The following is a 259,708-nucleotide window of genomic DNA, read 5'->3' on the forward strand; positions in this document are numbered from 1 at the left end:
CAATGTGGGACAGTCAACAAAATATCTGACCAGTACTCCTCACCAATGTCAAGGTCATAGAAACAAGGACAGTCTGAGAAACTGTGAAAGCCCAAAAGAGCCTAAACAGACATGAGGACTAAATGTCACGTGATACACTGGATGGCATCCTGGAAGAGAAAAAGTTAGAATGAAGGAAACCCAAAAGAAATATGGATGTCAGTTAATAAGTGACAATTCGGTTGAAAACTAGAATGAGAAACCTATTGCATCACACTAGAAATCTAGAGGAAATGGGTAACTTCCCAGTAAAAACACACATTAACAAAATGGAACATAACAAAGGAAAATACAAACAGAATAGTTAAGCCACCAAAAGACCTCTTCCCCATTTTGCTTCTCCTTTCATTATTCCGGGATTTTGCTCTCCTGCGACAGGGAAGGAACAGAGACACAGCAATCTGGCAGTTCCCCTAAGTTCGGACCCTGCTCAGTGTCTTCATCTCTCCCAGCCATGCCCCATCCAGTAGGGCACCAAAGGGAGTCTCAGGGATTATTGGTTCTGATGTATCAGCTATGACTTTTTTGATTCCAATGGACTGGACACACTTACTAAAGTAAAATAAAACATTATTTTTAAACGATAGAAATAAATTAATAACTGCAAGAGACAGGTTTAAGAGTGGATTTGGACCTGGCAGTTCTGGTGGCTCACTCTCTTGCAGTGTGATCTGGTCTCCCTCCAATCCTTTGTCCTGCTAAATGCCTTTGGGTGGCCCCATTCACAGGAACACTCTCTCTCACTGCACCCAGGGCTTCCAGAAACTGCAGGCGACACCCACTCAATGTCCATTTTAACAGAAAACAAGAGGTTCAGTTAAGGTCAGTGACTGTGGTCACCCATCCAGGGCTCTTGCTGTCCTCCCTTGATGGCAGGAAGCTCTTCCACTAGCTAAAATAGCAATTTCGCTGTTGGTGGTAAACTCAAGACTCTTGCTTTGGGCATCGGGGCCTCATATCAGAGGCTGGCCCTGATTGCCAGTGTACCTCAAAAGGCACACAGACTTCATTTGTGTCCCTGAGAGGTGGGAGCCCAGGAGTCACACCTGCCCTCTGACTATATTAATCACCCATCTCCACAGAACACATTTGCTCATTTTCCAGTCTCTGCTCTCTCCTTTACAGAGAACAGAAACCAAATGGTAGGTGGTAAGGAAACTGTTACTCAACGGAGCAGTGTCTCAAGGATTATTCTATACCGTGGAATCCACAGTTGGCTGGCTTTCCGGAGGCCGCAGGGACTAGGCCCAGGATGCACATGGCTCCTGGAGACCACATAGCCTCAGAGGGAAAACACCAGTTGGGAAGCCACTTGCTCCCATTCCTTTGATTTTTAATGAGTATGAATGTCAAAGGTTTGCAACAACCCGAAGGCCAAAGGATTGCAGGGCCACGGTCTGCTGTATGCTGGTTGTGGCCAGGGCCACAATGTCTGGAGGGTTATTTCCTCTCGGAAGGCTAAGAGGCTATGAGGGAGGAGGCCCTTTTCTCAATCACATGGATGTAGGGAACTGAAATATCCCAAGGGGCCGTCTACACTGCCCAGGTAGCTGTTCAATTGCCCAGCAGCAAGGTCAGCTCAGTGATTGGCCACAGGGGCTTGACAGGGCCCAGGCTGGCCTGAGCTGGAGGACCACAGATGCCTGCCTGGATGGTCAGAGGTCAAGGGATATTCTGAGATTTTGTTATCTACTACTGCCCACTCACAAGGGACGAAGGATGCAGCCAGTCCTGAAGGGCACCGCCAGCCCTCAAGAAGGCAGCATAGGGGGGCTGGCAGCGCTACAGCCTTGCAGACATGCCAACATGTCCCACTGAGCGCGCTGCGTGTCAGGGCTGTGCTGGAACCTGGGCCCAGCCCCACCCTCCCCAGGTTGGCGGCGGGGGACCTTCCTGACTTCTGAGGCCCTCCACAACCACAGACTGAGGTGAAGTTGGAGATGAAACAGCCAGCAACCAGAGCAGACGTTTCATTCATCTTCTTTAGAGTCCAGGATGCGGAGAGGAAGCAGAGGCGGAGCAGAAAACCAACAGTCCAGCTCGACCCCGCGTCACTTGTACCAGGTGAGTCCCGTCCATCGTGGAGGCTCAGATAGAAGAGAGAGGGGAAGGCGAAGCAGGCCCATTAGATCGTGAACACTAGGCATGTAAAGTATGAGTACTTTCTGGTTTTCTTTTTATTTACAGGAATTTCTATTTTTCAATCATTAAGATATGCTATTAGTAAAATAAAAAGATTAAAATTGTGTATATCTTTTCACACGCCCCTCACTAAATGTGAATTCTGTAGAAGGTACACAGCTTCTGAAATCTCTTCTTACAAGAGTCACGGATTTACTTACTAAAAGCTGGCTGGAATCAACACAGGTGACTGCAGTTTTAGGATTGCCTGGGTCCGTGGCTTGCTGGGCTGCAGTTCCTACTTTCCACCTCTGTAAGATGCAGGTGGAGAAGCAAGGGTGAGACCTGTCTCTCTATTAGCTGTTCAGCTAGGACTTTGAGGTACCTACCTTGTGCAGTATGTGGTAGCAGAAGCACGGGTCACAGCAGGAACAGAGTACTTGGGCTCGGCCCTTAGATGACCCAGAGTGCACATTACATACTCAGCCAACAACCAGAAAAGAGAGTCCCTTTATTAAAAAAAAGAAAAAAAAAGACATTCAGCCAGCACCTTGGGTTCACCCAGGCCTGCTCTGACCTTCTGTTCCCCCTCTAACACAAGCCAACGAGATAGCTCTGGGCAAAACTGTGTTCCCACTCACCTCCCACCCACCTCAGTCAGGTCTTGCTGAACCCAGAGCACCAGGAATGCTGACCGTCCTTCCAGTTTGGGGCCCCAAGGCTGTAAGCTCATCCCAGTGGGCCAGCTCTCTGGGGTCCTTCCAGCACACTCCCGAGGGCAGGGACGGGGACGCAGCTGGAATCTGAGCTGCACAGTCTGCTCACTTCACCTTCACTCGTTACGAAAAAGGTCTTTACCCATGAAACATTCACCCCATTTTTGGTCCTTTAAAAAAACAAATTTTCTTAGGAACTTTTACACCAAAGTGTCTTCCGGAAAGCAAACATTCACCAATAAGATTTATTTCAGTACAATTTCATTTTATGTACATACAAGTGTACTTAAAGAGGGCCATGTATAAAATGAGATGCCTAGTTTCCCATTTCTTTGAAGTCTGAGGCACCTGAGGGTGAGCATACCTGAGGTTTATGATTGTTGCTTTCATAGAGTACTGTCTTCCCGCCTTTATCTCCAGACCCAAGGATGGGGAACAAAGGTGAAACAGGTCTGCACACTGCAAAATGTCTTCAGAAATCTGCAAACCCAGCTCCTTACAGGAGTTAAAGGTTAAGGACCAGGACAATGAAAGGGTGTGCGGGGGAAGGAATAGCAAGTAACCAAAACAAGGTGTCTGCGACCAGCCCGCCTTCTCTGTCAGGAGCGTGCACCTGGAGCTGCTCTCTGCGTTTGGGCAGCCCTTGTGCTTCACAGAAGCAGTGCTGAGCCAGGGCGGAGCAGCTGGCCACAGACACCACCTGCCAAGTACCCACTCTCAGTCCTGAGCTAAGCTTAAACCATAATTACATTTATTTGCTTATTTACTGTGACAGGCAATGTGCTCAGTACTTGGAGTGACTATATTCCCCCCCATTTTATTTTTTTAAACCCCTTAATGAAGGTATCATTGACATACAGAAAGCTGTACATGATTAATACATGCAACTTTGTGAGTATGGAGACAGATTACACCCATGAAACCATCACCACAATCTACACCGTAAACATACGTGTCACTCCAAAGGTGTCCTCCCGACCTATTCATTCCTTTATTATTATTATTCCTATTATCATCATTCTTTGTGTGGATGGTAAGAACGCTTAAGATAGGAGCCATCCTCAGTAAATTTTGAGCACACAATACAGTATTGTTAACTACAGGCACCATATTATACAGCAGAACTCCAGAACTTGTTCATCTGGCATAACTGAAACTTTGTGCCCTTGCACTAGCACCTCCCAATTTCTCAGGGACTCAGAAGGGGTGACCTGTTGCCTCGGGCCTTGATAGCTGGGAGGAAGCGGAGCCTTCGCGTCTTCCTGCTCTGTCCAGACCTACGCGCGATCTGTAAATGCTCTGCCCCTAGCTGCAGCCCCTTGCTCACACACCCTGGTATAAAACCCCAAGTTTGGACCCCAGGCCACCCATGCATGAGTGGCAGAAACCCTTCCCCAGGGACCTCCCTCTGCCTCCTTTTTCTAGTCTTCTCCCTCCCTCCCTCCCATGCCTCTCCTTGCTTCCCCGTGAAGAAGGAGCTGGTGGAGAAAAGCGAAGCCCAGCGGCTACAATCACACACACACACACACACACACACGCACACACACACACACGCACACACACACACGCACACGCGCACACACACGCACACGCGCACACACACACACACGCGCGCACACACACACACACACACGCACACACACACACACTGCTCCCTGCTGTGAGGGCTGCTCTGAGTGGTCGGTGCATTCACACATTAAGCCTCATGACGACCTCGGGAGGGCAGTCCTCACTGTTCCCCCATTTCACAGATGAGGGCCCGAGGCAGAGGACAGCAGTAGCGCATCCACCCTCACACAGGATGAGGCCCAGACGCCCCTAACCTGTGGCTCACCTGGCTCCAGCCACAGCCACCTCGGGTTCTCGGAGACTCTGCTGGGTCTTTTCCACAAATCCCTTCGAGACCTACAGGCTCTTAACTAATCTACGAGGGCAAGTTACTCAAGTTCGTCTGAAAAACACCCCCCGGCAGGTTTCTACCCAGCTATGAGCACGGGAAAAACTGAAGACAGATGGGAGAGCCCAGGTTACAGAAGAGGTTGAAGCAGCTGCTTCGTTGTCACAGTAGGAGAAGGGAGAGCTTGGCAAGGAAAAGAAGGTGCGTGGCTGGGAAGGAGGGGTGTGTGGACCCTCTCAAAGCCCCGTCCTCCACTCAAGCACAGACTTGGACCAAGCCCAAAGCAATGTGAGGACTCTGCAGTCAACAGGTTGAAGAAGGCGTACACCCTGGACCAAGGCCAAGTGCCAGCCAATGTCTTCAGAAGGGAAGAAAAATATAAAATAGTTAGCTCTGCTTGGAGTCTTTGAGATTGAGCTGCGAGGGGCAGACCCCAGCATCATGCCACTCCAGCACATGTTCATGCCCAGAGGTACCTTCTCCACGGGGAACTGTGGACATCTGTAGAACATATCTGCCCTTTGTCTCCACAGAAGAAGAACCTGAGAGTCAGAGAACTGAGGTATCCCGTGGAGGAGCACACACCGCTTACAGGTTGCAAATAGCTTCAGGAGGTCACCACTGCTGACCAAGCCCCAGCTGCATGCGCATTTAGGCACACAGGCGGGTCAAGAGTCAGGCAGGGTCCTTTTGCAAAGCTGCCCCACTAAGCTTCCACTCTGATAAGGTTTCGGTTACAGAAATGCGTACTCATGGCAGAAGTTTTTAAAATGCAGAAGATAACTGAGAAGTAAACATTCCCTGTGATTCCCTCCCAGGAGACACCGCCACCAACCTACTGATCCATCCATCTCCTTTCAGCCTCAGGCTGAGCCCCTCCGACCTGGACTTCAGTCTGGCGTGGACACCACACCCCGCGCTACCCCTACATGTCCAGTGCGGAGGGGCCAGCGTGCTGGGGCTCGGGGATGGGGTGGTCTGTGCCTGGGAGAGCCTTCTGAAGAGGCCAACTCCGAAAGGCCCAGGCCGTGGGGCACGGTGTGAGGCTGTGTCCTCGTCACACCTCTGCTACTGATCAGTTGACCCTGGAGTCTCGCGACTCAAGGGCGCTCCACAGAGCACCACCACCTCGCTACTAATCGGCCTAATTTGTCTCTTTCTACCCCAAATATCACCCTGTACATTACCAGTGACGCCAAGACCAAGCCTGCTAGCGTCAAATCCAGCAGCCACTCCCTCTGGCTTTTCAGACCCTGCTCTACAACAGCGGGGAGCGTGGGGGTAAAGCACACTCTGAGTGCACAGAATTCGGGGAGCTAACGAGGCCCTCAGGCCCCGACTCCTAAAGCCAGGGCACCGGGTCACTCACCAACAGCGGACAGCAAAAGGTCCTTAAATTGGAGCAAGCTACAGGAGAGGACCATCCCCCCCTTGTGGGCAGGAAGAGGGTTTGGCCGTCTCCTGAGCTTCTCCTGGAGGCCAGCATTACCACATACATAGGTTTCTCATCCTCAGCACTGCTGACATTCTGGGCTGAATCGTTCTCTGTGGTGGGCTTTGTCCTGGGCATTGTAGTGTGTTTAGCAGCGTCCCTGGCCACCTGCCACTAGCCCACCCTCCAGACATTGCTACGTGTCTCTGGGGAGGGAGGGTAAACTGTTCTGTTCAGGAACCCCTGCACTTATCCTGCCGCTCCGGCCAGCCCAGGGGCCACCGTGCATGCAGGACTCACCTCCTAACCAGGCATACCGGGGAGGGTGGGCTGGGAGGGTACAGGCAGGAGTTTCTTCTCCACCAGAGTTTGCATCCAAAAATCCTAACTGCTGATTCTGCAACTCCCATGAGGTTGACATTTCTCCTCTCTCTTATCAGGGTCTTGAAGACAATTTCTCTCTCTGTGTTTTCATTATTAAATCCCTTTTCTTTCTGATGAAAATGCCTTTGGTCCCTAAATACATAGAAGTTTAAGATTTTAAGTGTACTGCTACTTCTATTTTAAATACTGATGACTATGAAGGCAAACCTAGGCCTTTTGGGAAACACATTTTTCTGGGTCTATAATATGTTTCCTTTTTGATACTGGGGGGCTCGGGTAGCAGTTTGGGATGGATTATTTGAAGCCAAAGATTTGAGGATTGCATCCTTACACCTGCCTATTTTCCCTCTCAGTCTCCATCTGAAACTAGCCTGGATACATGGAAAGTGTGTACCTCGGCAGCCAGGGTCTCAGCGAAGGGGCGCCGCTGGCTGAGCTCTGTCCATTCATGTGAAAGGCAAACTGCTCACTCCTGAAACCTCTCCACCTTGGACCAGGTGTGTCATTGCAGGGAAGGTACAACCTACAGACACTTTTATTGGCAGACCTCTTTAAAGATTTCAAAGTGGGCCCACATGGTGTACGTTTGTTGCCAGGTTATCGCCATGAATACGGGAGGGAAGCGCTGTGGTGCCCACCTTACAAATAAAGAAAGCTGAGGCTCAGTTAAGTGGCTTGCCCAAGTTGACCTAGATTCTGGTCTTTCATGGGATGCCTGCAGGACACACAACAGGAATATAAGGCCTCGACACACTCCCAACACCTCTGATGAGATGGCTTCTGCCGGCAGGCACCCATTTCCCGGCGGACACGCAGCACACTTACACGTGCTTTCTAACAAGTGAAAAGAGACACGAGCTACACACTGGGCACTTCCCTGAATCAGCGTTTCTACACGGGGTGTTCTGTGGGTAGCGAACTGCCTCAACTAAGGAATGCCTGAGTTAGGCCTCCGGGCCTGTGCTTGCTCCAAAAGCCTGCAGTGTTACACGAAGAACTGTGCTTTCCTTGCAGTCGGAACGCGAGCCGACGTTCTCCTGGAGGCAGGGTGACTTCAGGCAGGAGGTCCTAGAAGGAATGCTTAGCACAGTGCTTTTCCAGTGCAGCTCACAATAGGGCAACGAGGCGCAATTCCACGGCGTGTTAGACGGGGGAGAAACGTTTTCCTAAAGCTGTTGGAGGGCTGAGGAAATCCAGTTCTCTCAAGGAAGAGTGTAGCATGTTGCCCTTTGCTCGGCATACCCAGAGGGCATCTGAAGGGCCAACTGACCGGGCTGTTGCTCAGCAGACATAGACGGGTCTGGGGGTACTCAGTGATCTGCAGGGAAAAGGGTGCCCACCACAGGGCTTAGGAGTCCTGAAAAGGGTACTTCCTTTAAAATAAAGCACAACAGCGACTAAGACATCATGGAAGCAGCTGCACGACTCTCCTTCTGCACGGCTACTCAGGGCCTTACCTTGCAGCAAGTACTCCGTTGAGTTTCCCTTGAGCTCTAGAGCGTGGCAGGATGAGCTCCACCCCGACCATGGAGGCACCCGGCTTAGCTAGAGAAAACTCATTTTCTTCCCACAGCCATGCCTACAGCGGCTAAAGGCCTGTCAACAGCAGTCAATTTCAAGTAGCTTCAAGGCAGCGTGAATGGAGCTTTCAAAATGGGAAAGCAAGGCTGCTTCCATCAGGCCCCCATTTCCATGGGCACACGCAGCATACATCCCTGTGCTTTCTAACAAGTCAAAAGAGATACAGCTTACCCAGTGGTTCCTTCCCTGAATCAACTCCTCGAAGCAGGGTGCTCTGCATCTAGCGAACTGCCTCAACCAAGGAACGCCCTAGCTAGGCCTCCGGGCCTGTGGCTCTTCAAACTCCTGCAGTGTTACACAAGGAACTAGGCTTTAGTTGCAGTCGGAACGCAAAGCCGACTTTCTCCTGGAGGCAGGGTGACTTCAGGCAGGAGGTCCCAGATGGAATGCCAAGCCTAGGGTCTTTCTCAGTGCAGCTCAGACTAGGGCAATGAGTCACACTTCCACGGCATGTTAGACATGCTAGAAGGGTGTACGTGAACCTGCGGGAGTGCTGGGGAAATCAAGCAGTCCCAAGAAAGACTGCAGTGTGTTGCCCGACACTCGGCATACACAGAGTGGCTCCGAAGGGCTACGGGCCTGGATGTGGCTTAGCAGGCCCGGGGGAGTCTGGGGGTACTCAGTGTTCTTGCAGGGAATAGGGTGCCCACACGAGGCTCCTAGGTGTCCTGAAAAGCCTACTGCCGTTAAAATACTGCAGAGCAGCGGCTACGGCCTCGTGGAAACTGCTGCACGCCTCCGCTTCTGCACGGCAATTCAGGGCCTTACCTCAAGGCAAGTGCTCTCGCTGAGTGTCCCGTTAGCGACACAGCATGGTAGGATGCTGACTTTCTCCTTGAGTAGGGTGCCTTCAGGTACGAGATCCTCGAAGAATTCTAAGCAGAGTCTTTTCTCAGGGCAGCTCACACGGGGGCCATGACGAAGACTTCCATGGCACGCTGGACTGTCTAGAAATGTGGTCTTCATGCCGTTTGAGTGCTCTGGAAATGTAACCCTAACCCTCTAACCCTAACCCTCACCCTCACCCTCACCCTAAACCCTAAACCCTATCCCTATCCCCTAAGCCTAACCCTAGCCCCAACCCTAAAACCCTAACCCTAACCCTAACCCTAAGCCTAGTCCTAACAAAGGCCATGAACCTGTCCCGAACTCAGTCTCTGACACAATAGCTAAGAAAGCCTCTGATGCTAGTCCTACCTAAGGCCCTGACACTGGCCCTAACTAAGGCCCTGACACTACTCCTAACTCAGGTCCTGACACGATACCTAACAAAGGCTATAATGCTAGTCCTAACTAAGGCCCTGACACTGTCCTAACTAAGACCTTGACACTACACCTAACTCAGGCCCTGACACTGCCCCTAACTAAGGCCCTGACACTACTCCTAACCCAGGCCCTGACATGATACCTAACGAAGGCTCTGATGCTACTCCTCACTAAGGCCCTGACACTGCCCCTAACTAAGGACTTGACACTACTCCTAACTCAGGCCCTTACATGATACCTAACAAAGGCTCTGATGCTAGCCCTAACTAAGGCTGTGACACTGTCCCTAAGGCCCTGACACTACACCTAACTTAGGTCCTGACACTGTCCCTAACAAAGGCCCTGCTGCCATCAGTATCTAAAGTCCTGACATTATCCTGAGCTAATACCCTGACCCTGATCTTACCAAGGTCCTGAAACTGTCCCAAAGTAAGACCTGACGCTGTCCCTAAGTGAGGCCCTGAGGCTGTCCCTAAAAGAGGCCCTGAGAATGTCTTTAACGAAGACCCTAATGCTGATCCTACAGAGGCCCTTATGCTGCTCCTAGGGCATGCCCTGACACTGTGCCTCACTCAGGCCCTAAAGATAGACCTCACTTAGGCCCTGTTGACATACCTTACTTAGGATGTGATGCTGTCCCTAAATCAAGCCCTGACACTGATCAGGATTAAGGCCCTTCCACTGGTCCTACCTAAGGCCTTGATGCTCTCAATAACTAAGGACTTCACGCTATCCCTGGCTCATTTCCTGACACTACCCCTGGCCTGGAACCTGACTCTGTCCCGAGCTAATGTCCTGCCTCTTATCCTCACTGAAGCCCTAATGCTCTCCCTAACTAAGGCCCAAACTAGTCCTAACTAAGGCCCTGACACTGTCTCTAACTAAGGCCTGGAATCTGTTCCTAATATAGGCCCTGCTGCCGGCAACGACTAAAATCCGGACACTATCCTGAGCTAATATCCTGACCCATTTCTAACCAAGGTCCTGGCACTGTCCCTAAGAAAGCCCTGTGGCTGTCCCTAAGTGAAGACCTGAGGCTGTGCCTAACTCGGGCCCTGAAGCTATGCCTAACTGAGGCCTTGACGCTATGACTAACTCAGGCCCTGATAATGTCTTTAACTAAGACCCTAATGCTGATGCAACAAAGGCCTTGATGCTGGTCCTACATCATGCCCTGACAGTGTCCCCAGCTAAGGGCCTGACGCTAGGCCTCACTCAGGCCCTGTCGCTCTCCCAGAGTCAGGCTCTGATGTTGTCCCTACCTGAAGCTCTGACACTGTCCTAAATAAGGCCCTGATACTGTCAGTAACTAAGGCCTTGACGCCATCCCTAGGTCATTTCCTGACACAATCCCTAAACTTTACCATAACCCTGTCCCTAGCAAATGTCCTGCCTCTTAAGCTAACTGAAGCCCTTATGCTGTGAATACCTCAGGCCGTGAATTTAGTCCCAAGACCGTGACACTGTCCCTAACTAAGGCCTAGATGCCCGCCCTAAATCCCGCCCTGACACTGTCCCTAACTAAGGCCCTAACACTATTCCTAACTCAGGCCCTGACACTGTACTTAACAGATGCCCAGATGCTAGTCCTAACTAAGGCCTTGACACTGTCCCTAACTAAGGCCCTGCTGCCGTCAATACCTAATGTCCTGACACTATCCTGAGCTAATTTCCTGACCCATCTCTTACCAAGGTCCAGAAACTGTCCCTAAGTAAGCCCTGACGCTGTCCCTAAGTGAGGCCCTGAGGCTGTCCCTAACAGAGGCCCTGATAATGTCTTTAACAAAGTCCCTGAGGCTGATCCTACCGAGGCCCTTACGCTGCTCCTAAGTCACGCCCTGAGACTATCCCTAGCTAAGGCCCTGACGCTAGGCCTCACTCAAGCCCTGTCGCTCTCCCTAAGTCCGGCTCTGACGCTGTCCCTACCTGAAGCCCTGACACTGGGCCTAAATTAGGCCCTGATGCTCTAAATCACTAAGGCCTTGACAGTATCCGTGAAGAAAATGCAGAGCAGTAGCTGCGGCCTCATGGAAAGTGCTGCACGCCTCCGCCTCTGCGCGGCAATTCAGGGCCTTAGCTCGAGGCAAGTGCTCTCGCTGAGTGTCCCGTTAGCGACACAGCATGGTAGGAGGCTGACTTTTTCCTCGAGCAGAGTGACTTCAGGTACTTCAGGACTTCGAGGTCCTCGAAGAATTCCAAGCAGAGTCTTTCCTCGGGGCAGCTCACACGGGGGCCATGACGAAGACTTCCATGGCAAGTCGGACTGGCTACCAAGGTGGTCCTGAGGCTGTTCGAGTGCTCTGGAAATGGAGCTCTCCTGAAGTAACGTGCCGTGTGTTGCCCATCACTCGGCATACACAGAGGGCCTCCGAGGGACCTTTGGGCCTCGATGTTGCTCAGCAGGCCCACAGGGGTGTGGAGGTACTCAGTGATCTTGGAGGGAAAATGATGCACACCCGAGGGTCCTAGGAGTCCTGAAAAGGGTACTTCCTTTAAAATAGAGCAGAACAGCGACTAACACCTCATGGAAACAGCTGCATGCCTCCCTTTCTGCACGGCTACTCAGGGCCTTACCTCGAGGCACGTACTCACGTTGAGTTTCCCTTTAGCTCTAGAGCGTGGCAGGATGAGCTCCACCCCGGCCATGGAAGCACCCGGTTTAGCTAGAGGAAACTCATTTTCTTCACAGAGCCATGCCTACAGTGGCTCGAGGCCTGTCAACAGCAGTCAATTTCAGGTAGCTTCAAGGAAGCATGAATGGAGCTTTCAAAATGGGAAAGCAAGGCTACTTCCATCAGGCCCCCATATCCATGGGCACACACAGCATACATCCCTGTGGTTTCTAACAAGTCCAAAGAGACACAGGTTACCCAGTAGTTCCTTCCCTGAATCAACTCCTCGAAGCAGGGTGTTCTGCGTCTAGCGACGTGCCTCAACCAAGGAACGCCAAGGAACATCATGTATGTCAATAGCATGCCAGAAAAGCAGAGAAAACATCAAACTTCCATGTAGAAGCCAAGCCTTACCCAGATCCAGTTCACCCAAAGTCCACACGTCATTTAGAGGCACTGTGGGAAGGTTATATTAGGAGCCGCTGTCCTCCGTGTTGTGGACGACCTGGATATGGTAGAAACAGTGGGATTTTTGAATTCCAATTTTCCACTTCATTCCACAAAAAAACTATTAGAACTAATAAATAAATTCAGTAAAGTTGCAAAATCAATACACAGAAATCAGTTGCATTTCTAAACACTAATAATGAACCATCAGAAAGAAAAAGAAAGCAACCCTATTTACAAATGCATCAAAAAGAACAAAATACCTGGGAATAAAGTCAACCAAGGAGGTGAAAGACCTGCACACTGAAAACTTTAAGACATTGATGAAGACATTGAAAAACACACCAATAAATGGAAAGATATCCTGTTCTCATGGAATGGAACAATTAATATTGTTAAAATATCCATGCTACCCAAAGCAATGGACACAGTGAATGCAATCCCTCCCAAAATTCCATGGTATTTCCCCCCAAAATAGAGCAAATCCTCCTAATATCTGTGTGGAACCACAAAGGACCCCAAATAGCCAAAGAAACCCTGAAAAAAGAGAACGGGCTGGAGGCATCTCCCTCCCTGACGTCACACTACATTACGAAGCTACAGTCACCAAAACAGTGCGGAACTGGCTCAAAACGGGCACAGGGACCAGAGGGACAGGACAGAGAGCCCAGAACTCAACCCACACGGACGGGGTCGGTTCATTTATGACACAGGGACCAAGGACACACCAAGGAGCACGACACTCCCCACGATAAATGGTGCTGGGAAAACTGGACACCCCATAACTCATGCTGGCTACCCTGCACACAAACCGGACCAAAAACCCAGCTTTCCACGCCAAGCCCTTCCTCGCTCACACGAGGACGGACCCCCTCAACGGTCAGTCGCCCACAGGAAGCTTCTCCCCACTTTTCCTCACCGTCTCTTCACCTTTTCCTCAGGCATCACCTGGGTCCTCAGGAGACCTAGTTCCCTAGTCAGCGTGGACGCAGCGCCACTTTGTCCTGAAGCCGAAACCCCAGCGAGTCCTAAGGAGACGGAGACCGAGCTCCTCTCAGCAGGGACGCCGAGCCGGGCGTCCTACCCGAAGGCCCCCACCCCCGCGCCTGAGGCGGCTCAACTCCTCTCAGCTGCGCTCCGAATCGAGTTCGCAGGGAACGAGCATGCGCTGTGGGTCAGAGAGGCGGACTCGGCGCCACCCTGTGGTCAGTGCAGGAAGTGCAGGCCGCGCCTCCCTCACAGGTCACTGGAGGCAGCGCGCCCTACTGACGGGACTGCTGAATCCATTAAACTGGAAATTCAAACTAAAATGCAGTCTCTATCCCAAAAGTTTTCTAAAATTAGTTAAGGAACAATTAATTGGAAACCATTTGGAATGAAGTGAATGTAGATGCAAACTTTACAACTTATACCAAATTCACTCAAAGTTATTCAGAGGCAAATTTTATTTTATTTTGTAATTTATTTTTGGCTGCGTTGGGTCTTCGTTGCTGCATGTGGGCTTTCTCTAGTTACGTCGAGCGGGGCTACTCTTTGTTGCGGTGCACGGGCTTCTCATTGCGGTGGCTTCTCTTGTTGGGGAGCACGGGCTCTAGGCGCGCAGGCTTCAGTAGTTGTGCCGCGCAGGCTTAGTTGCTCTGCGGCATGTGGGATCTTCCCGGACCAGGGCTCGAGCCCGTGTCCCCTGCATTGGCAGGCGGACTCTTAACCACTGCGTCACCAGGGAAGTCCCCACAGACAAATTTTAAATACAAAACTATTCAAGGGGCTTCCCTGGTGGGAAGATTGCATTTTCAGAAATGCAATCTACAGGTTGCATTTCTATACACTCACAACAAAATGTCAGAATGAGAAATTAAGAAAACAACCCCATGGACAATGACATTAACAAAGATAAAATACCTAGGAATACATCTAACCGAGGAGGTGAAAGACCTGTACTCAGAAAACTGGAAGACATTGATGAAAGAAATTGAAGATGACACAAACAAATGGAAAGACATACCATGCTCATGGATTAGAAGAATTCATAATGTTAAAAGGATTCCACACCCCAAGGCTATCTACAGATTCGATGCCATTTCTAGCAAAATACCAAGGGAATTTTTAGGAGAACTAGAACAAAGACATGAAGCCATAAAACTCCTAGAAGAAAACATAGGCAGTACACTCTTTGACATCAGTCTTAGCAATATTTTTTGGACCTGTCTCCTCAAGCAAGGGAAACAAAGGCAAAATAAAGCAATGGGACTCCATCCAACTGAAAATTTTTTCAATGGCAAAGGAAACCATCCACAAAACAAAAAGGCAGCCTACTGAATGTGAGAAATATTTACAAACAATATATCTGCTAAGTGGCTCATACACAAAATACACCAAGAACTCACTCACACAAGTCAGCCTCCAAAAAAACAAAAACCCAAATAAAAAATTGGCAGAAGACCAAACATGTTTCCAAAGAATATATACAGTTGACCAAAAGACACATGAAAAGATGGTCAACATCACTCATCATCAGGGAAATGCACATCCAAACCACAGTGAGATTATCACCTCACACCTCAAAGAATGGCTATCATCTAAAAGACAACAAATAACAAGTATTGCTCAGGATGTGGAGAAAAGGGAACCCTCATGCACTTTTGTTGGAATGTTCATTGGTACAACCACTATGGAAAACAGTATGGAAGTTCCTCAAGAAATTAAAAATACACCTACCACATGATGCAGGAATTACGCTTGGGGGTATCTTTCTGAAGGAAACCAAAACACAAATTCAGAAAGATATATACACCCTTATGTTCATGGCAGTTTTATTGGCAATAGTCAAGATGTGGAAGCCACCAAAGTGTCCATCGATAGACAATTGGATAAAGAAGTTTTCATATATATGTATGAAAACTGGACACATACACACACATACACACACACTGGAATATTACTCAGCCATAAAAAAGAATGAAATCATATGACAACATGAATGGACCTAGAGGGCATTATGCTAAGTGAGATATAGCAGACAGAGAAAGACAATTACCTTACGATATCACTTATGTGTGGAATCTACAAAACAAAACAAATGAACAAACACAACAAAACAGAAATGGACTCATAGATGCCAAGAACACGCTGGTGGTTGCCAGATGGGAGGGAGTGGAGGGATGAGTGCAATAGTTGAGAAAGATTGAGAAGTTCCAAATTCCAGTTATAAAACAAATGTCCTGGGGTGTGATTTACAACATAGGGAATAGAGTCCATAATACTGTAATAACATTGTATGGTGACAAATTGTAACTAGACTTATCTTGGTGATCATTTTGTAGAGTATAAAAATATCAAGTCACTATGTTGTGTTCCAGAAAACTAATATATAATATTGCCTGTCAAGTATACACCAATTTTAAAAAAGAAGAAAAAATACTATCTTAAAAAGAGGAGGGGGAAATTCCCTGGTGGCACAGTGGATAAGACTCTGCGCTCCCAATGCAGGGGGCCGGAGTTTGATCCCTGGTCAGGGAACTAGAACCCACATGCATGCCACAACTAAGAGTTCGCATGCCACAACTAAGAAGCCCACATGCTGCAACTAAGGAGCCCACGTGCTGCAACTAAGGAGCCCGCCTGCTGCAACTAAGACCTGATGCAACCAAATATATAAGTAAATATTTTTTTTAAAAAAGAGAGACTTCCCTGGTGGTCCAGTGGTTAAGACGCTGTGCTCCCAATGCAGGGGGTCTGGGTTTGATCCCCGGTCAGGGAACTAGAGCCCACATGCAGTAACTAAAATATCCTGCATGCCGCAACTAACACCCGGTGCAGCCAAATAAATAAATAAATATATTTTTTAAAAAGTGTTGGGGAATTCCCTGGTGGTCCAGTGGTTAGGACTCTCTGCTTTCACTGCTGAGGGCGCAGGTTCAATCCCTGGTCAGGGAACTAAGATCCGGCAAGCTGTACGCGGCAGCCAAAAAAAAATTTTTTTTAATTAAAAATGTGTAAAAAAGAGTGTAGTGAGATAAAGAGCAGGTGTCAGATGAAACTTTGAAAGGATGCTGATTGAAAGGCCAAGTGCCTACTGAAGTTTGACTCTCAAGTGGCCCAGACAAATTGAGGGCTTGAAGAGGCGGAGTCATGTGATGCTACTGGAATGTTCATTTGTTTCTTTATTTAAATGGGGTTTATTATTTTTTTAAAGAAGTTTTGAGTTCACAGCAAAATTGGGCAGAGTACAGAGAGGTGCCACGTGCCCCCTGCTCTGCTGTTACTGCTCTGTCCATCCACCCCTCCCCCCAACTCACACAGGTGCTCAGAGCTTCCCTCTCCCCAACTATCCTATCAACATTCTGTGTGTTGGTCACTATTGCTGAATCTACATGGACACATCATGATCATCAGAGTCCAGAGTTTACACTAGGGTTCACTCCTGGTGTTGTACATTCTGTGGGTTTTGACAAATGTATCTCGCCATGAATGTATCACAATGAATAGTTTCACTGCCTTAAAAGTCCTCTGTGCTTGACCTATTTATCATACCCCACCCCTTCACCCCGCCACAAACCCCTAGCAACCCACCCTTTCTGTGGTTTGCCTTTTCCCAAATGTCATAGGTAGTTGGTACCCTAAGATATGGCATCTTTCCAGATTGGCTTCTTTCAGTGAGTGACATGCAGTTAAGGTGCCCCACCTCTCACCCCATGGCTCCCTCTCGCTCTCATTTTTCTTTTCAGTGCCAAAGAACATTCTGCTGCATGGATGGAGCCCAGTTTATCTGTCCATTCACCTCCTGAAGGACATCTTGGTTGCTTCCAAGTTCTGGCAGTTATGAATAAAGCTGCTGTAAACGTCCAGATGCAAGTTTCTGTCTAGATGGAAGCATTCAACTCATTTAGGTCCATCAATACCAAGGAGTTTGAGGGCTGGATCGTATAGTAAGAATGTGTTTCATTTTGAAAGACACAGCCCATGTTCACAGAGTTTCTGAAGACGGTCGCTGAGAGCATGTCAGCATGCTGAGGAATCAAGCCAAGGAAGCAGGTAGAATTCAAAGATGCCGGCAAGGAAGATGTGGCCGAGACAAAACCAGACCTCCACCCTCTTAGAGCTGAAGGCTGGTCCTGAGAATTAAATGGACATGAAACAGACTCACAGGAGGGAACCATACACATTTATTTCCCACAAGTTTTACCTGACCCAGGGCGCCCTCCTAAGGAAATGAAGAAAGACCCAGAGAAGTGGCAAAACCTAAATTCTTTTCTGTTGGGTTGAACAAAGAGAGGCGATTGTGGAAAAGGAACTACACTATGTGGGGAGGCTAAGGAGGTTGAGAGTTATGTTGACCAAGGTCTGTTTGTACAGAATTCTCTCATTCTCCACTCTCTGCCCCTGACGATCACAATGTCACTCTCCTTCCAGCAGAGGGAAGGCGTCTTCCTCTGGGGGTGGGGCGGGGGGACATGTTATCTGCTGCTTCCAGGAAGAAAGAGGAGAAGGCTCAGCACTCCCTTCTGCACCTGCTGTATTGGGGGGGGGTGTTGTTTTTGCTTTGTTTTTTGAAGTGTCCGTAGCTCAAGACAATATTCTGGTTTCCTTTACCTCTAAGTCCTTTACCTGGAGTTAGGCTTCTGACAGGAGGAGGGACACATGTTTCTGACATGACGGGCTGGGCAGGCAAGGAGGGATAAGATGGGTGCGAGCCTGTGCCTGTTCTCTTCTCATGTGTTGGGAAAATGATTCTGCTCTTGCCAAATGGGATCTAACTTCTCCATGAACGATCTAGCAAGATATCAGCTGAAAAGAGGAAGAGTAAAGGTCAGAAAAATATGGACAAGATTGCTGATAGGTGCTGGGGTCTCCTGAGCAATGATTTTATCGGAGGCATATGCACATCTCTGGTCTCTGAACCACCATGTTTAAGGCCGATTTGGTGTGTAGGTCATTTTCAATGTACGGTGGTACCATCAGGCCACTTTGGGGTACTGTCTCTGGCTCACCTGAGTGGTGCCGTCGTGCCCACATAAGATGGGGCTCGCCCAAGGTTGGCATGGTGCCAGAGAAAGGGAGACAGCGGTATGTCACTGAGCGTAAGGTATTTCTAAGAGAGCGACTCTCTGGAGAGGTTGAGGTAGAAGGAGGCCAGCTGGATATCTGTCTGCTTGTTTGTTGGGTATTGGGGGGGAGGGGTTGTGCTGTTTATTTTCTGGATGAGGCGGAAGAACTCTTCAAATGGAGGTGTTTGTACAAGGGGTCTGGCAGGATGGGAGGGTGGGGCTCAGTCCGTGTGCCAAGATATCTAGAGAATCTATAGTGGCTCAGACTCAGGCCTTTTCTCATAAACAGGCAGGGAGAGGAGTTGGCTTTGTCATCACAAAGCTAACTGGCACCACAGTAGTCACGACAGAAGGTTCCCAGAATGAATTGATTTGCAGGAGCCAACACACACAAACTGAAAAAGCATTCCTCATAACCAAGGCCAGAGAATACCTGTGGTCCAAAAACCTCTTGAAAATCAATGTTCTAAAAAGAGAGCAAACACATGCAATTCCAAGGAGAGGCCATGCAGATGGCCAGTGTATGCGAGAGATGCTCAACCTCTCAGATGAGGACACATGCAAACACAAACACTATGGAGACAGCTTTGGTCACCATCACACTGGCAGGTTTCTAGTCTGCTGATCACCAGCCCAGGGGACAAAGTGAGGAAGAAGAGGCCCCAGCAGATCCCCTAGAGGGAAGAGTGACCAGACACTCCTCTCGGGGAGAACAGTGTGCAGGACCCATCAAAGCCCCACAGGTGCCCCTTTACTAGCAGTGCTGATCCTTAGAGTCGATCCCACTCCAAGTCCTGCACCATTTTTCAAAGATGTCACTTCAAGGATACTCATCACAGCACTGGCTGAAACAGAAAGTGATTGTAAACAACACCAATGTTCGTGGAGAGGGAGTGGGATCCATCAGTCCTGGTCCACATGGATGAATGGATGCTGTGCAGCTGGGAAAGTGGTTGCAGGGTCTCTACCTGATGACAGGGGAGACTTCAGGATTTATACGTGGGATGCATGTAAACCAACCGTCTGCACCCAGGATCCCATCTGTAAGACTGCATATATGTGAAATCAACATAGGTGTAAATGAATCTGCTTGTGCGTGAGAGAGAGAGAGAGACAGAGATAGAGACAGAAAGAGAGAGACAGAGCCTGAGAGAGATGAACCAAGCCATTCATGACAGTCACCTCTGGGGGTGGGATTTGCAAAGCTCTTCTCTTCTCCCTTAGGTAATATTTCAATTTTTATAATGTGTGTATTACTTTAATAATTCTACAAAGATTAAAATCATATGTCAAGTGTGATCCATTTGTATTCATCTATGGAGTAACTAAAGTACATTATTTCTTCTTTATTTTTAAAAGACTTATTACAAGGACAAGAAATATTTATGACAATAATGAATTCTAAAGGAATCAAGAATTAAGTAAATAACAAAGGCTTTTGGTGACTCGGTTCCAGGCCAGCTAGGTGGCAGCACACGGCAGGGTCGGGGCAAGTTTCTCCAGGAGGGTGTGTATGTTCTGAATCAGCATCCAGTAGAGGTGAGGAAAAAGGTGGATAAGGCTTGTACACTGATCTGATGACATTGAAAACACGCAAAAAGACTTGTACACTGAAAACAACAATAGCTTGTTAAAGAAATTAAGAAAAAAATCTAAATTTCTGGAAAATAATCCCATAGTCATGGGTCAGAAGGCTTAATTCTGTTAAGGTGGAACGACTCCATGAATAGATCTAAAGAGTCAAAGAACACTACCAAAATCCCAGGTTTTGTTTTGCAGAAATTGACAACCAATCTGAAATTCATGTGAAAAATGCAAGGGGCTCAAAATAGATCAAGGAATCTTGAAAAAGAAGAAAAAGTTGGAGGTATGGAGAGTCAGGCGGAACCCCACCATTGGTATAAAGACAATTGACCCTGAATATACTTGAGATTCAACAGATACAGAAAAAAAGCCTTCCTGGAGTTCCCCTTATCTGAATAAAAGCAGAAACTTTTGAGAAATGACCACGGCCATAAATTCCTTCTTCAGGGTGGCTTCTATTCCCAGGAAAGAGACCAAAATAAACCTACCATAAATCCCTTCTGTGAGGTGTTTTATGACGCTGAAGAAGATGCAGAGAACACTCATCCACAGACAGACAAACATGATCACAAACTTTCTTATAATCCGTTGTTTTCCAAAGAACTCGTTAGTCTTTCCAGAAGAAACCTATCTGTTCTTGCCATAGAAGCCAATTCTCCCCTCTCCCTTTCTGCTATTAAGTTAGGTTTATAAGCTTTGAACTTTCACCGTTTAACATGTCAGTTACTTTTTTGGTTGGCTCTTCGCTGTAGAAATAAACCTTTCCTCTTGTTCATCTACTCTTTATTTCTTTTGGCTGTCTTTGGGAGTGACTCTGGATCATGGGGGCTGCTCTTTTTTCACCCTCTTTAGTGACATCTTGTCCATGGTTAAGCTATGAAAAGGCTTACTGGGGACTTTCCTGGTGGTCCAGTGGGTAAGGCTCTGTGCTCCCAATACAGGGGACCTGGGTTTGATCCCTGGTTGGGGAACTAGATACTGCATGCCGCAACTAAGAGTCCGCATGCCGAAACTAAGACCTGGAGCAGCCAAAATTAATTAATTAATTAATTTTTTAAACGGCTTATTGGTTTTGACTCACATTTGGAATAGGTATACCTTTGGAGACCCCCTACGAGGAAGAAACAGGTTCAATACTGCCAGGAGAATTTACCGGTTGTCCTGGCCAAATACCTGATAAAACAATATTTGCAAGGATTTTTTTTTTTTTTTAGGTTTTCACCCTAAAACAAAGATCCTATTGAAACCTCTCGGATGATCAAATTAAAAGAATGACAAAGGAGTATCATGGAGAGCCTAAGAACACTTCCTTAACAAAACAAAGAACAGAAATCAGATTTAGAGCAAAAATTAAAGAGAATTTCCTGGCGGTCCAGGGGTTAAGACTTGGTGCTTTCACTGCCGTGGGCCTGGATTCAATCCCTGGTTGGGGAACTAAGATCCTGCAAGCCACGTGGCGTGGCAAAACAAAACAAAACAAAACAAAACTTAAAATTCTTGTATACCATCAATCATCCCACCCATATATACACTGTGCTCATGCCATCCTCCAGATGGGCAGGTCAGCCTCTTGAAGTTATCATTGAGTAGGATATGCAATTCTTCAAAGAATTCAAAACAACCATCCGGGACTTCCCTGGTGGTGCAGTGGTTAAGAATCCGCCTGCCAACGCAGGGGACACGGGTTCGAGCCCTGGTCCGGGAAGATCCCACAGGCCTTGGAGCAACTAGGCCCATGTGCCACAACTACTGAGCCTGTGCTCTAGAGCCCGCGAGCCACAACTGCTGAAGCCCACGCGCCTAGAGCCCGTGTTCTGCAACAAGAAAAGGCGCCGCAATGAGAAGCCCGCGCACCGCAGTGAAAAGTAGCCCCCGCTCGCGGCAACTGGAGAAACCCGCGCACAGCAACGAAGACCCAAAAATAAAATAAAGAAATTTTTAAAAAAAATCTGCAAGTATTATATCATTTTTTTAAAAAGGGGCGGCTAATACTCCTAATATATAAAGAGCTTTTAAAAATCGAAAAGAAAAAAACTTAAAGCCCTTTAAAAAAAAATAGGCAAAATACACAGTCTGTTCACAGAAAAGACAGTGCAAACAGCCCTTGAACATATAAAAAGATGCTTGATTTCACTAATAATAAGAGAAATGCAAATTACATTACATTACAGTGACTTATCATGAATTATTTCTCATCTATCGAAGTGACAAAAACCCAGAATTCTGACGAAATGCTCCGTTGGAGAAGCTGTGGAAGAATGGGCAGAAAGTGTGTTACCAGCTTCGGCGGCAGGGTCTGGGGAACGGGCGGCAGGTGCCACGTCCGGTGGCAAAGGTGACAAGAAACAGCCCCTGGAGCAGCCCCGGAAGCCGGCCAAGGAGGTGGGTGAGGAAGACGAGGCGTTCCCGCAGACACGGGAGGACGAGCAGGAGGAACTCAAGGAGCTGAAAGGGAGGCCACGGGGAAGGGCCCTGCCCACAGGGGGAAGTCAGAGACCTGGCACAACAATAAGCTGTTCCTTCTGCCTGAGGCAATGATGAGCCTTAGCCCCGCTCCTGTGTAAACATCTGGGTTCCCTGCCGTAACATCTGCTGCCACCTACAGCTAGAATGAAGTGTTGTCTCAAAACCTATTGTACATTTAAGAAACATACAGTGGCTCATCTCTTCTTCAGTTCTTCTCAGCCATTTCTACCTCATCTGTGAGATCAGAGTAAACCCAGCCCAGAATCCTGCCAATGTGTGTTCTTCAGGTTCTGTTCTATCCTGAATTCTGTTCCACCTGGAATTAAACCAACTCATTTCAAATGGCAAAGAAAAAAAGAAGAGTATATTATCAATGAGAAGAATTTGATTCCATCTAACAAAGTTATGGGTACATTGCCCTTTGACCTGGCAATCCCACTTCTAGGAATCTATCCTGAAGATACACCTCCACAAGCCAAAATGTGATATGCCTGAGGTCTTCACTTAAAGCAATATTTGTAAAAGCAAAATAGTAGAAACAACCCAAATGTCTCTCCGCAGGGAACTGGCTGAATAAACTGCAGTGCATCCGCATACGCAGAACTCTGCACGTAAAAAGCAAGAGGAGGGACTTCCCTGATGGCGCGGTGGACAAGACTCCGCAGTCCCAATGCAGGGGGCCTGGGTTCGATCCCTGAAGAGGGAACTAGATCCCACATGCATGCCACAACTAAGAGTTTGCATGCCACAATTAAGGAACCCACGTGCCGCAACTAAGGAGCCCCGGAGCCGCAACTAAAGAGCCCATGGGCTGCAACTAAGACCCGGCACAACCAAATAAATAAATAATTTTTTTTTTTTTAAAAAGGTAAGAGGAGGGTCCCTTGCCCTTGGAAGAGTGTGGAGGGCTCTTCCAAGACACAAGCAGGGTGCTGGGCAGCCCACACAGTGTCTATCGTCTGTGAAAAAAGAAAGTGAATGAGAAGGTCCGTGTGGGCATTTGCATAGTTTGCTTCCAAAATAAGGGTTCACCAGAAACTCACAAAACGTGTTGTGTTTGGGGAGGAGGTAGGTAGGGAACCGAGATTTTCAGGTCTCGCTGTTGGTCTGAGTTGCGAACCATGTAAGGAACCAGAAAACTGAACAAAACAGCAATAGTTGCTTAGAGACTTTGGAAAATAGGCAAGGCAGGGCTGTAATCCCCGAGAGAAGGGAAATAAAACTGTGAGCCCTAAAACCACCGCAGCTCCCTTCCTGGTCCTTATCTCTGCTTGGGCCTCCCTTGCCCTGACCACCCAGACCTGCAGGACATAAACAGGGCTCGTAGAAATAAGACTTTTCTACGTCAGAAAAGAGAAAATAGCCAAGATAATGCAACCTTTTCCTGACGACAGTCATATATAATTATGAGATTCCCTCTGATGAATAGAAGAGTCAACATAACCCTGCCAAGTGCAGCCACCGAGCAATAATCCCTCCTGAGAGGTCTGACAACTTAAGGGGCGAGGGCATTCCCTGCATCTTTACCAAGAAATCTGAGTGTCTAGCAAATTTAACTTTAAAAAAAAAAAAAAATAGGTGTCTCTCAAATTTAATTGAGAGGCCAGGATACAATACATCAAGTCAAGATAACCAGAAATACACACGTGCCAAAGCAAAGCCAGTTTAAAGAGCACAGCAATTGAATCAAAACTACAGAAATCCGCCTGCCTGGGAAAACAATACGTAAGCAAAAGGGAAAAGCAACAGTTTTATCTCAGAGAAACCTCACAGCGAGGAGCTCGCTCCTGTCACTAGTCGGCAGGCCCTGGACAACGAACCTCTTGTGGGAAAGTGTGGCCCTGGGGGTCACTCACAGGTCAGATCTCTGAACTTAGCTCCCACCATAGAACACTTCGGTCCTGTTTTTCTAGTCAGGAGGCACTATGATCTTACAGTGCCTTATCTTAACACGGAGATACTAGATCAAAGAGGCCGAGCCCAGAGGCTCCATCCTGCAGCCCCACCTTCAGGGCGCCCCACGGATTTCACTGTCCTCAGGAATCCAGGGGACAGGTCTCTTTGGAACCAAGGTTTCCAGAGTAGAAACGATCAAGACGTTCAAGAGGGGCCATTTTGAAAAGAATCAATGAGAGTTACCTCCAGAGCACTGCTTGCAATTACTGAACAATATGGTTTTAATGGAATTCATTAACTCATCTTCCATGAATAAAATGGTCAGATTGTAGGAAATCTCAAAACATTGCACTTAGTTGGCTTTTACACTGTATTTTAGTTCAAAGCAGCAGACTGACTTGTCAAGGTAGGTTTCATAAATAACTTCATGGAAATTCTTTCCTTTCTGACCCGTTGACAGGGCCAGGTGTCAGTACGTTCAGGGGGGATCCTGGAGGCTGGCAGTGGGAGGGACCTGGCGGAGGGCAAGGCCAGGCTAGGAAGGCAGGGCAGGCGGTCCGCACGGCCTCAGTGCCCAGCCGAGCGTCAGGATCCCAGGTGGGACGCCTGGCCCTCAATGGAGCAAGAGGCAAGAACAGATCAGGTGGATGTGGCCTGGGGGCCCCTCTGTGGCTGCAGGCTGATGGCAATGGGCAACCTGAAAGCCCGCAGTGTCCAGGGCAGGAGGCACGGCCACACGTGGCAGTCGAGCACTGGAACTGTGGCTCCTTCAAACTGAGAGCCGGTGCACATGTAATAGGGAAGAACAAATCTGACTCCACACTGGGTCTGTTTCTTTTACTTTAACCTTTGTATTTCTACTGCTTTTGCCGCAAGTTAATCACTAAAGGCATGTTGCCTATAACCTTAAAGCATACATAATGGCCCCTTTCAGGAAACCCTGCTTCCCATGCCCGAGCATTAAGCTAAAATACCTTCGTTTAGCTCACAGGAATATCTTGACCAGGCCCACATCTGAATGGCTGCAAGAACAAAGAATTTAACACACCCCCTCCGGGGTCTGGCCGGCACCAAGACATGTGCAAGGACCATACCTCCTCCCACCTTTCCCCTCTTTGTAGCATAAAAGAAGCTAACATCCAATTCGAGGCAAGCCGTTTCTTTAGGATGCTACTCACTCTCTTCTCGGTCTGCTTGCTTTCCAAATAAAGTCGCTGTTCCTTGCCCCAGCACCTGTCTCTCGACTGACTGGCCTGCCACGTGGTGAGCAGTGCGAGCTTGGACTCGGAGGAGCCGAGGAGCCCATGGATTTATAAGACGAGTGCAGAAAAAACACACAACATGTCTCAGGAATTCCAACCCTGACCAGTAAGGAGTTCTAGTACAATATTTTATCCACATTGAGTTACATGAAAATATATTATGAAAATATACTTCATCTGTTTGTGTTTGCCTCTGTTCACCTTTTTATATGCAGCTAGCAGAAGCTTTCAGACGCCAGCCTGCTTCCTATTCCCTTTCTAGACCCTCGCCCAGGGAAGAGGGCCTGGCTCCCCTCGCAGGAGGTCAGCACAGTTGCCGGCTTGGAGCTGGGTTGGGATCCTGTGCACCAAAGGCAGCGTGTGGACCAGTACTGATCATTCTGGTGGACGAGAGAGACGGACTGCGGGCCCCGACCAGAAGCTGCTGGACGCAACAGGAGTGAGGCCTTAACAGCTTCCTGCCCGTCACACCCCTGCAGTGAGGACACTGGGGAGACACAGGACACCTCACCCCGTCCGGCAGTGAGGACACTGGGGGGGCACAGGACACCTCACCCCGTCCTGCAGTGAGGACACTGGGGGACACAGGACACCTCACCCCATCCTGCAGTGAGGACACTGGGGGGACACAGGACACCCTCCACCATCCTGTAGTGAGGGCAGTTGGGGGGACACAGGGCACCCCACCCCGTCCTGCAGTGAGGACACTGGGGGGACACAGGGCACCCCACTCCGTCCTGCAGTGAGGACTCTGGGGGGACACAGGACACCCCCCACCATCCTGTAGTGAGGGCAGTTGTGGGGGTGCCCGTTGGCCTTCTCAGCCCCATGGGCCTGTAGTGTCTCTCTGGCAGCTTTTTCCATTCCCATGGCCATGTTCCCGGAGCACCTGCTTTGCTTGATAAAGAACTCACAATACTATTTTCATACTAGAGGAATTGCACTGCGCGTTGTCCTAGGTTTAATGCCAGGTTCCCGTGGATTCCAGCATCTAGCTTGGGCCCCTCTGCAGCCCTGCAGGCAGAGTGTGTTGAGCGCATCACTCCAGGTCTTCTCCAGTGTGTTCCTGACATCACTCTGCAGCCAGCCCTTCCTCTCGCCCGGACCGACTGCTCTTGCCCTAGTCCCTCACTCAGAAGATGGTGTCAGCTGGCTTCCCTGGGCTGAGCTCAGCCGACTTACTGGAGCGGCTGCTTGAAGGCCCTCTTTCCACCATACCTCCCTCCTCTGTAGGCTCTTGGGGTACGGGGACGGGGATGGGGACAGGTGCTGCCCTCCCGGAGCGAAGCCCTAGTGGGGAAGGCGGACAACTGAGGAATAACATGCAAAGTTACACTGCGAACAGCAGCAGCTGCAGAGAGCGCCTTCGGGAGGGACCCAGCGATTTGCAAAAGGAGGGCTGAAGCTGATACCTGCAGATGAGCAGGACTTGGGTGGGGGATGGTGGGGAGAGAGCTGTCCAGATGGTGGGAACAGCATGGGGAACAGCATGTGCGGAGTCCCTGTGGGCACAGCTGGTCTGCCGGCCATCACTGTCCTCATTGCAGGACGGGGTGGGGTGTTCTGCTGGCTCTGTGAGCCCCTCCCCCTCACACTCCACCCAAGGCAGCTCAGACCTAACTCTGTGGCAGTCAGCAAGCTTCTGTAGCAGCAAGAGGCAGGCTGCGATGCCTCCCACAGCTCCTCAGAGCCCTGCAATGTTCTAGAAGCCCAGACCTGGTTGGCACTCGGTGGCTGGGCCTGCAGCTTCTGAGCCATGCTTTGCGTGCACGTGGGTCCTCCCTGTCCTCTCATGTGGCCCTGCTCTGAAATAACTCCCACTCCAGGGCGGGGGGAATATGTCCATTTGTGCTCTGGTGCATCAGTGGAGCTGGTGTGACCACACTGCTCCCTGAGTCTCCCACTGAGCGTCCTGGAGACGGGTGTGCAGGTCTACAGCAGGTGGATTTCGTGATATTTGGGTTTGACTATTTCTGAAATGAAAATAATTTCAATTTATATGCTCCAAGATGTACTGCTAGTGACGCATGGGGGTAGCTACTATTTTTTTCTTGGAAGAATTAGCAAATTAATGTGTTAGAAACTTTTAACATGTTAAAAATGCTTTGTCTCAGTGGTCTTAGAATTTTAATCGTTATTGAAATTTCAAATGGCAATAGTTTGAGGAAAAAACATGTAAACACGGCAGCAAAACTTTTAAACAAATGCAGCTCTTTTCTTGTCGTACTTTAGTAAAACTTTCAGCTGCTTCACACAGGCACTTGTTGATCATGCTCGCTTTCCTACTTTCCACAGTGAGCAATTGTTTACGTGTTTCTGGAGAAGAAGAATCAGGTAACCAGGACATGGGGATTTCCCCTCAGGGCTGCCGGGGAGACAAATGCTCTCGCCTCACAGCCAGCGGCCAGCGTGCTTGGTGACCCGGGAACAGGGTCGGCAGCCAGCCCCTTGTCGAGGGCACGCGGGCTCAGAAGGAAAGTCCTGTTCTGGGTCCAAGAAGAGTTCATCTTTGTGCCGCTGTGTCCCTGAGTGGCCCTCACATCCGTTTGGCAGAGCTGCTCTGTGATGTTTGGTGACTGCGGACGTATTTCCTGCTATCATATTCTTTGCTATAATCTATTGGAACAACAAGGGATTGAAACAAAATGAAATGAATTTTCCACTTTTTAAATGTAAGTGAGGTCTGTAAAACAAAAACTATGAAAAGTTTAAACGTTCTACAAGCAAGCTATTGAAGAGTTCACGACAAATCTGGGTCACTGAACATGTGCAAAATGTCTCTCTATCCAAGACTTCTAAATGAACAAACAACAGAACCTAAAAGCTCCAACACTAAAAGCTAACAGCGGCTGGGGCCTCATGGTCCTGTCACCCCTCCCACCCCCAGACACTTCCTATTTGCTGCTGTGGACGGCCGACAGACAGCCACGGGTCACCCCCCGGACCCCCCAAGGCCGCACTGGCCCGGCCCCCAGCCCCCTCCCCGGCTCTCTTCTGCGTCACGCTGGCTCTTCGCAGTCTCTTCCTGCCTCGGGGCGCCTTGCCTGCTGTTCCCTCTGCGAGGCGGGCCTGGCCTCTGACCTCTGGGCAGGGAGCCGCTCTCTCCCTTCAGCCTGACATGTCTACAGCTGGACCCCAGCCCCACTCGCTCTTGTCTCCTCCCGGTGCTTCTCGCAACTTGTTTAGTCTTTTCTTTGGTTGGGGCCTCTCTCCCATTGGGACTGGAGGCCTCTGGGGGCAGGGCTTGCATCTGCCTGTGACCAGCTCAGAACCCAAAGAACAGCAAGTGCACAGGAGAAGTTACTGGGTCCACAAGTGCTTCCCTCATCTCCTTGCTGCTTTCCCGGATGCAGACCTCATGGCCACCCTGGTGGGGGGTTAACAAGTGAGCAGCGCCCACACCCACTCCCCAAGCACACTTCCCCTCTGTTTACCGTTCTCTGCATTTCCTTTATCTTGGGAAACTAGGGGTGAAAAATTCACAGCACAGGTGGGGCAGGCCGGTCCAATGCAGAGGAGCCCTGGGGTCAGGAAGGAAGGGAGGCTGGGAAGAAGCCAGGTGGGTGTGAGGGAGCCTGCAGGGGACGGGAGGTCAATGCGGGAAGGCACGAAGAACTGAACCAGGATGGGGCTGGCATCGCCACGGGTTGCCGAGTTCTGTGTTGCCCTGGCCGGTGCACACGGCTGCTCCACGGAGGGCACCCAAGCTGGCCGCACAGGGTTTCCTCTGGCCTGAGAGTGGAGCTGTCATTGCAGGGAACTCCACCACACCCCATGCGTGTGCAGCCTCCCTCAGGGGCTCCCTGAGCAGCAGCCCTGCACCGATGAGGGTGGCATGGGCTGCTCCTTTATGGAAATCTCATTCGATACGCACTCCATCCATCCTCTGCCTTCCCAAGACACACACCTGTTTCACATGTAATTGGTGTCTGTGGCTCGCATATTTCCCAAGATAATTTCTGACTACAGCTTAAAATGAAAGCCGTAGCAAATGCAGACGAGAATAGAATTTTAAAGTTGAAAAGCAGTTTGAACCACAGCCCAGCCCGTGGCAGCTCCCATAGCAGAAACCCCAGACGGCGCAGATCTCGATGAGCCTGGTGGTTCCTCATGCAACACCCCACACAGAGAAAAAGCAGATCTGGGCAGACACTAGCACAGGGTGCTCCTGGAGTAAAATCTCGGTGTGTCACTCCACGCACAATTCTAGGCTGTAACCGCATGAGCGTGTGGTGGTAGCAGCCCCAGAGCATTGTGGGTAGTTCTAGGGTTACCTAAATGACACCATGCCGTTCCGATCCTTTTGTAATTTGCTGTCTGTTTTACTCAGCATTGCTGTTGAGGCTTCTCTGTGTTCATTCACTGTACGTGCTGTATTTCTTTGCACACAGGTCACAATTCGCTTTTCCATTCTCACGTCGATGCGCTTAGGATGCCTCTGACCCTGAGCCGTTGTGGTGCTGGGTGAGGACTTGTGACTCCACTGCCCGGTGCAGGTGTCCCTCGCATGTGTGAGCCTTGAGGCGATTTGCTGACGTGAATTCACTGCCACATCCGCCAACAGTGAGCAAACAAAACACCTGGGATTTTAAAATCTCAGTATTAAAAAATATTAAATATTTTAGCTTTATATTACATTTTAGAAAAAATATTTTTAACTTTAAAGATTTTTAGGCCTTAAGTATTTTGCCAAAATGACAGGTATGAAATGAAAGCTTGTTTACACTTGCATTTTCCTAATTACTAGAAAGAGTGAACATTTTTTGTTTATTGAGCATTAGGGTTTAATGCCAATTTCAAGACTGACATTTTGAAATGCCAGTTCCTAATTTGCCTAATTTCCCATTAGTCTGGTTTTTTTTAATTATAAGTTTTTAGGAGCTCTTTATATATTCTGGACTCTGGTCACTAGTTGGCTACAACAGTTTCAAACACCTCCCCTTTTATGGCTCACCTTTTAAATTTATCACCCAGCAGTATGAAATTTTAATGTAGTCAAATATGTCAATCATTTTATTCATAGTCTGAGCTTTGTGCACCATCATTTATTAAATACTTCCCTATCCCAACTTTACAATGTTCCTCTTTTCTTTTTTAAGCTTTTGCTTCTCATATTTAGTTCTTCAATTTATTTGCAATTTATTTTTACTGAGGTAAAATGCACATAACATAAAATTCACCATTTTAACCATTTTAAAGTGTACAACTCAGTGGCATTTAGTACATTCAGAATGTCATGCAACCATCACCACTCTCCAGCTCCAGAACATTTTCATCTCCCAAAAAGGAAACCTCATACCCATTTAGCAATCACTACCCATCAGGCTCTCTCACCAGCCCCTGGCAAACAATCATTTGCTTTCTGTTTCCTATGGATTTATCCACTCTACATATTTCGTATAAATAGAATCATACAATGTATGGCCTTTTGTGCCTGCTTCTGTGAGTTAGCAAAATGTTTTTAAGGCTCATCCATGTTGTAGGGTGCATTAGAACTTCATTCCTTTCTACGGCTGAATAATATTCCCTTGTATGAATGGACCACATTTTGTTTACCATTCATCTATGGACGGGCTTTGGATTTTTTCCACCTTCTGGCTATTGTGAACAGGGCTGCTATGAACATTTGTGTACAAATTTTTGTGTGATCTTATATTTCCATTTCTCTTGGGCATATACTTAGGAATGGAATTGCCGTGTTACATAGTGACTCTGTGTTTAACTTTTTGAGGAAATACCAGACTGTTTTCCATGGAGGCTGAACCGCTTCACATTTCAAGAGCAATGTACACTGATTCGAACTTCTCCACATCCTCACCTACACTTATTACCCCCCCCCCGCTTTTTTATAGTCACCCCAGTGGGTGTGAAGTGGCATCTCATTATAGTTTTGATCTACATTTCCCTAATGACTGATGATGCTGAACATCTTATCACGTACTTGTTGACCAGCCGTATATCTTCTTTGGAGAAATGTCTATTTAAGTCCTTTGCACATTGTGAATGGGTCATCTGTCCCTGTTGTTTTTAGGAGCTCCTTATATATTCTGGATATTAATAACTTATAGAATACATAATTCACAAATATTTTCTCCCATTCTGTGAGTTGTCTTTTCACTTTCTTGACAATGTCCTTTGATGGACAAAAGTTCTTAATTTTGATGAAGTCCAATTTATATATTTTTTTCTTCTGTTGCTTGTGTTTTTGGTGTCAATTTAAGAAAACACCACCAAATCCAAGGCCATTCAGATTTATCCCTGTTTTTTTCTAAGAATTTTATACCTTTAGTTCTTACATTTAGGTTTTCTGACCCATTTTTTTTTTCTTTCTTTCTTTTTTTTTTGGCCTCTCGGCTTATAGGATCTTAGTTCCCCGACCAGGGATTGAATCCGGGCCACAGCAGTAAATGTGCCAAGTCCTAACCACTGGACCGCCAGGGGATTCCCCCTTGACCCATTTTTAGTTAATTTTTGTATATGGTATGAGATAAGGGCCCAACTTTATTATTTTGCATGTGTATATCCAATTTTCCCGGCATCACTTGTTGAAAAGACTGTCCTTACCCCACTAAATGTTCTTGGCATACTTGTTGAAAATTATTAGACTATATATGCAAGAGTTTATTTCTAGGCTCTCTATTCTGTTCCATTGGTCTATATGTCTGTCCTTATGCCAGACATAGTAGTAAAAGTTTCAATAGTAAGTTTGTAGTAAGTTTCAAATTCAGGTTCTGTGAGTCTTCCAACTTTGTTCTATTTTTCAAGATTGTTTTTGTTATTAGTAGCCACTTGCATTTCTATGTGGATTTGAGGATCAGATTTTACATTTCTGTGGAAAAGTCTGCTGGAATTTTGATAGGAATTGTCTTGAATCTGTAGATCATTTTTGGGCAGTATTGACGTCTTGACGATGTTAACTCTTCCTATCCATGAACAACTGACGTCTTTCCATTTATTTAGGTCATCATTAACTTCTTTCAGCAATGTTTTGTAGTTTTCAGCATACAAGTCTTTCATCTCCTTGATTAGATATATTCCTAAGTATTTAATTCTTTTAGATGCTATATTAATGGAATTATTTTTTAAATTTCTCTTTTGGATTTTTCATTGACGGTATATAGAAACACAACTGATTTGTGTGTGTTGATTTTGTACCCTGCAACTTTGCTGAATTATCTATTAGCTGTGGATCCTTTCGCATTTTCTATATATGTAGGATCATGTCACTGTGAATACAGACATTTTACCTCTTCCTTTCCAGTCTGAATGCCTTTTATTTCTTTCTGTTATCTGTAACAGCTCTTTTTGTTCTCTGTACGGCTAGAACTTCCAGTACAATGTTGAATAGAAGCACTAAAAGCATGCATCCTTGCCTGAGTCCTGATCTTAAGGAGAGAGTTTTCAGTCTTTCACCATTGTGTGTGATGTTAACTGTGGGTTTTCCATAAATACTGCTTAATCTGTTGAAGAATTTTCTCTCTAATCCTAGTTTTCTGAGAGCTTTTATCGTGAAAAGATGTTGGAATTTTTAAAATGCCTTTTCTGCATCAATCGAAATGATCATTTTTTTCCCTTTGTTCTGTGAATGTGATGTGTTTCATTGATTTATTTTCTTATGTTGAACCACCCTTGTATTCCTGGGATAAATTTCATTTGTTCATGGTGAATAATCTTTCTAATATACTATTGGATTCTATTTGCTAAAATTTTATCGATCTTTTTGCATTTTTATTCATCACAGATATTGGTCTGCAGTTTTCTTGTTATGCTTTGGCTGCAGAGAATGAGTTCAATTCTCTTCAATTTTTTGGAAGAGTTTGAGACGGAGGATCATCTACTCTTGTGACCTCATGTTGCTCAGCTCAGCCCTGCTCCCTCTTCCCTTCTGTCTGCACATTTAGTTCCCTCATCTCTAAACACGCCTCTGTGTGGATACTTCCAGATCTGATTTCCAACCTGACCTCCCCTCTCGGTGCCAAGCTCACACAGCAATCCGTCCACTCAACATGTCTAACAGCATCTCAGTGTTCATGTGTCTTCTCCTCCCAAATCTGCTTCTCCCCCAGTCTCTCCCATCTCAGTAAATGGTATCAACTTCCACCTGCTGATCAGGCCCCAAATCCCTGAATTGCTGTCTTGGTGCTGATTCTTAACTGCAGACAGCAGAATCCACTGTAGCTAATTTAAGCAGTACGGAAGATATCAGGTGGGATAAACAAGGTCCTACTGTACAGCACAGGGAATGTTCAATATCCTGTGATAAACCGTCATGGAAAAGAATATGAAAAAGAATCACTTTGCTGTACAGCAGAAATTAACACAACATTGTAAATTAACGATACTTCATTTTAAAAAAAGAACATATCAGGTGGACTATACCATCTCTGAGAGGGTCAGGTAACCAGGAATAGCCAGAGACATCAGCAACCTGGAGGAACTACCGACAATGCTACAGGATTGTGTCAGGAAAATTTCCACTGCCCTGTTCCCTTCTACTCGACCACAGTGCTGCCAGGGACAAGACTTGAACTGCCACAGAGGAACCAACCACCTCCACTGCCAATCTGCTGAGACAGCCACTACTCCCGTGGCTCCTCCCACGTCTTACGTGGTGCATGTAAAAGCAAAACCAGGCACATCTGTAATCTCTGGGGCATGTAGTTTTGCGGTCTCCAGGGGAGCATGTGAGGTGTTTTGCAGGGGCCATGATCAGCTAATTCACTGCCTGCCACCTTCCTCCTCAGCTTCTTTCTCCCTCACTCCCCAGAGCCAGAGATCGGTCACTCCTCTCAGCTCTCTCTGCCGTTAAATAGATCCTGCTTTGACCATTTTTCACAACCTCTGTCATTCCTACCTTAAGCCAGCTCCCATCGCTCTCACCAAGGTCCTGGCAGTCGCTTCCTGACTGTTCTTCCTGCCTCAGGCAGCTGTGGTGTCCACACTGCAGCCAGGTGAGATGTTTGGAATGTATCCGATAATGTTGCTTCCTCTCCAAACTCTCTCCACGGTGGTTTCCCACAACACTCAGAATAAAACAAAACTCATCACTATGACTTACTTATCCCTTCAGCCTTTCCAGCCTTGTCTCCTTCGCACGTGCGTGCCCTCATTCACCGTGCTCCTGGGTACACCGGCTTTCCTGCTGTCCCTCAAGCACACCAGATCTATTTCCGCCTCAGGGCCTTTACACAGGTGGCTCCTTCTGCCTGGAAATCATGAGCAGCTCCCTCCCCCCCTTTCTTCTGGTCCCTGAACAGTCTTCTCTGGCTTGACCATCTGCCTTATTCAGAGGTATTTCTCTGTTCATTGGTTTATTGTCTCTCTCCATTGGAATGTCAGATCCCCAAGGGGCCTGACAGGTGCCATGCAGTGACTGGCCAAAAGCCAGTGACCAATAAACACCTTCTGAATAAACTGAGCCATTTCAATAGTCCAAGTTTTGGGGAAAACTTCTTAGAAGACATCCCTGACTCTACAGATACACAGCAAAGAAAGAATCAGATCCTTAGAAATTGCGGCTGGAGACAGCACATGAGGACTCCTGGGCTTTCCCAGTGCAGGCCCAGCTTTGCCTAGGTACAATAGAGGCACAACCCCTATGGGCCCCCAAATCTCCGGCAAGAGTGAGCTTTCAGAGCTGCACCCTACCCAGGCATCCAGGTCACTGTTGTCCTCCCCTGACGTCAGCTCCTGGATCCTGGAGGGGCTGAACGGGGACAATGTCACCTGCTCTGGAAGCATGCCAACATACCCCAGCTCTGGCCTGGCAGGTGCTCTGGGACCACAGAGATTTATGCAGCGCCTGTTTACGCGGAGGTTTATGTGGCTCCTGTTTCTGGAGCGTCATGGGCAGGTAAGGGGTGAGAAGAGGATGAGGCAGGGGGCCTCAAGGAGGTGCAGACAATGAGTAACACCCCAGCACTGAGAGGGGACTGAGTCTGCTTGGGCCAGTGGGAGGGGCTGGAGGTTCCAGGAAGCGGAGCAGAGGAGGGAGGCAAGGAGCCACCAGAGGGATTCAAAACACCGGTACTGGGTGAGGGAGCAGAGCTCATCCCGCCACCCTTGGCTTCTTTCACCCTGTACCGGAAGCCACGCAGCTCCAGCACAACTGAACTTTCTCTCTAAATGAGGGCGTCTGTCCGCAGTGGGCGGACTGAGTCAGCGCCCCTGTTTCTAGTCGGGACACAGTACAGGACGAGACACCTGAGGGGCGGGGAGACACCCCCTCCCCCCACCGGGGACGGGTTCCTCTGAGAACCCGGCTGCAGCCCCAGCACACAGCAAGTGCTCCACGAGCCAGAGCCCTACAGTCGCCTAGCGACAGGGAAGGCGTCTGTCTCCCCGGGGTGGGGCTGGAGGTGGGGGTACTTTGTTTCTGTAGGTTCTCCATAAACCCAGGCATTCCATTTGCAGAGCCAGTGAGAGCCTGTTCAACTGTCCGCGCGCCCGACTCCCCAAGGAGGGGAAGGTGGCCGCTCGCTCAGGCCCAGAGGCTCACGAGTTCTGTTTACCCGGCAGAGAGCGTCCCATACGCCAGGGAGCTCGCTTGGCGGGAAGAGAAGGCCGGTCCTTACACACCGGCGGAAATCGGTCCGCTCCACCTACACCAGTGGAAATCAGGGTCCGGTTATCTTCACTAGTCTGTCTACACCGTTGCGTGTCAGGTGTGAATCTATCTACACTGGGGGAAATCAAAATCCGATAGCGTTCACCAGCAGAAATCAGGGTCCAGTCTGTCTACACCCACGGAAATCGGGTGCAGCACCACTGCCACTGGTCTGAGAACAAAATGGTAGGTCCCCAGGCTCTGCGACAACAAAAGTCACAGAGTCCCGCCCCCGCCCCTGCTCGGGGAGGGAGGAGCTCGCCCCCAGCCTTCCGCCCCTGCGGGGGTCTTCTCCCAGGTGAGGGTGCGGCCCGAGGCACCTACAAGGCCGCCCACACCCCGGGGCTGAGACGCCCCCAACCTGCCTCGCCCAGCAGCCTCCGGGGATGAGACCCCCTCCCACCTTCGCCCCGGCGCCCCCGAGGGAGAAGCGCCCCTCCCCGTCCCCCGCGGCCCCAGGCCCCGCCCCTCCGCCCCACGGGTGAGGCGGGCAGGGGGCGCGGCCGGGAGGGTCCGCCCCTCGCCCGCCGCCCTTCCCACGCCCCGCGTTCTGGCCTTCCGAGCGCTGTCGTCTCCGCGGACGGGACAAAGGCGGCGCCACCATGGCTCTCAGCGCGGCGCTCGGCCGGGGCGACCGGGGCTCGGGCAACAAGGTAGGGGACGGCCGGCGGCTGTGGGGAGGGTCCTGAGGCCGCGGCTGCGGCAGCGGGAGGGAGCTTTCACTTTTTCCGGTCACTTAAAAAGAGGGTTAGCAAACTTTTCCCTTAACCTCATGAATATTTATGAGGGAAGTATGCTTTTCAAGACAGATTTGCATTCCTGGCGTGTGAAGGGAGTGCAGGGGAGGGGGCTAGGACAAAAAGACGCTTGTGAAGTTGTCGCCAACAATGAGAATGTTCCTGAGTTATTCATTACCTCGAAACTGGTAGGACAAATCAATGAACTTTGTGCACGAAAGCAAAGAACTTTTACTTAAAAAATACCAGGATAGACTTTTATATTGGAAAGGCAGTCGATTTAAATAATGAACATTGACTAGTAAGCAAGACAGTGATTTCAGGTCTACAATAGTGTGGTGGAAGCTGTCTTGGATTTCTTCCTGTGACCTGCAAAAAGTGCGTCGGGTTTGTCTTTCCCTTTTTCCTGTGAACTAGATTACAGAGTGTTTTGGTACAGTAATTACACTCTACTCCTGTTACCCAACAGCATTTTCACTTTAAAAGTTTAGCTGGTACTTTCAGGTGTCTAATTAAGACTTAAAACACATAATTAAAAAATTAAGTTGAAGGTAGCTGAAACTGTGCATAATTAACAACTGAGCATCAGGTCGGCTTCAGCGTTCTGAGAAGAGATTTCAAAGTGGACAGAAGTGAGGCTTGGCTTCCTGACCCTAACCCTCCAACTCCCGGCTCTCTGCATCAGGAGGAACTCCAGAGGCCACCGTTTGCTCTCCGTGGACACCTTCAGACTCTAAGACGTTTCCATTGCTGGTGGAGCCACATCCCGGTACGGGAGGGCTGGGCGTCCCCCACGGAGATAATGCGCCCACTTCTGCTTCTGAGGAGACACCCTGTTTTGATCTCACAGTGTGGGATCCAGTCTGCAAACAGGAACAGTGGTCTGGGTTGGGATCACAAGTGAACTTGTCCAGGTGGGCCACAGAGAACAGAGCCCTGACCTTTCCAGTGGACTGGGGGCCTGGGTGCAGGTGACCTGTGGTTTTATCCCGTTAGAGGGGCCCCTGTGTAGGTCTAGTCTGAAATCGCCTTTGTGAAATGTGGACCTTTGTGTCTGTAGTTCATGAGCCTGGTGGTGGTCTCACCTGAATACTTTATTACTTGTAAAGCATCCCAAAAATGCTGGGCTAAGGAAATAAAGTCAGCCTGAATTTGCCCCGAGACTCTCTGGGATGTGTGTTCACAGGTTGTATCGTCCAGGTAAACACAGGAGACCCCAGACTCCCAGATCACGGCATTTTTTTTAATGAGAATCATTCAAGCCCAGTTCCCATGCCTCCCTCCTTCCAAACAGAACTAATGTGTCCTCTCTTTGTGCTTGAACAAAAATCAAGTCACGTAGAGCCATCCAGCCCTAACCGCCATCCTCCAGGACAGGGTACCCATTCTACAAATGGTGGAAAGCCAGGCTTCCGACTTGACCTGTGGCTCCCAGCCAAGAAGCAGCCTGGAAGTGGTGGCTTTCCTCTCCACACGGCTGTGCCCAGGGGCAGTGGTGCTTCTGCTCTGTATTTATCCTCTTGCCCTGTCAGAACAGGGCTTCTGTGCCCTGCTCTCCATGGGAGGTTGCCTCGGGATTGCAGCTTCTTTACCTGCATCCCTCTGCCCCTCACAGGGCCTGGCACTCAGCAGGTGTGCACAGGCCAGTGCTCACTGGTCCAGCCAAGAAAAATGATCCCAGAGAGACAGTTGGTCTGACCTAAGAGCCCAGCACACTTCTGAAGGGGTCAGGAGGGTGGTGGGACGGAGGGGTGGGCTGCGAGGTGGCAAGTCCTGCCCTGAACCTGTTGATCCTGAGAAGCCTTGGGAATCTGGGATCCTGTGAGCAGAATGCATCCCACCATTGCCATTTACCCTACAAGGGGGTCGAGGAGGGCAGGTGCCCAGGGAGTGGAGAGGAGGCTCTGGACCGCCACCTGGTGCCCAGAGAACAGGCCTGGGGTCTTGGATTGGATGTGCGCCCACATCCACCCCCTGTTATCTGTCAGCCTTTGGGCCGGTGGTTCAGCCTCCTGGAGTTTCAGTCTGTTCACTTACAGGATAACCTGTGGCCACCCACCTCTCGGAGCACCAGGGCGTCTAATTTTAAAAGGGATGAGTTGACGCTCCTTGAAAGGAAACCCAGGTCATCACCGAGCTGAATGTTCCTGAGCTGAAGGCTGTCTCTGTCCTGATACCTGGGACAACTTTCCAGGTGTCTCAGTTCACACCTGGGCCCGAATTCTCAAAGACAGCTTTCAGATACTTTTAGACAAGTGTCCAGCCTTACAGAACTTTCCCCAAAAGTGAGAAAATCAGGTTGTGCAAAACTCACTTTGTGGTGAGTTTATTTTATATGACTTTAAAGCTACTTATGTTTCTGAGACCTAGGATAGGGATTAAATCTAATGCCAACAACAGTTTGGGACAGGAATTAATTTGAAGTTCTGCACTAAAATTGTGCAAGTCTGCCAGGTAATGAGTATGTGCACCTCCCCTGGCGAAGTCTCACCTGCCTGCAGCCCCCCAGTGTGGGACCCCCAACCCTGGTACGCATCAGCCTCAGAAAGCTCCCATGGGTCATCCTGCCTGCAGCCCCCTCTGCAGCCCCCTGCCCCAGAGTGATCTGAACTGACATCACCTTATCCTGACTACCCTCAGTAGCCTGTTTCCCGAGGCAGCACCGGCTTTATTTCATTCCCCGTATTTCCCTGGTGCCTGGAATAGTGCATGGCACACAGTAGTTGCTCAACAAGTATTTGTCACAAGGTGGCAACTGTATCCCCTCCTCTGAAGCTCACTGTCACTCCCCCGCCCAGTCCCAACCTCACGGGGCTACACAGATGCAGGGCTTGCCCTGTGACCTGAGCTAACACGATTCCTGAGATTTTTAAGAATAAAATAACGTCCTCAGAGGGAGCAGCCAGGTTACAGCTGATTCTGGGAAACTTTACTTGCCTAAGTGCAATGTAGTAAAGCAGGTTCAAGGCAATTACAGAGAACAGCTTGGCAATACCTGGTGTGACATAATGAATGAACTTTGCATGTAGTTTTTGAGGTGGAGATGATAGTGCACGGTGCAGAAGAGAAGAAATGCCTGAATTAATTTTCAGTGAATGGGAAAGGTTGACTCTTCCCTTCATTGTCAAGTGGTTTGGAATTAGCTGCGGGCCATCAGGTGGCCTCGCCCGGAGAGTGAAGAGGTTGGAATGAGTTTCTGAGAGCTCTTGGGCTCTGTCTCTGGCTAGAATGAGACACAGGGCAGTGTGGATGGAAGCAGTGGGCTTGGTGGTTAGGGATGCAGGCTATGTGGCCACAGTGGCTTGGGTTCAGTTCTGGTTCCCCCACTGAGTGGGTGGGCAGGTAAGCCCCTCAACCTCACCATCTTTAGAATGGGGAAGATAATAGTATTACGATGTTCTTAGAATAGTGTCTGGCATACAGTAAGTGCTCAGTAAATGTTGGCTATTATTCTGTGACTCTGTGGTAGAGAGGAAGAGAGATTTTCATACAAATAAGAGAGAAAAAGGATTGAGTTATAATTTTTCATTGAATCCCTTAAGGAAAAATATTCATTGAAGTTATCTTCAAGGTATGTTGATGCTCAAAGATATCACCAGGGAAGAGGAATTACAACTACAATTATGTGCTATTTTAACAATGTGTTCATGAATTTTTTAAAGAAATGCTTTGTGAAAGTGCCCAAATCTATAGGTCATGAGCTCCACTTGAGTTCAAGGGTCCCAGAGCTTTCCCTATGGATTATTCAAAAAGACTGAAGAAAAGGTAACTGGAACAAGCATTTAGTCAGCCCAGAGTACCACGCTGGGTAAGGAGTGAGCGTTTGGTTCTCAGACTGATTCTTGCCCGTCCAGAGACTGCAACCCAGAGAATCACGGCGATGTGAACCGAGCAGACGAGCCTCAAAGCCCAGTATAAGCTCCCCCGAAAGCACATGTTTAAATAGGAAGAGCATGTGGAAGGGTTGTTGGGGACACAGAGCAACAAAAGCCACAATGAGGAGGAAACTACCATCACAATTTCTGGACTCTGGACGGTACCGGAACTAATTCTTTAAAAAAACAGCTAATTGAGGTGAAATTCACATGACACAAATTTAGCCATTTTAAATCAAACAATCTGGTGGCATTTAGTACATTCGCAATGGTGTGCAACCACCACCTCTGTCTAGTTCCAGAACATTCCTACACCCCAAAGCAAAACCCCACACCCATTAGGCAGCTTCTCCCATTCCACCCTCTGCTCAGCCCCTGGAACCACTAATGTGCTCTCTGTCTCTATGGATTTGTCTACTCTGAGTATTCCATATAAATGGAATCATAAAATAGTGACTTTTTATTGTGTTAAAATACATATAGCATGAAATTTACCATTCTAACCATTTTTTAGTTCAGTGGTATTACATCCATTCACACTGTTGTGCGCCATCACCGCCATCCGTTCCCACGACTCCCTGGTCTTGTAAATCTGGAACTCTGCAGCTATTGGACAGTACAACTCCTCACTCCGCCCTGCCCCCAGAGCCTGGCAACCGCCGTTCTACTTTCTGTCCTTACGATTGTGACTACGCTAAGTACCACCAAGTGTAAGTGGAATCATACAGTATCTGTCTTCTTATGATTGGTTTACTGCACTGAACATAATGTCCTCAAGTTTCATCCATGTTGTAGCATCATCAGAACTTCATTCCTTTTATGGCTGAATAATATTCCATTGTAGGGGACTTCCCTGGTGGCACAGTGGGTAAGACTCCACACTCCCAATGCAGGGGGCCCAGATTTGATCCCTGCTCGGGGAACTAGATCCCACATGGATGCGGCAACTAAGAGTTCACATGCCGCAATTAAGACCCGGCGCGGCCACAATAAATAAATAAATAAATATTTTTTTTTAAAGTTAAAAAAAATTAATATTCCATTGCATGGATGGACCATAAATTTGGTTTATCCATTTATCCGTTGATGGACATTGGACTGTTTCCGTCTTTTAGGTTTTGTGAATAATGCTGCTGTGATTATGTCTTTACAAGTTTTTGTGTGTACATATATTTTCATTTATTTCATTTATTGGGTATATAACTTCAGGGCCATATGGTAATTCTGTGTTTAACTTTTTTTTTTGGCCTTGCCACATGGCATGTGGGACCTTAGTTCCCCGACCAGGATCAAACCCATGCCCCCTGCAGTGGAAGCTCAGAGTCCTAACCACTGGACCACCAGGGAGGTCCCCAACTATGTTTAACTTTTTGATGAACCACCAGATTTTTTTTTCACAGCAGCCTAATCATTTTACATTTTCCCAGCAATGTATGAGGGTTCCAATTTCTCCACAGCTTCACCAAGACTTTTTATTTTCCAGTTTTATAGTCACCCTAGTGGGTATGAAGTGATATTGTAGTTCTGGTTTGCATTTCCCTAATGACTACTGATGTTGAACTTATTTTCATGTGCTTGTTGACCATCTGTATATCTTCTTTGGAGAAATGTCTATTCACGTTCTTTGCCCATTTTAAATTGAGTTGTTTGTCTTTTTATTGTTGAGTTCTAAGAGTTCTTTATATACTCTGGACACTAGACTCTTAACAGATATATGATTTGCAAATATTTTCTCCCATCTGTTGGCTATCCTTTTACTTTCTTGATAATATCTTTTGATGCACAAAAGTTTTAAATTTGGATAAAATTTAATTTATATATTTTTTCTTTCGTTGTTCATGCTTGTGGTGTCGTATCTAAGAAAACATACAAGGTCATGCCACATACAAGGTCATGAAGATTTATCCCTATGTTTTCTTCTAAGAATTTTGTAGCTTTAGTGCTTACATTTAGGTCGTTGATTCATTTTTAGTTGATTTTTGTGTGTGTATTTTGTATATGGATATCCACTTTTCCCATCACCATTTTTTGAAGAACTTATTTTTTCCCAATTGAATAGTCTTGGAACCCTGGTTGAAAGTCAGTTGGCTGTAGTTTGGGGGGTTTATTTCTGAACCCTCAGTTCTATTCCATTGGTCTATGTGTCTGTCTTTATGCCAAAACCACACTATTTTGATTACTGTAGCTTCGTAGCAGGTTTTGAAATCAGGAAGTGTGAGTCCTCCAAATTTGTCCTTCTCTTTCAAAATTCCTTTGGCTACTCAGGACCCCTTGCAATTCCATATTAATTTGAAGATTTTTTTTTTCCATTTCTAGAAAAAAAGCGATTGAAAGTTTGATAGAAATGGCATTGAATTTGTAGATCGCTTTGAATGGTATTGACATTTTAACAATGTTAAGCCTTCCAATCCATGAACCAGGGATGTTTTTCCATTTAATTAGGTTTCTTTAATTTCTCCCAGTAATGTTTTGTAGTTTTCAGTGTACAAGTCTTTCATCTCTTGGGTTAAATGTATTCTTCAGTATTTTATTCTTTTTAGATGCTATTATAGAATGGAATTGTTTTCTTAATTTCCTTTTTGGATTCTTCATTGCTGGTGTAGAGAAGCACAACTGATTTTTGCATGTTGATTTTGTATCTCATACCCTGCAACTTTGCTGAATCCACTTATTAGCTCTAGTAGCTTTATTTGTAGATTCTTTGTGATTTTCTACATATAAGATCATGTCATCTGCAAATAGAGATAGTTTTACTTCTTCGTTTCTAAATTAATTTGCCATTAATTTTTTTCTTGCCTAATTGCTCTGGCTGGAACTTCCAGGGCAGTGTTGCACAGCAGTGGAGAAAGTGGGCATCCTTGCCTAGTTCCTGTTGTTAGAGGAAAACCTTTTGGTCTTTCACTGTTGAGTATGAAATTAGCTGTGGGCACTGATAAGTGCCTTTTTATCATGTTGAGGAAGAGCCTTTCTATTCCTAGTTTTCTGGGTGTTTTTATCATGAAAGTGTTAGAGTTTGTCAAATGCTTTTTCAGCATCATTTGAGATGATCATAGGGGGTTTTTCTTCATTCTATTAATGTGGAGTATTATATTGATTGATTGTTGAACCACCCTTGCATTCCTGGGATAAATCCCACTTGGTCATGGTCAATAATCCTTGTAATATGCTATTAGATTTGGTTTCCTAGTATTTTGTTGAGAATTTGGAACAAATTTTATAACTCTGCTTTAAAATTTCATTATATTGTACAAGAATACATCTTAAGAATGTACGTTTTGAAATAAGAAGTAACCTCTTTAAGAAACAAGCTTGTGTCAAAGGCCAAAATATAAAATTACTAGGAACTCTGCAGAAGTTTAAGACTTCAAAATGTAGCTACTGGGTAAAAAGCCATTTGGGGAAGGACTGTGATGAGGTTAATCCGTATAAAATGCTTAAGCAGTGTCTGACACATACCAGAGTTCACACGTTTCCATCATGTTGTCTTTGGGGTACAATCAAGCATCCAAGAGGTGCTTGCGTCCCCTCCTGTGATAATACCTGCCTCAGCACTATAGTTTTCACTTTCTTGTGATACACCCCCTACTAGGCTATCAGCCCAGGACATTGATCTTTGTCTCCTTCAGGGTGCTTAGCACACAGTAGGTACTCCATAAATGCACTTTGGTGTTGAGAGTGGAAAATATTTAGTGATCCAGGAGAGTGGTGCCTCTGTGACCAGTGTATCATGAGAAAGACCACAGGTAAGGAGTGAGGAAAGAGCAGAAACACAGGGTTGGCGCATCGGGACCGGGCCCTGGGAGGAAGTGTCCCCTGACGCTGCGCTTCCTGTGGGATTTCTGCTCAAACCACAAGGGGAGAGGAAGCAGAGCACCTGGTCCAGGCTGGACCGACAGTTGGAGAGAGGCACCTGGACCCTGCAGTGGGTTTCGGCAGCCCCTTCAATGGTGCTTAGGCAAACGAGGGCCCACCTCTCAAATCCTGAAATGCCAACACTCATAGATGCTTTCATTGGCCAACTTTCATGCTGCCAAAAAGTACAGATTTTATTTCAATATTCCCCTAAGCTTTGTCTTCCGTGTTTTCACATCAGTTAATATTTTGTCCCTCCTGTCACCCCATCTTGATCCATCACACTCTTCCCAGCTGGAGGAAACAGATGCCTTCCAACCACACCCCAAATGGTTCACAACCACCATGAGTTTGGGGGTCTCAGGCAGGCTGCGTGGGGCGCTGTCAGTGCCCAACCCCTCCCCTGGTCTCCTGCCCCTCGCCTTACAGGGGCGGCGCTCTTAGTGCTTCCCTGGGCCCTGGATCCTCAGGACACCTGAGCTCTGTGCAGCCTGTGCACCCACTGGCCTCTGGCCCGCTGACCTCTGTGCACGGGAATTATACTAGGACAGCAGCCTCTTCACTGCTGGCTCAGATCTCCGAGGTGCTCACAGCCTTCGAGCGCTGCCCAGATGGCGTTATTACACGTGGCTTTTCCCTTTGGAGTCCTGGAGGGGTGGTTGTTCGGAGCAAATCTGGTAAAGGCCTCCTGAGTCTTGCACCTCCCATTCCGAGTGGCGGCACGACTTCCTCTCTGGACCCTGCTCCGGCTGGTCTAGGACAGACCTGGGTGTCACCGCTCTGTGACGGCCTCGGGGGTCTTCTGTTAACCCCCAACCTCATACACTTACAGCAAGGTGCTGGGTGGAGACTGACACCACTCACTCTTCCTGCCAAAGTGCGTCATCCCTGCCAAGCCCAGCACTGCATGAGTAGGGTTCCCTTGATCTCCGTTCTCCCTTTTCCTTCCCCCTCTTAGTTCACAGAGTGACATATTTCAGGGCCCATTTGTTTTGCCTCTTGAATTCAAACACTGTCAGTAAAATGTAGCAAGTGAAGGGGGAGAATAGCAGTCCCCGCTCTGGGAGGAGAGGGGCTTCTGCACAGCACTGATCAGAGACCCGGGTGCGGGCCCCAACCTCACACACTGTTTCTCCGGTTTCCTTGCACGCAGGGGTGTTATTTTTACACCCCTGCGACTTGCTCGAGTCCACACACCCCTGCGCTACATTCCCACCCTCACTCTGGATTTACTGCCATTATTTGCAGAATTCCCGCCAATCCTTGTGAGGATTCAGTAACCTGGGTCAGGCCTTCTGCTATTGAAACACTGTCCTCTGAGGGCACAGATGTCAAATATTTACTAGTGTCTCATCAAATTCCTGAGCCATTGAACGGATGGGCGGACCCAGCACAGAGTCTTGATAAAGTGAGGTTCAACATACCCTGAATTGGTTTAAAACAGAATTATAACTGGAAACTAAAAAAAAAAAACCACTCCTCACTCATCTCCATCCTCACCTCTACCCTTGCTCACCTCCAGCCTCACCTCTACCCTCACTCACCTCCATACTCACCTCCACCCTCCCTCGCCTCCACACTCACCTCCACACTCACTCACTCCCTCCTTTTGTTCTACCCATTTATAGTACCAATCAAGCTGAAAATTCAGGGTTAAACTTTGGTACTTGAGCTGAGAGCTGTCCCCTTATGGGCTCAAGGAAACCCACATGTTATAAGCAGACTAGCCATATCATTTATTGTCCAAATTCAAACACTTTGAGGAGAAAGAGAGAGCTATTGCCTTGACCACAGGTGAAAACCCAAACTGTGTGGGAAACCCTGCCCTGGTTGCCGGTCTGTGACTTGCGGTATCCCCACCTCCTGGGGTCGTTCTTCTCCGTGGGTGAGGAACGCTCATGCACAGGTGTTTGCCCACCTCCCTCCTGGACCAGGTGTGTGACTCCCAGTGTGAGCGCCTGAGAGCCAGGCTGTGCAGACATGCTGCCTACACGGCCCCCAGCAGAGCCCCCAGCCTGCACTCATCCGGCTCTGCCCGTCAGGCTGCTCGCACTCTGAGCCTGGCTGCCACTGGGTGCTTCTAGTTTGCACCAGCACCACTCCCTCTATACTGTGTTTGCCCCCAGGGCTCCCCCTGTTGTGTAATTCCAGGAGTTGTAAGCGCCTGCCAGGCCCTTTCAGAGTGTGGTTTGGGGCTCCAGGGTTAGCTTCATCTTCAGAGTCGACATCCCTCCCAGTTTTGTTTGGCAAGTCCTTCTCTGTCCCTCTCAGGTCCCTTTCTCAGGAAACCCAGGGCCCATTCACATGGCAGGAGCCACACATGCCCTGCCTGTCTGTGCCTGGGACCATTATGCTTTGTGGTCACTTTCTTGGGGCAGTTCGGCGGCGGGGAGGGTGCATGAAAAGCACCGTTTAGCATTGCAAGTACACACAGTACAGGTTTCTTATTAGAATATCTGTTTTGTTCTTCTAATCATGCATATAGAGTTTGCATTTCCCCTCAAATACCTTAAATTTTGCTTAAACATGCTGCCACCTGCCTCTGCCTTCCTGCACTCCAGTATGGCCTCGTGAGGTGTCTCTGTAGCGCTTTCCCTGCGAGAACGTCTGCAGGCTTGAAACTTTCACCCCACCTTCCTTCTGGAAAAAACAAAGGTGCTCCAGCCCAGGCCCAGGCCCAGCCCCGATTCCCAAACAACCTCAGCCCAGTGTCAGCAGTCTTCACCTGTCCCACCAAAACTAAAGATTAAGGCTAAATCATGAGGTCCTTTAAGAAAGCACAGGAACCATGTGTAAAAGCCCAGACATTGTGGGCTTCTTACCTTAATGGTTAATATCAAATTAGGATCTGGTACAGCTACCTTCAGGGCGCTATCAGGCAAGGAGCATTGCCAGCCTGAGGGGCACTCTTCCAGGGTTCCTGCACCCTTGTTTGAAGAACCCCAGTCACACTGGTTCCCAACTTTCCTCGCGGCTGCTGTGTCACAGCTGTGGTCGGGGGTCCCCACTCAGAGGATGCTTTGGAAAGATGTTAGGTAACATTTTAAACCTAGTAGTGCAAACATACAATATCACACTCCCACTGACCGTCTCTGTACTTGCTGCTGCTTTATTTATGTAGGAATGTAATCCAAAAGTGTAAAAAGAAAAGCAAGCAAAGAAAAAAAAAAACCATGTAATTGGTGATTTAGGTGAAATCGGCTGTCAGAGCTACAATTTAGAAAAATTAATTTCAGTCGTCCATTGAGTGTCGTCTAGAATTAGTTTTTTCTCTGTTGGAAACATGCGAAAGGCGTAGGGAGGCCAGGTGTGCTGGCTGAAGACAGGATGCCAGGCAGACGCCCGCAAAGCAGCTGGACTCAGACAAAAGGGAACTAGCTTTTGAAGGTGTTTTGTTTTGGCTCAATTTAACAGTGATGTGAACAAAAAAGGACAACAAAACCTTGGAGGGATGAAAATGAGTTTTTATCTTTATACGTGAGAAGCCACACGTCTGATTGAGCTGACAAATTTCAAGAGCACTTTTCTTTCCTGACAAAGGGTTTTCCAGATAAATTAAGCAGGAAAGAATGGCTCCTATCAATTTTTCTCTGAAAGAACTGTAAATATGGCTGCAGAGGCAAATGGTGTCCATTGGCCGAGCAGCCCAAACTCGTCTGCAGGCCTCGAAGCCCGCGCACACTCTGCTGGGACTGGGTCTCCACGGAGGACCCGGGGTAGAAAAGTTAGGTTTGCTGTAATGAAGACTACGGGAGATTTCTCTAAGTTGACGTGATCTTTTCTGGTTTAGAATGAACAAAACTCTTGCTTCCAGCTGAAATTGTACTTCATCACGAGGGCACCAATCTGGACTGATGGTGGTTAATGGCAGTTTTGCGCACTTTTTATCGAACACCTTCAAAGAACTAAATGAACTAAAGAACTAAATTCAGCCAAAATGTCTTAAAAGCCAACATTTCATTGTCAGTTTGCATTTTGTATTAAAAAATAAAAAGCTTTGAAGTCCTTTCAAGATGAAATACATTGTTACCTTGTGGAATAATTGGTGAATTAGATTCATAGTAACCTTTCCATTTTACAAATGGAGAAACCAGAAGTGCAGAAATCTTGGGGACTTTGTGCTGTGCCACAGCTGATATAGAACCAGGGTTGACATTTACACGCCCTCACCTCAGCCAGGGGACGCCCTCCACCACCTGGCCAGCCTCCTCTTCCTTGGCCCCTCCACACCAGCCCCCTCTGGCCCTTCCTTCCTTTGCTTCCCCGGTGGGTCCGTTTCCCCTCTGTGCTGAGGGCAGGACCTTGTCTGTTTGACTGACCACCGTGGGGTCAGCAGGTGAACGGTAAGCAGGGGGTCACTCCCTGGTCACTGCTGGTGCAATGGGCTCCTGAGCCCAGGGCAGGCTTTGGTCTGGGACTTTGTGTTTGCAGCTGCTTCTGTCCTGGGTAAAGACCAAGTGAACATGTGATGGGGCTTCCCATGTGCATCCATCACTGTCTAACGGATGCTGCGTGAAAGACCCCTCCCAAGACTTTCACAGCTCCTGAGTTTGGGAGCTTCTCAATGGCTTATGAGGTTGTCAGATGCAGAAAAGGATAACTGAGGACTTTAACTGACTCCTTTGAGACATTTTCCATGCACTTGACCATGAGTAGAAATCAAGAAGCCCCCAGAGACAGAGGCAGTGGGTGGCCATCCCCTCAGTCTCAGGCTCAGACCAACGACTGCCCAGCCTCAGAGCACACAGAGCAAAGCTATTCCGGAGCGAAATAATGCAGGATCACGTGTCACTGTCAGTGAGGTGGAACTTGAGTGCTGGATCCGAGAATGGTGGTGTTCACATAGCCCTCACCCCTCCGTGTCTTCACCCAGAAAGCGGCCGTGCTGGAGCCCATGCTGCAGTGTAGTCGCTGGGGTCCATGCCACTCGGATGAGGAAGCGGAGTGGGGCTGCCCAGTCCTCCGTCCTCACGCCCCCGGCCAGCGGCCTTGCAGGAGTCCCCTCCCTGAGAGTGGGGTCAGCACACCTTCTGTGAAGGGCCAGACAGGAGGGAGTCTAGGCTTTGAGGGGCCGTTCGGTCTGGGTCACAGAAGGAGGGGGGCTGCGTTCCAGTAAACTCTCCGGAGAACACCCAGGGGAAGCGTCTGAGGGTGTCTGGTAGAGGGCAACTCACCGAAAGATGAAGCAAGCAAATCCCTGAAGCTGCGGCAACACGGGCGTGAGAGGACGGCTGCTGACAGAATCGTGTACTAAGCGCAGCCTCGTGGGCTGGGGCTGTGCAGCCCGCAGCAGAAGTTAGATGCGCAGACGTGGCTGTGAGCTGCGAAGGGCCGTCTTGTCACACCGCTGGGCTTGCGGCATCTCGGGACATGGGTCGGCGGCCGCAGGAGGGGCACGGCTCCTATGGGGGCGCGTCCGACGGGGCAACGGCCCCACCCCGCTCTGGCCGCTTGGACCCGCGCCTCTGAAGGAAGGTGCTCTGCCGTTCTTTCTGTCTCTGGAGCTCTGTCTGGAGAGGATTGATTTTAGGAATGCTTGAGAAGTTCTGTTTATTTGATTTTGTTTCATAACCTAAGGTTGGTTCTATGTGTGATTTGTTTAATGCCAAGTCCTGGGTAGGAAAGCAGGCACCTTACAACATGAGTAAGATGGGAAAATGAGGTTGTACTTGAACGGAAAAGGGAATCATGTTGAAAAAAGTACTGTGGCTTTGCAGCTGGGAATGTTCCAGCCCCGAAGGCCAAAGGGCGTGTTTCATTCCGGAGTTCCCCCGCTTGTTCTCAGGAAGAGAGCCTCTGGCCAACCGGGTCGGACACGCACCTGGCACCTGCCGCACCTGGCACCTGCCGTAGCCAGGGCCTCTCCTGAGGCCCCAGCCCTCCATCCTTGCCGCTACGCTGTGTAGCAGCCGAGGGAACAGAGGCACGGCGTGAGACTGAGTGAGGTGCATGGGCCGGGCCTCCTTCCCACGCCTCAGCGCACCTGACCCAAGCCAGGGACCCACCGGGGTGGAGAGGGTCCAGAGCCCCTCCTGCAGAGCAGCCCCCACCCGCTGGCTCCATCTCAGCAAGTTCCTAACCACTCCTCACTGGTCTGGGCGCTGGGATAAGCGAGAAAAGCGTAAATCAGGTTTAAAAGGAAATTGGTGGAGTGCAAGCCGCCTGGGAAATCCTTGCTCCAGGTGGACTCCGGCATCTCAGGAAGGGGGAGGGAAAAGGAAGTGCAGCCTCGTTCCACTCGATCCAGGAGAGGTGGCCGTCCCAACGCGCTGTAGGGGGGACAGTCCCTGGGCTGCGTGTTCAGCGCTGATGGATTTTCGTTGTCAACAATCCCCAGCGCCCCATAATCCCCTGTAACCCTAACCTCACTTTAGAATTCCGCAGTCAGGTGATGGCGTGTTGCACCTTTAGTAAGTCATCTGTAAATTCAGAGAAGACATTTTCAGGGTTTATTTGGAATTATTATTTTCTGGATTCACCTCCAGGGCCTGTTACAGAAGGTACAGCCCTGAAGCTTGAACCCTGAAGTAGCTCCTTTGTTTAGGCATCCTCCTAATTTGGCTCTGGAAACTGAAAAGTGTTGGTACCATGAAAAAGCACAGTCTGTGGATGAAAAAACTCAGAGCTGAGATGTTTCCAGAACACACGGTCAGCCCCCGGAAATACAGACAGCCGGAACCACCTCGCCAACAGCGGGGGCCGGAGCCCCAGGCTCTGCCCCCGGCCCCGCCTCTCGGGGCTCGGTCACCCAGGAAGCTCCAGCTCAGGACTCTGGAGACAGCTGTGTCCCTGCAGGTGCACTGCAGAACACCTGTCCAGGGGGCCCCTCGGTGGAGATGTGTGCCCTGCCCGCCCTCGTGGGAGGTGTCCCCCGGATGCTGTAGTCACCAGTGACCCTGAGTCGCAGGGGTCGTCACATCAACTTTATCTGTGATCAGATAAATCATGGAATGGCCCCTCTCTGGTGCTGCGCGGCTCGTGGAAGGTTCGAGGTGGGGCACGAGCCTGCTTGCAAAGCTTCTGCCAGAACTGGCATCCACGCGGCCAGCACATTTCCTTGTCACGTGGCCACACCTGATGTGGGTGGGCAGGGCGCACCGTCCTCCCCAGGGAAGCAGGGGTCCCTGAACAACAGCCCCACAGAGGGTTTGCCCTGTTTCCTGCCAGCTCAGCGCCTTAGTGGAACACATTTCCTCTGTCCAGCATCCTGGAGACTGACTGCCCTCCAGAGGGATCCTTCCATGTAAATTAAGCTCTTCTAGAGTCCGAGCTTCTTTGTCGTAAATATTTGGTCCAACATTCCTCTGCCTTTCTCTTCTAAAGATGCTGTGGCTGTAACTCAGCTCCATCAACAGGCAGGGTGGGCCACATTGTGCACTGGCTGAAAGCAGACCCTGGTTTTGGAGACACGGGACGAGGAGACAGTTAAGTGCTAAGTGAGCAATCTGAGCTCGCCTGGATTAGGGAGACCGAGAAGCATTTGTGGAGGGTGTGAGGTGAGCTACAAGGGCCCAAGGGCCAGGGCCCAAGGAGCACTGGCCGGGAGAGAAGACTCACCCCACAGGTGGCAGATGCTGCCGCCTCGGCCCAGGAAAGGTCCAAAGGTGGTGGCTGGATGGAGAGGTCCAGCTCCTGCTTTCCCGGCCAAGGACAGGCAGGTCACACCAATGTTGATCTTGTAAACCTTCCTTCCACCAGGCCCTCCGCTTAGAGGCAGCTGCAGCAAGGCCGTCCTAAACCGCAAGTCATTAATATCAGAAAAGACAGGGAGGGCTGGAGAGCCAACCGCAGCTCAGAGAAGAGGCTCTCTTAGAGGCTCTGTTCACTGCTGTGAAATTTAAGGGCCGTTGTTTGAATATGAAAGAGCTAGGAATAGCATAAGGTGGTTCCTTCCTTAATTATTTTCAGTGACCTGAGGAAACACAGGCTGCTCTGTGGAGACACTGGGGCAGGTCCACGTCCAGCCCCCTCATTTCTTCAGACGAAGGTCCTGGTCCTTAGACTGAAATTTTCCTTTTGGGATTTTAAAAACACTTTAGGCCTAAATACAAAGAGTTGTTTTTTTTTAATACTAGCATATTTATTTATTTTAATACCTTTTGTTGTTAGTTTGATAGAAAAATCTGTAAGCAGTATTTAATATTTAATGTAATGAATACTTAGCACTGCATTTTTAAAAGTTTCAAATTAGAGAGTGTTTTCTCACGACTCTTCTCTGCCAGCTCCATGCGCTGCTGAAATCCACTCTAATGGCTCCTCCTGCAGGACGGCCAGAGCAGATCTTGATGGAAAACCAGACTGCAGAAGTGAGACACGGAGTCCAGGGAGGTGCATGGCAGGAGCGGGGCGAGGGTGTGTGTGCATGTGTGTGTGCGTGTGTGTGCATTGTGCGTGAGGAGGAGATGAAGGTGCAGGGCACAGTTCTCATGGGTGCATGCATGTGTGCGTGTATGCGTGTGTGTGCATGTGTGCGTGTGTGCATGTGTGCACGTGGGAGTGTATGCGTGTGTGCATGTGTGCGTGTGTGCATGTGTGCACGTGGGAGTGTATGCGTGTGTGCATGTGGGCGTGTGTGCATGTGTGTGGGTGTGTGTGCATGTGTGTGGGTGTGTGTGCGTGTGTGCATTGTGCACGTGGGAGTGTGTGCATGTGGGCGTGTATGCATGTGTGTGCGTGTGTGCGCATGTGCGCGTGTGTGTGTGTGCCTGTGGGTAGACCGAGGTACGGGGCGCAGTCCTGTCCCCTTGGCTTCCTCTGAGATTTGCTCATTGCGGACTGTGGGCAGCCTGCTGGAATATGCAGCTTTCTGGGGCCTGCCCACTGGGACGTGCTGACACAGACCTGCCTCTGTCAGGCTGTAGGAATTAAACACACGGGCTCATTGTCAATCTCAGCAGCTGTAAAGTCAGCTCCAGCCCCGGCCTCTCTCACTGCTGGAGGAGGGCGTGTGCCCACGAGGACAGCCCCTGGTGTCCACGGGACACTTCCTCCTGGGAACCTAGCCCACGCAGACACCCTCCTTGGCCCACTGGACTCTGCTGACCCCCCCTCTCAGCTGCCCATCTCCCATCCCAGGCACTCAGGCCCTGGCCGCATCCTGTCCTCCTGTTGTGGGTTCCTGGATAGCACCTGGCTATCGCAGGAAGAGAGGAGAAATCCCTGGAATACTCCTTGCCCACAGCTGCCCCCTGCTTCCGTGGCAAGGCCAGCCTGGACCCCGGGATTGCCTGTCTGCTTGCCCTGTGCTCCCGCCTGCACGTCCTGCCCCCGGATCTGGCCTCGGTCCCTGGGGTCAGGTTTTGGGGATCCCCTCCCCCGCAGACTGAGAGTTAGTGAAGGGCAGGGTTGCCCTGGGCAGGGCTTGCTGGCTGTGTTGGTGTGGACAGAGGGAAGGAGCTGGGCCAGCCGTGGGCATCCTGAGGACATAGCCTGGTATGGGGAGGGGGCCTCTGGCCAGAGCACAGTGGTGTCTGTCACCAGCGTGAGACGTCACCACGAGGCCCAGTGGCTCAGCCAGGCCACCCCCGGGTCCTGAGACTTCTGGGTGGGACTGTAGCGTCAGACCTGGGCCCCAGGTGGGCCAGCGTCCCTGGGCTTCAGGGAGGACAGGCATTGGAGTGAGAAGAGGAAGGCCGTGCTCCTCCTGCACAGTCGCCACTCTGGGCTCAGTGATAACCGAGAGGTTTAAACGGTGGCTCTCGGATGGGCTGTGGAATTCAGAGAGAAAGGGTCTCAGCAGTCGAGGGCTCCCTGGAGCCCCCTCCCCAGCTGCCGGCATCCAGAGTCTCCCGGAGGCTTCCTGTGCCAATTTCATTAGAACGCGGGTCAGGAGAGCTGGACATGTGCCGGAGGCGGCTGCTCACCAAGGCCTGGGGTCTCTAAAGCTAGGCCAGCGGGATTTGGGGCACACGATGCTTTCGGTGACCTCCGAACTCTTCCAGGAGCCTAGAGCGCGGACCTCAAGAGGCCCAGGCACTTTCCCTTCCCAGCGCTTCCCTCCCTGTGCAGCTTTGGGCTTAGAAGCATCTTCAGCCTGCACAGCCAGGAGGGCCAGGAAGCCCTAACACGCAGCAGCTGGCCAGTGGAGAGCAGGGCCGGGTGTAGACTGGCCAGGTGTGGGCAGGCTGGATGCAGACAGCTCTGGTATAGACAGGCTAGCACACCAGCCCAGCCAAGGGGACCAGGCTTCCTAGACAGGTTTTCTTTGACTCAAAGGTGGTTTCTGGGTCTCTGCACACAGGAAATCAGAGATGGCCATCGGGGCCCTGGACAGGACACCGGGGGCCGCCACTGGGCCCTTGCAGGAAGGAGACCTCTGTTAAGAGTACCTGAGTGGCTGTAACCAGGTCGGCTGCCCAGAGCAGCCCTCCTGGGAGTGTGGGTTTCGTGCCAGCCTCCTCATTCACGCCGATGGGGCTGAGAAAGTGGCCATTGATGGAAAGTGGGCCACAGGGAGGCCCACTGCTCGGACGGACTGCCGGAAGGGTTCCAGTGTCCCGTGATGGGTACCTGCTGCCGCCCTTACAGCCTGATTTTTATTTCTAAAATCTGGCCAGAGGCAAAGGCCACAGTGGTGAATTTCTGGGGCAGAAGTGCCTGGCTGACAGGCACCCCAGCTCAGATGGTCCCATCTTAGGCTGTGCGCCATCTGGGGTGTGTCTGGGGGCTGGTCATGGGGATGCCGGAGGAGCCGACTCCCAGACCAGACGGGGGCCCTTTGTGACCGCTGCCCTCCCCCCACCCACCCATCCAGGGACGGTGCCTCTGGGACCATGCCCCAGCCCACTTCTGTTTGCTCTCTGCACCCTGACATCAGCCCACTGTGGATTTTCAGAGCAAGGTGACATGACTGTGTCCTGGAGAAGCCCCCCAGCCTGGCTGAGGCGGGTGCACAGGACTGGCTGCCCGGTCTTCCCCTAACCCCATCTAAGACCCCGTCCTGTGTCCTAGACGCGCCCTACTGTCCCTGGGCGTGATGACCCAGATGTCAAGGGGTCACCCACAAGATTGGGCGTCTGGGCTCCTTGGTCGTCGGGGTGGCCGCAGGGCAGGCGTCCCCAAGGTGGCTGTGCCGATGCCTCTGACTTTCTTGCGCTCTCTGTCCCCATCGCGACGTGAGGGGCTGCACTGGGTCAGAGGCCAGCCCATGTCTGTTCAGGGTAGTGGGGGAGGGTCTCGGAACCTGGTCTGTGCGCCGCCTGCTGGGGACCCTCTCTATCCAGCACTCTGTCGTCTTGGGTGCCTTCCCTGGGGTGGCCCCTGCAGACCCTCTCCTGATGTGTGGGCTGCCTTGCCATGGCTGCAGACGGCCTGCGGCTCCATCCTGGGTTCACACCCTCACTCATCCTCAGGGATGCTGCACTTGAATTAAAATGTGAGCACTGCACAGCGGGCCAGCCTCGGCTGCATCTCTCCAGCCAGCCGGCCCCTGGACGTGCACCCTGCTGGTCCCTCGCCCCGTTCAGCTGGCATCCTTCAGTCAGCACAAGCCTCCAAGTGAGAAGAAACTCCGTTTGCTGTGACATTTGGCTGTTGCTTGCCCCCGGGAGGGAGAAGCAGGTTGTTTCCAGCGGGCATCTTTCCCAAGTCTCTGCGACCGGCTCCCACTAGACCCCAGCCTCTGTCTCCTCATCTCCAGTACACGCGAGGTTAGAGGGTCACGGGGCACGCCTGTGCACCGAGACTGGGTCCTCTCCTGCAGGCGCAGGGCAGGAGGAACTTGCTGCCACGAAGTCACTCTCATGTCACCCAAATTTTACTAAACTTAGCGGGGAAAACAAATCCTTCGTCAAGAGTGAAGCTTTAAAATGTTTTTCCAGATGTAAATTTTCTGTTGTTAAAAGGCAAAAGCAGTTCTGCTGTCGGCCAAATAACACAGGATTCTCAGTGCAGCGGAATGGTAATCAAATGCCTTCACACCAGTGCTGTCTCAGCCATCTCACTAATGTGTGTTCACACTTGTCACAGTGTAAGCCGCGGTTAGATTTATGATCAAGTAAACAGGCGCAGTCCTACATTCTGAAACCAGCCATGTCCGTATGTGCATTTGCTTCAAACGGGAATCCTGAGTTGTTTCAGAAGTCAGTCCTTTCCTGTCTACTTGGGATGTTTTGATGGTTTGCCAGGTTTTGGTGAATGGGTGAGTTATACCATGTGGAGAGCGGGCCCAGGTGGAAACAGTTAGAAATGCTCAACGGACATTCTCCCTCCCTGTGTCCACTCCCTCCTCTGCCTCTGCACCCAGAGGCCTAGGAACGATTTTAAGAATTTGCCCACTTGGCTCCCTACTTATCTAGGTGTACACACACACACATAAACATACACACACACACACCCCACAAAGACACACACATAGACACCCACATGCACAGACACACACACAGACACCCCACAGGCTCACACACAGACACACACACACACTCACAGCCCAGCAAACATCAGGGAAGACTATGCTAAACAGACAGATGTACCAGATGATGGAACTTCACCCTTTAAGATACTAAACAATGTTCTCTTTTTAAGCATTTCTTATGGAAATCTTTCTGAAACGTACTGTATACTTTCCTGTTTTCTTAAGCAGAATTGAGTATATTCAAGGTAATTTGGTTTTGCTATAATGTAATAGTTTCTGCCTTTCTGCTCTCAGGCTCCTGTATGTCCGCTGCCCCCTCCTATAATTTGTGTGCAAGTAGGAACATTTGCCTATACCGAGCACGCCAGCCTGGGGCACGCTTCAGGCTGCGGGGTGGTTCGTGTCTGTTCTGGGGTGCAGGCCCTAGACGTCCGCCTCCGGTCAGGTAACCTGGCTGGTCCATCAGAACCCTCTCCCCGAGGACAGGAGTGAGCCCCGTCATCAGGGTGGCAGGGGGCTCCCACGGCGGTTCCCCGAGAGCGGCGACAGCTGGACAGGGCTGTGCAGGCAGCGCCCTCGGGCACGTGAGCGCAGGAGAGGCTAGAGGAGTCGCTCCCTTGGCTTTCCCGAGGCTTCCTCGCCTGACCTAACCTGGGAAGTGGCCTCTCGGGCGGCAGGCAGCTCCCTTGGGCAGCTCTTGCCAGGACCAGGCTCCGAGTGGGGGACCGCACAGGGCATGGGGGCTGGTGGAGGGGCGTCCCCCAGGCTGAGTGCGGGGCCAGACCCGGTCACCGCGGGAACCGAAGGGCAGAGAAGGGGCCGGGGAGGCCGTTGCTGCCCCTTGGGTGACCAGGGCTGTGGGATCTCCAGGAGCGGCCCCTTCCCCCCGACACTGGGCAGCTTTCAGAAGGTGAGCTGGTGAGGTGGGGGCCGATATCCTGCTGACCACAGCTGACCGAGGAATCGGGGCCTGCCCCGTGGGTCTGGGGGAGGAACGGGCCTGGGTTTGGGCATCTGAGCGGCAGGAGGACGTCTCTCCCAGGGAGGGCCTGAAGTTTGCGTTTCAATCAAAGTAGGTCCTTAGAGACTGTGCTCCAGGGCCGCACCCCACCTCCTTCCAGCCGATTTGTATCTCTAGTAACTTCCGAAGAGGCTGAGTCCTGCCCCCGCTCCAGACCAGCTCCGTTCAGTCCCTGGACTGATGTTTGTTTGTGACTCAGGTGTGATTTGAGTTCTTGGAAGCCAGAGCACATGGCACTTTGGGGAAGAATCAGTATGTAGAGAATTCCTATTGACAAGGGAGTGGCCCTGTCTGGCGGGGGAGCAGGAGGTAGCAGGAAGGCCCGTGCGGGCCTGGGAGACTCACCAGGCTGACAGGGAGGTGGGGGGGTTCCAGCCTCTGAACTGACCTGCAGCACATGGCCCTCGGCTCTCGGCTCTCGCTCTCGGGCAGGACAGATGGCTTCTCTTCGGGTCCTCATTTACTGCAGACTTAGAGGATTCACTGCTTTATTTTCAGTTGCCTTGGGAAAGTATCTATGATTAGCCATTCAGAGGAGTCTCAGACAGTAATCATTGTTCCTTTAAAAATCAATTATGCAATTTTAACCTCTTTGGCTTTTAACTGTTATTTGTGGCCTTGCATTTCCTCTCCAAACAAATAAACCTTATGGCATTTCCTCAGGAAATGTTACATCTAAAAATAGAATTAAGTATTTTTTAAACTAAAAGTTTTCTGTCTTTATATAAAAGCATGTTGCACCAAAATTTAAAGGGGAAATCAGATACCAATGATAGCTATGTTTGGAATGACTGAATGAGCACAGTTCCGGGATTTTGATGCAGGATGCCCTAATGGTTTCTATTTAAATTTTAAAAAATCATCAGTACAAGTAAAATGTATTTCCTAGGATGAACTTCTTTTCTGAGTATAAAATGGCATATGGACCAGCTCTGTCCTCTCCACAAGGGCCCCCCATTCCCTATGCAGCGCCAGGAGTGCGGGGGAAGGGGGACCAGGGAAGGGGGAAGCCCCTGAGAAATTCCCCATGCCCCACGGAAGATCCTAAAAAGCAGCATTTAAGGTGCATGTTTCAGAATTTGATGGGATGGAACTTATGTCAGACCAAACTTGGCAGTGCCTCCTGTGGTAACAATGACAGCCGTCACTCACAGGCATTAGATAGGGTTCCCCTCGTGGGCACAGGTGTCAGGTGTACCTGTTACAGACATGGGCACTTCCTCAGATGCTTCCGCTCTGTGACAACGTGGGGACCAACAGATCCTCCCCAACAGGAACTCTTCTCTGTGCTGGGGATTCGCCCGTACCTCCTGTGTTTCACAAAGATAACCACATCCCCGGACATATGCCGGGTGCCTTCACAGTGGACACCTCAGTGCTAGCCTGTGAAGGTGTCCAGTGCACCTGTCTTATTAGATGTATTAAATTTCCCAAACCTCTCTTCCACTTCAGGATCTGGAATCCCTTGACACCTACATACAGAGCACACTCTCTGCCCTCTACCCACCTTTTGAGGCCACGGCAGCCACGGTGCTCTGGCAGCTGTTCAGCGTGGCCGAGAAGCTCTACGGTGGGGACGGGCTGCGCTGCCTCATGGACTTCCTCATCCCAGCCAAGAGGGCCCTGCAGCACCTGCGGCGGGAGGCCTGTGTGAGTACCTCCTCGGGGATGGAGCCCGTGGGAGGCCCGCCCGTTCACTTTTGACTAGGGAGAAGAGACAGGCAGTGTTTTAATCTGGTAGCTGGAAAATATCTAATCTGAGCTGTAGGGATTTAAGATCCAGGGGAATATGCTGGTGAAGGAAGCAAAGGAGGATATGCTTCTGTGCATTTCAGACTAATCCAGGGGTTAAGCGGACATCATTCAAGTAAGCATTTGTTGTTTTCTTTCTGAAAGAAAGCAGGGTATTATTTAAAAATAAAAATAAATTGTAGTCTCAGCCATTTTTTTTTGTAGCGTTTAAACACATAACTGGGGAAACCGTCCCATTTTCCTCTATTCCATTGGGTCCTTTGGGCACTGGCTCAGCTTATTCCCTTTGGCTTCTGGCTCCACCTTTTCCTGGTTCCAAATAATTGGTGAAATAAGGCATATGCCCCAGAAACAGGGCTTCTCAACCTGCCAGTGAGCATGGAGCCCACTGTCTGCAGACTTCTCTCTGGTGCCCCAGGGAACTCTCACTCCAGTCTATATACGAAGGGACTAAGTCCCCCTCCTGAGTAGTCATCTCAGAACGTACGGGAGCAGTTCCAGTATATACAGACAGACCCTGCTGAATGAATCTCTCATGTGTTTAGTTTATTTGGAGGATATTTTTATTGTAGGTTATTTCTGAGGCAGTGTTAAAACTAATGACAGCCACGTTGCAGGTATGTTGCAGTGAACTGCAGAGATTCATGGCTAGATCTTAAAAAGTAAGATCTTTATTAATCATCACCTTTTACTACTCCAGTCATATTGAATTAGGGCTCTTTGAAAAACTACCACTGGGCTACTTCGATTTATTAAACTCTTTGAATGTCTTTTAACTGAGTGTGGTAGAGAAATGACCATGGATATCCTAGATTTAATTCTTTGTTTGCAGTAGTCTGCCTAGAGGATATTTCCTTCATGATTATGTACCTTTTGCACATCTAAAGGGTGTTGATTGATAGGGAAGAAGCAGAGAAATTTGCCTGTCAGGAGATAAAAGCAGCACACAGAGCCAAGCTGCTTTAAGGTGGATCTGAAAACACTTGCTCCCTTTCAAAGGCATGTCTTGAAAAGCTATTCTGAACTAATGTTTTGCCTTTTCTTCTAATTTTCTTTTTCCTTCCATTTTAACAAGTCATCACCCTTCCCACTTCCAAATTGCTTATCTTCTGAAAAAGCCATATGAATAATATTACTCTTTAATATGGATGCATATTTATAAGTATTTAAAAAGCATAAAATGAAATTTAGGGACAGCCTTACTGTTTTCATATTTATATTGCTTTTTACTTTTTAATTAAGAAATTAAAATTTGATCATCTATATGACATAGGAGAAAATGAACTTATCTTGACAACTGTGAATATAAAAATATTTTAGTTAATGTAAATTCAATGCAGTTTTTATTCATTTACCAAGTATCATCGAAGTATGTGGCTTGGAGATCATTATTAATCATATTAATTTCAAGATAAGTTTCTATGTTAACATAAGAGTTCGATGACCACCATTTTCCCATCCCTCTGTAGAAACCAGAAATGCTTAAAATCACTCACTGACTTATTTGTAACTTTGTTTCATCACAGTTTGTGTCAAAAAAATGCTTGGAGAAGTTTAAAGAAAAGTAATCAGAAAGATATAAAACAGAATGTTTCTGCAAGGGGGGAAAGCAGGGGCAAGGGATTAGAACTTAAAAAATGAAATCAAATGGAAATCAGAAAAGGAGAAGGGAATAAACAAGATAAAAACATGGAAATAAAAAGTACAACATATATAATAACAGGTTGAAAATGGCAGGCCAGCAAAATTCTAACCGAGGATAATGGATGTAGCGATGTTCATAACAAACTAAATATAGTAAAAGGCAAATGCATTGATAGGGCTAAAGAGGACCATTCGATAATAGTACTGCTAACAACCAGGAAGCTATAACAATCCGTAAACTCCTAACAACATAGCCTGAAAATGCTTGAAGCATAAACTGAGGGAATTACAAGTGGGAGATTTCACCTCCCTTCAAAGCAAACAGGAAAAGCAGGCCACTTACATATTACTTAAGATAAACATCTGAACACGATATCTCTCTCTGCTAATGGGCATGCGTGGAGTGCTGAGCCCAACAATTTTAGAATACATATAGTTCCCAAGCACAAATGGAACCTTCTCCAAACTCAACCAATATTTGATAAAATTCTAGCCAAGTTTTACCATTAGAAGATATACATTTATCTCAAGAACGTATACAATTAGAGAATATTAAAGAACATACATTCTTAAGCATTCATATACATTTACCAAATTTGACCAGAATTGACCATTAGCAATAACGTGTTAACAAATACCAAAGAATTGATATCTTAAGACCACAAAGCAATAAAACTAGAAATCAAGTTTTTAAAAGACACCCTTCTATTTGGAAATTTGTAAATGTACTCCTAACAGAGAACCACAAAGGAAACTGGCAAAACAGTTAGAGCTGATGAACAGGTGAGCCCTATTTCCATTTAGGATGTAGAAGTGTATGAAAGACCTTTGCTCTTGCCAAAACAACAAGAAATTCTGATACAAACCAAACAAGTACACCTTCCTCTAAAGCCGTCCAAGAGCTGTGGATACACAAAGAGCTAAAAGAACTTAACCGTGGAGTGACAATGCCTTCCTAAGTGAGCAAAGAGCAGAAGACACTTCCACCCCTGGGGCCAGTCACCGAGGTTTCAGGGAGGATGGATGAGGAGCTGCCAGAGGAAGACCATCTCTGCTCAGACTAGCAGGAACCGGACTTCAGAAACCTCAGGGCTGGAATATCAGATTGGAATCTGGAGGAGCCTCGAATGGAACGATAATACTCTCTACTAATCCTAGAAATTCTCTAACAGAATAAGTGGAGACTGAGGGGTGGGAACAGAAAGCAAAATATATCAAAATCTTAAAATCACACAGTTTCAAAGTGTTGTGATTTCCAACTCTCATGGTCTCATGGTCTCACAGTCTTGAAATTTTTGTCTCATAGTTTTAACATGTCCCAGTTCAGAAGTCCAGCAGCGGTTGGTACCAGGCCTCCCTGGATGGAGAGTTGTGAACCCAACCATTGGAGCACTTGAAACAGTTGGTAAACCGAAATTTATGAAAGTTGAACCGAGCCTCAACCAATGTAAATTTTATAAGCTATTCTTGGTGGCCAAGAGAGTCGGGGGCTGAGCTGAAAAGTGAAGAGATATCTCACTGGACTCCTGGAGAGTTTAAAGCCACAACCCACACCAAGCTTGCTCTGTTTCTAAGTGCTTTAAACTGATAAACGCTTCATCCTAGCTGCCTAACAGGGTAAAGAGCATTTCCTCTTTGTGAAAAATTATCTGCTTTAGGCAAAAGCTCAGGCATAAAATTTAAAAATTACAAAACATGCAAAGGCACCAGATTATCAACCCATAAAAAGGAGAAAAAATTGTCAATAGAAAGAGACTCACAGACTACCCAGGTTTGGAATTATAAGGCCGACTTTTTAAAAACTATGATAAACATATTAAATAATCTACAAGTAAATATGGATGAAGTGGATGAAGAATTTCAGGAACGATTTGCAAACTGTAAAATGAGAACAAAATGGAAATCTTAGAACTAAAAATACTGTATCTGCTATAAAAAAAAAAACAACTTACTGGATGGGACTAATGCAGACTGGATGCAGCAAAAGATAGGATACATGATTTGAAGACATGCCAGAAGAAATGAAGCAGACGGAAGCACAGAGAGGAGAGAGAGGAGGGGAAAAGGTGAGCAAGCTTCAGTAACTTGTGGGAGTGTCAAGTCAGACATATGTGCAATCGGATTCCCAGAAGGGGAGGAGTGAGAAAATAGGGCTGAAAAAAATATTTAAAGAAATATTGTTGGATAATGTAACAATTTCTTAAAAAACACAGATCTAACACATAGATCCAGGAAGCTCATCAAACCCGGAGCAGGATAAATACCAACAGAACAACACTTAGACACATTGTAATTAAATGCTGAAAACCCATCATAAAGGGGAAATCTTAACATACAGGGGCAGCAATAAGAATGATGGTGGCTTTTTATCGGAAGCATTGGACTTCAGAAGACAATGGAAAAATATCTTTAAAAAGTTAAAGGAAGAAAAGTCAACCTAAAATTCTATATACAGCAAAAAATATCTTTCAACAGGAAGATAAAATAATGACATTTCCAGATAAATAAAAGAGTAGACTAGCACAGATGCTATGCCAGAAATGCTAAAGGGAGGTCTAGAGTCTGAAGGGATCTGGTACCAGGTAGAAGCTCAGATCGACAGAAGAATGAAGAGCGCAAAGAAAGGCTAAATTTGTAAGTGTGAATTTCTTTTAAAGATTAGTGACCACTTAAAGCAATATATTGTGGGATTTATAATAAATGTAGCAATAAGACATATGACAACAAAAGCACAAACTGTGGAAGGGAGTAAATCGAATTATAGCATCTAGCATGATAGCTTTATAACGCTAAAATTATACATTTGAAATTATAGCTTTAGCATTTCTTGCATAGCATCTGTGCTAGTCTACTCTTTTATTTATCTGGAAATGTCATTACTTTACCTTACTGCTGTAAGGTTGTTACATTGTTTTAAAATAATATATTGCTTTAAGATAGACTGTGGTAAGTTAAAGATGCATATTGTAATATTGAGAGCAACCACTAAAAATAAGACAGATAGGTATAACTAAAAATTCAATAGAGGAAATAAATGGAATCTAAAAAATAGAAGAGGAGATAAAAGGAAGAACAAAGGAACAAAGATAGGGCAAATAGAAATCTTATGCCAAGATGATAGATTTAATCCAGCCATGTCAATAATTATATTAAATGTCATTAAGTGAATTTAACATTCCAAGTAAAATACAGAGATTGTCAGACTGGAAAAAAGGCAGGACCAACTAAACGCTGGTTATAAGAATTGCCCTTTAGATGCAAAGACAATCCAAAGACTGAAAGTAAAAGAATCAAAACAGATATACCATGTGGTCTGAGAAACGCAAAGCAAATGACAAGACACAAGTTTTTGCTTACTAATGAGCAGAAAAAGAGACAGGTTAGTATTCAGAGCAGAGAGAGTTCAGTACGATAGACAAGGTGATGCTCTTCTCATTGTGGTGAAAATTGTAATGACCCCTCTGGAAAGCAGTTGTTTTAATATGTATGCAGAATCTTTAAACTGTCATGCACAGTTTGACTCAGAAAGTTTAGCCACAGCAAGTGATCTAAAATGCAAGTCCAGGTTCATTCCCAATAATACGTGTTGCAATGTTACTTATAATAGTAAAAAACAGGTATACATATTAGGAGGAAGGTTAAATCAATAATGTATAAATATACACAGATTAAAATGTTTTAAAGAAATGTTTTTAAATGAGGTAATGATTGTGATATAATATTAAGCCAAAAAGAGGTTGTAAGTTTGTTTTATATCTGTGTTTTTTAACGTACATTTTAAAAACAAGCACAAGGGACTTCCCTGGTGGCGCAGTGGTTAAGAATCCGCCTGCCAATGCAGGGGACACGGGTTCGATCCCTGGTCTGGGAAGATCCCACATGCCGCGGAGCAACTAAGCCTGTGCACCACAACTACTGAGCCTGCGCTCTAGAGCCTGTGAGCCACAACTACTGAGCCCACGTGCCACAACTACTGAAGCCCACGTGCCTAGAGCCCATGCTCCGCAACAAGAGAAGCCACCGCAACGAGAAGTCTGCGCACCGCAACTAGAGAAGGCCCACACGCAGCAAGGAAGACCCAACGCAGCCAAAAATAAATAAATAAATAAATTTATAAAAACTAACTAAATAAATAAAAACAAGCACAAGAGGCCATGCAGTGACTTAGCATGTTGTGCTGTTGAAGGCCTGTGAGTGTGGGTACAGGGCAGTTCTGCTTGTTCTTCTTTCTTCACTTTGGAAACATCCCCTAATTAGCAAAATAGAAAGGAAACCTTAAAAAGTTGGAGATAAGAGGTGATGTTCTAGTCTATGGCAGCTTTCACTGACTGCTCAGGACCCGGGTGTGTAATTCTCAGCCCTGGCTGAAACATACAGACACTGACGAGGCAGCAAGTTGCGTGTGGCAGCCAGACTCCATGCACAGAGCTCAGGCCAAGGGCACGTTGAAGAAAACCTAGTCACCATCTGGGAAGCTGGTCAGTCTTCCTGAAATATGAACAAATATGTTCAGGTGCTTCTGGTGCCTGGTAATATGTCGTTGAGCGGACCACCTGGGGACCATCCTCTGCCACAGGGTCGGGGAGACAGGACCCCAACAGGCAGATAGTTGGGACAGTGTTCCATGGACACACGCAGAGGGAAGCTTGTCCCTCTGTGCCCAGTCAGGCCCAGGAAGGTCGCCTGCCCCCTTGCCCAGGACAGCCTGGACAGTGGATGGTCTGCACGGGGCAACAGTATGTGAAGTTGTCAAGGACCCAGGGAAGCTCAGCTGTAGTTTTCACATTTAATCCACAGCCAAGTCCCTGTTCTGGCTTTTCCAAGGGACCAGAAAAGTTTTGTTTTGTTTTGTTTTTAGTCACCCAAGCGGGAAAGGAATGCTGAGATTTTTGGGATATTGTTAATAACTGATGTGATGCGTCTATGATGATTGAAAACCTGCTATGATCTTGTGACATGCAGGTTCCTGAACCGCTTTGTGAAAGCTCATTATAAAGAAAGACTCTGTACTTGTTTTTAGCAGCTGAACTGTAGCTCTTAAACAGTGAAGCCCACCCACCTCCTTTTGAATAAAAAAGCTTTGGTTCTAACACCTCTTCCTTGAAACACCTCAAACAACCTTTTTTTGTTTTGTTTTGGGGTTTTTTTTTGGTTTTTTTTTTTTTTTGGCTGCACCGCCCGGCTTGTGGGATCTTAGTTCCCTAATCAGGGACTGAACCCGGGCCCTTGGCAGTGAGAGCATGGAGCCCTAACCACTGGACCGCCAGGGAATTCCCTCAAACAACCATTTAGAGAAGGTGTTGAAATGAGAGAAAGAAAGCTCCTTTTCAACCTGGAGTTTTCTCAGAACTGGAACTATTCAGAACATGACTATATTTATAGCATCTGTTGAATTTGGATTCCAGAGGAGTAGAAAGATTTAACAATCAAAACTGTAGAGAGTTTGCCTTCCAGAACTGTGGTGGATACGTGTCCGCTAACGGTGAGTGCAAAAAAATTACTGTCTGTTAAATGTTTTTTTAAAATCTCGCAGTAACTAAGGCAAGAATAGGACCACAATTCATAGAAAGAGCAAAAGTACATGAGAATTTACAGAAAACAAGCATCAGAAAACTGTTGGCTTCACAATCACGTGATGTGAATTAAAACAACAATATTCCACAGCATACGTGTTAATTTAGGAAACAGTTTCTTGATGTAAAGCCTTACGCTGCTAATCAGCGGGCACGGTGATACCTTACTGTGATACCCTACTGCTGACAGTATGTCTCTTGATGACAAATTGGTCATATTGTCAAGAATCATAAAAGACATTCATAGCCTTTGATCCTGTAATCCTAATCCCGGAAAATGATAATTTAAAAGAAGAAGAATATCATGAAAATGATATCATGAACATGTTCCTTGCATTTTTAATTTACAATAGAAATCCATAGAAGCACTGTCGATTCTGACAATAGAGGATCCTTAAGTAGCCATCAGGATGGCAACTGAGTAACAGAAGTGCTCGCTTAGGGTGACTGCTGACAAGAATACCAAATTCTGTCTACATTACTATTGCAGTTTAAATAACTAATAATAATAAACAGTGGATAAGGGCACAGAAAAGTTAAAAGTCTCTAGAGGTATATTAGGATGAGATTCTTTCTTCTTTTTCATTTTCTGTATTATTTAATTAGGGTATGTGCAGTAAGTCAGTGCTGGAGTAGGGAAAGCTGCAAAAAAAATGCTGGAACTAAACCCAAACAGTAGAATGCGATCCCGTTTCAGAACCTGTATCTGCAGCTCTGGCATGTGGGCGTCCCACCGCTGTTCCCTAACAGCCTGACACCCTCATGCCCCACGGAGACACTGGCTCATCCATCCTGAAGTCGAAACCTTTTTTCTAGAGCAAGTTCTTCTCAAAGAGGTGGTTAAGGACTCACCCCATAATCGACAGCTTGGTTGCAAACTCCAGTGACCCCTTCAAATAAGTAGAAAGGACGGCTGCTGTGGGTGGGAGCTTGCGTGACGTGGGTGCCCTAGATCAGTGCCCTCTCACCGTGGTCCCCACCCTGCAGTTCCAGAGGCCGTGCTCTGCCTGCGGGCTGCCCGTGGGTGCCGTGAGCTTTGACCAAGGGCTGCAGGGGCGAGAGGGTGAAAGCCCAGCCCCTGCCCAGGTGGGGCCGACCCCTGGGAGTGGCTCAGCCCACAACCCCTGGGGTTGAGACTGTGCCTGGGGTGGCTCCCCGTCCCCAGCTGTCCACCTCCCCCAGCCACCCAGGAAGAGCTGTACAAACGCGTTTCTAACTGCCCTGTCTTCAGTCCTGATCCCTTGGGTGTTCTGAGGTGCTGGGGGGCCCGGTCGCCCACCCTCCTGCTGGACAGAGACCAGGGGCTCTGACAGGTTCCACGTCAGCCGCTGATCTCCCTCCATCCCTCTCGTCCCAGGCCAGGTACGCGGGCCTCCTCTTCCTGCACGAAGGGTGGCCGCTCTGCGTCCACGAGAAGGTGGTGGTGCAGCTGGCGCCCCTGCGCGGAGTCAGGCTCAGGCCTGGGGACTTCTACCTGCAGATCACTGCGGCGGCGGGGAGGCAGCCCGCCAGGCTGGTCTTGAAACGCCTCTCCCGGCTTGGGCAAGGCTCGGAGGAAGTCGCTGTCCCTGAGACCATGTACGGCTGTGTCTTCACGGGACAGTTCCTGGAACTGCTGAACGGGGAGCAGAGCAGTGTCCCCTTGCAAAACTGCTTGCTGACCTCGGGCTCGGCGGTCTACCGCACCCCCTGGAACAACGTCACAGACCCTGTCTTTGTCGCCACCACCGGAACCAACCTGCCCAGCCGCCCCAGCCGTCCTGGGCCTCAGCAGCCGCCACCCGGCAGCGCCTCGGAGGCTGCAGCCTCGGCACCAACCGTGGCCAGCCCCGCTCCCCAGGGAGGCACGCCTTCCAAGCACACCCCAACGCTGCCCCACTGCGCTGGGCATCCCAGCAGTGACCAGCCCCGCCGCCTTCCTTCCCCAGGAAGGGCTGAGTGCGAAAGCCCCAGGACCCTGTCCGGGAGTCCCAGTGGAGGCCTCACGGGGGTTGGCCCCTCAGAGCAGGACCCCTGGGAGTGTCCTGAGAGCCCTGAAGGACCAGGAGGGAGGCTGGACCCCATGGACAACAAGGACGGCTCCAAGGCCCTCGCCTGCCACGCAGAGGGGGGCAGCCCGAGCTCCAGGAGGCGGCCGCCCAGGGCCCCAGCCAGTGTGGAGGCCAGACGCTGGTTCAGGAAGTCCTACGTGGAGGCCCTGCAGAACCCTATGCCCCTGGGCTCCAGCTGTGGGGAATCCATCGGGGACGAGGCGTGGGGCTCCCAGACCCACGGCCGCAGGGCGCGGGGGGCCGGGGCAGCAGTCAGCCTTACCCAGAAAGAGATCCCTGGCCCTGGGGGAGACCCCCAGGAGATCCCGAGTCAGGAGAGTGGTCCAGGAGCTGCAGGGAGGACCCTTCCCAGGAGGTCTCGATCCTGGGATAGGTCCCTCAGAAGCGCCCGAGGTGGCACCCGGCGGGCCTCCCAGCACTTAGCCAGCACCAGGCCCGAGGGTCTCCTGGGAGGACAAGCGGTGGGGACCAGAACCACAGGCTCCAGCTGTCCAGGCACGGTGGAGAGTCCCAGCTGCACAGGAGAGGAAGGTAAATGTCCACCCCCGCTGCCCCCACCCTCCCCTCCCCTAACACTCCCCTCCCCGGCACTCCACTCCCCCACTCTCCTCCCCCCACACTCCCCTCCCCCACACTCCCCTCCCCCGCACTCCACTCCCCCCACTCTCCTCCCCCACATTCCCCTCCCACACTCCCCTCCCCCACACTCCCCTCCCCCATACTCCCCTCTCCCCACCCTCCCCTCCCCTAACACTCCCCTCCCCCGCACTCCACTCCCCCCACTCTCCTCCCCCACATTCCCCTCCCACACTCCCCTCCCCCAACACTCCCCTGCCCCCAACACTCCCCTCCCCCATACTCCCCTCTCCCCACCCTCTCCTCCCCCCACCCTCCCCTCCCCTAACACTCCCCTCCCCACACTCCCTCCCCCAACACTCCCCTCCCCCACACTCCCCTCCCCCCACTCTCCTCCTCCCCACTCCCCTCCCCACACTCCCCTCCCCACACTCCCCTCCCCCAACACTCCCCTCCCCCACCCTCCCCTCCCCCCACTCTCCTCCTCCCCACTCCCCTCCCCACACTCCCCTCCCCACACTCCCCTCCCCACACTCCCTTCCCCCCAACACTCCCCTCCCCCAACACTCCCCTCCCCCACCCTCTCCTCCCCCCACCCTCTCCTCCCCACACACTCCCTCCCCCCCACCCTCCCCTCCTCCTCCTCCTCCCCTCTCCCACCTGTGACAATTGGTCTGGTCACTTGATTCAGTAGAAGCCTGTCTCCATGTCCATATCAACTGTTGAAAATGTTTACATGTATTCATTTCCGGGGCTGCCACAGCAAAGTACCACAGACTTCGTGGCTCCGAACAACAGAAAATTATCCTCACGTTTCTGGTCCTAAAGTCCAAGATCAAGGTGTCCCAGGGTCCCACTCCCTCCAGAGGCTCCAGGGGAGGGTCCTTCCTGCCTCTTCTGGCTACTGGAGCCCCAGGCGTCCCTTGGCCAAATTCACTGCCCTTCACCCTGTGTCTCACTGTGTCTCCAGCCTCCCTCTCCTTTCTCTTGTAAAGACACCTATCATTCAATTTAGGGCCCACCCTAAACTTCACTAGTTCACTTCTGCAAAGAGCCTTTTCCAAATAAGGTCACATTTGTGTGAGAGTGAAGCCTCCCTCTCTGAGGTGTTGTGTGAGGGTGAAGCCCCCCTCTCTGAGGTGTTGTGTGAGGGTGAAACCCCCCCTCTCTGAGGTGAATCTGGAGGGAAGGCCCCATTCTCTTCTGTGACAAGTGACTCGAGGACCCACTCTCTGAGGAGATGTGTGAGGGTGAAGCCTTTCTCATTGAAGTGGTGTGTTTGGACGAGGACCCCCTCCCAGAGTTGATGCTGGAGGATGAGGCCCCCTCTCAGAGGTGATACGTGAGTGGAGATCCCCTTTCTCAAGAGGTGTGTGAGGCGAGGAAGCTCTCTCTGAGGCACGTATACGGCCAGACCCCCACACTGAGGAGATGCGTGAGGGTGATGCCTCCCTCTGTGGAGAGCTGTGTGAGGCAACGACCGCCTCTCTGAGGTGATGCTTGAGGTCGAGGCGCCTCTCACTGAGGGGATGTGTGAGGGTGATGCCTCCCTCTGTGGACAGCTGTGTGAGGCAAGGACCGCCTCTCTGAGGTGATGCTTGAGGTCGAGGCGCCTCTCACTGAGGGGATGCGTGAGGGTGATGCCTCCCTCTGTGGAGAGCTGTGTGAGGCAACGACCGCCTCTCTGAGGTGATGCTTGAGGTCGAGGCGCCTCTCACTGAGGGGATGTGTGAGGGTGATGCCTCCCTCTGTGGACAGCTGTGTGAGGCAAGGACCGCCTCTCTGAGGTGATGCTTGAGGTCGAGGCGCCTCTCACTGAGGGGATGTGTGAGGGTGAAGCCTCCTCCCTGAGTTGATGTATGAAGCAAGGACCCTTTCTCTGAGGGGACGAGTGAAAGCGAGGCCCCCTTCTGACGTGATGGGTGAGGGAGAGGGTGGCGCGCAGCGTGGAGGGTGAGGACTCCCCCTCTGAGGTGACGTGTGAGATCGAGGCCTCATTCTCTGGGGTGATGCAGCACGTTGAGGTCACGATCCATGACATTATTCAGTATAAACTGTTTCTCCCTTGGGTGTTTTCTGGTTGTCAGGATCCGAGAACCTGTTTATTTATGTGATTTATTCATTACTCCTCAGGAAAAGCCTGACCTGCAGATGTGCTCACTGACCTTTCCCACCAGAAATGGGACAAGTTCACAGGTCTCCTGTTTTCTCCTTGCATTTGTAGCTGCCTTCAAAGCAGAGAAGTGCGTTATCTTTGACCAGGTCTCTTTCCTTTGTGCAGCTGACGTGTGTGCAGAGGGCAGCAGCTTCCGAGGAAGCAGCCCCATCCGGTGTTCAGACCTGCTTGCTGAGCCGCTGTGCCCCGAGGGTGAAGGGTGGACACCTGGCCCAGGAGACCTGCCCAGCCAGGCGCCCAGGCAGGAGCTGGAAATCGACCAGGAGCTACTGCAGTCCGGGGTGGTCACCCTCCCAGGTGAGCACGGCCGTCTTGCTGACAAAATACCGCGGGCCAGCAGCTCATGAACAACTGAGCTTTACTTCTCACAGTCCTGGGGGCTGGATGTCCACGCTCAAGGTGCAGCATGGTGGGTGCTGGTGAGGCCCCTCCTAGTTCATAGTCAGCACCTTTTCACCGTGTCCGCACGTGGCAGGTGGGCCAGGGGTCTCTCTTTTATAAGGGCATTAAGCCCATTCATGTGGGCTCCACCCTCAGGACCAAAGCCCCTCCCAAAGGTCTCACTTCCAAATTCCATCAAATCAGGCATTAAGATTTCAACATCTGAATTCGGGTGGTTACGAACAGTCAGAGCATGGCGATGGCCCTCACCCTCCCAGGTGAGCTTGGCTGTCATCCGCCCAGGTGAACACCAGGCTCTGCCCTCCCAACAGATCTCACATCTAAGCCAATAACTCAAATAGTGTTTGCAGGTCCTGGCTCCATACTCCTCGAGCTTGAAGCCGCGGGTGTCCCTAGGGGGGGCTACCCCCTTTCACGATGGCCCCTTGTTAGTTCACAGCCTCCTGGGACCTTCCTGGGCGGAATCTGAAATTGCCCACATACTCACAGAGGGCAGAGAGAGACTGAAGAAAGAGGCCACACTCCACATTGGCAGGTGGCAGGTAACTTATATACCAGGCTTGTATAGGGCGGCCTCAAGATTTCCACCCCGCCCGCCAGAATCTTAAAGTTTACCTGGAGGCCTTAACTGGGCTCAGTCACGTTACTCTCCGGTCGGTCTCAATGCCACACCATTATCTCAAAGGTGCGTCTTTAGGCAGGTTCTGGGAGCGAGGAGGGCAGAGGAGCACAGGGGACTGGGTCCAGCTCGGGGGTCAACTAGCGGTCACATCCTCTCAATGACCTCCTCCAACACCTCTGTTTCTGCAGGAACCCGAGACCGTCAGGGAAGAGCGGTGGTGCAGGTCTGTACAAGGGGCCCACTCTGGTCCAGCGAACACATGTCCAGTGCTGAGCTAACCCGTCTGCTGAAGTACCTCCACACCATCCCCAGGTGGGACTGAGCCCGCCTCCAGTTTTCAGACCCTTTGAGGATAAACCCCACTGAGGTGTAATCTCGGGTGGCTCCTGGGCTCTGCTGTCTGGCACGTCACTGCTGCAGGTCCCGTCTCCCACCTCCCCCTCTTTCCGGGCCCTCCTGCCCGGGCTCTCACGTGCCGTCCCCCACACACCCCTTCCCTCCCGTGCGCCTGGACCCCTCTCCTCCGAATGCAGGCCTGAATTCTGCATTGCTCTTCATTGCTCAATACTTGCTTTAAGCATTATTTATCTCATGTTTTCTGCTCCACCTCTTTCTAAAAAAGATTTGAAGTGACCTTGATTAAAGACACGAGCTGATACAAACAGAATGTTTAGTATAACCAGGTGAAGAAATCATACAAATAGGAGGTACCTGGTACCAGAAAGCAGAGAAGACTGACTGCTAACTAGGCCTTGTGTCATCGCTGGGCCTCCGGGCAGCCAGCAGCATACGTGCCAGGAGGAAAGTGCACCAGCCCCTCCAGAGCCGCATCTTTCTGGTGTGGAATTCCAGGGGACCTTGCCTCCTGCGCCCTACACAAGGAAGCAGACAGACATGCTTGGGTGACCCTCTCCAGGGCTCTCCATGGACCAAGGACAGAGATGGGGGCGGACGGAGAACCAGAGTCAAGGACGGTTAAAGCGCATTGTTTGGGGCCCCTCACTCCCATCAGGTGCAGACAGGCTTCGGGCTCCCTCACGGCCATCAGACCAAGAGCCTCCACGGTGCTGGGTGGACGTAGCCCCAGGGCTCAGTCCTAAGGTCAACGACCCAGGTTCGAATCCCGGCCCCGAATCCCAGCCCTGCCCTTGGCTGGACTCGGTAGTGTGCCGTGGTGAAGGGATGTCTCATGGGTGTGCTAGAGGGGCTAGAAATAATCTCTGTGCAGTCCCTAGGGTGAAGTCACGTGACCTCATGTGAGAGCATGCTGGGTGACTCACCGCCACGTGTGAGCGTGTGTGGGAACACACTACCTGGTGTGCCCTCGCGTGACATGGGAGCGTTCCCTGGTACAGGATCACCTGTGACCTCATGCTCGTTTGTGGAGTATTGACTTTCTGTTGAAATTTTTTCTAAGTAGCACGGATACAGTCAGTGTGGGAACACATAGGCAGGAAAGGACTTAAAAGTACTGCATTCCCCCAGGCTCCTTCGCAGAGCAAGGCTCCCAGTTATTTGCAGGGCCTACTTTTACTTCCCTGAGCCTAGGATTTCAAACTTATCTTACAGCACAGATTTCAAAATATAATGAAACGACTCTGAAAAAAATTAGTTTCATCCTTGCACTAGTTCATACTCTATACGCCTCAGGTAAACACCTTCAAAGCCCTAGAATAATGACATTTTCTGTTTACCAGAAGCTTTCCTTTGACCACTGCAGGGAGGTCCTAATTGACCAGGGCCCCCCACTGCTGTGGAGTCTGTGGGACCGGGGCTGAGCTGGATGTCCAGACCCCTGCTTCTTCCACTTTGCTGCAGGCGGTGCAGACAGCCCGCCGCTGCTCACCGGCTCATGAAGACCTGGGAGAAAAATGTTTCTGAAGACTTAGAGGAACTTGTTCTGGAGCCCGAAGGTGTGGCTGGTTATTCCCGCACAAGGGCTGTAGCTGTGAGCGTCCTGATAGAGAGCGGCACCGGGAGAAGCCACATGCCTTCAGCTCTTGGAAAGAGGCACCTGAGATGCCGCATCTTTGGGAGGAGCGCCCGGGAGAGTCTCATCATCGGTTCCCGCAGGCGTGTTACAAGGAGCCCCGCGTTCCTATGAGTTTGCCTCGTGAAAGGACTGCCATCAAACTCTTAGATACACAGAACCTTAAACTCGGAAAGGATCTTGGCTGTCATCCATGCACCCTCCTGCCCCATACAGGAATCCACCCATCCATCCTGCCATCCACACTTACCTGGGAATACAAAAGGGAACAGCAGAAGTTCCTGCCCTGATGGAGACACACACGTGAACCCGAATTATCGCAGCTCCCAGGGTGAGACAAGCCCACAGTGCCGAAAGGGACTTCCCAGACATACTGTGCCCTGGAGGAGGGAGAGGGTTTGCAGACAAGAGGGGGAGCAAGGGCACACACAAGGCCTGGAGCAGTCGGGCGCTTTCTGAGGACAGAAGACGCTGTGAAGACAGCAGGCCCCCCCCCGGGCCGAAGACCATGGCGTGTGGCAGGCCGAGCGGCCGGCAGCTTCAGGAAGACAGTTCTGAGGTTTCTGCAGAAATGCAGACCCAGACATCCAGGGCAGGTCTGCACAGCGGCCTGGGGTGGACCAGGGACCCCAAGGGGCCAGACTGGGGGCCTGGAGGCCGCCGGCCGGTGGGAGTGAGGGCGAAGCAGAGGAGTCAAGGGGTCCAGAGCAGGGGCAGGCAGAAGAGGAGCGGATCTGGTCTGGGGTTCCAGTTGGCACCAATGTGGATGCAGGAAAGAGCAAAGGGATCCATCTCAGCCGCTCAGGACCAGGGTCCAGCAGCCGTCTGACCCCGGGAACAGCCCCCAGCAAGGGCGGGGCTGTGCTGCCAGCTGCCAGGTGGGTGACGTCGTAGAGGAGCGCCTGTGAGTCACTGAGCACGACCGCCCCTGTGGTCCTGGTGAGGCCACTTGCTGGGCTCTGGGGCCGCGATTGATTTGGCAGATGATGGGAAACCCCAGGGCCGGGGGCGCCAGGGAAGGGAGGCCCACGACAACAGAGCGAGATCCAGCCGTCCCTGCTGGAGGCCGCCGGCCTGACCGGCAGGGTGGACACGAGACCCTCCGAGGAAATGGAGCATCTCGCCCAGCTCGTGGCAGCACTGACCAGGACCCGTGTGGCCAAGCAGGTGGGCACCGAGAAGTCCCTGAGCAGAGACATAGCGTCCACCTGCCTGCTCCCACCTGGGCCTCGAGGAGCAGGCAGCACCGGGCGCATCAGCTTGGGCTCCACAGCCCCACTTCTGTCCTCGTACCTGGCCTCCCCCAAGAAACACCCTTTAAAATGTTCTTTAGCAGTTGTACCCCAAATTGAGCACACCTGACTGGGGGGCGAACGGGAACATGGCACTAAAACCGTGCAGCTCTGCCAGCTTTGTGTAAGCAGGCATCGGTCCCGGGCTCAGTGCGGCTGCGTGTGCATCTAGAGACCAGCGTCCAGACAGCCAGCTGAGTTAGAATACTCGCTGACCCTGGAAGCTACAGTGGAAGGCGGTTCCCAGGGACACTGAAAGTTCTGAAGAATGAATATACCGACTTGTCCCGGCCTGTTATTCTTTCCTGTTGAATCTGGAACTGAAGCTTCTGATCACACTCACAATACAGACAACGGGGTTTTCAAAAGCACGTGGCGAGATTTTTAGTTTCAGGGGATGCTCTGCAGTCCTGCATCGACCCAAACAGACAAACTAGTCCAAAGACTCCCAGGAGCCTCTGGCTCCTGGGTGAAGGCCCTGCTTCACTCTCCCAGAGCTGCAGCTGGGTGGGTGTCGGTGGGCAGGAGAGAGAAAGCAGACCTCCCCACCACTGGTCCACCACAGTGAGTCCCGGTTGCCCCACCTCCAACTGAGGTGCAGCTGATTCCTCAGGAAGCGGAAGGTCGATGTGTGTCAAGTCAAGAGTCCCGAACTCGTAGAGCCAAGAGCATCTGGGTGGGGACGCGTCTCATGGAGAGACAGGGAAACTCGTTCTGGACGAGATTTAACACCTCCTGTCTTTCTTTCTCCAGGAAGGAGGTGCGGGAGCTGGGGCTGGTCATCCTGGTGGACGCGCGCAAGAGCCTGGCCGCCCCCGCCCTCTCCCGGGCCCTGGCAGCCCTGCAGGTGAGCAGGTGGGTTCTGTCCTGGGGCTCTGTGCTTCTCCAGGCGCAGGGGGTCAGCAGCCGCCACCTCCCTCGTGTGAATCTGGAGACGTGGGGAGGGGCCTGAGCTTAGAGGTGGAAGGAGCAAAGCAAGTTCCTGCTCCTGCCCCCTCCCAGTCTCGCTGCAGACCTTCAAGTCCAGCTGGCCAGGGTCAGCCGTGCAGACGTTCTGGTTTGTGCTCTGACTCAGCAGGAACGGTGATGACGTCCCTTCACAGCGTATCCGTGTCTACTGTCCGACTAAATCCGGGTGCAGGGTAGTTAGTCACCCTCCCAGACAGGAATGGAGGCCTGCAGGGGTGGCCGCCACTCACTGTGGGTTGTGGGCCCTGGACCTTGGGTGGCCAGGAGTCCTGGAGCCCTCTGGGATGGGGTCAAGGCCGGTGGTCTAGCGGTGGCCTCAGGAAGCCCCAAGCCTGGATTCCAGGTCATGAGTAGAATCCAGGGAGTCCCTGGAACAGGGAGAGAGGCACCACTGGATGTTTCAGGGACCCAGGGCCAGACAGGAGCCTGAGAACATTCAGTCTCCCTCAGATGTGTGTACACAGGGCTCCTGTGTGCCAAGCGCTGTGCTGGGGTCCGGGCTCTCAGAGGCACCTGGAAGCCTCCACTGGCTCCCTGAGCTAAAACCGTTTCCTCTGTTCCATCTCTAACGGTGCAGCACTGGCCACTGTTCTCACCCAGGCGCCTACATTTTAGGGACGCCAAACAGAAATTCTTTTAAGGAAAGATTTAGTGACTGAGGTTGGAGCAAGTCTGATCAGCTGGAGGGCAGGGTCTGGGGAAAGGAAAGAGGGGCCCAGCAGACAGGCTCTGCGCGGGGCGGGGGCCAGGGGAGGCCAGGCCGGAGAGGCTTGGGGAGAGGATCCAAACTTCCAGGCGAGAGGAGAGGCGGGCACACCGTGCCATATGCCATGCCGCGAGCTGTACCGCGTGTGTGTTGTGTGCGGGACGGAGCAGAGCAGGGCCAGACAGCCAGGAAGACGCAGATGCACGTCTGCACACTCTGCGGGCGTTTCCTAAAGCGGGAGGACCGGGGCAGCTCTGCTCCTTTGGCATCCGATGGGAACGTGAATACCAGCAGCCATGAAGAGCCCATGGAAAATCAGGGGTCCAGCCTCAGGCAGAGATGAGTGAGCCCTTCTCAGAAAGTCTGCCGCGCTTCCCCACCCTAGCTGTTGACCTGAGTTCGGCAGGTCGGACCTGGCCACTTACCGGTTTCCCCAGCATTTCTTTTTGTTCAGACTTCCCTTAAATCCTGGGCCACCCGGGTCCCATGAGGGAGACAGGCCTGAGAGAGGTGGTCCCTGAACACCCACGCAAATCCCAGAGCAGAAGCTAGGAGCTGGGAAAACGTCAGCTACATCTGGGAGTTTTTATCACACGCGAATAGTCTAAGGAGCTTCATGATGGGGTTACGAGAGGAAATCGAATTCTTTTCCATGTCTGGACATAACTATTCCACAAAGCTGGCTTTCAGACTGCCCTGAGGGCCTTGCAGAGAAAGCTGGCCTGCAGACCCCTGCCCTGTTTTTGGCTCAGCTGACAGCAAGATTTCTGATCCAAATGAGAGGAATGGAAATGAGCTGGAATTTAAGGATCATGTGTCCATTTTCAATTTAAGTTTTGAGGGATGCATAAAAGTAGTTAAATATTTTTACAAAGGGCAAAAATTTCAGCTGTTCTTCATATCTACCTCAAGTAAGTATACTTCAAATTTGTTAAATTATTAAGGTTCAGATACCATAGAAAGCTTTCCATTTTGAAGAGGGAAGAGTGATTTTTTTCCCTTTTGGTGGAAGAAAACCCTGAGAATTTGCTCATCCCTACCCCACTCGCTGCAGGTAACTGTTACCTTCTTAACATGGTAATTGTCATAGATCATTAACTATTCTCTCTTATCTGAGAATTAACATTAATTCTCTTAGGAATAGTAACAAATCCTAATAGTAAAAATTCACTCAAATAGGAATATATAAGAAATGTAAAACACTTTTCCAAACTGTTTGTAGTTTTAATGCATGATAACTCAAAATTTTAGCTAAACTGAGTAAGAGAAATAGAATATGGCTCTAAAATAGGAAAACAAGATTGTTCTTTTCTATGGCTTTTCTATGGCTTATTCATTCAACAAATATTAACAAAGTGTCATCCACAAGAAGCCACTTAACAAAAATATAAGTATACAGGATGAACTTAAAACAGGTAAGATATCAGTTAGTCCTGAGGCCCATCCAGTAAATTCATTTCAAAATAGGGGATTACAAAAAAGCCTAAAATTTGTTTATCACGATAAGAAAGTATTAAAAAGCAAAGCGTTAGGGAATATGAATGAAGAAACACTGGGCAAATAAAAGCATTTTATTGCTGAATGATCTGGCCTCAATATAATCTAGCAAACGGAAACAGGAGTTTGATTAAAGTCATAAACACTTTTTAAAAATAAGATTTTTTTCAACCAATAGAGTTGGAACAATTGGACATCTGTATGCAAAAGAAAAGAAAAAAAAGAAATCTTCAACACATACCTCATATGATATATAAAAATTAACTGAAAATGGATCTTAGACATACATGTAAAATCTAAAACTGCAAAACACCAGAAGAAAACATAGAAAATCTTCATGACCTTGGTTTAGTCAAATATTTCTTAGCTCTGACCCCAACAGCATAATCCATAAAAGAAAAAAATGATAAATTGAACTTCATCCAAATTTAAAACTTCTCCTCAAAAGACATTGTTACTAAAATGAAAATACAAAGCCAAGACTGTGATAAAATGTTTGCAAAACACATATCTGATAAAAGACTTGTATCCAGAATATATAAAGTCTCAGAACTCAATAGTAAGAAGAAAAAAGTCCAGTAAAATATGGGCAAAATATTTGAACAGACTTTACCAAAAAAAATTTATGAACGGGAAATAGGCACATAAAAATATGTTCAACATCTTTAGTCACTGGAGAAATGCAACTTAAAACCAAAATGAGATCACACATACAACTACAACCACAAACTTGACAAGAACAAGACCGTGGTGTTGCTGGTGGGATGCAGGACAGTGTAGCCACTCGGGAAGACTATTTGGTTGTCTCTCACAAGCTAAACATACACTTAACCATAGCACTCGGCAAACCAATGGCTGGATAGTTACACAAAAGAAATGAAAACACAGTGTTTATAGGCTTTGTTTATGATTGCCAGAAACTGGAAACAACACACATGTCCTTCATCTGCTGAGTGAACGACAAGACTGTGGTGCCTGCAGTCGAGGTAACATGATGAGCAGTGAGAGGCGTGAGCTCCTGACCTCCCAGCGCTGGGGATGCGTCTCAGGGCCGTGTGCTAAGTGAGAGAAGCCGATACTGCACTGCATGAGTCCGTTCATACGATATATGCAAAGGCAATTTACTGAGACAGAAAACAGATGGGTGATTGCCAGGGACTGCGGAGCCGGACTACAGAGGCACATGAAGAAATGTGCGGGATGCTAAACTGTCTTATATCTTGATTGTGGTGGTGGTTACATGACTATCAGTTATGTCAAAACTTAGAGAACTGTACACTAAAAAGGGTGAATTTATCCTATGTTAATTATAATCAATAAACCTGATTACCTTAAAATTCATAAGGGCAAATAATTTATATTCACAGTGAAGGCAACTACATTTTATGCATTTTAGGAACTTTTGGAACATATCAAAGTAGAACCAATAAAAATTGGACAATTTTATTAACTCAATGAAGTTAAAAATTAGAAGGCTAATCAGTATTTCTTATTTCAGAACACATCTCCTTCCTTAATTCATAGTATTTTGCTGCTGGTGGATAAAGAATCAGGATTTAGGCCTGACAAGGATGCAACAATTCAGGTAATGGTTTTAGACTGTAAGCACCAGACTGACTGATGACTCTGACAGATAGACCCTGAGTGATGCATAAAATTAAATATTAGGGCACCTAGATGAGATAACGTACAAAAGAATTTCTGTAAGATCTAATTGCTTCCATACAGGAGCCTGGAAACCTGTCTCCAATGCCTTGAATTCTTGCAGGACCTCTGCAGAGCATAACATCAGAAAACTTTTACAAATCTGGTTTTTCTTCTCCACCTCATTTGTTTTCTTTCCTTCTCTTCTTGCTTCTTTCTCTTTTATCTGAAAATGTCTTTACTTTGCCTTCATTCTTTTTTTTAAAATGTTCTCTCTTCCCCTCAGATTTCTTTTCTGTTTTTCTTTATTTATTTTTATTTACTTATTTTTGGCCATGCCACGTGGCTTGGGGGATCTTAGTTCCTGACCAGGAATCGAACCTGTGCCCCCTGCAGTGGAAGCACAGAGTCCTAACCACTGGACCGCCAGGGAATTCCCAGCCTTCATTCTTGAAGGATATTTTCACTAGATACAGAATTCTGGCTTGACAGTAGTTTTTTTGTTTGTTTGTTTTTTCCGCACTTTAAAGATGTTGTTCTGGTGTCTTCTGGCCTTCCTAGTTTCTGATGAAAAGTTCATAGTAAAAAAGTTCATCTGTAGGAAATGTGTCATTTTTCTCTGGCCACTTCTAAGATATTCTCCTTCTTTTTTAGCAAATTGACTATAACGTGACTCGGCATGGTTTTCTTCTTATTTATCCTGTTAAGTTTGGCTGAACTTCTTGAACATTTACGTCTATGTTTATCACCAAATTTAGGAAGTTTTCAATCATTATTTCTTAAGAGTCTTTTCTGCCTCATTCTCTCCTCTCTTTCTTGATTTCAATTACACATACAGTAGTGATATTGTCCCATAAGTCTTTGAGAATCTGGGAGATTTTTTCACTTTTTTTCTTCTCTTTTCTTCAGATCAGATTGTTTCTATTGATCTATCTTCAAGGTCACTGACTCCATTCAGCTATTAAGCCCATCCAATAAGTTTTTTAGTTCAGATACTGTGTTTTTCAGCTATAAAATTTTCAGTGGGTTTTTAAATAGATTTTCTATATGTCTGCTGAGATTTCCTATTCTCTCATTAATTGCAAGCATCTTTTCCTTTACGTCATTGACATAGTTATAATAGCTGCTTTAAAGTCCTGTCTAATTACAACATCTGTGGTCTTTTCTGGATTGATCGCTGTTGATTGTCTTTTCCTGAAGCTTCAGAATGAGTCACATTTTCCTGGTTCTTTGTATGTCAAGTAATTTTGGATTATATTTTGAACATTGTGAATATTCTGTTGTAGAGACTCTGGATTCTGTTATAAGCCTTCACAGAATGCTGTTTTAGCATGCATTTAACTTGATTAGACTGAGTAGATCCAGTTACACACAACTGGAGCTCCCTTTCCCCAGCTTTCTCCATGGGGTGGATATTGACCTTCACTTTCTGCCCCAGCTCTATCCTCTGGCTGTTTAGGCCAGAAAGATGCCCATTTTCTATCAGAGCTTCAGCCACTCCAGCCTCACCATATTGGCAGCCTGCCTTCAGGCCAAAGCCACAAAAACAGGGAGCCACCCCATGCCAGTCCTTTTACCCAGTTTCAGTTGCCTCCATGGTGGCTTTGTTCACCCTCCAGAGCTTTCAGATGGCTGTAGTTATACTTTATCCAGAGTCTGGTTTTGTCTGGGGAGGGTCAACTCTGCCAAACCAGAAGTAGCTCATCCTTGATTCATCCTCTCACTTTTCCCTTCCTCCTCCTGCCCTTTCCCTTTTCCTGTTAACATCTTGCCGTCTCTTCTTCCCCAACTTTTCCATTCTTTTGGTCTTTCCTCTATTTCTCTTGCTGTCTCTCCTTTCACGTCTCAGTTAGATTCCTGTGTCCAACCACATATACTCCAGTAATGCCACCAGCAGGCAGGATAGCTGAACCCTAAAGTTGCTTCTCAATCCTCTCAACCCAGTAACCCAGCAGTTTTCCCAGGAGTGAGCCATTCTAGTGGTTTTTCCTGAGGGCTGCGTCCATGGCCATGACCAGTGAACACCTTCCTTGGCAGTGTGAGCTGGTGGGTTCCCTGAAGGCCCTGCACAAACTTGTCGACAGCTCCCAGCTGACTGCAGACCTCGAGGGCTCCTTTCCCTACAGCCACAGTGCCTGGATCTGCTTCCGTCGGGTAAGGTGCAACTGACAGCTGCTGCACACCCTGGGCTTCTCCTTAGATGGATTTTTTTACTTAAGTCAGAAAAGGGCACCCCCCCCAAGTGTCACACCTGTCATAGTCACCATCAACAGTCTGTTTCTGGACAACCACACCGTGGCGCACTTGAGAATGCCACTGAAACCCCACCCTGGGCGGGGGAGGAACTTCTGTAGATGTGCAGAGGTCACCGGTCGGCCGCATGGCAGGCTTTACAACCTGAGATGGGTTTAAATGTGGGAACTCACAGCTGCTTGTTTCAGCATCTAACAGAACCTGTCTTTATGTCTCCTGGCTCTCAAACCTCAATAGAAGCTGGAGCCCTTCACCTCAAACTGCAAGGAAGCCATTGTTTTCCTACAAAATTCAGTCCACTCCCTGAACACCCACAGGACCCCAAGCACAGCACAGGTAGCTTCTCGTGTATTTTATTTTATTTGACAGATAGGTGGGAACACAACAGTTTGGTCAAAACCATCATCCTCAGCAAAAATTTTCAAGCCCTTTTTCATTCACAGATCCCTTTCAATTAGCAAAAAACTTCCAAAAGACTACTTCCTCTCCCTTGTGACCAAAAAAATCCCACTCTGCCCAGAAAAGAAACAGCACGAGTACATTTGCTGACATGCCACCAAGGCACAAGTGATTGCTGTCAGGAGTGAGTGATTCAAAGGAGACACACAGGCGGACTGTCTGGAGGGACCCCGACGGCCCAGGGACCAGGGGCCTGGAGACGCCTCCCGGTGCCCAGGGTGCGCGGTGAAACCCACGGCCTCATCTAAATGCCAGGATCTCCTCCTGCTGCCGCCTTTAAGCCTCCCTCTTTCTGCCCCCAGACCTCAATTCCCTCGGGCAAGGGCATCTGGAGCTGTGCTACGTCCTGCGGGGGCTGGGTGGCGTGTGGGGTGCGCCGAGCCCACCCGCCTTTAGCTCGGTTGACAGAGCAAGGACGTGGGTCACACTGACATGTCCACTAGCGCTAGGCTTGGGAGGACCGGAGGAGGGCTTCCAAGCACGTTTCTCCCGCCCCGGGCAGGAGGTCGCAGAGTTGATCGGCAAGCACAGGGCGGTGATGAAGCATGTCCTGGAAGACGCGCGGCTGGTGGCCCTCCGGCTGGAAGGCGGCACCGTGCTGGCACGGCTGAGGAGGGAGGAGCACGGCGCCGGCCAAGACTACCAGTGAGTGTCCCGCTGGGGCAGCGCTGGACCGCAGCCCAGCCGGGGCGATTCCCAGTGCTCTGCCCACTCACGGGAAGCCCGTCTTCATCACCTGCAGTGTCTCCAAGGAGTTCAAAGCTCCATTCCTCTGACGGACACACTGTGACCGACCAGAGATTAATTCCCTTTGTAACTAAGGAAGCCTAGTAGATTCCTTGGCAGGCTCGCGTGGAGAAAGGTCACCTCCCGGGACTCAGCGTCCGTCCTGACCAAATGCTCCCGTGCCTGTTGCCTCCCAGGCCCCGGGTCCACCCGCCCACGTTCCCCTGCCACCTCCGGGTGCCCGCACCTGTGGCTGGCAGGGTGTCACAGCGCACAGGCATGTGTATGCTCTGCTCAGGCTGTGGGCCTCCTCGGGGGCTTCCGTTTTTGTCAGACGTACAGAGTGCAGTTGGTGTTTGTAACCAGGGGTCACCGACGCGGGGCTTGCTGTGAACAAACACCCCGACAGCTGCCTTCCCTTTCCAGGGACACCATCGAGGCTGCCTGCAGGCTGTACAACCAAGTGGACGAAGAGGTCCACAGGCTGGTCCTTGCCTCCAACAGGTGTCTGCAGGAGCTGGAGAGTCTGCAGGCACTGAAGAAGCTCCAGGAGCGAGGACCCCAGTCAGGGCTCCAGGGGGGAGGCGACCAGGTCAGTGTCCTGGGAGAGGTGACCAGTCAGGGAGCCAGGGGGAGGTGACAGTCAGGGCTCCAGGGGGAGGTGACAGTCAGGGCTCCGGGGGGAGGTGACCAGTCAGGGAGCCAGGGGGAGGTGACAGTCAGGGCTCCGGGGGGAGGTGACCAGTCAGGAAGCCAGGGGGAGGTGACCAGTCAGGGCTCCAGGGGGAGGTGACAGGGCTCCGGGAGGAGGTGACAGTCAGGGCTCTGGGGGGAGGTGACCAGTCAGGCTTCCAGGAGGTATGGAATCGGGTTACCTGAAATAACCAGTGTAACACTCACTATTTTAATCCAGATTTTCTTTATATTCATATGCATATAACGATTTCCAAAAGCTTATATGTTTTTCAAGTAAAATCCTTATTATTTTATCAGCCACTGTTTCCTGGTTAGTGAATGTGAAGCCAGGACCCCCTGCCCAGCCAGCAGCATAGGGGCAGTGAAGAGTGGCTGGAGACTCTCTGGACCCTCAGCTGGCCCTGCGTCCTCCAGTGTCTGGTCACCACGGGGCAGTCAGGGTGGGAGGGGCGCCACCCGCAGGGCACCCCAGACTGGTCCCCAGGACAGCCAGCAGTCACGGTGGGGTGTGCACACTGTGTATTTTCCCTCCCTGGCCTCCCCACAAACAGCCCTAGTGCCCAGCCATGGGCCAGTGGGGGGCCTGGGTGGTGGGAGATGGTGACCCAGCTGATCTAGGCTGCAGGGAAGGGGAGCCAGAGGCTGGCAGGGAAGCACAGACAAGAGGCTGACCAGCTCACCTGGTCCTGGTGGTGGCAGCCTGGAGCACGGCTGACTCGGAACACCCCAACCTGGAGGCAGGCCCTACCTGGGGCTCCTCCACCCCCTCCTCAATCCTGTGGGGTCCCCTGTCTACCCTGTAGGGTCGATTCCCTGTCCTCTGGGGCCTCCTCCATCCTATGGGGTCTAGTGTTTCTTATATATTATGTATTTTATTATAAAATGCCCTCCAGGACTTCCCAGAGAAAGGATGGAAACTCTAAGACCTGCACATCCGATGCTGTCTCTTCTCCTTCACAGTTCTCAGTAGTTTGTTTTCCCTCCGGAACAGAGGCACCGTACGGTCGTTTAGCCTCGCGGGTTGCAGGGGAGTCTGCTCTGCTCCCCTCTCGGCCTTGGGCTGGGCCCTGCTTCCCCCCCGGAACCTCGCCCACCTCTGGTCCTTGGGCCGCCTCAGCCTGGTGAGCAGAGGCTCCTCCTTGGCCCCCCTAGCTCTGGGGATTCTGGGGTTCCTAGATGAGCACCCCCGTTTCCCAGATGCCACGCTTCCTGCTGGTCCGCTCGTTTTCTTCCTTTTCCATTTTCCACGTCGCTGGCCTTTTCCTCTACTTTCAGAGTAGATTTTATGGACTTTATCTCCTAACCCCACTGTGTGCTTTTGCTTCTGCTCTAACATTCGTAACTTCCATGGAGGTTTCGTTTGTTTATTCCTCTCAGTGGCCCTTCTTTACAGCACCTGACTTGCTCTCGCTGAAATACTGATCGTGGTGTGTGCCCAGCCTCTCTCCCCTCCAAGGGGGCCTCTGCAGGCTTGTTCTGGCTTCTCTTTCTCATGCTGGAGGATCTCCTGGTGATCCTAGGTTGCCTGCCCAGCTCACGAGCGGGGCGGGGCCATTGGAGGCCCCCTGCTGGGCCCACCTCTGGAGATGCCCTCTGACCCCCACCTCTGACCCCCGAGGGGAGGGCCTCCTGCACGTCAGGGAGGAGGTGAGACTCAGCCTTCCCGTGGCCCCCTGCCTACCTGCCCTTCTCCGGAGAGCACCCCGGGCCCTGCGGGGTGGACGGGGCGTGCACTGGGGCCCCTGCCTTGCCACGGCTCCCAGGCTCCCTCACCTCCTCCTCAGCTTCGCCACCTGCTCAGGACGCCCAGGGCCCCCCAGTGTCCCTCCTCCCAGCCTCTCTGTTGTCCCCATCCTTTATACCTTGAAAGAGGTTACTGACGCTTTAGCAGTGTTTCAGGAGGGATCAAAGTTAGATATGTTTTAGTCTGCCATCTTCACCCAAAACTAAATACACTTTAACCTAAACATGGGATCATCCTATAGAGTGTGTTACATTGTCTTTTTTACCTAAGAAATTGCACGCACGCTGTGGAAGAATTAGAAAGGAACTAGGTTTTAACCACGGTGAGATCCTGCCACACACGCTCCTCTGGCTGGCGCTGAGGGGGGCCCTGCGTGGGCACGCACGCCCGTGGGAGTCTCCGGGGCTCTGCCATGCTGTTCGCTATTACAGACATCACCACCCGCACATCCTTCGCACTTCGTGATTGTTTGCAAATTCCTAGGCTGGATTGGAGGGTCAGGGCGCACATCTTCTGAGGTTTTCAGACATCTGCCAGCGGCCTTCCAGACAGCTGGCCCAGCCTGGGCTCTCGGCAGCCTTTGGAGGCCCGCCTTCTCGTTTGCCAATCTGACAGGTGACGATAAAGTGTCTCATCATTGTCTGCATTCGGATTTTTTATGCTGCAGTTGAACCTTTTCTTCCTACATTTATTGGTTATTTTTACTTCTCTAATAAATTGCTTTTTCATGTACTTGGCCAATTTCTATACAGTTTGTAATAGTTTCATTATGTCACTTCTAATCCTTTGATTGTGTTGCAAATATCTGTAATTTGTAATTTGTCCTTTAACTTTGCTTATGATTTATGTGGCCTTTCCTATCTTTTGGTTACAGAACAACTAATGTATTCCATTATAAGACTTTCATGGTTTGAATTTCTCCATTTAATTTTTCAAACCAACTGGAATTTATTTTTTCTCGAGGTCGGAAGTGGGACTCCACCTCTGAGGCGCCTCTGCCCTGCTGACCATTTCCTCTTCTCTACCTGGCGGTTCTAGGACTGCAGGTGCTTCCTTGCAAAAATCTAGGTTTGATGGTTTTTTCCATGACTCTGTCCACAAAGAGCATGTACTCTGGTCTCTCTCCTCTGCTCGTACATCTGGGTTCATTAAATACAATTATTGTCCTGATAGATCCAGCCCAATCGCTCCATTTTTAATAGCAAACCTCTTCCTGGGTGTCTAACGACCGGATGCCCCTGCATTGCCCTGTGAGGGTTTGCCTCTGACGTGCCCGCGGTGAGTAGTGCTGTTGCCATGGGAACTGTGTCTCTTAAGTGGTGACCGTGACCTCATCGGACTGCGTGGGTGCAGGCAGGCCTGCCATCGCCCCTCCGTCCCTCCCAGGTGCCACCAGCCTGAGGAATGTTTCTGGAGTTTGTGTAGCATAGTAACAAGTTTCGAAACTGAAACTTCTGGATCCATTTTTCAATAATCTTAATTTTCCATTTCCAAACAATTAAAACAGTTATAAACTTGAGCCATGGAGATCTGTGGTCATCCCAATCCCTCGCCAACCCAAGCTCATTCACTCCCATTCACAGACTGAAAAATCACGAGTGAAAACCATGGTTCAAACTGAGGCCGAGTAGCCTTCGGATGCGCTCAGGAGAGCCGTTTGGATGAGGCGTGTGGCTGTAGGAACCAGATGCACTGGCCCCGAGGCGGCGTCTGACACCTCCTTTGTCCTCCGAAGTCTTAGGGCCGGACTCCTTAGCACGTTTAAAAGTAAAACCTTCTTTTCCTATGTAGATCACATCGTGGTTTGAAAAAGAAAGAGAGAAATTCCTCGGGCCTTTGGAGCTGCTCTCTCTGGGGAACACAAAGCAGTGGCAGGCGTCCCAGGCTCTCCTGGACAGGCTGACGGTGGGTGCCCACCAGGACACATGCAGGGACACCCAGGGCACTGCTGGGGCTTGTTCTGATTGTTGGCTCCTTGGGCCGCAGCAATATCGTCCGAAAGGGCTGCGGCTGATGGAAGAGGACTTGGAAGGCGCAGAGGAAGGGACCCAGGCCTTCAGAAGGAGTCTGAGCGCCAAGGCCGGCCTGGCTGAGCGGAGGGAGGGCGAGCTGGCCAGGCAGGCCCGCAGGTCCGAGTTCTGCGAGACGGTAAGAGCCCCGGCCCAGTCCCTCCCAGGGTGTGCACGCGTTGCCCCGTCCTTGCTGCGGACATTCGCTGCGAGGTGGGCGCCACCCCCAGGCTCTCCGTTGACCTGTGAGAGGTTTATTTATTGTACCAGACAGGCCACGAGGACGCGTGAACTGTTCTTTCTGTTTACCGGCTCAGTGATAAAAGTCCACTTACTGTCAAAGATCCCAGAACGATTGCTGCAGCACAGCCGCACCTGCACTCTCGCTAGCCCTAGATATTCCTGCCGTTAGGGCGCCAGGGCCAGAGTCCTCAGGATCACAGAACCCAAGAGGCCAGGGCAGGCCGGGAACTCTCGGCCCGAGGTCCCTGGCCCATGGGTCCCACACCAGGCAGGGATGTGGACCGTCTCACGGCCTCTCCAGCCCTGATGCCCACGGTCGAGTCCGGCCGGCAGTTGCCACCGCGAGCACAGGGTTTTCCTCTCGCTCTGGCCTCTGGCTCACCCTGGTCCTCACTTTGGGCGACGTGGTCAGCAGGCAGAGCGTGACCTGAGTTTACTCAGGGTGCTGGCTGAGGCCGCCCCGGCCGTGACCGTCCTTCACTGCGCTGCCCGGTGCCCTCCTGTGCCGGGCAGGTGAGCGGGCGGACGCTGCGGTGCAGTCAGTGCTTAGAGCACCTGGACCCAGAGCTGGTCACCGAGGATCTGACGCGCTGTCGCCGGGAGGCCGTGCAGAGCTTCCCCAGGGCGAGTGTGGTGGTGGTGGGCCCCGGCGGCCAGTGGGCGCTGCCACGGGGCCAAACCTTGTGGCTGCAGAGCCGGCAGACCCGACGCCACTGGCAAGAGGCCCTTGGAGAGGCAGCCCCGGGCCCCGGCACCCTGCCTCTGGGCTGGAGCCCCCCGAAGCACGAGCTTGCCCAGGGACCCGAGGGGCAGCCCCTTGAGCCTGCCTGGACCCCTCCCGCTGACCCCGAGGCCCGAGCTGGGGAGTGGGCCGGACAAGCTGCTGTGTGTGGCCAGGAAGGTGAGCACCTGGGCCCAGGTGTGACGCACAGGACAGCAGGTGCACGTGCTGCTCCGCCCGCCCCAGGAAGCACCCCTGAAGAAAACTAGGGAGAAAACACAAAGCTTCGCGACTCCTCAGCTTGACAGTGGCCCCAGGGACTCCCTCTGGCTGGGCCACACTGGGGTCTTTATCAAAGGCCTGGAGGTGGCCAGCACCACCGTGGCCTCAGAGAAGCAGCCCCCGCTGAGGCCACGTGCCGAGAGCCCTCGGCTCCCTCGGAACCGGTCTGTCCTCTCCCTCCAGGATCCACCCCTCCGAGGAGGATGGGAAGGGGCGAGCTGGAGGGTGAGGCAGATGCCCTCAACCTGTGGGCCTAGTGGTCAGTGGGATCTAGAAACCCAAAGCCGTGAAGTGCCCTTCCACAGCGTGGGAAACCCATGGACGCCCCTCCCGGCCTCCCCCGTCAGGTCCAGGCTGAAGCACTCACGTCTGATTTTAAACAAGACATTAGTGATCTCCCTGTGCTCAGAACAGAATCTCTAAAAGCCGCCTCCTTTTTCAGGGCATGTAGTGACCTAGCACACCCGCTCTGATGGTTAAACAACCAACTCTAGTTGTTTAGAGCCCATTTCTAGAAAATTACAATAAGCAAATCAAGCCCCCAATGTGAAGAAATTACTTTAAAAATTGCTTTTAAAAAAGTCTCTAAGTATTGAGGTAAGAAGTGTGTGCCCGTTTATCTGTTGCCCAAATGAAAATGTCCGTTTAGTTTGTTAAATCTTTAGGAAGATGTTTGCAAAAAGATACGTCCTATTAGCTGTCTGGATAAAACGTGGTCAAGGACCCCGCCCACCCCAGTGACAGTCAGTGACACCAGCCTGGCCTCACAGCCTCTGGGTTGTCTGTCCCTGATTATAGCGAGCCCTGGCTGGAGGGGGGCGTCCTCCTGGTCTCCTTTGCTCATTGGATGGGTCCACGTGTGTTTCCTCCAGACAGCAGCTCGAATCTGAACTGAGATGGTTACAAAATGCTCTTCTGAAACAACCTTCAACCACCTTGTTAAAGGTGGACCTTGTGGGGTGTGGGCAGGCCACAGGGAGAGCTGCAGGTCTGTGGACGGCCTTCCAGCTCATTTTGAAGGTGTCGGGGCAGCAGAAGGCAGGGGTAGGCGTGGTCCACTCACCGGGAGCCGCCTGGCCACCCAGAGTGGACGTCCTGGGTCCGGGAGGGAGCAGGTTGGCGAAGCTGTCCTGCCTTTGCCGCTGGGGATGGGTCCCCCTCCCGCCATTCACGGGCCTCAGACCCACCAAGCCCAGGCCTGGCGGTGGGGACCCCGCACACAACCTTCAAGGGAGCGAGTCCTCCCAGATGCCAGGGCCAGGGGGGGAACTTTGCATGAACCACCCCGTCTTCCTGGAAACCCAGCTGTCCGGAGGGAGCTCCTGTCGCTTGGCCAGCAGTCATTTCCCCAGAAATTTCTATCCTTTATGAGTCAATTTCCATTTACTTGGTCCAGATGCCCAGACCACGCTAGTGCGTATTTCTTTTCTGGATATTGAAGAAGAACACTTGTTTTCGGTGAGTGTCTACAGGAGGTGACTCAGCGGCCGTGCGTGGGTGTGACAAGGGCACCTCGCGTGGCAGCAGCTGCGTTTGTCGGCGCTGCCGCCGCCGAGGGCTCCAGGCCCCCGAACAGCAGAAGGCGCCGTCTTCCCAGAAACAAGAAGCACCTGTAAAATCCGTGCTGCAGGCGTGAGAGGGGCCGTCCAGGGTCTGCTGCAAACAGGATGAACTCACAGCATTCTGACCACGGTGTATTTCCTATCGTTAGCTGCTTTTCTTCCAATTAAAAAAAAAAGTAAAGACAGATAATGGCAGGAAAAACTCTACCAACCCCCACTGGTGTCATTAGGATGGAGTAGTTTCAGAAGGTGGCTGGTGGGATGCTATCAAATAGGGAAGGAACGCATCGTGTGCGTGGGGACCTCCAGCCCAGACAGAGCCCTCCGCTCGCTGTCAATCTCCGCACCACACTGGCCCCCAGGCCTACTCTCCGTCCTCTGCTGCAGCGGCTTCTCTGCATCTGGGTCAGAGGTCACTGAGTAAAGCTGACTTTTCAGGAACACCTTGTGGTAGGTTAGCAGCCGGTGTGCGCCAGAAACCGGTTTTCCCGTAAATCCCCAGCACAGCCTTCCCGGCAGAGGGCTCCCTGCTGCGGGCGTGCGAATCTTCTTCCTGCCAGAGCTGCCCCGTAAAGGCGGTGCTAGAATCAAACCGCCTGGATTCAGGGTTGAAGTTAGGGAGCCCGCGAATCTCTCCTTTTCAGTTTCCAAAGGGCTCTCTCTTCTGAAAAGGCTGTGATCGGCAGCGTGGAAACGTCGATGCAACAGCTTTCCTTCTGCTGTAACCTCCCTGTGCTTCTCTACATCAGAGGAGCGACTCCAGTACCGGTGAGAGGACAGCTCAGGTGTGAAGCGTCTCGAGATTACTCGTCCCCAAAGACAGGAAACCACGGGAGAGAGTGCTTTTGTGCGTCTCCCGTCTGTGTATACTGCGTTCATTACTCTGGAGTTTCAGTCTCTTGTTTCTTCCGAGGCAGGAATAACGCTGACGAAGTGCCTCCTGAGGCTGGCGGCCGCGAGGCCTGAGCGTCCGCTCGGCTCTCTGTCTTTCAGCAGCCGACCGCAGCACGTGATGGCCGAGATGATCTCCACGGAGAGGCAGTACGTTAGGTCCTTAGGATGTGTCATTGACAACTATTTTCCAGAAATGGAAAGGACGGACCTGCCCCAGGACCTCCGAGGGAAGCACAGCGTCATTTTCGGGAACTGGGAGACGCTCTACGCCTTCCACCGCGGGCACTTCCGGGGCTGGAGCGCTGCTGGCACCGCCCCTGGGCCGTGGGCCACACGTTCCTGAGATATGTGAGTCCCCAGCCCACGGTGTGGACAGGGTGAGGCCAGCCCCACTCGTGCTGGGAGCGGCCCACGTTTCAGGCCAGTGGGTCCCTTGTGTCCGGGTCAAGAGATACGTCCCTGCCAGTTATGACCTGGCTCTGGACACTTGGGCCTCGGGGTCAGTAGACGGCACCCTGGTCGAGAGCACCTCGGCACTGGGGTTGCACCTGTGTCATCACACCTAATCTGTCCACAACCCACCCCTCACAGCTAGCCGGCCCAAAGCAGCTTCCAAAATCGGTTTGCTCCCTGCACGTAGGAAGCCCACCTGGTCCCCGTCACGGTCTTCCTGCGAGCCTGCCCAGCTCCCCTTCCAGAGGGGCGCCAGACCCTCCTGACCAGCTCTGAGAGCCGCATGGATGTATAGATTATTCTGAGGAGACCTGAGGTTTTGATAAGTCTCTTCTCAACCATGAATATTGAGTCTTTGTAAAATTCTTAATTTACTCTGAAAAGAAAGTTCTTTCAACAAGTAGTTACCAAACACAGTGTTGGGCACTGGGGCAGCGTCTGTGCTGGGGGCAGGTGACACTTCTGCTTCAGCATTGTTAAATATGAATTACCGTGACAAAAACACCGGTGCTGAAGGACATCCCACATGTTGTGTCTTTTCAGCTATTTCTTAAAAAATGCTTTCAGCCATAATGTGCAACTTCCATGTTGTTTTATGTTGACAGTAATCTTGAGAATTTTAAATGTTTAGACAAACTTGGTTCTTGACTGTTAATGAATATTTCAAACCCTCCCTCGGGCCCACCCTCTGAGCACCCCCTCTTGTCTCTTCCCCGAAAACTGGTATTTTGAGACCGAGTCTAGGGCTCCCACCACGTCCGGGGAGCTGAGCGCCCGCTCCCGACTGCGGCGAGACCCTGCGGAGCTGGGCGGCTTCTGACCCAAGCCCTCCCTTCGCAGGAGGAGCAGCTTGGCATGTCCGCGCTCTACAGCAAGAACAAGCCCCGGGCGGACGCCCTGCTCTGCAGCCACGGCAACGCCTTCTTCAGGGTCGTCCCCCCGCCCGCGAGCCTGGCCGCCCGGCCTGGCCCGGGCTGACCCTCTCGCCCGCCTTGCAGGACAAGCCGCGGGAGCTGGGCGACAAGATGGACCTGGCCTCCTACCTGCTGAAGCCCGTGCAGCGCGTGGCCAAGTACGCACTCTGCTCCGGGCCCTGGTCAAGGAGGCTGGCGGCTGCCCCGCCCGTTAGCAGGAGCTGGGGGAGCTGAGGGCCGCTGAGGACACGGTGCGCTTCCAGCTGCGCCACGGCGACGACCTGCTGGCCCTGGACGCCGTCCGCGGCTGCGACATGAGTGCTCCGGACCCTCGTGGGTAGAACAGGCCTGCGGGGAGGCGCCCCACGCTTGAGACCCCCCAGACCCCCGCCCAGAGGGAAGGGAACGCCCAGGAGAGGCTGTTGGGGCGGCAGCCACGGGAGGAAAGGCCAGCGGGCTCTCAATGCTAAACGTCGGTGTTTGGGGCTGCTCTGAAATAACTGGATATGGGAAAACTGAGCTTGGCCTTGGCTTTGGGCCTGAGCCTACCGATTCGCCCCTGCTGGGGGCCGGGGTGGGGCCAGCGCCCAGGACCAGCAGGAGGAGCAGACCTCCCGGTCAGGCAGGACCGCCACCGAATTCCCCGTTCCAAGTGAAGACGCAGGTGCCTTGTTAAAACAGCATTAACAAGAGTTTCAAGACGACAGATCAGCCCCAGGTGGCCACCCGCAGACCCGAAGGCCCCCAAGCCCTCTGTCCAGTGAGCTCAGTCCAGCGATTTGGGACAGCCCAGGCGTCCCCCAGGACAGGGCCGTCCACGGGAGGGAAGGGGCACCTTCCATGAAGGGGCGGCCTCGCTGGGTGCAGTTGACCCTCACGCAGCCGTCGCCCTGGCTTGTGGAGGCTTCGTCACAGGGGCGCGAGGTCAGGGCTGGGATCAGGTCATGCCCCGTCCCCCTGAGAGAGGCCGGCCTGCCTGCAGGTGGATCTGAAGCCGCAGAGGCGGCTGAGATGCCAGGACGAGTTCCTCGTTTGCTGCAGAAGGAAGAAGCACCTGAGGCGCGTGTTTCTGTTTGAAGACCTCATCCTGTTCAGCAAGACCCAGAAGGTGGACGGAGGCCACGATGTGTACGCGTACAAGCAGTCCTTCAAGGTGCCGCGTCGGGCAGGGCGCTGGGGGCCGGAGGGAATGCCAGGTTATTTGTTATTGCGGCTCTTGGGCTGAATTTTGGAGCCTGGGGCCTCCGGAAGCCGCAGGGAGCCATTTGTCCTTCCTGTTCCACGTGCCAATCCAGGGGCTAGAAAACAAATGTCTCCTCGTCGGTGACTCCATTTCAGGTTTGGGTGAAGGTGGGCAGAACACAGAGGAGGCCTTCCCCTGGGCGGTCTCAGGGCATGGGCCTCACCCTTCCCCCCAGACAGGCCCTGGGGGTGAAGTCTCCCGGGAGAGGCCCCACCGCAACCCCTTCCCTGCCAGCGAGCTCATCGGAGGGGTCCTGTGATGACGCGCCAGGGAGCCCTTCGGGGGGGAACTGAGCCCTCACGAGGGAGCCAGCGTGGATGGCATGGGTCGGGGCAAGGGGGAACGGGGAGGCAGGGGCGACGAGCCCTCGGCCCAGCCTCGTCCACACCACTCGGTGTCTGGGTGAGGGGACCTCCGGCACGGAGGCGCTGGGGTCAAGCATCAGCCAGAGAGCGGTCAGTTGTCCAAAGGGCAGGATCTGAGCTCCCTCCCGGTGCTTGTGGCTGCAGATGGCAGAGATCGGGATGACGGAGAACGTCGGGGACAGTGGCTTGAGGTTTGAGATCTGGTTCCGCAGGCGGCGGAAATCCCAGGACGCCTACGTTCTCCAGGCGAGCTCCGCGGAGGTCAAGACCGCCTGGACGGACGTGATAGGGAAGATCCTGTGGCGGCAGGCTCTGCGGAGCCGAGGTGGGCAGAGCGGCTGGAGGGCCTAGGCATGCAGGGCCAGCTCGGGCTGGGCTTGGGCTGGGCTCAGGGCTCGTGGTCGGTCCGAGGGGCCCCTTAGCACCATCCATCAGCACACGAACACTTACTTCTCCTTAAAACAATAAGCAAGACCCCGGCCCCCACACTCAGAGAGAGGTCTCAGCCCCAGATCCCAGACGCCCTCAGACCCGTGGTGTCAGCTTTCTGCCCTGCCCTGTGGTCAAGGCCCCTGGCCTCCTGGACGCTGCGCCGATGGCCAGCCTGTGGTCTCCCCACAGGTAAGACCCCCCACCTCGTTCCCTCCTCCTTCATGTCTGCCCCCAGTCCCTCCTCTCCCCTGAGTTCGTCACTGGGACACCTCTGTCTACTTCAGAGTGGTAGCTCATCCAGGCTGGCTGCCACACATGCCATCTTCATCGCAACCCCTCCAAGCTGGCCCTCCTTCTGGCGGCTCTGACCACCCCGCTGGGCCTGAGAAACCCTAATATGCTAACACCCTGACATCCAAACACGACCACTTGGCTCTCAGAGGCTACCACCCTGGCCAGGGCCCTGACCTGTCACCAGAGATGCCCCACGGCCTCCTCACTGCCACGTCCTTCAAAGTGTGGACCCCCCCACCCATGCACACAGACACAGGCACACAGGCACGCACAGACATGCACACACTCAGACACACACACATGCACATGCACAGACACACATGTACACACATGTACACAGTGTGCACACAGACACATGCACATGCGCACGCACACACATGCACATGCACACACGTACATACACATGCACACGCGCACATGCACATACACACGCGCACGCACGCACATGCACACACGTGCACACACGTGCACACACATACACATGCACATGCGCACGCACATGCACATGCACACACGTGCACACACATACACATGCACACGCGCACATGCGCACGCACACACATGCACATGCACACACGTACATACACATGCACACGCGCACATGCACATACACACGCGCATGCACGCACATGCACATGCATACACGTGCACACACATACACATGCACATGCACAGACACATGCACATGCACACACGTACATACACATGCACACGCGCACATGCACACACACACGCACGCACGCACATGCACATGCACACACGTGCACACACATACACATGCACATGCACACACGCGCACGCACGCACATGCACATGCACACACGTACATACACATGCACACGCGCACATGCACATACACACGCGCATGCACGCACATGCACATGCATACACGTGCACACACATACACATGCACATGCACAGACACACATGCACACACATGTACACACGTGTGCACACAGGCACATGCGCACGCACACACATGCACATGCACACACGTACATACACATGCACACGCGCACATGCACATACACACGCGCACGCACGCACATGCACACATGTGCACACACATACACATGCACATGCACACACGCGCACGCACACAGCAGCTTTGCTCGGGGCGCCCGGTGGCTCCTCATCCTCCTTGGAGTCACTCAGCCCTGACGAGGAGCAGGAAGTCCCCATGGCCTGGTCTCCCCACCCCTGCTGTCCCGCCTGCTCCTGCCCCTCCCTCGCAGCCCCCCCAACCGTAATGGCTATCCTCTTTCTCTTTGCTGGGTTTACCGAGCAGTCATTCGTGCTCAGGCTCTCACCCTGTGCTTGGATCCCCTCTCAGTTTCAAGCGTGTGCGGATACCTGTCAGTGTGTCTTTCCTGGAGCCATGCCCTGCCTGGAGGCCTCTGCCCACTCCAAGGTGGATGTCCCTTCATCCGCAGACGGAGACCCGCCCCTCCCTGGTTGGACACCCAGTTTCTGTGGTCCCACGTCTTCCTTTTTCCTGGTTCACCCCCTTGGGCTCCCTGAGAGAGGCCGGAACGGGCACCTCAGCATGTCCAGTCCCCCAGAGACACTCAGGGTGGAATTAAACCCAGGGAGCTGCTTAGAAAACTCGCCCACGCGCTCCTGTCTTAGAACTCAGGACACAGGAGCTGGTGTCCACGGGGATAGGCGGCAAGCCATTCATGGACATCAAGCCCAGCAACGTGGCCATAAGCGACCGGGCCGTCAGTTACACCGGGGGGGAACAGGTTAGCGGCCACAGCCCCGGCTCTCGCTTGGCCCCGCCAACTCAGACCCAGGTGCCGCAGTGCGCCGGGCCCCACGGGCCAACACGTCGGGCTGGACGGGCGGCCGCCCCATGAGGCCCGATGGGACCAGGGGGGAAGGAACCTAGTAGTTTTCTGGCTGGCCATCTTGTTCTTGAATCTAGGCTGCACCTCTACAGCAGAGGCCAAAAGACTCGTTTTCTGTCCCCTTCCAGAGGCACGGACCCGAGCGTCCAGAGCTGTGCCCTCCTGTGACCACACCGCCCCCTCAAGAGACCGCACCCCACCCTCTCAGACAGCAGCACATCCTCCTCCAGCAGCCGGTCCTCCTCTGCCCTGGGGCCGCTGCCCCCCACATGGGCCCACAAGCCCTGCCCGCTACCCCTGTCCGTACGGCGTCCACACCTGCATCGAGGAGGACGAGCTGGAGCAGGAGGCGGGGCGCCAGCCTCCCCTGCGTGAGCGCATGTGTGCACTGGAGCCAGCTCACGTGTTCATCATTTCACCTGATTTCATGTACTGCCAAAGGTTTCCAAACAGATTAGAAATTTTCATTTACTTAAAAAAAAATTTCCGCTTCCACTCAAGACAAGGTAACAGGGAACAAGTTTAAAACAAACAAGCAAAAAGAAAAACGAGACAAAACAAACCAAGTACCCTCCGAAGCCCAAAATGTGCCACTGCCACCATGAAGTCACCCCTGAGGGCGTCCCCACCCACCACAGAGGTGCCTCTGCGCAAAGTGTTGGGCGTGAGCTGCTCAGAACAGGCAGCGGCCACGGGGAGCACGCACCGTCGCCTGCCCAGAGCCACCGCGCTCTCCTGGACACGTCCCTCAGGCTCCAGGACCGCGGGTGGCTCCCATCTGGGCTGCGGCAGCCTCTGATCAGCCCCGAATCTGGAGGTGGGACTTCTCCCGGCAGGAAGACCAGGCGGAAGGGTCTGTGCCGGAGGGCTCAGGTCTGTCATCCCCAGCACGGCCCGCAGAAGCCACCCTCCAGCCACACTCGAGGTTGTGGCTGCACCCTGGCAGGGGCCCCACCCTGGGGAGTGACCCCACGGGCCTGGGCTCTGCGGCCGCGGCTCTGTCTGGGGTGGCACAGGACAGGCCCCTGGGAGCGCGCCTCCCGTCCTGTCCTGTCCCGCTTTCCGTCAAAGCCGCGTGACCCTTCTTGCCACATTTTCTGCTGTCCCCCGCTTGGGCTCCCTCTTACCGCCCAGGGTGAGGCTTCCTGCTGGGGGAGGGGTCGACCTCCCTCCCGGCCTTCCCCTTCCGGCTGCACTGGGCCTCCTGATTTCCGAAAAGCAAAGTCACAGACCTCTTGTTCATGAGCGTAAGTGGTGTCTGACCTCCAGCAGTGCCGTCCTCCTGCTTTAGCCCGGCATCACGGGTCACCTGGTTATAAATCTGTACATTGTAACATCATTCTCGTTGTGCAAGCCTCAGGGCCAGAGTGCCGGGCACAGTAGGCCTGAGGGGCAGCCGGCCAGGCCGGAGGACGGTCCTCACTGGGCTTCTCTCTGCAGAGACCGGGAACCCCGAGTCTTCCCACCGCACGTCAGGGGACAGCGGCCCCAGCCTCCACGGGCCATCCCTGCCGCTCGCGGAGCTGTCCTCTGACGAGGACCGTCAGGGTGTCTCCCTGACCCTTCCCACGAGGAGCTCACGGCAGCAGCCTGGCGGGGACCAGTGCATCACGACCGTGAGTACCCCTCCTCTAAGCCCCCACGAGAGAGGCCCAGGTGCTGGGTGGGGGGGTCAGTACCCGCCCAAGAGATGCTGGGCCGCCAGTGACCACACAGAGCCCCCTTGTGGGCCATCCTGTGTGTGAACCAACCCCACACGCACACTTCGGCACCCAGCGGGCTGTCTGTGAAACCAGAGGCCTGGCTCCGTCTCCAGCGATTCTGAGTCCCTTAGAGAGATTTGCAGGCCTCCTGAAGCATCACCCAGACTCTGCCTGCCACGCGGAGGCCGCACCTGTGCCATCCAGCATGTGCCGGTTCCAGGCTCGGCGGAGCCCCGACTCCAGGCGGGCCTTGTTAGAGCCCCCGCGGTCCTGGGTGAAGGAGGGCTACTGGTTGGCCAAGGAGGTTTCTGAACCCAGCCCCAGATGGACCAGGGTCAGGGGCTCTGCCCTCCCTGCTACGCTTGCTCGGCCCCCAGTCCCGCCTTCTGACGGGATCGCGTCCTGGGCAAGACACAGTGTTTCCCTGCATTGATGGGGACGTGTGTTTCTACCTTCAGGGGTGTCAGGAGAGCCATGACACCTGACCCCGCCAGTAGGGAGCACAGGAGACCCCAGAAACCCTGGACGCACACACAGAGACGTCATCCCCTGAAGAGGAGAGACCGAGGGGACCAATCTGACAGGAAGCCACTCGTCACCAGCCGGGCCTGCCGGTTCAGTGCCTTCGCCCACACGGGGTTGTAAAGCTCTCCTCTCTGCAAGCGCGTCCCAGGTTCTGGGGCGATGCCTCCGGCCCCCTCCTGGGCAGCACCAGAAGGGGAGGTCCGACTTTAAGTGTGTGCTAGGCCAGAGGCCAGGGACCAGTCCTCGGTGCTCACGCCCTGGGTCACTCACAGTGACCCGATCCCTTTGCCAGGACAAAACCCCTCACGTCTCAGGCGTCTGGACGGTGGTTTGACTGGCAGGCCACACGCTGCACCGTGATCTCTGAGGCGCTGGGCACGCTGCCACCACCCAGGCTGCCCGACCGTGTCTCCACCTTGTCCAGATGCTTCCAGAGCGCGGATGCACCGCGGATGTTAACGGCACGCCGGGAGGGGGCGGTGGGCCGGGCCTGGCTGCTCCCCCATCCCCCCGACTTCCCCCAAGAGGAGGCTGCCTCCAGCGAGAAGACCCTCCCGCCCTGCTCGCCAGACGGCGCAGCTGGCACTGTCGCTCCTCCCCACCGCCGACTCAGCGGGGGAGTCCCCTGCGTGCGCCACCCCCCGCGCGCGCCCCACACACCCCGCGCGCCGTGCGCGGCACCGCCCTGGGTGGGAGCCGCGGGACACACGCCGTCTCTAGGAAGAGGCCCTGCAGGGTCCTCATCTGTGAGGCCACTTTCTCCGCTGAGGTCTCAGCGCCTGGGCGTCTTGGGGGCATGTGAAGGGCGCCAGGAGACCGTCCCAGGCAGGGGCCCGCCTGCTCCCACAGCCCCTCCCTCCGCTCCCGCGAGGGCCTGCGGCTGCGAACGTGCGCCCAGATCTGGTTAAAGGCCTGCCGGTAAAGGTAGATTCCTCGTGCCTGTCTAGTAGACTCTTTTCCACAAACCACATGCGAAGTTGTCCAAGTGTTCCCATTCACACCGTCGGCTGCTTGCGGGACACGTGGGCAGACACGCACACTCACGCTCACGTGCTGGGTCAGAACGGCAAACGCTGAACTGACACATTTCAGGGCCCAAACCCTTTTACCCTGGGACTCGGACGCCCAGGGATGCGGGCTGAGGCTGCAGCCACCACGCTGCTCACTCCCTCACCCGGACCTGTGGGTGTCAGCCTTTGAGGACGCGCTCGTTTCTGGGGCCCTGTCCCTGGCCTTGCCGGGCCCCCATTGCTTCTTCAGAAGATGCACGTCCCGAGTCCGAGAGCACCTTGGGGGAGGAGGGGACCTGCATAAGAGAGGTCCTTCTTTTGGCAGCTGTGATGGATCTGGATGAGATGTGGCCCCTCAGGGAGAGCCCCCCTCAGCGCAGAGGAACCTCGACCCTGACGTGCGCACAGGAGGTCACGAGGTCTGGGAAGGAGACACTCAAGCCAAGGCTCCTGACCACCTCCTCCGCCAGGCACGGGGCCACCAGTCAGCACGCCCCTCGGGGCCTGGGCATCACGTCATGGGCTCCCCGCTGTCCTGCCCACAAGGACGCCCCGTGATGCCCTGGACGCTCCCACACTCCTAGGCTGCAAGAGGCCCAGGTAGGAGCACGTGTACCCCCGAGCAGAGTCCCACAGTGGATGTGGGGTGTCTCAGAGCAGGGGCCTCTCTGGGAGCATGCTCCCCCGCCTTCCAGGCGATGCAGGCCATGGACGGCAGTCCCCAGGTGCAGCCCCTACGAGGTGCGTCCTGGACGCAGGGGGAGCTTTCCTGAGTTTAGCTGGAATCTTGGTTTCGTTTTCTTCTCAACAAGCTGTGTGTGGCCAGCGGCACTCAAGTTGGGCTCCACCTGGGAGTCTGGGACAAGGGTGCCTGCGTCCCAGGTGGACCCCAGCTGGAGTTGGGGGCACAGCAGCTGGGCCGGAAGCTCTGATCCAGGCTGTGCTGGGAGGTCCTGTCGTGTGGATGGGGCCCTGAGGGGCCCCCCTCACCCCAGGGAGGAGAGCCTGGGTAGAGGCAGAACTCAGTGCACTTCCTGCCACAGGTGCTCCCCCCAGACCCCGTCCTGGGGCAGCGGCGACATCAGGTGCCACCCACCCAGAACAGGAGCAGGGAGCTGGGGCACGGCCCTCGCCTTTGTGATCTGCCGGCTGCTGTAAACTTTCTTCTTTGTTACCCTGTTTCAGGGCTGACTGTTCCAAACTTTAGGAACATAAATAAATGGGACATTTTTTCCTACCACATGGTCGTGCGTCTTCTACTGGGTTCTGTTGTGTCAGGGACGTCACCAACAGGCCTCCCCTAGGGAGCTCAGCCCCTGCGACTTTGAGGAGACAGGGCGTGGGCAGCAGAGCGCCCTCTGGGGTCTGCCTGGTCCACGTCCTTGCCTCCCATCGGGGATGAGGGCAGGGGGAGGTCCCCGCCGTCTCCCGCTCACACCTGGTCTGCCTGCCAACGCTGGGGCCCCCGAGCACGATGCCTCCCCCTCCCTAGGGGAGGCACTGCTGAGGCCCTGAGGGACCAGCAAGCAGGACTGTCCCTGACGGAGGGTCCCACCTGAGTGTAGGGTTGGGGGGTCTGGGGGGTCCGGCCCGTGTGGGTCCCCATGAGCGGCACCTGCACCCACGTCCATATCCACAGCCCTACACACAGCCCAGCACGTCCACCAGCCCGACTCTTCCTCCCCTCCTAGTGCCTTTGTCTGCCTCTCCCCTCCTCCCTCTCTTGATCTCTGTCTTTGTGGGTCTCTGTCTCTCTGTCTTTCCCTATCTTACTGTCTCGGTCTCTCTCTCTGTCCCACTGAGGTCCCTCCCAGACCAGCGCTTGTCCGGGTAGCCTGTCAGCTAAGTGCTCCAGCCCTGCCCCAAATGATGGTGACATGGGGGTGGGGGGGAGGTCAAGTCATTCAGTGATGATCTAACACCCGTCAGAGCTGGGAGCTGTAGGGAGGAAGAATTTTTCTCTGTCCACCCTGGGTTCTCTTCTGGGCTCTGTAACAAAGAACAGACTCATGAAAGAAAAGCACGCAGATTTACTGAATGTAAGTTTTTGATGACACGGGAGCCCTCATAAGGAAACGAAGACCCCAGTGGCCTAAGTATTTCTGGACTAAGTTGAGCGAGGAGGTGATCCCAGTTCAGGGAGGGCGGCTTGCCCGGAGCTCCATCTGCGTTCAGGAAGAAAGGGGGGTCCAAGCGCCCTTAGCTCAAAATACTCCTTCTGCCCAAGCGGCGTGGTCCGGGGCACCTGCTCTGCCACCCTCCAGGGCGAGGAACCAGACACCAGGCTGTGCGAGCAGGCTTCCGGCTCCTGGGGGCCCCGCACGTCCCCTGCAGCCCCGCCCACGGCGTGGGTCCTGGGGCTCGGCCCAGGGAGCCCTGCAGCTGGAGGGCGCCAAGCTCCCTCCCATGGACAGTGGGGAAGCCTCGGCCGCGGTCCTCAGTGACGATAAAGGAAGGGGGGGGGCCAAGCAGCGTGCCGGCGCCTCATGGGGCCTTTCTTTATCTTCTCTTAAAGTCAGGAAACAGTTATCAGAGGTGCCACCCCATGCCCACTGCCGCGTCCCTAACTCTGGACGTGGGGCAAAGGGAGGGACTCGGCTCCCAGGGGTCCAAGAAAAGGTTTGTTAGTTCCTCGGACTGTAGGATGGCCCAGGGTTGGGGCAGACCCACGCCATGGAGGGGGTGAGGTACCCCCAGGACAGGCCACCCCTGCAGTGGACACAGCCGGTAATTCCAGGGGCCCAGCCCCCTCCCCCTAGCCAAGCACTCAGGCAGCTCTGCTTTCCCCAGCTGAGCGCCAGCAGGACAAGCCGGCCACCACCAGACGCCTCCACAGCCAAAGCCAAACAGGCACCCAGGACGAAAATAGCCGTCAGATGACCAGAGGGCTGGCTCACCACAGCCCAAGGCAAGCTGCTCACAGCAGCTGCAACTAAAAATAGGCGAGAAGGGGACACGTCTTTGGGAGAAGCACAGGGGAGAGCTCTGTCCTGTCTCCAGCCGCTGCAGGTGGGCATGATGCAGTCACTACGCTTCATTTCTGCTGAGGCCTTGGCGTCCCACCCCCAGGTGGCCCGGCAGAGCCTGGGCGGGGTGGCCCACAACCTGTACCCGCTGCTCTTCAAAGCCAGCTACTTGCTGGAGCAGGCGGAGGTGATCCGCGTTCTGCTGGAGCACTGGCCGCTGGAGGAGTTCCGGCTGGGTGCTCTGCTGGGCCCCAGCGCAGACCACCCTGGGGACCTGCGGGACCGGGCCTGCAGGGCCTGCCTGGAGGCCTGCGTGCGCGGCCTCGCGGACCACACGCTCTGGGGCGGGGGCCGGCGGCATCTGCGGGTGGCCGACCTCACGGGCATCCGAGACGTGCAGGTGCAGGGGTGTCCCTGTGGGAGGGCGCTGGGCAGGTGGGGCCGCACCAAGCTGCTGGCCAGGACCTGCTGCGAGCTGCAGGCGGAGCCCCGTGCGGCCCGCCGCCCCGTAGAGGTCCTCGCCGACATCTTCGTCACCGGGGGCAACTTCGACTTGGTGGTGCGGGCCCTGGGGCCGGAGGGTCCCGCCCCACTGCGCGTGCGCTGCCTCTCCTTCCGGGCCGACAGCCTGGGCCCCGGGCAGCTGCTGCACGTGCTGCGTCTGGCGGGGCCAGGCGAGCTGCGCCGGCTGGAGGTGGTGCACAACGTGCGTCTGCACGCCGGCCACGTGCAGCAGCTGCTGGCCCAGGTGGGCTTCCCCCGGCTGGTGTCGCTCACCCTGCCCGCCAAGGCCTTCGACGCTCCCCCTACCAGCACCCCCGCCCCTGACGGCGAGGACCCCCTGCTCACCTCCATCGCCCGGGAGCTCAGCCGGATGACGCACCTCACCGAGTTGAGCGTGGCCTTCTCCACGCTGACCGGGAAGCTCCAGAAACTGCTCGGGTGAGTCTAGGGTGACCAGAAGGAGGGCGGCGGGGGGAGGGCATCTGCTCACAGCCCCTCAGCCCAGGTCGGGGCGACTCGGGGCCCTGGCTGAGGACGCACCAGGGGACCGTAAAACAGACCTGGTTACTTACAAGGCCACGAGCCCCCGTCCCCTCGGTTTTTGCCCAGCCCGGAGCAGCCGGAGGGGACAGACGGAGGGGGAGGCGGCCCGGCTGGGGCTGGTGTCAGGTGCACCCTGGCAGCACCAGAACCCACAGGCGACTGCCTCCAGTTCGTAAGGAAAAGAGAAGAGTCCTGATTAGCAAGCAAACAACACAGAAGTAACTCCATTACGTTGTATTAATTACCTGTCATTGTAACACATCACCCCAGTGCTGAAGCTTACGAGGGAAGACAGGAGCCCGCTGGGGGCAGCTGTGGTCTCCCCTGAAGGCCTGTCGGGGCGGGAAAGCGGAGTGACCCACTTGCTCGCTCATTCTCATGGCTGTCGGCAGGCGGCCTCGGCTCCTCGGCCCGTGGGCCCCTCCACAGGCTGCGGATCAGAGGGCCAGAGGCCCTCCGGAGGGAGGCCCGCCTCCCGTAACCTTCCCTGGAGGGCACTGTGCTGATGCTTCCGCCCACTGCGTGGTGACGGCCCGTCCCTGGGCCAGGGGGGGCACCACCGAGGGTCGCAATACCCAAGGGCCGTTGGGCCACCTTGGCGGCCACCAGCTGTGAATATACTCATGAAAATTTATGGAAAATCAAACTTCTCATTTCTTGAGAAGAGAAATTTGATGAGAATCAAATTTCTCATTTCTTCTCATTTCTCATTGAGTGAGTGTGAGGATGTCATTTCTGGTTTAGGGAGTCCATGGCTTACAAGAATTTCTCTTTTATACAAAGGAAACCCAGAAGTAGCTGGCCACAGCTGGCCAGGGCCCACACTGCCTCTTCTCCCCTGGGGGGCACCTGGGATCCCGTCACCGTCCCCCATCCCTGCTCCTCCACCCCTGGAACGCAGTCGCTCAATTCGAGAAGGGGTGGTCCTCGAGCCCACACACAAGTACGACTCTGCCATGTGGTGGCTCCCTGGGACCCTCAGGACAGTACTGCATTTGGCTGGCCTGGGTCCTCAGCCAGAGGTGCCTGTGCTCTGGGGAAACGTGTTCCACAAGCCAGACGACACGTCACAAGCCTGTAGGGCTATCTTGTTAGCTCGGTCCTAACATCGCCTGTCACACTCTGACCTTCTGTTCTACACGCTCGGTCTTCAGTCAGCTGGTTGCTGAGAGCCTGTCCAAGGCCCCAGAAGGTCCAGGCGTGGCGTGTGTCAGGCCTAAGTGGGAGGGAGATGGGTGAGTGGTCAGGGAAGGCTAGGTCCCAAGGTGATCTTTGAGCGGAGACCAGGCACAGTGAGCCAGCGGAGGGCCCGGAGAGAGTGTGCTAGGCAGGAACCCCGCAGGTGAAGGGCCGGAGCTGGGGGTGTGGCAGGGCCATAGGCAGGGATGGGGCGGGGCGGGGCGGGGCGGGGCTGGGGCAGCGGGGACGGGGGCTGTGGTCCTGGGCAGGTGAAGAAGGGAGCAGGGAGAGGAGGAAAAGAAGGACGGAAGAGCCAGGCCAAGCCCTGGAGGCTCTGAGCAGGCAGTGGGTGATCAGCTTCATATTACAAGGCTCACTCTGGCTTCCCTGGCCCACACAGCAGACCCAGATGGAGGGGCAGGGAGAGTGGCAGACAGAGCAGACACGCCAAGACCACCCAGGTTTGGTGACTCCCTGGGAGGACTCACTGCTAGGATTTATTACAGCAGACGGACACGGGGCAGAATCTGCCAAGGGAAAGGGCTTGTGGGGAGGGGTTCGGGGAGACAGGGCACGAGTCCAGGGTCCTGTCCCAGTGGAGCCAGCACGGACTGTGGTGACACATGGGGGGTGCCGTCCACTGGGGAGACCCAGGCCCAGGGGTTTTCCTGGGGGCTGGCTGGGTGGGCACCTCAGCCTGGCATGTACCGAGATTCCAGACCCCAGAAGGAGGCAGGTGTCCGCAGGGACCACGTTGCTTGTGCAGACAGCTCAGGCCAGGGACCCCTTATCAGTTGAGTGAGGGACCCTCCCCAAATCCAAGCTCCCAGACGCAGTTCGCAGTCAGGCCTGTCCTCTGACCCTTGTCCACACAGGAGGCCCCCCGAGGGGTTGCGAGCAGCGCAGGTGGGGAGAGGGTTCCTCGTGGATGGATGTGGGCATGGGAGAGTTGGAGGTGGAAACACGCCCCACAGCTCAGGGCCTCAGCCACCGCCTCCTCAGGGCCGGGCGAGGAGGCACAGAGCCTGCCGCGGGGTGGACCGTGCCGGCGGCAGGCAGACCCCAGACGCTCCGTGCCCAGAGTACAGGTGCAGGAGGCGGTGGAAGCAGCAGCCTCAGCAGGTGAATAGAGAGCGGAACCCGCCCCGCCCCCGGCACTCAGTGCCCAGCCTGGTGAGCCCAGACCCAGGCCCAGGGTCCCGGAGGGCAGCTGTGGGTCTGTTCCCGACTCTGAGAATTGCTGGGCAGGGAGTCACCGACTGCGTTGCCCTCCCAGCCCTGAAATCCTGTGGGCTCAGGCTCTTCTTTCAGAGCCAAGCCAGTGTTTCATTTCCTGCCAATTCACAGGCAGCTCACTGCCCCCTCAGCAAGCTTGTGAACACACCACGCCCTGGTTGACAAAACAGATTGATCACTTTAATTGCTGAGGACAAAGGCCAGGCCTGTCTTTGGGTGAAGTTAAGTCTTCACGCCCCGTGGCTATGCATGGTCTCAGCTCTGCCGTTGCCCCAGGGCAGCCACAAACGGGAAGTAAATGAAGGTTGCGGCTGTTCTGATTACGCTTTACTTACCCGCACTGAAACTTGAATTTCATATAATTCTCACGTATCACAAAATATTCTTCTTCTTTTGACTTGTTCGACTACTTAAAAAGGTAAAACCCATTTCAGCTCCCAGGGAGGGTGTGTGTGGCCCCCAGAGCGCCTGCCGGGCCTGCTCTCACCGCGCTGTTTCCTGCCCTGCCCGCAGCCCCCTCCGGACTCCGCTGAAAGTGCTGGACCTGGGCAACTGCGACCTGAACCACGCGGACATGGCCTTCTTGGCGAACTGCGCCCACGCCGCCCACCTGGAGGTGCTGGACCTCAGCGGGCACTGCCTGGTGGACCTGTTCCCCTCGACCTTCTTCCGGCTGCTGGGCCAGGCCGCCCCGACGCTGAGGGCCCTGACCCTGGAGGAGTGCGGCCTCGCGGACCGGCACGTGGGCGCGCTGATCCTGGCCCTGGGCCCCTGCCGCCGGCTGCGGGAGCTCCGCTTCCTGGGGAACCCAATGTCGGCCCGCGCGCTCCGGCGCCTCTTCGTGGCTCTCTGTGAGCTCCCCCGGCTGCAGAGCGTGGAGTTCCCGGTGCCCAGGGACTGCTACCCCGAGGGCAGCGCCTACCCCCAGGACGAGCTGGCCATGTCCAAATTCGACCAGCAGAAATACAGCGCGATCGCAGAGGACCTGCGCGCGGTGCTGCTGCGGGCCGGCCGCGACGACATCCGGGTCTCCACGCCCCTCTTCGGAAGCTTCGACCCGGACATTGAAGAAACGAGCAATGAACTCGGAACGCTCTTGCTGCAAGCCTTCAAAACTGCTCTGGAAAACTTCTCCAGAGCGCTGAAGCAAATGGAGTAGGCCCTGGGCTGTACGAGGCGGGAGGAGGCGGAGGCGGGAGGAGGAGGAGGAGGAGGAGGCGGAGGAGGCGGCGGCGGCGGCGGCGGCGGCGGCGGCGGCGGCGGCCCGGGCTGAGCCTCCGCCCCCGCCACCACCGAGGCATCTCCTAGTGGCAGCTGCACGCGCATCCTTCAGGCGCTCCGGGAGCGACAACCCTGCCTCCCAGGAGCTGTGACGGAGCACAGCGCCCAGCACGGCGGTGGCGCCGGAGACGCAGCCCGCGGCGGGCGGCCGTCCTGGTCACGGCGCCTCGGCAGCCGCGGGAGGTGCGGGCCGCAGGGAGCAGGGCGGGGGCCAGGGCGGCTGGACGACCGGCCGGCGTGAGCGGGGGAGGGAGTGAGAGGACACCTCCCGGGCACAGCGATGAAAGCGCCCAGCTGAGGAGAGAGTAAAACCGAGGGCAAGCCGCATCCCTTGCCGCAGCGGCTGGGTCCGGGGGTGCAGGGAGCCGGCCCGGCGCCCTCCCGTCGCCCTCCCGTCGCCCTCCCGTCGCCCTCCCGTCGCCCTCCCGTCGCGGGTGTGCGGCGCTGCCCTGTCTGGATGTTTACAAACTCCCGTCCAGCGAGGACATGGGCTTTGGTAGTTGACGGCTCTGCCCCTGCCCTCGGGCCAGTGGGCGGCAGGCGTGCGCTCTGCTGGTGCCAGGCTGAGCCCCGGGCTCCGGCGGCCTCTGGCTCTGAGGGCACGACCGCGGTGCCCCGCCCGCCGCCGCCCCCACTCCCACCTCCACCGACTCTCGGCCCGGCGGGCGGGGGCTCCTGCTGCGGGGCGGGCGGGAAGGCTCCTCCGGGAAGCTGTCTGAGTCCTGGTGCTTGAGGAGTGGTTAATGCCAACGTCTGGACTTGGTTTCTACTGAGATCTGATTTGTGCAGTGCTGAGTATTAGGGTAATTAAATACTAATAAAGTGTGGCTTATTCAGATGTGGTTTTCTTTCATTTTCAATCTAATGGACGAAAAAAATGTTTTGCATTAATTTGTATTTCCCAGATGTTCATGAAACTGGGCATGTCTTTTTCTTTTTTTTAAATAAATTTATTTATTTATTTGGCTGCACTGGGTCTTCGTCGCTGTGCGCGGGCGTTCTCTAGTTGCGGCGAGCGGGGGCTACTGTTCATTGCGGTGCGCGGGCTTCTCATCGCAGTGCCTTCTCGTTGCGGAGCGCGGGCTCTAGGCGCACCAGCTCAGTAGTTGCAGCACGTGGGCTCAGTAGTTGTGGCACGCAGGCTCTAGAGCGCAGGCTCAGTAGTTGCGGCGCACGGGCTTAGTTGCGCCACGGCATGTGGGATCTTCCCAGACCAGGGCTTGAACCCGTGTCCCCTGCATTGGCAGGCGGATTCTTAACCACTGCACCACCAGGGAAGTCCCTGGGCATGTCTTCATATGCTTGTTGCCCACTTGTATTTTTTTTTTAATAATTTCATTTATTTACAAAAACAAAAACAGTTCACCCACTTCTCCCTTCACCCCACAGTCCCCCCCCCCCGGCCCCACCTCTGGTTCTAATCTGTCCTCTGCATCTATTAACTTGGAGATATATATTCCACATATGAGTGAGATCATATGGTATTTGTCTTTCTCTGACTTATTTCACTTAGCATAATGCTCTCCAGGTCCATCCATGTTGTCACAAATGGCAGAATTTCATTCTTTTTATGGCTGAATAGTATTCCATTGTATACATATACCACATCTTCTTTATCCATTCATCTACTGATGGGTACTTAGGTTGCCCATATCTTGGCTATTGTAAATAATGCTGCAATAAACATGGGAGGGCAGATATCTTTTTGAATTAGTGTTTTCATTTTCTTCAGATAAACACCCAGAAGTAGAATTGCTGAACCATATGGTAGTTCTAATTTTGATTTTTGAGGAACCTCCATACTGATTTCCATAGTGGCTGCACCAATTTACATTCCCACCAAAAGTGTACAAAGTTTCCCTTTTCTTCACTTCCTTGCCAACACTTATCTCTTGTCTTTTTGATAATAGCCATTCTGACAGGTGTGAAGTGATATCTCATTGTGGATTTGATTTGCATTTCTCTGACGATTAATGATGTTGAGCATCTTTTCATGTCTCTTCAGAGATTCTGCCCACTTCCTAATTGAATTATTTTTTATTTTTTTGCAGTTGAGTTGTATGAGTTCTTTATATATTTCGGATACTAGTCCCTTATCAGATATATAATTTGCAAATATTTTCTCTCATTCTGTAGTTTGCCTTTTGTTTTATGACTTTGTTTGCCATGCAGAATCTTTTCAGTTTGATGTAGTCCCACTTGTTTATTTTTGTTTTTGTTGCTTTTGCTTTTGGTGTCAGATTTAAAAAAAATCATTGCCAAGACTGATGTCAGGGAGTTTACCACCTATGTTTTCTTCTAGGTCTTATCGTTCAAGTCTTTAATCCATTTTGAGTTAATTTTTTATGTGTGTTGTAAGATAGTGGTCCAGTTTCATCCTTTTGCATGTGGCTGTCCAGTTTTTCTAGTACCATTTATAGACAAGAGGGTCCTTTCCCCGTGGTATACTCTTGGCTCCTTTGCCATAAATTAATTGACCATCTATGCATGGATTTATTTCTGGGCTCTCTATTCTGTTCCATTGATCTATGTGTCTGTTTTTGTGCCAGTACCATAATGTTTTAATGACTACTGCTTTGTAATATAGTTTGAAATCAGGGAATGTGATGCCTCCAGCTTTGTTCTTCTTTCTCAAGATTGCTTTGGCCATTCAGGGTCTTTTATGGTTCCATACAAATTTTAGGATTGTTTTGTTCTATTTTTGTGAAATGTGCCATTAGAATTTTGATAGGGATTGCATTGACTCTGTATATTGCTTTGGGTAGGATGGACATTTTCACAGTATTAATTCTAACAATCCATGAGCATGGGATGTCTTTCCATTTATTTGTGTCTTCTTCAGTTTGTTTCATTAACATCTTGTACTTTTCAACATACAGGTCTTTCACCTCCTTGGTTAAATTTATTCAGAATTTTTGATGCAGTTGTAAATGGGATTGTTTTCTTAATTTCTTTTTCTGATATTTCATTATTAGTGTATAGAAATGCAACAGATTTTTGTGTATTCATTTTGTAGCCTGCAACTTTACTAAATTTATTAGTTCTAACAGTTTTTTGATGGAGTCCTTAGAGTTTTCTGTATATAGTATTGTGTCATCTGCAAATAGTGACAGTTTTACTTCTTCCTTTCCAATTTGGATTCCTTTTATTTCTTTTTCTTTTCTGATTGCTGTGGCTAGGAATTCCAATGCTGTTGAATAAAAGTGGTGAGAGTGGGCATCCTTGTCTTACTTCCTGATCTTAAGAGGAGATGCTTTCCACTTTTCACTGTTGAGTGTGATGTTAGCTCAGGGCTTGTCATATATGGCCTTTATTATGTTGAGGTACATTCCCTCTACACCCACTTTATCGAGAGTTTTTATTATAAATGGATGTTGAATTTTGCCAAATGACTTTTCTGCATTCACTGAAGTGATCATATGATTTTCAAATTCTTCAATTTGTTAATGTGGTATATCACATTGACTGATTTGTGGTATTGAGCATTCCTTGCATCTCTGGGATAAATCTCACTTGCTCATGGTATATGATGCTTTTAATGTATTGTTGAATTTGGTTTGCTAATATTTTGTTGAGGATTTTTGCATCTGTGTTCATCAGGGATATTGGCCTGTAATTGTCTTTTCTTTTGGCATCTTTATCTGGTTTTGGTATCAGGGTAATGCTGACCTCGTAAAATGAGTTTGAAAACTCCCTCTTCTCTCTTTTGGAAGTTTGAGAACGACTGGTATTAATTCTTCTTTGAATGTTTGGTAGAATTCACCAGTGATGCCATCTGGTCCTGGACTTTTGTTTGTTGGAAGGTTTTGGATTACTCAAATGACATTTTAATGCAATTCAGAATTTTAAAAAGGACATAAGTGTCTGAAAAGAAAACATTTTCTCAAGAGAGTGGCTAGTGCTTGATGTGGCCAAATGCTCCTCACAGTAGAACCACCCAAGTGGTCAATGGGGGTTTGAATCACCCTGTGAGTGGGCTTTGCCCTCAGGTCCAACTCCATGCTGCCGTCTCCGCAGGTACATCCCCGTTGCAGGTGCTCCTGTGCCACCCCCTCCCCCAGGTATGGCCCATGCCTTTCCCCGCACAATGGAGTGAGAGTCCTCTCAGGATCTGCCTGCTGAGGAAGGCAGTAACCTTCCTGCTGGGCCTTCAGGAGAGGAGAGCCGCCGCCAGGTGGGCAGGAGCAGGAGGGAAGTGGTGGCTTCTGACTCCCCTGTGCTCTTCAGCTCTGCCTTCTTTGCTCACCTCTGCGTGTCTCCTTAGCTGTGTTATGCTGGAACCCTGTTTCAGCCACGTGGACTTTGCTATTGCAAGAAGCTCTTGGAAAGAGAGTAGGCACAGGGCAAAATTTTCAAATGATTTGATTTTAACTCTGAAGAGTAGAGTAGCTTCTGCTGTTTGTGTCTGTGGAATTTTCTTGATGAGACCCAGCCTCTGGGTGGTCAGCAGGTAGGACCCAGCATGGGCATGGCTGGGCCCAGCAGCTGTGGTGGACAAGAGCCCAGGGATGCTGCGGTGACCCAGGACCTGAAATTTGGGGCAGGGGTGGGCACACAGGTGTCTACTAGTGGAGAATGTCCCTGACAGCCCCCACCCCACGCTGAGGAATAACCCATTCTTGTGAAACTGGAGAAGCTGGGAGGCTCGTCTGGAGCAATTCTGAGGCACACGGAGCAGCCCAAGTGGGACCCATGCCTCCCACTCACCCCAGTGCATGTAATTCACTTGTTCCTGTGGACCCGCTCAGCCCCAACACTGAATGTGCCACTTGCAGCCACGATGGGTTTTACCTGTACCTGCCCAGCCCGAGACTGGTGGCCCTGAGGATGCCCAAGGTGACGCTGGCTGCGAATGCAGTCGTGGGCATCTGTCAGGGCCCAGGAGCGTTCCTGCGCTTCTCGCGCTGCGGACGGCGTGGCTCCCACACAAAGGCAAACTGGGGGAGAAGGAAACACGCTCAGCAGGTGAAAAGCAGAAGAGAGTGCCAAGGGCCAGGAGGGTGTGAACATGCCACACGGCAACTCGACTGGGGCTCCTCCTGCTGAGCCTGGGCAGGCCGTCATCTGCACAAACCCACCTGGTCTTCCCAGGGGCCAGTCGCATCGAATGGGGACATGACGGGGACCATGAGGGACACTCTGGGACCACCGTCTTCGCCTCCCCTCGTCCCCTGTGGTGGAATAATCATTGCACTTCCTCCAGGAATTCAGCAGTGCTTCCTGTTGACCATCTTGGCAAGGAGGGGATGCAGATTCAGGGACTTCCACTTCTCTTTCCTACCTTAGCAACTCTTGTTCCAGACGGTTCCTTCCAATTACATACTCAGAGACTAGGAGACACCTGCAGGCCCAGCAGACCCTCTGTGCAGTGGCCGTGTCCAGAGACCCGGAGACATCAGCCTGCAGCTCCCTCTCTCATCAGCTGCCACCCACTAGATCCCAGGAATCCCCTTCTCTCTCCACCAGCCGCTGGCAGTCCCGCGGGTGAGCGCAAATCCTTGACCTGCTGGAGGGCCTGCCGCCTCCTTCAGAGCCGCCCGAGCCAGTGGTTGGCGCTTGAGCCCTGCTTTCCTGATTCTCTCTGCTCCCACCCCACTCACAAGCCACGGCACCGCACAACCCAGCGGTTCCCAGACTTTGCCACACATGGGAGTAGAACAAGGTAGCTGTTCTCACCATGGGGCCCGGGGAGAGAAAGCTGGTTTGCAGGGAGAGAAGATTAAACAGACATGCAGAGATCTGAGGCCAAAAGGTCATTACTGCAAGGTTCCCAGTGTTGTTTACTAGCCATTTCTGGCTCTTCTCTGAGGTCTGGCCATCACTCTCCATCCTTGCCCTGAGGTTCCACAAGGTAGCCTTAAAACAAACGCCCCCTTAACTGTCTAAGCTAGCAGAACTGACCCCTGTTGTTTGCTACCAAAGCCCTAATGTCTAGGGAAGCAGGACAGCTATTTTTGTCATATGCCAGGCGGAGAAGAGCACTTTTGGCATCAGCCCACAAAACCCGCTCAGTCATTTGAAAAGGACCTGGTTTCACACGGATCAGGGCAGTTCTGAAGCCAAGCTGCCTGGGTTCATACTATCTCCAGGACCACCTGTGCGACCTCGGGCAGGTTGAGTTCCCACCCCTCACCTGTAGAATGAGGGCTGCAGAGAAGGGCTCACACCACAAGCCTGAGACCGTGGGCCTCTGAGAGGCCTGCTGACAGGTTGGCCCTCGGCTGGCATCTGGGACTGGATTTGGGAGGGTTCCCTCCACCATCAACTGGTAAGAGTGGATCACTGCGACCAAACCCTGCCAACAGCTTGGACACCTGCTTTCCTCTGGGAGTTTGGAATTTGGGTCTGTGCCAGGCAGAGGATGCCTGTGTGACCGACCCTCCGCAGAAACCCTGGACGCTGTTTCTGAAGAGCGTCCACATGGCCGTGTGACCCCTGGGAGGGGACGGGAAGCTGCCCACGTGCCTGTCCCTTTACTAACCTTGCCTTGTATCCTTTCTATACGACGAGTCTCAGCTGTGAGTACAACCATGTGCTGAGTCCTGAGCAAGTGTGGGGTGGTCTTGGGGACCCGGAGCCCAAGGGTAGTAACAGTGCTCACTGCACAGCACTAGGGGCAAGATGACGGGAGTGATGTGCGTAAAGCATACAAAGGCCGATTCATATTAACTTTATGGAAAATGGGTCTAAGTTTGCAGTAAAAATTGAGATAATCTGTTTAAAAATGTAAAGAGTAAGAAATTACACACATAAAAAGCGGCATTGTTGCTTTTAAATTGAGGTGTTTTAATTACATGTCATTGCTCATAAACACACACAAGGGTATCAACTGGAAATAAACACTTTTTCCCCTTTGGTGGGAAAGAGCTTCAAAACACCACAAAACCTTGACGGTATCACTACCTTCCTTTCTCATCTATTAGGCAGTCCTATCCACTACCTGACAACTTCTAACTGTAATTTTAGGAGAGAGAAAAATAATTTGAGGAGAAAAAAGAATTTAGGGAGTGATAAAAACAGACAAAAAAATGACTTATAGTAAGGATGAATATTATATTTCACATTCTTAAAAACAGTTTTTCACGAAAGCTATGAGGATATACTGTTCCGCTTAATAAACTATTGACAGCTTATAAAATGCTCCTGAGAAACTGCGTCCTTAGCCGCTGAGGGGGACGGAGAGCTCGGAGGGTGGCGGGAGTGGAAGGCCACTGCTGAGAGGTGGCTGTGTGCATGCGTGGCCACAACACAGGGAGCGCTGGCAGAACGAAAACATCGCGTAACCCAGAACACACACCGGTCTGACGCTGAGCCGTTCACTCCTGTCTTACTTTTCCAGTATGGCTCTCTCTACACTCTTAAATTTCTTCAGTTCGACCATTAATTCCCAATATCTGAGATACAGCCACATAAGCCTCCCATTGCGGCGCTTGTTGGTGTTCCAGACGTCACCACAGTACGTGTCGTGCTTGAATATGTCAGTCAGGCCAGCTGCCATCTCTAGGTCAGCAGCAACTGGATCAGTGGACGCTCGGACCAGTAAGCTCTTCTCGATCTCCAGCCGCTTGTGGCGAGGGAGAACCAGACTGCAGTAGATGCTCTGTCTTTCTGTGAGAGCGTCCTCGAACTCTCTCAGCAGAAGCCTGGCTCTCTGTTGCCAGTCCTCCTCCTTGCCCAGGCAGCTCAGGTACGCACTCTGCAAGGGCTGCCTCTTCTCCTGCAGGACCCGAGCCCGCTCCTGTTCCAGAAGCTTCTTCTCTTCTACCATCTTGCGCCCCTGAGAGATGAGGGCTTCTCGGTAGCTAGTCGTTCTGTTTTGTTCCTTTTCAAGTTCCAGGGACAACTGTGCCACAGCCCGCCGACTTTCTGAGATCGTGGCATGGTACTTGGCTTCGAGGTCCCGCTGGAAGGCAGCTGTTCTCTGATGGTATGCTTCCCTCTCTTTTTCTATTTCTTTTCGGGACTCCCTAGACCAAATCCAACCTGACACAAAGAAAGTGGAGGAGGAAAACACACATGATGAAAACTCAAAGCTCAAGTTCTATAATCTTTATTTACAGAAAATATAAAGCAGCTAAGGACAGCACTTCAATAAAATCTTAAGTCCCAAGAGGTACAAAAAAGATAACATTTTGAATGAAGCTATACAACTGCAAAGTTCTTATCTTAAAATCAGATAAGGGCTCCCCAAAGACAAGCACAACAAGGCTGCAGAGACCCCTTTCAGCCTCCTCCTAATGTCTGATGGCTGAGAAAACCCACCGCTGCCTTCCTTTGTTCCCAGGCCTACCACCCTGCGCCTCCTCTGGCTACGGTGCCCCAGCATACTATTGGCAAGGGCTAGAAATGAATATGGGAGAGTGTGCTTCACACAGTGTTGGCTAGGTTACTAAGAACTGAGCAAAGTTCAAAGTGTGTTCAGCTTCGCCCGGTCATCACTAGTAAACAGCTGAAGCCCAACGTGTTTGCTTATGTTCTGATAGGGGGGTCATGTAAATAAGGAGTCAGAAGTTCAGCCTTAAGACGAGGCTCCACCGTAATCTAACAAACGTGGGACAGAAGGGTGCAGGCAACTGGGGTGGGTAATGCCCCGCTCTGCCCCACAAAGTGAGAAGCCACCAGGCCTCTGGCCTCTGCTGCACGGAGAAGTCCAAGGACAGAGAAAGAGAGTCTGATGACCACAAAGCCTGTGGCCAGCAGGTGCCTGGGTCTGGGTGTTGTCACCAATCCTTCCCCATCCCACCAGTAAGAGTCTGGTGTGTTCCGATAATAAGATAAAAGTCAGTGTGATGCTTTCACTGGTACAGGGTCTCCACCGCGTTCTGAACTGGCGCTCCTGTCAATAATTTAATAGATGTTGGGGCAGCTATGCTGAGTCCTAGTTTCTCACAATGGTAACCTGTCCAGCCTGTACATGCAAAACGCAGCACAGATCCGAGTCCTCTGGAAAACAGAAGGACTGCCCAACAAGTCTTCAAAGCTACCAAGAGCAGCAGTTTAAAGCATCATTTATGCCCAGCTCTCCAAACACAGCCAAGGCGGCTCACACGCTTCTCTCCCACTTTCTTTAACTCCCTGCGGTGTCCATCTCCCTTCTGGTCCCCTTCCTGCTCTTGCTGGTCCCTCCCCAGCAACACGCAAGGTGCTGTTCTTGCTGTGTGGCCTCTCCCCAGGTCCCAGGGAATCCCACCTAGTCTACAACGTCAGCCGTCACCCTTGTGAGGACAGCGTTTCCATGCACGTGAGCGCCTTCTTCACTCGCAATGCTGCTGCCCCAGTTCTACAATCACGAGACCAACCTCGTCCTCCCGCAACTAAAGCAGCCCCTAGTCCTATTCCAGCTGACAACTCCCACTCAGAAGCACATGTCATCTTTGTCTCCTCCTTGTGCCAGAGTGCCCAGGCAGGGGGGCTGACCAGGAAAGAAGGGGTCATAGGCCTGGAGGCAGGCAAAAGGTATGTGTGGAGAAGAGAGGAAAGAAGGACTAATTCAGTTTTGGGTGAATGTGGCCGAAGTCTGGAAAGCCAGTAGGAGTTGGCAGGAAAGGTCCCTCTAGGTAGAATGAACAGGTACAGGAGAGCTTCCAGGAGCTGCTGCCCAGCGGCACAGGGCTTATGCCAAGGAGACGCTGGAGCAGACTCTGGAAAAGTCAGACTCTGCTCAGGAAGTGGACTGATCTGATCTGACAGCACCCTGGCTGTGACAAGGAAGATGGGGGGGGGGCATGGGTGGAGGGGGCAGAGGGGGGCCAGAAGCAGAGCGCCGGTCCTGCTATAATAACCCAAAGTGCAATGCTGCTCACACAGAGCCAGCGAGGCTGATACACACCCAGGCACACACCGGCCGTCACACCACAGAACACCTCTCATCAGGAAGGCCTCCTGGAAGAGGTGGCACAGGGACGTGGAGACAGGCTGGGTGAGGTGGTGGCCAGGGAGGTACGGAGAGCAGAGTGCAGGCTAGTGGACCGGAAGTCTGGACGCCCAGCTCTGGTCCGTTCGGGGAGTCCCGCCTCATGACTCTGCACAGACACAACTTTTTCGAGCCTCAGTCTCAGAAGGCTTGTAAAAGCGCTGGGGCTCCCGCTTTTGGGAAAATGGAATAGAAACACTCTCTCCTATTCTCCCTGCTAAGAACAACAAAAAACCTGGATGTCGTATGTAAAACTAACACAAGACGACCTTGAAAGGCGGAGAGCGGCAGGCAGACTGTTGAGGGACCTTGGCACCCAAGGAACACCATGCTGGTGAGTCCCCTGGGGCTTCATTTTGCCTTGTAGATCCCAGACTTAAAGCTGAAATGCCAATGATGCAGATTTCCTTTAAAAGCCCCAACAAGAGTCTGCTCTCTCTGGCCAAACAACTCGCAAAGGGGCTTAGCAAGACAGAAAACTTTTAAACAATAACCATTCTGCCCCTGCTACATAGCACAGAAGACACTGTGACCCCACCTCCATCCATGTGGGCAAAGCCTGAGGGGCGGTGATGGTGGCAGAGGAAGCCATGTGGGGATTCTCCTGTGTGGGAGCATCAGGAGAGTCGCAGGGGAGCTGGACCTCCCACTCTTGCCCAGCAGTAACAAGGGGACCCTTCCTTGGTGTCAACGGGCTGGAGGACGAGTAGGGAGCCTGGGCGTCCACCCCCACCTGGGAGTAAGGAGGCAGTGCTACCTCTCCCTGTCCAAGAAGCCAGCCTAAGAAGATACAAATAAAAAACAGTCTCATGATACCCCAAATGCCCAGGTTTCAGTTGAGAATCACTCTTCATAACAAGAATCAGGAAGATCTCAAGTTGACTTAAAAGGTAATCAGTTGATGCCAATACCAAGATGACAGAGATGTTAGTGTCATCTGACAATTTAAGGCAGCCATTGTAATATAAAGTCTAAGCAAAGATACAGAAAGTCTCAGCAGAGAAATAGAAAATATTTAAAAAAGCAAACGGAACTTTTGAAACTGAAAAATGCAGGAACTGAAATAAAAAAGCATAATGCTGAAACAGGTGTGGACAAGAGAGGACCCCACCAAGATACTCAATACAGCTCTTGCGAACACAGACATGAAGATCTGAACAAAATACTAGCAAATACAATTCTGCAATATATAAAAAGAATTACACGGCATGACCAAGTGGGGATTATTTCAAAAATGTAAGACTGGTTCAACATTCAAAACCCCATCGCTATAATCCAACAAATTAGCAGCCTAAAGAAGAAAAACTACGTGATCATATTGACTGATACAGAAACACAACACCCATTCGTGATAGCAACTCAGAAAAATAGGAACAGAGGGGAACTTCCTTGTCTTGATACTCTATGAAACCCACAGCTAACATTTACTTAGCGGTGAAAAGACTGAATGCTTTTCCTCCAAGATCAGGAACTATCCAGCAAAGTCCTAGAATTTCTGGCCAGTGCGAGAAAGCAAGAAAAGGAAATACAGGCCAACAGACTAGAAAGGAAGAGATAAAACCTGTCTCGTACCTCATAGAAAAATTAACTCAAAATGGATCATGGACTGTCATGTAAAATGTAGAATTAAAACTGTAGGAAAAAACACAGAAGAGAATCTTTAGGATCAAGGGCCAGGCAAAGAGTTTTCAGACGTGGTATGAAAGCATGACCCATAAAAGGAAAAACTGATAGGACGGACTTCATCAAAATTAAAACTTTTGCTCCATCAAAGACTCCAGTAAGAGTCTACAGACTGGGAGAAGATATTTGCAAACGAGACAGCCAACAAAGTACTAGGATCTAGAACACAGTAAAAACTCTCAAAACTCAGGAATTCCCTGGTGGTCCAGTGGTTAGGACTCCGCGTTTTCACTGCCAGGGCAAGGGTTCAATCCCTGGTCAAGGAACTAAGATCCCACAAGCTGCGTGGTGACAAAAAACAAAACCAAACCCAAAACAAAACAAAAAACAAACAAAACAAAACAAAAACCTCTCAAAACTCAACACTAAAAAAACAATCCAATTAGAAAATGGACTGAATCTGAAAGACAGGATTCAAGGAAGCGGATACACTGATGGCAGATAAGTATGTGAAAAGATGCCCAACATCATTAGCCCTTACAGAAATGCAAATTAAAACCAAAATGGGGTATCACTATACACCTGCAAGAACAAGCAAAATAAAAACAATAGTGATCACACCAAATACTGGTGAGGAAGCCAAGAACCTGGATCCCTCATACACTGCTGGCGAGAAAGTAAAATGGTACAGCCACTCTTTTACTTTCTTCGAAAACTGAACATCAACTCCCAAGAAGGCTGACAAGAGTAGGTAGTTTTTATGATTCAATGATCTGCAGTGCCTGCGTCTTAGTGAAAGACCCAATTGCAGCCCTAAGGGCTGCTATTTAGAAACTCACTAGCCTGCCATCTTGAAAAACCCTACTGAACGCTTGGAAAGGCTGCCTGCTGCCTATGGCTAGGGCAATGAACTTGGTGAGTGAAGTGGAAGGCTTAAAATTACACTGACTAAGCCAAAGCAATCTTGAGGGAAAAAAACGGAGCTGGAAGAATCAGACTCTCTGACTTCAGACTATACTACAAAGCTACAGTAATCAAGACAATATGGTACTGGCACAAAAACAGAAATATAGACCAATGGAACAGGATAGAAAGCCCAAAGATAAACCCACGCACCTATGGTCAACTAATCAATGACAAAGGAGGCAAGGATATACAGTGGAGAAAAGACAATCTCTTCAATAAGTGGTGCTGGGAAAACTGGACAGCTACATGTAAAAGAATGAAATTAGAACACTCCCTAACACCATACACAAAAATAAACTCAAAATAAACTAAAGACCTAAATGTAAGACCGGACACTATAAAACTCTTAGAGGAAAACATAGGAAGAACACTCTTTGACATAAATCACAGCAAGATCTTTTTTGACCCACCTCCTAGAGTAATGGAAATAAAAACAAAAATAAACAAATGAGACCTAATGAAACTTAAAAGCTTTTGCACAGCAAAGGAAATTATAAACAAGACGCAAAGACAACCCTCAGAATGGGAGAAAATACTTGCAAATGAGTCAACGGACAAAGGACTAATCTCCAAAATATATAAACAGCTCAGACAGCTCAATATTAAAAAAAAAACAACCCAATCAAAAAATGGGCAGAAGACCTAAATAGACATTTCTCCAAAGAAGACATACAGATGGCCAAGAGGCACACAAAAAGCTGCTCAACGTCACTAATTACTAGAGAAATGCAAATCCAAACTACAATGAGGTATCACCTCACACCAGTCAGAATGGCCATCATCAGAAAATGTACAAACAACAAATGCTGGAGAGGGTGTGGAGAAAAGGGAACCCTCTTGCACTGTTGGTGGGAATGTAAATTGATACAGCCACTATGGAGAACAGTATGGAGGTTCCTTGAAAAACTAAAAACAGAATTACCATATGACCCAGCAATGCCACTACTGGGCATATACCCAGAGAAAACCATAATTCAAAAAGACACATGCACCCCAATATTCATTGCAGCACTGTTTACAATATCCAGGTCATGGAAGCAACCTAAACGCCCACCAACAGACGAATGGATAAAGAAGACGTGGCACATATATACAATGGAATATTACTCGCCATAAAAAGGAAAGAAACTGGGTCATTTGTAGAGACGTGGATGGACCTAGAGACTGTCATACAGAGTAAAGTAAGTCAGAAAAACAAATATCATATATTAACGCATATATGTGGAATCTAGAAAAATGGTACAGATGAACTGATTTGCAGGGCAGAAATAGAGACACAGATGTTAGGGAACAAATGTATGGACCAAGGGGGGACAGCGGGGGTGGGGGGGAAATGAACTGGGAGATTGGGATGGACATGTATACACTAATACGTATAAAACAGATAGCTAATAAGAACCTGCTGTATAAAAAATAAAATAAAATTCAAAAAAAAATTACACTGACTGACGCAGTAATTAATTAGTTTTGAGGCTGGGAGAGGCCCTGAGGTGACTTTCATTTTCCGTTTGTTTTTTCAGACTCATCTCTGGCTTCTATAGCTTTTCATAGTTAATTTTTATTTTTGAAGTTCCTGCTTTCTTATACTTTTGAAATGATGCTTTTTGTCCCTGAGAAGGGTTGAGGAATATTGTATTTTCTTCTTTTTGGTTATCTTGCTTAGGTAGTGCGATCAGAGAAAACTTTTAACTTTGCATTCTTGTAAGGATTCCCCAAAAATGTGTTATTACAAGATTAAGAAATTATATCAAACATATGGGTGTTAAGTAGCCCCCTAGCATAGCCTAAAAGTAAAGGCAGACAAATGAAGTTGATAAATACTACTCTTGTCAGCTTCCACTTTCTCTACTCAAACCTGCTAACCTAAGAAATCCAGGCACATAAAGCCACTCCATAAAAAGTATCACTGCCTGCTCACTTTGGCAGCACATATACTAAACAAACAAAAAAAAAATTGGAAAAACACAGAGAAGACTAGCACAGCCCCTGCTGGAGGATGACACACAAATTCGTGAAGTGTTCCATATAATTTAAAAATAAAAGCATCCCTGCAACAGAGGGCAGCTTTTTTACCGTTTCTCATATTCTTAAGTGCCAACCCAGAACCATGGGATATGATGTAGGGAAGCACAACATGCCACCCTTAAATAGGTCCCTTGGGCCTTACTAAGTTTCTCGAGGGGCAAGGGAACCACCCTCATCACCAAATGATTCTAACCGAAAGTGGAAAGTAACAGATTAAATCTGGAGCTGCAATAGAAGCCTTAGTAGGAGTGTGGAATATCAAGGTTCTAGGCTTGGCCAAAAATATCCAACTGGTGACTATTAAATTAAGACCTGGATGGGAATATCCCTGTAAATAGCAGTAACCAAAATGGGAGGCCACTGGTCTGACTAACCACAGCTGACATTTGGAGCCTGATAGGAATCTGGGGGGGAGGCCTTCTCCCCCCCTAAGCTAAATGAGGGAAGGTAAAACCTTGCCACATAGGTGAATGGCTGTGTCAGTCATTTGATATCATTGAGGTGGCTACTCAGTTCTTAGGGGGAAAAAAACTTGTTTCTTCTGGCCTTAAGAGAACAAAGTCATACTAGGAGGCACTTGTCTATGCCTTTAAGATGCAAATGTCTACCTGATCTTCTCCAGGAACCCTTATCTCCAGCATCCTTTTAAAATGCAAATTTCGAGCTTCCCTGGCGGCGCAGTGGTTAAGAATCCGCCTGCCAATGCAGAGGACATGGTTCGAGCCCTGGTCCGGGAAGATCCCACAGGCCTCGGAGCAACTAAGCCCGTGCACTGCAACTACTGAGCCTGCGCTCTAGAGCCCGCGAGCTGCAATTACTGAGCCGGCATGCCACAATTGCTGAAGCCCGCGTGCCTAGAGCCTGTGCTCTGCAACAAGAGAAGCCACCGCAATGAGAAGCCTGCGCACCACAACGAAGAGTAGCCCCCGCTCGCCGCAGCTAGAGAAAGCCTGCACGCAGCAACGAAGACCCAATGCAGCCATAAATAAATAAATAAAATAAATAAATTAAAAAAAAAAAAAAAGAATTTGGGTTAAAAAAATAAAAATAAAATAAAATGCAAATTTCAAAAACGGGGTAGGTAATTTGGAACTTGACTTGTCAAGGACGAAAAGAAATCCTAAGTGTCTTTTCTGTAAACATTAGAAAAAAGGATTTAGCCATCTAGACAGGTGACCTTGATTTGCTCCATCTGCCAGAAGCCCAATTTGAATCCAACCCCTTGTAACTGATGGGTTTTACCTTGTTGTACCTGACTCAGGGCTGAAATTTTCAAATGAGAACTATAAGGTCTCTGTGTTTGTTTGTGTGTTTGTATGTATCTATGTGTGTTGTAGATGTATAGTATTACCAAAATTAATTTGTAAAGAAGCTCTACTTAATTGACTTAAAAAAATTAAGTGCTTATATAAATACTCAGGAATATAAAACTGGCCAGAATGAATTTCAGGTTCACGTGATCCAGGAAATATTCAACATTAAATTAATATCTGGTACTGAAGGAGGCTTAAACTTGTTGATTTGATCAACACAGATATGTCTTTAGAGTCATCAATGTTAAGTATAGTACTTCTGCTGTACCTAGGTTTACTAGAGGTCAAATAAGACCTTATATGTTGCAAATCTGTCAGCAAGAAAAGTAACTTGAAGTGAAAAAAAAAAAAAAAAAACTTTTAAGGAAAGTAAGATGTATGTTTTCAGTAAAAGAAGGTGTAAAGCGTGAGAAAAAAAATACTGGAAAAAAGAGTTGTACATGATCTTGGGAGTGTTCCAGTGGTTAGGACTCCGAGCTCCCAATGCAGGGGGCCTTGGTTCGATCCCTGGTCGGGGAACTAGGATCCCACATACTGCAACTAAGCCCACATGCTGCAACTAAACCTGCGCACCTCAACTACTGAGCCCACGCTCTAGAGCCCGCGTGCCACAATAAGGACCCAGTGCAGCCAAAATAAATAAATAATAAATAAAAACAGTTGTACATGATCAAGATTTTCTAAGATTGGATTAAACTTAGTTGGGTAAACGGATTTTGTTGGGAGTGGGCTGGGGCAAGACTGGATTTGGTTTCTCCCTCCAAAGTTTTCTTGAATTACTGCTTTTAATAACATGAGTTACTTCACCTTTTAAGGGATCTGTATTTGCTTTCAAGATCTGTTTTAACTTTGGTTAAGAAATAAGTATTGTCTCAGTGACCTGTGATCTTATTTGACCAAGTCTTTTAAAACTTTTTGACAAACTTCCCAATACCAAATTTTAATTAAAGTTCTTTGGATTTCCAGCTAACTTTGGGATACTTTAGAGGGCCCCTGAGGTATCTGAAAGAAAAATATTTAACTAGGATTATTTCGTATGTTAAATTAAATGTAATCAGATGGTTAACCACGCCTTTTAAGTCTTTTGTCATTTATAGATAGTTATTTTTGTACTCTGATGCTGTTACAAAAAAGTGCTTCATCATCAAGAAGATTCATGGGAAGGCTAAGGAAACAGTTACAACACTTCCACATCAAGACAATGGCTATGCAAGGATTCCAGCCCATACCGACTTAAAACAAGGAGCTGTCCTGCCCCTGGGGCCCCTAGATCAGGCATCCTAGAGATTTTTACTCGCTGACAGGGGGGTTGATGCCCCTACTCAGCCTCGAAGCAACTTCAGAAGACGGACCATCGCCCCTCTGCTTCCCATAAAAATATTGGAGTAAAATCTCCGACGGGGGAATGAAACAGCAGAGAAGGGGGCAGGGCACAACCTTTAAAAGAATGACACAGCCATAGGACATGACAAAAACTGGTTAGAACCAACTAGGTCCAAGAGAGCAGACGAGTTGACTTCCAGTAGACCTTGAGCCTCATTATACGCTCATTGTAATACATTAGCATGCTAAATGACACACTCACCAGTGCTAGGACAGTTCTGAGGCCAACCATAAAAGGTCAAAAAGTAGGCTCTGGCCCAGTTCCTGGAAATTCCCACCCCTTCCCCAAAATAATTGGAATAACCCTCCCCCTCATTAGCCTATGAAATTACCCAGCCCATAAAAACTAACCACTCCATATTTCGGGGCCTCTCGCCTTCTGAGATGGCCCACACTCTGTCTGTGGAGGGTGTTTCTCTCTAAATAAATCCACTTCCTACCCATCAAAAAAAAAAATGACACGTCTCTTTGGCATAGGGATTATTTTCAACTGGTTATTTTCTAAGAAACAGCAGACATGGGAGAAACTTTGAAAACCAAGTAGGAGTTACCCTTTTGTAAAAAACACTTAAATTTATAAGGGAGCTCTGCATTTGTAAGGGTGTCTCCCTGGCTGTACCAGGAAGAGGTTGACCAAATTTCTGGGAACTCTTATCATAGGAAAAGGCTAGAGCTTAAATCCGCATAACAACCTTACCCTTGATTATTGCGCTTTTCCTAGTCTCCTCTGGTAACTAACTCTCCCCAACCTCAACATCCTCTTTTGTCTTAAACTTGGGATGGTATTTAAGGTGAGGGCTTATGCCATTCTGGTAAGTTACTCAATTTTCCTGAGTCTCTCCTATGGATACATATTAAAAACTTTTGTTTGATTTTCTCCTGTTAATCTGTCTCACATCAATTTAATTCTCAGACCAGCCAGAAGAACTTAAAAGGGTAGAGGAAAGTTTCTTCCTCTGCGACAGTGACAAAACATAAAACCAACTCCTAAACATCAGGAAATTCATCATGTAGTAGGGATATAAGCTAAGAGCTGGAATAATTACAATTGACTGGTAACTGGTAATTTCCCCAAAGTGGTACAAAGTCGATTCAAAGTAGAGAGAATTTCTGGCCAGCCTGAGCAGAGGTTTCATGGATGAAGTCTCCCAAAGACTGATTTCCTAAACATTACACAGACATACAAAACCAGTTTTCTTTTATGCCTGTTTTATTCTTTCTCATCAGTGCTTATGAGGGCAACTGAAGCAAGGGAGCCCCCCTCAGAGCAGTACAGCCTCGAAGGGAGCTAACAGTTACTGAACTCACTCCACACAAAATGCCTCTAAATATCTTGTTTTATTTAACCCTCACTTGCATTGAGGCAATTCAGTTATGATGGTCAGAGAAACAAGCTCAGAGAGTAAATAATTTGTGCAGAATGCACCATATGCGGAAAAACTAGGGTGTACACATGCATCTCTGTAAACAAAGACTGTTGCCCGCCATTTATGATTAAGTCATTAGCCACAGTCACTGACCTACAAGTTCACCCGGAAAGGGATTCAGGGTGAATGCACTCTGTTTTGGATACATGGGACCCTACAGCGTTAAGATACATGACTAAGAAAGAATTTCAGTGACCCCAAATTCCTGCATCTTCCCATACGTAGGTAAGCACTAAAGTCACTAATTTGACACACCTGGGTTTCTGTGACAAGTATTAATCTTTTACCAAGACGCATGCTGGACCACATGTATTTCCTGGCTCCTCCCCTGCCTCTTCAGAGCGGTTCCTAACAGCTATCTGAATGAGAGACTGTATCCTGGGCTACAGTCTTCATAGCTCTCACACTGTACATTTTTTTTCACAGTCAACATCTGTCAGGTTCCAAAGCCCAAGATCTTAGAGCGCCACACTTTCAGCCCAGAAAACACACATTAGGAAAACCATGACTTACGAAAAGCAGCCAATCCCAGCATTGGAACCAACAGGGCATAATTCCATCTGCTTCCATCACCCCCATCAGCCCTGGAACTGGGCCGGATATTCCAATTTGGGGGGTCATTTAAGTTATTCATGGAGATACACCTTGAAGTAAATAATAAAACCATTAACCACACAAAAAGAACAAAATACATTGGTCACAATTATATCAGCTACATAGCTCATGTGAGACCTTTTTTTTTTTCAAAAAATTTTGTTCAGATCTAGGTATGCGCTGCACAGCACTGAGCCTTATGGGATTAAAAGAAAAAAACAAGACCTCAGACAAAAGCAACTCACAAATCGTGGGGGAAAAGATGTGTCTCAAATAACTGAAATACAAATAGAACGAAGCAAATATAGTCAAAAGAAACTCAATTCAACTTCAAAGACTCTTAACAGGCTTTTCAATAAATACTTGTTCAACACCTAAAGATATAAAATTCTAACTGGCAATAAAGCAATGACATACACACAAAAAGGCTCAGTACTTAAGAAGCTTGTGGCAAGTACAGAATAAAAAAGAGATCTAAAGTAGTGAAGCTCGTAACCCTCATAGGGGAGGGCTGGGAGCAGCATTCCTTCCCCCCAACCCGGTAAACCAGGGAGCACCAACCCCCGGGCCGTGGACCGAAACCGGTCCGCGGCTTGTTAGGAACCGGGCCGCACAGCAGGAGGTGAGCGGCGGGAAAGTGAACGAAGCTTCACCTGCGCTCCGCATCCCCCCCTCGTTCGCATTACTGCCTGAACCATCCCCTCCCCCCACCCCGTGGAAAAATAATCTTCCACGAAACCGCTCCCTGGTGCCAAAAAGGTTGGGGACCGCTGCCGTAAACGACAGGGTCCGCGCGCCCCCAGCCCCACCTCACAGGGTTCGTGCCCTCCCGATCCCATAAATTACAAGGTCTGCGTCCCCCACCCCGACACCGTAAACTATATTATGGAGTTCGCGCCCCCCAGATCTCATGTACTGGAGGGTCCGCGCCCCCGCCCCCCGGTAACCTACAGGGTCCGCCTCCCGGAACGCGCAGTCCTAATAAAGCAGCGGAACCTGGCACGGACCCGCGGGACCCCTAAACGTCGGTCCACGCGGGCGGCCAGTCGTCAACCTGCTCGATACAGGAACTCCCGCTCCGTCCCGGAGAGAAAGCGGGGCGAACACCACGTTACCTGCGAGCACCGGTTCATCTCACAAAACTGCTGTAAACTCGAGAAAAATCGAACACCGTCTGGGCCGGAGGAGAAATCAGGCGAGCCCGTGAGGACCCCCAACCTACCTCCGGCCGGGAAGTCGCGGCCTCTATGCCCTGAGCGCCGCCGTCCGCTCGTCCCTCTGCGCAGGCGCCGCGTTGCCCCGTCGACCCCCGGCGCTGCGATGTGCGCAGGCGTGGCGTCCCGCCCCACTACCGTCGGCCCCGGGCGCGGCGACGTGCGCAGGCGCGGTCTGCGCGGGGACTGGCGGGACGGCGGTGGAGGGCAGACATGTCGGGGATCGGGGTTGTGTCGCGGCTTCTGCGCGCCCGGCGCCTAGCGCTGACCTGGGCGGTGAGTTGGCGCCGCGGGTGGGGCAGGGCGGACGCTGGGTCCCGCGCCCCCGACCCTGAGGTGGGACGGGCTGGGGAGGGCCTGCCGGATTCTGTCCCAGCTGGGCGGGTTGCGGCGCGGTGAAGGTCACGACACTGCGGGCCGCCCGGGACCCCTCCCCTCCCGGGGCCCGGTCAGGAGCCTGGGGCGACGGCCGAGGCAGCCCGCTCAGCTCCGGGCGCGCGCTCCAGGACGCGGCCGCCCAAGGTCACACGGCGGGACGGGCCCGGGGCGGCCTGATAGCGGTGGAACCGGGCTGGTGGGATCCGAGCGGAGCCCTGGCACTAGGCTCGGCCTTGCTTCTGGGGGTTGTGCGGTGGCCCCCAAGCACTGACCGCAAAGCCACTGGGGCGGACGCGGGGCGGGTGTCCTTCTGGGCGTTCCCTGCGGAGTCCCGCTAGCCCCACTCGGGTCGGTCCGGGATGTGCTTTCCCGAGGTCTGGCTGCTGGACCTTGTCCCCTGCACTCCTGACAATGAGGCCTTCAGAGTCGATTTTGGGGGGTTTTATTGAAGCACTGAATTTAGAGGATTTAGTTATTTGGTTCTTTTACATGAACTCCTCGAGCCTCCTAGTTAGTAATTTAATTACAAAGTAAAGGTCCCAGTGGGAACCAAGGCTTTCAACAATGTTGACTTGATTTCTGCCTGTAATTATACCCACAATTTTCTTCTTTTTAAAATACAGGAATTAAAAGTTAATGTTAGGGGCTTCCCTGGTGGCGCAGTGGTTGAGAATCTGCCTGCCAGTTCAGGGGACACGGGTTCGAGCCCTGGTCTGGGAAGATCCCACATGCCGCGGAGCAATTAGGCCCGTGAGCCACAATTACTGAGCCTGCGCTCCGCAACAAGAGAGGCCGCGATAATGAGAGGCCCGCGCACCGCGATGAAGAGTGGCCCCCACTTGGCACAACTAGAGAAAGCCCTCGCACAGAAACGAAGACCCAACATAGCCATAAATAAATAAATAAAAATTAAACAAAACAAAACAAAAAAGAAGCTTGAATTCTAACTCAGGCGAGATGTTTCTAAAAAAAAAAAAAGTTAAATGTGAGGCGGTTTAGTCGGACAACCTACCAACACCAGAAAGCATTTTAAATGCTTTCATGTGTTGCTGGTTCTTACTGAGCAGAGGTTCCCCCAGCCCCCAAATCTTGGGCTCTAAGACACAGTTGTAGCAGGGAGTCCACAAGCAGGAAATGAAGTCCATGGTCAGTGGGGTAGTTTTAGTCAACGAAGCTTGAGCAAACGTCTGAGTGGGCCCTTATCGTTAGGTGAGATGACAGATTTGGTATGTGGTGGTGATTGGGGAAGAGCTGACACGTCTGTCTTCAGACCAAACTGGAGCCGGGAGTTCCTTTTTCCATCCTGCAGACAACCTTCACCTACCACTCGCCCTTTGCCATTTTATGAAAATATTGCTGTCCTTTCCTCAAGCTGGGCTGGGAGGAATTCAGCTGTGAGCTTTTAGCTGAAAGTAAGAGTGAAGTTCAGCGCACCGCAAGTTGGAGCATAAACCTTTCCTATTGGCTGGATTGGAAGTGATCTCGGTTGAACCCGCTGTTGGCTGCCAGCACTGTGCTCCACTGTCTCCTTGAATCTTCACCACGGTCCCATTTTCAGGTGGTTGTGAACATGATGGCAAGGTAGAGTTAGCAAAGTTGAACCACAGGTTAGGTCTACCGAAGATGGTCTTGGGTTTCTAAAGGTTTTTATTCTGATGTAGATACCTTTGGAAATTATTTGCGTCTATGGAAATTAATCTGTCCACAAGCTGTGTACTGGAGTTTCAGATTGGCAAGAACAAAAGCATCAAATTAGCAGAACAAAAAAAGAAAGGGGCTTCCCTGGTGGCGCAGTGGTTGAGAATCTGCCTGCCAATGCAGGGGACACGGGTTCGAGCCCTGGTCTGGGAAGATCCCACATGCCGCGGAGCAACTAGGCCTGTGAGCCACAACTACTGAGCCTGCGCGTCTGGAGCCTGTGCTCCGCAACAAGAGAGGCCGCGATAGTGAGAGGCCCGCGCACCGCAATGAAGAGTGGCCCCCAATTGCCTCAACTAGACAAAGCCCTCGCACAGAAATGAAGACCCAACACAGCCAAAAATCAATAAATAAATAAATTTAAAAAAAAGGAATTCGTGATCTCCAGCTGAGGAATGTTCATAAAGCGTCCTTGGTGAGGATAATTTGAATAAAGTCCACAGAATTTTTCTTTATCTCATTTTGTTCAGTTCTGTGGTGTTTCCAAGTCATATTTACAGCTGCTTTCAAGTTACAAAATTATCAAACCTAGTTTGCCTTTGTTTCCTTTTCCGTTTTCCCAGTGCACTGACAGAATTTACAAACTGTTCCAAAGTATTGATAGTTAAATCGAAAGGGAAGGTAAAACCAAGAACTTTAAATAGTTGCTTAACTTCTCACTTCAGATGAGATTTTTCAATTTTCAACAAGATATTGTTCTAGAATAAGTCAACTTCTTCTCTTTGAATGTATCATTCTGAGTATGTTTTAATGGTGTATCTAGATTTACATTATTTAGGCCACTGTAGTAACGTTTTGTTTCTTGGGACAATTATAATGCCACTGGCTTTCAGTTCTGCATTCCGTGTCATGTTTTTCCTGGTTCACTTGAAAAGTTGTGGCTCAGTTTTGGCGTACAACCTGGATATTCATCTTAGTTTGGAGTCCCAGAGATTTTTCCCAAGGGTCCCTAGATGGTGGGGACAGTACAGGATTTGGAGCCAGCCAGGCAGACCCAGTCCAGACCTCCTGCATCCTGGAGAGACTCGGTTTCTCTGTGGGGTTAATGAGGGTTCTGTGAGGTAACCTGTGAAAGCTTTGTGTGGCGCTCCTCCATGCCAGGCCCACAGCTCACAGCCTGCCCTTGGTAATCATGTGAATGGTATTTTAAACATCCCTGTTTTAAAAACCTTTAAATTTTTAGTGAAAATAATTACACATAGTTGGAAAAAACAATGTCAGTACAGAAGTCCTTATAAGTGAAAAGGAATAAGACCGCCTCCTTCCCCAGACCTTTTCCCCAGTGGAATCAGTTTGGAATTGTTTTTGGTATTGGTCCCTGCTCTTTACCTCCATTTCTCTAGCTGATATGCAGGTGCATTTTTGTCCAGTTTGGACATTGATTTTTGCTGGTAAATGAGGATTTAGTTCACTTAAACCATCCTGCTACCCACATCCTCAGTTCTCCCAATATAATTATGCAACCACTTCAGATCCTTTGTTGTCTACTTTTGTAATTGTGTAGCTTGTGCTTACAAATTGGTTTCTTGTTCATGATTCACAGGTGTATTTTGTTAGATGAGGACCGCCCCCAGCACCACTTTGCTGGATGGAGGGCATCAGTATCTCTACCCTTCTCACATTTTCTCTCCTTTTCCTCCTCATTCAGTCACCTGTACTTTTATGCTATTAAGAGCTCTGTGTTCTTTTAATTCTACCTTAGGTAGATTTCTGCATTCTTTTTCGTTACCTTCTTGGGAAATGTTTGATAATTTCTCTTCAAAAAACGTTAGATAAATAACTGACATAATACGAGTTTTATCTAAAGACAGAAATTGGATTAAAATTGGACTCTCCAAATTCTAAAATCACTCCCCAAATTGGATTTAGATACAAAAAACAATGTTACTATTTTCCACAGAGAGATAATATGATAATTTGTTAAAGATTTCATTACGGTAGCTACTGCTTTTTAAGCTAACCGTGTGCGTGTTGGGGGGGTGTGTGTGTGTGAACATCCTAGAAAGAAGAAATAAATACTTAGGGAATCTCACGGTTTCTATTTTAATTTTAATTTGGTATCACAAAATGTACTGTTATTGGTGCTATTAGCTGTATTTATATTATACTTTATGAAATTTTTAAGAACGTTTGTATTAGAATTCTTTCAGTGACTTAGTTTTTTGTTAAAATATGATTTTATCATTTAAAAATTATAATACAGCTGAAAAATATTTGTTTTTTTAGTTCATATCTGAAAGAGTGGTTTTGTCAATAAAAACAGACGTACTTAACATGGCAAATGGAGAATTCAGGAGTATCACTCTTATCAGTTCAGATCTACTTAAAAACCCAGGAAACTACTTTTTAATTGGAACTATTAAAATAAACTCAATACTTGTGTCGGCTGCCACTCAGTCTCAGAGTTAGAGGGAGCCATCTCTGACGCTCCTCGCAAGTAGTCGGTCAGGTCATCCAGCCCTGGCCTGAGTCCCTCACTTACAGGGAAGTCTGTCCAGGTTCAGACAGCTCAGTTGGAGTTCATTTTGTATTTGGTAATTCTCCTCCCTGTAATCCTCACTTGTTTGTCCCATAGCGTAATTTCTTTTCCCCTCAGAACTGAAACATCTCTTCCAGTTGCAGAATACTTGAAGTCATCCCTTTTGTCATCGTTGAATGTACTTATTTCCCAAAACTGTTCTTCAAGATATTTCTAAGACTGTTCTATCAGTGGTCTAGTAAAATGCAGTCAGCAGAATGGAAAAACTTATTCCCTAAATTGCTGACCATTGCTAGCCTATGAAGAAGGTTGCCTCTCATGCTGGGCTGTGATTTCATTAATACCATTTTCTTGGGTAAATGGTTATAGGATGGGACATTTGAGCTGAGACTTGCAGTTGTAGAGGCTGGCCAGGGACAGGTGTCCTAGCAGAGGGGACAGCACGTGGAGTGTGACAGATAAAGGGGTGGGGCTGAGCCTAGTGCAGCTGTGGAGAGTGGCGAAGCAGGACCAGGAGCATCTCTGGGCCTGAATCTTCACGTGTTCAGGGAAGGGATATTACCACACCCAGTGGCAGCCTGCTCTGGAGTATCCACTCCCAATGCACTGCCTCGCGCCTCTTCCAGTGAACCGCAGAACCTCATAGGGGAGCTCCAGTATGAAGAGGGCTGGGATGGATCCTGGAAAAGCACTACATTCTTTGCAAAACTGCCACTTAGGCAACACAGATGTCTTCTCCATTCTCCACTAAGTACCATAAATTAAGAAATTAATGTGAAAGTGTGCCTTTTGTCATTTCCTGAGTCAGTGTCCTGTTTGGAAACAAACTTCACCTAGAAAGGCCTTTGCTGGAGTGCCAATTCCTCGCCTCCTGGGCCTGCCCTGGGTCCTTAGCCCTTGCCTTATCCTTCAGGGTAAAGTGGAGGGTTCCAGGTAAGGCTTCTGGGTGAAAGGGAGTACCAGCGGGCTTCCCTGGTGGCACAGTGGGTAAGAATCCGCCTGCCAATACAGGGGACACGGGTTCGATCCCTGGTCTGGGAAGAGCCCACGTGCCGTGGAACAGCTAAGCCTGTGCACCACAACTACTGAGCCTGCACCCTAGAGCCCGCGAGCCACAACTACTGAAGCCCACATGTCACAGCTGCTGAAGCCTGCACGCCTAGAGCTGTGCTCCACAACAAGAGAAGCCACCACAGTGAGAAGCCCGCGCACCGCAACGAAGAGTATCCCCTGCTCACCACAACTAGAGAAAGCCCGCGCGCAGCAATGCAGCCAAAAATAAATAAATTAATTTAAAAAAAAAAGGGGAGCACCTGGGTACATAAGAAGGTTGACGGCTTAGAAGGGAAGTTTGAATTACAAGTCCCCTGTTCCGTGAAGACACTTAGTGCCCCATCTGTGTTTCAGCAGCGGCCAGCAGCATTGCAGACAGGAGCCCGCAGTTTTCACTTCACCGTTGACAGCAGTAAGAGGTCGTCCGCTAAAGTTTCAGATGCAGTAAGTTCATGACTTTGTTAGAGGTGATTTTTTTGACTTAACGGAGTAGGGTTCTATACCAGTTGTTAATGTATTTGAGTAACACAGGTTTTACTTTAAAAATTTTCATTCTAATGCATGCTCATTATTTCTAGTGTAATAATACTTAATTATAGTATAAATATAAGCCTAGATATTAACATTTTTTTGTTTGTAGCTCTTAAATATCTATAAGCCAGATGAAACTTTAAGTAAAAAATAATGAAATACGAATGTCAGATGAACAGTATTCACTGGAGTGGACGGTGACAGACGCCCTTCTCGGCGGAGGGCCGTGTAGCGGCTTGGGCTCCTTTGTGTTTACGAGGCCCTCTGCTCTCTGGGGGAGAAACTGAATTTGCTGCTAAGTTCCTGTCTCATAAGCTCACAGTAGTTACTGAATGCTTGTGGGCACTTTCTCAGTCGTAAATACCATATGGACCTGGAATAGACTTGTGTCCTTGGTTCCTGGATGGTCACTCAGGTGAATGGACTGTCCTTATCTAAATGAAACAACATTGCAGTGTTTCCATGAGAAGCTTCAAATCATGATCTATACTAGGTTGTAAGCTTAGATTTGTATATGTATATGGGTATAAATGTAAAAAGAGAAGACAAGTAAAAATGATAATTGCAAAGAAAAACCGTAGTTAGAACTGGTATTTTGATTTGTGGTGTTGCTTTCCTCTGCATCTGGGGTCCCCTACTTTGAGTTTTCGGCCTTTCAGCTAATGGTGGGTGCCCTAGCTCCGTGGGATCGGTGCTCTGCTATTGATGAGAGCTGTTTGCCGGCCCCTTTCAGTTCGAGGGTGAGCCCACCACGTCTGCTGTGACTACTGCATTGTACCTGGTGTGCAGTCCCAGCACAGGATGGAGGCCCTCTGGGCGTGGCAGTGACTCTCTTTCACCGTAACCACAGCCTCAGGGTCTGGCCTAGTTGAACCCGTGATTGACAGGGGGACTTTTCTTTTCCAGATTTCTACGCAGTACCCAGTAGTGGATCATGAATTCGATGCAGTGGTGGTCGGCGCCGGAGGGGCAGGCCTGCGAGCTGCATTTGGCCTTTCTGAAGCAGGATTTAACACGGCCTGCGTCACAAAGCTCTTTCCCACCAGGTCACACACTGTCGCAGCCCAGGTATGAGAAAGGGCTCTCTCCGTCCTTTGGGTGCTTGCAAGGCACTGCGCAGCCCGGCGCTCCCCCACAGCAGCCTCCCGCCGCGGGCCGCCCCCCACCGGGCTCCCTCTTCTCTTGGCACTTACTCGCCAGGAGGTCTCTGCCCACCCTGCCCCCGCCTCACTGCCTGGAGCCTTGTTGTCACTCCTGTTTCTGCTCCGGTCCTGCCCCCTCGTGCCTGCCTCCATCATGGTGTGATCTCCTTCACTGCACTTATCCGATGCGAACAAGCTTGTTGTGGGCTCGCTCTGTATCTGCCGGAACCTCAGGGCAGACCTCGAGTGGTGGTGACAAGCTCTGATGATGGTGTGAAGCTGCAGCACAGAAAACAATGGCCTTTAACGCTCTGAATTTAGGGAAGAAGAAAAAGTAAGGTGGAAAATCATGTGACTTTATTATTTTGTTTTTTCACTCTAGGCACACTGTAGGTAGTGCCCAGCTGGTATACAGGTAGTATTCTACAGTCACATTTGACCGTCTTTTCTGATACTTGAACACATTTCCTCATTGAGACAACAGAGGATGTGGTGACTTTCTACGAAGCAGTAAGAGCTCCCATCACCATTACATCTGGAACAGCTATATTCAGGGTCCAGCCACATTCTTTACGCACTAAACTGCCTAGATACTTTGTTCGAAAGCTATGCTTTTTAAACTGAAGAATAAGTAATAAATATCCTTGGATAATTCATTGTGTAAAAGCAAGAATAGATATAAGCAGATAATTTTGAACGGTATTGCAAAAAATACAGTTTTCAGGTAGTGCAATAGTAATACAATAAAAAGAATGAGAAAAGGGTAGCTTAACTTGAATGCTGGTTCTCGAGAAAAGAAGGTTTAATTGGGGGAAGGATAACAGCATTTTTGCATGCACTGGGCCACGTGTTTTTGTATTATTTATTTATTTATTGAGATATTATTTTTTACTTACTAGATTAGCAAAATTCCAAGTTTGACAAAACTCTGTTGGCAAGGCTATGGGGAAACACATTTTTTTACATTGCTGGTGAGGATATAAATTTATATAACCCCTTTGGAAGGCAGTTTCGTTTCTGCATTATTTTAAACCAGCTTTCTACATTCTGCTGCCCTGGTACTTAACATTTTTTATCAGGATTGTGTTTGGGTTTACGATTGGAGGGGATGGAGGAGGGAGGAAGGAAGGAACATGGAGACTCGTGCGTGTCTGTCCAAGGTTCCTTGCTCTGTGCTAGTGACTCGTTTAGTGGTAGCCAAACATAGCATGAAACAGGCACAGCAGCAACAACTGGAGAAGAAATTCCAATGAGAGCGCTTGACTCAAAAGTTACGACTGAATAACAATTGGGAGAAAGGGAAGTTAGAGAACGTGCCTTGGGAGAAAGATTATCTGAAGAGATGTGCAGTTGTAATTTGGGTGGAGGGGGTGGACGGGTGTTAATGTTTGTCCCTGTACTGCGATTTCTGTGACTCTGAGGGGCAGGCTGGGGCTCTGAGCCCTCGGCAGGAAGCGCTTCTGCCTTTAACGCGTGCATTCCAGTACCATTGGGAAGGTTTGTCGTGAAGCTATTAGATTTGAATCCCTTTTACATGCTGGGCTTGGTAAGGAAGAAGCCTCATCTGAGGAGCCTCGGCCGACCCTCCAGATGACGCCCCAAGGGGTTGGGCTCCGTGTCTCTCTCATGGGTGAGGCGCCTGAGGCTGGGGGATTCCATAACTGGGCCCTGTCTCTAGGTCGCAGGGGGAGGAGATGCCCTTCGGAGTCTGCCGGACGGTGAGATCCCTCACTGACCGTCTCCCACGAGTAGCTGGCTTTTTCCGAATCTGGCTCCGGGCAGGAGGCAGTGGGGAGGCGAGCCTGCTGTAGCTCACGGGGCTGCTGGCATTTCAGGGAGGGATCAACGCCGCCCTGGGGAACATGGAGGAGGACAACTGGAGGTGGCACTTCTACGACACTGTGAAGGGCTCCGACTGGCTGGGGGACCAGGATGCCATCCACTACATGACGGAGCAGGCCCCGGCCTCGGTGGTGGAGGTAACGTCCTTGCCGGCCGTCTGATGCCGGAGGGGTGTGGTGGGAGTGGTCGGCCGGCAGGTTGGCAGCGAGCTGCTCTAACGGGAGAGCGCCTCTGCTGCTGCTGAGCTCTCTGTAGAATGTGTGTGTTCTGGGCTTCAGGTTTCTGTTGAGGTTCTAGTGTGAGTTAGCCACGAGCGTCTTGATCCCTTTAAGGTACTAGGTGTTTTTCTGTTTCTCAGCTGGAGAATTACGGCATGCCATTTAGCAGAACTGAAGGTGGGAAGATCTACCAGCGTGCCTTTGGTGGACAGAGCCTCCAGTTTGGGAAAGGCGGGCAGGCCCATCGCTGCTGCTGCGTGGCCGACCGCACTGGCCACTCGCTGCTGCACACTTTGTATGGAAGGGTGAGGTGCCCTGGGTGCACGGGGTGGTGGGAGGCGGCCAGGCCAGGCGTGTGGCGACGGGGGAGGCAGGCCACCCCGGGGACAGGCCAGCGTGCCAGCCTCTCCGCCCAGGGATCGCTTTCTGAGCAGCAGAGTAACTTGATAGCCGTTAATTTGAACGTATCTGTTCTAAGCAATTAAATTGATAGTCATTACAGATGCGCTGAGCGTTTTGTTTTCCTTGGACTAAGTGGCCATGTGGCGGCAGACGCCGTGCGGTACGCCCTGGTGGAAGTCGGGACCCCGTGGTCCGCGGGCGCAGCTCTCGCAGCAGCCCTGAGCGGAGGCCGGCGTTGCCTCTCTGGCGCCTCTCGGGCTGTGTAGAGCTGAGAGGTGTGTCCCGCGTACGGCGTCCTCTTCTGGGGTGCGTTGTTTGTACAGCTGAGTTGTCACACGACGGCATCAGCGCTGTCATCCGTGGGTTGAAGTCTGTGGCTCCTTTTCCAGCCCAGTGTTCCGCTAGGGTCCGCCTGACCCCTGTGCCCCACAGCAGATCAAGGTCTCCAATCTGTTAGCTTTGACAGTGCAATTGCAAACGCAGGATCCCTTTTTTTGATGGTTTTCCTTTCTTTTTCAGTCTCTGCGATACGATACCAGCTATTTTGTGGAGTATTTTGCCTTGGACCTCCTGATGGAGAACGGGGAGTGTCGAGGCGTTATTGCTCTGTGCATAGAAGACGGGTCCATCCACCGCATCAGAGCAAAGAACACTGTTGTAGCCACTGGGTAAGAGTCTGGTTTTGTCGTGTCCAACTTCTCTGCAGGCAAGCTGAGTTTATGTATTCTAATGAGAATAGGGGTGTCGTGCAGTAACGGCTGAGGCGCAGGCTGTGACTTCACCCGGCAAGGGGTAGCTTTGGGGGCCTGAGGGGCGACACCAGCACCTGCCTCACAGTGGCAAGAAAGTGTCAGCAGTTCATAGCTGGGAGGACCCTTGAGGAGGCTGAGGCCTGGAGAGTCTGATGCTGTCTGGAGTAGCGTCTCCTTTGCTTTGAGGGATGCTGTGTTTATGCTGATTTCTGGGGTAGAAAAGTGCTGTTTGTTCACAGGAGAAAAATAAGTAAATTCCATCTTATATACTGTCAGTCTGTTATTTTAACCGTTTTAAGAAGTGCATCCATAAATGTTTTTAGATTTTATTATTTTATACATTTTTATCAGGGAAATCAGTTACCTAGCACAGAAGTGCCCTAAGGTACAAGCGAGAGCGCCTTCTCTGCCCCCGAGGCCACCGTCCCAGTTGCCCAGGGCAACGTGTGCACATGCGCCCACAGAGGTGCTGCCTGGGCTGCGTGGTCCACTCGAGTCCATTAGAAAGGAGGACCTGATGGGACACTTGTGCAGTCACCTCTCTGCCGGCCTGTCTGTTTTCCAGAGGCTACGGGCGCACCTACTTCAGCTGCACATCCGCCCACACCAGCACCGGGGACGGCACTGCCATGATCACCAGGGCAGGCCTTCCCTGCCAGGACCTGGAGTTTGTTCAGTTCCACCCCACAGGTAGGATGGCATCAGGCTCTTTGTGCCTTTCGGGTGCTCGGTACCTGTGGGAAGGCTCCTCTGCAGTTACGTGCACTTGCTTTCTCGTATCTCACATCCTAACTCGTGACTTCCCCGAGGAGATTCTTCCCTATGTCCCCCAAGGCAGTGGAGGCCAGCATCTTACTTCGACGCCTTGTCTCGGCGCACTTAGCCAGACGTGAAGCAGTGATTGTTCGGCGTCCCTCTCCTCGACTGGGGTGTCAGCTCCCCCCGGGAGGCGGGGGCAGGTCTGTCTCATTTACCGCTGTCTTCGCAGCGCCCAGCACATGGTAGGGCCTCAGTCAGTAAAGCCAGAGGGAATGCATTTGAGTGGAGAAGAGGCACAGACAGATGGCAGGCTGCCACAGTGACAGAGCCCGGCAGGCGGGGCCCTGAGATGTCCACAGGTGAAGGTGATGAGTGCACGAACGTGGGAGGGGGCCTGGGAGGGGAGTTGGCGAATCCATCCTGAACTTTGTTTCTGGGTTGGTGACTGATCTGTCAGCTGGGGAGCTGCCACAGTACTAAAGACCAGGGCCTGTTTTTTCTCTTTGCTCTGCCAGTATGTTCTTTCTGACCCGGGCAGGGATGAGGAGTAAAAAAAAGTATTAGGTGGTAGTCTTGTTGCTATTTTTAACCAGTAAAATGTCTGAGACTTCTGAATTCCCTCTATAGTTAGAGCTCCATTTCTTTTGCTTCCTTTTCAACGTATGAGAAATAAACCACCAGAAGACATGGCCACTGAAACTAGGAAAACTGAAAGATGAGATACAGGAATTTACATCTTGTTTTAAAGGCACGGTAACCCTTTGGTGCACTAATAAAAGTGACAGCCTTCAAACTACGCTGATGGACGTGTAACACCCAGGGCTGGGCATCCTTGTCCTCGTTACATAGAGGGACAGTTGAGATCAAGGCGCAGCTCCCCTCTCCCGTTGCCTCTCCCCGTTGCCAGATTTGGATTTGGGCTCTGCGTCTCCCAGCATCATATTGGTGGGCTTGTCTCGGAAGAGGGGGACCATCCCACAGGGTTGTTGTTGTGGTGAGACTTAAGAGTTGTACACAGCGGGTGCAACCTAAGTATCGGCTCTAGTGATCATTGCCGTATTGTTGTTTGGTTACTTGATATGCCAGATTTCCAAGCTGGTTTCTGTACCTACGGGAGCCAACGCAATTTCATGGTGCAAAAGGACGTTCAACAATTAAAACCTGATAAGGTTTTAGTAACAATTAAAACCGAGATATTTAACATAAACTTTGTCACGTTGAGAGTTTAAAGCACAGCTGTAATCGGAGTATTGAGCAGAGCTGCGTTGTCCACGCAGCCGGCCTCTCTCCTCTGCAGCTTGGTCATTGCTTTTCTTCCTACCGCGGCATCATGCTGTGCCCTAACTTTTCCTCTCTCACACTTCCTCGTGTGTGTGGTGCTCTTTGCACACCCTTTCTGTCTCCTCCCGAAGTATCTGGGGAAAAACATCTGCATTTGAGATGTCGGCCCAGCGGTCCTCAGGTTATACGTGTTTAATCGGTTCGTTGTTTGCAGGCATATACGGTGCTGGCTGTCTCATCACGGAGGGGTGCCGTGGAGAGGGAGGCATCCTTGTCAACAGTCAAGGCGAGAGGTTCATGGAGCGCTATGCTCCTGTCGCAAAGGACCTCGCGTCCAGGGACGTCGTATCCCGCTCCATGACCCTGGAGATCCGTGAAGGAAGGTCTGTGTGCTTGTCCCCAGAGGGGTCTGCGCATGTCTGCACGCCCCACCCCTCTGGTGGCTGTGGTTTGTGTCTGCATTTCAGCACGGGCTGGGGGGCTTCTGTGTTGAGTGTCAGCACCCCGCCCACCCCGGAGGCCTACGTGCAGTTACCTCTGACTGTTGTCTGTCAGTTTAGGATCTCTGCATTTGAGAAGTTTAGCCAGTTAGCTGCAAGTCCATCTCAGATGGTTTGTGTGTGTGAGTGAGTGTGTGACAGAAGTAGACAGTATGGGGGAGAAGACACACCCCTGTCCTGAATTTAGTGCGCGAGCTTCAGCTGGTATGCTGTTTGAACTCCCGGGTGCTTGGGGCCCTCAAGGTGGGTGGGTGGTTTGTTCTTCAGTGAAGCAGCGTGAGGCCTCAGTGCCTGACTTCGTGCCCGCTGTGGTGACATTGGTTAAATATCTGGGGGTGTGGCCTCTGGAGGCATCACGTTTGCACACAGAAATGAGAAGTCAGGTGGTTCTTTGGAGCATCTGGTGTGAAAGACCCCTGTAATGCATTCACCAAGGAGAATGTGGCAAATTGTGACCTCCCGACCCTCAGGTGGGAGCCCGGTGAGGGCAGGGCTTCTGTCGTGTGTTTGTGGCTGCATCCCAGCACCTGGTGTCTACCCTGGCACATGGTGGGTGCTGAGAAGAGACGCCATGAAAAGGTGGCCTTAATGAAGGGAACATTTCCTCCAGGATCAAAGCATGTGGAACCTCAGGTGCTGCAAGGATTTTGTGACCTCACAGTTTCTGGATTGCTGTTCTCGACCTTATGGCGCGATGTCCTTTTTCACCAGAGGCTGTGGCCCTGAGAAGGATCACGTGTACCTGCAGCTGCACCACCTCCCCCCTGAACAGCTGGCTATGCGCCTGCCTGGCATCTCAGAGACAGCCATGATCTTCGCGGGTGTGGACGTCACCAAGGAGCCGATTCCCGTGCTTCCCACCGTGCACTATAACATGGGCGGCATCCCCACCAACTACAAGGGGCAGGTGATGGTGCCGAGCCCGTGCCACCGCAGGCCCCTTGCACAGGGCCTCCCTCAGAAGTCCTGGGCAGTCTGGTAGGCAGGGCAGGGGCCTTGGCTTGACTCCGGTTTCTGCGTTCACGCCTCAAGTAACCGCTGATAACTGATTCATGCCTTCTTAGTAAACAGTCACAGACATGAGGTCAAACTGCAGTTTTTCCTACATGGTTGTATGTTATAAATTGTAACCTGTGTGTTCTTTACAGTTAATACCTTTGGATGGTTTGCGGCTCACAAAGAGCGTTTTAGTCACCTGATTTTAGTCCCTCCTCGGGCAGGTGGGTGGAACTGTTGTAAGAGTCTGATTTAGGACTCCAGTCCCCCACCTCCCCGTTTAATGCCCTCCACCCGCCATGCTCCCCTGCTTTGAGCCCTCCGTCGGAGGGGGTGTGCAGGGGCACGTCAGGAGGTGGGGGAGGTGCTACTGGGTGTGAGGAGTGGGCCTGGGGTCCTTTGACCTCGGCACGGGGGCCAGGGAAGGAGGCTGGGCAGTGTCTGGGGGGGTTCCCTGTAGGTGGTGTAGGTCCGGTTTTTAACTGTTCTCCTTTCCCCGACCCCCCGCTATAGGGAAGGGGGGCTGAGCAGACCGCGCTCCGTAAGCTGAGTCTTCTTCCCCAGGTTCTGAAGCACGTGGACGGCCAGGATCAGATCGTGCCCGGGCTGTACGCGTGTGGGGAGGCTGCCTGCGCCTCAGTGCACGGTGCCAACCGACTGGGGGCAAACTCGCTCCTGGACCTGGTCGTCTTCGGCCGGGCGTGCGCCCTGAGCATCGCGGAGTCCTGCAGGCCCGGTGCGCACTCCTTCCAGTGGTCTGGCTGCTGCAGGGCGCTTTGCTTCGCAGTCGTACAGTAGGGATCTGGCTTTCTCTCCCTGGAAGTGAGGAAACAGAAGGTCAGAGATTTTTAGGGTGATAGACCTGAGGCTAGACACAGGGTAGGTGGGGCAGTTAGAAGAGTAACTTTAGTCGGGTTTTTTTGCAGTCATTATGTTCTCAGAAAAATCACTATTGGGAAAGTGTTATTTAATAGGGTTTTATCACATACTACTTGTCTGGTATGAATTATCTCCAAGGAAATGTTTTAAATGGCAGGTATAAATGAATGTATAACTTTTTGGTACTTAGAGAAAATTAATAAAATACTAAAAACAAACTATAACTAAATCTGTTAAGGGAGAAAGGGAGGAGTTAATGCAAACAAAATAGAAGACTGAGTCACAGCTCTCTCCCCTCAATGAGAGAATGGATTTCCATCAGTGATTTTCTTTTGTGGTAACTTAAAAGCATTTGTCGAGGAAAAGATACATGTGCTAGTCTCACAACAACTCTCGTGCTCATTTTGCTGTAGCCAGAGCCCAGTAGCAATCCCTCAGAGCAAAGCAGAAAATTTGAGGTTCCCTTTCTTTGACAGCGAGAAAAAGGAAGTTTTTTGAGAATACTTTTCTATCTGAAGGATCAATGCACGCGTTTAAAACCTCTGGAACTCAGCATTAAAAAGGAACAGACTGCCCACACGTGCGCAGCACGGGTGAATCTTTGTCAGGCTGTGTGATCCAGACGCAAGAGGCCACATATGTGCGATTTTTTTGTGTGGCATCTGGAGAAGGGAAGCTGGGGCAGGAGATGGTGGGTGGTCACCAGGGCCTGGGTCCACTTGCGGTGGGGCTGACGCAGCTCTGCTTGTCAGAACCAGCAAACTGCACTAAAAGTGGTATCACACTTTCGTTACGCTTTAGTTTTTAAAGACAAAAGGAGAGGAAAAGTGTTTGCCCCACTACTTTCCCCAAAGTATGACTATTTTAAATGTTAAAATGCTTAAATTCTATAGTCTGATCATGATAGTTACAGGAGTCTGTGTGTTAAAATTTGTAGAACGGTGCACCTAAGGATAAAACTCCGTTTTACAGAATGATCGTTTTTTAAAGCATTGAAAACAAAAGCTCGCAAAATCGCCTGCCTAGAAGAGCTTAGGCAGGTCTCGCCTTGGAGAGAGAGTGGCTGCAGGCCTTTGTCTTCTGTATTTCACACCTGCGTGTGTTACCTTCTACAGAAAATATATTTAAAAACATGTCATCCCAAAACAGCTTAAACACCCTTAAAGCGTTTATCTTTTTAGAAAGGCAAGAACAGAAAATTTTGAGGTTAATGTAAGAGGGTGCAGGGTCAGGGTCAGCAGGAGGCTGTTAAATACCTCCAGCCAGGCACCCCGCCCACCACCCCAACAAGGTCTGAGAACCAGAACGGGGTTGGGCAGAATGAGAACGGCTAAGGAGGATGAAGTGTTTTTCCTTCACAGAGTAGCGGTGCAAGGTTTGTTTGCGTAAATCTAATGTTTGACCTTAAGAGAGGGTTTCTGTTTTGTTCATTCAAAGATTACTTATTGGACACCAACTTTTTGCCAGAAATTTTGTCTTTTTGTTTACTCTTTGGCCCCAAATCAATAGATGCTTCCTCAGGGATAGAGTGGTCCAGGTGGAATATTAGCTCAGGTTATGCATGCATTTTCCAAACTCCCTGAAAGGGTATAATACACATTTGGTGGGGTTTTTTGTTTTTTTTAAAGGAGATAAAGTTCCCTTGATTAAACCAAATGCTGGGGAAGAATCTGTCATGAATCTTGACAAATTGAGATTTGCCAATGGAAGCATAAGAACATCGGAACTACGGCTGAACATGCAGAAGGTAGGAGCCTGGACACGCTCTGGGTGAGCAGGCCAGCTGTGTTGGTAGCCCTGCACTGGGGTTGCTGAGTCACGGAGGCGTGCTCAGGCCTGAGTAAGATAAAAGGGTGTGCTTTCCACACTGAAGGCTAGAGAGGGCAGCCCAGGGCAGACACAGCAACTCTGCAGCATCAGGACTCGGCCTTTCAAACGTGCTAGGTGTTTGGTGCAGCTTCCCTCCTCAGACCATCTCTGGCCCTGGTCTTCTGTCCCAGCCTGAAGGAGGAGGGACAGTGGAAGGTCCGAGAAGCTCGGTTCCCAGCTGGGAGCTTCCCAAGCCCAGCACGTCTCGTTGCTGAGGAATAATCCCATCATCACACCTACTTACGGCAACTCTGGGAAATGTCTTTAAACTGGGCCCATTGATGCCCCTGAATGAGGTCAGGAGGGGGAGTGTGGATGGCATGCGGAAGCCACAGTCACCTGCATCAGCACATCTGATGGAACGGTCTGTATTTCTGACGTGATAGTGGAGCATGGGAAATGAGGCCAGTCTAAGTTAATTTTATTTAATTTCAGTTTAAATGTAGGTACACATGGTTAGTGGCTACTGCGTGAGGTAACACAGGTTTAGGTCAATTAAAAGTACTAGTTGACTACTCTAGATAAATAAAATAAATAAGTAAATAAAACAGCTAGGAATCAATCAAATTCTTTTAATGCCGGGATTCTTGGTCCATGAATGAGACCTTTATCCACTTGAAATTATTTGCAAGAATTTCTGTGTGGGCGCATTTTCTGGAGTGAAGCCCCTTGCTTTAGTTGCATCCTGAAAGGGTTCCATTGGGCCATCCACACAGACACCACCAAAAGGGAAAAGGTGAATATGGCCATTCTCATAGGACTGTGGTTCTGTGGTTCTGTTTTCAAACGAGACTGGGCTTCGGGGAGGCCTCATGGGATGGTAAGGAAGGGGGCAGGAGTAAAGGAACAGAAGCATGGAGAAAGGTACAAGTCTCCAGATGAAAATAAGCCCTGGGGATGTAACGTACAGCATAGTGACTGTAGTTAATGTTACTGTATTGTATGTTTGGAAGTTGCTTAAAGGGTAGGTTTTTTAAGTTCTCACAAACAAAGAAACTTCGTTTTAAAATTCAGAGTAATAAACTCACAGTCTGAATTTCCTAGTTTTTCTATTTACATAAATATTTTACAAAAAATGAAATGCATAGGAAAAAAACCCTAAAGGTTTAACAGTTCTTGGCGTGGCTTTTCCTCATGGATTAAAAGCTTACAAATATTTTGTATTACAGTCGATGCAAAGTCATGCTGCAGTGTTCCGTGTGGGAAGCGTGTTACGGGAAGGCTGTGAGAAGATCAGCCAGCTCTATGGAGATCTAAAGCATCTGAAGACGTTTGACAGGGGTGAGTGGTTCCTCGGGCCCCTGCATACGGTTGTTGCTGGGTGTCTGCAGGGCGGGCTGCTTCTGGGCGCAGCCCGACCCGTTTAGCGCTGACGTAACTCGTCCTTGCTGAGTGGACACTGGCTGGGTCCTGTTGTCTTTGACGGCTGCCTTGTGTGCCCAGGAATGGTCTGGAACACTGACCTGGTGGAGACCCTGGAGCTGCAGAACCTGATGCTTTGTGCCCTGCAGACCATTTATGGAGCAGAGGCCCGGAAGGAGTCTCGCGGCGCTCATGCCAGGGAGGATTTCAAGGTGCGCCTTCGTGTCCAACCCCCTCCCCTGCCCCCCGCCCACCCCTGCCACCACCGCGTGCACTGCTGTCCTCCGCGCTGCGTTGCTCAGCCCTGACCCTGCGCTCTCTGCGTTCACCTCTCTGCGCTTTCTCTGCATTTTCCACAAGCCAGTTGAGAAGAATGCTTTTTCTCTTCTGATAACCTTCGTACCTCTGTTCTCACCGTGTTCAGTACTAGTTTGACCTTTCTCTGGCTTTGGATCAGTATCTGCTGCTGCGTCTCTCAGCCTCATTAGGGCAAAGGTTAGTGTGCAGCGGGTCCTGTTGCCTGGAAGTGCTCACTTACTGACTGGAAATGATGAGTAACTCGTTGTTTCAGACCCACCCCTGGTTTGGGAAAGGATTATAGAGCCTCATCTTGGATCACCGTTGTTTTAATGAACTGGTTTTTATGCAGAGCTCACTTACCAGATTCTGCAGAAAAGAGTACTCGGTATGTGGTAGTTAAGGCTTTCACGGAAGGGGTTGTTTGGGGGGCAGTCCAGGTAAGGATGGAGCACGTTAGCAGGAGCTGAGCTGCCTTCCCGTGGTGGACACAGAGGCTTTGGTCCGGGACAGTGCTTGGGTGGCTCAGCTAGAGGCTGAGCGAGAGGAGCCGGATTTCGATCCACTGTGAGACACTGACTGGAGCTGGATCCCACGTGCTGAGCGCTCGGTTAGAGGAGGAGGTCGGCGAGCCCACTCGTCCTGTGCACCGAGGCCAGAAGCCTCTCCCGGAGCCTGTGCTTGGTCCCTGCGGCCGGGACGGGACGTCACTGCAGATGTGCAGGCAGAGCCCGCTCACCCAGGGGGGTCGTCCCTCCCTCCCGGAGGCGCAGGTGCAGGCGTGAGGGACTGCTCCCTGCCTCAGTGCCCCAGGCAAGAGGCCTGGCCTCACTCCGCAGAAACTGCCAAGTAGCTGGACGTTTTGGGTTTTATTTGAAGAGGGTTTTGTGTGTCTTACTCTTACCATGTGCAAGATATCCCTTAGCAGCATTCAGCTTCTCTTTAAAAGTTTTTGAAAAATTTAATATAATTGCTAAAATTAGAACATTTAAATAAAAAAGGCTAAAAGAAAAAGTCGAACTCTGCAAGAGTACAGAGCAAAAAGACAGGAAAAGTATTTGATAAATTTTTAAGTGCATAAAAGATCGATTTAATTCCAACACCCATCTGCTAGTTGTAGAGAGAACATGCAGAAGTGGAGCTCTGGGTCCCACTGTGCTGCAGCCTGCTGCCCAGCTGTGCTGCGCGGGGCCTGACCTTGTCAGACTGCTGTGGTGGAGATGGGATGAGTAAAGGGGAGGGGCCCTAGGCTGGGCCAGCGCAGAGTGAGGGGCTCATCTCTACGTCCAGAGGGCTGACGGCTCACCAGTCAGGGCCCATGGGTGCGTCCAGAGGACCGGCCGCTGGCCGAGGGGCCCCGCGTCTCACGGCCTTCCTCTGCGTGTGGTGCTCAGCCGTGCGCTCTCCCACATCAGACCTGCGCACGCGGTTTCAGTGGGAATTGTAGAGGAGACGCGCTGGGACTGGGAAGGTCCTGGCTCTGCACGAGGTCCGCTTTGACGATGGAGGCCTCCTTGTTGAGTGGGATCTGGGGGATTAATGCCAGACTAGGCTCGTGTATCTTTTTAATGAGTTTCCCATGTTTTGCCATGTTTTCTGGTTTTGCTGTGTAGAATGTTTGTTGACGGCACTTTCCGAAATAAACTTACTTTCTGTGGCCTCAGGAGCGGGTGGACGAGTACGATTACTCCAGGCCCATCCAGGGGCAGCACAAGAAGCCGTTGGAGGAGCACTGGAGGAAGCACACGCTTTCCTGCGTGGACGTCACGACTGGGAAGGTACGCGGGGAGCGGGTTCTGCTCACGTGTGCCATGGCGCGCGGGCCGCCCCTCGTGTTACGCGGCTCGGCGTCTGGTGAGCTGGGAGAAGCAGCATGGATCTACATGGACCGTGGGCCGATCTGAGACGCCACGGAAAAGGCACAGTCAGGCTTCTGCCTGGAAACGGAACCCCGCGTGGCCGGTGGTTCACAAGCGCCGCCCCCACTGCGCTGGTGCCGGGCAGGGGTGTGCCAGCGCCGGAGGCCCGCTGTAGGGGAGGAGGCGGAGCTTCTGAGCCCACAGTGAGCTGCGGGCAGGGATGGGGGTGGGGCGGGAAGACACCCCTCCCCTCCTTCCCTTTGACTGGACCACCTGGACGCAGCCTCAGGGAAGCCCGGGGGATGCTGTTCAGCCCTTAGCTTCCCCGGGCAGGGAACAAGTTGGGAGGGGCAGGGGGCAGGCAGGGTCCTGGAAACTACCAGCTGAGAGAGCAGTGGGGCCCCCGTCGGTCTTACCCCAGCAAAGCATAACTCACCCATTTGGCCTTTCTGCTCGGCATTAAGATTCAGAAATAGTTAAGATGTAAAGTGTAAGCTTTTCAGAGCTCCCTAAGGGATAGTCTTAATTGTCTATCTGGATTTACAGAAGTTATGCTGTGCTGTGTCCTCATACTTCTAGAGTGCCTAGTGGGATTGTTTAATGCAGGCAGACAGCAATTTTCATAGTTCTTCATGTAGGCTCTTTTCTGACAGTGTACAGTCAGACGATCCTCTTAATACAAGCCTAATTTTGTAGTGTTTGGGTTTTTTTATGATTGTAAAAGAAATACATGCTCATTTTAGAAAGTGTAGAAAGTACAAGAAGAATGAAGAAAATTAACATTTATAAGCTCACCAATCAGAGAAATCTTTTATTATCATTTTGAAATATTTCTTTCAAGTTTCGTATGTATATAAATGTTCACTTAGAAGTAGGAAAAACTGCAAATACAAACATAATTTACGGATAAAGGATAACAGTACATACAAGGTTTCACCTACTTTTTGAGCATTTTCAGTTTAAGTTTTAGTTTAAAGCGTTGAGAATTTGGTACCGTGTTATCTTAATTGCTGTATTCCATACATGGATTTACATAGTCAGTCCCGAGTTTGTTACTGAAAAATGTTCCCGTGAATACCTTTGTTTTTAAGTTCGTGTTTGTCTGCAAATCTGCTTTTATGGTTGATTTTCCAAAAGCATCCAAGAGGGTTGTTTGTACGTTTTTGTGCACTAACGCATCACCGACTCTTCTTTCTTAGGTCTCCCTGGAATACAGACCCGTAATCGACAGAACTCTGAACGAGGCTGACTGCGCCACTGTCCCCCCAGCCATCCGCTCCTATTGAGGAGGCCGGAGGTCACCAGCCCTTGTAATTATGTATACTAGCTCGTGCACGTGTTCATGTTGTAACTGCCTTCTTACACTGTCCTCGAGTGACTGAGGATGCCACTTGACAGAGATTCCTACCAGAGGCCAGCAGCTTGCCAGTAATCAACAGCCAGGAAGTGTTCAGCTTGCCTTTATCCCTGCTTCATTCTTGAGAAATAATAAAACTGGGTGCAGTTCTTAGATGAAACATAAGTTACAAACTTGCGTTTATTTCCCAGTTCCTTTAAAATCATACTGTTTGACCTGAGGCATATTTGTTGACCTGAAATATAGAACGTGACCATCTTTTTATTCTGTTGCATCAAAATCCAGAAATTTTGTTGCAGTGTATGTTGAAGTGAAAATGAATTTTGGTGCCTGACAGCAAATGAAGAAAACAGACATTTCCTCCTAGTTCTTAGCAAGCGAATGGTTTAATATGTGAACGTGTGTCCTGAAGTATTTAAATGACCGAATACTAAATGAAACTGATGTGGGTGCAGATGGATTTCTTCGTTTTCCACCTCCATGCAGATGCTGCTTGGGGCCACCTTCCAAGTTCCTGTCTCAGGGTCGGCTTCTGTAGAATCCAGTCTGAGGCAATTGAGTTCATTCGTTTCAGATTCTATTTTTCTAGTTTAGGGATTGCCTTTAAAAATTTAAAGTTTATAAATATGTAAAGCATTGACATGATTTCAAAGCCTGTTGTGTTCAGAGCTCACCTCCTTAACCGTCCCTCATGCTCTCCTCTCTCTCCTCCGCAGGACCCACTGTTGTTTTTCTTTCTAGTCAGTGTCCTAAGAAAACAGAAAGCAAGTATGTATTTCTGTTGTGTTAGACAGACGGCCCTGCCCCTTGCCTGCATATCCTGGAGGTCCTTCCTTATCACTCATCCTACGGCCGAGTCCTCCTTCACCGCATGAGCGTACCTTGTCCCCTGGCAGGACATTTGTGTTGATGCCACAGTGAGTAACTGAAGTCATTTTCTTAGCCAGTTTCTTCAAAGTGGAGTTCTAGAAGTAGGGTTGCTGGGTCAGAGGGCAAATGCACTTGTCGTTTTGTTAGATGCTGGTAAGTTCTCTTCAAAAGGGCTGTGACATTCTGCATTCCCACCACAGTGTCTCAGTCCCTGTTTCCCACAGCTTTGCAGAGAAAGTATGATGGTAAGCCTTTGGATGTTCACCAATCCAAACAACAATGGCCATATCTGATTGAAACAGATGGAATATATTAAAAACTGAATTCATAATGATAGTTTTAGAAAGCCAAAAGTAACCGAACAAGAAATATTATTGGTCACTCTTGGAAGTAACTAGGGCACTAACCCTGACACTGAAAATGGACAATTAAAGGAAACTGATGAAATGATTATCCTGCCTTTTTTCTACAAATTGCAATTCATGATAACCTAGTTGATCAGGGAACTTTACAGAGGAATTCCGCAGATGAATGAGTAAGGAATGATAGAACTTCAAGATCACCGTTTTGCAATCCTAATGTAGTGGTTCTCAAACTTCAGTGCATCAACATCACCTCGTTAAAGAATTCCCAGCCCTGCCCCAGAACTTGTGACTCAGTAGGTTCTGGGATTGGGCCTGAGAATTTGCATTCCTAACATGTCCAGGGACCACACGTTGAAAACCACCTGCATGGAATGATGTGGTCTAACAAGTACGAAGGAGGTAGTTTTCAGGAGAAAATAACTGGCGGAAAGACTGCTGACAGCCTCAGACCGCTTCATCCCTGCCAGTGGTTATAATGAGGAAGTAGACGCCAGGGCATTTAGTAAAGTAGGTGGGAGTGTTAACCTGGGCATTTGAGCAGCATTGAAGTGTTAGGACAGGGAATTCAAAGCTAGCACAGGTATCCCTGAAGCAAGGGAGCGTAACAGGAGGGCTGATGGTTGCAAAGGAATAATGGATGGGGGTGGTTTCCTTATGTCTGTCTGCGACCTCTGAGCCAAAAACAAACCTTCAAACTATTTTCATGAATATTCGGAGACTAAGAAAACCACTGGGGAGTGGGTAGTCTGGAAATGTAAGTTCCTATGGAATTCCGCTAGTTAAGGAACCACCGGGCAGAATATTTCATACTGGAAATGTTTTATAAAATGTTTGTTCAAGGTTTCTCAATGAACCCACGTGTGTTAGGGGAATTGGCGAGCCAGAGAAGTAAAAAAAAATGTGAGTCAAGTTAAAAAGAAAACAGAGGGACTTCCCTGGTGGTCCAGTGGTTAAAACTTCGCCTTCTATTGCAGGGGTTGCGGGTTCGATCCCTGGTCAGGGAGCTAGGATCCCACATGGCCTGCAGCCAAAAAACCAAAACATAGAACAGAAGCAACATTGTAACAAATTCAATAAAGACTTTAAAAATGGTCCACATCAAAAAAATCTTAAAAAAAAAAAGAAAAGAAAATAGAATACTGTCCAGAGAGATATAGATAATTTCTAATATGGATCAAAAGAAGTAGAAAGGTAAGATATACAGTAAAATATTCAGACCTGCACTGTCCATAGCAACAGACATAGCAACATGGCTGTTTACATTTAAGTTCATTAAAATTACTTAAAATTTAAAATTCCATTCCCCAGTCACCTTGATCCATTTCAGGTGCTCAGTAGCCACACTTGGATGGCTGATAAAGAACAATTCCTTCATTGGAAGTTCTATGGGCCAACGGTAGTGTAGATGTTTGGTAGTTTCTTATACTAAACATCCTATGTTCAGTAAATTGACAGTTAGTAAGAAGCCAGAGTGAAAAAACTGGAAGGTCATTCGCTTTCATCTGAATTCTGGCAAGAGTATTGGTTGGAAAGGAAGGGGAGAGCAGGGCTCAGTCAGCCTGTGCCTGGAATTCCACACCAGGCTGTAAAGGGGAAAGTGACTGAAAAAGGAGAAGTCTCCAGTGCAAATGCCAGAGTGGTCCTGATAAGAAAAGAAACACAAGTTAACGAGCCAAAGTGTCTTCCGAGGGGAAGCTGGTAAGGTAGATAACACAAGATTGTGTGTGTGCACATGCACACAAGTGTACAAAGGACAGAACCAGGGCACATAACCTACTTGGTCATCCATTCATTTAACATGTTCATTGAGGGCCTACTATGTGCCAAAGACAGATGAACAAGAGGGTGGACTGAAAAGTGTTAGGAGTGCTAGCACCCTATGTCTAGAGCCAGTGTTTAGAAAAATTCTAAGGATAATAAGAGGCATTTTCCAATTAGCTCAGAGAAATTAGACCAAAGGAAAGGCTGGCCCAATATTAGGGAAGTGTTGGCTTTCAGTTCATTTCTCCTCTCCTCCACCCAGAAGCACTATATAAATGGAAAGCTTAGAACAGACCTGGTTAGGAGGGAATTGAATCCCAAGATAGGCGAGGAGATAGTGGCAAGCACATCAATACTTTAAATGACTGGGTCAGCAGTACCAGGGGCAGGAAACAATCTGCCCTTTTCTCTTGACAGAAGGTGGTCGCCACTGTTGCTGTACATCTTTGTAAGGTGGTGTCAGGACTCCAGGTAACACACACCCCACGCCCCCCCCCAAAGTAGATGACAGCTGTCTGTGGCCAGGACTGCAGGCTAAACCCTGCCCTAGAGCACAGCACAGGTGCCATGGCCCATGTGTGCACTCCCATTAGCCTCTCAGAGTCTCAGTTTCTTAGCCATCAGGGCTGAGGTGACTGAGGCTGCCTAGTTGCGAAAGCACCAGGCCAGTCTCTGATGAATCCTAGACTCATTTGTACATATATAGGGTTATACATTAGGGGGGATGATTCCTTTGTTTCAATCTTCGTTTCCTAAATTAATCTCCCTTTTAAGAGTCAGCCTTGCCACCGCTGAGATGATGCAGGAAAAGTACAAACAGACCTGGGCTACAATCTCTTCTTGCCTCTTTGACCTTAGACCAGCATAGTTTTCTCTTCAGTAAAATGTGGACCTTGATACCTTGCCACGAGGTGCTGGTGTGAGGATTACACATAGTAATATTTAAACACTAGGGTAGATTCAGTAAATGCTTCTTCCCTTGAATGAATCATTTCCTACCCCTGGAACTAAACAGAAAGCAGAACGGAGCACTTCTGGGCCCCACAGATGGTGTTGGCTGTGGCAGTTGAGGCTGGACTCCATCAAGGGTTGGTGGAACCCGTGACACCGTCAGGAGAGGGAAGCCAAGGCCAGCTGGAGTCACTGAGAAGTTTCTTGCTGAAGTTTCCCTGTACACTCTGTACTGGAAAACTTATAAATTGGGTTGCAAAATCATAGTTACTAATTTTGTAGCTTTCTAGAGAACAAAAAAAGGCAGAGATGGGCGATAGAAAAAAATGGGTTTCAGAAACTAGAGATCAAAAAGCTGTGGAAAATTGTAAAAAGGATTAGTTAACGAGTGATGTGAATGCTTTATGAGGATAAAACTAGAAAACACTTGAATTCATTAAATCATGAAAAAAGCCACATTGTTGAGGTTTGTAAAATAATAATCTGTGTGAGTGTCAAAGTCACAGTATCTTAATCTCTTTGAAGAGTTTAAAGAGCTCTCCAGCATATGCTCTGGTGGTTAGAAGAGAGAAAAGGGACTGAGGACAATACAGCTGGAGAATAACAGCGGGTCAGATACAGAGCCAGAGCGCTGAATAATGGATTCGTGTCCAAGGAAGGAAGTGTCAGGTGCTTCCTTGGTGCTCGGCCCTTCCACAAACCAAGTAGGGGAGGAGGATGAAATGAGTCAGCGTGATTGGATCAGGAGCTGAAAATCCTGAGAGGCTGGAAGGCGGCGGGAGCGCCCTGAATGAAGCTGGGCTTCCCTGCGCGGGGTGCGCTGCGGCTCAGTCGGTGTCCAGACGGAGGCGGTGGCGTCAACTGGCCGAGAGGGACACGCTAGCAGCCCACCATGGCCAGCAGGGGACATCTGGGCTTGGCCACGCATCTGCAGGCCGAGCCGGGAAGCGGCGGGCGCTGTCAGATGCCGGAGGCGGGGCTTCGTGTGCTCCTGGGAAGCGGGGCGCAGGGCCGCTGAGATGCGCGAGCGGGGGCGGGCGAAAAGTCCAGAAAAACAAGAATGTCGGGCGCGTGCTTCCCCTCCATCACAGTCCTTCCATGACCTTGGTGCAAGAATGGACCATGCTCGAGGGAGCCGCCTCCGCCCTTCATGTCCACTCTGCGCTGCGGGGAAGCGGCTCCCAACGCGCGTCCTCGACCCTAGGGGTAGCCTGGCCTAGGCCACCGGCTGCGCGGTGCCCACGGGACCCAGACACGCTGGCCGGACGCACGGGCGTCGCCTGGCAACAGGGTCGCGACTGGATTGGCTGCGCTCGCTCCCGTGACCGCCCCGGAAGTGGCGTGAGCTCCGGGCCCCGCCCCGGTCTAGGCGGAAGTGGAGCCGCCCGGAGCCATCCGTGTCACAGGAGCGCCTCAGCCCAGACGCGCCTCGGCCCATGGCCGCCTACCCGTACCGCCCGGGCCCCGGGGCTGGCCCTTCCGCGGGCGCCGCGCTGCCGGACCAGAGCTTCCTGTGGAATGTCTTCCAGAGGTGCGGCCGGCCGCGCAGGCGCTTGCGGGCCTCCACTGGGTTCTTCTTGGTCTCAGCCCCGGGCCTTCCCCCGCCCCGTGACCCCGGCCTCCAGTCCGACGTCCTTCCTGGTGCCCCAGGCCCCTGTCCCTTGCTCCGTCCCCCCACCTTCCATCCTTGGCGTCCTGTCCGGCCCCCTTTCTAGTCCCCCTCGGCCTCTCCCACGCCGGCCCCTGCTCCGTCCCCCCGACCCTTGGCCTTCTCTCCGCCCCCCGCCTTGTCTCCCGCAGTCCCCAGGCCCCTCCCAAGGTGCAGAGCCGCCAGCCGCGGGTCGCAGCCCGCTCGCCCTGGGGCTCGGCCTCCATCCCTCTCCCCTCACAGCCGGTGCCCGGAGTTGCTCCGGGGCGGAGGGTCTCCCAGGGATGCTTGTTTAGGGGAGCAGAAACGCAGACTCTTCCCCGGCTGCTGAAATGCCAGCAACCAGGAAAGAAGCCGGGCCGCGGCTGTGGGGCAGGTGACCGTCACCGCAGTGCCTTCCGTCCCTGGTCGTCCTTCCAGCGAACGAATGACCCAAAGTGGAGTGACTCATGATCAGGGAACGACTTAGTTATCTGAGAGAATCTTTTTCTGCTTGTGAAAAGGAGAAAACCTGGTGCAGGTGGAATTCAGCCAGGCCCAGGGAGGGAGACCTGAGAAAGTGGAGAAGCAGCTTGGGTTTGGGCAGGGAGCGTGCCTAGACAGTGAAGGAGGCAGGCTTCCTTGTTCCCCAGCGGGTCATGGGACTGAGAAGTCGAGCAGCCAAAGGGAAGGGCCCAGGGAAGGAAGAGCCAGAATTAATTTAGGATTGACTGGAGAGTCAAACCTTTGCTTTGCCCTCTTTTGCTTTTCCTACACTTTGAATCGCTAGCTTAACTGATCTTAATTTTGTAGGGTTGACAAAGACAGGAGCGGTGTGATATCCGACAACGAGCTTCAGCAAGCACTATCCAATGGTGAGTGGCACCTGGCCATCTGGACTTGTAAACTGCAAGTCTGACCACCCGTAGTAAATAACTTTCTTCTTGAATTATTTTCCAAATCATTAAGACTTAATTATCATCTCTGGCCCGTGGAGGAGGAGCTTCTGGCTTGTTTTGTCGGGTGGTTTCCTGGTGGTTGTGTCGGTGCTGCTCTGAGTCCTTGCCGAGCTGCTGGGGCAACTGCATGGAGGACACAGGGCAAGCCTGAGAAATGGAGGCTGGGGTGTCAGCTTTAGGAGCGCAGAGAGCCTGGCTTTGTACGGCAGACATCCTTCAGGTTTGTCGAGGGCTGTTGAATTTCTCAGGTGACTGCGTCTTGTGACTCCTCTGGAGCGGGGCATCAAGGCCCCAGAGACACCGATGGGGAAGCAACTAAGGCTACTGGAGGCTCTGACAGCCGGATCGCGGGGAGGTGGGCTTCTCAGTGGGGGATGCTAGTCATTCAGACATGGGTGAGAGGGTTTCAGCTCTTGGTGCTGGTGCTGGGAGCTCACCGTGGAGTCGCCTTTTTGCTGGTTTCAGCATGATTAATCCATGGAAGTACCACTGGAGACCTTGATTCCATAAATACCTGGCTGTGTGGCTCTTTTTTTAACCCCTCAGATGCCACTGTCTTTTCTGATTCTTGCGTTTGTGGTGCCGTCCAGAGGTGTGCTATTTAAGCCAGAAGGGGGTTGACTTTAAGCGGTAATGAAGATGTTGAAAGGCTCACCTTGCCTAGTGGGAGCAGCTGGTGGCGTAGCAGGCGGACGCTGCCTCACAGCCCTGCGCGTGGCGCGCACCACGGATGTTCCCTTTGTTACTCCTGGTGGATTGGTATTTACAGGTTAACACAGGTAACGTTTTCCCTAGAGGGAGTCAGTATTGCTTCCAGTTCAGCGGGTTGGTAAAGCAGGTGGTTCTTTGCTCTGTCAGAACATAATCTTGAATCAGGAGCCTGCTGGAGAGAGAATTTTGACAGAATTGCCCACAGGATGTTCAGCCCACCATTCCTAAGATGCTTTGAAATCAATACCTGGTTTAAGCCCACCGAAAAGTGTATATCAGGATCGTCTCACAGTGGCCCTGTAGAGTCACTTTTCTTGATTTGCCCTGCGGGATTCCCTCAGCTTCTGTTGGGGCGATGTAAGAACTTGCCCCATGAAGCGGGTAGTAGCTTAGCCCTGAGAGGGACGGGCGTGGCAGCCCCCCTTCCCGCCACGTGGCCGCCTCACTCCTCCCTGGGGGTGTGGTGCTTCTTGTGTGGAGCAACTGTGATGGTTGTCCTGTCTTGTTTTGTTTGTCTTAACCTGAATCTTCTAACCAGTCACATTTTCTCTTCAAATTAGCTGCTAAAAATTTTAAATTAGATTTCTGGCTCGCCAGTACCATGAGCTTAGAATTTTAAGAGGTGAATTTTACTGATAGTCTGAGACCCCTAACTTTCGTATGCTTTTTTCCTCGCATCCAACATGACCAGAGTTTGCTTTCTTTTGCTGTGCCGTGAATATCTTGTACATTCCGTTAGGCCCTTTCTGCAGGAAGGCAGGTTATGAACGGGTACAGATCTCTCGTCCTTTCACAGCCTCAGAGTGCGCGGTAAGCTCTCAGGCTGAGAGCAGGACCAGACTCCGGGTGTGTGCCTGCACAGCTAGGCGCTCACCCCACCCCTGTGCTGTCCCACCTGTGTCTTCCCGTTGGCGCCCCCGAAGCATAGGTGCCCCGTGGCTCCCACCGCTTGCCAGGCTCTGCTCCTTCCACCCAGGATACCTGCCTTTCCTCGAGGCACCCGCGGCACCTTCCTTTCCTGGATGCTGCCCTTTTCCTCCTCCTGGTTCCGCTGGAGTCGTTTTGCAGCAGTCTCTGGCTACTGGGCGTCAGCTTTTGGAGGAAGCTGGTCGAGCTGGTCTCTTGTTTGCAGTTGTGTCGTGTCACCTCGGTCACCAAGGATGGACACAAGTCAGTTCTCTTCACTGTCCTCGAATTCCCATAGCTGATACGATTGGAGTTATTTTGACTTTTGATTTTTCCCCCAGGATTGGGCTTCTTTTCTCGTATTAGGACTAGAATATTAAGCTATTTCAGGAAATCAGTTTAATTAGCTTATTACTGGTGGGAAAATTGGAGGTTCAAAGTAGCGTGGTTTCTCTCTGCAGTGAGATCTGTGCCTCTGATGCACTCTGTTAAAACCCAACTGAAACCACCCTGAAGAAGTACTCGTGGGTCCTGTACACTTTGAGTCCTTTATGCAGCTTGTTTCCCCGGGAGCGCGTCTGAAGATGACTGCTCGGTTAAGAGGTGTGAATAGAGACAGGACTGTCTTGCCTTCTGTTTGAAATAACATGTCACAAACTGTCTTCAGTTAGGTACTTTTTTTTTTTTAATTTTTACTTTCACATTGTTCCTTGGAATTATAGGAAATTAATTTTGCTCAAGCCTCTTTTTTTGTGCTTCTGTAGGTTTACGTTGACATAACATATTGATGTATTTTGAGGAGGCATTTTTCAGCTGGACTTTAAATAGTAATAAGTCATATATTCTTTTAGAGGTATTTTTAGCAAAATATATTTCAGCTCTCCTGGAGATCCCGTATTGAGTAGCAGTGAGAGAGATCAGACCACATAAGCCGACAGTTCCCTGCTGACTGACCATCGGGTCACCTCACTGTCACTCCGTCATAGGCCCAGCTTATGAGGCAGCGGAGGGTCTGGGTTTACCTTCTTCACCCTGCACCTGCTGTGCTCAGAGCCTGCACGTCCCCGAGGAGGGCCTGCCTGTGTGGCTACTAGCCGCCTCCGGGAACATGCTGCCCCTTTGCCTGGGCGGCTCACGCTCACCCTGCAGCTGCGGCAGGCACGTGCCCCCCGGTGCCTGGAGCTTCCCTGGTTGACAACACATGCGAGGTGTGGTCTCAGCTTTCGGTGGAGGATTAGGGGCGCCCTGTGCAACTCCCCGGGAAGCGGGTGCCTGTTCCCCCCGGATTTTTCCCCATGCCTTTTCCCTCTGCTGATTTTACTCTGTGTCTCTTGCTGTAATAAACTGACTGTGAGTTTTGTGAGTCCTAGCGAGTCATCAAGCCTGGGGTGTGGTCTCGGAGGCCCCCAACACAGCCTGTTGTATCTGCTTGTCCCAGAAACTTGTGCAGCAGAGTTTCAGGTGGAAGCAGAGGAAGACGGGGTTGGCTTTATTCCACGACCTCGGCCTTGGGCAGATCACACTCTGGGACAACTGGAGGCTTAGCCCCTCCCCCTCGGGCCCAGCCCATGTCCACCAGGTCCCACATCGCCTGGTACAGAACCGGAGACATCACTCATCTATCAGAATGGAGTGTACAGAGTTTCACTGTGAGACACTTAGGTTGTTTCTGATTTTTTTCAGTGTAAATACTGTAGTGATTTCATAGAACAAGTTTCTAGAAGTGGCATTTATCAGATCAAAGGCTGTAGGTGGTGTTACGGCTATTGATGGTGTTCAGATTGCCTTTAGAAAGGCCATATTTCCAGTCGTGGCTCTTTGAGGCCGTAGTTGAAGGTGACTGGTGGGATACAGAGTTTGTGACCCTGAAGAGGCACCAGTGTCCTGGCCGATTCCATGCGAGCCCGTAGAACTGCTCTCACCCCTTCCTACTTGGCTCCTCTTTCGGGAAGAAATGCCCAGAAGGGCTGGGAGTCCCAGATCTGATGCAGTAAAGTGGAACGAGATCACCAGTGGTGCTGTAAAAAAAAGTCTGGTTTTTTCCCCCAAAGATTCCAGGTAAGCAGGTATTTCAGTGTGCGTTTGCTGGATGCCATGACGACTCAGCCCATTATCTCTCACTGAAGTCCAAGTTTGTGGTAACAGGATGCAATTTCAAGAAAGAAAACTCTCTGGAGAGCAAAAAGACAGAATATATTATCACAAAGCAGAGCGGGGGTTTTTCTCATTTGAGAAGGGATCAGATATAAATTCTTTAAATCATCTGTGTGCTTGAGGGTTACAGGGGAAAATGCTAAGTGTCCTGATGTTGACCCACCCCCTCAGTGGAGCTGCGACCCACTTGTACCCAAATTATGGGTGAAAAAAGTTATGTGTAGTCAGTTTACATGGAAAAAACTGTGTATGTTTCTGTTTTCTTTGGTCTTTTCAGATGAAATTGAGGCAAGACTTACAGGAACAGGGACCATATCTTGTATTTCTAAGTAAAAGTCTGACAGGAAGTCTTCTGCAAGCTGGTGGTTGTGACATTCCTAGACATGTTGGTTACTGGGAATGTTTGAAATTGGGGCTGGCCCGGAAAATCGGGGGGAGGGTCACTGGCGCTGAAGGGAATCTCGCTGCTCAGTGTGTCCTGTGTTTCCAGCAGGCTCTGTTAGACATGCTTCTCCACATTGCAGTGCGTTTTCTTACAGAAAACTGCAGATTTTCAGGCTGACGCTCCAGTGTGTTTAACACTTAGTATAACTGGAGTAATGTTGCCCTCACTAGGGGCTGTGAAGCTTTGATGTTTAGTCTGAGAACCAGGCCACAGGGCTTGGCATGAGCTAAACAGTCACTTAACTGTTGGCTGTTGTGATTATCCCTTGGTTTCCGTGGAGGGTCAGGCCCCGTTTGGGTAACAGGGACGGGCCGGGGAGGCACCAGGAGCCTGTCTCCACCTCCCAGGCTGGGCGGCCTGCGGGTCTCCTCCCCAGCCCTGACTCAGCCCGGGGCGACCTGCCGCTCTCCCGAGCCTCACGGCCCTGCAGCTCGGCCGTCGGACCCTCTGGTCCACGCCTCCCTCTGCCTGGCCGTCACCGCGGAAAGCGCCTGGGTTTGCATCATCACTTAACTATTTTTCTCGTGTCACTTCTGTTTAAAACGCGTTCGGCCGAGTCCTTTGCCAGCGTGGCCAGGGACGCACCCCCGCTCACAGTCGGGATGGGCAGTGGGCGCAGGCCACTCAGCGGGGCGGTCACTGTGGACTCTCAGGTCACAGCCTGCGTCAGAGGTGGAGCGAAGGCAGGAAGGAGTCCAGCAGCTGCGTTTGGTTCCTCGGGCTCCTGGTCCTGGTGGGTCATCTCCTGCGGAAACACCAGCCGGGGCGTGAGCAGCTAGAAAGTCAGAAACGGTGAAGAAGCGACAGCCTTCTGGCATGGAGTCCCCCTCTTTCTCTTGGCTTCTCTGTAGCACAGTTTCTTTGTACACTGGTTTTCAACGATGCTGACCTTTTCTGATACCTTTATAGACATCCTCCTGCCTGCCGTCCCCCAAACGCCTGTAAAGTGTGCAGAGATGCTCACCCAGTGCACAGGGGTCCCCGCTGCGGGCCAGGCTCGGGCGCCGGTGGAGCAGAGGGAGGGGCCGAGGGGCCCGGGTGCGGGGCGCTCAGGGGGGCTCCTCTGAGGGAGCCTCGTAGAAACGGAGGCGTAAGGAGAGGCAGGGGTCGAGGTGAAGGTGTGCGTGTGTTTGGGGGCCATGCTGGATGTCGGGAGAAGCGCGTGTGGGCCAGGTCGGGGACGTGCTCCAAGCCCAGTGGTCGCGGCCGGGCAGGAAGGGTGCTGCCTCGTGTGTGGCCAGGGGATGGGACTCTGCCACCCAGAGCTCAAACCGTCTGTAGAGAGGGAAAAATGGGGGGATGGGGAGAGATGCTGCTCTCCCGCCCCGTAAAAATGTTTTTACATTGTTTTTAGTGAGTATAAAAATTGGTAAAGGTGCAAATCACTCTGAAAACAGATCCTTGCGCATAAAGGTCCCTGGTGAGCATTCCATCATCACAGTGGATAAATGGTTCTCAATCGTCAAATCCATCAGTGTCAACAGTCCCCTTTAAAATAGATATTCGATAACATCCCCATTACTGCTCTGAAGTGAATCGTGGAATAATGTGTCCTGCCTTTTCACAATTTTAGAGAAAATAGTATGCTGCCTAGACTGTCATTTGAGGAGAAAAACGTACAGCGTGGTTTCACGGTGCGCTGTCCAGCAGGGTCGCTGCACGACGTGTGCAGCTGCCCCGGTCCTGGGAGCGGTGGCCCTTGGGGTGGGATTTTCTGAAGTGGTAGCTGGTGACGTTCTTAGCACAGCTAAGTGCCATTTTCTCAGCTTACCTGGTGCTGTGGCCCTGGGAAGTTCTGTGAGTATTAAAATGGCATCTCTTGGTTATAAAGTGAACAAGAGTGAGCTTCCAGGTGCAGGTCTTCCTGAGCAGCTTTGAATGTCTGGCTGGACCTGAGCGATTCCCCGGGCAGTGTGGATAGGACCTGACTGACCCATCGTCCTGGAGGCGGCGTCCCCTGCGGAGAACCGTGGCTCTAGGGTCTTGATGTTGAAAGCTAATTACTTATTTTCTCTGGCTTCTGGGGTTACAGACTGGGGATTCAGAGTTTCTTCTCTTTCTTAATTTCTGCTGTTTGTTTCAGGCACCTGGACTCCGTTTAATCCAGTGACGGTCCGGTCGATCATATGTAAGTAGCGGCAACACGTGCTGCCTGTGCTTCTCACCCGATTTCTCGTCCGGAACTGCCGCCCGGCCCGGCCCTTCACTGAGTCTTTGCTTTGAGTTGACCGTCCAACCCGTCCTTCCTTTCTCAGTCTAAAGATCTCACTTAGGCCTCACACGCAGTCACGTCTTGCTTGCCCGTTGACTAGAGGAAGCGTGCGAGTTCTCGTGTGAAACGGCTCTGAACTGGAGTGTGCTTGTGACCAAACCAAGATCACGCAGATGACCTGAAAAGGGACCAAACGGTGTATTACTTTCTCTGTAGCCGTGTTTCAGACTGAGTGTTTATCCATGGTGCCTGCAGTTATATGTACATGTAGTTACAAGTTCTTTCTTATTTGGACCTGGAATTAGGCTTTCTTAATGAAAGGCGGGCCTTACTAAAAAAAATCTAAAGCCAGTATCTTGTTCTCCTCAGAGTAGAGGCCTCCCTCGCCCGAGGACTCTTCTGAGCCCCCACTCGGGACTCGGGTCCGCTGGGGGACGGGGCGGCTCCACGAATGGGACCCGGAGCTGGGAGGGTTGGGGTGGGCCCCTCGACGGCTCTGCACTGCGGCTCCGGTTCCTTCCTAAGCGCGGGTGCGCCCTGCCGCTGTCGTGCTTTTGAGGAACCTCCTTCAGTGTAAAGCGTTTTTATTGCGGCTCCACCAGGGTGTTTGGCTCGCATGCCTCACGCCCGCCTAGCACGATTTAGGGCTGTGGCTGGGTCACCGCCAGCACCTGGGGACCTGCTGGCCGAACAGCAGGCTGGGTCCCGGAGGAGCCAGGCCCGCGGGGGGTGTGGGCGCGCCTCTGCTCTAGGTTCTTGCTGATTCACGCCCTTCCGTCTCAGCCATGTTTGACAGAGAGAACAAGGCCGGCGTGAACTTCAGCGAGTTCACTGGCGTCTGGAAGTACATCACAGACTGGCAGAACGTCTTCCGCACCTACGACAGGGACAACTCGGGCATGATCGACAAGAACGAGCTCAAGCAAGCCCTCTCAGGTTTTGGTAAAACACTTGTCTTGGCTGCGTAGCTCTTTCATTTTGGAGCAGGGCCATAAGGTTTATCTTGTTACTGTGTTCAACTTAATGATTTTTAAAGCAGTCTATGTGAAATTTTTGTTTACATCACACAGTTTTATATTTTCATGTTACGTATATCGTGAAGGCTTATATTTGACTTGGAGGCTTCTATACGGTTTTTCATCCAAAATGAGATAAGGGCTATGCAGTAGTTTGTCTTTTGTGAAGTGGAGTGATGTCACAGGCACATTGAGAATGTGGCTTTTGAAACAATTTAAAGTGAACAAGTCAAAATAAAACAGTGTAGGACTATTCATATTTCCTGACATGAAAATACACAGAAGATAGAATGCCCACAGGGGACGAGCCCGTGAGTTGCGTGGAGCGTAGGCCTGAGTGTGGAAGCTCCCATTCTCAAGTGCATGTCAGCACGTGTGCGTGTGCCACGTGCGTGCCAGCCTGAGCGTGTGCCGTGCTGTGAGCAGTGTTCACGTGGTGCCTTCCAGAGCGCGTCAGCGGGCCTTCTGGTCCAGCGCGCACGTGGGCCTGAGGGGAACTTGGGATTTGTTATTTATGGAGGGAGGACTGTAGCCATTACACCAAGATTCTGGTTTGTTTGACATTCACTGGGCCCTCTGTTCGCAGGGCCCTTCTGTCAGATTACATTGTACTTTATTCTGACTAGTTCAGGGTTTAATAATATAAAGTACGTTTTGGTTCTTGTGGTTGTTCATGTGCTTCTCCCCTCCCCCCTCTTTCTCTGGGCGTGTCCTTTATGGCTGTCCTCTCCGGTTTCTCTTTCTTGCTTTAGAGGCTCTGGGACCCCACAGGAAGTTTGTGTTGTGAGCCTGCCACGCGTGGGTCAGGCTTTGGGTAGGACATTGACCTCAGGTTCTCTGAATTGAAACTTGGAATGCAGCTGACCTTGCTGTGCCGTAGGTGGGGGGCTGGGAGGGAGGTGGCCCCCACAGAGCAGTCCTGGGCAGGAGGGAGCCAGAGGCCTGGCCGGCTGGAACCTGGACCCTGTGAGTTAACTTCCAGACTGGTGACCTCAGGTGTCACCGAACACAGTGTTTCTAACCTTGTCAGGCCCCAGAGCCCTCTTTTGACTTAGTTCCAGTGACCGTCGCGTCCTGGGAGCTCAGGTTGGAAATGCGGAGGTCGACAAGCCCTGGTCAGACCTGGGACATTTGTGGCTGTGGTAGGTCAGTGGTGGTCCCTCAAGGTCAGGAGCCGACAGGCCCCGTCGAGCTGGGCAGAGCCGAGATCCTTCCTGACTTCCGGCTTTTCCTGGAAAAAGTAAATATCCCGTTGCAGCATTTCTTCAGTTATTCCAAAAAGTTTCTGCCTGTGATCGGTCCGCCATTTCCTAGCACCTTCTCTGGAGCCTTTTCTTCCACGCAAGGGGCATTGTCATCCTTCACAGGTTACTTGTTAGTAACTGTTAGGAAATGTGCCCCAGGAGTGAAATTTCCTGTTTTGGTTTCACTCCTGAGAACAAGCGTCTGTTGGCCAAGCTGGGGGCTGTGTTGTAGCTCAGCAGATGCGTGAGGGAGTCAGGGGTGCGGGGGGAGGTCAGGCCCTAAGGTGTCCTCTGGCCTCTGTTAGTGCCACACAGGGTCTCAGGCCTGCCCTGGCGGGGCTGTGTGACTGACCAGCGCAGCCGCTGGATTTGATGGTCCATCCGTTCATTTTTTAGGCTCTTATTCCTAGTATGTGCTACATGCCAGGTGCAGAGACCTGGAAATAAGAAGGTGCATAAGGCCTGGGCCTCACACTCTGCTAGTGGGGGGCGCTGACAGCCCCATCCCCAGCAAACGCCCCCATCCTGCACCCAGCCCCTGGCAGCCCAAGGCCAATGTGGTTTTTATAAGGAATTTCACGAGAGTGTAGTGAACCTTCACTTCCTCCTTGCTCGCTTTCAGCCACTTTCCATCTTCCTGCTGCATTTGCTCCGCCCCCCTTTTCATGCTGAGGAGTCCAAGCCGGCACCCTGTCACTTCATCCCTGGAGCCCGAGCCTCTGGCTCCCCTGACCAAGTTAGCGGTGTGTTTACGGCCAGGGCGGCTGAGTTAGGCCCCAGCAGGTCTACAGCAGCCTCCGCCCCTTTCTTGATGCTGTTGGCTCCTTGTAGACACGGGTGGTGCCCTGATCCGGATCTGTCCTTTGCCATGGTTACTGACTGGCGTCCGGCTTTTCTCCTGGTGCTGAGAGCAGGCGCTGGATGCCCAGTGGAGGTTGCTGGTTCTCAGGAAAGAAGGGCTTGTTCCCTCCACTGGGCATCTGTGCCCTGGAAGTGCAGCAGCGGGGCCGGGGGACACACAGTGAGGGGGCCAGCAGGGTTTCCACCTGCCTCACTGACCCTAAAATGGTTTGCTGAGGGGGGTTCACGTCTTGGGTTTTGGAGGGGGGAGCGGGCCAGAGGTCCGAGAGTCCCGGCAGCCGGCGGAGCCCTGTCTGATTCCGGAGCCCTGCTCTCCCTGCTGCTGTGTCTTTGTCACCATCTCGTGTGTCCTTTCCCAGCCTGGGCAGGAAACCATTGCACAGCAATGGCTTGGGCGGGCACTGCCCTGTCACCATGTCCCAAGCTCACCCTCACCAGCCGGGCCTCTGTCTCTCTGGGCCACAGGCACCGGTGCCGGGCGTGAGGGGGCGCCCATCCAGCACCCGCCCGCCTCTCTTTTCTAAGTCGGGGTCCTGTCTTCTACTCAGCTGCAGGGCAGGGGGCCCTGGATTTAAGTCACAGGAGGCATAGAGCGCGCTGACCACTCTGGAAAGTACTGTCACGTGTTTGCATGTGTGACTCTTTTTCAGTAGAGTGATGAAGTGCCTGTACAGGTAATTAACTGTGACGTTCACTCAGACAGTAGGTGTGCATATCCTTGCAAAGATTCCAGCGAGGCTGAAAACCAGTAAAAATATGTTGGCACCTGGATCTTGTCTCCTGAATAAGTAAGGAAACCACGGTCACACAGGTGGTGAGGTTAGGAGGGAAGGAAGGGGAAGGGCTTAGAGCCGCCCCGGGGCGTCCTTGCTGGAGGCCTTCCAGGACGCCCAGCAAGCTGAAGGTGGAGTCAGGGACTCCGCCGTCACCTGGGTGACCCTTCGAGGGCTTCAGTCTGTGTGCGGCCGCCTTACTTCTCACGGCCTGACGTCGGAGAGCTGATTGAGGTGGGGGAGGGGCCGTCAGTCAGCCTCCTCGCTCCTGGGCGCCTCGTTCCTCCTACAGGTTTTAGCTGGCGAAGCCTCCTCCAGCAACGAGTAACCCAGGGCAGCCGAGTGTCGGAAAATTCAACAGTAAAGGGCTTCTGAGGAGGCTAACTCCACAGCGTTCCGGAAGGCCCCAGGGGCCAGGGGCGTGGCACTGGGGTGGGTGTGAACCAGTGACTGGGTGACTCCGGACCCTCCAGGAAGGGGCTGCTGGCCTCTGAGTGAGCCCCTCCTCGCGGTGGGGCCGGCACTGCACAGTGGCCACCAGGCTCTCAGTGTGTTGCAGTGCGCTTGCACCTGGGGATCCCTGGGGCCCGTGTCCCCTGGGGCCCATGTCGTGTTCTCGGGAGGGAGAGACTGGGGTCTGGGGAGCGAGCGTGGGTGCTGACTCTGCTCTCCTCCTCCAGGGTACCGGCTCTCTGACCAGTTTCACGACACCCTCATTCGGAAGTTTGACAGACAAGGACAGGGGCAGATCGCCTTTGACGACTTCATCCAGGGCTGCATCGTCTTGCAGGTACCGGCTGCGCGGGGCCCGCAGGCGCTGACTGCAGGAAGGGGTGGGATGACGAAGCAGGGGCGCAGGAGTCAGACACGTAAAACTGGTTCTGGAACTTAGAGGAGTTAGTGTGCTGTTTGGAGGAGTAGCTAGTTGCTCTGTTAGACGGAGGTGCAGACAGCAGGGCCCCTCCTGCCCTGGAAACACCGGGAGCTGTCCCTTTGGAGGGGATCCGGTGGGCTCTTTCCATGCATACCCCGGTATTTTGGTGTATTTTATTATGAGAATTGGGTGAGCTTCTGTCGTGTGCACTGCTGGCTCCTAAGCTAGGAGCTGTGCCCTGAGCGCAGGGGGCCCTGTTTGGGTGTTAGAAACAGTGTCTGGCGGGGCTGGTGATCCCAGTGACCGCCGCCTCACGGTTCCCTGCGGTGCTTCTGTGGTTCCCTCTGCGGCCTCACTGCTTTACCCAGGAGAGAACTAAGTGCAGGCCCAGAGGAGCCCTCCTAGGATGGAGGGCGGGAGCCCTCGAGCCCGCCCTGGCTGTCCCCACACAGGCCCTGCTCCTGTTTCTCGGTAGGGAGCCCAGGTCCATAGATTTAAGCTTTAGAAATGCAGTGACTTGGTATAAACCCTCATGTCTTTCAAAACTTTCTTTTTTGACAAATCTCAAAAAAAAAAAAAAATAGCAGAGACAACAGTATAATGAACCCATGTGCCCATTATTTAGATTCAGCAGTTATCAACTCATGGCCAAGTCCACATAAGACTCTGTGACACCCTCCCTCTTAATTCTGTCACAATTCCATTTATGGGAAGCGAATGTGTTTTCCCTAAGTATTTCAGTAGAACCTAGCCCTGAAAGATAGCCTTGCAGTTTGCATTCAAATCGAGGTTCCATCTTGTTGGTTTTAGAATCCACAGAGGGGTGTGCTAGGCACGAGGTTATCAGTATAATTTGGAATTTGGGAAAGCATTCTCAGGTTTTCTCCCCATTAAAGCGATAGTTCAGTAAGTGAAGTTTCTCTGCCTGGTCTGCTATCCTGATTTCTTTCCCGGGGAATCTGGGCCCATCAGTCCCTGTCCTTCAGTGACTTGGAGAGCCAGGTCTGTTAGCATTTAAGCCTCACGTCTCTGAAAAGCGGAGAGCCTTACCCCGTCTCTCCCTCTTAGGGTCTGGTGAGGCAGGATTACGTGTTTGCAGTGTTGTCGGCACACGTTAGGAACAGGTGTAGTGTGAAAGTCTCTCACTAGGATCTGCGTCTGGATTGTTGTGGGCTTAGGATTTTCATCTGAGGTTATGTCCCATAAGTGACCACCTGATCCTTATATCTCTGCGTAAGCAAGGGTCCTCGCATGTCAGCTTTCAGCCCCCAGAGTAGCAGGATCTGAGTCCCCTGAGAAGCTCACGCGGTGCCTCTGCCAGGAGGCTGCCCGCAGCTGGCCGTGGCCTCTGGGCCATGCTGGAAGCCGGCTGCTGGCCCTGCTCCCTCCCACCCTTGGAGAAGGAGCCGAGACGCTGGACAGAGGTGGGGAATCGAAAAGGAAAGGCTAAGCTGCAGGCCACATGTAAAAAGTCCTCAAAAGCGTTTTCTTTCATCTGCCTCTTTCCAAAAAGAAAAAGGCTTTTTGAAAATTGTTTTCTACAAAGCAACATGGAAACTTGTAGAAATCTTGGGAAAAGACAGTTAAGTGTAAAGAAAGGGAAATCACCCATCGGTCTCCGGGCGGGAGGTTACTGCCGCTGGTGGTTTCTGTGGTTTGTGTCACGCCAGCGTTTCACACACAGGAAGCTCCTGGCTAACGCCTGTGCGGACTGTCACCTGTGTCAGCCCGTATGTTGTTGGCCGTCAGCCTGCCCAGCACAGGAGAGGGGTGGAACTGGAGAGACTGAGGTGCAGGAGACACGGCTCACGGGCCAGGCTGCAGCCTTGCTCTCGGCCCCTGGGCAGGTGGACAGGCGACCACCAAGGTCACGATGAGCCTGGGGCACTGTCTTCTGTCAGCAGGATTCTTCAGAGCTTGCCATGGTTGCCCAGCATCTGTCATTTGGGGTGGCACTTACCTAACCGTCCCTGCTCTCGGGCGGCCAGGCTTGTGAACAGACTGAGGTGGTGCCCGGGGGGTGTGGTCAGACAGGAGGGGCTCGGGCATCAGGTAGGAGGTGGGTGGGCGGCAGAGGGGGGGGAGGGGGGTCTGTAGCAGGGGTGGGGGGCGTCGGGCAGGAGGAGGTGGGCGGGCAGGTCCTGAGTGGGGAGGGGGGCTGGGCATCAGCCAGGGTCCTGGGCTGGCACAAGGAGATCCTGCCCTTCTGGCTCTGCGCTGGGCTTCCCCTGTTGGGCAGCAGGTTCTAAAGGAGGAGCCCAGTGGGGGCTGGTTTCCCTTTGTCCTGAGCGGCACATGGCCAGAGAAGAGGTGAGCCTTCAGGGAGGCCCCCCAGGAGAACAGTCTTAGAGTGGGAAGGGAGGACCCAGGCTCACCACCATGGACTTGGGAAGCCAGGTTCCGGGGCCACAGGGCTCCGCCAGGACCCAGGGCCGCGGTGTGTAGTGGAGCTGCACTGGCGGCCCACCCGCCTACCCGCTGCTGTCCTGCCCCCCCGCCCCCGGCATCTCCAGGGTGGACCGGCCTGGCTTTTGAGGGTGGCCGAGGGTACCTCGCCCATGCCCCTCTGCGGGCAGAGACATGAATGCTTCTGAAATTGGGTTCCTGAATGCCCTTTTACCAGTACAGTTGGTTCCTTCTGTTTGATAAGTATTAGATCTAAACATCTGTTGTTTTTTCCTCAGAGGTTGACAGATATATTCAGACGCTACGATACGGATCAGGACGGCTGGATTCAGGTGTCATATGAACAGTATCTTTCCATGGTCTTCAGCATCGTATGACACTGGCCTTCTGCAAATACCAACGAGACGTACGGAAAAAAAGACTGAAAATGCCAAATCCCTCACCTGTAACGAAATGGTACGCAGATGAGTTAGATACTGCTCTTCCTTTAGATTTTGTATAATTACTCCTTGGGGACCAGTACATACGTGGATAAGCGGGTTGATGTTTTGCAGTTGTAACAGTAGTTACGTCATTACTAAGGTTCACACATTTGATTTGAGGCTGTTTAATTGTGCCATGAGGTAAGATATAATAATGTTACAGGGACTCTGCTTGCAAAAAACTCATCATGTGCTTTTCTAGATAGCTCCAGTTCCAGAGTGGAAATACTTTATTAGCCAATAGGAATTTTAAATAATACGGAACTTGCACAGAAGACTGCTCACGTGCCTTACTTTTTAAGGGGGTTTATTGTATTCATTGGAATATGCAGCGGAAGCAATAAAGCACATGTGCCCTTGTCCCCATCCGTCTCAGCTGTGCTCTCCTGGAGCTCCGAGGGGTCCGGCACCTTCTGGGGTGTGCCCTGGCTTGCTCGTGGAAATCCCGAGATTCATCCATCCTCTATGACAGGAGGTGGTTTGCATTTCGTGAAACTTCTTTGGAAATACAAACCCAAATTTGATTTAGAAGGGAATGGGTTTTCTTTCACTTACTAATGAAGCACCTCTGTGCCCTCTGATGGACTGTTAATTACGGTTTTTCACACATGAAAGCGGAAGGAGGGATGCAGTCAGCCCCCCACGTGGTGGGCGCACAGCCAGTCCCAGGGTGGCCCTGTGCCCGTCCACACGGAATCGCTTTAGGCTCTTTCTGTCCCCTCACCCTTTAAGTGTGCTTCCCCAAACCAGGATTTGGGGTGGGTGCTGTGAGGGTGTTGGGATTCTGGGTGGACGTCAGTGATCTATAAATGGGTCTGGGGCATCAGAAATTGGGTATCCGTGGGGTCTGTTTTGGAGGACCTGTGCTGGTTGGGGATGGAGCCTGGGGGCTGTGGGTTTCTTATCTGTGGTGTCTGATTACAAGGAATGTCACTGACCACACTACGTGGGGTTGAGGTAAAGAATCTGTGTGGCTCAGACTGGCCTTGTGAGCTCATGGAGGAGGGTCCAAGGGGGTCTCTGAGGATCTCCACGCCTTTCCATTTGGGTACCTCTCTGTACTTCAACACACTTGTGAGGACACCAGCCCACGATCCCAAATTGTACTCCGGTGAGGTCGGTCCCCAAATTCCTGACTCCGTGAGGCCTGGGACCTCCAGGTGCTCAGGTGGACTCTTCCAGCTGGTGCCCCACTGCCGCAGCCCAAACCACCCCTTAGCCTGTCTCCCTGTCCCCCATTAGACGGAGGTGTACATAGCGGGGGCCCCTCCTCCCCCCGGGGGGCACTGTGGTCATCTGTCCCTTGAGCTCTGGCCTGCAAACACCCCAAGCTCAGGGTGAGGGCAGCAGGCATCCAGCCTCTGTGGACTCTGTTCCCCTGTGACGTGGGAACCCCGCCCTCCACATGCTGGCTTTCCTATCCGCCTCTTCCCAGATCCTGCACCTGTGGCACCTTGGGCTCTGGGTTCATCCCAGATTCTCGGGAAGCTGGAACCCCTCAAGCTGGTCTCAGGCAATGGCAATTCATGGCTTCAGTGAGGAACCTGCCCAGTACACAGTTTAATCTCCAAGGATCACTGGGGGCCTGACAGAGCAGACACTGAGAGGCCTGCTCTCGCACCGCATGTCAGCCTTGGTCAGGGAATGGTGCATGTGTGATTAGGTGCCTTCCTTGATTCAGGGAAGTGAGGGGAAGGGGAGATGCAGGATGTAAAGAAAGGTCTGATTGTGTGTGGTACAAATATACTCGGGTGGGTGGTACAGACGTACTCGGGTGTGTGGCACAGATAGAGGTGGGTGGTAGAGGTACAATCAGGTGTGTGGTAGAGGTACAGATGTGTGGTACAAATACAGTTGTGCAGATACACACCGTGCACAGACCCTCAGTGGAGTCGGTGGTCTGAGCCAGTGGACGCACGTTGAGGAGTGGGTGGGGACGTGGCTGCGTCCCTGGAAGGAACGAGCGCAGATGGGCTTAAGGTTTGGGGGTTCCGTCCCGAGCCCCAAGCCCCTGCCCAGGCAGGCGTGCAGCAAGATGAGGGCTCCTTTCCTCCAAGGCCGCACCTGATTGGTCTAGCGGCCAGTCGGCCACACGGGGGCAGTGCTGTCCCGCCTGCAGGGATGCCTGACCCTGGTGCTTCATCTGGATCCAGAGGGGTGACCTCGAGGGACAGCCAGCATGGAACTTACAGAAGCAACAGAGAAACCAGAGGGAGTGGGGTCAAGTGAGGGTGGCAACTCCATTCTCAGGCTGTGCCCCGTCCCCTGGGAGTCGGGGTTCGGGGATGGGGCGGAGGAAGTACTGCCCGGGAAGCCGGCCTGGCCTCCGGGAGGCTCACAGGGAGGCTGCCGCCCGTGGTGCCTGTTCATCTGCACCCGGCACGCCGCCCCGGCCGCCTGCTCTCGCGTTCCGTCTCTCCACGTGCGCCGTGTGCTGGGGGCATGAGGCATGTGCTCAAGACACCGGAATTCTGGCCCAGGTTCAAAGTCGGTGCTTCATGAAGAGGGAAATAGTCCAGGACAGGTAGGACGGACTACCTGTGGCCACCGCCCTGGTCACCTCCAGTCACCTCAGCCAGCTGGGAGGGTCACCTTCCCAGTCCAGGTGAGCCTGGTCAAGGGCGGACCAGCTGGGAGGTCCAGGGCGGCGGTGGAGGCTGTCACCCCTCGCCTGTGGAGGGTCGGGGGCTGCAGGCAGAGCTGATGTCAGATGCACACTCTGCAGTGTGGCTGAGTCAGTCCCCATGGAGTCCCCACTGGGTCCTCTTCCTGAACTCGTCTGACCACAGCCCCCAACCCACAGGGGCCGCCCGGCTGCCCTGGAACTCGAGGACCAGAGGGGCTGGGGCACCGTGTGCCCTCCTCACCTCACACCACCTGACGGAGGTGGGCCCAGGCCAGCTCGGAGTTCACCGCACGGCTCCGTTTAAGAGCACGTGTGCGTGTGCGAGGGTGCATGTGAGTATTTGATGGGTGTCCAGACTAGAGGCTCCAGGAAGCCAGCCCATGACTCCAGGTCTGCCCCTGAGATTGGGAATGTACGTACCTGGTGGGAAAATGGGTAAAGGTGGAGATTCTTACCTGTTGTGCATGTGTTAAAATATACATAACATAAAATTTAACATTTTAACCAGTTTTAAGTGTACAGTTCACTGGTATTAAGTACACTGACAGTGTTAGCAACGATCACCACCATCCATCTCTGTAACTCTTCATCCTGTAAAACTGAAACTCTGTCCCCATAAACATTCCTCCCCCCTCCCCCGGCCCCTGGCCCCACCATCCTCCTCCTGTCTCAAGGAATCTGACTCCTCTGGGTCCCTTACGTGAGTGGAATCCTACAGGATTTGTCCTTTTGTGACTGGTGTATCTCACTGAGCATAATGTCCTCGGTGTCCATCCATGTTGGAGCCTGTGTCGGAATTTCTTTCCTTTTTAAGGCTGAATAATGTTCCATTGTATGAATGGACCACCTTGTGTTTATCCTTCATCTGCTGATGGACACTTGGGCTGCTTCCCCCTCTTGGCTATTGTGAATATGCTGCTGTGAACATGGGTGGACATACATCTCCTCGAGACCCTGCTTTCAGTTCTTTCAGTTATATCCCCAGAAGTAGTGGATTATATGGTAGCTCTATGCTTAATTTTTTGAGGACCTTCCATACCGTTTGCCACAGTGGCTGCACCATTTTACATTATTTTTCCACATCCTTGCCAACATTTGTTATGTTTTGACAGTAGCCATCCTAACAGGTATGAGGTGGTATCTCATTTGTGGTTTTTATTTGCATTTCCTTAATGATCAGTGATGTTGAGCATCTTTTCATGTGTTTATTGGCCATTCCTGTGTCTTTGGAGAAATGTCTATTCGCATCCTTTGCCCATTTTTAAATTGGTTGTTCGTCTTTAATTGTTGAGTTGTAGGATCTGTTCATATGTTTTGGATATTAATCCCGTATCAGATATATGATTTGTAATACTTTCTCCTATGATAGGTTGCCTTTTCACTTTATTGATAGTGTCCTTTGATGCACAAAGGTTTTAAATTTTTTTTTTTTTAAAGATTTATTGATTGATTGATTGCTATGTTGGGTCTTCGTTTCTGTGCGAGGGCTTTCTCTAGTTGCGGCGAGCGGGGGCCACTCTTCATCGCGGTGCGCGGGCCTCTCACTGTTGCGGCCTCTCTTGTTGCGGAGCACAGGCTCCAGACGCGCAGGCTCAGTAGTTGTGGCTCACGGGCCCAGTCGCTCCGCGGCATGTGGGATCTTCCCAGACCAGGGCTCGAACCCGTGTCCCCTGCATTAGCAGGCAGATTCTCAACCACTGCGCCACCAGGGAAGCCCAGGTTTTAAATTTTGATGTAGTTTAATTTATCTTTTTTTCTTTTCTTGCCTGTGCTTTTGGTGTTATATGCAAGAAAGCTTTGCCAGATTCAGCCATGAAGCTTTTCCCCTATGTTTTCTTCTAAGAGTTTTATCTCTACTTTAGGTCTTGATCCCTTTTGAGGTAACTTTTGTATATGGTGTTAAGTACGGGTCCAACTTCATTCTTTTCCAAGTGGATGTCCATTTCCCCACCATTTGTTGGAAAGACTGTCCTTTCCTCATTGAACGATCTTGGCACCCTTGTCAAACATCATTGACCATATGTGTGAGGGTTTATTTCTGTGCTCTCTATTCTGTTCCATTGGCCTATACTTACCCGGTTTATAGATAAAAAAGTGAAGGCCCAGAGAGGGCCCATAATTTGGCCGAAGTCACATGGTAAGTGGTGGTTAGGCTGGGATTCGGATGAAGGGTGCCCTGGTCCTCGCCCTGTTCATGCAGAGGTGGGGAGCTCAGGGGGCGCATCTGACCCACCCACTCTTCCCACCAGATGACACTCCAGACCAGCTGCGCTGGGCCTCACCTTGTTTATATAGGTTCAAACTAGCTGCCAACAATTCAGGGAAGTTTTAAGATGGCAAAGGTCCCACTGAATTTGCCTTCAAACAGTGCAAAGAACCAGAGAGGGAAATACCTGCCCCCAAGACCCAGAAAGGGTAAATTCCAGGGAGAAGCTGACAGTCCCCTAAGAGCCAGGGAAGGCTCAGGAGCGCAGTGGCAGCGAAAGGGGTTGGGGAGGACCCTACACAGGGGCGTGGAGGAGAGCTGGGGGCCCCTGCATAGCAAGCCCCATCACCCCAGAGCAGGAGGTCAGAGAAGCCCACCACCTGAGATCGTGCCCACAGGTACCCACCGCCCAACAAGCCCACCACTCTGTCCATTTAGGGCAGTGCCTCCCTCTTGTGTGAGGCTCAGGAGAGTCCACCTGACATTTGTGAAAGGGGCAAAGCAGGGACTACAAGGAACATCTCAGAACCCCTGTAGTCCACAGCCAGTGTCTCAGAGACGACCAGAGACAGGTGTCCATTAAAAAAGAGCCAACTCTATAAGAAAGAAATAATGCAGAATGGAAGTAACTCAGAAATTAAAGATAGAATATCCGGAAGGGAAAAAGTTAAAGAATAAAAACCGTAGGGAATAAAAATTCAAAACTGAAAAGGACCTTTTCCAGAGCTAACGTTGGTGAGGTGAGGTTTGCAGGACAGGGTGCACAGAGGACCACCGGAGCCCAGGACACGGAGGAAGCACAGGTGAGCTGGGGTGGACCTCAGACACAGCAGGCAAAGTGGGTTCCACCCTGCAAGTCCTTGGTGGAGCCATGGTCAGCTGAACAGGAGACAGTTTCTGAGAAACGTTCCTCCTGTGTTCCTTTAACTGGGAAGTTCCTGGAGAATGTGCTGCAGCAACACACAGGGAGTCACCCTAGAGGAGGCTGGGGTCCTGAGTGGGCAGTGCCTGGACGGACCGTGCAGGTGGGGTGGGGGACTGAGAAAGACTGACTCATAGAGCCTGCGGAAGGCTCATTCCACGGGGCCACCAAAGGATGTGGAGGACAAGGCAGGTTCAAAGAAAACCAGGCAAGTGAGTCATTGTTCAGTGGGGGCTGGAGTTGTGCAAGAAAGGAAATAACTGTAGTAAGTTGGCCCCCTCCCTTCCCTCTCCCCCCTCCCTCTCCTCCGTCCCTCTCCCCCTCCCCTCCCCTCCCTCCCCTCCCTCTCCTCCCTCCCTCTCCCCCTCCCCCTCCCTCCCCTCCCCCTCCCCCTCCCTCCCCTCCCCTCCCCCCTCCCCCTCCCCTTCCCCCTCTTTCTCCTTCCTCCCTTCTGCCCCCACAATGGCTGGTTCTGGGCTGTGAGGCTGTAGCAGGTTAGGGTTAGAGATGAAAGTTCCTGTGCCCCCCCCCACAATAAACCCAAATGTCAGATAGCCAGGGACGGTAGGGGTGGCCTCTGCCTTAAGCTGAAGGAAATGACAGGACAGATATTCAGGGAAGAGTGTTCCAGTCAGAAGGAACAGCACCTGCGAGGCCCCAGGAGCAGGCAGAGGAGAGGGCAGAGCCTGGAGGGTCTTGGCTGCACCCTCTCCACAAGCACGGGGTCCTGTGGATCCTGACCCTGAAGGTAGCTCAGCTTCAGCACACGGGTGGCCCCAGGCCATGCCGGGCTCCCCTTCCAGGCCACAGCTCCCAGGGCCAGCTGCTTCCCTGGACGGAGGGCACTGTCCCTCCCCTGCTCTGTGCCGCATGAGCAGTAAATGTGCAGGCAACTGGTTTCCCACTGGACCCTTGAGTTGGCTGAGACCCTGAGGGTCTGCTGAGGGGTGGGACCTGCCCACCCCTCCTTGTTTCCTGCTGACAGGAGCCTCAGAGGAGGAGACGTCGGGAGCAGGGGGCCGTGTGGCCAGGCTGGGGTCTGTAGGGGCCTCAGGGTGACTGCTGGCACCAGGCAGGGGCGCTGGGAGGTGGAGGTGCGGGGTGGGGTCAGACCGGGTGGGAACCCTGGCTCTGCCCATCCCCTGAGGCACCTCACCTTCTCCTACTTCATCTATGACCCTTGCCAGCCGCCACAAGCAACGTCTCTGGTGTTGGGGAACAACCCCTGAATCGCATTTATTGACTCAAATGTCCCTGTGCCAGCAGAGCTCCTGGTTCACTCTCTGCTTTGCCTGCGTCCCAGGCACCCCCTGACTCTAATGCAGTCCTGGACCCCCAGCCACATCCGGGCCTGCTGGACGGACATCCACTGGGTGGCCCCTGCCCTTTCCTGGGGCCTCTGTCCTGGGGCCTCCTGGGAGTGAGCCTCCGGGGAGGCACCTGGAGCCCCCGCTGCTGGGCCCCTCTCCACCTGCAGGCGGGGACCCTGGGCCTCCCACGGACACTCCTGCAGATTCAAGGGTGCAGGTGCATGTCGGCCACCCTCGCCTGGCGGCCTCTTCCTGCACCTCCCTGCCCCCACCCTGCTGCAGGCCAGGCGGGCACCCCAAGCTGACAGACCTTGTATGATGGCAGCCTTCCCAGGAGTGGGAAGCCCTGCCTGGCTGTGCCCACAACGGGAGGGGCCCTCAAGGGACGGCCCGCAGAGACAAGGGCAGCGGCCGGCTCTCGACAAAATGCTCCAGATGTTTCTCTGGCCTCCAGGCGAAGCGAGGTGGGGGAGAGAAAGCACAGACCTGAACAAGGACTGCCCGAGCAACACAGCTGTTCCCCCTGGGAACCGTGCGGCCTGACACCTGCGCTAGGCACCTGCAGGGTGACAGCACACCCCTCGGCTGGTGTGTCGGGGGGGGGGGGGAGGGTGTGGAGGAGGAAGGGAGGGGACAGGCGGGCAGAGCCAGATAGCAGTCAAGCTCATGTAGCTGTCACATCACTGAGCTCCCAGGACGGCCACGTCTGAGACACAGACGTGGAGACACGGTGGGCAGTGAGGGCCAGGGGGCACCTTGGGGGCTGCCTCTTTTCCAAGCTCTCTTTCCTGCCAGGTGTCGGCCACCCTGCCACCCTGGGAGGACAAACGATCCAGGAAAGAGGAATTTGTCCCCAGCTGGTGGGAAGTTTGGGTGGAGTGGGAGGTCTCGGCCACACGGAGCCCACTTGCAGCTGGAGGTCCGAGTGCAGAGAGGAGGGAGGTCCTGAGGAGAAGGCCTCTGAGCTGCAGCCCCAGAGGGGAAGCGCTGCGGTGCGGGGGTGGGTCAGGGTGGTCACGGTGGAGAAGAAAATAGGGGACGCCCACACGTACTCTGCGAACTGGTGTGTGTCTGCAGGACCTGTGCGAACAGGAAGTTCAGAGGGAAGTCGTGTCCGGCTGACCTCGTGGGAATGCTGCCTGGGGGGCCTGGAGTCACCCGCGTGCTGGTGGGAACAACGCCCAAGGTCTCCCACGAAGGGGGCTCACCCTGAATTCCTGGGACTTCACAGGTGGCACCTCCCTGGCAAGTGTCATGCTGTTCGTGTCCAGTCCCGGTGACTGCCCCTGGGTCTACAGAGACTACAGGCTTTGGGGACAGGCACAGCCAAGGTGGGATGGAGGGAAGGAGGGGGAGGGGACACTGGTTTCTCCTGCGCCTCAGGCTGCGCAACCTCACCTGCCCTTGTCCTGCCCTGGGAAGTGGCAGCAAGAAGCAAAGAGGCATCTCGCTCAGGCTGGTTCCCGATGGGACTGGGTGGGTGGAAGTGACTGATGCCTAGACAACAGGCTAGAAGGGGTTCCCTGAGACACGTGGGCGCTGTCTTCCCATGCAGGGGATGCAGGCTCTGACTACAAAGCTTCAAATCCTCGGGGCACCCACCCAGGTGTCTCTGCCCGCATTCCTGGGTCTGAGGGTTCCCCTACAGGCCTGGACTTGACAGGGTGGACCCACCTTACCTCTGCCGCTCCAAGATATGCCCTCCCAACGTCATACACATGCTTACTTATTCTTTTTAACAAAAAGAAGAAAAAAGAAAAAACCTACAAAAATGGTACAAAAGCACTCCATGCTTCTTGCAAAATGGTCAGGAATGGTGGAAATTTTTAAAAAGTAAAAAGAAATTAAAGTTCACCTATAACCTGAGTTATTCACCCAGATTTTTTTCTGTGCATAATGCACTTTACATTTACTGTATTTTTAAAGTGGTTAAAATCAGCAGTTGCATCTTGATCCTTTATTGGATCTTTTATTGGATCAAGATGCAACTGCTGATTTTAACCACTTTGAAAATACAGCAATACAGCTGCATGTTGGTCCATGTCAAAAAATAATATAAGACCATTCACTCAGCTGACACTTTTGAGCCCCTGTTCTGCAGTAGATGCGCTGCTCTTCCTCGGATAGAGGTGAACAGAACAGACCTGGTGAGTTTACCCGTTAGACACAGAAGCAAAGAAACACCTGCTATAATTTCAGGCAGGAATATGCCCTACAGAAGGCAGAGCAGGGAGAGATGGACAGCGGTGGCCTTTGACTTGAGGTAGATATTCTCTCTGAGGACACGGGATCAGAGAGCTAGCCCTGCGAGTATCTGGAAAAGAGCTTTCTCAGAGTGGGAGCAAGTGCAAAGGTCCTGAGGCACGCACGCTGGTCTGTGAGGCCGGGGAAGGTAGCTGGGGCTTGGGTGGGGGCGAGATTTTCCTCAAGAGCCGGGCAGGTGCCAGGAATGACTCCCTTGGCTGCGACTGACTGTGGGGTGGGCGCGAGCGCTGGAGACCCCACAGGGCTGGCTGCGGCGACGGTGGTCGGTGGGGCTTGGGTGGGGGCATGGTTGGTGCTGAGGGGTTGCCTGGGGACCGCGAAGGGACTGGGCGTGCAGGGGCAACACAAGCCCCCACCCCACCCCCGCCGGGGCAAGGACGGTGGCAGCGGTCGGGGCCGAGGTTTCCGGGAGGGGGGCCCTCAGACCTTGGGGCAGAATGCCCAGGATGTGAGGCCAGGCTCACGGCGTGTCCCGGGGGGCTCCGGGACCAGACACGCAGGCCGAGCCCAGTGAGGGAAGCGGAGCTTTCAAAGTCTGGACGTGTCCGCCAGGACGGAGGAGGGGAGGGGCCGGATGGTCCGGGTGGAGGAGGGGGAAGGAGCAGCCAGAGGGGTGGGAAGGGCCCCGCTGGAGGCCTGGCTCCTTTGAACCAGAAATGTCGGGATCGAGACTTCCACGAACTGCCCTGCAGCTCCAGGAAGGTGCAGGGTTAAAAGTATTACATTAATATTTTTAAACTGTAAAACCCTTTGATTTGAGCAACAACCTAATTGGAGCAAGCGGAGCAGGACATGCTACGCTCACGTTACACATTCGGATCCGGAGGCCGGGACCCAGCTGCTAGGGGAGTCTGGGCCCCGCACCTCCGCCCCGCGGGCAGGTGCGCGCTCGGCCTCAGCGGGCGCAGGTGGAAGGGGGCGCGCGACTGCGGGCGAGGAATAGAGGGTCTGGGGATCCCGCGGGGAGCACGGGGGCCTCGAGGGGCACAGGCACCCTGGAGCGGACAGACCCTTGGGTAGACCACGAGGACACGAGAGGCGCAGAGCGCGACCCCACCGCGGCGCACACAGATCCGGAGGACCATGGGGACGGGGCGGGGGGGCGCAGGGCGGGACCCCACCGTGGCGCACAGAGATCCCGGGGACCACGGGGACGCGAGGGGCGCAGGGCAGGACCCCACCGTGGTGCACACAGACCCGGGGACCGTTGGCCGGGCGGAGATGCGCGCGCGCGCCCCCTGCCGCCTCCCGGGCTCGGTCGTCTCCGGGGCGGGGCGGCTCGCGTGCCGGGGTGGGGCTGTCCTTCCGCGGCCACAGCCGCCGCCTGGTCCCCGAGATGCGAGCGCCGGCAGCCGCGCAGCCACAGCTCCCTGTCCCCGCGGACACCTTCCGCGGGCGCGCTTGAGCCTCCGCGCCCCGCCGGCCGGGTAAGTGCGCTGGACGTGCTCCGCAGGTCCAACTCCGCGAGGGAGACCCTAGCGCAGGGCCGTCTTCCCAAGGCTCCCGCACCCTCGACCCCCCCATCCCCCTCCACTCACCCCATCCTCACGTCGCCAGGCCCTGGGGTCCAACGGGCAGCTTCTCACCTAAAAATAAAAACAGGGCTTTTGAGGAAAGCCAGTCCACTTTCACTGCTTGCGGTCCCTCAGTTTCCCGGCCTGGGAGCGTCCGACCCCCGCGCTGGGGGAGCTGGGCTAATTGCCCTTTGCTCTTGGCCCAGTTTCTTTCGGAACTGTTTTGGGCAGATGCTGGGGGGCGGGGGGGGGGACTTTGAATTGGACTCCTGAGCCCTCTCCAGGGCAGCTGGTGAGGGGAGGCCCCCAGCCGGGGGTCCCAGAGCTGGGGGTGCACAGCTCAGCCCCCTCCTTCGCGGCCGGGAGCGCCAGCCTTGGTTCTCACACTCTGGAAGGGCGGAAGGCGCGTGTTCCAGGAATTCACTGGGTTTCAGTTAGTGGCACCAAGAAAGTTTTTTTCCCTAAAGTCTTATTTTGAGTGGCGGAAAATCCCAGATTGTGGATACTTTGTGAGAGGCACAGACCCTCAACACTTCAGGGACCCGGTGTTGCTGCTGTGACACCCCCCCCTTGGGGAGGGGGCTGCCCACAGGGCAGGTGACCAGCCAGGGTCAGAGGTCAGAGGCCTTGGGCAGTTTGCCCTTGGGTTCCTCGTCTGTTTCCTGGTTGGTCTGAAGGGCTGGGGCCGGAGGCGTCAGCCCCCCTTGGAAGCATCCAGTGGGTCTCCAGCTGTGGCCGCCCTGTGACTCACGCGGGCCTCTGTGTGACCAGCCACAGGCTCTGGTCCTCGAGGGGCCGGGCGCAGAGGGGGTGCGTGAGTGTGTGCCCTGGGCATCTGCCCCCTTGCTCTGGGCACTCAACAGTGGTGAACTGGACTTCTCCCGGCCTGGTCAGCAGCCCAGCCCACCCAGGACACTCTCCAGGGGCCTCTGGCAGAGGCGGGCTTCTGAGCCGGCTGGCCTCCACCCAGCGTCCGCCATCAGGGCCTGGAGCCTGGTTTCTGCAGCCTCCTGGGCCCAAGCCCGATCCCGGTGGAGGCCTCAGGACCCACTCGTGGTCAGCTGAGCAGCCGGTGGGCAGTGTGGCCCTGACGGGGCCTGTGCCACCTCCAGCAGCCATGGCTGCAGGCTCCCTGTTTACGGATGATGACTTCCAGGTGGGTACCGGGCAGTCTGGACTCGGACCGCGTGCGTTGTTTCCCTCTTAGCTCAGTCCCAGAGCGGTGCGGCCCCGTGGACGGGGCACACATGCTGGGCGGGAGCCGAGGGCACCGCTACATGGCATGGGAGGATCTTTTATTTTTGTTTTTCGCTTGTGTGTATTTTCTGAAATGGTCAGCTATTATTTTTACCATAAAAGGTTCTTATGAAAGTTCAGATTTCTCTGAGAAACACAGCTCAGAGCTTCTGGGGAGCAGGCCCTCGTGCTGCCTCAGTGGCGCATTTCTGTGGGGAGTTTGGTCTGATCCGATGAGGGCTTCATCTTTTTGAGGAAAGTGCACAGTATTTAGTAAAATGGAGCCCATATTTAGGATTCCTAGGGCAGGAATTGGCAGGAACTGGACCCCAAGCCACGGCTATTCCAGGGGACAACGGCTGGCCCCCTTGATTTCTCCCCCACCCCCGAAGGGGTACCTGGAGAGTCTTTATCTGCCCTGGTGTTTTTTGCCATAGCCCCTGTTTTTAGGCCCCTTCCACCAAGGGAGGACGGGCCTTGTGGGCCAGCTGGCAGGCCATGTGCGCGGCTGGGGAGGGCCCGCACCCGGGAGCCTGGACCCTGTCTCGGCTCCTGCTGTGGGGAGGGGGTTTTGGCTGGAGGAAAGTGAGGGGCCGGCTCTGCCCCCCCGAAGTGTCCTCTGGCCCCTGCTCATCTTCCCTGTCGCCTCCAGCCCGCACCACCCCTGCTCTGAGCTCGGACTCACTTAGGGAATGGTGGTGCTGGGGATGGGCCTCCTGGGGCCGAGGCAGGTCAGCCAGCCCCCTCACCTTTGATCTTGAGGGGCATCCGGCCCCTCTCGTGTGTGGGGAAGCATCCCTGACCGGTTTCCCCCCAGGCTGGGGCCAGGCCGGGTCCAGCTCCAGCCTCTCCTGCTTGAGTTGAAAGCCCTTGCAGTTCAGATGGGATGACCTTGCCCGCCGGGTTCCAGCTTCCCAGAGAAGCGCAGGCCTGGTGGCCGTGGCTCAGGGTGAGCCGAGAAGGCTGGACCCTTCCGAAGCATCCGTCCACCCGTTCCTGCTCCAGCCTGCGGCCACCGGGGCCCTATCCCCGCTCACCCACCCCAGCCCATCTCTCCAGAGCTCTAGTGTTTCCTCTGCCGCGTCATCCCCAGTAGCTTAAAAACCAGCTTTTGACCCCCAAGCCCCCGCAGCTGCCACCCATCCCTGCCTCTCCTGTCAGAATGCCCCACAGGCGCTCCTAGCCCCGCTGCACGGTTCTCTCCTGCCACGCCCCGTCTTCCTGGACACTCCAGACATTTTATTCATGTTTATATACAAATTTGTGTTCTTTGTTTTTAGTGAGGTAAAATTCACACTACATAAAATTAACCATTTAAAAATTTACAGTTCAGTGGTATTTATTGAGTATATTGCCAAAGTTGTGCAACTACCACCTCTAATTCCAAAACATTTTCTTCATCCCAAACGGAAACTCTATACCCTTTAAGCAGTCACTCCCCATTCTTTTTTCCTCCAGCCCCTGGCAACCATTCACCTACTTTCTGTCTCTGTGGGTTTGCCTGTTCTGGACATTCCATATAAATGCAATCAATATGTGTCCTTCTGTGCCTGCCTTCTTTTTCACATAGCATGGTGTTTTCAAGCTTCGTCTGTGCTGTAGGGTACCTCAGAGCTTCGTTCCTTCTCATGGCTGAGCAATAGTCCACTGTGTGGATGGACCACATTTTGTTTATCCATTCGTCAGTCGATGGGCATTTAGGTTGTTTCTGCTTTTTGGCTCTTGTGAATAATGATGCTGTGAGTGTTTGTGTGCCAGAGTTTGCTTGAACATATGTTTTCAGTTCTCTTGGGCATATACCTAGGAGTGGAATTGCTGGGTCGTATAGTGACCCTATGTTTAACTTTTTGAGGAAATACTAAACTGTTTTCTACAGGAGCTGTGCCATTTTTCATCCCCACCAGCACAGCACAAGGGTCCCAATTTCTCCAGAATCTCACCAACACTTGTTATTTTCCTTTTTTTTTTTTAAATATTATGGCCATTGTCGTGGGTATGAAGTGGTATCTCATTGTGGGTTTGATTTACATTTCCTTAGTGACTAATGATGTTGAGCATCTTTTCATGTGCTTGTTGACCATTTGTATGTTTTTGGGGGGAGAAAGGTCTATTCAAGTCCTTTGCTCATTTTTAATTAGGTTGTTTGTCTTTTTGTTGTTGAGTTTTAAGAGTTCTTTAAGTAGTTTGTATACCAGACCTTCATCAGATATATGATTTGCAAATATTTTCTCCCATCTGTGAGTTGTCTCTTCACTTTCTTGATAGTGTCCTTTGAAGCCCAAGTTTTAAATTTTGATGGGGTTCAATTTATCTCATTTTTCTTTTCTTACCTGTGCTTTTGGTGACATATCCAGGAATCCATTGCCAAATGTAAGGTCATGAAGATATAGCCCTATGTTTTCTTTTAGCTCCTACACTTAGGTCTTTAACTAACTTTGGTTAATTTTTGTAAAGGGTGTGAGGTAGGGGTCCAGCTTCACTCTTCGGTATTGGATGTCCATTTGTGCCAGCACCTTTTGGTGAAGAGACTGTTCTTTCCCCATTGAATGGCTTTGTTGAAAATCAGTTGACCACATTATGTTTATTCTTGTGCCACATTTCTCTTTTTTCAATGCTTTTTAAAAAAATTTATTTATTTAATTAATTTATTTTTGGCTGCGTTGGGTCTTCATTGCTGCATGCGGGCTTTCTCTAGTTGCAGTGAGTGGGGGCTACTCTTCATTGCGGTGCATGGGCTTCTCACTGGGGTGGCTTCTCTCATTGCAGAGCATGGGCTCTAGGCGCATGGGCTTCAGTAGTTGTGGCACTCAATAGCTGTGCCTCATGGGCTCTAGAGCACAGGCTCAGTGGTTGTGGCACACGGGCCTAGTTGCTCTGTGGCATGTGGGATCTTCCCGGAACAGGGCTCTAACCCGTGTCCCCTGCATTGGCAGGCAGATTCTTAATCACTGTGCCACCAGGGAAGCTCTCAATGCTTTTTAAAGACCTTTTTATTATGAAAATTTTCAAATCTTTTACAAAAGTGGAGAGAATTTTATAACGAGTCCAATTTATTCATCAAGTATCATAGATGGTCAGCTGGCAATATTGGCTGATTCAGTGTCATGTAAACCCCACCCTGCTCCGCAGATTACACAGAAACAAATTGCTGACGTGTAATCCTTTCACAGGTGTTAGCGTGTATCTCTAAAACATGTGAACTTTAAAAATCAGCTTTTTATGTTTTTTACTTAATTTTTTGTTTGAATTGAGACACTTTAATTCATATAAAGAAGTATTAACAACAGCAGAAAGAGAGCTCGGAAGGGTACTCAGGGCTGAGGGAGGTGCCGAGAGGGCTCGCCTGTACCTGGGGGTTCAGGCTCTGGGCTGGCGGAGATGTTTCGCTGAGTTTCCCAGCCTCTGTAAGAGGTGAGCAGGAACAAGAAGACACGGGGGACGCACGGGAACCAGAAGCCCCTCACTCTGCGCTCGCTACAGAGGAGAAATGCTCGAAGGGTCCAGCCCATCCGTGCAGAGCAAGCCCGAAGGGTACCAATACCCCGTTTCCCAGTGGGGTGCCACCACCTCCCACTCCTGGCCTTGCTGTGGTTGCCAAACCTTGACATCTGCGTAGGTTATCAACCCCACAACACATCGTTGTCATTGCTGTTTAAACAGTCAATTATCTTTCAGAGATAGTTAGATAGTAACAAGGAGTCTTGCATTCTTACCCGTGCAGTTACCACTTCCTGTGCTTTCTGTTCCATTTTGTGGATCCACGTTACCATCTGGTATCATTTTCCTTTGGCCTGAAGACACTCTTTCACATTTCTTATAGTGTGGGTCAGCTGGCAATGAATTCTTTCAGCTTTGTTGTGTCTGAAAAAGTCTTCATTTAGCCTTAATTTTTGAAAGATATTTTCAGAGTTTAGAATTCTAGTTTCAGGTTTCTTCTTTCAGTGCTTTAAAGATGCTGCCCCACTGTCTCCTCGGGTACATGTTTCTCAGGGGGCAAATGCTGTCATACTTACCTTTGTCTCTTTGTACCCAATGCTATTTTCTCGGGTGGCTTTTAAGATTATTCTATTTATCTCTGGTTATGAGTCATTTGATTATGATGTGCCTGGTGTAGTTTTCTTCCTGTTTCTTGTGCTTGGGGTTCATTGACGTCTTGAATCTGTAGGTTTATAGTTTTCATTGTTTGGACAAATTTCTGCTATTATTACTTAAATTTTTTCTGTCACCTCTATTACCCTCCTATTCTTTAGGGCCCCAGTTACACATATTAAACCTGTTGAAATACCTAAATATTTAATTTTTATTTTGGTGCTGTTGTAAACGGTATGGTTTTTTAAAAATTTGTATTCCAATTGTTCATTGCTAGTGTATAGAAACACAATTGACTTTTTTATATTGTCCTTTTTCCTTGTGACCTTGCTGGACTCAATTATTATAAGTTATAAAAGATTTGTCTTAGCCAAATTTTGGAATTTTCTGTATGTACCATCCTGTTGTCTGTGAACATTAAGGGGAATGGTGATAGAGGACATCTTTGTCGTATTCATGATCTCTGGGGATGTATACAGTCTTTCACTGTTAGGTGTGATGTCAGCTGTAGGTTTTTTGGTAGATGTCCTTTATCAGGTTAATTAAGTTCCTTTCTATTCCTAGTTTGATGAGAGGTTTTTTTTATTATTATGCATGGATTTGGATTTTGTCAAATGCATTTTATGTATGTTGAGGTGACCATATATATTTTTTTCTTTTATTTTTTAATAAAGTGAATTATACTGGTCAATTTCTGGATGTCGAATCAGGCTTGAATTCCTTGAGCAAACCCCATTTGTGATGTGTTGTGCTCTTTATATATTGTTGGATCCCATTTGCTAATATCTAATTGAAGATTTTTGTGCCTATGTTCATGAGGGATTTTCGTCCATCGTTTTCTCAAAATGTCTTTGGTTTTGGTATCAGGATAATGCTGAACTTATAAATGAGTTGGCAATTTTTAATTGAATTTTTAGTTTTCTGCAAACAATTGGTATTATTTCTTCCTTATATTGGTAGAATTTACCAGTGAATCCATCTGGGCTTTTGCTTTTGTTTGTTGTTGTTGGAATAAATACAGGGCTAAACAGGTTATCTGTTTTTTCTTGAGTGAGCTTGGTAGTTTATGTCACTCAAGAAATTGGTCCATTTCACCTAAATTGTTGAATTTGTGGGGATAGTATTTGTTTTAGTCTGCTTGGGCTGCCGTATCAAAATACCACAGACTGGGTGGCTTAACCAACACCTAAAAACAATGAAAATCTATTTCTCACAGTTCTGGAGGCTGGGAAGTCCAAGATCAAGGTGCCTACTGATTTGGTTTCTGATGAGAGTGCTCTTCTTGGCTTGCACACGGTGAAGACACAGCTCTCCTCTCTCTTCCTCTTCTTATAAGGGCAACAGTTCTATCAGATCTGGGCTCCACCTGTATGACCTCATTTCACCTTAATCACCTCCTTAAAGGTCCATCTGCAATACAGTCAAATGGGGGATTAGGGCTTTAACATATGAATTTGGCGGGCACACAGCTAAGTTCATGGCAGTGTTCTCTTATTTTCCTTCTAATGTCTGTGGGATCTGTAGTGATGTCCCTTCTTTTATTCATGATATTAGTAATTCATATCTTCTCTATTTCTTGATCAGTCTGGCAAGAGGTTTATCAATTTTGTTGATCTTTTCAAAGAACTAACTCTTGGTTTCGTTGATTTTTCTGTGTTTCCATTTTAAGTTTCATTGATTTTTCCTCTTTATTATTTCCACCTTTCTGCTTGATTTGGATTTGTTTTCTCTTCTAATTACTTAAATTGGAAGCTTAGATTACTTATTTGAAACGTTTAATTGTTTTCTAATATAAACATTTAATGTTATCAGTGTCCATCAAAGTACTGCTCAGCTGTATCCCACAGAGTTTGATATGCTGTATTTTCATTTTCATTCAGTTCAAAATACGTCTAAATTTCTTTGAGACTTTCTCTTTGACCCATGGTTATTTAGAAATGGGTTGCTTACCAAATAGTTGGGAATTTTCCATATATCTTTCTAGTTTAATTCCATTATTGTTAGAGAACATACTTTGTATTTTTATTCTTTTAAGTTTGTTAAGGATTGTTCTAAGTTCAAGAATATGGTCTATCTTGATGAATGTTCCATGTACAAAGAATGTGTATTCTGCTGTTGTTGGCTGGAGTAGTCTATATATTTCAATTAGTCTACATCTGTTGTTGTTTGGATATTCTATATCCTTTGTGATTTTCTGTTTGTTTGCTCTATTGATTACTGAGAGAGGAATGTTGCAGTTACTAATGAATTATCTTTTCAGTTTTATTAGTTTTTGCTTCCTGTATTTCGAAGCTGTGGGTGATGCATTCTCATCTAGGATTGCTATGTCTTCTTGGAAAATTGGCCCCTTTATTCTTTTATAATATCCCTCTTTGTCCCTGGTAATATTCCTTTGTCTGAAGTCTGCTTTGTCTGATACTCACACAGCTACTCCAGCTGTACTTTTGATTAGTGTATCTTTTTTGATCCATTTACTTTACCTACTTATGTCAATAGTCAAAGTGTGTTTCTTGTACTTAAAGTGGATCCATGACATGTTTCCAATATTTTCACTGCACTTTCTGGACAGGGTGGAAATCGTGTGTTTGACTCTGCTTCCTCTTCCAGGTTGTACACACTTGAGGCCAGGGGAGGGCTCCTAACCTCCTCTCTGGGTCAGCTGGCCCCGAGCCTGGTGTTGAGGGGTCACCGGTCTGCAGGATGTTTGTGAGGGCTCAGACATCCTCACTGCACGGGAAAATCAAGATTCTGATGCACTCCCTGAGGTGATGGGCGAGCTGACCAGCCTCAGGGCACAGACACCGACTGCAGTGTCCGTGTCCACGCTGCTGGTGGAGGCCAGCAGGCATGGTCAGCTGGGCTCAGTGCGGCTGTGAGTTAGTGGCCAAAGTGGAAGCCCAGCATGTGGAGTGGTGAGAGATTTTACGTAGAAAAGAGGAAGCCTGTGTGCCTAGAAATACAGGCCGTAGGGGAGGAGTGGGAGGGGCAGCCTGGCCGCAGACGGCACTGAGATCACCCGCCTGCCCGGAGCCCTGACCCAGCACACGGTCCTCGGTGCCCACGGCCACGTGTCCTGCTCTCGGACACCCTGCGGAGTGGCTCCTGTTTCCTGGCGCCGCAGGGTGTTTACCTGCCGGAAGCTTTCCCAGCACAGGGCTGTTCTCTCAGGAGTGTGGTGACAGGGCTGCGTTCTCTGGCCAGGCTGGCGGCCGCAAGGCTGCCCATCAAAGGGGAGAGGTCATGAGCCGGCTTCAACCGTGGCTGAGGAGGGGATGGTTCACCCCTCCCTGCCCCCACCCCTCCCACCCCCCACCCCCGGTCCCGGTCGTGCCCCCGGGCATCTCGCTCAGCCAGCGCTGGGGGCCGGTGCCGGTCGTGCCCCCGGGCATCTCGCTCAGCCAGCGCTGGGGGCCCGTGCCGGTCGTGCCCCCGGGCATCTCGCTCAGCCACTGCTGGGGGCGGACAGGGCGCCGGGCCTCCGCTGCCGCTCCTGCTGCCTTGGTGGTTTGGGGGGGTATGGAGGGCACTGGGGTCTCTTCAGTGTGACCAACTTGATGCCCCTTTTTTCCTTAGGGCCCGAGACGATGATTCCGCCGGGGGAGTGCCTGTATGCCGGGAGGAAAAGAAGGAAGCCCATTCAGAAACAGTAAAGTATCCGTCTTCTGTTTTTGCTGACTGTTACTGATGGAGGGGAGGCATTTGTGTTTTCATTGAAAAAAGTGAATTTTAGAAACAAAGTGAATGAGGCGAGGTTTTGGTCAAGCCTTCCTGAGGGTGCGGGGACCCGCAGGACCAGCGGGGGTCGGGCTGGGCAGGGGACACTCTTGGTGCTCGGGAGCGCAGGTGGGACCCTGGGCCGCCTTCCCAGCCCTGACTGGACGCTGAGGTCTGGCCCAGGGTGACCCTCCCCACCCCCCCACCCCCCACCCCCGGTAAGACCCCGTCCTCATCCTTGGCTGCATGCACCACAGTGCCTCTGGGCTTCACCCCAAGCGAAAGGAGACCGGGGCTCGTCCTCTCGGCCTGGGGCGTCCGGGGCGCGGAGTGGGGTGGGGGAAGGGAACCCCAGGCACGGCCCCCGCCAGCCCCGGGACACAGCACCACGCTCACATCCCCCACCTGCCCGTGGCTGGCCAGTGGGGCTCGGGGCCATGAAGCGGGTGGCCTGCAGTCACGGAACTGGTCTGCAGAGAGCGGCTCCCAGAGCCCAGGGCTGCGTCCGTCCTGGGACAGGTCCTGTGGTGTGTCCGCCGTGGCTGGGGCTGTGTGTGTGTGTGTGTGTGTGTGTGTAATACAGATGTGTGAATGTGTGATGTAGCTTCATGTGTGTAACACAGCCCTGTCTGGGTGTGGGCGTGTGTGTGTGTGCACCTGCAGTAGTGTCTATGTGGGGATCTGGGTTTCTGGGACCCAGGCCACCCTCCGGGCCCCCAGGGGCTGCAGGACCCCATGAGAGGTCGACAGGAATGCGGGCACCTCCAGTCCCAAGGATGGGTGTCAAAGGCTGGTGAGGCTGGACTTTGGAAAGTGGTTGTCACCTGAGTCACTTGTGTGGCCGCTGTGGGCCTTGGGATGGAGCCAGGGTGCTGGGGGAAGTGTTCAGCCTGGTCTGCAGGTGAGAGGGGGCAGGTGCGGGGGGCAGAGCTATGCACCAGGAGGAGGTGGTGCGGGGGGACTATGTCCTGAGCTCATTTGTTCTGGTGAGAACATTTGTCACCTTAAATAAGGAAAGAAGTACCTACCTGGAGAGGCAGCTGTGTACACCAGGATCTGGGGGGCTGCGTACACCAGGATCTGAGGGGCTGCGTACACCAGGATCTGGGGGCTGTGTACACCAGGGTCGGGGGGCTGCGTACACCGGGATCTGGGGGCTGCGTACATCGGGATCTGGGGGCTGCGTACACCGGGCTCTGGGGGCTGTGTACACCGGGATCTGGGGGGCTGTGTACACCGGGATCTGGGGGGCTGTGTACACGGGGATCTGGGGGGCTGTGTACACCGGGATCTGGGGGGCTGTGTACACCGGGATCTGGGGGCTGCGTACACCGGGCTCTGGGGGCTGCGTACACCGGGATCTGAGGGGCTGTGTACACCGGGATCTGGGGGCTGTGTACACCGGGCTCTGGGGGCTGCGTACACCGGGATCTGGGGGCTGCATACACCGGGATCTGGGGGCTGCGTACACCGGGATCTGGGGGGCTGTGTACACCGGAATCTGGGGGGCTGTGTACACGGGGATCTGGGGGGCTGTGTACACCGGGATCTGGGGGCTGCTTACACCGGGATCTGGGGGGCTGTGTACACCGGGATCTGGGGGGCTGTGTACACCGGGATCTGGGGGGCTGTGTACACGGGGATCTGGGGGGCTGTGTACACCGGGATCTGGGGGGCTGTGTACACTGGGATCTGGGGGCTGCGTACACCGGGCTCTGGGGGCTGCGTACACCGGGATCTGAGGGGCTGTGTACACCGGGATCTGGGGGCTGCGTACACCGGGCTCTGGGGGCTGCGTACACCGGGATCTGGGGGCTGCGTACACCGGGATCTGGGGGCTGCGTACACCGGGCTCTGGGGGGCTGTGTACACGGGGATCTGGGGGCTGTGTACACCTGGATCTGGGGGCTGTGTACACCGGGATCTGGGGGGCTGTGTACACCTGGATCTGGGGGCTGTGTACACCGGGATCTGGGGGGCTGTGTACACGGGGATCTGGGGGCTGTGTACACCTGGATCTGGGGGCTGTGTACACTGGGATCTGGGGGGCTGTGTACACCGGGATCTGAGGGGCTGTTTACACCGGGGTCTGGGGGGCTGTGTACACCGGGGTCTGGGGGCTGTGTACACCAGGATCTGGGGGCTGTGTACACCGGGATCTGGGGGGCTGTGTACACGGGGATCTGGGGGGCTGTGTACACCGGGATCTGGGGGCTGTGTACACCTGGATCTGGGGGCCGTGTACACCGGGATCTGGGGGGCCGTGTACACCGGGATCTGGGGGCTGTGTACACCGGGATCTGGGGGGCTGTGTACACCGGGATCTGGGGGGCTGTGTACACCTGGATCTGGGGGCTGTGTACACCGGGATCTGGGGGGCTGTGTACACGGGGATCTGGGGGCTGTGTACACCGGGATCTGGGGGGCTGTGTACACCGGGATCTGGGGGGCTGTGTACACCGGGATCTGAGGGGCTGCTTACACCGGGATCTGGGGGGCTGTGTACACCGGGATCTGGGGGCTGTGTACACCAGGATCTGGGGGGCTGTGTACACCAGGATCTGGGGGGCTGCTTACACCAGGATCTGGGGGGCTGTGTACACCAGGATCTGGGGGGCTGTGTACACCGGGATCTGGGGGCTGTGTACACCGGGATCTGGGGGCTGTGTACACCGGGATCTGGGGGGCTGTGTACACCGGGATCTGGGGGCTGCTTACACCAGGATCTGGGGGGCTGTGTACACCAGGATCTGGGGGGCTGTGTACACCAGGATCTGGGGGGTGCTGTGTACACCAGGATCTGGGGGGCTGAGAGCATTAATGCACAAATCAGCGAACACGGTGTGCAGCACAGGAGCTCCCTGCCTCTGTGCACAAGGGGCCACGTCCGCACACACGGCCGTGCACCTTCGACATTGTTCCTCATGGGTTCCTTGTCCAGCCGTGCAGGGCATGCCGTGATTTGTTGTCACTAGCCCTCCGCCAGCGTCCGTTCCGACTGGCTTACAGGCGCCGCTGTGCTGAGTGACTTCGTGCCTGGTGTTGGACTCGTGCTCGTAGTTGGAGAGGCCACCACCGTTTCCCTCGTGGGCCTGAGCAGGCTTGTTAACTGTTTACTGTGAAAGTGGTGGATTCCTCGGCTTTGACACAAACCCTGCGCCCGCAGCCCCTGCCTGGCCCCTTCTGTGTCTCCCTCACAGACTTGGGGTCAGTGAGGCATACACAGGCTCGCGCTGCCTGCCGTGCCGCGAGCAGTAAGTTTCCTGTCTTTGCCCGTGGAGGCTCACGCCTTCTGCCAGGATCCGTGCACAGCAGCCGGTAAGCCAAGGCCACAGCAGCAGGTTACCGGCTCGCAAGCCGGCAAGCCAAGGCCACAGCAGCAGGTTACCGGCTCGCAAGCCGGCAAGCCAAGGCCACAGCAGCAGGTTACCGGCTCGCAAGCCGGCAAGCCAAGGCCACAGCAGCAGGTTACCGGCTCGCAAGCCGGCAAGCCAAGGCCACAGCAGCAGGTTACCGGCTCGCAAGCCGGCAAGCCAAGGCCACAGCAGCAGGTTACCGGCTCGCAAGCCGGCAAGCCAAGGCCACAGCAGCAGGTTACCGGCTCGCAAGCCGGCAAGCCAAGGCCACAGCAGCAGGTTACCGGCTCGCAAGCCGGCAAGCCAAGGCCACAGCAGCAGGTTACCGGCTCGCAAGCCGGCAAGCCAAGGCCACAGCAGCAGGTTACCGGCTCGCAAGCCGGCAAGCCAAGGCCACAGCAGCAGGTTACCGGCTCGCAAGCCGGCAAGCCAAGGCCACAGCAGCAGGTTACCGGCTCGCAAGCCGGCAAGCCAAGGCCACAGCAGCAGGTTACCGGCTCGCAAGCCGGCAAGCCAAGGCCACAGCAGCAGGTTACCGGCTCGCAAGCCGGCAAGCCAAGGCCACAGCAGCAGGTTACCGGCTCGCAAGCCGGCAAGCCAAGGCCACAGCAGCAGGTTACCGGCTCGCAAGCCGGCAAGCCAAGGCCACAGCAGCAGGTTACCGGCTCGCAAGCCGGCAAGCCAAGGCCACAGCAGCAGGTTACCGGCTCGCAAGCCGGCAAGCCAAGGCCACAGCAGCAGGTTACCGGCTCGCAAGCCGGCAAGCCAAGGCCACAGCAGCAGGTTACCGGCTCGCAAGCCGGCAAGCCAAGGCCACAGCAGCAGGTTACCGGCTCGCAAGCCGGCAAGCCAAGGCCACAGCAGCAGGTTACCGGCTCGCAAGCCGGCAAGCCAAGGCCACAGCAGCAGGTTACCGGCTCGCAAGCCGGCAAGCCAAGGCCACAGCAGCAGGTTACCGGCTCGCAAGCCGGCAAGCCAAGGCCACAGCAGCAGGTTACCGGCTCGCAAGCCGGCAAGCCAAGGCCACAGCAGCAGGTTACCGGCTCGCAAGCCGGCAAGCCAAGGCCACAGCAGCAGGTTACCGGCTCGCAAGCCGGCAAGCCAAGGCCACAGCAGCAGGTTACCGGCTCGCAAGCCGGCAAGCCAAGGCCACAGCAGCAGGTTACCGGCTCGCAAGCCGGCAAGCCAAGGCCACAGCAGCAGGTTACCGGCTCGCAAGCCGGCAAGCCAAGGCCACAGCAGCAGGTTACCGGCTCGCAAGCCGGCAAGCCAAGGCCACAGCAGCAGGTTACCGGCTCGCAAGCCGGCAAGCCAAGGCCACAGCAGCAGGTTACCGGCTCGCAAGCCGGCAAGCCAAGGCCACAGCAGCAGGTTACCGGCTCGCAAGCCGGCAAGCCAAGGCCACAGCAGCAGGTTACCGGCTCGCAAGCCGGCAAGCCAAGGCCACAGCAGCAGGTTACCGGCTCGCAAGCCGGCAAGCCAAGGCCAGGCCCGACAGGCACAGGCATTCTTGCAAGTGGGGTTGCTCAGGCCAAGAGTGTGGCATTTGTGATTTCATAGGTGTCGCCAAGCCGGCCGGCACTGGAGGCGTGCCCTGCCGGGCACACGGTGTGCCTCAGACTTTGGTGAATTTGCATGTTCTTCTCATACGTGAGGCTTAGCAGCCACTGTATTTCCTTTTCTGTGAACTGTCTGTGTTGACAACGTTTGATAATTTTTCTATTGTATTGTTCATGTTTTTGCTTCTTGATTTGTAAGAGCTTGTTGTACATTGGGGAGACTAATTCTTAAATGTATTTCACATACCTTTCCCCAGTTTTTATTTTACTTGTGGTGTTCTTTGCAGTGCAGAAAGCATTTAATTTTTATGAAGTTGAATTTATTCATCTTTTACTTTGTGTGGCTAATTAATTTTATGTCACAATTGGAAAGATCTTCCCTGCTTCAAGTTTATGAGAATTTTCCCAGGATTTCTTCTAAATTTTTTGGATTCCTTAATATATATATTTAAATTTTGAGCACTTGGAATTTTTCCTGGTGTAAGGTGTGGGGTCTGAACCTCTCTCTTTTCCCCTGTGGCCACTGGTTGTTCCTAATACTTCTATTCGATAATCAGTGTTTTCCTCGCTGATTTGTAATGGCATTGGGCATCTAGACTCGTGATTTGAGGGGCAGTGAACGACAGTGGAGTGACTTGAACCCACTCCCCTGGCTGTGCCTGTGGACCCTCTGGGGGACGTGGCCGTGCCGGCTTGTCCGAGTGCCAGCGTCTGTGCATCGCAAAGGCCAGAGGAGCTGCCGGCGGTGTGCACGTGTGCGGGTGCCCGGGCCCACGGCCCCTCCTGGGGGGTGAGCCCCACGGGCCAGCTGCAGTACTGCCCCCTCGCCTCGCCGAGGGCTGTGGACTGTGGTCTGGCCCCATCCTCCGTGGATGGGCCGTGAAAGCCGCGAGCCTGTGATGCATGGAACCTGCTAGAATCCCAGGGTAGAACCTGCCCCCTGCCAGGCCCTCAGGGCTGGACCTGCGCTGGAGGGAAGCAGGGCTGGGGCGTGACCGCAGCGGCAGGTCCCTGCACTGCGGACCGGCACCTTGAGCTCAGAGGCGTGTGAGCGGCGGGGCTGCCCCCTCGTTTGCACTTTTGGTCTTGACTGGGCTGCGACTGAAGCATGCAGAGCCGCGCGTACTTATAGTGTGCAGTCTGATTGGTTTTGAGACGTGTAACCACCTGAGAAACATTGCCGAAGCCAAGGTCACAGACACTCCCATCACATCCGAAGGTTCCTTGTGCCCTTGTCACTCCTCCGGTAGCCTCGTCCCAGGCGACCTTGCCTGCGCTCCTGTCCAGTAGGCTGGTTTGCATTTCCTGGAATTTTCTATAAATGGGACCCTACACCGTGTGGGGCTTCTCTCCCTTGTCAAGATGATGTCGGTTCCTCCGTGGTTTGTGTGCCGAGTGTGTCCTTCTTATGCCGAGTGGTGCCCGTTGTGTGGATGAACCACATGTGTTTAGTCATCTCAGGTGGACATTTGGGTGGTTCCCAGGTTGGGGTATCACGAATAAAGCTGCTGTGAATGTTTACATACGGGTCTTTGGATGTAATGTTTTCATTTCTCTTGGGTAAACACCTAGGAGTAGGATTGTGGGTCACATATACAGCAGAGGAGGGTTTGAGTTTTTAAGAAACCACCAGACCATTTTCGAAAGCAGCTGCACCGTTTACATTCCTGGCAGCTGAGTGTGTGATTCCTCTACTTTCTCAGCGATGCCTGGGGTGTCAGTCTTGGTTTCAGCCCCTCCGATGGGTTGTGGTGGTAGCTCACCATGGTTTTAATTTGCGTTTCCCTAGTGACTAATGGTGTTGATATCCTTTCATGTGCTTATTTGCCGTCCATACAGCTTCTTTGGTGAAGAGTTTTCTAAATAATTTGCCTATCTTCTTATTGGGCTGTTTGTCCTCTTGTTGAATTGTAAAACTTCTTTACATATTCTGGATACAGGCTCTTGTTGTGAATATTTTTAACCAATCTATGCCTCCCCTTTTCATTTTCTTAATGGTGACTTTCAAAGACAATTAAAAATTTTTGAAAAAGATCAATTTATCATTTTTTTCTTTCACAAGTTTTTTTTTTTTAGTGTGTATCCTAAGAGTCCCAGGACTACTCTGAGGTCTCAAAGATTTTCTCACATATTTTCTTGTAAACTTTCATGGTACATTTTAGACTTAGGTCTATGATCTATTTTGAGCTAATTTCAGGTATTGTGTGAGGTAAGGGCTGATGTTTCCTTGTTTTCATGGCTGTCCAGTTGATTAGCACCATTTATTGAAAAGACTTTCTTTCCCTATTGAATTGCCTCAGTATCTGTGTCAAATGAATTGACCAAAAATATGTGAGTCTGTTTCTCGGCTCTCTGTTCTGTTCCATTGATCTATGTTTCCATCTTTTCTCTAATACCAAACCATTCGGAACATTGCAGCTTCAGAGAGGCTTATAGTCAGTCAGGCGAGTCCTCCAACTTTGCCCTCTCATTGGCTATTCTCTGTCCTCTGCGTGTCCATGTAAAGTCTAGACTCCCTGCCATTTCTGTAAGAAGTCCTGTTGGAATTTCAGCTGGGGCTCCGCTGAGTCCATGGATCCGTCTGGGGGCGTAGCACAGTCTTAACAATATCAAGTCCTACAGGCTGTGCACACGGTGTGCCTTTCTGTTTGTTTATGTCTCTTTAAGTTTTTCTCAGCACTGTTTTATAGTCTCAGTTTAGGCGTCTGGAATGTCTTCTGTTGGACTTGTCCCAGGTGTTTCATGTTTCTGGCTTCCCTTGTAAACCTCCTGCCAGCGAGTGGCCAGGCGCCTCCCGTGGCGGTGGTCCTTGTCCCCTCACCTCCTGCCGCGTCTCCACCCTGGGGAGTCGGAGCTTCCTCCCTGTGGCCCCGGGCTTGAGCCAGAGGCCAGCTCAGGGGAGCGTTTCCCTCCACGTGGCCCCTCTCACCCACCTGGTGGGGGCGGGGAGGTCCCTGCCCCAGCCCCCGGAACTGGAGGGGGGCTGCATGGAGGGGCAGCCAGGTGGTCTGAGAAAGCTGGAAGGACTAGAGCTTTTCCAGCACCTGTTTCTTCAGTTGCGAGTGTCCCCCCAGGTGCCCCTCGGGGGTGCGGGCTGGGAACAGTCACGGCTCGTCCCATCCCAGGCACACGTGGGCTGGGAGGGGCGACTGCTCCCCACAGCTCTACCCAGAGGTGAGATTTGAGCCGGGCCACCCTCTCCCCTTCTCTGGCTCCCACACCTGCCCTCAGCGCTACCTTGTTTTCTGGGGCGGCTTTGAGTGTCTTTCACTCCTGGGTGGGCCTCTCCTCTGGCCGTCAAGTGCCGGTCCACACGGGGTCTGCTCAGTCTCCCCAGGCCTCCTGGCTCTTTAAATTTTGGCTAGCAGCATGAGTAATGTTGGTGTAGGTGCCTCACGGAGGGGAAAAAAATAAAAAAGAAACAGCAGAAAGCAGCAAGATAACCAGAGAATGGGAGAAAATAATTGCAAATTGTATGTCTGTTAAGGATCTAGTATCCTGAATATATAAAGATTTCCTACAACTCAAGAACAGAAAAACAAACAACCCAATTCGAAAATGGGCAAAGGACTTGAGTAGACATTTCTCCAAAGAAGATAAAGAGATGGCCGACAAACACGTGAAAAGATGCTTGACTTTACTGGTCATTAAGGAAATGCCAATCAAACCATAATGAGATACTGCTTTACACCTATGAGAATGGCTCTTATTTTAAAAAAGGAAAATAGCAAGTGCTGGCGAGGCTGCGGAGTGTGGCTGTGGAGGACAGTCTGGCAGCTCCTCTCAAAGTTACACCTAGAACCACTGGGTTAAGCCGGTTGTTCCGCTCTTAGGCGTGTACCCAAGAGAACCGAAAGCACATGTTCAAGCAGAAATGTGGACTCGAAGTTCATGGCTGCAGGCTTTACAATGCGCGTAAAGTGGAAGCAAGGCAAGCGCCCGTGGGCTGGTGAACAGCTGAACAGGTGCGTCGGTCCAGGCTGTGGAGCACAGCCGTGCAAAGGGGTGAAGCTCCACCCGGGCTGTGCCGTGGATGAACCTTGACGCCTGATGGCCAGTGAAGGAGGCCAGGCACGCAAAGTCTGATTCCATTTACACAAAGTGTCTAGAACGGGCAAACCTGGGGAGACAGAAAGCGATTGTGGCCGCCAGGGGCTGAGAGGAGGGGAAGATGAGAGAAACTGCTTAGTGGGGCAGGCGGAGGGGTGACTTGGGGGTGAAGAAAATATTTTGGAGCTTGATAGAAGTTGACAGCACTGTGAATGTAGTAAATGCCAAAACTTTAAAACAGTTTTATGTTATGTGAATTACATCTCCATTAAAAGAAAGAAGTCGCTTCTGGGATTGGCGCTGCAGCTCTTGTGTGGTTTTGTGTGGCCTCGGTGCCGACAGCATGGGTGAGGGGTGAGCCCTGGGGCTTCTGACAGAAAGGGTTGCGTAAGGCAGCTTTCGACGTACATACGAGCGAACACGGTAGAAAAATGGGAACTTCGGACCAAAGAGTACCGAGCCCCCAAGAACAACAGGAGCCCTCCGGCCTGGCAGCCCCCGACCCAGGGAGGGGCAGGCCCTGGCGCAGCGGCCCCTCCCCAGCCATCCTGGCTTTGCTTTCTAGGAAGGAGGCTTAGGAGTCGAGTTTGAGCGAGGTGGGGGCAGGGCTGGGGAGGGCACCGTCGTCCCGGGGTCGAGAGGGTCGATGAGTGGGGTCGTGGTGGGCGGGGAAGCCTGGGCAGGGGCCGCTCCCTCTGTGGGGGGAGCGGGCCTGTGGCGGGGCCCTGGCCACCGCACTTCGGGGTCTCGGAGGGGCAGGCGGGAGGCCGCCTTGATCATCTTCGCCTCAGAACCTCTCAGCCCTGCTGTGTAGTGGGAAACTGAGGCCCGGAGGGGCTGCTTACACCTGGACTGAGGGCCCTCGAGGAACGCCGAGAGAGGTGAGCAGTGCGGCCAGAGCCAGTGTCCTTCTGCTACCTCGGGGGAGTTGGCACAGAGAGGCCAGGAAGCGTGCCGGGGTCACACAGCTCTCCTGCTGCCCACTCCCTGTCTCTCTGCTTCCTTCCAGTACTGCGGTCCAGTGGCTGGCGTGGTTGGCGCGGCCGATGGTTTAGTTTGCGCATCTTTGGGGATGGGCACGTTTTCCCCTGGCGGCTGCATTTTGAGGCTGATTGCTCCTCCTGAGGTCACCACCTGGGATGGCTTTCAGCCTGGGAGTTCCAGTCTGACGGCGATCTTTCCCCACAGGAGGCCCGCCATGGGCGCCGAGAAGTCGAACCCTTCCAAGAGACACCGGGATCGCCTCAACGCCGAGCTGGACCACCTAGCCAGCCTGCTGCCACTGCCACCCGACATCATCTCTAAGCTGGACAAGCTTTCGGTCCTGCGCCTCAGCGTCAGTTACCTCCGGGTGAAGAGCTTCTTCCAAGGTAGGACTCTCACCTGTGCCCACCTGGACCTCACCTGGGTCCCACCCGGCTTTGCTGGGATCAGCCGGTTGGCGCCTCTCATCCTGGGGAAACATTTAGAGGCGGAGCGCTGAATGCAGACCGACACGAGTGGCTCTGGGGGAAGGGACTGGGGCCAGACCTCGCCCTGCTTGGCCTCACCTGCCCCAGGGCCCTGGGGATGCTGGGAGCTCCGGCCAGGCACCGGCCCCCCTCTGCACGGGGGTGCCTGGTGTGTCGGACCCTTGCAGTAGCTCTGGGTACTTGCCCACATCCAGTGCCCCAGGCCAAGCCTTACGCTGCATGTGGCCTGGCTGAGCTGAAGGAAGGAAGGAAGGTTCTTCCCAGCTCCTCTGTTCTGAGGAAGAAACGTGGTTGTCACTACTCTGCTTCCGACCTGGGACTGCTGCCATCACCCCTCAGTTACGTCTGAGCTTCTTACAAAATCCTGAATTTGTTACATGTCTTTGGGAGCAGGTAGGATAAGTGCTGAAGGTGGGCAGGCGTGGACGGTAGCCGGTGGTAGGCTGCTGAGTTCATGCTCTGTCTCAAGGCGGTGGGACAGCCTCCCGCGGCCAAAACCCACCTTGGGGTGTGGTGAGCGTGGCCAGCTGGTGAGGCTGCAGCCCTGCAACCACGGGGACCCGGGCCTGTGCCGCTGCCCGGCCCTGCTGCTGGGCCCGGGAAGCCATGTGACTCCGACGTGTCTGAGGTGTGACAGCCTCTGCGCCTTGCTGGCTTTCTCGGCCCCGGGAGGTGGGGGGCAGCTTTCCTAAGGACTCAGCCTGCCTTCCACCCTGACCCTCCAGGGACCGCCAGCAGCTGCACCCGCTGTGCCCTCCAGCTGGGCCAGCGCCGACCAGCCCCTCCAAAGGGCCCACCGTCGCCTTCACTTCCTCTCATGGAGCAGGAACCCCAGACCCTCCTGCCGCTGCTGGCCTCTGAGAGCCCCCTCTGTGTGAGAGCTCCGCACAGGGGTCTTGGCTCCCTGCATCCTCTGTCTGACCCCGCAGGACCCCGGGCCCCTCACCTGTGTCCTGCTCTGCTCTGGGGCGTGGACCCTCGTTGGCAGTGCAGAGCTGAGTGTGTCAAGCTGTCCCTCGTGGAAAGCCGTTCTGCCTCCGGGGGAAGGCCCAGCTCACAGGGCTCTGTGTCTGCACAGCCGGGCTTGGTCCTGGGGGTGGGCGGCGTCCCTGCACCCTGTGACACCTGCCTGTGTCCATCCCCCCCACAGGTTCGTGGGCTGAGCTTTGACAGCCTGGCCTGGGGTTCACCCAGTGCCCAGCCCAGGTCCGTCCCCCTAGTAAATCGTGCTCTTTTACTGGGTGTCCATCACCCAGACCCCCCATGGCTGGAGGCCCAAGCTCATGAAACATTTCTGGAAAAGTAGGTTTGGAAGACGGCGGAGAATGATGGGTGCCACGGGGGGAGGAATGCGGGGGGTCACCAGGAGAGTTGTGCAGGCTGGTGGGCTTCCAGGAGGAGGTGAGGGGGCGGGTGTGGTCTGCAGGCCACACAGAGGCAGCCCCCTCAAGGAGCCGTCTAAGGGACCCTTGCTGCTGCATTCCTGCATCTGGGGTGGGGCCTCCTCGGCACCCCAGCCTCCCCAGCTGTGGTCTGGGCCCCCTCCCCGGGGCAGAGGGGTTTTCTCTTCCTCCCCCAGTGGCACCGGGACCTCATCAGGCCCTCGGTGCTGGGGCTTGGCGCCCTCCCCCTGCCAGCCCCCTTTTCCCTGTGGGCAGCTGCGAGGCCCCTGCAGACCCCGTCTCCAAACCTCTGCAGCCTCCAGGGGTCCTGCATATCCCACTGGCCCACCTTCAGGACTGGGCCTGAATTTTGTCTGAGTCCTTCTCGTTCCCACGGTGTCCTGTCCCTCCCCGAAAGCGCCTGTATTTCCCTGGATTTCGGGTTACCGTTGCCCTGGGACTTGGCTCTCCGATGGGCTCAGGAAAACGGGGAAGTTCGCGGATTGTGTGGTGCTTTGTGTGAGGTGGGCAGCCGCTCTTCCCAGCTCCTCTGTTCTGAGTGGAAGTTGAAAGTGACAGCCCCTAAAGTGGCTTTGAATTATACTACTTTAAAATTAAAAATCAATACCACCGGCCAGTGGCACCTCCCGAGTGGGGTCCAGGGCACGTAATTCCAGGTCAGCAGTGGGCTGACTGCTGGACGCCGTGTCCTCGGGGGCTTCAAGGAGACCAGGGGCTGTGACCAGCTTTCTGACTTGGGGTCAGGCCTTCAGGCCTCTCAGGCCCTCCTTGTGTCCCTCCGGGGGAGGGTCTCTGTCCTACAGGGGCCCTGATGTGGGGACAATGGGGAGGGCCCTGCACCTTGCCGAAGGAAGCCCTGCAGTGGGGACATCCGCAGACCCCGCCCGAGCCCCCACTGGAACTGACACACAGAATCGTTAGCAGCATTTATCTCTGAGACGCGGTTACAGGAGTTTTGTTTTACTTTCCAGGTTTCCAAAGTCTTACTGAAATGCGTCAATTTTTTAGGTAGGAAAAACTCAAATGTGTAAAACAGCAAAGACAATCATTTCAGCACTGCTGTGGTCTTGGTGTGGAGTCCAGGGTCCTCATCCTGGAACCCAGGCCCTGCCGGTGCTGCCAGGTCGCTGGTGCAGGTTGCTCAGGTGACTGTTGAAGCATCACTGGCTTCCAGATAAGTGCAGGACATGCAAACACACACAGTCTAAAACGTGTGGTCGGCATGGAGCAGCCTGTGGGGCCCCGGGAGCCGGCTTTGGAAAACGTTGAAGGGGCAGCAGGAATTCCATCTCTTGAGGAGCCAACACCGCTGAAATCGGAAAAGTACAGATTGCAGCACCCAGGTTGGGGTACTGAGGGCTGTGCTCATGAAGCGGAGAGAGTTCCGTGAAGGGATGACAGGAGGGCTCTGGGACAGCCCGGGAAGTGCTGGGGACTCACAGCCCAGCCTTTGGAAACTATCAGACCCTGGCTCCTGAAGCCAGCTCTCCCCATGCAAGGGTCTCCATCCGCATGCTGGGGTCTCCATCTCCCATGCTGGGGTCTCCATCTCCCATACTGGGTTCCCCATCTCCATACTGGGTTCCCCATCTCCATACTGGGGTCTCCATTTCCCATGCTGGGGGCCCCATTCCTATTCTGGGGTCCCCATCACTGTGCCTGGGTCTCCATCTCCATACTGGGGTCCCCATCTCCCATTCTGGGGTCTCCATCTCCCATACTGGGGTCTCCATCTCCATGCTGTGGTCTCCATCTCCATACGGGGTCTCCATCTCCATGCTGGGGTCTCCATCCCTGTGCCTGGGGTTCCCCATGCCCTGGGCTTTCACAGTGACCTGTTGGACAGCTTAGGCCAGCTCTGGAGCTGCCCAGGTGGGGTTTCTGTTCACCTTCCTCCCCCAGAAGCATCCAGCTGCATGTGGCACATTAGTAGGGACTGGTCTCTTCCTCTCTGGTCACTTCCTCAGGTCCAGCTGTGCCCAGCCACACCAGGGTTGGTAATCTTGGAAAGGCTTCAGTTTTGCTGTTTCCAGGAGTTCAGGCATCTGTCCAGGTGTCCACCTGAACCCATGGTTCTTCTTGACCAGGAGCAGAGTGCTTTTCCCACATTACAACCAATCCCACCCCCTCCCCTGAGGCAGGGGGATGCCCGTCAGGTCTGCTGAGCCCTCGAGCTGCAGGTGGGCAGCCCTGCCGGTCACAGTGGGGTGAGCTCATGAGTTTGGTTTCTCCATCACACCTTTCTCCCAAGGATTCCCAAGTTTGTAATCCCCCTCAAGCTGTACATTTTAGGGGAAATTCTAAATATTTTCCTGAATTCATTTCCTCTGCATAGTTAGAAAAAAGTCAAGCTATAAAAATTGGATCTTAATCTGTGCTTCCTGACTCAGAAACGGATAAACTAATTTCATTAAAGCTTCCATAAAAAGTCACCTTCGGGAAGGACTTGAACTGGAAAGTTCCAACCTCCAAGGGCAATAATGGCCTGAAAATTCGCTTGTAATGTTTGTGCTGGTGTTGCCTTTCATGAATTTTTAAAAAGCAGTGGGCTTATTTAATTAATTTATTTGGTTTTTGCATAGACTGAGGGCTGGCGCTTCTAAGTGACAAACTGCTTGTGCCAAAGAGAGGGATTTTCCATTCTTGCAAATTTCACCATTCGAAAGAGGGGAAATTGGGGGTCGATAAAAGAAAAGGGAGGGAGGGTGGGTGAGTGGAGAACATGACGGACACTGAGGGGGACCAGAGATGGGTTCCTTCCAGGACATGTGGCCCAGGATGTGGGGTCCCAGCAGCGGTCTGCACCGCGGCGTCGGCCCAGCTGGGAGACTCGCTGGGTCTGGGGTTCAAGCGCCCAGAGTGGGGACCAGCGTGGAGATGACCAAGGGCCTGCGGTTCACCCAGGCCTGATGCGTGGCCTGCAGGCAGGATTGTCGGGGAGACCAACAGAGGGAGGGGACGGTCTCAGCAGGCAAGAAGGGAAGGAAGAGCACGATTCCAGCTTCCCATGAAAATCTGGAGATTTGCACTCTGAAAGGCCGCTGCCCCCCCTTCACTGTGCGCCCCAGCCTGGATCTGGGCCTCTGTCCACTTGCACCCTCTGTGATGGGGTCGATCCTGGCCCCTGGCTCACCTGGGCTGGGCGGGTCTGCTTCACCCCCACCCAGTGGGGAGGTCCAGAAGCCCTCACATCATGAGATGTGTCCGGGACCCCACACGGGATGCAGTGCTCCTTAGCAGGCCAGAGATTAAATGCTCCTTGAGACTTAGCAATCCTGTAGCCCAGGAGGGAAGTGTATGCGATTATTAAGCTAAATTGTACCGGTTTTCAGCTTTCACTGAAGAGTTGTCCTCCCCTGATGAGCCCTGTCATGGACAGAATGTCTGCGTCCCCCACAAAGACACATGTTGAGCCCTACCCCCAGTGTGGCCGTGTTGGAGATGGGGCCTCAGAGGAGGTAATTAGAGTAGGAAGTGGTCACGAGGTGGGGCCCTGATCCCGGAGGGTTAGCGTCCGCATAAGAGGAGGCACCAGAGGGCCCTCTCCTCTCCTGTCCCCTGCGGCCAAGGCCTCATGGGACAGAGTGAGGAGGCGGCCGTCTGTAAGCAGAAGAGCCCTCGCTGGAAGCTGAGCTTGGGCTCCTGGCCTCAGAGCTGTGAGGAAATAAAGCTCTGCTGAGTGTGGGGTTTTGTCAAAGCGGCCGAGACCCCTGTGATGATGTGATGGGGAGGGAGGTTTGGGACCTGATTTTTCTCTCTTCACGTGGAGTGTTTGGTGGATTCCTTCCCGCCAGGGATTGGATTTGGGTCGTTGCTGCATTTACTTTCCAGCCCTTCAGCTGCCAGAGCCCCCTTCCCTCTATCACTGACACTTTCTGGAAGACAGCCTCCCCGGGGCATTTCCAGCAAAGATACACTTGTCTTGGGTTGTGTCAGGGCCTTCAGGGGAGGGAGCCGGCCCTGCTGTGTGCACACCTGCCTCTTACCCCAGGCCCCAGGCAGACCCCTGCAGAGCCATCGTGCAGAAAGATCACCCTGGATCGTTTTGTGCTGGTTTTATTTCCCCCATCGTCTCTTAATTACCTCTGAAAGGTGAGTCTGGCCCAGGGGAGGGGCAGGCTCTTGGTTCATTCACTCATTCGTTCACTTTCTCCTGGTACCTGCATCCTCCTCAGGACACGTGTCCCCCCTGCCCCAGGACACAGAAAACAACTTTGATTTTTCTCTCGCTGCCCCTGGATGGACTGGGGGTGGCCCCAGACTTTCCTGGTCCCTTCTGGGTCATTTAGTGCCTTTCAGTCAAAACAGTTAAATCTCTAAAAGTATTTCCAGTGTGAACCTTCTCCCCGCCTGCACAGAGGCTCCAGCAGGCAGGGCTGCGGGGCACCTGGCGGTGAGCTTGGCGGCTCCTCCCTGAGGTCCTGCCTCACTGGGAGCCATGGTTTCTGGCCCTTCCAGGTTGGAGTAGCAGCAGGAAGAAGAGGTGAAGATTGGGAGAGCTCCTGCCTGACCGGCACTGCCCTGAGCTGGCACACAAGGCTGGGTGGTCTTGGTGTTTTCCTGGCTTCTGAGGACCATGTACCTAGGGGTCTGTTTGCCTCGGTGGCCAACATGGGCGACCCATCCTCTCCAGCTGGTTCTTTGTGTTTCCTTCCTTAGCCTGGGTGTCAGAGGGTCTGAAGTCTCTTCTCTTGTCTCCAGGCACCCTCCTGGGAGGAGCTGAGAAACCCTAGGCCAGTGCTTGGACATTGTGGCCCCACCTGCTCCCCAGGAAACGTACATCTTTGACCTGCTGGTGGGCACGTGGTACTTCTCACTTTCAGTCCAACCTCCTTTGGATTTCTTGAGTGTAGAGAGACTCCAGCCCCACTAGCCCCTGGAGGCACGTGGCAGGCCCTCACAGGGCCATCATGAAGCCCCTCTCACTGGGCATCAGGCGAGGAGAGAGCCCCCACCCATCTCCTGGTGCAGGTGGGGGTGTGGGATGAACAGCACAGCCCTCCAAGGAGGCCCTTCTCCCAGCTCCAAACATCTCTCACCTCTGACATCTTTGCAGCCTTGCCGAGGTCACCTGTGATCTCACTTTGGGACCCAGGTATAGTTGGCACATGTATAGTTGCGGGGCCTTGGCCCAAATTCAGACTGAAAAGTTTCACATTAAAAACCAGTCATAATGCAAGTAAACAGAACAGCTGCCATGGTCCCCGCCTCCTAGAATTTAGAGTCGAGTGGAGAAGATCTGCCACCAGACATACAGCCTCTTCCATTTCCAGCAGATACAGTGGCAAGTAACCAATCAGCCGTCCTGCAGATAACATCCAAAATTTAAGATAAAATATCTGAAACCTTTAAAAATATATTGATCAGCCAGCAGGAAATTAAGGAATACTCAAAGAGATCAAAAACTAAGTGCAGCTGAGAACCCAAAGAGAACGTATTAAAAAAAAATTTAAAGGATGCACTTCATGCAGAAGGAAAGGAAGGTTTGGGCTTCGAGAAGGAATGGATAAGAAGGTGGTGACTATATGTATCAATCAAAGCAAACACTGATGTATAAAATAGTAGTAATGGTGTATTGTAAGAACAAAAAAAGAGAGAAATAAATCCCTAGCCGTGGTAGCATATAAATTTGGAGCAGGAGATTTGAGTTAAGGGTTTCAACAGTTCTTGTATTAATTAACTTTGGAGGTTGATTAACTAATTCATAATAAAATTTCCAGGGTAACTATCAAGATGACAGAAAGGTGTAATTTTCAAACTAATGGAGAGAGAAAAGTGGAATGAGAAAATATAAACAGTCAAAAGAAAAAAGCCAAGAAGGGAGAAAAAAGAAACATGAAAGAGTGGAACAAATAGAAAGCATAAAATTCCAAATGTGTCACTAGTTACAATAAATGTAAATGGACTAAACATGCCAACTAACAGATAAGGATTATTAAAGTGATTTACTATATCTGTTTACAAAAGGCACAGAAAGGGTGAAAGTAAAAGGATGGAAAAAGATATATTGGAAACTGAAATGAACTGAAATAGATCTGATGAAGTTATATTAATATCAAAAAATTGATTTGGGGATGAAAAACACTACTGGAGATCATGAGAAAGTATCATTTAATAATCATTTAGTAATGATTAAACATTTTATTTCATCAAGCAAGTAAAATTATTTTAAATTTGTGTAACTTTAATAACATAATCTCAAAAATATGAAACATATTGATGGAACTACAAGGAAAAATACTTGAATTCATCATCAGAGAGAAAGATTTTAGATAGTTCTCTCAGTACTTAACAGAGCAAATAAATAAAAATCAGTAATGATTATAGAAGATTTGAACAATGCAAAAAAGGGTTAATCTCATGGACATTACATAACACTATACTCTGAAACTCAGAACTCACATCTTTTCAAACCTACATGGAACTTGTAAATATATTGAAAACATATTGGTCAATAAAGCAAGTCACAATAAATTTCAAAAGACAAAATCATGAAGAATGCATGGTGAGCCCTTAAGGCAGTTAAGCTGGAAATCCATAAAAAAGATGACTTGAAAACCCTGATATATTTGGAAATAAACATATTTATAAATAGATCAAAGAAGAAAGCATGATGGAACTGAGAAAATATTTATAAATCAAAATGCATGGGATGCAGCTAATGTAATTCTTAGAAATAAATAACCTTGAGTGTTTATATGTAAAAGAAGGAGGGCTGAAATTAATGAGCTAAGCATTCAGTTTTGTAGTTTTTTTTAAGACAATTTTTTAAAAAATTAATTTATTTATTTATTTATTTTTGGCTCTGTTGGGTCTTTGTTTCTGTGCGAGGGCTTTCTCTAGTTGTGGCAAGTGGGGGCCACTCTTCATCGCGGTGCGCGGGCCTCTCACTATCGCGGCCTCTCTTGTTGCGGAGCACAGGCTCCAGACGCGCAGGCTCAGTAGTTGTGGCTCACGGGCCTAGTTGCTCCGCGGCATGTGGGATCTTCCCAGACCAGGGCTCGAACCCGTGTCCCCTGCATTAGCAGGCAGATTCTCTACCACTGCGCCACCAGGGAAGCCCCAGTTTTGTAGTTTTGATAAAGAAAAGTAAAATAAACAAAAGGAGAGTCAAAGAAAGGAAAAATAAAGGGGAAGATATTAGTGAAATAGAAAGGAAACATACAATAGAGTTCCTTCGGAATGAAAAAAAACACAAAGATCTGGTGAGACTGATCCAGGAAAAATAGCAAATAGTATTAGGAATGTAAAAGAAACACAATTTTAGATGCTGCAGATATTTAAAAGATGGGTTGAGGTTATCATGAACAAATTTATGCCAATAAATTTGAAAACATAATAAATGCCTAGAAATATAGCTTATTAAAATTGACTCAAGAAGAAATAGAAAACCTGAATAGCCACACGACCATTTGAATCAGTGGTTAAAATCTTCCCACAGAGAAAATCTAGGCCCAGATAGAATTAAAGCAATTTCTATCAAATATTAAAGGAAAAATAAGTCCACTCTGTACTGAATCCTGTGGTGTAGAATTGGAACTGGAGGTATCGGTGTGAACTCACATTATGCACACACACATATAAGTGTGTGTGTGTGTATGTGTGTGTGTTCTAGCTCTGTCTGCTGAAAGGGCCACACCAGTAGCAGGGAGCACAACTTACATTCAGAGCTCGGTTTCCAGACATGGTTCACCATTAAAAGGAGGCTTTCTGGCCTCCGTCTAGAGTTGGAGCAGAGAAAGGACAAGATGAGCTTAGAATGTCCGTGCTGGACAGCAGGCCGTGCTCAGAGCGTGAGGAGACATGCCCTGGGACGCAAGTCATCCTGAAGGGGCTCCCCTGGCCAGGTCTGGGACAGTTTCAGCATTAAGATGAATAAGGATGGTGATGGATTATAATCCAGCGAATAAAATGGGATTCCATAAATCCACACTGATATAAATAAGTGAATGAACAAATAAATACTAAGAGAAAATTCTTCCTAACAATACATCCATTCTAGATGGATGACTGTAGAGAGAAGAGGTGAATTATAAAATCCCCAGTTGGTAACCATTGCAGGAATAATTCAGGCCAGAAACGTCAATGGGCGCTAAGATTAGTGGGTGAGCAGGTGGGGAGCAGCCTGCAGGGACAAGTGTCTCGAGGGTGGGGAGGGGATCCTGGGGGCTGCTGACCCAGCTCACCTGCGGCCTCCTCACAGCCCGGCCCCCTGGTCTCTCTCCTTTAGGCCTTGCTCAGAGTCACCCCCTCTGGAGGCCTCCTCCAGCCACACTGGGACCCTCAGTGCTCACCTGTGTCCCCAGGCGGGGGCTGGAGAAATGAATGACTGTGGGCAAGCGAGTGACCCGGCCATAGGAAAATCCACAAGCTGATGCAGTATAATCCTGGGGTGGACTCTTCTGTTTTCTAAATACGGCTCTGCGTGAAATGAGCACGTTTATTCACACTCCTGAAGTTTCTTCTCGCCTAACTGAACTTGGGGCTTTGACTGGCAGTTTGAATCCCTCCTCTCCCGCAGCCTAACTGTGGGGTTTGGAAGGACGGGCACCCCTGCCCGTACCGCCTCCTGGCGCCCCCTCCCCAACCCGCCTCCCTCCGTGGTTAGATAAGAGCGCCTCTGGCTCCTGCTGTTTTCTTCCCAAGTGCTTCCTATCACCTTCCCCGTGCTGGGTGGGCAGACACCTGGGTGCGAGAGCACAGAACTCGGCGAGCAAGTCCGTTCTTGGCAGCCCAGGTGCAGAAAACAACCTGTCCAGAAGGAGACTGAGAGGCAGCACTTTCTTCCAGCCTGTATGATTCATGTTCATCTTCCAAAGGCAAAACAAGGGGTTTATCGTTTAGTTCTTGAAAAGTGAAGGGAGGAGAGTTTGAATGTCTGAAAACTGAAGTGGTCCATTAATTTGAGGCCAGGATTGCAGCGGGGTCTGAAGGCACAGTGCGGCGGGGAGCTCCACGCCCTCCGTCTGGCCCCGTCCCGGACACCAGGCCTGGTCACCGGTCTCCCCCGGCAGGTGCATTGCACTGCACGGGAGCCCCACGCACGCCCGCGCATCACGGAGAAGAGCGGGTGTCGGGAGAGGTGAGCCGGGGCTCTTCAGGGTTCCTGTCAACTCCTGGACTCACGTGGCCTCTGGGCCCCGAGACTTGTCGCCAGGGTCACCCAGAGTGGGGCCTGGCGGTGGGAGCAGTGGTGAGTGGAGCCGGTTAACAGCCCGGCCTGTGAAGGCGGTCGGTCCCCCACGTCCTGGACCTCTGACTCACAGGAGGGCGTGCTGGGCCCCGCAGGTGGTGACAGGGGAGCCCGCCAGAAGGTCCTGCTCGCCCAGCCCCCGGGCCTGGTCTCAGCCGCACGAAGGGGACGGCCGCCAGGGACTTGCCCCGCCGGTTTCTCAGCTCGGCTGCTGTGACAAATACACAGACCTTTACCTCTCACAGTCCTGGAGGCTGGAGGTCCGAGGTCAGGTGCCCCATGGTCGGGCTCTGGTGAGGACCGCTTCTGGGTTGTCCCCACGTGGCGGAAGGGGTGAGGGAGCTCCCTGGGGTCTCTTATGAGGACACTAATCCCATTCGTGGGGCTCCACCCTTGTGACCCAAAGGCCCCTCCTAACACCATCACCCTGGGGGGCCAGGAATCTGGGGACACAGGCATCCATCCACAGGCCTCGTGGAGGTTGGCGCTGAGTTGGCGGCAACAAGATGTGGACGCAGAACATCAGGACATTTACGGGGCACCCGCTGCCCCACCCCGCTCGGCGCTCCTCAGGTGTGTGTCCTTGCTGGATCCTCACGACAGCCCATGCCCGTCTTATGGGAGCGCTGAGGCTCCCAGGACCCCTGCTCTGAGCCCGAGCTCCTCTGCTAAGCAGGCCTTTGAGGGGGTCTGGGCTGGAAGTGGTCAGAAGTGGGAGGCATGCCTGCTCCTTGGGGTCCCGGGAGCTCCAAGCTCACTGTTTCCCTCCACCCTGTCCTCTGGGCACAGCGTGGGGGAGAGCAGGGCAGAGCCGTGGTCATGCCAGCTGCCTCCAGAGGGACACGCGGACAAGCGTGGATGTCAGCCCTGAACTCGAGGGCCTGGGGGCCAGCGTGCTGCTGGACCAGGGCTGGAGGGGAAATGACCCAGGTGCCAAGGCCATGTGTGCTGTGCAGAGCACAGTGCAGAGCCTAGGGTGCTCCCTCGATGCTGAGATGATGCCAGGTGTCACCAGGCATGTGTTCGTTCAAAGCAGGGGCTGGGCTGTGGACGTGGACCTGTCCACCCCAGGAGCTGCAGCTGGTCAGAATCGGAGGTTCAGCCCAGCTTCCGGTGGTGTCCCCAGCTTCTCTCTCAATCACCCCGGGTGGCAGAAGTCCTGTACCCCAATCCCCGGACAGCCCTACACGTCCCAAATTCAGTGTGCCCCACGATCTGGGCTCAGCTGTCCTGTCCCCTGAGGAGCTGGCTGGGATCAAAGTGGCTTCTGGGCGTCACGCACCATCTAGGGGCAGAGATGGGGCGTCTTCTGGTTTCTCCTCCACCGGGAGCACTTGGCACCCCCCAGGAGCCAGACCCAGGCACAGGACCCCTGAGAAGCTGCTGGTGGGGGCGGGGTGTCCATGGCCCAGGGCTCGGCCCAGGGTGGTAACTGCCCTGAGTCTCCTCTGTGGGAAGGACGCGGAAGGAAGCGGGGTACCGGGTGGGGCCGGAGGGGTGCAGTCAGCCCCAGTCTGAGCCCCAAAGGGCAGTGGCCTTTCCATTCTCACCCTCCCCCTACGGCTGTGTGTGCATCATATTCACGGGGATGTCCACTGTCTCCACGATGATCCCTCACGTTCTCTCTGTTCCAAATGAGCCTTTTCAGGTATGCAAGAAATCAAGGAAGTGAGAGGAAGGCTGGTTCCGGTTGATTCTACAGCCAGTTGGTGGACAGCCTGGACTGGGCAGTGAGAACCTCAAGTGCGGCTGGGCTCGGGCCTGAGTTGGGGAGGGAGCCAGGGCTCCAGGCGGAGCAACGGGTCCAGGCTGGGCTGTGCGAGCCCCTGGGAGCCCGTTCATCTCTGGGAGGGGCGGCCCTGGCTGGGCCTCCTCTTCTGCCTCGAGACCCTGAGCTCTATCTACAGACCAGAGGTGGCCCGGGCTCTGCGCTGCGGGAGGACGGCTTCCGTGGGACCAGGGCTCTTGGCCGCTCCCACCTGCCACTGCCCCTCAGGCTGGGCTGGGCAGGAGGAGGGCCAGCTGCCCGCAGGGTGGGGCTGAGGGGACGCGGGTGCCACCGGGGTCCCGTCTCACGTGGCTTGGCACCCTTTCTGGGGACAGCGGCTCACCAGGGGCACGAGGCCCTTCGACGTGACAGGCCTTTCCGCCCCTGGCTGGACCACAGGGGACGCCTCGAGCTCCGGGCCTTGGGGCACTGCTCCCCACAACCCCGTCCCCAAACGTCCCTCCTCGCGGGGCCTAGGGGGCCACAGAGACTCCTTCTCTGCACACTTTCACCAACTCCCCGTGGACCCCCGCCCCACACACCTGCTCCCTGCCAGCTTTTCTCCCCGGCCTGTTGCCAGGGGCGACCAGGAGCAGGCGGGGGCGGGGCGAGCCGTGGCGGCGGGCTTGCCCCTTGTCACGAGGGAGACCGGGCAGAGAGGGCGCCGGCGATGGGGCCGGAGTCCGCCTGCAGAGGCCCCTGCCCAGAGCCCTGCCTCCCCTCCAGGGCCCCGCTCAGCGGGGGCTGGGCTCCCTCCCGGGTCAGACCCTCGGGTGAGACGTGTGGTAGCAGGGAGAGGAGAGGAAGCGGCACCCTGCAGAGAGACGCTGGGACGAAGTGCCAGACCCAGGTGACGGCAGAGCTGCTGGGAGCGCGGGCTGCTCCCCCGCCCCGGGGCTCTTCCCCCAGCGGCTCTCTCTCCCCACCGCCGCGGGCGCTCCCCTCTCAGGGCTGCTCCCCGCTCCGGACTGTCCCCCCCCCCCGGAAGAAGACTGGCCCCCGCAGCCTGCGGGCCTGGAGTTTGCTGCCCTGAGTCAACTTCCGGGCGCTCCTGACCTGGGGGCCGGGGCTGTCGGCTCAGATGAGTTTTCGGGAAGGCGCCCCCGACCCTGGCTGGGCCTCCGGGACAGCCTCGGAATCACATTCGGTTTCTTCTAGTCTCACCACAGGCCTGGGGGTGGGGCGCGCTGGCGGCCCTGCTCGCACGCGAGGCCCTGGCCGGGGTCCAGGCGGCTGTCACTGCGGCGCTGACGCTCCATCGCGTGACAGGAGCCCGAGGAGGCCCCGCCGGGCGTGCCCCGCGGAATGTGGCTGCGGAGGAGGGAAGTGCGGGTGCCCGGCGGGGGCGCACGCGAGGCTGGGGAGCCACGGGGGGGCGGCAGGGGAGGGAGGTTAGGAGAGGACCCTCGCCCGCCTCCGGGGAGTGCCCACCCCCGCCACGGCTGTCCCCGTGCGGGTCGTGGCCCTTGCACGTCGGGGGGCGACTGAGCGCATCTGTCTGTGCGTCGCGGAGTGGGGCTGGGTCCCGGCGGGGGTCGCCGAACCGCGTCCGCCGCGGTGACGTCACCGCCTGGGGCTCCCCAGCCTCCGGCCGTGGGCGGCAGCGCAGCCCGCTCGGCGTCCGCAGGCCCGGAGAGCAGGGAAGCCCCGTCCCAACGTCCCCTTGCCCCCAGCCCAGCGCGCACGGGGGCGGCGAGCTGGCTGGAGCCGGGGCGGCCCCTGCAGCGACGTGTGTGGCGGGCAGGCCTTGGCGGTCTGGACTGTGGCGGTCCCCCTGGGCGCGCCGAGGCGGGGTCCTGCCCCCCAGCCCCGCTGCTGTGACCCCACGTCCGCCCAGGCCCGCTTGGGCTCTGCCCACCCAGCTGGGAGACGTGGCCTTGTGCTGTCAGGGGGCTGCGGGGAGGGGCGGGGTGGGAGTGGGACCCGGGCCCCCGCCGGTCCGGTCGGCGTTTCCCTCCTTTAGCTTTCTCAGCCCGCTCCTGGCCGGGACCCCCTTTAATGCCTGTGCCCTCAGCAGCCCCCAGCAGCCCCCATAATTCCCAGGTGCCGATGATGCTGAGCATGGAGTTGGGGGTCCCCCACCAAGCGCCAGGGGCTGGGATGTGGATGACGTCTGTCTGTCTGACCTGCACATCTGTCTGTCTGAGCTTTTCACCCCAAGTGGACGTGAGGCCAGACGGGGGGGGGGTTGGGAGAGGCAGCGTGAGCCTGCAGGGGACGCCCGCCCAACGGGGGCATTGGCTGCTCCACTCTGATTGAGGGGCGGGGGCTCCAGGAGGGAGGGATGGGTGAGGGGCACGTGGGGGTCCAGGCCGGTGATTGGTTACCCAGACCAGTGGTGTCCAGTTTGGGGACCTGCCCACACTTGGGTCTTGAGAGAGGAGCTTTGGGGACCCCCGGAGAGTCCCTGAGGTGGGGAGGGGGGTTAAGGGGGTTGCAGGAGGGGAGGGGGAGTGCAGTTTCTGGGGAGCAGAGTGGGGCGGGGTCCTCAGGTGCGGCCTAGCCGTGAAGTCCCGATCCCCCAAATGTCACCCGGCTCCCACCCAGCTCCCCCGCCCACCGCCCTGGGTGTCTGGGCAGCGAGGAGACCACAGGTCAGCGTGCCTGCGGAGGGTGGGTGGAAGTTGGAGAAACGTCAGGGACCCGTCACTAACTGTGCTCTCCTCCGACAGCCCTGCAGCAGCCGGTGGCCGGTGCCCCCTCACCAGGAGACAGGGATCTGCGTGGAGGGTCTGCCGTGCTGGAGGGAAGGCTGCTGCTGGAGGTGAGCCCTCGCCCGTGTCACGTGCAGCCGTGTCCCCGTGGGCCTCGGTTGTGACCGCTTACAGCCACTGGGAAGTTAAGCCTCAGGAAGGGTTGCAGGGTGTGGCTCCAGGAACCCCTGGGGGCAGCACAGACGGTGACCTCGAGGCCCCTGAGTTTCAAATCTGAAAATCGTTTTCTGTTCTGCATTTTCTGGTTTTGCTTGTCAACGGGAGAACCTAATGAAAAATTGAGTGGGCTTTTTACCCCTCAAAGTGAGGACAGAAGACTGTGCATTGTGCGTCCCAGGTCCAGCGGGCGAGCCGGCTGCCCTGTTGTCGGTACTACACGCTGGGTGGCCCCCCCCCCCGGGTTGGCCTTCTCACCTGAGATAGACCCCGCCGGCTGGTCCTGAACTGCCTTTCCTGACCCCGTTGCTCGTGGGTCCGTTTCTTAAACAAGAAAAGAGGAGGTGGAGCTTCCTGGGTTGGATCAAATCACAGAGCTAGGGTGCCCCGGCCTCCGCTAGAGAGACTCAGGCCCTGGTCTGCCCCTCCTCCAAGGGGCTGGGGGGATGCAGGCCGACCCTCCACAGGACAGTGTGGGTGCTGAGGGAGAGGAGCCCGTGGCAGGCTGCCCCTCAACCGGCCGCCGAGGTGACCCTGGAGCCGTGCTTCCCTGGCCGTGCCAGGAGAGGCCGGGCCCACGTGTCTCCCTGCCTGTCTACCTCAGGCCCTAGAGCCCTGCTGGGTGGGCAGCTCTGCCCCCACGGGAAGCCAGCGGCATCCTCGATGCCCTCCGCACCCCCGACGTTCGGTGCGTCTGTTAGGTTGACCCGATGAGGGGCAGACGTGGCTCAGGATTGGTGCCGCTGGGAGAAGCTCCGCCGGGCAGGAGCCCATCGGCTTCCTCCAGGTGCTGGTCTGCAGCCCAGGCTGCTCCGTCGGCCGGAGCCCCTCCCGCACCTGTGGCTCTGGGTTTGGCGCCCTCGCCAGCTCGACGGGAATGACCACAGCGGTCAGCTCCCGTTCACGTCCCCGGGCCCCGGGGCCAGCGCCTCTCACGGGGGACACACGGCTGAGCACGGCAGCGGCCGCAGCACCCCGCTTCCCCCGCGGCCCCCTCCGTGAGGAAGGGGAGCCCACGAGACGCCCTCTCTGTCCCACCTCAGCCAAGCCCCTCGGAGGCTGGCAGCCTCTCTCCACGTTACTCCAGCTTTTTACTAGAAGCGTCAAACGCTGACCGGGAAGAGAGGATGGACTGCCAGGCGGCGGGACTGGCGGCCGGGCTCTGGCTGCAGTCAGCAGTGGCCACCTGGCTCCTCCAGTTGTGCCCACGCCTCCTCGGACTCCGCTCGCCCTGGCGTCCCCGCCTCACGCTGCACCTTCGCATCGTGCGGGCGCTGCGTCCAGCCCTCTGCTGCCCCATCCGCCCGGCCGTCGCGGCCCCCCGAGCTCTCGGCCCCTGCTGAGGGGTCTGGATGTGCTTTGAGGGTCTATGAGCTTAGAGACCTTTCGCTTTCTAAAGAGACAAGAACAGGCGAGGACTGACGCTCTCGCAGGCAACGGGGTTCACGTTTGAGTCTCCTGTGTGGGGAGCCCGGGCCTCCCACCCCTGGAGCCCGGCGGGAGCAGAGAGTGGGCCTAAGGGCAGCGTGCTTTTGGAGATGTCGTGCTTTCAGTAGAGGAAGCGTTTCCATATTCATTATTCATCAGGTTTTTAGGAAGCATATCTTAAATATTGTTATTTTTCCTTCGCAACAGTTTTTTTCTGTCGGTGCTGGTAAACATGGAGCTGAAAATGTCCTGCCAGTTTGAATTCTATTCTTGGCAAAAGATAGCTGGCAGTGCTCTTTTTCTTATTCATGTTCAAAATTAAAATGACATCTTAGCCATAAAATCTTTTTTAAACTTTTGTTTTGAGCTATAAATACAGAAGCCAGTGCACACAGCCCGATCTCCCAGCTAGTGCTAGGGCACTGTCCTCACCTCTGTGCCCAGGGCCACACTCTTCCTGCCTCTCCAGCGGGTGCAGAGCTGCGGCACCGCAAGGCTGTCCTGCCTTCGGCGGGGGGGGGCGGGCCGGGGGCGCCTCGGGCCTTTCTGCTCGTGGGTGTGCCTCAAAGCCTGGACTATTAAGTCTTCCCTGGGGCCTCAGGACGTGGACGGCCGCCCTGCGTCCTGGCTGAGGCTGAAGCCCAAGATGTGATGACCAGGCCTGACTCCCAGGTCCCCACAAGCTCCTGGGGGCCTGGGGCCAGGGGAAGCGGTGCGTCCTGTGTCTGGCCTGGGGACGTCTGGGGAGCTACCCGCCGGGTGGACTTTCTCAAGAAGAGGTCCTGAGGCTGAGGGGTCTGGGTCTGCTGCCCATCTGCTCTGGGCACCACGGCCTGCCCTGGTGCACACCCTGCCCACTGGGCTCCCTGGCCAGGCCAGAAGGGTGCCCACCCGCCTGCTCCATTTTGGAGAATGAGGTCCAGCGGTTCCTGAAGTGGCCGCCTTCATATCCAACGTTCTCTGTAGCCACAGGATGTTTCTGGAAGCTCCCTTTGATTGGAATCAGGGTTGGTTATATGACGAGGGCCCTTCACAGCAGTGCCAGAGCAGTGATTCTCAAACTTGGGGATTAGAGACTAATTTGCAAGTGAAAAATATTCCCAAACAGAGCAAGATAAGCAAACCAAGCAACAATAACAAGAAAATCCTAGGTTTTATTTCCAATCTTCAGCCTCTTGAAGATAAACTGTCATCAATTCCTATAAGATTTAGAGCTGACACAGACATTGAGTGACTGTGGTCTAACATCTATGATTTTAACATGAAACAACCAGGAATTGGAGCCGTTAGGGGCTTGTCCAGGGTCCTCGTTGGGGTGGGACTGGACGCCCAGTCTCTTGGTCCATGTTTGGAGGCTCCCCCGGGGAAGCCAGGACCCAGCAGAGCTGCCGCCAGTGAGCACCTTGGTACAGGCACTGGGAGGGGTGGAGGAGGCGTGGGAGTGGGGGATGAGGGCCGACGTGGTTCTAGAAGCACCGACCTTGGGTGTGTGGTCAGCGCCACGCCCGGGGCTCATCCTCCGTCCAAGCTGGGCTGCAGGGCCGTCGAGTTCAGTGGGGACGGGACGACGTGCCCGCAGGAGCCATGAGTTCAGGCCTGTCCGGCCGGAAGACACTCTGATCACTTGACCCTGGCTGGAGTTCGGGTGTCCTGTGCTGCACGGGACATTTCCTAACTGAGTTCTTTTGGGGAGTGTAGGGTGAGAACACTGAGCAATTCCTCCACCCCTGGGTTTCCCTCCTGCTGTCCATTTGCAGTCACACCCGCCCCAGGCTCCACTGCTACGTCCTCCACCTGAGTGTCCATCACCCATGTTGTGGGCGTCTCACAGCACTTGCCCACCCAACTGCTGAGGCCATCGGGGTTGTTTCCAGGATGTGCTGACTATGAGTAAAGCTGCGATAAACATTCACACACAGGTTTTTCTCTGAACATAGGTTTTCCTTTTGTTTGGATGATACCTACAGATGTGTGTGCTTAACTTTGTAAGAAATTGCCACTCTGCTTTCCAAGGTAGCTGTGCCGATGCGTCCCCGCCAGCAGGGAACGGGAGTTCCAGCTGCGGCAAGTCCCTGGTTTGCACAGTATTACAAAGCAGCTTTAATAGCTGGACTCTCACTATGGTTTTAGTTTGCATTTCCCTCATGACTAATGATGCTGAGCATCTTTTCATGTGTCTATTTGCCACCCACAGATCCTCCTTGTAAACTGTCTGTTCAAGTCTTTGTCCACTAAAAAAAAAAAAAAAGAAAGAAAAAAAATCAGGTTGTTTGCTTTCTTACTGTTGAGTTTAGAGCTCATATAAATGTTCTGGACAAGTGTCCTTGTTGTATGTAGCTTCTGTAGTATTTGCTCCCAACCTGGCTTGTCTTTTCATTCTCTTGACAAGGCCTTGCAGAGAGTGGAAGTATTTAACTTTGACAAAGTCCAATCTATCCATTTTTTTTAATAGGTCATGATTTTGGTGTCACATGCAACAACTCTTTACCTACCCTAAGGTTACAAAGATTTTTCTTTTATGTTTGAGGCCAGTGTTTTATACTCTTACATTCAGTTTTAAGTTTTACACTGAAGTCTGTGATGCATTTTTAGTTAACTTGGTGTAAGGTGGGAGGCATAGGTCAAGATTTATTTTTTTTGCATATGAATTCCAGTTCTTTCAGAACCATTTATTTGAAAGTTGATCCTTTCTCCGCTGAATTGCCTTTACACCTTCGTAAAAAATCAGTTGGCCACATTTTTGTGTCTGTTTCTGGACTCTCTGTCCTGGTGCATAGATTGTGTGTCTGACCTTTCACAAATAAGTCGCTCACTGTCTTAATTAGTATAGCTTTATAATAAGTCCTGAAATCAGACAGTGTGAATTGGCCCCTGTTTTTTGTTGTCCTTTTTCAGAATTGTTTTGGCTATTCTGGTTTCTCTGTCTTTCCACATAAATTTTATTTCATTTTTTTGAGAGTTCAAGTATTATTTCTTTTATTTTTTTATTTTTTATTTTTTAATTAATTTTTATTGGAGTATAGTTGGTTTACAATGTTGTGTTAGTTTCTGCTGTACAGCAAAGTGAATCAGTCATACGTATACATATATCCACTCTTTTTTAGATTTCCTTCCCATTTAGGTCGCCACAGATCATTGAGTAGAGTTCCCTGTGCTATACAGTAGGTTCTCATTAGTTATCTATTCTATACATAGTAGTGTATGTATGTCAATCCTAATCTCCCAATTCTCCACATAAATTTTATTTTATTATTATTATTTTTTAATTAATTTATTTATTTTTGGCTGCATTGGGTCTTTGTTGCTGCACCCAGGCTTTCTCTAGTTGTGGCGAGCAGGGGCTACTCTTTGTTGCGGTGCGCGGGCTTCTCATTGCGATGGCTTCTCTTATTGCGGAGCACAGGCTCTAGGTGCACAGGCTTCAGTAGTTGTGGCATGCAGGCTCAGTAGTTGTGGCTCACGGGCTCTGGAGCACAGGCTCAGTAGTTGTGGCGCACGGGCTTAGTTGCTCCGCGGCATGTGGGATCTTCCCAGACCAGGGCTCGAACCCATGTCCCCTGCATTGGCAGATGGATTCTTAACCACTGCGCCACCAGGGAAGCCCTATTTATTCTTTTTAATATTTATTTAATTTATTTTTTTGGCTGCTCTGGGTCTTAGTTGTGGCACTCGGCATCTTCGTTGCCACGTGCGGGATCTTCATTGTGGCATGCGAACTCTTAGTTGCAGCATGTGGGGTCTAGTTCCCTGACCAGGGATCAAACCTGGGCCCCCTGCATTGGGAGCACGGAGTCTTAGTCACTGGACCACCAGGGAAGTCCCTCCACATAAATTTTAGAATTAGCTTGTTGACAGCTATAGAAATTCTGGCTGGAATTTTGACTGGGATTGTGTTACAGCAGCAGATCAGTTTGGGGAGAATTGACAGCCTGACAGCACTACTCTCCCAATTTATGAACAGTGTCTCCCATTAATTTAGGTCTTTTATTACTTTCATCAGCGTTTTATAGCTTTCAGCCTAAAGAGCCTGTGTATATTGTTAGATTTATACCTTAGTATTTTCTATTAATATTTGTATTGCTATTGTATGTGGAGCTGTTGTTTAATTTCTATTTTCATTACTGGTATACAGAAATACAATTTATTTTTCTAGGTTGACTTTTTGTCTGTGACCCTTCTGAATTCATCAGTAATTCTTGGAGCTTTTTTGTAGATTCTGTGGGAATTTTTACATAGATCATCATGTTTTCCGAGAATAGAGACAGCTTTTATCTACTTTTCAAGCTCCATGCTTTATTTTTCCTGCCTTATTGCGCTCCTAGGCCTTCGAGTGCAACGTAGAGTAGACGAGGTGAGAAAGAACACCTCTGCCTTTCCCTAACCTTAGGGAGAAAACGTCAGTCTTTTGCTCGTTTTGCTTTTTATAGATGCCTTATATCAGATTAAGAAATTTCCCTCTATTCCTTGTTTTCTGAGAGTTCTTATTATGAATGGATTAGTTTTGTCAGATGCTTTTTCTGTGTCTATTGAGATGATCATGATTTTTCTTCCTGAGTCTGTTAATATTGTGAATTACATTAATCGATTTTCAAATGCTGACCCAACCTTGCATGCCCAGGATAGATCTTATTTATATATTGCTAGATTAAATTTGGTAATATTTGTGGGGATTTTTGTGTTTATGTTCATGAGAAACATTTTTGTTTTTTTCTTGTCTGGTTGTGGTGTCATGCTAGTGGAGACTTCATAAAACTATTTGAGAGTGTTCCCCTCTCTTTTCTTTTCTGAAAGAGATTGTGTAGAATTGGTATTATTTCCTCCTGAAATGCTTATTAGAATTCACCAGAGAAAACAACTGGTCTGGGAGATTTCTTTAGAAGTTTAATAATTCAAATCATAGTTTTAATCATAGAAGATTAAACTATGAATTCAGTTTTGTTAATTGATACAGGACTATTCAGGTTGTCTATTCTAGTGTGAACTTTAGTAGTTTGTATCTTTCAAAGAGTTTGTCTATTTCATCTATGTTATTGATTTTATGGGTACAAAGTTGTTCATGGTTTTCCCAAGTTGCCCTTTTTTTTTTGCTTTTTTAAAACCTCTTTGTTCTTTTACTATTTCGGTGTGATTTCACACTTACGAAACAGTTGACAGAGCGGTACAAAGAATTTTTCAGATTCCCAGACGTTTCCGTGTTAGCACTTGCCCTCTCTCCACACTCATTTTCTCTTCTGACCCAATTTAGGGTGCGTGGCAGGCGTGATGCCCTTTGCTCCTAGAGGCCTCGGTGCATTTGCTAAACTAGGATGCCCCCCACGGCCTGGGCACAGATGCCGGACCAAGGGCTCTGAGGCCGTGTTGACTGTGTCCATAGCCGACTCAGCTCCCACACGGTCCCAGTGCCCCGTTTGTGCCAAGAGGAAACCCGTCACGTGTTTAGCTGTCCTGCCTCTCTCACCTCCTTTAATCTATAACGTTCCTTGGCCTGCCCTGGGGTTCTGTGACACTGACTTCCCAAAGAGCACTGGCCTGTCGTCTTGCAGAGAACCCCTCAGTTTGGGTGTGACTGGTCTTCCGAGAGTGTGATGTTCCGGGGGTCCTTTCCTATCTTTGTTGATTTCACTTACTATCCTTTTGTGAGAATGTGAAGCACAAACTTGGTTCCAAAAGTCATAAGGAGAAGGAAAAGTCAGAGGAGGGCCCCCGCCGTCCCCCCCGCCTCGGGGTGGTGAGCTCTTTCCTCTATCCCTCCAGCTCACATGTACCCAGCAGGGGCCGCTAGCACGCAGGCAGCCCCTCAGGGCCCCGCCGGGCCCACCACCAGCCCGGCCTACTCATCCTACCAGCCCACTCCCACGCAGGGCTGTCGGGTAGGCCGGGAGGCCGCCCCCTCCCCCTACAAGGCCCCTGGGGCACCTGGGCTCAGTCTTCTCCCATTGCCCCCTCCCCTCCACAGACTGTGGCTTCCCAGGCCCCGCGGAGCCTCCCAGCCATCTCCCAGCCTCCACAGTCCAGCACCATGGGCTCCATGTTGCCTTCTTAATGTCTGTGGGTTCTGTGACTATGTCTCCTTTCTCATTTCATTGGTAATTTGCGTCTTCTCTTATTTTTTCTTAGTCAGTTGGGCTAGAGGTGTATTCATTTTATTGATCTTTTTCAAAGACACAGCTATTGGTTTCATTGATTGTTGCTATGGACGAAATACTTGTATCCCCCCCAAATTAATATAATGCAAATTCATATTAGATTGGAGACCTAACCCCCAGTGCGATGGTGTTTGGTGGTGGGGTCTTTGGGAGGTGATTTGGTCATGAGGGTGGAGCCCTCATGAATGGGATCTGTGTTCTTATAAAAGAGACCCCAGAGAGTCCCCCGCCCCTTCTACCACGTGGGACACGGCTATCTGTGAGCCAGGAAGGGGCCCCCACCAGATTGCTGCCCTTGGGTGAGGTGTTCTGTAAACATCAGTCACATCAAGCTGGTTGATAATGTTGACGGCTTTTATATCCTTGTTGATTTTCTGTCGAGTCTTAACCTGAAAGACATCTTCTAGTATAATTGTGGAATTTTGTATTTCTCCTTTAAGTTCTACCAGTTTTTGCTCTATGTGTTTTGGAGTTCTGTTGTATGTTGCAAACGCACTTAGGATTATTATGTTTTCTTCATGAATTGACCTTTCTATCATTATCATTATATAAAATGCCTCTTTATTCCTGGTAATCGTCCTCGCTCTGAAGCCTGCTTTGTCTAACGCTAACATTGCCACTCCAGCTTTCTTTTAGTTAATGTTTCCTTGGCATGTCTTGCTTCATCTTTTTACTTTTAGTCCATTTGTATTATTGTATTTAATGTATATCTTTCTTTTGTTGGCAGTACATATTTGGACCTTTTTTTGTTTTTTGTTTTTCTAAGTCCAGTCTGACAGTATCTTCTTTTTTTAATTGGTGTGTGAGGCCATTTATATTAGGGTAATCATTGATATTATTGGATTTCAGTCTACCATTTCATAATTTTTCTATTTTTTGTTTCCATCTTTTCTGCCTTCTTTTTGATTTTAGTGATATTTATTAGTATTCCATTTCAGTATCTCTATTGACTTCTGATGCTTAATTTTGATATGCTTGGGAGTGGGTTTATTAGATTGTCCTGTTTAGGGTTCGCTGAGCTTTCTGAATCTATAAATTTATGTCTTTCACCAAATTTGGAAGGTTTTCAGCCATACTCTTCAAATATTTTTATTTCACCAACCTCTTTCTCTTTTATTTCAGAAACTCCACTGGCCCAGGTGTTAGGCCTTTTCACACTGTCCCACAGGTCCTTGAGGCTCTCTTCACTTTTTTCCAATATTTTCTCTCTCAGGCTGGATACTTCCTATTATCTGTCTTTACTGACCCTTTTCTCTGTCACCTCCATTCTGCCATTAAGCCCATCCAGTGAAAATTTTACTTCATATATTTTATTTCTCAGATCTAAAATTCTCATTTGGTTCTTTTTTTTATAGCGTCTGTTTCTCTTCTGAGACTTTTCATCTTTTTTGTTGTGTTCATTTCAAAGTGCTACCTTTATCTCATGGAGGAGGGTCGTATTAGCTGCTTTGCATCCCTTACCTGATCACTCCGCTGTTCGTGCCAGCTCAGAGGTGGCATCTGTTTCTCGCCTTCCCCTTGAGCATGACTCTCACATTCTGGTTCTGAGCATGTGCAGGAATCGGGGTTGGGCGCTCAGCAGAGTAAGGGCCTCCAGTGCTCCTGTCTTGGTTCTCAGAGCCGGTGAATTTGCTACTTTATATGGAGAAGGGACTAAAAGTGCGGACGTCCGGGCTCCCCCTGCAGGACACGCGGCCCCGAGGCCGCACAGGCTTGTGGTGGCGGACCTCCTGTCGGCCGTCCCGAACCCGCTCCTCAGATCCAGCGCACACAGGGATCCTGGGCCCTCCGGGAAAGAGGCTGATGGAGCAAAACACAGGATCCAGGAGGAAAATCAGCTTGGAGGAGACAGACGTGCAAAATGGAGATGACCAGACAGGCAGACCATACGGCCCTCGAGCCCCTCAGACACGGGGACACAGGTAGCTGTAAAAGCGACCATTCAGAGATCTTAAAAGAACTCAAAGATTAAAAGCATGAGAGCAACACCTAGAAATCCGTAGAAGGGTCTGGAGTCAGAGTCCTCCCACGCGTAAGTGAAGACAGCGGAGAATAACAGCGGGAAGTCAGGGAAATTGCCAGGCCCCGTGGGACCTGCATAATTGGAGCTCCAGAAAGACCACAGGGGAGGAAATCATCAAGGAAGCAACCCAGAAGGTTTCCCAGAGCCCAGGACTGAGTTTCCAGCCTGAAAGGCCCCGCTGGGTGACCAGCACAGACGATGAGAAGGACCAGGTGTTCGCCTCTGTGAGATTCTGCACCCAGGACAGGAGAGTCCGGGCTCGGAGACAAGAAGGTGGAGGCTGGAAGGCCACGAGGAGGTGCCTCAGGGGAGGGGGCTTCCAACCGGGGAGCCACACGTACCTGCCTGTCCTTGGAGTGGCGGCGGGGAGTGAGGACAGCCCCGGCATCCTGGCCCTCCCCAGTTCCACTTCCTCCGCATGGACCAGGCCGTGACCAAGTGGCAAGTGGGGACCTGGAGGCCAAGGCCCCTCCAGGACGGGTGGAGGGAGAAGGCGGTGGACCAGACACTGTGGGGGGAGGCTTGTCCCCCAGGGAGATAAGGCCCAGGCCTGCGGCCACTGAGGACAGCGCATTCCCCGCACCCCCCCAGAAGAGTCTGCGAGCACAGACGCCGGGCGGATTCCAGCAGAACCATGACGCAGCTCCATCCCCCGGCAGAGCGGAAGCGAGGGCTGCAGTGGCGGCGGGGACACGCGGACGCCTGAAACCTGGGGAAACCCGGGGGCAGCAGCTCTGTGAGCCGTCAGCTGGCAGCTCACGCCACCCCGGCTCCAGGCGGCCGCTCTAGCAGGAAGCCTGGCCGGGGCTCCGGGGCCTTGTGGCTCTCACATCCTGCACGTTTGACTCTAACCCTCGTCCCGCTAGGGTCCAGACTTTCAAGCTGCCCAGCCTTCTGGCGTCCTTGCAGCTGGGACCCCTCCTCGTACTTTCATTGTCAGGTTTCCTTTCTTGTGAAGTGGCTCTCTTGCAATGTTTGTGGGGGGGATCGTTTAGTTGGCGAGCCTAGCCCATTTATTCTTCTTGTAATTACTCTCATTTGGGGGCTAATTTCTGCCCTCGTATTTTGTATTTTCTCTTGGCTGCACTCTCCTTGGTTTCTTTCCCTTCTCTGTAGCTCCCCGTTCTGACTGAGCTTTCTCATGCTAGTTTAAGTCACACACTCTGCTTTTGTTCTTGGGGGGTCACCTTCAGAGCAGGTCTTTCCAAGCAGGTTTCTCTTTGACCCCCTAGATTTAGCAGGGCTGGCGTCTCCCCAACAGGCCCGCATCCGTCCAGGCCCCCAGACCCCGCACGGACACAGTGACTTTGTCCAGAAGTTGAATCCTGGACGGCACGGATCTTGTCTGTGTTCCTGACTTTTCAAGGTCCCTCTGAGGTTCGGGATGTGGGTCACCCTCCTTGCAGCCCCCAGACGTGCTTCTTGTTTTGAGGGCCTCCGCTCAGTGCTTTCACCGAGGGTCTTGATGTGAAATCTTCCTGCATCTCACCCCGCGCCTTCATGCTTGGATAGCAGTTTGGTGGGATATAGAATTTTAGGTTCAAAGTTTTTCCTTCAGCCTTCAAAAATACTGTCCCATTGTTTGCAGCACGGGTGCCGCTGATGGGGTCCGAGGCTCGTTCTCTGCAGTGGCTCCGCTCTGGCTCCCTCTTGAGCTTTTGTGAGCCTGTCTTTGGCCTTGATATTCTTGAATTTCACTGTAATGTGTCTTTCGTCTTGTTTTGCCTGCTTGGTGCTCCAAGTTCTTTCCATCTGAGGTCTTTCCTCTTTAATCTGGATTTTTTTTTTCCATCATTGCGTCAAATACTGTCCCTCTCCGTTACTGGTTCTACCTCTGGAGCCGCCTTTACCCAGCTGTTCCTGGGCAATATCTCCCATCTACTGGTCTTACTTCTGTGTTCTGTCTGGTTTCCCTTCTCTGCTGTCTTCAGGACTGATCTTCCAGGTTTGTACCCATCACAGCACACCCCCAAATGTTTTCTTTCTTCCTTACATTCTCATACCTAATAAATAGTTCCCCTTGATTTGCTTGTACTATTTCTTCTTCTTATTTCATTTTGCTAATCTGTTTTCTTATCTCCTTAAATATATTTATTTAAATTCATGCTTGTCTCATCCTTGGTCTCTTTTCTGTGCGGCCCCACCTGCCGGGCATCTCCCAGGCTGTCTCCTGGGCCCTGTGCGCTCTGTCCCTGAGCAGCTGTGTGCTGGGGGCAGGAAGGAGGATCAGAGGGCAGGGGTTGGGGGGAGGGGCTGGGCCGGTGGGTTTGCCTCCTTGGTGAGGGCTCCCCTTTAGAAAGGGCCACCTCGGAAGGAGCCCTGGCCTGGGGTTTGCATGAGACTGTGGGGGGGGGCGGCGAGGGGTGAGTGCCCGATGCGCAGCTCAGCTGTGGGCCCTGCGCCCTTGCCTCTGTCATCCCACCAGGCAGACTGTCCCCAGGCAACTGGGGGAGGGGCCACAGCAGAGCATAAAAAGGATTTCTTCTACCTGTTCTCTGCTCCCCCAGAGCCCCCGCCCCAGGCTGCAGACCCCAGCTCCTCCTCATTCTGACCCAGACAGCCCTGCGTGTCCTGGGGTCCCCATGGCCTTTCTGGGGCTCACTCCTCCCGTTTGGGTAACGTGGGCTGACTTTGGGGAGGGGACAGAGCCCGTGCTGGCTCGCCATGTGCCCACACAGAAGCCTTGCATCCGTGCTTGATCGAATAAACTTTGCTGGATGTCAAATGAAGTTAAAAGGAGCCAGAGGGGAGGCTCAGACTCATTGGATTGTGTTTGGTTTCTGAGTTCGAGGCTGGAGCAGGATCCTAAGGTTAAAACAATAAAAATCCTCAGTGGAGGGGGTGGCCAACGGGCAGATGTGCTGACTCGCCGAGGTGAAGGGGTTTCACCCATTCTCACCGCCAGCCTTGGGCCTGTGAAGGTGACCCACGCAGCCTGGACCCAGTGGCACCCACAGACCCCACGGAAATGGCGTGAGAGCGGCCTTGCGTGTCTGGGAGCCCCGCAGACACTCAGCAGGCCATCGACCCATGCCAACCTGTGCTGGCGTGGTTTCTGGAAAAGCCAGCACAATTGCCGGGAAGTTCTCAGGAACCACAAGCGACCCACTGGGAACAAGAGCGGAGACTTTCTCACCTTTGGGCTGTCGCTCTTCTAAAGAAAGAACTAGAAAACCCTTCCCCTGGTTGGGAGAAGTCGCCGGGGGGCCCGAGGGTGTCGGCTCCCGGCAGGTCGTGGACGGGGACTCCCTGCTGCGATTTCTGCCCCTTAGTGCCAGGCGCACAGGTGAGGGCCCGCGCGTCCTCCAGAAACGCAGGTGTGAAACCCCAGAGCACGTGTGGCCGAATCACGGAGTCGCCCAGCGTAGAAAGTGAGGCACAGTAGGAGTCGGCCGGAAGGGCAGAGCAGAGCCGGCAGGGTAGGAGGGCCGGGTGGCCCAGGAGCAAGGGTCTCGGGGTGGCTGTAAGGGATGGCGGGCTGCACAACCCCTTGGGTCCCTGACTGTTGAAGAATGGCGCTGGCGAGGCTGACGGGCGTATGTCTGGGGATCCGGGGTGGGCGGCCCCAGGATCCCCAGCTCGACCGCTCCGGGGAGAGTTCCCTGATGTCCTCACGCCTGCACCCACGCTTTTCCGGGGCCTCCGCTGAGCAGGCTGCGGCACGGGCCTCTCCGTCTCCCACTTCGGTCTCTGTGCGCAGAGACATCACGCTTTCTCACCTTCTGTTGTGACCGCTGATACTTATGTTCCCAAACTTCTCTGATGTGGCTTTTCTCTCAGGGGTTCGACAGACATAAATAAAAGTGTAAGAGGTTTCATGGGAGCTGGCCCGCAGGTGGACGCAGCCGGGAAGGGCAGCCTGCTCCCCACTCCCCGACGGCCGCCAGCCCACGCCCTGCCTCATGCCCGCCGGCCCACGGTCCCCGCCAGCCTGACCGTGCACCAAGCGGCCCGAGGACAGTGCCACGCCCAGGCTGTGTCCCACCGTGGCCCGCAAGGGTGTGCTTTCTGTCCACTCAGCGGTCTCCCTGTGGGTCAGAAGCCCCCAGCTCCTGGCTCCACCCCTGAAGGCAGTTCAGCTGCCTGGGGCCTGGCTGGGCATGGCCTCTCCGTGGCTTTTAGACCCCCAGAACTCCGCACTGTGAAACCCCTGACTGTCCACCACAGCCCCCCAGCCGTCCACCAGGAGCCCCTGACCGTGCAGGGCTCACTGGTCAGCGATCGCTGTGGTCACTCAGGCCCTGCTCTGCCCCTTGGCTTGTCCAAGGTCACACAGCTGAAAAGGCAGCACTTGGTTGAGGTGCTTTTGGAATAGCTGCGTCCCCCCAGGGAAGGAAGAGAGATGTCTGCAGTGGCCACGTTCTGTGTCCGGGTCTGGGCTCCACTCCCACCAGCCACAGGGAGCCTGGGAGGGCCCAGGGCCAAGCTCACCGTCCAGGCACCTCCCCCGCCCAGGTGTCTGTGCCACAGCCAAGTCGCTCACCTGGAGAGAAAGACCTGGAGGGCCCTGGGCAGTGGATGGCCAGAGCAGGGGCTGCACTAGCGCGAGGGTCTAGCTCCCAGGGCCTGGGGGTCCGCACCTGCCTCCGCCCTTGCGGTCCTGCCCCTGTCAGCCAACTGCATCTTTCGAGAACTGCTTTCAAGTGCCGTAGCCGCTCCGTGGCAGGAGCCCAAGGCCAAGTTTACTGTTTGTGGGATCTATAAACAGCCAGCGATCCGCTCCCAGCAGGAGCGCCTCGCACGCACTCAGGCCCCACTGCGAGGCCCGGCGAGTGATCTGGCTCCAGCAGGGCCGAGCGGCTGCCCGACACGCCCGGTGCCCCTCGCTCGCTCGCGTGACTGGCGGCCCTGGCCTTGCGGTGTTGCTGTGTAACCCTGGCAACGGCTCTCAGGGGAGGGCACAGCTCCCAACTTCCCTTCATTCCAGGGAGGGGCGATGAGAGGGGCCGTTGGAATTGTTCCTTTTTCCCTCTTCTTTTTCCTCTGCCGTGACCTTGACAAGCAATCTTTGAAGTACATGCTGGCTATTTTTTCTGCCTGGGCTGGAAGAGATCAGGATATTCAAGGGTTGGCAAAAGGAAGTTCCGCTTTCTCACCCGTTTGCCTTGATCCCTGAAGAGGGGCTGGGGCAGCGGCGTCGCGGGGCAGAGCCAGTGGCAGGCCCTGCAGTGGCAGGTGCAGGTCCTGTGACTGCTAGTAATTGAATGTGGATGCGGTTGTTTCTCCCCTTAAAAAAGTGCAGCCTTCCGCTTGGGGCCAAATTCTTTTTTCCACTTGGAAAAGTGATCTCATTTTCCATGTACCATGTTTAAAAAAACACAAAAGTCTTGTAGGATTAAAAAGAGAGAGAGAGAAAACAAACAAATGTTTGCGACGCATATTTGAAAGACGGTCCCACATGTGCAAAAGTATTTGGCGTGATGGTTCTGGACCAGAACGTCAATCTGATATTGAATCCATATGACTCGGCAAACAGCATTTTATGGTCTTTTTTCTTTTTAAAATTTCTGCCTTAGGAGTTAAAATTAAGGTTGTTTTTGGTCGTGACTAATCTCGTAAAATCTTTTTTGAGACGGCATTTTATATACTCAAACCCTGAACATTTCTTTGGTCTTTGGACTATTATTGGTGGGATGTCATGAGTCTGTGTAGCCTCTGAAATGGGAAACGCTGTGCGAGGGCTGGTGGCACAGCCAGCACCCACCTCGCCCCCTCCCGCTGCCGGGGGGCGGCGGGGGGGAATGCACCGAGTCTGCAGCTTGCCCGGGGGAGGGCGCAAGGCCCTCGTGGCCACCACTGCCCAGCCCCATGAGGTGTGTGGGCTCAGCCACCTGGGCCGCATGGCCACTGGCAACATCGCCTCTCACTGGTCAGTGCTGAGCTGAGGCTGTAAGAAGGATGGATGCCGTCTCCTGACAGTCCCGAGGTGGACCCAGCACCGCCCACCCTGCTTCTGCCCAGACCCCCGGCAGAGGGGGACTGTGGAGCCCCGAGGGAGGGTGTTGGACCGGCAGCCTGCAGGGCCTCCTCCTGGGACGCTGCTGCCAGCTCCTGATAAGACGCGAGGCCTGTGGAGGCCAGAGCTGGCTTTCCTTGTCTGAGGGTCACAGTCACGGCCGCAATGGGCGGCACCAGCCCCCGGGGTCTCGGCCATCAGACCCAGCTGGGCATGGGCACGGGGCGGGGAGGGAGGCAGGTGCCAATTCAGATCAAATCCCAGCAGCACAGGAACCCCGGGTTTCCCAGGTGAGGTGCTTGAAGCCAGCGCAGGACGGCCAGTGAGAACACAGGCACCACCCTCATTCTAGAAAGACTCCCAGCTCTGAGCGGGCGGCAGGTCCGCCCCATCACACGTCTCCTTCCTCCCAGGCAGTGTTGCAGGGAGAGAAGGCTGTGGACTTTCCTCCTTGCTTTAGACACCTTCCTTCCCGAAAGTGTGCTCACATCTTGCTGGAGCCCCTGTTCACAGCAGCATCGGCCTCGGGAGCCAGGAGCTGAAAGCAGCCCAGATGCCCATCAAGCGATGATGGATAAGCAATGGTGGTCTGTACATGCAATGGAATATTAGTCAGCCTTAAAGAGGAAGGAAATTCTGACACGTTCTTCGACACGGATGCACCTGAGGGTGTGGTGCTAAATAAACAAGCGCGTCACAGAAGGACCAGTCCTGCGCGAGTCCACTTAGGAGGTCCCTGGAGGAGGGAGTAGATGGCGGGGCCGGGCTGGGGTGGGCAGAGTGTCAGTTTGGGAAGATGTGAAAGTTCTGGAGATGGTGGTGACGGCCATACAACAACGTGAATGTGCCACAGAATTGTGCACTTAAAGTGGCTAAAATGGTGAGTTTTCTGTTGCATAGATTTTACCGCAATATAAGAAAACCTGGCATTGCAAAGTGCAGTGTCTCGGTTGGGTCAGTGTCTGAGGGGCACAGGAAGCTGAGCCTCAGCGGCCCAGCCTCATCTTAGATTCTGAGACTGACAATGCTTCAGAAAATCCTCCCGACCGGTGGAAGTGGATGCGAAGGTTTTCTGTTTTTATGTAAAGCATCTCTGAAGTGGCACAGAAAGTGTGAGAAGTGCTGTCCAGACTTGCCATCTCCGGGCTGGCACAGGACTTGCCATCTCCGGGCTGGCACCCAGTCTGGGTGGGAAGGACCCACAGACGAGGCTCTTCACACCCTGCCTTCGGGGTCTGCTTCGTGTCCTAGCGATTGACCCAAAGACTGGGAGGGAAAGAGCCAGTCAACATATAGGAAAATTGGGCCTTTTGTTAACCATAGAACAGCCCAAACGTTTCATAGGTCCCACCCACCCCCCCAACCAAGAAACACTGGGTGTCGGCATATTCACAGACTCGTGACTAGCCCACTGGGATAAGATCCAGGCAAACACTGGACTTTCCATCTGCGGCTCAAAGACGTGAGGACAGTGGGACCAAACACTTCTCCCGGGAGCCGCACAGGAATTATAGTGACAAATGACGCAGTCTGTCTGGTTCTGGTGACGTTCCAGTGGACATGGGTGTCACCCAGGGTCGATTTTCAGTTCACTGGGGTTTGGGGTGGGTGAGCGATAACGGGCTTTGTGATGAGGTGTGGTCACCAGTGCCACACTGTTTAGGGCAGAGGTGCAGCTGGGGGCTATGTGAGGCTTGGGTTTGTTTCTTGCTCAGAAAACTCAGCACAAAGTCTAAATCCTATTGCAAAGTCACCACCCTGGTGTTTGCACCTCTGTGTCAGAAAGTTGTCCAGAATTTTGAAATAAAGTGAAAAGTTGGGTGGCACCTCCTTTTCAAGTCATGTGGGCACAGGGCTGCTCAGGGATCATCCAGGGGGATTTTAATTTTGCATCTAACGCCGCAATCTTATCCCAGCTGCCTGTGAGCACCTAGTGTCTCAGACACGTCTTAGGCTGGTTTAAAATCTCAGTGCTTCCCTCTTTTTTTAAAAATTTTACTTATTAATTTATTAATTTATTTATGGCTGTGTTGGGTCTTTGTTTCTGTGCGAGGGCTTTCTCCAGTTGCGGCAAGTGGGGGCCACTCTTCATCGCGGTGCGCGGGCCTCTCACTATCGCGGCCTCTCCCGTTGCGGAGCACAGGCTCCAGACGCGCAGGCTCAGTAATTGTGGCTCACGGGCCCAGTCGCTCCGCGGCATGTGGGATCTTCCCAGACCAGGGCTCGAACCCGTGTCCCCTGCATTGGCAGGCAGATTCTCAACCGCTGCGCCACCAGGGAAGCCCAGTGCTTCCCTCTTGAATAAGATCTTTGTCGAGTGTTTATTGTATGTTTTCCTGAGTGCGGTGACGTTTCTTCTCTGAGCTATACTTTAATGGCTAAGTTGTGGCTTTGTCTCGTTTGAGGCTGCAAGTCTGCGTCCCTTTCCAGGGGGTTTCCTCGTGAACTGTGTGTGGTGTGATGTCACTTTGGGCAGAACACACGACCTCCGTTGAAGCCGGACGCCAGTCAGCAGCTCCGTGTCCCCCCTGCCCCCGACACCCAACGACAGAGAATCACACACATCTGAAACAAAAGTGCCGTCCTAATGTGAAACGAAGAAGGCAGAAAATCTGCAACAAAGTTACCTGAAAGAATGTAGGGAGAAAAGAAGGAAGACAAGGCGGAAGCCTGAGCACACGGCAGCCTCCGGGGCTGCGGGTCGGCGGGGCAGGGCGGGACGGCGGAGTCTCCAGCCTTCCGGCTGCAGGGGCTCAGGGGACACTGACCGGGGTCACCGCTGCTCAGACTGTTGCCCCTCTGGTATCTGGTCCACTTGTTTTAAAAGCAAATTTTAGGTAGACCTCTAAGGGACAGAAAATACCATTCCAGAGCCATTCCCGAGCACAGAAAAGGAGGGAAGGGGCAGCTGATTCTGTGCGGTCAGGAACCCTGTACTAAAACCAGGCAGAGACGGCGCTCGGGAGAAATTCAGCCCGTGTTACTTGTGAGACTAGAGGAAACCATCCTGAGCGCAGCACGGCACACCAAGTCCGTCATCGCCGTGAAGGAATGAGGCGTGGTGGCTGAGCGCGGATCTGGAATGGGTGATGCTCCCCGACAAGACATATTGGTCAACTGTAGATGATCACTCAGCCTATTAAACAGACAGACAAAATCTCAGGGGAGAACCACTTATTGAAAAGCCCGTCTTTGTCTAGTAGTTTGGATGACACCACCTTTCCACCTGTACCTGCACCTGCTCTGGGCTTCCTATCCCAGGCGATGGACGCACTTGTCTATTCACGCACCAGCACCCAACTGCTTTAGTTTTGGAGGCCTGATGGTATGTTTTGACAATAAATAACAGTCTTCCCTAACGTTCTTTTTCAGTGTTTTTGTAACAATTAGTGCATGTTTACTTTCCATACTTAGTATCAACTTGCTGGCTCCATAAAAATTTGATATACACTCCACTATATATAAAATAGATAAACCATAAGGGGCTACTGCATAGCACAGGGAACTATACTCAGTATCTTGTAATAACCTATAATGGGAAAGAATCCGAAAAATAATATATAAAAATATAGTGATTCAGATACATATATATCTGTACATCTGTACTAACACAGTATTGTAAATCAACTATAGTTCAATAAAAAAGTTTGATATAGACAACATTGCACTCTGCTGATAAATTCACGTAGGAAGAATGGGCATCTTTATGACGGTGAGTCACCCAGTCCGAGAACAAAGGATGTCTTTCCATTTGTTCACATATAATTTTGTGTCTCTTGAGATGTTTTAACGTTTTCTTTGCATCGATTTTGCACATTTCTTGTTGAGTTTACAAGTCCTGGGTCTTCTTTGTAAATGGGGTTTTATCCACCATGATGTCCTCTAATATGGTCATTTTTCTCATATGTAAAGGTTATTGAATATATATATATTTAATTTTATATCCTTGCTGCGTACTGAATTCTTTTATTTGAGTTATTTTATCATTGATTCTCTAGGGTTTTCTGAGTAAACCATGGTATCATCTGCAAATAGCGATCGTTTTACTTTCTCAATTCTTATACCTCCCATTGATTTCTCTCTTCTAGTTGCAGCAGTTAACACCCCCAGATACTACAGGACAGGAGTCAGCAAACGTTTTCTTTAAATGGCCAGATGGTGAAATATTTCAGGCTTTGTGGGCCGTATCAGCGGTCCCCAACTTTTTTGGCACCAGCGACCGGTTTCATGAAAGACAGTTTTTCCACGGATGGGGCTGGGGGGATGATTCAGGCGGCGATGCTGGTGATGGGCAGCGATGGGGAGCGCAGAGGAAGCTCCCCTCGCCTCCTGCTGCGCGGCCTGGGCACTGGGGACCCCTGGGCCGTATTGTCTCTGTCATAACTACTCAGCCTTGCTGTTGTACTGCAAAAGTGGCTCGAGACACTACGTAAATGAACAGGTGTGGCCGTGTTCTGGTAAAATTTCATCTACAAAACCAGTGGCAGGCTATACGTCAGGGGGTGTAGTTTACACACCCCGGTATGGGATGTCATAGGCATCGTTGCCTTGCTTCTTGATCATACTGGAAACACCTAGAATTTTCCCCCATTAAGTTGCTACCTTAGGAATAACATGGACAGACACACACACACATACAACATGCACACACACACGTTACCATGTTAAGATGTATCCACAATTCCTATTTTCTTATGTGTTTTTATCAGGAACGAGTGTTGAATTTTGTTGAAAGCTTTTTGCCATCTATAAAGATAACCATAGGGACTTCCCTGGTGGCCCAGTGGTTAAGAATCTTCCTGCCAATGCAGGGGACACGGGTTCAAGGCCTGGTCTGGGAAGATCCCACATGCCGCGGAACAGCTAAGCCCGTGCACCACAACTACTGAGCCTGCGCTCTAGAGCCCGCAAGCCGCAGCTACTGAGCCCATGTGCTACAGCTACTGAAACCCACACGCTTAGAGCCCATGCTCTGCAACAAGAGAAACCACCGCAATGAGAAGCCCACGCATTGCAATGAAAAGTTGCCCCCGCTCACCACAACTAGAGAAAGCCCACGTGCAGCAACAAAGACCCAACACAGCCAAAAAAAAAAAAAAAAAAGATAATCATAGATTTTTCTCCTTAGATCTATAAATGTGGTGTATTATATTAACGAATTTCTTAATATTTCCTAATATCCAACTTTGCATTCCTGGAATAAATTCACTTGGTCATGATGTATTCTTTTCTTAATGTGAAATTGAAGTCTGTTTGCTAATATTTTATTTAGCATATTTGCACCAATAGTCAAAGTAAGCAATTTTATTTTTATTGTATTTTCCTTATCAGAATCAAGTGTCAGTGTTATACTTCTTAAAAAGAATTAGAACATTTCCTTCGCTTTCTATTTCTGAGACAATTTACGGGGCATTGGTGTTATCTGATTTTTAAAGATTTGGTAGAATTCCTTTTTAAAACCGTCTGGGCCTGGTGCATTATCCTGGGTTAGTTCCTTGATAACTTTTTTTCTTCTACAGAAATTGATCTTTTAAGGTTTCTATCTCTAATGGGTCAATTCTGATAAATTAATTTCTTGAGTATCATTTTTATGATTTCCTTACTATCTTTTTAATGTCTGTAGGATCTGTAATGACGTATTCTTTAAAATTCCTGGTGTCAGTAATTTGTATTTTTCTTGATCAATCTTGCTAAGAGTTTATCAATTTTATTAATCTTTTTAAAGAAGCGATTTTTCACTTTGTTGACAATCTTTATCATTTAACTGTTTAAACAATTTTCATTGTTTTTTCTCTTATTTTAAATTTTTCTTTCCCTCTCCTTACATTGTATTTAATTGTCTCTGCTTTCTCTAGTTTCTTGAGGAGGGATTACACACTTTGTTCTTTTGAAACAGTCATCGTAAGCTTACTGGGACTTTATGTTGCCTTTTCTGCTTATATGTAACTTGAAGTTCATCACTTCTCTGTGTTCTCATTACGATGGGGGTGCAGATTTGTGTAGTTTTACCTATTCTTGTTGTTCTCCATCATTTTTTAGAAGTGTGGGGATTTGAATTTAAGTGGCTGCCTAGAAATCTTCAATATCAGTAATTTAAAAACTCTTGGATATTGATATGTATAAACCCTAATAGAAAAGTCAGCACATGACATGCACGGGCAATTTACCAAAGACGAAATACAAGTTACCAATGAATGTATGAAATTTTTTCAATCTCATTAATAATCAAAGAAATGAAAATTATAATGATGGTAAGATAATTTATCACTTATAAAATTGGCAAAGATTAGAAAAAAAAAGAAAAATGTATCCAGCATGGTCAAGAATTAAGGGAAATGGGTATTATAATACACTGCTGATAGCTACAAACTTCATAGAAGTTAAAGTCTCTATATGTCTGGGGACTTCCCTGGCGGTCCAGTGGTTAGGACTCCTCGCTTCCACTGCAGGGGGCGCAGGTTCAATCCCTGGTCAGGGAGCTAAGATCCTGCATGCCGCGCGGCCAAAAAATTAAAAAAAAAAAGAGTCTCTAAATGTCTGTATGTTAAAGATTCAAACTGAAATATTTTGAACTCCACTATCCAGTTGCCTGAACCTCCCTTACCTCCAGCTTCTGTATTGGCCCGGTAGAATCAGACTGTTCCTGCCTCATGGAGGTGATGCAGAACTGAATGAGCTATTCCACATATGGTGCCTGACACTCACCAGGACCTACACAGAGTGTGCTGCCATTTTCTTTATCAAAATGATGATGATGATGCCAGATAGACAGATAGATATAGATAGGTAGATAGAATGCGCGTTGATCACGCGCTCTAGTGGCCGTGGTCCCTCGTGCATCCTCACTAGTGATGGTTCTGGGAAGCCTGTGCAGGAGGGGCTGGAGGGCCTGCTTTTCGAACAAAGAGAGACTTTAAGTCGAGCCCAACACAGCACATGTCACAACAATTACAGATATAACTGAAATTTAATAATCATAAAAATATTGTGAATAGCATACATGAGTAAATTTAAAATCAAGATGCAATGAGTGCATTACTAAAAAATATTTTTAAATGCCATAACTGATATAAGAAAAAAATCCTGAATACACTAACAACCATTAAATAAACTGACATGGTACTAAAATCCACCCCCTTTCACTCACCATCTCTCCCAAAATGCACCCAAACTGGAGGATCTTAGAGGTGAGGTGAACCAGACTTTCAAGGAATATGTCATTCTCATCATAAATAAGTGGGTCCAGAAAATGAAAAAAGAGGGAAGATTAGGTATACTTGACACCAAAATAAAGAGAGAAGCTTATAGGCTGGATTTCCTTAAATATAAATGAATATTTTGTAAGTGAAATGAATCAATTCCAAGAGCATATTAAAAATTATGATCAGATAAGGTTTACCCTACGTAGGCAAGAATGATTTCACCATCAGAAAATCTGTCACTGTAACTCACCACATTAATAGATTAAAGAAAATCTATGTGATGATTTCAGTAGCTATAGAAATAGCACTTGATGGAGCTCAACATTTTTTCATGATAAAAATTCTTAGAAAAATCAGAACATGGTATAGAGGAGGGTGCATGAATGGGGAAATCCACAAGGTGGCATAAAGGTTCCTGTTCTGTTTCAGGTACTGACGTGTCATCTCATAGTGATGGTGTATATTTTATAAAACATAAATTTGATAATCATTAGAAAAAGAAGAACCCTAGTCGTGAGCCTTATATACCGTGACCAAGTTCCCGTGTCACCTGCTAGCTTGGGACCTTTTGCAAAATGGTCATAAATAAATTAAAAGCGGGCCTTTCTGGAGGTTACGAATACAGACCACAAAACGGGGGAGAAATGGTTGAAAAGCCGAACAGAATCAATGTTTGAATTTTTCATTTTGAATAATTTCACAAATGTATCTTGGAGCCAACTCGATTTTTTGTTTTTTCTAGTCCCTCCACGGCTTTGCTCTGGTGGTAAGCGCGGAAGGGATGATATTCTACGCGTCAGCAACGATTGTGGACTATCTGGGCTTCCACCAGGTAAACACAGCTGGTATATCTGCTGTGGTTCGGTTCTGTTACCTTGAAAGCACACGTTATCTTCAAGGTTTAAAATGTCGCTAAAATCAAGCTTCTTTTTTTTTTTTTTAATCATGGAGCTTTTGTCAGATGAGGATTTGCACACCTAGCTTTGTCTAGGGCCCGGGGTCACAGCGAGAGGCATGACAGTGTCCTGGGCATCCCCCGTCTAAAGGGCAGCGACTTGTGCTGACTGAGGCCTGCCCTCCCGGGCTCCTCGCCGTGAGAGGCTGGTCAGGGCCAGGGCAGTGGACCTGTCCTCATCTGTGCGTTGGTGTCTCAAAGCCCAGACACGAGGTACAGTCAGGACGTGGTATGTTCTGGAAACGCTCTTGTTGGTGTACAGATAATTCATCTGGAACGTTGCCCCAGGCCAGCCTAGCTTGGATGATTCCAGACCTTGGGGCAGAGCCGGATGGAGTCCCATACAACACTGGGTCCTAGAAGCATGGCTCAATGAAAAGTCCCAGGAAAGGAAGAAGGACCTGGCTTGGCCTCTGGGAAGGAAAAGAAGTCTCTCGTGAGAAATCCCAACCCAAAGTCACCAGCCTGGTGGTGCAGCCTCCCGGCTCTGGAACTTCGACGGCTGAGGTCTGAGGACAAGCCGGGCACAAGACTGGCCGCAGCTGCTCTGCCACGGGCCACCCCCAGACGCAGCCCTCCGCAGGCAGCTCACCGTGCAGAGTTATCAACTCGGGGAAGCCGCGGACCAACAGCACTGGCACCCTCCCTGAGGAATTCAAGACAAAAACAGGTGGATTTGAGAGAGGACAAAACAGAACCTGGAAGAACGGAGAATAGTGTGTCTGTCCTCAGGGCCACATCCGGAGGCAGAACCTGTGCAGTGATTCGCACGGCTTGATATACAGAATTTACAAACTTACACTAATGTAAGTTTAGTGTAAAGGATCATCGCCTAGTGACACAGGATGAGCGAGAAAGGGGTGCAGACACAGTGCGTGCGGGGGGAGCAGCGCCCGCGGGGCTGAGCCCCGGCGCCCAGGAGGAGCACATTTCGGAGACCACGCCCCCGCCCCACCCCCAGCCCCGCCCCCCGCTGGCTGGGGCGAGGCGGCAGCCCCTGGGGGGTGGAGAGTCCCCCGAGGCGCCCACCCGCTGGGACGCTGGGGAGACTGGGGCAGGGGTGCTGGCCTGGAGGCCGTGGACAGCCCCGCGGGGCCGGGGCGCCTCTGCCGGCAGAGGGGAAATATCTGCAGAGCCAAGCGAGGAAGAGGGGAGAGGCCAGACTGGCGTTAACAACGAAAATCTCCCCGGGTGGGCCGAACACCAAGGGGGTGCCCGAAGCCGAGGGCAGCGGAAGCCAAGGTCTGAGAGCCCGGTCCCCGACAGGCTGAGAACTGAGGTCCGCCTGAGCCCCTGAGGCCGATGGGGCCCGTGATCTAATTTCCATGAAAATCCTCGTTTTCGATTCCTCCCACGCTCGTTTCCAGGTTGACTTTCCCGCCACCCGGACCCGCACAGAGTGACCGCCAGGCCCTGTCCTGGCCCCGGGACCGTCCGGGCGGCCTCGCGGGCAGCGATCGCGCGGTCACGGCCTGTGGCCCAGCAGCGGGCGGAGGCGCGGCCCCCGCGGGGGGCTCGGGGGCGTGGCCTCGGGGAGCCGGCTCCGCCCCTTCGAGTCGGGGTCGCCCCGGCTTCCTCCTCCGCGCGGTGGGGCTGCGAGGCCGCGGCCGGGACCCCCAGGGGGCTGGGGGCGCTCCTGACGCGGGAGCTGGGCCACCCGGTCCGCCGCTGTGCAGTCGCTGCGCGGAGGCCGCGCTCGCACGAGGTCGGGGGCCGTGGCCGGGGTGCAGGCTCGGGCTCGGGGTCCCCTGGAGCAGCGCCCCCTCCAGGACGGCTGGTGACTCCGCGAGGCCGTGGGCACGAGGGATTCCAGCACCAAATAGCGAAGTCTTCCACGTGCTCCCCTGGAGGTCGTGTGCAGGATCTGGATCTAGAAAAACGTGGTTTGGTCTGCCTTTTGCGTGCTCAGAATTTCTTTTCGTTCCAATCACTGTCGCCTGAGTTGCTCTGTGAATTCTCCAGACACCCAGAGCCACCTGCCTTTGGCTGTAATTCGAAGGTCTTACGACCGGGTAGGACCTTCGTGGGAAAAGCCCTACAGAGGAGACCTGATTCCAGGTCTGAACTTGCTAATTGGCTCTTTTGTTTTCTTGGAACTTGGTTATTTCCGCTGGAGCATTAGAAGTGAAAACAAAAAAAAGTTTTGCCTTTTATTATAAAGAAATTGTTTCCAAATGCCATTAAATCAGGCCGTGCCTCTAGTTTATGCAAAATATTTCATGAACATGTTAGAATAGCTTTGTGCTATTGTAAGCTTCTTGTGCAAAACGCCTTACAAAAAGTCAGGAACCAGGTATTTCCTGTCACAACCTGAGTGCAGCGTTTCAGTATCTTGCACTTCAGCACTCTTTGAGATGAATGGATAGGCTTCAGATGTGTATTTTAGTTGCTGTTGCCGTTTGCTGCTTCAAGATGTTGTCCGTTCTCTCGGAGGTCAGCGGTCGGGGCAGCTTGTCCCCATGTGAACCGGGGCAAATGTGAGGGCCTGTGGAAGGAAGCAGTTAGGAATCCACAGGCATGGAGAGTGGATATGCGCCCTCTCTGCACAGAAAGTAGGGATGGTTACCGCTGGAACGAGCCGTTTATGAAAACGGTTGTATCAATACTTTTATCCTCAACTCTGCAAAGGGTGGTTTAGAGGCAGGATGAAGACCTCCTGACCCAACCAAAGCAGGGCCTGTTTTGTGCTGTTTGAATCATTGTTACCTACTCTCTCCCCTCCTTCTCACGTTTCCCACCATTCATTTTTCTTGACCTCATTTGTAGGAATCAGACCCTAGGAGATTAGGAAAGACGAAGGGCAGCCACACTAATTGCTACCAACTTGGTTTCCTCACCCCAGATAACTGGTCTTCAAATTCACCTTAGTCAGCGATGTCTCCTCCAAGTCAACCTGCCTCCTGTGCCCGTTAAACCACAGATCCACACCTTGCGTCCCATTCGTGAATCATCTGAGGTGTGTGGAGATGGCAAATGGGGCAGCAGGGAGGCCCTGGGGTTCTGCGAAGCTTGGGGTCACCTGCTAAAACTCACCAGAGAATAACCTGGATCACAGTGCCTGTATATCAGTTTATGGTGAGAAGTATCCAACACTCAGAGGTCAGCACAATTTTTTTCCTTTAATCAAAACCATGGAGGGGAAAATGCCATCCATCAAAGCAGGATGGAAAAACACCAAATTCCTAGTAATGAGTCAAGCAAATGATATGCAATATCTCCACACAGAAAATCTAAAACATTATTTAAAGAAATTAAAGAAGATCCAGATAAATGGAAGGATATGCCATATCCTGGACTGCAGGACTCAATATTATTATCATAAAGACATCAGATCAAGTTATAGAATAACATTAATTAATAACACTGCCGTTAAAACTGAGCAGCTTCTCTGGGAGGAAACTGACAAGCTAATTGGGAATGCAGAGGGCTGAGCAATCCCATCCGCGGGGCGGTGGGGGGTGTGATTTTCCCTGGGACGTACAATCCCGGAGACGAGACTGCCTGTCGAGCTCAGTGGCTGAGACGTGTGGGGTCGGTGGAAGATGAACAGGTGGACCCGTAGGACAGAGTGGAGGTTCAGAGCAGCCGCGGGTTTACAGTGAAGCTGGTGCTGCCGAGAGGTGGGCGGGCGCTGGTCTCGTCAGTAAACGGTGCTTCGTGAACTGGATCCACATGAAAAAAATGAGTCTTGACTCATTTCCACTCATGGTGGAAGCTTCTAGAAGATAACAGGGCAGAGTTAGGAGGTATATGAGGACAGAGTACATAGACAGGACAAAAACTCTAAAACCCTCTCCAAGAGGAGAGACTGATGAATCAGGCTGTGTCAGACCCATTAAGAGAGCAGCAGGGCAGGCCAGGGAGTGGAGAAGATTTTTGCCAAGGAATCCACCCGAGAAAGGACTCCTGTCCAGAAGGATAAAGAGCACTGACAAAGCAGCAAGACAGCTCAATGGAAATGCATGAAAAAGACAGAAGCGGGCAACACACACACACACACACACTCACATCTAAAAACCAATAAACATGTGAGAAGATGTTCAATTTCATTAGTCTTCATGACGTGCTAATTAAAGCCATCAAAAGAAACCATGATGCATCCACCACCGTAGCTCAAAAAAAAAAAAGCGTTGAAAATACCAAAGGTTGGCCAGAACATAAAGCAACTGGACTTTCACACACTGCCACAACGGAAGTGTGCATTCGTATGCTCACTTTGGACGGCTGTTTGGCCTTTTCCACTAAAGCTGAGGCTCTGCTCACTCCATGACCCAGTCATTCCACTCCTGGGTGTGCATCCAACGGAAACGCCCTCGAAGACACAGCAGCAGCCTCTGTAACAGGCTCAGATGGGAAATAACTCAGAGGGCCCAGCAGTGAGTGGATTAATCAGTCGTGGTATGTTCCTACAGTGGAGTACCACACGATGGTGGGGCTGAAACACTGCCGTCACACGCACCAGGGGACGTGTCACAACTGTGATGTGACACAGAGGTCACAGCGCTCCATTTGCATCCAGGATCAGCCGGCAGTGCGGGGTTCTGCGCCACGACCGCCTCTGGGGAGGGTGGAGGGAAGGGGTTCTGAGATGCTGTAGGGGTCCTGATTCCTGACTGGGTGGTGAAGCTGCATATTTATGATTTGGGCACTTTTCAGACTATGCGTTATGCCTGAATCACAAAAGTGCATTAGGAAAGCATCGCTATGGGATGTGCCCTTGTAACCATAGAGCTACCAGGTGAGGTGGGAGCTGCCAGGTGGGTGAGAACCAGAAGGTGCGGCAGGTGCCACCAGGTCTCAGCAGGAGGGAAAGTCAGGTGTGCCCACGTCCACCATGAGTTGGTCCCCCGTCACGCCAGACTCCCTGACCCTGGACAGCACTGACCAAGGACCACAGTCACTTCTGACCTCAGGGTCCTCTTCTTTCTGTGAAAACAGTGTCTTGGGCTGGGGGGTGCACAGGTGATAGAGCCCAGCCTTCGAGTTACGAGCATACTCATTTTCTACCTTCCCGAGGCTATCCGTTTGATGTTCGGGGGCCACAGCTACAGGAGGGGCCTGTGGAGAGATGGTGCACCTCATCCGCTCTGGGTGGGGCTACCTGTTACCTTCTAAGGAGGTAACGTCACTTGTGAAGTCTTGATCCTTCAGGAACTCTTCCTCCATCTAGTTGGTAGAGTGATCCAGTTGAGATATGATTGAAACTCAGAAATGGACCAGTTGAAGAGGTCACAGACAGCACCTGGCAGGCTGGGGTCCCAGGCGGGTAATGCGTGATGCCCTTCAGTTAAGAGAGGGTAGTGGGGAGACGTGCTCCAGGCTCGTCATCTATCGACACTCTGCGGACGTTTTTGCCGACAACAGCAACCGTTGAGTCTAATGAAGCCAGTCTTCGTAGCCCGTGACAGTGGCCTTTGTGCCCCAGACCGCAGTTTCCCAGCGTGGACCTGTGGGTCGGCCTCTGCGTTCGGGGCCCGAGCAGGTGGGAGGACCCAGGACCAGAGAGAGGGCTGTGGACTGGTGGGTCCTTGCGGCGTCCTACCGGGGGTGGTGGTCAGGCCTGGAGGTGCTGGCCCAGCCCCCATCTCACCTGGTGGTCCCCAGCTCACTTCACAGGGATGCTTTCCTAATTCACTTTTGTGATTCAAGTATAACAGATAGGCTGGAAAGTGACCAAACATAAACGCACAGCTTGATGAGGTTGGAGTCAACTTGCAAAAGTGGGTATCTTGACCCCAAGTGACGTTTGGTCTCTGAGTCCCCGACCTGCCCCTGAAGGCACTGCCCGGCCTGGGGGGCACCCGCAGTGTGCCCGGCTCTGCGCCTCGTGAGCCGGATGCCTGGTGTCCAGGCCATGTGGTCATGTCCTCCGGGGAGGGACTTTCTCTTCACAGGTGTGACTTGCCTTTGACAGATGGATGAGACATTTTCGCAGTTATTAACACTGGAATAAAGTATGGAAATTCACTCAGGGTAAGGCTAAAATGACTGTTGCCGTGTTCCAGACGGACGTGATGCACCAAAATATTTACGACTACATCCACGTGGACGACCGCCAGGACTTCTGCCGGCAGCTGCACTGGGCCATGGACCCTCCCCAGGCTGGGTGTGGGCAGAACCTGCTCTCAGAGACAGGTGGGTCTTGGGGGGGCCCTGGTCTAACTCAGGCACGGATCGCCCCCTTTCCTTCCCGTCCAGTTGATGCGGTGTCGACGCCCCCTCCTCGGAGACCTCCTCCCGCGCCCCGCCCCGCCCTCCTCCCGCCCCACGTGGCCCTCTGGCTCCCAAGTGCTCCTGCCTCTTGGGCTGTTGCTCTGTGCCCCCCAGGGCGTGGGCGTGAGGCCGAGAAGCCACGGTACTTGTCTCTGGTTTTGCAAACTCCCACTCAGACGCAGGTCTTCCAGGAAATTCCTTTCACCCACTTTAGATTTACCTGAAAAAATCCCCCAGAGACTGTTGTCTGTTCAGGAACGTTGCCCCCTGTGAGCCAGACCCCCTACAAAGTCCCGGATCCGTGGCCCCTGCCCACTGGACACACAGGGCAGGCATCCAGGTGCCCAAGAGATTGCAGAGCCGACGGGAGCTCGAGGGGCAGGGCGGCGCTCACCTGGGGTCCAGTGCCAGGGAGGAGGAGTCCTGGTTCTCCCACCCATCTCCCCACAAGTGGTCCATGATTCAGGAGGAGTTTCCAGCACACCTTCACACAGCAGCATGATTTACCTTGTAAAGTTAGAGAAAAACGCAACCCCCAGGTGCCGACACACAGTTTCATAGAGCTCAGAACAAAAAACCCTGAACTGGTCAACAGTCCCACGTGTGGTTGTCACACACGTGGTTGCACCAAAACGCCGTTTTCAAGGGCAAAGACCTGACTTTGTCAGGGCGGCTGGCTCTGCGGGGGTGGGGGCGGGAGGGATGCTCAGGGACAGATGTCAGTTTGGGGCAGGCGTGCGTGTTACGTGCTGATAGCTTGCCGTTACATTACGAACTTGCTTATCAGAGTGTGTTTCCGGTTTCTCCCTGACCACCACCGCCTGTGCCAACGCGGCCAGGAGAGGACGCCATCCTGGGGAGGCTGCTCCAGGCCCAGGAGGGGGCCGCGGGCTGGCCCACCGAGTACTCGGCCTTCCTGACGCGATGCTTCATTTGCCGCGTGCGCTGCTTGCTGGACAGCACCTCGGGCTTCCTGGTGAGTGAGCGGCTGCTGGGCGGGAGAAGCCAGGGGCCGGGGGTGCTGGCGGCACGCAGTGTCCAGCCTTGATGCGGCAAGGCTGAGTGACGGCGGGTTGGTGAGAATGAAGTGGGAGATCCGCTGGGGCGGATGAAGTACTGGCAACCCCCTGCACCCTGCTGCTCATCTCTTATTCAGGCAGTCAGTTGGTTGTCCAGAAAGTCTTTTGTTTTGATCATACTTTGTTCTCAGTTCTGTGGGAAACTAACATAGTTTTCCCTCTACGTGAATGTAGGTAGATTTTACTGTACAGTGAGGCAGAGATCGAAACCTAAGCTGAAGTGAATCTGTGTCAGAAGCACCGAGTAGAGGAAACAAGCAAAAGAAATCAGTTTGAAAAGTGTCTCATCGTATTTTACTGCGAGGTTGGTCACTGCACGTGCACGTGCGGGAAAGGGGTCCGGCACGGACAGTGGAGGCGCCGAGGACAGGGGAGCGGGCAGCGGCATCACGTGGCCTCCAGGCTCACCACAGCCGCTCCTGCGCCTGTGCAGAGCCCGTCCACACCTGGCAGGTGGGGCTGCCCACAGGAGCCTGTTGTCGAAACTTCAGGAATATAGAGATCCAGTTGATATTAGGTTGGCAGCTCGAAATCAGCCATGGTGGGAAGTTTTACACCAAAGAAACTGTCAAAAGCTACAAATCAGGGCTTTTTCCCTCTGGAGAGCTGGATGTTAAAGATGTCCCAGCACCACTGCCCTGACTGCTCCACCAATCATGTGACCATCACATAGTAGGTGCTCTGCAAGCATTTGTTCACCCAGTAAATTCATAGACAGATGGAGGGATGGACAGATGGATGGGTAGATGAAGGGATGGTGGATGGAGGGAGAGATGGATGGACAGATGGAAGGACGGAGGGAGGGGCGAATGGACAGATGAAGGAGAGGGAAAGAGTGCAGCCACCCTCTGGGCTTATTCCTCCATCCAGGGCTGGGGCACCCTGAAGTCACCTGTGAACTAACTCAATTATAGATCAACTCTTCCATAATAGGGAGATCTTTTATTTTCTTTTATCACAAACTCCAAAGTTACTTTCTGGCTTTTTAACTCACACCATGTGCTCCAGATAAACAAATCAAGTTGTCCCTAAGTTTTATCACCATGAATGACAATTGTCAATGAATGACAATTTGGAAGTGGAGGGTTAATGTAGAACAGTCCTCAGAGATGATGTGCTCCAGCAAATCCTCCTGGGGGGCTGCCTGGTGGCTCCGGCCAAATCCATGCACGTTCACGCCCCCGAGTGAGGGCTCGCACACCCACACACCCATGAGTGCACACATGAGAACACGCTGGAAGGTTAGAGGATGTTACGGGGCTGCCAGAGAAACCCCGAGTCATTCAAAGGCGGTAGGGAGCGCCTGTCCCAAGGGCCAGCGTGGAAGACGCATTGGTTCGTGGCTCCTTAGAGACTCGGGATCAGAGCTCTCTGGCTTTCTGTCCCCGGGAATGTGAGTTCCACGGCCTTTGACCACGTTGATGATTCACTCTGTGAACATGCCTTCGTTTCTGTCTTTGAAACACCAGACAATGCAGTTTCAAGGGAAACTAAAATTCCTGTTCGGGCAGAAGAGGAGGGCCCCGTCGGGAGCCGCCCTGCCCCCTCGGCTCTCCCTGTTCTGCGTCGTGGCGCCCCTGCCTACTGCGGTGAAGATGCAGAGTGTGTGTCTGAGGGTGAAGCACAGGGTAGACGTCTCGGCCACGCCGGACACAAAGTGAGTAAGAGCCCCCAGCAGCCGCAGTCCCATCCTGGTGGTTCAGACACAGCATCTCCACACTTAGTGTTTTCTGTCTATTCCTCCTTCATTTCCAGCAAGGAATACAATGACAAGCTTGTTGTTTTTAAAGTTACTGCATCACGTAGGAAGCAGCTATTAGAGAAAAGAAAACCTTTCACTGATATTTGTGAACTGTGGCACCAGACACTGCTGCATCTCTTCATGCCTAAGCCCTCCACCTACCGGGGCCCGTGCCCCCCGCGGGGGACGGGAGGCCGGACCGCAGCCTCCCTGCCTCTGTCTGCGTGCCCTCCCTCAACACCAGGCTCGCCGCTGGGGCACACGCTGCAGACAGGCGTCCCGCACACATCGCGCCACCCCCGCGTCTTCTTGGCTCTTCAGAGTTAGGTTTTCTGGGAGATTCCTGTCTATAATTTCTCGGAATGGGTTAGGTCTGTGTTGCATGGGTCAGGTTCTGGGAGAGATTAAGATGCTGTGCACGTGCAAACCGTGTTTCCCGTGGTGCGAGGGAGACCCCGGGGGAGAGGAGAGGTGTCTGAGGTGCGCCTCTCTTCTTCCTCAATACCCTCCCCTGTGCCGCGACCAGGGGCAGAATGTCAGCAGACCTGAGTCTCCAACCCGCTTCTTTGTCCTTCCTCAGTACCCAGGTTCCCCTTTGACCTCAGCGCCCGTTCAGATGACCGGGCTGTGAGCCCCCTGCGTCCCCATTCCTGCCCCGGGTTTGCAGGTGCAGCCATGTCTTCACGGCTTCTGGGTCCCGCACGTGCCGGCACGTTAAGGCAGCAGTTTTCTGGAGTATTTAAAAATTAAATACATATGCCTTTTTTTTTCAAAGGTAGAAAATGTTGTAAAATAGGAGGGAGGAAAAACAGAATGCCCGCGGGGAAAAACTCTAAAAATAACTGATGAAGCAACTAAAACGTGAGGCGCGACAAAGCACGTAGATGACGCTCGACCACACCTACCCGTGTCTTGCCGGCGAGACGGCTCTGCTGCTCCTGCTTTCTCCCCACCACCTGGGCTAACGCTGGGGAGAAATACCCTCCACCGGCCTTTGCCGTCTCAGAGTTCTCTGCTTTCGAGCTCTCTGGCGTGATGATGGTAACTGAGCCCCACACGATGAGCTCTCCTCTTCTGTATGTATCCCCAGCCCTACGAACGAGATGGAGGGAAAATCGTCCCCTCCCATCGCTTTTCCTAGAGGCCCTGCTGCCCCCCGGCGGCCACGCGGGGAAGCGCAGGTGTGCGGACGGCACCCCCAGGCAGGGCCGCGCGAGAGCCCTGAGCCTGGGGCGGTGGGTGCGGGCTCCACGGCTCACCTGCCGCTGCCCTGGGCAGTGTGGACACCTGGACGTCCCTCGGAGGTCTGGCGAGGGTCTGTGCTGTGAGGGTTACGATGCTGCCCACAGAGTGACAGTGCAACGAATACTAGACACACATTGTACAGAACATCATTAAAACTCCAAGAGAGGAAGAGCCAGCCAACATTTTAGGAAAGAAGCAAATAGCTTCTCTTGACTTCAGGTTTTCTGGAGCTGAATTCGGCTCTGAACTGAATTCCTAACCGGCCTCGGTGCCTGCATCATGTTCGTTACCTTCTGAGCTCAGAGGCTGTGAGGCGCTAGCCTGGGAGCCCGAGGCCCAGGAGGGTCACTCCAGAAGGGACGTCGTGGTCGCTGGAAGGCATTTCAGGTCCTTCACAGCTTTTCCTGAACGGGACTTTGTGACACACCCTCACTCCTAAGTGTTCACAGGTTCTGTGTGTGTGATCTGCCTCCTGACTAGTCCTTCATGGACATGAACCGTGTAGAAAATATTTGAGTCGCCCGATGGTACCTTCCCCGCTAAGGGTGACGCTCCAACCTCATGGCTCTGTCTCCATCTCTGTCTCTGTCTCTGGCTCCTACAGAGACGCCCAGAAGATGGAGAGGTAGGGCCACCGCAGTGCAGGAAGCTCTGGCTGTGGTGCCAGTTGGACAGGGTTTGAATCCCATTCTCGTACCTGCCATAGGGGCAGCTTTAGGCAAGTCACTTAACACTTCTGAGCCTTGTTTCTTCTTCTGAAATATAAAGAAAATATGATCTCTCAGGATAAGTTGCACATTGCCTTAGGATCTAAGATTATAAGATCTGTGAGACATGTGTGTGTGTGTGTGTGTATGTGTGTGTGTGTGTACACACTCCCCTGGGGCAATGGCTCAGCATCGCTAATTTAGTGCTCATGATGACTTTGTAAACTACTGCAAATAACTACTGCAAATCAGAGGAATCTGTATTTCCATTCTGACCATCCAGAAGAAAACAAATGCACCGAAAGTCATCTTAGGCGTATGTCTGCTTTCTGAAGGAAATTCATTAGTGCTTCATTGGCCTGAAAGGTGATGAGAATTGGAATTTTCAGCAAACCTGTAACTGGAAAAGGCTTTACAATCTGTACAGGCTTAAAAAGTGTGAGGTATTGTATCTTCTGCTCTTGGGTGTGACAGGAACACGGGTCATGTTGTAATTTCTGCCCTCGACACACGTCTAATCTGCATGTTGTTTTGCTGTTTTCTGTCCTTCGCAGAGCAAAAGCTGCCGCAAGTCTCTGTGAACCAGAATTGCATGGAAAACCCAATTACTTAGCAGGTACTTGTTAAATTCTCCATCTCGTCTTTTTGAAATGGGTAAAATGACTGTGCCCCTGGAGACGTGCTGTGTTCTGTGGCGATGCTGGCTGGAGGGCTGAGCGGGCGGGCGGGTGCCCGGCCCCTCGGGCATTGCGGGGGAACTGATGTGTCGCTGGCGCTGAGGATGGCTGCTCGCCCAGCCCCGGCGCTGCTCACTCCCCCTTTTCCGAATCCTGACAGGGAGGAGCAACGGAGAAAATGGCCTGTCCGTGTTCAGGATGCCCGCGGACGCCTGCCACTGGGGCCGGCTTGCAACCCGGGCCCCCTGCCTGTGCCTCCGGGGCGGCCACGACCTCCTCCTCCAGCCCGAGGGGGCCGCAGGGTAAGTGGCTGAGGCACAGCGTCACGCGGCCTTGACCACGGCGGCTGAACCTCTCTCAGTGGGATGTGGGGATGCACAGAGGGTGCCCACACCCGCTCCTCACCCTGGAGGTTGTCATCACCCATGTGGGGACTGGCCGGGGACAGTGGGGACCACGGCCGTGGCTCTGCCCATGGTTTGGACCCCCGGGTGACGCCCGGCCTCCGTGCTCACCTTTGCTCAGAAACCCTCTCCCCTCCCTTCCCTCCCAGGCCCCACCTGCCCCCGCCTCTGGGTGCCGCGGAGGCCATGGGAAGGCCCGTTCAGGAAGGGCGGAGGCTGGCCCCGTGTCACAGGGCCACAGGCAGTGCAGAGCAGCCCCGGCAGGTGGCCGGCACCATCGTGATGCAGGGCCTCCCCTTGGGCCCCCGCTGCCCCTGCTCCGTCTGACGGGCGTCTCTTCCCGCAGGGATGGGCGAGGAGAGGAACTAGGGGGGGTGCCGAGGGGCCCCTCCTGCCCAAGGGAGCGGAGGGACGTCCTCCCGTACAGCTGCCACCTCGAGACACAAGGACCCTCGAAGCACCTGAACTGGACGCCGGGGAGACACGGTCAGGACGGCGGCACCAAGCTGAAGCTGGAGCCCGGCAAGGGTGACCCGTTCCCCGCCGCCCCGGCCCGTGGCGCCTGCCTGCCCTACCCGGGCACACAGGGCACTGTCCACGCCGTCAGGAGTTCACCTGGCTCTCACCAGCCAAAGCCTCCCCCCGGGCCCTGCGCCGGCCGGACCAGCAGAGCCTTGCGGGATGGCCACCAGGGCCAGGCTCCCCCTCCCACCAGCTGCCCCTTCCCTCAGGGGAGCCTGGAGGACGGGCTTCCTCGGCCGGGAGGGCAGCGTCTCCCCGCGGGGTGCTATCCCACCGAGGACAAGCTTCGAGGTGTCCCAATGCCCCCGGGAGCCCCGTGTAATCCCATATTGTCACTCGATGTGCCCATCAAGATGGAGAGCGAATCCGGGTCCGAGGATGCGGCAGATGGCTACTCTGTGTCCCCGAGCCAGGCGTGGCTGGGGGCCAGCGACGTGGCCAAGAGACAGCTGGTCACTTTCCCTACCAGGATGCACCTGAAGATGGAGCCGGACTCCAGGCACCCCCTCTACAGCCCACCCCTGGGGCCCGGCCTGCTGGGGGCCCACCCCAGGCCTGGCAGGGAGCTGGCCCCGTTGCACCCCGCACACTGCGCCTGCCTGGAGCCTCCGCCCCGCCTCTGTGCTGGGGGCCACCAATCCCCCAGCCTGGGCTGTGACTGCCAGGCTCCTGGGCCTGCGCCTGTAGTCAAGCTTGAGCCCCTGGACTCGCCCCCGTGGGCCGCTCACAGCCAGGGTGGGGCGCCTGGGATGCTCCCCAGGGGTGCCTTGGCGACACGGATGCCACCCAGAGACCCCGAGTGCACATTCCTGCCGTAGAGCAGGCGTCTGTAAAGGCTGACGTCCGTCCCTCGGCCGGCCGGGATAGCAGTGCAGGGGCAGAGACTTTCCTGAGGGAGGCGCGTGCAATAGCAAATCCTGTATCTCGTCAAACGCCACTGAAGTTCTTAAATGCAGAGTGGTCTTAAGTCTGCTCAAGTGTGACAGTATTGCCCTCTAAGGGGACACGGTTTCTCAGAAAAAGGCCGGAGCGAGCTGGGCCGCCTGGCGGGGCAGCACTCGGTGCTCCGAGAGGTGCAGCAAGTGAGGGCAGGCGACCGGCGACCTGGCCCGACCGCAGTGTCCAGCGCCCCCCCCTTCCTGGCTTCCCCGACGCCGCCTCCGGCGAGTGGACCTCGGGGAGCAGCCTCACCCTGGGGGTCCCACTGCCGAGACAGCAAGTTGGGAATCAAGCTTATTGAGCGGCAGGTGACCACTTGCCCGTTCCTGGGAGGAGTCCAGAAGCTCCAGGCGGAAGAGGCTGTCAGCACCGGGCCGGCGCTTCACGACTACGACGTGCAGCGTGTGGCTGAGGCCGGCCCGCGGGAGGATTGGCCGCATCCCACCCTGTTCCTCCTTCCGTGAGCGTCTCTGGTGTGGTCAGGGGGCCCTGAAGGTGGTTCATGCTCATCTGCCTCTCACCGCATCACGCAACCTAGTTTACAGGGTCTGGATTTGGAAGTCTAGAGAAGTACAAGACGTAGGGAGAGGAACGAGTTAGTCCAGTTGTCCGGCTGTCTTGCTGACTCTCTACAGGTTTTTAAATGAGACGCCAATCATCATCCCAGGAGGAACTATTAGAGACAAGACAGACAGGTAATGCTTTATAAAAACGAAAAAATTGTGGGGACTTCCCTGGCAGTCCAGTGGTTAAGACTCCGTGCTTCAAATGCAGGGGGCGCAGGTTCAATCCCTGGTTGGGGAACTGAGATCCTACATGCTGTGCGGTGCAGCCAAAAAAAAAAAAGAAAAAGGAAAAAGAAAAAATTGTGAAGGTAACACATTCTGAACGCAGGAAATTAGGATGCAGAAGAATAAATCAGAAAGTGCAATCACCAGGGGTGGCTCGGGGCTCAGGGCGAAGTTCACCGCGCCTTCCGGGGTGACCCCACGCCACGGGTGCAGTTAGTGCAGGACACGACACCAGGGGACAAAATCACCACCGAGCAGGAGGAAGCTGGTGGGAGATCCCCCTGTGCTGGGGTTGGAGACCCTCCTTACGGATGTGGTCTTCCGTCCCGGGAGTCTCGGGAGGTGCAGGGGCCCCTTGCAGCCCCGCCACGTTCAGCGGGGGGTCTTTCCGTCCGGCATCTGTGGCTTTGGGGTGTCAGTGTCCAGCTCCTGAGTTAATGCTGAAGCTGTCTGCTAAATGCATCGTCGCCTTGTCAGACTCAGGACTGGGCTGGCGGGACTGGGTCTTCTGGACCCTTAGGCAGCTGCCTGCTTCGTGGAGGGGCTTCCCCTGGGGGGCGTGGGGGGAGCTGAAGGTCTCTCCCTGGACTGACAGAGGTTACCCGTTGGAGCCCAGGCTTGGGAGTCATCAATTTGTGGCCTCCTGGGATCCCCGAGCCCTGCCCAGCAGCCTGTTCATCTCTGCCCAGCCCCCGGGGGCCTTGCAAAAGTGACATCGGTGCTGTGCTGTCCCCCCCTCCCTCGCGAGAGTCTCCCCCTCCCCGTCACAATGGCAGCCCAGCGCCCGTCAGGACCACCTGCTTCCCACCCTCACTGCCCTCTGGCTCAGCATCCCTCTCTACTTAGTTCTCGCGCTGAGCCCAGCGCACCTGATAGATTTCATCCCTAAGACAAGGGGTGGAATTTCGGAAACTTCTTCCTTCCTTTCTATTCAAGCCAAGTGCCCAGCTCCGCACGGACAGCCCTGCACCGTCTCTCAAAAGTAACCGTCAGCCTCTCTGGAGCTCCCTCTGTGCAATGTCACCCTCGGCACAGGGGTGCGTCCTGGGATGCACCGGGGCACCCCTCAGCGTGACGCCTGCCCTTCCCGTCTCAGGGTACAGCAGACAGGTGCGCTGCATGCGCGTAACACGTAAGTGGGAAAACCCTGGACCGAAAAGATGGAATTGAGAGACACCATTGCATGTTTGCACACTGTAGCCAGATCCCAGTGTAACCAAAGAAGAGCTGCAGGCTGAAGGACATTCAGCTGTCCCCGCCCATGAGGGCCACGGTGCCCAAACGTTTCAGATGCACCCACTCTCCCGGGACCAAGTGCACCAAATTGGTCACGGTGGGTGGGTGGACAAGTCGTGTGTTGCGATGCAGAATTCAGCATCTGGACATCAGCGCTGCAGGTCTTGCGTTCTGGAGAGGCCATCATGCTTGGGGCCCAGGTCCTGACATGCTAGGTCGGTGGGAACAAAACGTCCCTCAGTCAGCACCTTTGTTATTTCCCAGCCATGCCCCTGCTGAAAAACCGTGTGAGGAAGGTGAGGATGGAATGTAGAAGGTCAGATGTGGCCATTCCTGCTTTAAAATGTCATTACCAGTGCTAATTACGGGCTTGTATTTTCTGTTGTCTGTAGCTTTTGTCTATATAGCTGAAAAAATATTCAAATCAAATATGATGTAGGAATGGGGTGGAAGGGAGGAAATAAACACAAATTATATTTTATATTTTTGCAGTTTCTACTGGATGAAAAAAGTTTTCAATATCTAGACTGACTTGTTGAATTTTTAAAAATGGATACACTATAATATAACTTTTTGTACTGTTTTCTCAGTGCCTTTAGAAAGCTTTCAAATACATTTCTGATAGTGTGGTTTGTATTAAATTTGCAATATTGATGTAAAATAAATCATACGTTAGTACATGTTTACTGTAAATGGAAACGTCTACTTGATTTTCCAAATTTGTTTCCTTTAAAGCGTGTGTAGGCTAATTTATATTATAAGACTGTCCTTCACCACCAGATACGAGGCGGTCATAAAAGCACAAGTGGACCCGGGGCCAAAGGAGGAGCGCCGGTGGCCGCATTCTCAGCGCTCCCTCCCTTTCCCGCCCGTCACTGAGGGTTGGGGGGGACCATCCCAGGTGTCTTCAGGACACCCCAGACTCAAGCTCTCCTGCGAGGAGCAGACGCCTGGCCCCGTGTTACATGTGTGGTGGGGTCGGCCTTGCCCCGCCCAGGACCTGGTGACAGGTGTGTGTGGGCAGGGCCGGGAGGTCACCAGGGCCCGGGCGGAGACTCCTCCCAAGGCCCAGGGAGCCGTGTTTTCATTTCCTTTGTTTGGTCAAGGAACACCCCCGGACCGCACAGGCGTCAAGTGCCCCGTACAGAGCTTGGATCTGCCCGTGCTGCAGCAGTCACACCCTGGCCGGCCGCCACCCCCATCTCTACTCTGCGACTCCCTGTCCCTCCCGGGGAGACCCAGCCAAGCTGCCCCCGCCAGCCGGGCCTAAGCCGGCTGCTCCCCGTCCCTGGAGGCCACCTGCCCAGCTTGCCGTCCCCACACCCTCCCCCCATCTGTGTTCTTCAGACTCATGGCGTTGAGACCTGGGGCTGGACAACACTCACGCTCTCGCCGTCACGTGACTCTCCCACCACCTAGCCTGCTGCTGCGGTGGATTTGCGGGTGGATTTCCAATCCGCAGAAATCCAATCTGCGGTGGATTTCCCAGACTTCCACGTGCCCAGCGGCTGCCCCCCCCACCCCCGCCCAGTGCGCCTCTGCGGGACGGAGGACACACCCGAGGCTGCTGATGGCTCACACCTCACCAGGGGCTGCCCAGGCGTCCTCCAAAGGCGTCCTGCCACGGGCAGCTGTCACAGCCCGTTCGGGCCGCTGGAACGAAGATACGAGAGGCTGGGTGGCTTATCAACAACAGACACGTACTTCTCACGGCTCTGGAGGCTGGCAGGCTGAGACCTGGCTGCGGTGGCCGTGGGGTCTGGTGCAGGCCAGCTCCCAGGTGCTGACTGCTCGCCGTGTCCTCTCCAGTGGCGGGGCGCGGGAGTTTTGTGAGGTCTCTCAGAAGGGAACTGGTCCCATTCTCATGGCCTAGTCACCGCCCCCAAGGCCCACCTCCTAACACCATCACCCTGGGGGTCGGTTTAGCATGTGAGATCTGGGGGGGACACAGCATTCAGCCCGTAGCAGCATCCCACCGGCGCCCACTGGGGTCTCACCTCCCCACCGATTTGGTACCGTCAGACGTTTTAGCTCCGTCTCTCTGAGGGCTGAGGTGGCAGTGAGTTGTTTTATGGGCATTTCCTTCCCTCCTTCACTCAGCTGGTTGTTGAGCCCCTGCTGAATACCAGGCCCTGTGACAGTGCTGGGGACACATTAGGGAAGAAAAGATGCAGAAATCATGCTGCTGAAGCTGACATCCCTGTGCATGTGGACAGGGGACAGGGTGCAGACAAGTGACCAAAGAACCGTGTAAGCTCTGTGACGCATCGGGAGGTGGCGGGCTCTGCACAGATGGGTCAGCTGGCGTCCTGTAGCCCAGGTGGCAGTTTTGTGGGCCAGGCAGACTTCGAGCCAAGGCTTGACAGGGACAGTGTCCAGGGTAGGGCTGAAGGGAGAGGCTGGGATGAGGGCAGGCAGGGGCGGCGGGTCACAGGCAGGTCTGAGGGAGGGGAGCATAGCAGGGCTTCCGGTGAAAGCGACCCTGGGCCGCGGTTTGGAGGCCGTGTCGGCTGCAGGGCAGGAGAGGGGCCCCACGGCCCCCCTAAGGACCGTGTCAGGGCCGGGAGGCAGCCCCGCCCTGGTTTCTTCCCCAGCGCGCTGGCTGCTCCTCTACTGTCTGTCCTGCACTTGTTTGCCGTTTTTGGTGAATTGTGGGCGTCATTTTAAAATTCAGGATAGTAGTGCTTCATCAAAGATTTTCTCTCAGTCTATGGCTTGTCTTTTAAGAATTAAAAAAAAATACAAGGGTTTAAAATCTTAGCACGGCAAACTATCTTTTTCTTTATGGTTTATGTGTTTTGTATCTTAAGAAAATGACTCCCTCTGACCGTGCCTTTGATATAAAGCCCATTTTGCCTGGTATTAATCTTGCCACACCAGCTTTCTCCGGCCCGGACCAGCTGGTGTGCAAACCTCCTCCACACCTGTTCCTTTATGTTCTAGATATTTTTCTGAGAAATAACTGGTTGGTTTAAAATCCACTTACTC

At 52.1% G+C, this 259,708-nt stretch overlaps 6 protein-coding genes, 2 long non-coding RNA genes and 1 pseudogene across 11 annotated transcripts; 6 read left to right on the forward strand and 3 right to left on the reverse strand.

Annotated features, from left to right (window-relative positions):
• Positions 1–11,792: 11,792 nt before the first annotated feature.
• On the reverse strand, positions 11,793–13,510 carry LOC133089553 (uncharacterized). The gene is made up of 3 exons (XR_009700722.1): positions 13,415–13,510; positions 12,463–12,553; positions 11,793–11,910 (listed from the first exon to the last, which is right to left on the reverse strand). It is a non-coding gene; the product is annotated as an uncharacterized LOC133089553 (long non-coding RNA).
• Positions 13,511–27,909: 14,399 nt separating this feature from the next.
• LOC133090728 (uncharacterized) lies at positions 27,910–36,589 on the reverse strand. Its single transcript, XR_009700803.1, has 3 exons — positions 34,605–36,589; positions 30,025–30,330; positions 27,910–28,366 (listed from the first exon to the last, which is right to left on the reverse strand). It is a non-coding gene; the product is annotated as an uncharacterized LOC133090728 (long non-coding RNA).
• A 209-nt stretch (positions 36,590–36,798) lies between these two features.
• Positions 36,799–98,686, forward strand: PLEKHG4B (pleckstrin homology and RhoGEF domain containing G4B). Its single transcript, XM_061187610.1, is given in 26 exon segments — positions 36,799–37,009; positions 59,646–59,843; positions 68,520–69,744; positions 72,071–72,262; positions 73,178–73,301; positions 77,025–77,118; positions 80,942–81,028; positions 83,125–83,241; positions 83,578–83,676; positions 84,302–84,444; positions 84,952–85,117; positions 88,757–88,870; positions 88,952–89,113; positions 89,731–90,118; positions 90,150–90,384; positions 90,386–90,445; positions 92,776–92,963; positions 92,966–93,024; positions 93,970–94,059; positions 94,128–94,206; positions 94,209–94,363; positions 95,026–95,196; positions 95,796–95,976; positions 98,007–98,207; positions 98,356–98,406; positions 98,409–98,686. Coding segments are annotated over 26 exon segments (4,824 nt in total). The 5' UTR covers positions 36,799–36,958; the 3' UTR covers positions 98,603–98,686.
• A 5,794-nt stretch (positions 98,687–104,480) lies between these two features.
• Positions 104,481–109,052, forward strand: LRRC14B (leucine rich repeat containing 14B). The gene is made up of 2 exons (XM_061187613.1): positions 104,481–105,373; positions 108,407–109,052. Exons 1-2 carry the CDS (start codon positions 104,481–104,483, stop codon positions 109,050–109,052), a joined length of 1,539 nt encoding a protein of 512 aa, XP_061043596.1.
• A 6,884-nt stretch (positions 109,053–115,936) lies between these two features.
• On the reverse strand, positions 115,937–129,725 carry CCDC127 (coiled-coil domain containing 127). Of its 2 annotated transcripts, none has more exons than XM_061187615.1 (3): positions 129,641–129,725; positions 128,338–128,468; positions 115,937–117,157 (listed from the first exon to the last, which is right to left on the reverse strand). In XM_061187615.1, exons 2-3 carry the CDS (start codon positions 128,456–128,458, stop codon positions 116,502–116,504), a joined length of 777 nt encoding a protein of 258 aa, XP_061043598.1. In that variant the 5' UTR covers positions 128,459–128,468; positions 129,641–129,725; the 3' UTR covers positions 115,937–116,501. The 2 variants fall into 2 exon arrangements, with proteins under 2 accessions (XP_061043598.1, XP_061043597.1); XM_061187614.1 differs by having other exon boundaries at positions 129,534–129,725.
• On the forward strand, positions 123,595–123,707 carry LOC133091582 (U6 spliceosomal RNA; annotated as a pseudogene).
• A 74-nt stretch (positions 129,726–129,799) lies between the features above and the next one.
• On the forward strand, positions 129,800–152,609 carry SDHA (succinate dehydrogenase complex flavoprotein subunit A). Of its 2 annotated transcripts, none has more exons than XM_061189087.1 (15): positions 129,800–129,908; positions 135,595–135,684; positions 136,678–136,839; positions 138,749–138,892; positions 139,114–139,278; positions 139,895–140,043; positions 140,693–140,817; positions 142,382–142,550; positions 143,379–143,574; positions 144,228–144,399; positions 146,171–146,289; positions 147,581–147,692; positions 147,855–147,985; positions 149,735–149,848; positions 151,129–152,609. In XM_061189087.1, exons 1-15 carry the CDS (start codon positions 129,846–129,848, stop codon positions 151,213–151,215), a joined length of 1,998 nt encoding a protein of 665 aa, XP_061045070.1. In that variant the 5' UTR covers positions 129,800–129,845; the 3' UTR covers positions 151,216–152,609. The 2 variants fall into 2 exon arrangements, with proteins under 2 accessions (XP_061045070.1, XP_061045071.1); XM_061189088.1 differs by having other exon boundaries at positions 129,804–129,908; positions 135,598–135,684.
• Positions 152,610–156,605: 3,996 nt separating this feature from the next.
• PDCD6 (programmed cell death 6) lies at positions 156,606–172,271 on the forward strand. 2 transcript variants are annotated; one of them, XM_061187616.1, is made up of 6 exons: positions 156,606–156,764; positions 157,674–157,735; positions 164,119–164,163; positions 165,031–165,189; positions 168,822–168,931; positions 171,700–172,271. In XM_061187616.1, the coding sequence occupies exons 1-6, from the start codon at positions 156,670–156,672 to the stop codon at positions 171,796–171,798; spliced, it is 570 nt and encodes a 189-aa protein (XP_061043599.1). In that variant the 5' UTR covers positions 156,606–156,669; the 3' UTR covers positions 171,799–172,271. The 2 variants fall into 2 exon arrangements, with proteins under 2 accessions (XP_061043599.1, XP_061043600.1); XM_061187617.1 differs by having other exon boundaries at positions 165,031–165,183.
• A 10,297-nt stretch (positions 172,272–182,568) lies between these two features.
• Positions 182,569–254,638, forward strand: AHRR (aryl hydrocarbon receptor repressor). The gene is given in 11 exon segments (XM_061187619.1): positions 182,569–182,659; positions 191,645–191,717; positions 201,939–202,120; positions 217,259–217,350; positions 240,954–241,043; positions 247,172–247,301; positions 248,219–248,355; positions 249,928–250,115; positions 252,706–252,767; positions 252,989–253,130; positions 253,579–254,638. Coding segments are annotated over 11 exon segments (2,181 nt in total). The 3' UTR covers positions 254,573–254,638.
• The last annotated feature ends 5,070 nt before the right edge of the window (positions 254,639–259,708 follow it).

Source organism: Eubalaena glacialis, chromosome 4 (genome assembly GCF_028564815.1).
Source record: "Eubalaena glacialis isolate mEubGla1 chromosome 4, mEubGla1.1.hap2.+ XY, whole genome shotgun sequence".
Classification (NCBI taxonomy): Eukaryota; Metazoa; Chordata; class Mammalia; order Artiodactyla; family Balaenidae; genus Eubalaena; species Eubalaena glacialis.

Excerpts from the sequence above, each read along its gene's own strand:
- LRRC14B (XM_061187613.1), top strand. The coding sequence starts at position 104,481 with ATGATGCAGTCACTACGCTTCATTTCTGCTGAGGCCTTGGCGTCCCAC. Across the intron at positions 105,374-108,406 it reads AAGCTCCAGAAACTGCTCGG|CCCCCTCCGGACTCCGCTGA; the intron begins GTGAGTCTAGGG and ends CCCTGCCCGCAG.
- PDCD6 (XM_061187616.1), top strand. The coding sequence starts at position 156,670 with ATGGCCGCCTACCCGTACCGCCCGGGCCCCGGGGCTGGCCCTTCCGCG. Across the intron at positions 156,765-157,673 it reads CTGTGGAATGTCTTCCAGAG|GGTTGACAAAGACAGGAGCG; the intron begins GTGCGGCCGGCC and ends TTAATTTTGTAG. Across the intron at positions 165,190-168,821 it reads GCAAGCCCTCTCAGGTTTTG|GGTACCGGCTCTCTGACCAG; the intron begins GTAAAACACTTG and ends CTCCTCCTCCAG.
- SDHA (XM_061189087.1), top strand. The coding sequence starts at position 129,846 with ATGTCGGGGATCGGGGTTGTGTCGCGGCTTCTGCGCGCCCGGCGCCTA. Across the intron at positions 135,685-136,677 it reads CCGCTAAAGTTTCAGATGCA|ATTTCTACGCAGTACCCAGT; the intron begins GTAAGTTCATGA and ends TTTCTTTTCCAG. Across the intron at positions 139,279-139,894 it reads TGCACACTTTGTATGGAAGG|TCTCTGCGATACGATACCAG; the intron begins GTGAGGTGCCCT and ends TTTCTTTTTCAG.
- CCDC127 (XM_061187615.1), bottom strand. The coding sequence starts at position 128,458 with ATGAATAACTTAAATGACCCCCCAAATTGGAATATCCGGCCCAGTTCC. Across the intron at positions 117,158-128,337 it reads GCTGGGATTGGCTGCTTTTC|GTTGGATTTGGTCTAGGGAG; the intron begins GTAAGTCATGGT and ends TCTTTGTGTCAG.